Here is a 285,702-nt window from a genome sequence, read left to right as displayed (position 1 = left end):
GGCTGATAACGTTGATGCTGTGATATTTTCAACACCAGTCTAACCGATTCCAGGCTAGCACCGGTTAACGCACAGTGCTAGCTCTCTATCTGTACTGAGCGTGCATGTGTGTATACAGGACAGCTATGCCAAAGTGTAGGGTATTAAAGCATTAAAGCAGGGCGTAAGCCTAAATTTAGCTTAGGAACCAGTTTGCTAGGGGCACACGTGACGCCAGTGATGCAGGCCGCTGTCCCTGGTCCTGAAATTGTACCGGGTCCATGAAATGCATGTGCATGTGTTCATATAAAAAGCTGCAACATGTGTGTTAAACAGAAAGATGTTTATCAAGCCAAGGAAGATGATGAAAAAAAAGCATTGCAAAGAGCCTAAAACGTTTAAAGTATAATGCGGGTTTGCAGGATGCAGATAGTTCGATACACACAAACTGCAATTCCTCACAAGCAACAGTGCGAGGCGCATGTCTGATGCAGTTCAGGGGAGAGAGAATGGGAGAGAGAAAGCGAGAAAGAGAGTTTGATTGATCATGTGGGCTATGGGAGCCTGCGAGAGTTGTCGAAAATTGCTGCATAGACGCCCCTTAGGCACCTATCTGGTACCCACTGACTCCAGACCATGCTGTGGCCATAATAACCACAATTCACCAGAGCGCCTGTTACCAAAAAAGCCCTAAGCCAGAGGGGAGGCTGATAACAGACCGTTCATTCTTCCGGGTTGGACTTCACCGGTGATCCACAATACATTAACTTACCGCAGTCCTCACACAAGATCTTCCCAACATCCTTTTTAAGGTTCTTTCCACTCGTGTCCAGAGGCGCAAACGATGCCTTGAAAACCAAGGGCTCGTCAGTGGGGTCCATGAAAAAAATGTACTTGTGGTTCTTCTTCACTTTGGTGCACGGAGCCTCAGATCCAAATTCCCCCACGGTGACGAGCTGTTCTCGCTCCAGACCCCCACTGTTTAGGGGCCAAACATCCAGCACTTTGACATTCACACGGTACGGCTCCGCGGAGACGTTCACAGGCGTAGACTGCACCTTGCCCTCGATCACCACGGCGGATTTGTAAGCCTGGTCCTGCAGGGAATTCAAACTCGGGGAGTAGCAGGCGAATGAGACCCCGATGACCAGCATGGATAAATGTACTGAATCAAGCCTCATGCCGCCTGCTTTGGCTCGGTGGTCGCTGGTCGCGTTGCGGCAGGGCTCTCTCGGCTGCGGGGCGATGGCGATGGAGCTGGGTTGAATGAAGAGACAGCAAGTAGGCTCCAGTAGCACGGCAGCGCGGCAGACCTTGCATAAGTGTCCATGCCATCGGGATCCGCTGCTTTTTCCAGTGATTTTCAGTGGGTAAAGAGCAGCTTTGAAAAGGGGGGGAGGGGGGGGGCGAACCGCGGGGCGATGCTGGGTTTCAAATCCAGTCACTGCTTTCTGCTAATAATAAGGCATTGTAAGATAGGCAAAGCAAGGAATTGGCGGATTCTCCCCTCCAGAAGATGCCCCCTATGCTGCCATAGTAGCCTTAACTGCAAGACGACGCCACTCTTATCTTTGCCCAAAAATTGCAGTGGTGGGGTACCGCTATGATGGTTTTCTGTATCATCTGCAGCGGAGGGAAAAGACGCAAAATGCTGCAGTGAACCACAAGTTTGGTAGTCCGGTCGCAAAAAACAAAAGCCACGTTTCATTCCAAAAAATAAAACGGTATTTCTGATCGGCAGCTATAAACGCTAATACGCCGCCTTCCACCGCGGCTCTCTCTCCGCCTCCCCCACTAGCCACAGACGGAGAGAAAATAATGCCGATTGCCAAGGGGCTCCGTCAACAAAAAACGCAGGATTGGAGCACTGAGATACAGGCAACCGACGGACCAAAAGGTCGATCTCCTCACTCCCTAAACCCAGTTACTGCGTGTCAATCACTCCATGGTGTTTTATCAGCGGTGATCTCACGTTATAATGAAACAAACGAAATCCTAAATCCATGACTGTTCCCCTCCTCAAAATCGCATCTCACTGTAGCCAAGGCATTACTCCAAAAACAAAAAGAAAAAGGAAAAAAGAAAGAAAAAAAGAAAAAAATGAAATGGGTTCACAATGAAAAATGCAGCCGCATATACTCCGGTGGGCCTAGAGAAATCATATGGCTGCGATGACTAAGGCTGCGAAAGCATTTCAGATTCTTCAAGAGACTGTTTTGAATGAGTTTTGCGTCTCATCCCATTAAGTCATGCCCTGTATTCAGGTCACATTCGCTGCTCTGCCTCTGAAAAAAACTGATGTTGAAGCGCCGCATCAAATCCATACAGCTAAAACAGCTGCAATATTGGAGTCCGAAGCAGAAAAACAACTATTTGAACCTCTTCAGGGGGAGAAAATACAGTTAAAGTATGCTCCTCTGTTATTACAATTATAATATACGCTCACATGATAACGCATCTCTATATGGCAGAGGACTTAGACCTAAATAAGAAACACGATTTAACATAGGAATATTAACACGTTTGATTATCATCAGGGGCGGTGTTTAGGTCAAGTTGATAGTAGTGGTTTGGTTTGGTTTAGCCTAAATACCAAATAGATTGCGGATACAGGATGTTGTAGGCTACTGACAGTGTTCACAAAGAGCGACACCTGCTGACCACAGTGTATTTATGAGCTATCTGACACACACTTCTTGTAAATGCTGTTGTAAATCAAACAGATAAAAGATACACACTTAGGAAAAGCAGGGTACTAAATCTGAGTTACGTCCAAAAAAAAATATGCTCGATGTGGACTAAAATAATCGCGTGTGCTCTCAGTGGCCTATACAGTTTAAGACAATAAATTATTACATTGGATTACAGGGACTCTATGAGTCTCATAATAAACTAATGTCTGTTGTAAATGTATAGAATGCACCTAAACCTACACATTTGCTTGTGTTTTCATTTGCTTGTCCTGCAGATCTGACACAGACATGGCTGCTCTCCGTGGTGCTGAAATTTTACAAGGCCTATAAATTAGTCTTATAGAGTTGCTGATGTCAGGCACAGACATAAAAGCAATTATTGTTGTGGGATCTGAAGTTCTCTCTCCTCAAACAACAACTGCCAGTGTGCTTTTTAAACAGCACTCTTAACACCAACAGAATAGATGCATAGGTGTTATGTACACGGGTGTAATATTGATTCCCTGAAATATCCAACTCTGCAGTAATGTGAGGCAAAGTATCTTGTAATATGGTGTTGATGCTGGTAATGCTAAATTCAATCGCTGCCCTCCATTACAGTTGCCCAAAAATGTTGCCCTACCTGTTACCATCAGAAGGCAAAGCTGTAATTCCTCAGTTCCACCAAGAGGGGGCGCGCACCACCGAGTCAAAACAGTGCGTGTTGACATCAGAGGTGAAAACGTGCGGCGTTGAACTTGTGCGTGTGTCGCTCTCTCCGTGCCACGACTCGCCGTTTTCTTGTCCATCTTGTCAAGCAGGCAGAAGCAGTACCGCGGCGCTGTCATAAAAAAAAAAAAAAAAAAAAAAACAGGGGGGCCTCCAAGCGACATTCACATGTGTCTTTTGCCTCGTCTCGTCTCCTGCGGCACGCCGTCGAGGCTTTAAGGCGCACCGCCTGCAGACCGAGCGGGGTAAGGTAGGTTTATAAGGGATCTCGCTGGTGGAATGACGGTTTATTTACATGTCATTCGGGATTGTTGTTGCTGTCCTGCAGCATTTTAAGTGTCCTAACGTGCAGCCAAGCATATGTCATCGCTTCGCAGAGTTTTACAGAAGCATTTTACATACAGCATCCGGCCGTGCGTCTGATCTGAAATAATAATGGTGCTGCATTTTGGAGCGGCGCCACAGCATTCCTGTGTTGGGATGTAGGGCAAAACTTTGTGAGGTGATCACAGCAGCGGCCTTTTGCAAACTGCGACAACATCTTTTTGAGGTTGATATCTGCGTTGGACGTGGCCTCGGCATCCGAACAGAAGTGCTTTTTTTCTCATACATATTCATGATTTAAAAATTCGTCTGAAAAATAGGACAAGTGTTGACTGATGATAGATTAATTAAATTGACAGGTTGTTTGTGGTCTGTCGGAGCACCGCACAGAGACAGGGGCTCTATAGCCTATTATTAAAGTAAATTGAGCAGAAACACGATCTATGGTAAGATTTTATGTAAGAAAGTCGGAAAAAATGCTAAATTGGGATTTTTTTTAAAGGCCGACTGAGGCCCACAGAGGAGAGGGAATATTACCACCCTACGCAGGTTACATAGAAAATGTGTATCCAATACCAAAACAACAAGACCTCGTCTGATTTTCACTATAATAAGTAACAGGAATTACCTACCTGTTTTTCAGAATCCTGTTTATCACATGCGTCTACCTGGTTGAGGAAAACAGCAAAGAAAAGGCGTTTCAGTGACAGTAAGGTCAGCAGCAGCTTTGATTAAAAGCTGTGACTCAAATAAATGCATCGAGAGGAACAGTGAAATAATATAACTGCACGGAAAGTTCACTATGTTGAAGACAAACCCGCCAAAAGCATATTAATTTCTGCACAAAAGCCTATGTGGTCATACATCATGTTGAACATCAGAATAAACTGATATATTATTTTAAACACTTTTATACTATTTATTTAGTTAGTTTTTATACATTTTTGCTCACGTGAATGTTGCACTGCTGGATCTTCTTTGACAAGAAGCGATGGCTGCTGTGGAGCTGATCAGGAAGCCCCCTGCGACCTTTGAGGGAATAAGATGTTGTATGTTTGAGTGATTTTATAGAACAAATCTAAACGCGGATCGAGGTTTAGTAAGTGAGTTAAAAGACAGAAAAATCAACTGAACTGTGGTAATGCCTTTAGGCCGCCGTGCTCACCTCATCTTACATGAAGCTAGACATTCATGGGATCAGCAAACGCCCAAATGTTATATTTGGACTGTTTTTCAATAAATGTTATTTCTTAGCATGTTTCCTGTAGCATTTTAAGGTTAATAGATGTAATATTATGAGTAAGCAATTTAATGACAATATTTTACCTCATACGATCCTAATACACATTTGTTTATTTTTTATTGCTTTGGGCAATAATTACGAGCATAAAATAGAAATAATTAGTTCACTTCTGCCTTTCTGCAGCATTACTAGGCTACTTAATATCAGAGTCTACTATACTCGTCCATTGGGTATTATTTCATTATGTTATATGCTCATTGACTTTAGGATTATTTCAGTGTTGTACTCATTGAATTGTAGAAAGCCTTATTTACAATAGCTCATTCAGTATTTTGAATTTATATACAAGTGCAAGGCAATATTTGGCATTTAAAAATATTTTAAAATGATAAAACTTAATGTTTCACTTTGTGACAATAATTATTACAATAATGTATATTTCTAAATAAAAGAGCATTTATAAATGTAAACAGGTTTTAGTTTTTAGTGTTTTAGTTTCTGGGACAGACTGCCTGTGTTTGTGTTACTGAACTCCACTAAGGCCTTCAAACAGCCTTTAATACGCCTACACTGAAGAACTGTTCATGTTAGAAAAGTAACATAGTCTCTTATTTATTCTTAATAATTCTGTCAGTGTGATGCAGGCCTATTTCTTTTCATTTTTTAGTAGGAAAAATAATGTAATTTGCAGGTTGAAAAATTCACAATAAAATAAAATCACAGGTCAGATCAGTGGCCCATCTATCATCAGTAGAATATTCGACTTGTTTGGAGCGAAATACAATTTTAAAGATCACTACTCACCCTTTTAAGATGAATATTTGTGAAGTCCATAACGAATATCGACAAAGAGAGCTGTAAGTGAGCGTCCAGTTTAAAACAGAGTTAAGCTGCTGGTCGTCTTTATTTAGACCTGGAGGAGTCCGACGCACAGCAACTTTGAACGCTCGCACACATTAACGCACCACCAATAGTCTTCAAGATATTTCTACCTAAAAAGGAAGAAAGCGTGCCTAGTATGAGATTCAGCATAAAAGACTTGTCATATAGGCCGACACACACAGCTGTTTCACAATGCTGGGCTAAACATATACGTGATATTCTTATGTATTAATATAAGACATTTTATAGCATTCACATTCATTAATATTTTAATTCGGCTTTATTGCAGTTATTACCCCCCCTCGGCGTGTAAAGACCTGGCTGAATTATAGGTAAAGTCTCACAGATTTCCACATGCATACTGGGTGCTGGTTCACAAATACATATAAAACTCTGGCTTCCTTCTCTCAGCAATTCAAAATAAAAAATAGCTTTATTTATCATTGTCTTATATGATTTACCAGTAATGCAAAAGTTGTTTTAAAGGAATATTATAAACGCCCATACATGATGTGCAGGAATTCATGCGTAGCACAAACGAATATAGGCTAACTTTAAAAATTAAATATAGGCCTGTATAGCCTTAATACTTAAAGTGAAAGGATTGCGCAATCAAATTTGTTTCCAGGTGGACAAGAAGGAAGATTTATTACTATGGAGAAAGTATCGCCAGCATGGGGACAGTATTTGCACAAGTGACCAATAACAGGTAAATGTTGTGTGTAGCCTATTAAAACGTACTTCCCTTTTTAATTTTTGTATTTAATTTTGTGTATTTTTAGCACAAATAAATGCAAATCTATGCTAAAATTAAATTTTCCTTTTTTTAGAATTTCACATGAGAGTTTTAACAGCTATTTGTAAGCTTGGTCTAATAAGTAACAGACTATGAATATGCAAGCCTAAATGTAAACACAGTGATGCTTGGATGTGTTCATATAATGACAGTCTATGCTATAGACTGCAAATATCTAATTATGGGTATCATTTCCATGCAGGCCTATCCAACACAGATTTCTGGGCTACTACTGTATGACGTGCTGCTATAAGAGAGGCATATCTGACATAATAAACACCCCTCATCGTTAAACGCGACTGCAGCATGGAGGAGGACAGACAGCTGAATTAGGAAGAGACAGGCCTACGAGCTAAACAGTTGAGAGGTGCAGCAGGCCTGTGAGCAGCACAGCCGCTCATACTGCAGCATAACGCTCCGACCAGGCTCAGACACATGGGTGATTTAAAATAGCCTGGCGACTCCTGACTAAGGTGTGGACTCAAGTCATAAATTACGTGACTTCAGAGACAGCCTAACTAGAAAAAAAACAACTTGACCTGACGGTCGCACCAAGACCAAATATTAAAAATAATGCTATTATTTCCGTTGTGTATCTTGTGAGCGCGTTCGTGGTGCTGCAGACACAGGAAAGGCCTATAATAGCCTGTGTAACAGATTTTGGACCATAGGCCCAGTGAGCGTACGGATGTGACTTTAAGTTTCTTATGAACGTTTTCTTGCCTCTGAAATGGCTTCAAGCTAATTACAGCCAGAGTTCACAAGAGGAAGAAACTCTCGGGTTTTACCTCCTCTTCCAAACCTTCCAGGTTGAACTAATAATAGGCCTCGAAAGCGATGAAGATTTGTATCGCTTTTAATCTAACTAGAGCTAGCGTAAGTATTAGCAAACTCCTCTATCACGACATTAGCTAGCTAACACAATGTTGTGAGGTGGCCTAATCTTTGCATAAATTTATTTGAGATGCTAGTAGCCTACACTGTTCCTGCGGTAACTGCCTGTCCTTTTTCCGACAAGTTTTGACAACACTGTACCGCCATGCTTGTAGAGCAAATCTGATTTAAGATGTGAAAGAACAATTTCTAATGTAATGTTAAAAAATAAATAAAGTGATGTTGCCTAATTAACACGAGGAGTAGCGTGTCTGATTTTGAAATAAATAACTGAAATTGAATATAGTGATGTGTCCTTTAAGTGTAAGCTATTGATTACCTTGCATATATGTTATGGTTCCTGTGCCAGTGGATGTGGCTACAGGCCTGTTATCGGGTTAAGAAATTACTCACTTGTATTAATCGGTCTTCTTATTAATAGAATTTTATTACTAGTATTAATATACTTCCGTTAAATATTTTAATACATTTAATTAGAGGTTGAGGCCTAATGACTTTGTTTAGATGCGGAAGAATTAGTTATAAAAAATAGGTTTAAGAATAAAATTTGAGGGACTTGACTGTTATAACAGGATTTTCTTATGACTTGGAAAACACTGATTTCGGCCCAATTTTGGCTCCGTACTCAAAACTAAGTACAAAAAATAAGCAGTAAGGTTAGGTTATCACAAGTAGGTCATCGTTTGTTAAATCGTTAACTCCCTAGATGTGAGCAGAGACAGGTCCTGTGTTAACCAGTGCTTCTTTAGAAGGATAGATGTTTCCTCAGCTCACGTTAAAACAGGGGGCAAGCTAGGGTCTTTCCAGACAAAAAGCACCGCAATTTTCAGAGGCCGTGTCGACAAAGTGAAACTTAACCAGAGCGTGGGGGTGCATTTCTCTCGAAACAACCGAGAGTTTCATTTCAATAACCATGTCAGCTCACCTCAGTGGGAGAAAATACACCGTCTTCCTCGCTCCGCATTAACGTCTCCCTCGCTTTTTCATACCTCTCTATGTAGATCTCGCGAGAGCTCCGGCGTTCACTGTGGCTGGCCGTGGCTTTGCAGCAGACAGAGGGAGAAGGCAGGCAGGCAGCATCATGGCGGACAGAGACAGTGGAAGTGAGCAGGGAGGAGCAGCCACGGGCCCAGGCTTCGGTTCCATGCACCTAGCGACAGGAGGGGCGGGCTCGGCTTCCGGGCTCCAGCATGAGACACAAGAGTTGGCGTCGAAGCGAGTTGACATCCAAAACAAACGCTTCTATTTGGACGTTAAGCAAAACGCGAAAGGCCGCTTCTTAAAGATAGCAGAAGTCGGGGCCGGTGGAAACAAGAGCCGCCTCACTCTGTCCATGTCCGTGGCGGTCGAGTTCCGTGACTACTTGGGGGACTTCATCGAACATTATGCCCAGCTGGGTCCGAGCAACCCGGGAATGGTACAAGACGAGCCCAGGCGAGCACTCAAAAGCGAGTTCTTGGTCCGAGAGAATCGGAAATACTACATGGATCTGAAAGAGAACCAGAGGGGACGGTTTCTGAGGATTCGACAGACCGTTAACCGGGGGCCCGGTTTGGGATCCACGCAAGGCCAGACGATTGCTCTGCCTGCCCAGGGACTTATTGAGTTTCGTGACGCTTTGGCTAAACTTATTGACGATTACGGTGTAGAGGACGAACCTGCAGAGTTGCCCGAAGGGTCATCATTGACTGTGGACAACAAGCGGTTTTTCTTCGACGTCGGATCCAATAAGTACGGTGTGTTCATGAGGGTAAGCGAGGTGAAGCCAACGTACCGCAACTCAATTACGGTGCCCTACAAAGTGTGGTCCAAATTTGGGAATACTTTCTGTAAATATGCCGAGGAGATGAAGAAGATCCAGGAGAAACAGCGGGAGAAAAGGGCATGCGAGCTGCAGCAACAAGAGGAGATGCAGGCAGACGATGGAGACGAGGATTGATATAGAGAGCAAAAACATGCAAGAGTAATGAAAATAACAAGAGAAATATAATTAAAAACTCTACTGTATAAAGAAAGAAATCTAAAGATTTAACTGTAATGGTTTAACTCCAAGGGAGCATCACCCACAGTATAAGAAACCTCCACAACCTGACAGTTATGACATGTTGTCACTCATCGCTGGATGTTACCCCACTTATCCACCATTAATACAGTTAACAGGCTGCTAAACAAAGTAATAACATTATATTTGAACATTGTTTCCTACTTGACAAACAATATTGAACTGAGTGTTTATTTCCCTTATTAACAGAAAACTTTTGTACCAGTTAAAGCTATTGTAAAAAAGTGTTTGCAATGTTCAAATGGAAATATTGCCGAGTTCCGATGAAAAAACGTTTCCTTTTCATGTGAGCTAATGACTTCAGCACAAATCAGATATTTTAATTTTTAAACCAAAATTCAAAAACTTTGTAAAAGGTTGTCACATGTACTTGCCATCCTATTTACCTTTACCTGTGAGTAGAGATGTGTTTACACATAAATCATATGAGGGCTAGGCCTGCTTCAGAAACTGGTTAGATGTCATGCAGTATAAAAAGGAATATGTAGGCATTTTCATGAAATGAAATAAGTGCTCTATTTGTTGTGCAATATGCATTGCATAAAAATCAAATATATATTGAACTGGTCAATGGATCTTGACATGATGACATTTGCCAGAGGCATTCAAAGAAATATTAATATTGTAATTTTTGTTTCAGTTGAAATTGTTGCCATGCAGATGGATATATTATAGACTACCTTTGTGTCTCGTTGTTAATGCAATGTGTTCATTTTAAAGGTACTAAATACGTATTTGATAGAGGAGATGCAGTGACAACATGTAGCAAACGGCCTGAATTGCAGATAACTTAACAAGACAAACACCCCACATATACTGTGTTGATTGGCTTTAGAGGTCTGAGGCAAAATTCAGCAGAGTGTCATTGGTTAGTACATCTGAAACAGAACCATTTTGTGATCTTGTTCCGTCATAAAAGTCTAAATGGTGCCAAGGAGTGCTGTTGCTGCATGTTAATCTGCACTAAGATAGATTTCGTTGGTCTCCCAAAATATTGGCTCAAGGACCCTTCTCTATGTATCTTTATCTGCCTATATTGTACGAATCTCAAGTTTGAGTACTGAGTGATTCCATCCAAAGGCTTGGTGTAGTTGTAGTGGAAGTTGCTTTAAAGCGTGATTGTAAAAGGAGTGATCTTGCGAACTGTAATTACAAAATCACCATCACACTATGAGGAGGGACACTGAGGAGCACGCCTGGATAAGCCAAGGTGAAGAGGGTTCAATTCACCTGTTGGTGAACCTCCAGTTGTGAGTCAATGGATGTGCCCATCCCTACAAGTTTAAGATCTGAAGATGTGAAGTTCAGTAGGGCTACTTTGGATACATGCTCATAGCTCTACTTTAGATTTGTAAGCCCAAATATCTACCTGGGGGTGATGAGATTCTGTTTTGGTCTAATTGTAAATATTTGGGCTGCCACACGGAAAACAACTGGTTCTAATCCAGTTCAGTCGCATCTCATAGATGTGTGATAGCAGTTTTATAAACTCTGTCAGTAAACTCCAGAGAAACTGGCAACAATCAGATAATGTCAGATTTACCTCAGCATTGAATTAAATGATTGCTCCCATGTTTAGATTGACTGGAAACCAGCAAACTAGACTGTCCTTGACCACCTATTTTTGGAGCCTCTGGTATAGCCTAAATGATACCTGATTGGGAGCATCCTCTTCAGCATATAAACAACCTGGTGCCTTACACACTCCGCATGCTTACACGCTGGCCTGGTGCTTTGGATCGCAGTTTGGCTTCTTTTTTGTTATCGTTTCCTCTTTCTTTCTTCCATTTTTGTGTCTCAGCCCCCTTGTGTGCTAGCGCACGACTCGTGGTGCTATAAGGGTTTGTTAACCCTTAAGAAAAATAGGAGCAGAATTCTTAACTTTTTTCTGCTACCTTCCTTCTTCCCTAACTTCATTGCCATCCCCATTTCCCAGCCATCCAGGTATCGGCCTACATGTAAACATGGAAGGGGGTGGTCACCTAGATGCAAGATGATGCAGAAGAGTTGGCTCTTCACTAGCCAAGCGAATTAGCAGGGGGAGCAGGAGCTGATTGGGAACATCAGTAGTGGCCTGAAATGATATAAACTGTTGTTGGCAAACCCCCGTTGAAATGCTCGTTCTATGGCTTGGGTAGTTATGTGTAAGTTGTAAGTCGCTCAATTAATGGGGAGTAGCAAGCATGTCTTGTTTTGTTTTTTTGTTTTACGTAGTTTTACCTTTTCAGCGTTATTCCACATTATTTGTAATTTTGGAATGTTTTCGCCCACAAAAAATATATCTATTTTTTCTGTGCAACATTTCATCACTGTGTGCAATATCGTATGTGCCAATGGTGGCAATATATGTATATCAATTAAATATATGATTACTATTTGAAAGCATGTGGCTGAATTCCATGTTTATTTCTTATGAAGGAGTTGTATGCCTTTATTTGCACTTAAAGCTCCATCCTGGAGGAAAACATAGTTAACCAAGGTCTTAGCAGCCTGTTGGGTCAAGCAGTTCACATAAGTACTTTAACTTGAAATAGAACAATGTCACTGCAAGTACGTCTCTCCTTAGGAAATGGTAAACTTGGCTTATGGGGTTGTTGAAGGTAGACTATAAACACACAATGGAGGTTTTGTGAAAAGGAAAACCTAAGAAACAGTGAAATCTCCATTTTAGCTTTAAGCTAAGAAAAGGTGCTTCAGTCCAATCCTCATTAAGGTGTATGGTGAACTGTCTTCAGTGGTTGTTGTGTGTAGCACTTTGCTTTCCCAGGTGAATGAAATGCCTGACCAATACTTGTTTAAAACGATCTCAACAAAGAATGTCGTTCTCTCTTATGTTGCCTCTTTTTTTAAAAAAAGAGGGTATTTGATTTGCTCATTTGGTTTTGATGCATTAAATATAATTTATGTACATTTGACAAATTTTAAAATAAATTTAATTTACCCATGAGGGAAAATCTACATTCAAAATGTATGTGTTTTTCATGTTTCATTTCTTTTTGGGAAAAAAAACCATCCCAAAATGTCAACAATTCACTGATGAAACGTATGTTTAATTCTGATGTAGTGTTGTCTAAAATGTCTGACTCTACATTTGCAATGATACTAATTTCTAAAGCTTAATTTTACAGCCTTTAAAATGCAAACTTTGCAATGACAAGTACCTGATGACTCATGTCTTCTTAGATATTTTTACATTAATACTGTATGTGTAATACCAGGCTGTAAAATAAAGCATTACTTTGGTCTCTGATCATTCTGACTATGCAATTTGTCATCATCTGTATGTCTCTTCTGTGAGAAATGAGAGCTTATTGATCACGACCTAACAGAACCTGCATGTTTGTTCAGTTTTGTGACTGTTTGCAAATAATATTTTTTTCTGATGCGCGTTTTGGGGTTTTCCATGTTGTTACATATGTGATCAACACAAGCAAATCAAAGCAACAGCTTCAAAATTTTAGGAGATCAGAAAGGTTTTAGGTTTATTATAAAGTTTATAGATATTAAGATGTTAGGATTTATAGTCACAAGTTAGACTTCTGTTGGTTAAAAAATATTAATTGTTGAAAATAAGCCAAGGGCTTTACCATTCACCAGATCATCAGCAGCCTCAGTGTTATATCTGCCTTTAAAAACATGACCGAGTTGCTATGACGCAGGGAGCTGTTGCCAGGGCCATCAACGTCAAAGGGATTTTTATTACTTTAAACTGTCCCATACCTTCTTCTCGACCACCTACCGGAAGAAACCACGTTAGAAAAAAGTCAGTACAAGTTGGTATCTCCCACTGCCGCAAACACTCACTCTCCGGGGAGGTCAGAGTGCAGGTTCTGGACACACTCAAAGGCATTCCTGCAGGACATTAGTACATGTGGGCTTTGTTGTAAAGTAGATGGCCTCTCTGCCTCTTGGACCCTATGCTGTCCAGGAGGAAGGGTGAAAAACTGAGGGAGATGTGCTACATTGAGATGGACTCCAGCCCAGATGCCAACTCAGACTCTGACTTTGCTCTTTATCCAAGAACCCACATACTGTAGAGGATTGGTTTAGGTCATCACAGCTTTGGAAGCACAAGTGCATTGCATCAGAACTGGTGCTACATTTTATTTAGTCAAACCAAGACTACGTATAATTGTAAAAGCACAGTGTGTCTTATTGATGAAGTGCTATAGAAATCCTTTTATTTTGGATCATGATAGTGTGCCAGTCATGCTATTTAGTGGCACGATGGCAATAATTGCTTACAGGAATGCTGCTAGGGAAGATTAATATAACAGGTTTAGTCTGGTCCAGCTGCCATACTCCTAGCTGAGAGAGAACTACTTGATCAAATTCCTTTTTTAATTCCTACTGCCATATGGTCATCATCACCTTAACACTCCCCGACAGCAATGAATATTATGCACAGCCTGTTGCAATATAGGCTACAACATCCAGCCACTTTTTACCCTTTGTGTACAAGCGTCTGCGTGCATTTTTATTTGTAATGTGGTGTTGCTGAGCTTTGCAGAGCCATGAGGTGGCAGCATGTGTTTGGAAATGATGCCTTCGTTTCATCGTTGATTCCATTTTTATTCAACTTTGTAATTCAGTGCTATATTTTGAAGCAGTTAAGCATGGGCTTTGGTGGTGACGTAATTTGTAGCAGGCTTCTCTGGTTTTGGCCACTAGAGGGTGCTCTTTACTTAAAAATGAGCAGGCTCAGGAACACAGTGAAGAGCAGAGGAGTCCCAGAGGAGAAATCTGCCTTTGGCTTTAATGTGGTAGAATTAACAGCAGACAAGGTAAAGTAAACAGCTGCTTAAATAAATGCCACAAGGCACATACAATTTAGAATCATTACATACAATTTAGGCCACAGTTTATATTTTATTATTTAGATGTTTTCTAGATAAGTTATGGAAAAAAAAAACAATCCCGGAATAAAATGTACCATTTACACCAATAAACTTACATTTTAATGTGACTGTACCCACCAAGATCATTATTAAAATAGCATTCAAATTTCTAAAGTAAAAAGTCATCTTCTCAAGGAAGAATGCAAGAACTTGTGTGTACATGTGTAATAATGTGCCATATATCAGCTGACTAACGATGACTGAGAGATAATGAGGATTCTCATTGCTTTTTCACACTGTGTGCACCATCCATCACCCCATGAGATCTGATTGGTCTCAAAGCAAGAGTCATAACAAACTATCATCATGTGATGAGAAAGAACAAGGAGTCTCTTTTAGAAATGCTGTGGCCCCCACAGAGCCCTGATCTCAACATCATGATCATAGTGTTAGTCTGGGATTACTTGAAGAGTAATAATATAAGAGTTTTTTTCTGTTTACAGCACGGTGTATGAAGTCACCTTAGTATTTTATACTTCTTTTATTTTTGAAATTTCTGTTTTACATTTCTCCCCATATTTTGATTCTGTCTCACATTTTTCATCACTGTTGTTATTTGTGTTTTTTCTATTATTTGTTCTTTTACCACTGATGTCATCTCACTTGCTATTGTTGTGCCTTTAGCTAAAATTTTGAACAGCACTTCGGTCAACTCCAGTTGTTTTGAATGTGCTACATGAATAAACTTGATTTGATTTGATATTCATGGCAGCACACTTTACTTGTAGTACCTAGAATGTACTGCAATGCTGCATGGTTCTGTATATGTAAAAACACTGAAGGTTAGGTCTATTTAAGTGTTAGTGCTATATCCCATTTTTGTACCAACATTTTTGCATTCACTGTTACTGAAGAGTTCTGCCAGTGGAGCTTGAAAGTCTAGATTTGGGATTTTCCTCTCTCCCTCCCCCTCTCTTTTTCTCTGTTTAACAGCTTCTTTAACGTGTGATGTCAACTTCCTGAATTGCTCTCTTCCCATTTTTTAAATTAAATGTGTGTGAGTGTGTGTGTCAGAGAGAGAGAGGGAGGGAGAGAGAGAGAGAGAGAGAGGGAGGGAGGGAGAGGGAGGGAGATTATGGAATGCTGTGATGTCATCAGCCCAGTCATACACACACAAAGACGAGGAGGACCCACAGGCGCTCTGACTCTCAGCTTAGTTAGCATACTCTGCTGTGGAGCGGCTGTCTACATCCCACTGTGAGTACTTCAGCAAATTCTACCCTTCTCTCGCAACTCCCTTTTCTTTTTCTATCACTCACTTTCTCTCCTCACTCCCCCCCCCCCCATACACCCTTACCCCCACCCTTTTCCCGGGTTTCCTTCTCCGCACCCTGCAATGTGTTTAGTAGACACAAATCTGTATTCCACCGGGGTGATACTTCTCAGCCTGAGACACGCTTTCTCTTCCCTCCAAGTGCTGCTTATGTGGTAGCCATTGTTTAACTACCCACTGTGATTGGAGGAGTCCATTTCAATCCCCTTGTTAGTGAAACCAGCTCATGCTGTCCTGGGCTATGACCCTGTGTGTGTGTGTGTGTGTGTGTGTGTGTTTTGCTTTTTCTCTCTCTCTCTTACAACCTGAGACTGACCATGTTAAAATGGAGCCGCTATCTCATGGGAGTGTTGGGGTGGGGGGCAGGGGGGGAGAGAGAGAAAGGAACATGGGTTTGGGAAGGGATGTGTGGTGGGGAAGGGAGAGGAAGAAGGAGGGGTGGGCCACTGATGTCAGAAACAGTCCCATTCCTTTAGAATCTCCTCCCATTTTTGGGCCAGAGTCTTTTCTGTCAGTGTAGGAACAGGGTTCTTCTTCCGTATTCATGAAAGGGAGGGACAAGATAACCGACTGGAACAGAGTTTTCAGAGGAATGGCTGGAAGAAAAGTTTCTGATTTGAGATAAAGGTGATATCAAGGAACATAAAAGCACTGCAGCTTGAGAAAGATGTAGAATCTTTAGGGCACTGCATAATCCTCTAAATGTTTGTTTAAAATGTTCTCATTTTTTCTTGTAGATTGTCCTACTGATGACCTCCAAAGTCAAAGGAAACTGACATCTTAGGAGGGTGGGGAAACTGTCAGCACAACACAGAAAGGAAACAGGATTTTGTGTGCGTGTGTGTGTGTGTGTGTGTGTGTGTGAGTGAGTGAGTGAGTGAGTGAGTGTATGTACGTGGGGGAGTGTACAGTATGTGCAACAACATGAGCAAGAATGAGAGGAGTTTAAAAGCATAAGTAAGAGCCATTCTAATGATAAAGAGGCTGTGAAAATTTTCCTCAAACAAAATGAGGCTATAAACCCATACCATCCACTTCAAGAAGCCGCTGGCCAAAAGGACAGCGCCTCCTCCTCCTCCTCCCTCTGACCGTTTGGCCAGGTGGCACCAAGTTAGAACCAGCAGCCAACATGCTGCAGCAGATCTTAAAGGACATGTACATCGACCCCGATGTGCTCAATGCTCTCAACGAGGACCAGAAAAAGACCCTGTTCCTGAAAATGCGCCAGGAGCAGGTGCGACGCTGGAAGGAGCGGGAGGAGAAACTGGAGAGGGAAGGAGGGGATGCAGAGTGCAAGCGAACGAAGCCAAAAAAAGGTAACCATGCCAACCCATCGCAATCGCCTCACCTTTGTTAACTTTTCTTCTTCTTCTTCTTCTTCTTCTTCCTGTTCATCTGGTGTGACAGGGTGCAGCGTCGAGTTTTTCAAGCATACTGACCGTCACACTTCTAACCAAAGCTTTTGACAGAAAACCATCTGTTCTCTCCTTTTTTAAGGATTACATAATGAGTCACTTTAGTCAAGATGTTTGCATAGTGTGCTGTGAATTACCTGATAGAGAGTTACAAAGCTTGAGAAGAGCAGAAGCGTGTGTGCATTGGTTGTGACAGACATCCTGTGCTGCTGCCGGATACAATGTAGCTGCTGCAGCTCATGTTTTCCCCTGTCATCTCAACAGCTGTTTGCCAACACAGGCACAGAGTTTACCTTAAGTCCATTTGGCAAGTTTAAAGTTTCCTAAAATACAAACTTGGGCTAACAAACACCAGCTGCTCTGTATTAATGTGTCTGTGATGTTGAGGAAATTGAGACTTGGAAGAAGACAAAGCCTACATGCTGAATGATATACAGACAGAAACCATAGAGCATTTACACTTCACTGACGCAAAGCTCTATTTATACCTCAAGCCCTAAACAATTACAGAAGATTGATGATGCTGGTGAGTTAATGTTAACATCACACTCACAGATGATGTTAACATTTACAGAAGCAAACCAAAGAGAATGTCATGTTAAAATCACAGTGAGTGTATTGTAAGAGAAATGCCTTAATAGTACCTAAAAACTGCTATTAGAGTAGGTCTCAGAACGAATGTAAAACATGTACGTAACCATGAATATACGTGGCTGTGTGTGTGTGTTCACACACATGTCTCGCTCTCAGGCTCTCACTTTGATCGCTTTGTTCCCAGTAACACCAAGCAACGTGAGCCTAAGAGCAACAGAGGAAGAATATTCATCAGGTCAGGGACGTCACTCATGTCTGGAACATGCTGTTGACGTAAAATAGATGGCAGATGAAGACAACGGCGTGACAGACGGAAACGACGAGAAAAAAATAAATAAATGATGCCCTCGGGGGAGGGATGGGGGAATACACAAGAGATGTGCAGGGCAAATGGGTTTATCAGGAGCTGGCTTCTGCTCAAAAGCGAGAGTTGGAGTCAACAGCGACTGTGCAACAATCAAACAAAACAACCAGAAACTCAGGAGGCCGCAAGTCTGTCCTGAAACTGGTTTGACACATAGTACAGAATCTTACCCGTCTGCATTCTCTCTTTGGCGGTAGTGATTCTTAGTACAGGAAATAGATGGTGTAATGACTCTGACATAATAGATTGCTGTATTTTTAAATTCCATAGAAGGACTCCTAGATGACAAAGGAAACAGAGGTTTGGAAGGAACACTGAAAAGCCACTGGAATATGACTTAAAGCCGATCAACAGCATGGTGGAGTTGGTGCATTCACTCTGACCGACATAGTAATGTGATCTGTCTCGTCTTGGTTAATAACAAAGCACTTACTATCAACTGTGGTACGGAGTGAGGGAACAGTGCTCTTTCTATCTCTTAATGACCAACGCAGCTGTCCTTAGCAGGCTGGATGGAGACCACAGGCCGAGGTCACATGGTCCCGTCCAACTCTTCTCCGTGCAGGCTCCACCGTCTGTAGTGTGGAGGAAATGGTGGATAGTTGGTGTTTCTGTGTAAAAATAGGAAGTGAGTCAAGACCCAATCCTTCAAACAATTAGTGAGGGGGTGAGGGGGACGGGAAGCATGCAGGAAATGTATGTGTTTGAAAAACAAAGAGAGAGTTTGATTTTATCAGGGCGGCCTTGTGGGAGAGCCCCCATGCTAATCTTGTTTTTATGTGCAGAATGAAACATGTTGGCAACAGCTCACATTTAGCTTTATTCTGATCATGGGACTTTTGCTGTGGTTAGGCGTACTTTATGGTAATTGGTGTTTACATACTATATGACCAAATGCTGACTTGTTTGTGTGCATGTGTTTATGTTGTAGGCAGGCTGGTGACAGTCACGTGAGGCAGAAAACTGCATAGCTCAGTGTAGCTTCTATGACTCAATTCTTTCCTGATTGGTATCCTCGGTTTGGTTCTTCAGATACGGGAAACAATCCTTTCATTTTATTCTGTTTACTTTGACAAGGCAGTACACCACAATATTGCCAGCTACATGTTAAATTGTGTTGTAACACTGTCGATTACAGGGCATAGAACAGGGCATATTCCAACACAATTAATAGGAAGTCTTATAAATGTCAGCTAACAGGATTCATCTCACCTGCGCCTGACCATGGTGTTGTGGCTGTAGTTGTCAGTTTGGGCTATCAGTTGTTGTTCACCCAGGTATGTTCTGACTGCTGTGTTTTCACAGTCATCCTGGTATGCCCCGCTGGAATGTGATCCACAGGGCAGGCTGGCAAAACCAGTTCACTATGAAAGTATGTTATCCTGTTTCGCACCCAACAAGCTCTCACCCTCTGAGCCTGCGTCAGCTGGGTTATCTCTATAAAGTAGCTTCTGTATGCTCCCAAACATAGTCACGAGGCGGTGACATGTTTGTTTGTGTGTGAGCATGTGTGCTTCTAAGCTTATGAGGACTCAGTGTTCTCACAAAGACAGACAAGATAAGGAGAAGCCAAGTGTGATACAAGATCTCGTTCACTGATATTTCTTAGGTTAGGAATTGAGACTGGGTTTTATTTAAAGGTTGGTTTCATGTCAGAATTAGTTCAGGCAAGGGAATTAGGTAAATATAGTCCTAATAAGTATATGCAAGCATATCTGTTTGTGTGTGTGTGTGTGGGGGGGGGGGGGGGGGGGGGGGGGGGGGGATAGGCCAGGAGGACAGGGTTTTTCCCTGTCATCTCTGTTTATATCATCCATATGAAGATCCTGTCTCATACATTTGTGATGTGCTGCCTGGGCCTCAACAGCTGTTGCTCCTGTCTGTCTATGAATCATCAGACTCACTGCTGATAAGCTGACAGTTTTATTTCAGAATGAAAAAGGAGCTACAACCGATTATCTCAGAGATCTGTGATACTAATCAATGGAGTATACATACTGTTTACAAATTAAGATTAAGAGATTTCAAAATCCTGAGAGGATCAGAGAAAGTACAATTTGTAAAATGAACTGATAAAACCGAGCAGCATCTGGCCAATGACTGGTCAGGACACAAATTACAGGGAATACATTTGGATATAATTAAAGTGTCTTTTCTCTAAAAACCTTTCAATTTCAATTCTGTGTTCATTTGTCATTTCTTCTTACTTTGAGTAATGGTACTTTGTACATTCAGAACCACGTTCCAAACCTTGTTACAGTGTTTCAGTAGCCTGTTAACTCATAGTTTGCGTCTGTCTGTATGTGTGTGTGTTGTGTTTCCCGCAGCCAACAGTAAGAATGTGAGCTGGCTGCTTGGCCGGGATGGAGATGTGGCGGTCATTGTGATCGGGGAGGTGGATGAGCTGAGCTCCAAATTCATCTGCTCAGGATTTGGAGAAAAGAAGTCGCCGAGTCTTCAGAACAACACATAGTAATACAACTTTTGTATTTCAACATAGACAGTGATTTGAGGCAGTTAACAATATGTATCATGAAGAAGAATCTATTAGTGTCCTGTAAACCTAATTATGACATGGCATTATACAAGAGAATATATATATTGTGGTGAATATGTGATAAGATATGACATGGTCTGATCTGTGTTTTACAGTCTTCAAACTATCTTGAAAAGCAGAAAAACCACAGAACCTGTCAGAACTGAGAGAGAGAACCTCCTTCCTAAAATGCAACCTGGCATCTCACTGAATTTAAAGGTGTGTAGCTGTTTGTTCCTGTCCCTAAGAAATCAAATCACTTTGTCTTTCATGGTGATTCTCACACTGGGGAGCAAAGATGAAAAGATCAGAAGATTTCAAAGTCTTATTTCAGTTTTTTCATGTGAAATTAGCATCTCTTAGACTACCTGTAATTTGATCAAAGAAAGAGAATTATATGTAATCCGACATAAGAGCCTATAATATGCCTTTGTCTTGTCATCTTTGCTTCTTTACTGATCCATTGTCTCACTAACTCTATCTCTAACATAACATTTCCATCACTTCATTTTCACTTCTCTCACCTGCTGTGCCGTTTGTGAAAACTATCAGCTCAGCGTTTGAGCAATAGCTGATGGCAATCAATCTCCTCTGCTAATTTTAGCCTTTAATTTCTGTCAATTTAGGCAGTCGGTGTGGATCACTTCCAGGGTGGTGATATATTTGTGTGTGTATGTATGTGTGTGTGCGTGCGTGCAGTTAGTGAGCGTGCGAGCTGTTGATTTTGGAGTTTGGGGGTGGGGGGGTCGCCTCCCCCCCTTTTTTCACGCTATCTTAAAAAAGAGATTTGCTGCGTTGTCATGGCAACCGTGCACACACTGAGCGAGCCGGGGCGGATGGTCTCATCTGGCCTGACCACAGTGGCTCTCTGAGCCGAAGCTGCTCACTCACTGGAAATACACGGCGTCCTGGCCTCTCACTGGTTCTCCTGCAGTCACATTACCACACACCCCTCCACTCCTCTGACACATTAGATGCATTTAAATACTCCTCATTTGCAATATTCCTTTAAGTAATCCACTCCTTTTGACTCTTAAATAACTGCTAAACTCTTCTTCTTCTTCCCTCCCGTCGCTCACTCTAAGTACTGAACTGACTCAAAGTTAAGGAGGATGACGTGTCGCCTCCTCTATCATCTAACATGGCACTGTCTCTCCCAACAGGGGAAATGTGAGGAGACGAGCACTTTACTCCCTCTGCCGGTGAGTTACAGCAACTGCCTCGCTTATAATTGGGCTCTAAAGCTCTCGGGTTGCATCATGGCCTGCGCACGCTCATGTAATGTCTTTGTTAAACCCACAGGTGTCAGTGAGTGAGCATTCATCACCTCCAGCAGCAGCAGCAGCAGCAGCAGCAGCAGAAAAGGTATCAGTGAATTAAAGTAATTGTTAAAGACTGTTCTGAATTGTTCCTGCGTTTCACTTTGAGCTCTCAAAATGCTTTATTGCTCTTATATATATAGTGTTGATGCTTTTTTTAAAAGCAAAGAACCGTCTATTTTTCAGCACCATCTGCACCGAACAACACTTTTTAAGACACATCTTGAGATATCCCAGAAAAGTGTGATTAACAATACAGCAATTCACTCGTTGGGCTCTTTCAAATGTGTCTTAAGGGTGCCGTTGTGTGTGTGTGTGTGTGTGTGTGTGTGTGTGTGTGTGTGTGTGTGTGTGTGTGTGTTTCATGGCAGTCCCTCCCTCTGTGAGTAACAGGAAATGGTGGTAAGGCCAGCTGTCCCCTCACTCCCAGCCTCTGTGCAGATCATCTTTCTCCCAGCATTCTCTCTCTCTCTCTCTCTCTCTCTCTCTCTCTCTCTCTCTCTCTCTTTCTGTGCACGCTGTCTCGTGTTGGAGCTGCCGCACCCCTCGCAGCTCTCTCTGGGGAACAGCTGAACCGAACTGTCCTCCCACCGGCTCCATCATCGCTCCAGCCTTGGGTTGCTGGGGGGTAGGGGGGTGTGCGCTCTCCATCTCCCTCCTTCTTCTTTCTTTCTCTCTTTCTGTGTTTATGTGCACGTAAATGTGTGTGTGTTTGTGTGTGTGTGTGTGTGTGTGTGTGTGTGCAGGTGACGCGCGGCCGCGAGAACAGCTGAATCACAGAGGCAAGGCAGGATTTCTGGACTGCCCTAGAACAGATGGTTGATGAACTTGATCAGGGAATTAAAACGCCAGAGATAGAGAATGCGTCAGTCGCAGATGGATGGGATTGTGGGATAGTCTCTTGAGGTTTGGGCGCGTGAGCTCTCCTCTGTTCTCTGGGTTTTTTTTTCCCCTCCTCTTTGCCACAGAAGGAAATGTCTCTCCCTCACTTCTTATATCCATACCAGACTCTCCGTATATTACAGGCCCCAACACATCTCCAGCCAAACCCACGCTGATGTGGCAATGAACATCCACACCTTTGGAGGTTTGGCTGGTCTGACAGCCAAGAATTCACAGCCAAGCCCTCCCCTTCTCCTTTACAAGATTAATTATTTTGCTGAATGTCTTGTTTGTAGATTGAATGATTTGTTCCTGAAAACAGGAAGGGGCTGGTTTGGTGCTGCAGATGTAGCGGTGGCTGTTGCTACCGCCACTGCAGGTTTTCTCCAGTTGATTTAGAGAGGCAAGGAGTCAGTCTGATAGAGGAGGAGAGTGAGATTGCTGATTAAGAAGGCGTAAGATCAGGAAGGAAGATTAGCAAGGCAGCTTGATTTCTAAGTCACCTTATAATTTTCTCTCCGCACATCCTTAAACTCTTAATCAGTGGTCATAGTTCTGTGTGTTTCATTATGTTGCAGCGTAGTCACTGGAGAACTGTAATTTGGTGAATCATTTATCCAATGATTTAATCAAACATGACATTAATTCCACTGTATGTGAATTAGCTGTCAACACTGATCGCGTTCCTCTGTCCCCTTTTGTCACTCTTCCCCTTCCCCAGCCCGAGCCGAAGTCAGCCGGCGCGACTGAGGAGAAGTCGCTCCCCCAGCCCTCCATCTGCTCCAGGCCTCCCACGAGAGTTTGCCCTGTCAACGTGAGACCAGCTTCTGCAAATGCAGCGCCGGGCTCTGTCAACACGAGACTGGCCCTCGCAAATCTGAGGCTCACCGCCACCACTGCCACCGCCTCCGCCGCAGCGCCACACTCGTCCCCCAGCAGCACTGTCAAAATAGAGTCTGGAACAACGAAGGTTACCAAGGGTGGCCCACGCTCAGAGGAACCTCAGAAGCCCCAGGGATCACAGGGTGGGAACGGTGAGTGAGCAAAGCATCATGGGTAAGGGTTTGGTCTGATGTCAAAATAGATAAATAAATGCATGTTTTAGATAAATTTATTTAAAGCTAGCATTTCTCCAGTCCCTGCAGGCTTTCACTTCCTGGCTAGTAGGAGAAATACACAATCAGCGATATTATTGAGAGAAGTGTGGATATCCACAAATCTTAATCTATAACTTAAAATAAGATAAGATAAGATAACCCTTTATTAGTCCCACAATGGGGAAATTTACAACTTCTGTCTTTAGTTAGATCTTAACATACTGGAGAAAGACAGGACGAAGATATGGCTTGAAAATTGAGTCAACAGCATTGCAGATAGCTTACATGAAAATCACCACAAGCCACCGAGCCAACAACAGAACCCTTTTCCACTGCCTCTTCCCTTCTTTGAGAGTAATAATGGCTGTGGAGAGCCGAGCACAACCAGCCTGAACAAAGTTCATACTAGATAGGCTTCTCAGCACTGCAGCAAGGACGAAGGATTTATTTCCTTCCCCAAACCTAATGTGCTCGCCAAATAGTGCCTCAGCCCGCTGGAATCTTTATGGACTGGCAGTGTAAAAAGAGGCCAGCCTAGAGGGGGGAGAAAAAAGCTTATGTGACTGGGATTTGTGTCGTGGTACCGCATCGCCCCCGCACACCTGCTCGTCTGGTAGCTTCTCTATTGTCACGAGTTGTATGTTAGCGGCGAAGATTATCAATAAACACTCTGGTCATTTAACCAGATCGAATCTGATGCCAGCGAACAGGCAAACATAAGATGCAATGCTGGTCCTGATGATTTTGATTTAAATGTGAACTGAAATGAACAACAAGAAACCCCAAAAATGACTTGGGTCTCGAGCAGTAATATTTTTTTTAGCTGATGTTAATGTTTAACCAGTAAAACTAGAATATCTTCTAGTCAGTTATTTGGCATTTTTTGCACGCATTTGATACCAAAACTATAGTATAATGCAACCCTGCATTCATCATAACCCTAACCCTAATACTTCTTATTTTGCCCCTAATTCAATTTAGTGACACAATAATATGTATAAATTCATCAGTATATGAAAATACAAAATGGATGATATACAGACATGCAAGAGAAATAACACCATCACTTTCTACCTTTTGAACTATGTGATCTTTATTTGAACTTGGTTTAACACAGTGTAAGAGCAGATATCACATCCTTACAAGCATAACATTTAAACTGCTTTTCATATTTTATCCTGTTTTCCATGAACCAGAGAAGCTGTATCTGTCTTGTCATTTCTCTCTTTGTGTCTGATACATGGTCTGTGCTACTTACATTTCCTGCCTTGCAGACGTTCGTTGTGTGAATATAAGGGATTTTTTCAGGCTTGGAATTTTTTTTTTTTCTCATAACAGATATCCTGGGCCTTGACATGAATATTACTGTCACTAGGTCGAACAGTATGTTCCACGGATTACAAGTTTGAATCTTGTTTGAAATATCACTGTGATTCCTAGACTTCCTGTCTGAACACAGCTCCAGATTTCATGAATTGACCAGACACTCATTCACCACACACAGTGACCCAGTTATGCAGAGAAATGGGTAGCGTAAGGGTGAGATTAGCACCATCCAGTGGAAAACAGTGATACTGTAGGAAAAAAAAAGTCTCGTTGGATAGAAAACCTCATCTTCATAAGGTCCCTCTGCTGGAAAAATGCTCATCCTACATCTAAGTGAGGAAACATGTCCATGCACATATGCTTAACTCTGCTACAGTTCCTGGAGGTTGCCGTGCGCTGAGAAAATGTGGTTGAGTTTTTTTATGCTTAAAACCAAAGCAGGATTTCTTCTCTTCTCTTCTTAACATTTTGGGGGGAGAGCTGATTGGCACATTGACAAAGAAACACTCACACACACGAAACAAAGCCTTCACAGAGTACAAGGCATTACTGATCTTATTGCAAAAAAAAAAAAAAAAGATTTTTTTTTTCCTTATTTCTTTGAACACCAATTGTGAGAGGTTGGTGGGGCCAATGCCACACTTAACTAGTGAAGTTTGAAATGAGTGTAGAAGTAGATAACTTGCCAAACTCATTATCTGAGTCAAATTGTGTCAACATAGATCATTTCCTTCAGAAAGGGACAGCGCTACAGCAATGTCCCGGAATAACAGACAGACAGTTCCTCAAGGTTGAGCGTTTGTGCCTCCATGTTTTCTAGCATTTGCTGCTGAATGGAGGGAGAAAAAAAAATCATAAAACTATGTCTGTTTTTTTCTCTCTCTCTTTAGTGTCTGGTTCACTCTGAACATTTCTGGCAGTCTCATGTAGAATTTGGAGGCCGGGCAAATCTCTTGTTAGGAATCTCTTAATAATGTCATGAAGAGACAAAAATCCTGGAAGTAATTTTGAAACCATGTTCACAGCTATCGACTGAACTAGACTGGGCTGCACTGAACATAGAGTGTCATAATCAAATAGTGTTTTAGGGGAGTTTCTGCTTTAATGCCATCAAGTAAAAAAAAAAAAAAATCTGTGGAGGCATGTACAGTGAGCTCAGAGCTTTTAAGGTGATTTATCAGTTGGATGAGGAGCAGTTTCACAGAACACAAATCTGGATACAAAAAAATAAACCAAAAAAAAAAAAAATACAATTCCAATAAATTGTGGTTTCACAGACCTGTTTGTGTGTGTGTGTGTGTGCGCCCACATTAGTGGCTGGATATGAGATCAGTGGGCAATGCCAGGGCAGCAAATAACAGGCGAATGGAGGGAAGAGGAAAGAAAGGGAAGGGAAAGGGAAAGGAACAGCTGGTGTGGTGGGAGTTGAGGTGGGCTGAACACAGTGCTGAATAAATGTGTCTTGACTCTGGACAGAAAATACTGACAGAGTGTCTGTTCTCGACAATGGCAGGAAGCTTGGTCCAAGGGGAGGAGGAGGCAGACTAGGATAAGGCTCATGCCTCAGCTGTTTTCTTTTGAATGCGGGTAATGACAAGGATTCCTGCGTCCTGTGAACTGAGACTGCGGCGCACGCAACACTTGTAGAAGATGAACTTAATAATCTGCTGTTTGCAGAGGCCATTGAAGACAGACTAAACCTGTTGTGACCTACTGAGTGTAACACTTGAGAATTCAAGATGTTGTTCATGAGTATTGGATGGCCGCATGATAAACACTAATAGGTGATTTTGTCATGCCAGACAGGACAGGGTAAAAGGTAGCACCAAACCTAAAGTATCAAGTTGTAGATATTGTCAAGATGTAGTTGTTAAATGGTGGGAAAACAACATGTAGGTATGAGTCACCTGAAATTGGGAAAGTGATGTTCTTTGCAGGGGACAGAGTAAGCTTTCATTTTATCTGAAGAAGTTTTTGCTGGCTAAAGTACAGGATTCAAGACAGCTTTAAAGAGTGTTAAATTCACTTTTAATATTCAAATGTGTTATTTGGTATTTTGATAATTACAAAACAGATGAGAATCAGTTTTTTTTTAAATCTTAGTATAGTAAAAACAGTGTGAACAAGTGTGAACTTCTTATTTAAGAATTACTTTCTGAATGACAATCACTATCTACTGTGATTCATTTTTAAATTATTTGATAATTACTATCCCTCTTTCTCTCCATTACCTCTTCAGTGTCTAATACCTGAAGCATTTATTGTGCTGCCAAAGGAAAGATCAAAGTCCTCACTCAGTTGGAAATAAACCTTTTGGGGGCAAAGAGGGTAGAAATTCTGCATTAATAGTGGTTTATACCAATCTACTCTCCCCACAAAACCTGCTTATTTTGTATCAAAAAACTGATTTAAAAAAAAAACCCTGAATATTATGATACTTGGACATTATTTTAAAGTTGTGTGTCATCTGCATAAAATGAAAATGAAAGCCATATTATGGGCAGTGTTTCAGATGATAAGGGGAGCGTGTAGAGTCAGTGTAAGAGTCTGAAACTGAACCTAGAGATGCAGAAATATGTGTTGTGTTAGCGTGTGTCATGATTTGAGCATGAGAGCGTGAGCGTGAAAGTGGATCAAACTCCAGCAGCTGGCGGTGTATGTTCATATGCGTGTGTGTTTGTGTATGTGTTCATGTTTATAAACCCTCCTCTGTCTGTCGGTCGGCTTTCCTCTCCTCTCTCTTCACCTTCAGAGGGAAGGACACACATTCCAGCGCTGCTTCCCGACTCTAGCCCTGGGCGACGCTCAGCCAGAGCTGATAAGTGACAGGGGCCCCTGCCCCCACACAGGAGCACCCCCCACCACCACCCCACTTGCTTCCTCATGCGCACACACACACACACACACACACATACACACACACACACACCTCTTCTCCTCCCTGCCCTTCAGTCCGCCGACGTGCTGCTCGGGAATTCTGCCCTCTGCCCCACTTCTGCCCCCCCCCCACACCACCCCACCCCAACACTCCCCCTTCCTCTCTTTCTAACCATGAGACCTGGAGGTCTTTAAAGAGATAGATTGGTCTTTAATTTTTGTGCTAGCCTGGTCACTGACACCGCTTCCCGCCCCCCTCCTCTTTGTCCTCCCCGGTACCTTTTTTACGAGCTGGACTGAGATGTGAGGAGTGGCGTCCGAAAAAGCTCAAACAGGAGATGAATCAATCTCGAAGAGTGATTCAATGCAGAGATTCTCTTTCACTTTAATAGGTGTTTTTTTTTTTTTTTTTTTCGCAGGTATAGCTTTAATGACTGTTTGTGCTGACGGAGCTGAGAGTGAAGCTGCTGAGGAGAGTTAAGGGCAGAAAGGCATGGGGTTTGAGCATTTTTTGGGTGTGTTAAGACAGGTTAGTCATGTTACCTGTGGGAGGGTACTAAGGTTTTGCTTCAAGATATACAGCACTCTCAAAATATACATATATTTCATGTATGTATTTGTACTATTTCTTTACAACAACTCATCTCCATAATACCAGTTCTCCCTCTCCTTCTCTTTCTATCTCTCTGTCTCTCTATTAAGCATTCCACTCAGACCTGCACCAAGGCTCTGAGCTCAAAAAACTCCCTGACCATGAGTGTGTGTGTGCCTGTGTGTCTGTGTATCTGTGTGTGTCTGTGTGTGCACTCGGTGCGTGCCTGAATGTGTGTCAGCCTCAATTGCTGGAGCCTATCCAAGGTTTCCGTGGTGACCACACAACACAACGAGACAATCAGAGGCAAGCCCACGCAGCGCAGCGAGAGGACATTAACACAGGAACCGCGGGTCAGGGGGCAGAGGAAGGCAGGGCAAGACGGAGGGAGAGGAAGATGAAGAGGAAGGTGGAGGGAGGTGTTCAAGCCATGGGGAGAGGAGGGGGACGGGAGAGAGTGAGGGGGGAGAAAGGAGAGTAAACAACAATAAACAATAACACAACCTTAAAGGCTACTTTAGGTCCTTCCCTTTCATGCCTGCAAGACATCAAGAGCTCTAAAGGTTTCCTGGCCCCAGGAGTGGCTGTGTGGTTTTGGCTGTACCCTTCCTCTGTGTGTGTGTGTGTGTGTGTGTGTGTGTGTGTGTGTGTGTGTGTGTGTGTGTTTGTGTGTGACTCTGTGCTATGCCGTGGTGTTAGTCAGAGATGGCTGCATGCGTGACTGAATCCATGAGCAGGAGGGCTGTGCAAGGGTGCGTGTTTGTGTTTGTATGTGTGTGTGTGTGAGCATGCACAGACCTGAGTGTAACATGAGAATGTGTGTGTGTCTTTTGAAATTCAACTGTTAGAAACTGTGTGTGCGCGTTTGTGCCTGTTTTCACTTTATTTTGTATGTGTGTGTGTGTTTGTGTGCATCTTTGTGTGTGTGTGTGTGTGTGTGTGTATGTGCGTGTGAGCCTGTGTGCGTCTGTAGCCGTGCACGCGGGCGCTCTCACATATCTCTGTCCCCCGGGGATGACGCTAAAAATATGTGGCTCCTCAAGCCTTCTGGTGTCTGAGCAGCGTCTGTCTGCTCTCCATTGCTGTCCCTGTGGCCCTCCCTCCCCTCCGTTACTCCTGTTCCCTCCATTCCTCCCTCAATTACACCCTCTTCCAAACACAGTACCTCAGCAAGCATACACACACACACGCACACACACACCAACTACACCCAGCTGTGTCCCTACTTCCACTGAGGATGACCTCTGCTCAGCCAGAGTGGGATAAAGGGAGGCGAATGAAAAGGGGGGAAAAAAAGGTAGAGGAGAGTGAAGAAAGATCTAGGCCCAGTGTTTGGAGAGGGGGAATGATCAGGTAGTGTAGGATGACTGGATTTCTGCTTTTCCAACAACAGCGCAACATGGGTTGAACTTGTAACTCTCATTGTTTATGGTTTTACAGATTTTCACTGAGAAAAACCTTGATTCACCTTGATTTCATGTTCTCATGGTCTCAAAAGATGGTGTGTTTCCTGATGCAACAAGACACTGACCACTGTAATTTACAGTAAACAAGGTCCCCTTGTGACAGATGCAGCACAGAAAATCATCTTACAGTGAGGAGAAATATGATACAGTTTATGGTACAGTAGATACAGAGTGGGACACTGAAAAGAGGGATGTGCTAATTAATAAACCTCAATAACGACAAAGTTGCAAATGCATTTTGAAACATATGAATTTATATAAGCATTACATGTACACCACATATATAACCACAAATATTCACAATAAACACTCCAAATTCCAATTTATTAAAAAAATAGTGTTGTTGTTGTTGTTGTTATAAATAAAGGCCTAAAATGTAAAATATCTAAATTAATGTCCCCTCTTCATATGGCAGGCAGATTGTCACCCATATGTTGAAGCTCCTAAGGAAAATCTCATCGTCTCTTTTTTCAGATATTGGTGCATCAGAAGCGTCTCTGAAGGCCGCCTCCGGAGAGGCTGGGTCATCAGGGAACACACCGACGTGCGCAGGGCGCGGCCGGGTGGCTCAGCTGATGAAAACCTTCAGCGCTGAGAGCGCCACGACCCCCTCGCAGACCCCGCCTCGTGGTGTCAAGCCCCCTCTCCCCACCAAGCCCAGCCACTTGCGTCTGACGACAACACCCACTGTCAGGTAATCCATATGCACACGCCGCTGGGCAGACGCACGCCCAAGTTTCACCTGGCATCCACGTAATTTAAAGGAAGCTGGCTTATTGAGAAGCATCAACCAACAGCCTGATGGGATGGAGGACACTGAAGGTGGCTCTCAGAGATGGAAATGCTCACAATGTTGACATCACAACCAAAGCTTGAGCAGTGGCAATGCTTGAATGTAATGGTTCTTTTGTTGTTGGATGCTGCAGCACTGTAAACAGTCTTCGTGGGAAAGAAATTCCAAAACAATTGATTGCAATTTAATATTCGTTTTGTTTGACAAACAATTCTTCTACCTTTTATGTATTTGCCAGGGAATTGATGACTATCACATGTATTCACTTGTTGTTGATTCTTTCCACTTTGTGTAACATGTGGAAAAGCACACCATCATCCTAACACACGGTTTTTAGCCCAATTCACAAAGCCTGCGCACACAATGTTGTTTACTTATGAATTCCATTATTTTCATCTATTATGAGACAGTTTGCATCAGCTCATGTGCAGTGTTTTCCTGCTAATTTCTGTCTTCTCGAACGAAAAGCTGGACACGGGCAAGCAGAACGGGGGTGAAATAAGGTACAGTAGGGTCCTCCTTCATCTTGCTGTCTCCTCCCTGGGAATAGTGTAGGGTTGTTTATTTGTCACAATGCAATGTATGTCTCCCCCCTGCCACCTGGCAGGAGCCTCACTGCGACCTGTTGTGGACCAATGACAGTGCCAAATGCCTCATCTGTCACTCCCAGTGGATCAAATCCTGGCAAGTTAGACAGTAGCTGCCAAATAATCCAGCTCGGTGTTACTCTTCTCCTGTTCTTTCAGTACTATTTTAGAGATTTGTGGTTGTATTTTGTTTTGTTTTGTTTTTTCTTTTGTACATTTTCTATAGGGAGACAGATGTTTTGTAATGGGATATTTAACGCTACTACAGTGCTCACTTGTAAAATGAGAGTCAAGTTTGTATGGTGAAATCAAAGAAACAATAAAATTGTGTAAATTGTACAACTTTTCTTGTGGAGTTTTTCTCTGCAATTCTTTCTACATGTATTAACTTCCATCCTTCATATTCTTCCAGACTGAAATAAAACATATTTTTTTGTTTTTCACATATCTTAGAGAAGGCAAACATTTTAGAATCAAGTATCCATGACAATATTACAATTCTTTCACCTGCTGTAATCATAATTACAAGCTGCTTGAAATAACAGAATCCAACCCACAACACTGACTTGCTGCACATATGCATATATGCAACTTGTAAAATGTCCAGCCTCAGAAAATAGGCCCACATGCTTCAGCAGTGTAAAGTTTTCACTTGAATTTCAATAGGGCCACACTCCCACCCCCGAGCTTATTCTAACTACGCTCAGACATTTCTTGCTTAATTTCCTGCAAAAACGCTCCCAGAGCTCGTAAATGACATTTAAATATTTGCCAATGCCAAAATTGTGAGGCATATTTTCATGATTTCCATTGCAGATCGCGGTTACCTCGGCTAATGTTTGGCAGCTGGCTAATCTGTTCAAAGAAAACCTCCCAGCTCACTGCGGTGAATAAAAGCAACACTTCAACGTTGTATAAAAAGATGCATCACTCAGTACTTCATGATGAAGTGAGAAATGCCCTCTGCTGCTGTACATAATCATTAACAAAATTTAAACAGCAAATAGTCTTTGCCTGACATGTATCTGGCAGAATAAAGTCAATTTCATGAAATCTGAATACAGACAGAATAGCACCTGTCTCTTAGGAGCTACAAGATTTAATTATAGAATTGCAAAATGATACGTTTCCTACTTGTGAATGGCTTTTCTGAGGAGATAAGATAGAAAGTGACATCCATCCATCCACACACACACACACACACACACACACACACACACATAGGCACGCGTGTCTACTCAGATATACAGAAAGACAGAGACTATAGTGGTGTTTCATTGCACTACAATAGCAACAGTACACTTGAAATGTAATACACTTACACAGTACAGTAGGGTACAGGAGTCACTGTATGCTCTACAGGGGACATTATGTAAGTGAGTGTGTGTGTAAGTGTACATGTGTCTATGTGTGAATGAGTAAATGGACTGTTGTAGCTATAGTCCACTGTGTGGGTCCTGTCTGAGAAGTTCAGAGGAAAACAATTCATCAAGACTCTTTCTTCTCTCAACAGACAGCATTCATGTACCATGTACTATCATCATCACAGTATTTTTCTTTAGAGTAAGTTTTACAAGCATCATTACCAGTTATTGTTTTGGTCAGGCTGAATGGGTGACTATTTTGCATCTGGAACCAGATGTACATCCACTTGACCCTCAGATCAGATCCTGAAAGAGTTTTTGTTACTGTCAGGAAGACATTAAAAACACCTCACAGAGACAAACCGCTTCCTTAATGAATGCAGCCTTTGTTTTAAATAGCATGTGCACTGCAGCTCTTCAAAACTCTTATTTAGAATGTCACAATAACTGAAGATGTGTGAAAACTAGACGTTGTGCCTTTTCATGTTTACAGAAAAATGCCACAGAAAAGACAGAAGTGAAAATAGTCCAGTTGAACTTCGTAATTAGCTGTAAACTGAAGTTAGGAAATTGTCAGTGTTCATGCTTCATACAGTAAAATAAAATAGTAATGTATATGTATGAAGGCCAAACTCCTAGGAAATAGGGAAAACTAGCATTATAACAATTCAGTGGTCTGGTGTGTTAAGGTATTAAAGTGAAACTAAATCACAGTGAAACATTTTTTTAAATGTCTCATCAAAAACATGCTGATGGTAGTCGTTACATGGGGTAAAAGTGTGTCTCCAACACACATTTCCCCACCTGGGAAAATGTGTTGAAGTCAGGCTAGTAACACTGCTGTTACCCAGTGTAGGCTCTTGGTAGAGATCAGCTAAAATCTCACTTGTGCTTGCTCTATATTAAAAAATTCACAACATCATATGTAGAATCAGTACATTCTTGAGTAAAATGCTTATGTACCTACAGCATATGTAAGTTTGATAAAGCTTAAAAAGAGCAGCAAAGCGTCACTTGACCTAGGTTGTGTCATTTCATGGTCGAAGTGATAAGACTCTCTAGGCAAGGTGTGCAATGCAAAGACAGCATGCATTGCTGTCCAAATATGCACGGATCTTGTTTGTATCTATAGGCCCACACAGAGGTAGGCACCAGTGTCACTATTAGACTCACAAAAAAGTGCATCGTGCTTTGGCTGCAGGGAACCTACATGTCCCCTGCACACATACATGTTCTGTTTACAATTAAATTTACAGAAGGTTGCTAGCCTTGAAGACTTACAGCATAACAGGTCATTAGACATATAAGGTTGTACTGTACGCGCACTGTAGACTCTCGGGCAACACACTGAAAAAATGCTGAAGCAGGCAAATGTGCAATGCCGCCTGGATCTCTGTTTCCCAATGAGCCCAACAATGGCTGTGGCTGTTCTCTGATGTGCAGAGACATCGTCGGGCAGTTTCCAGGAGATATCTGTGGCGAGTCCCTTGGTATGCCCCCCACCCCCCCACCAACACGTCCCTCCACCACCACCACCCTACCCCACACACTTCTCCTCTTCATCCACCGAGCCTGGCCACTGCTGTCGTCAGGGCCCTCTCCGACGGGAGATAAAAAAGAGGCTGTTGTTGTCTCCTTGCAGGAGAGATGGATGCCTGTTTCTCTCCTTCTTTTTTTTTTTCCTGCCTCACTCGCTTCACACCCACAGAAGGGGAAGTGAAGAGGGAAGAGAGAGAGAGAGAGAGAGAGGAAAACAACAGTGTGGAGGAAAAGAAAGAAAGCTATACTGTGTGCTGTGGCGTTCCACCACACCACCAATAACCGGCCCTCCTCTCCTCCTCCTCCACCACCAGCCCCATCCACAGCACCCCCAGTAGAGAGAGAAAGAGCGAGAGAGGAGAGAAGGGAGGGAGGAGGTGGAGGGGGGGGGGACGGGGCCATGTGATACGGAGAGCATGCGGGCACAGCTTCACCCCCAGGCAGAATGAACGGGGGCCTGCTGTGTCTCTCCTGCATGATTAATCTGGCTGAGGGGCAGGAGGACTGCCACAGCCCTGCCTGCATTAACTCCCTACTCTCCAGTCTGCATGAAAACACACACACACACACACACACACACAAACTACCCACACCAGCAGTAGACCTATGGTCAGACACAGGTTGATATACACATAGCACTGCTGTGTGTTTGTGTAGCTAGTAAAGAACAGCGGCTGGCACTGAAGTGGATTCCTATTGAGGTATCAGATTCTGGCCCCATTAAGTTTAACTGTATACTTGTCTTTTGCCAAGGGCAGCGTCTCACTGTCGTTTATGCACTGACACGACACTAATCCTCCTGCATGTCGCCAAACTGTAAAGAGCACCGTGATGTTAGGCTGTTCAATAGTGTTGGTTTCTAGGTAGTTCTGGGTTTCTGTGACTCATCCTCTCATGTGACCTCTGTCTCCCAGGCAACATTGAGGATGTTTTCTGGTGCCGGTCTTGTCTTTTGTGTAATTCATATGAGGCAGATGGTCCAGGAAATGTGGCTTACTCTTCAAGATTCTCCCGGACAAAGAGTATCTGGCATGTGATGGTCAAATTTTCAAATCACCATGACAGCTTCTGAGGATTGCACAGCAGGCCTGTCACATTGTCTCACGGTATTACACTCATCTAATATAGACATGATACCGGAAAATAAATGTATACTGTAACCGTCCCTCCCACGTCTGGCAGGGGCCGATTTCTACCGTGAGACCGTCCTGGAATGTTTTTTCGCCCTGAACCGGCTGGAAAGCAGGAAGTGCTGCGAGGACTGGGGGTTATTGTGCAACAGTGGAGACTGAGCATCAAAAGGCAGGCAGAGGGTTAACATCCTGCAGTCCGCACCACATTAACTGGAAAGGAATGAAGTGTCAAGCATGTTTTCACCACAGCGAGACGGTCAAAACCCTACCTCCCCCTTCGTCCTCCTCCCACCAACCAGTCACCCCTCAAACCTTCTCCCCCACATCACCCACACGCCTCCCACTCCCAACAACCTCCCACAGCCATGACCAAATTATTTTCCAGCCTCCCGAGATTTGCCTTGCCAGACAAAAATCTGCAGCGCAGTCCCGATTCTGTGTGCGAGCACGCTCAACCTCCCTTGTCTCTCTATGCCTCTCTGCCACCACCAAGGAAATAGATCTTCTTTTTAATTTTTATTTTTTACCAACTTGGCCTCTGTTGAGATGGCTCTGTGTGTGTTCTTGACAGATGTAAATTGCCACTGACCAAACAAGTTGCCTCTTTGTCTAGTTTCTCCATCTGAACAATGACTTGTTAAAGTGCCGTGTTTTGCAAGAGTGACATGAATAAATATAAGTACAGGTGTGGTACTAATACAGGTGTTCTGTTTTGATGGGGGTGAATGGAAAAATTGAATGAGCAACGGGGACAAGGAGAGGGAGGAAGCACAAGACAGAAAGAGGACGGGCAGTCAGTGATTGAGAGAATAAGTGAAAGGGGGAGTAGAATGAGAGTGAGAAGAGACAGAATGAGGGAGGGAGAGAGAAAATAAGCCCCACCAGTGAGCAGGCCACACAGCCCTGCCAAACTGCTTGAAAAAAAGCCCCCTCTGTTTTATTTATAGTGCGCTGTATCCATGGCAACCAGAGAGGTCAGGCAAGCTGGGCCTGCGCTTCACCCTACTCTGGGGATTAGGATTTCACAGAGGTTCTCAGATGTGAGGAAGGTGGGCTAGAGCAGCTCGCTGCTCGCCAACGCAGCCCTCCTGCCTTTTGGTGAAGTCTGGGCCCTTCAAGGGAACAGAGGGGGAGCAGCAGAGAGTCATGGGAATACTGTGGGAACGGTGGTTTGTGGTGATGGGGCTGGGAGGAAGGAGACTAGCACGGAGGGGAAGCGTACACGCATGGTAGCAGTTGCATGCAGAGGCTGTTTTGATTAGGTACCTTCTGTCACATGAGGACTTGTTGGAGTTTTTGGTTGTTTTTTTTTTTTGGTTTCTTGTTTGGTTGTTTTGGGTCTTACAGTCGTATTTTGCAAAAGGTCATGCAAGGTCATGAGAAACTTTCTCTTTTAGAAAAATACATTAAACTGTCTTATACATTCGATTAATATTTCCAATAATATAGCAATGTAAAAGTACAAGTTAATAAAACTGAGAGACTAATGACAAAAAAAATTCTCAGAAGAATGTGAAAACATTTTGGATTGCCGCCTAAGTTATATTCTTTGCCCTGTTTTCACTAATACTTAAGCTTTGCCAAGCAGTTTGTAAGAATTGAAGCTAATTTACTTGCTCCCCCCCTTTTTTTAAAAAAAAAAAGAAAATTTGTGGGCTTGTTATTTTCATCCCAAAAAAAGACTCCTTCCAAAACAGCTACGCCAGTTGGAATGAAGTACTGGAGAAGTAGAGAGAGGTGGGCCGAGAGTTAGAGAAGAGATGAGGAAAAAAGCTGATTGCCCTCCAGGAAACGCATGGTGTGACTACAGCAGAGACCTCCAGATTCCTCCTGGGGCAGAGGACGTGCGTTGCTAGGAGATGGTTGTTGGGCTGGTGTTGCCATGCGTGGATGCTGTTGCCTGCCATGCTCCGATGTGCAGGAGGGCAAGGATTCAATACTCTTTCAGGGAGCATGTGTGAAAGGACCTTAAGAGCCATGGAAAAAGAAGGGAAAAAAAACTGTGCTCCATCATCATCACCATCATCATCATCATCATCAGGGACTAGTAATGACTTCCCCTATCTCTAGGGGGCACCCTTAGCACCTGAGTCACAGGACCAACAGAGCCAGCTTTTTCCCCCCTTGAAACTGTGACCAATCCAACATTTGTGGCTGCCAAGAATAGATGTCACAGGCACATGATCATTGTAACTGCCTCGGAGGTGGTCAGTCCGCCCTTCTTAGAGCCGGTTCCTGAGGGGGATAGAGGACGAGGCGTCGACGTGCAAAGGAAGCATTCAAGTCTCATGGAAACTGGCTAATGGCTTTGGGCTTGGTTGCTAGAGAGTTGGAAGATTGAGGCATGACAGAGAGGAAAGCTAGCAAGGTTTGTGCAGCAGCAGTCATTAGCAGCACTGGTTTAGATTATGCACAGTTTGACTTGGAGTGAAACATACCCAGGCACAGTGAGTTCTAAAAGTTTTTAAGCTTATGTGGTGAGAAATGCAAAAAGTGGAGGAATATCCACATGGAGTTCAGATGTCAGGGAACAATGATCACACTTATCCAGATTATAGAAAAATGTTCCCACACATACCTGTGCATACCTGTACACAGAGAGCGAGAGATAACACGGTGTGAGAGATAAGGGGGATTGTTCACTCAATAAAATTCAGGTGAGCGAAAACCTTGACATGTGAATCTGAAGCACTTTAAATTTGTACAATTTACCCCTCATTTAAAGATGAATTGAAATTACTTTTTAATTGTGTGCCTTTAACTCTCATTTTTATTGTTAATTTACCAGTTCTGAGGTTTGAGTCGTTGAACCCACAGATCAAGGAAAATGCACTCCAGAAAAGTCATTACATTCCACTTTCTGGCTCATCACGTTTCTGTTTTCTGAAGTTAAAATGAGCGGTGAATCTTTTATTTTATTTTTTTACCTCAACCATCTCAGAGTGTGCACATTTTTCAAATTTTATGTCTGCATTTTTGATTCAGCTTTGCTTTTTTCTGCATTTCATTGCAATCATAGCTCATGAAAACTACATACATTTAACAGTTTGACAACCTAAATATTAGCTTCAGCGGAAACTTTATGGACATCTATGAAATGTGAAATCTGAAACAGGGGAGCTAACACCAGAGTGGAGTGGATGATGAATATTTAAATACTTTTGGGACTGAGAGAAATCACTGTTATCCCCTGTTCGTGTTAGGCCACATCAGTGATGTCATGGTGTATACAAAATGATATTCAGTTGCAACATAATTACCACAGCGTCCAGTATATTGAGGGCAGTAAATCTTCTATAAGTTCATTATGCTATGTTCATCTTATTTCCATAGCAGGAGACAGCCTGGCCCTGGCGGCATATCTGACTCAAACACTGCACCACACTGTAGCAATGCAGATATCGTACAGTGTCAATGTGAGCAACAAGATAATTATATACTATTGGTTGTAATGATATTTACACTCACAGAGGTTCACAGGGATTGAATTATGTTACACATTATCTGTGTGTGAAAATAAGTGGCGAGACAAGTCCTTCAACCCGAGCAACCGAGTTCAAGCCCCTCCATTGACTCACAACCCACCTGCTCCAGGCTGCTGTTCTGTAGCCAACCCTGTAGACTGACCCCCCCGTGAAAGAGGATTTCTTTCTAAAACATTCTACTTTCATTTATTTATTTAAGATTTTGATGCAGAAAAGAAGTCACCACCTAAAATGATATTACCATCATTGCCTGTACAAAAATGTGTTGCATAAATTAAGTAATACTCTGATGTACGTTTCTGTTTTGCACTTTTGAAAGACTCATTATTTTAGCGTTATAACAGACAGCCCAGGGAAGCTTTCGCGATTGCTGCTGTTGCTGTTTCTGAACAGCTGGTAGTGGGTATATGGTGGATGTTTATTCCAGGGAATAAACCTCTCCGGTGCACAGGAACTGATATGTTACCAGAAGCAACAGCAGCAGTGTATTTGAAATCGATACAAGAAGACTACTGCAGTTAGCATAAGCACTCATAGCCAGCATGGCTGAACTAATGAAAAGACTGGATGCCTGCAGAAACAACAAAATACAATGTCACAGTAGGGGTCAAAGAAAAACAGCAACGACATCTTATCATCAAAGATTTCACTTAAAAATGCGAGAGTTCTCGGATATTCTTGCAAAAATCCAATTAGGATTAGGGACAAAGAGCAGGGGCACAGTGGAATTCCATTTATCCAAACTTTTATTGAGTGTTTCTACTTGCCTCTACTCCGCTGATCCATCAAGAATCAGATATATTGTTCAGCTGGCGAGACTGGATGATAGCACTTTTACGTGTGAGTGCTCAGAAGTATAGGGGGATGAAGCGGTGGTTTAGGGTCCGAGGGGTAACAAGGTGATGCAGATCCATTTGCTGAGGTACACACAAGGTCTTTTGTGCACCAAGCCTTTCTGATAAGTGGAGCCCCTCATATCTACTCTAACTGGACACACAACTCCATTGAAGCAACCTGATACAGATACTGCTAGCTCCTAGCACCAGACTGATCCCCAAACATTCAACTCATTTCATTTGATTCAGCACCCAAGAGTTTTCTTCACCTGTCTATAACGGATTTATTTCTTCAACTTAGACCAACTTCACTCAGCTACAGATTCTACTAAACTGTTTGAGTGCTTAGATTTCTCTTTTGAATTTAGTATTTGTATTTATTTTCTAATTAATTTCATACATACATTTATGTGGGACTAATATTTGGAAATGAGTAGAGGAGGTTTATAGGGGATGAGTAATGTTGCAATATACTTTCTGGCTGGCTTTTTAGTATTGTTTGTTTGTTGTTTTTTTAATTTCTGCTCACCATCCATTAGATCACACTGCTGCAATATGTTTACAAATTTAAAATTATATTTTATAAATATTAATATTATTGCTTACTTTGCACTTGAATTTCCTATTCAGTTTTGTATCTTATCTGGTCATTCAGCTGTCTATACAGGCTGTGCTGCTCCTTGGCAAAGACTGTCAGCAGCTTATTTTGACCCATAGTTATGTTTTCTTGTTAGGCGACGTCTAGCAGTTGTAGTAATTATGACAAGAGCAAAGGAGGAAGTCAGGTGATGCAGTGTAAATAGCAACAAAGTCCATGTTAGGTTGTTGTGGGTGGATGGGTCAGCAAAACACAACACATGGGAGGCTGCTGTTCGTTCCCCATTTGAAACCAATGGTCACCATTGCTACTCTTAACTGTGACCATTAAACAACATAATTGTAACCATGGCAACAAAAAGTCATCTACCCTTAAAGAAGTGCTTATTTTAACCCAAGCCACAGTCTTAACCAAGTTGTTTTTGTGCCTTAACTTGACAAACCATGACTATTCCATAAGCTTAACTGTATGTTTATCATTGTAACCATGATGATGAAGGTCTGCAACACCTGTCACCGTAGAGGCACTATTTCAGGAGATGTTCTAAAGGGTTGTATCAGAGGGTAGGGACAAAGGACCTATATGGTTGTTCAGAGGGGAGGACTTGTAGCAAATGAATCCACTGATTTAATAATATAGGAAAATATCATAGTCTGTCTTTAGCACAATAATTTACTTTTCAATTTACTTTTCATTCAGAATAAGACATCTCATGGCTGCCTGACTTTAGAGCAAAATGTCCCCTTTTTCTTTGTAGTTTTGGCCACACTCCTGTGTTTTCCTTCTGTCCATCTCTCTCATTGGTATTGTCCAACCATTCTGTTGATGTCTCTCTCTCTCTCTGTTTTGCTCATTTTTCTTTTTCCTTTCCCAGCACAGGGTGCTTGGGGACTTGTGTTGGTGTGCAGAGGAAGGCTGTAGCCAGCGCTCTGAGGAGCTCAACTTGGTTCTGCTCTGGTTCTGGTGCTGGCTGACCAGCAGGCCCCCGCGGCTCAGGCCCAACTCCAGGACGGGCAGTAGTGGAACGGACAAAGGACTTCATTCTCTGTGGGGGGAGGAAAGGGAGGGGGAGAAGTGGGGTGGTGGTGAAGGGGGGAGTTAGGGAGATGAGGAAAGCTGGAGAGGGAAGGGGGTGGGGGGTGCTGGTGAGCCCAGCGCAAGGGGTCTTATCCTCCCGGCTCAAACACATGCCACCAGCTGCTGCCCCCTTCCTGTGCTTTCATTAAAAAGCCTCCCTGTGCTCCGCTGGGTAATCCACATGCTTTACTGAAAAAGTGTGAGGTAAATACAGTATGTCTGTCCATTTCTCTGCCTCTACTATCTATTTTTTGCTGTCTCTTTCCCTTCGTTGCTCCCTCTTTCTCTCCTTCTATGATGTGCTCTGCTGGGCAGTAGAGAGCAGCCCATTCTCTGCATGTGTGTGTGCGTGCATGTGTGTGTGTGTGTGTGTGTGTGTGTGTGTACCTGTATGTGCGCCCATGGAGTCTGTCAGACTCTCAGCATTTCCAGCACTCAGCCCAGAGCCAAGGCAAGCATTGCCAGAGGGAGTGCCTGCAATGTAGGGCGCCCAGCAAGCTGGACGCAGGCAGAATATCAACGCCACACGGCAGACACTCCTCCCAGCAGCCCACCTGCTGACTTACGTGATCCAAATGTGAGGAGGAGGGGGGAGTGTTTCGGTGGAAAGGAGGTAGTGGGGGAGGATAGGCTGCAGGAAATTGCCAGGTAGTTTCCAGACCCACTTCCCTGTGTTGCGCCCAATTAATCAGGGCTACATCTGTGTTGGATGGACCTCTACCCCAAGGGGAGGGGGTGGAGCAGAGACGTTTGTGTTTTTGTCTGTATATGCACACACGGTCTCTGTGTTTCCGTGCGCGTGAGCGTGAGTGTGTACGCACGTGCTACCTGTGAGAGTGCACAGTGTGCCTGTTGGATAGTAGGGGAGGGAGTGAAGGGGGGTTTTGTGTGTTTTGTGAGTATTTGTCGGCAAAGACGGGAGGAGGTTGTTGATGCTGGGCTTATTCCAGTTTTGCAGTCAAAACTATAGTCATGGACAACCTTCTCTGGTCTGCTGTCCTCCCCCTTGTTCATATTAATCTCCTGGTTTAGCTATCAGCCACCCCCCTCCACCACCCCCGGTCCCCATATCTCACTAACACACACACACACACACACACTCACACACACACAGCCCTCTCCGCTTTGCTGGGCCTTGCTAGGAAAAGGATCATTTTTCAGCACCTGCGTAGCTCAGTGGCTGTATGTTTACTTCCTGAAGCTTCTGGCACACCTGGACCTGAGCTACCCCTCCTTCTTTTATCTCTGCTCTCCGTTTTTTTTTTTTTTTTCCTTTTTCGTTTGCCTGTCTCCAGTCTCTTCCCAGGCCTATTCATATGAATAACAAATGAAACTGAATAATATGAGTGCAAGTTTCCACTGAGAAAACAGCAGCTTCTGCTGGTTTGGAGTCTGGGTGGATGGTACAAACATTTTTTCATATTAAGTCTTTATTCTGATCTTTTGTTAAACTTGTCAACCCTCTTTGTCCTGCCGCTTCTTCCCTTTTCAATAGTATAAGGTCCAATATGGCATGAGAAGGTTTAAAAAGGACACAACTGTGATGGGATGGAGGTCTGAGCACATCTTAATATCTCAATATTTATATTCTAAAAAAACACCACACATACATGAGTATAATTCCATAATCCCTTGATTTGACAAGAGTATTTAATTTGACTGCAGTCTTTTGTAATACAGCATCCACAGTTTGGGCAATTCAGTGCTCTAAATCAGCTGATTAAAGCTGGCTTTTTCGATTTGAGAAAATCATCTGACATCACACAATAAAAGTATGTAAGTAAGACATGTCTTATATCGTGCCTCTGCGCGTATTAATGCAAGTGTGTGAGTAACTCAGGATCCTGTGTGGAGGCCTGGCATCGTGTGGTGCAGTGCAGAGTGGAGAGGAGAGACAGCTGCCCTGACAGATGCCGGGAGGCAGGACCCCACTGGGAAGCAGAGGGAGGGAGCTGGCACTGTCTCACCCCAGCGGAAACACCATAGGCTGCAGAGGAAGTGGGCAGGGGGACAAACCAGGGGCTCAGTGTGTGTGTGTGTGTGTGTGTGTGTGTGTGTGTGTCTGATCTACTTTAAGAGGACCTTGGCAGTTAGACATGTATGTACTGTATGTATTTACGTATTATGCACACACACAGCAGTATATAAGGTATATAAGTCCCACCAATTGGGCAGCCCTCACACTCCATGCTGTGCCTATATTTGTCCAACCTATTCCGATAATGTGTAGGAACAAAGTCATAGGTCGTTCTACAGCAATGCTTTACAGTGGAAAACAAGCACAATGTGTCCATGAGAAAGGAGCTTTGCTTACATTTAGATGATGTTCTCAAACTGTCATTGCACATCTTTCATCTGTAAAAGTATTTACATTTTTACTATACTACTGACTCCTGAGATGGTACACTTTCCATAAAACTGTCCTTGTTGAGTCAGGAATTCAAGGGGAGACACAGAGAATAATTATTCAAATGTGTAAAACAAGAAGCTATCAGAGAGAGAAAGGCTAGTTCATTTTATCGTATGAGCATTGTGGAAATTTTAAGTATGTGTACAGAGTAGGGTAGCTTTCAGCTGATATAAACACTACCAACTTAATTCATCATCTCAAGAAATATTTCATACAACTCATCTATGAATGCCTAAATTTACTCAAGGTGACATTTTGACACTTAGTGTATGTGGTGAACAGCTGGCCATAGATTTAAAGCAGCAGTACATTTCAATCATGGAAATAGGTGACTTTAGATCATACCTTCAAATTCCAGTGGGCTGCTGTATCTGTGGGTTGACGAAGCATCAAAAAAGCCATAAACTTTTTACCGGCCCTGTCCATGAGAGCATGCTGTATGCGTGTTCCGGGACTGGGCACATTGGCCAATCACAACCAAGTTTCAGCCATCACTGAACTGACCCAAGCAGAGATGAATTTCTTTCCTTCCTCTGTCTTCTTTGGTAAGAAATACAAAATGCACCATGGCCTAATCTGTAGTCTGCTTACTAGCAGCACAGTGTTCATACTTGGTCCATACAACAGTTATTCCTACATTCAGTCATTACTACTATTTAAGTTTCTCTTCTGCCCAAATCATGTTCCTAATTTTACATACCAGCAGTGTAGCTGTCAATGCACCATCACCAGTACTAGCCCAGACCTAGCTACTGTAGACTGTAAAGCTGTGGCTGGTGGAGCTTGGGCAACATATGGTTGGGCTCAGTCCGGAAAGAACAGGTTGCGGGATGGAACAACTTCAAATACACTGCTGCAGAGTGAAAAGGTGAGTGTGTGGTACCTTATTGAAGGGAGAGAAGCCCTGCAGCTAGAAAATCACTGGGAAGAAAACCCCAACTCTAAAGAGACACCTCGAACATCACCACACAGAACTTTAGGAGACCTAATGTTAAGACTGATAATATTAAATAATGTTATGTTATGCTTTATAACCATATTAAGCCAAGCGGTGTAACAGTATATTATCTCACAAGAGGACATGGTCATATAGCTTGCTGATGGGGCTTTAGCTTTACTGAAGTAAGTAGCTCAGTCAGCTAAGTTGGCTATTCTTTAATCTGAGGCAAGTTTGTTGTTAATTTTTCTCTTCTTAACTGTTCAAGCCCCCGAATCAACACTTAATTTGACTGAAACCCTTTTTTTTTCTTAAAACAGTATAATGAAACCTTGTTGAGCCATTATAATGATGACTGCAAGGCTCTGAATTTAAATTTACAGGATTTGAAAGTAGGTGATGATCGTCAGCTGATGTAGGGAAAAGAATCAACACTGACGTAGTAGTAAAACTCAGCTGATTCTCAGATGATACTAAATTATTACCGATGGACAATCCAGTTAAGTGTTGCACTTTTTAATTAAATCAAAGACCCAAATTTTTTGCTTCATGCTCAGTTTTCATTGGTAGTTATGGTCCAGAGCGATTCTTTAGAACACAGAGCAGGGGCTGTAACTATGGAACAACTGACTGCATGTCTGCAATGTTTGCTGAAGTTTTCTTTATTATAATTGTATTATAATTAAAAAGCTTAACAAGAGCTTTGAAGTAAATCTCTGGCAATCTAATCTGTGGTAAATGTGGCACAAGTACAAAAAATATGCTCAAGTGTATTTTCTTAAAAGTAGCCAATACAAAATTCTTTGGAAATATATTTCGAGACTGTTCCAGACTGGAGTTCAGAAGTGGTATATTGTGTTACATTAAAGTTGTGTTGTGGATTAAAGCTTCTATGTGGATTTGTTTCTACAATTATACTGAAACTGAGCATTTCATGTATTTTTGGTAGCTCCGGCACCCAAAGTAGAATCTTATTTTTAGGTATTCATAAATATGCCTTTGTGTTTATTATTCTGTTTTGGATGCAAACAACAGCATATTGTGTAAAAAAACAAAAAAAACAAAACATGGAGGCATAATTTATGAACTTTATAAGTGTTCAGTATGTGCACTTTCTATATCTTCCTCCGCAGTATGACTGATATGATTAACTTCCCATGTGATTGTCATCTGCGATCCCCTGAGCAGACCCATCATTGACTCTTCCATTGTTTGTCATTCATTGGCTTCCTGTACCACTTCTCTGAGTGGCGAGTCTGTCTCAGAGAACCATCTTTGAACTGGTAGTGTGATTATTTTGGGTGATGCAGCACCATCCTTTGACCAGTTTCTCCTGCAGTGGTACTGTTTTCAAGTGCAGCTTTAGCACAAAACTGAAGCAGTAATCCCAACATATGAGCCAACCACTTGACGTAGGTCCATCTGTGTATTTATCCATATTTTGGTGAAAATATGACAGTTTGAAACATATTGAGGATACAGATGGACAGAGGAGGGTGAATGCTGCAGGAGTGGTTTGAGAAGTTTCTGTGGACATTTTGTCACTTTTTTACACAATGTGATAATTAGTTGTTGCTGATGTTGCTCCTTGTCAGGATTATACTATAAGGAATGCACAGAATATAGAAAAACATAACGATACCTCTTGAAATACATTGGATTAAAATGTAAAGTACAGGTATAATTCATTTTTGGATTAATGTACTTAAGTATATTTGGAAGCGTACTTAAATATAATACACCTTTTGTAACTATCACATGCAGAGATATGATGAATATAAAAAGTCCACGTAAAATGTATTATACTACGCATGGAAAATATATAGTAATTCTTCACTTCAGTCACTTCAGCCAAAAAGTCTCACTTGCAGAAATGGGTCAATTTTTTCTTTATACAGTTGGGAGCACACTTTTTCAGCCATTTGCTGCACAAAAGGTTATAGAGTTTACATGTGGGTGCAATGTGCTCTGCTCTCTGGGAGTCTGTGGGAACACCAATATGACCCAAAACCAACCAAAAACGTTTCTTATCATTTAAAATTTCAACCGAGAAACCCACAAACATCCATGCAATTACATTATTGATTAACAATGCAGAGGAAAAAATGGATTGGTGAAGAGTATAAACAGCACAACCATTAATAACCATTTATAGCAGGTAGGACAGCAGGAATGAATGAGGAGATGACAACATAAATAGCCTGCCTGTCTGAAGTGTTTAAAAGTGTCTGGTGTTTTGTTTGAGTTACATGACCAGTCTGGACTAAGATGCCCAGTATTTTGGCATCCTTAACACACTACGTGATCTTTTCAAGGATTTTCTACTTTCAGAGATTCCACTGAGGCATGTCATGTCTAATTAACACATCTGTAAACAGTATTAGGGAGTGGAGTGTCAAGAAATTCATCATAATTCCTCTAGTAGCTTACTACAAGTGAAAACCAGAGGGGCACTTCACAGCATTCCACTCCCATATCAAATTTCTTTACTTGATTTGATTAGAGAGAGGTATCTCTTTTGCAGATGTTGCTTTCAAATGATACATACTGTAATTGATACCATAAAATATGATATTTAGCATAGTGTACACAGTGAATGTGACCAAAGCCAAATGCCTTAGGGGTGCCTGTGCTGTTCATCAAGTTGTTAAAAAAGGTCTGAAAGTGTAGACAGATTTTAATGATTTTCCGGCCTGATAGCAGCAGGTGGACCCTCTGGTCTGAACTGCGGAGGCAGTAGCACGGCTTGCAGGCAGCTGCTTGCTCAGTGTTACCAACCACAGACCCCAAACACTTTGAACAAAGTACAAAGCATTGATTCAACTCTTTATCCTTCATCTATGATGAACAAAATTCTTGAGATTCATGAGAAGATTCAAACACCTAAAAAACTAAATGCTTTGAAAAAAAAATGCAGTTGTTTGTTGCTCATTGTTTTGTATCTTGTTAATTCTATGAAAATACTCAACAAAAATAATAATAAGTATTAAGATGACTGATGAGTGATGCTTCAGTAGTTTTCTTTTTTGACTTTAACTGAAAGTTATAGGATACAGCTGTTGTGGTGTGATTGTGTATGTTCGTATGAATGCGTTTGTGAGTGTATATGTGCTCTTTAGGGGGTGTGTATGTGTTAGAGATGCTGGAGGCCTGGTTTGCATGCAGCGTGCAGAAGACTAATGCAGCTGCAAGGCCTGCACAGTGGGAAGTGTTGCCATGGTGAGCCAGACTGTCAGGGCCAGAGAGACCATCCTCAGAGGCCACATGGACAGTGTGGCTATCTTTACTATGTGAATTCTAAGTGCTGCTGTACAGTACATATGTCAGTGCACAAGTACCAAACAGTAACTGTACTGTACAACAATAACAAAGTAACAGAGTAAGTAAGAGTGTAGCAGCTGTAGGAATAATGCACACACTCACCTCAAACTGTGCTTCCTCCTTCCCCCTTCCCTCAGACACAGCAACTGACGGAATAAGACGTCCTTAGAGATCGTGCCCACTGGGACCAGTACCACAGAGGCAGAGCCCACAGAGAGCCACAGTGACACTGTCCAAGCACAATGTGTCTGTTATAATCATCCATGTGTGACGAACTAAAGGAGGAGGATCTTACGAGGTGTTTGTTTCTCCGAGGGGCGTCACAGCAAGCAGGGTGACGCGTAAATATGTGCAAATACTTAGAGGAATAGTTTGACATTTTGGGAAATAGACCTGTTTTCTTTTTTGGTGGGAGTCATGAGAAGATCAACACCACCTTGTTGCCAGCAGTCTGTTAGCTTAACACGAAGACTGAAAACAGGGCGAAACAGCCAGCCCCGTAACAAAAATCACCTACCAGCACCACTAAAGCTCACTACTTAACTTGCCACACCTAGTTTTTTAAATATGAAAACTCCATACTAGTAGTAGGATTTTTTTTGTCTTTGGGACTGTCATTATCCAAAGTGGAAATCCAGTCTTTGTGCTAAGCTAAGTGGCTGCTGGCTATAGCATCATTTTTACTGCATAAACGTGAGAGTGGTATCAATCAAGTTTTGTCAAGAGAGCTTGAGAGATAAGCAAGACTAAAAAGCAACCTTTTAGGTTGTATGTGCAAGCAGCTTATTTCGATCCATAATTACGTTTCATTGTTAGGCGACCTCTAGTGGCTGTAGCAATTGTGATGAGAGCAAAGGAAGAAATTAGGTGACAGAATTTAAAAAGAGACTAAGTCGGTGATGGGAGGAGGCTTGTGCCATGATCTTTTCCTAAATCTAACCAACTAAATAGCTTTCATGCTTAAACCGAACAAAACGGTGACCATTCTTTACGGTTAAGGTTTATTACTGTAACCATGACAACGAAGGTCTAGTATGCTGCTGCCATAAAATGAGAGCGGTCATAGTGGCACTAATTCGGGAAGCGATCCTACAGGTCGTATCAGAGGGTACAGACACATGACCTATGTGGACTTGTTGGAATGAGGGTGTATGTTGAAATACACGTATTCCTTCAATAGTTGAAGGATTTTAAAAGCAGACCAGTGTAAAGACAGCGGTCAAACGCTTTGAGGAGACATTGTGTTCCACCTTTAAATGAGCCTGAGATGTCTTGCTGAGACAGATGAAAAGAGAGCTACAATGGCATAGATGGGATGAAATGGAAGCAAGCATAATCATCCCTATCTCAGCTTGTGACATAATAGGTCTAAGTTTAGCAATATTTCTGAGATGGAAAAAAAACACAGGAATAAATGAACACTTCGCATGGTGTGGTCCTAAGATGATTCTGTTACTATGTGATTATGTGAAAAAACACATCTGGGGATGATTATATGAAATTTCTTTGTTCACTGATGAAGTAACACACCTGGTTATCATCTTTGCTTATTTATTTATTTCTCTTCATAAATAACTTTTTGCTACAATTTTGTATTCGAGTTAGCACCACTTCATTGAGCTACACCGTTGTGAGGTGTTGGATTGAAACTTCATTCGCTGTTTTATTGTTCCCACTCACATTTGAACAACATTTTTACCCACATAGCAGCTATCACTGTTTTAACAGTTACAATGTCATATCTATTATCTAGCCGGAGCTCCAGGAAGTCCAGTGGCTTTACAACAGCATCTTCTTGTTGACAATATTGTCATATTTGTTATGTAAAAAGGGAAAAAGTGTTTTGGAAATGCTAAAAAGATCTATAACTATATTAAAAAATATAAATTTAAATGATGTAATTATGTAATTACCACAGTTAGAGGTGTAAAACACACAAGTGTTTCTCTGCATGCTGTTTACTCAAAAAGTTGTAGCCATACTTGGAAATCTAGCTCTCAGCAGTCAGGGTAGTGGGCCAGACTGTACCCTGCAAGTTTGGTGATTAAGAATCTGCGAGTATATCCACTTCTGGCGTCCTCATTGAGTTATGGGTTTGAGAAAAGCACTTCAATAAGGCCACGAAGGCAACTAAATAACTAACTAAAATGGTAGCATGCACTATAGCTCTGACTGAAAAGAAATTGGCAGTTCTCAGTACTACAGCAGTAATCAACCACAGCTCACAACCTTTATCAGCAGATGGAGCTGGCTCAGTTGTCACCACATCGCATTTCTGAACTGCATTGTGGATTGTTTGTAGTCAGCGCCCAATGACCTTTTGTCACTGAGCTTTATTAAGATTGATATTGAGCATGGAAATGATTTGAGATATTACAGCCTCAGTGCAAGTGAAAGTGTAGGTGCAGTGTACAGCATAATGAGTGCACCCTCTCTCTCTCTCTGTTTGTAGCCGGTGCCCATCTCAGCTCAACAGCATGAAGATTTGGTGCGCAGCCGTGGCATCCTGTGTGTCAGACTGTGTCATGGTATCACAAAGATGCTGAGCACGTAGTAAAAAGCATTATCACAATTTCAGGTGAGATTTGGTCATCCTGGCAAGACTTCAAAATATGACTCATGCTGACTCATTCTTGCCTTCTTATTGAGTCATGGTCTGCAGTGGTTTTAGGCCTATGTACGATATAACTATACTCAGAAACGTTACTGGATTAAGTTTACTTCCCTGTTATGAACTTTGGCATCATTGTTATAAATTCAAGTTAAGCCTAATCACTTTAGATTTGAAAACATTACTTGTTTTATCACCTGAATTAGTCTTTTAACAACAGCAAGGAAACTTTACATCCTGTCAGGGGCATTTGTTTCTTCCATTTCTTGTCACATGCATTTCATCCTCTCAATATCCCAAAACCAACCAAGTTCTACAAATGAGAATTTTCAGGTTATACAATATATATTGTGACTGTGGTGTTAGGTTTTGGGTAATGGACTGCCAGTCCTAGTCAAGAAGTGAGTTGTACACAGCAGGTCTGATTTCAGGGGCATTAAAACATATTTATATAATGATAAATGCCATGTTTTTTATCACTACAGATAATTACAGTGTGTGATCTCAACAAGTTCTCAACATTTTTTTTTTTTTTTTTTACATTAATGGTACCATGGCAACCAAGGTTCTCTGACAGCTGGAATGATTTTAGATTGACTTACTGTAACCATATTCCATGTGTGGAAATAGTTTTTAATGTTCTATGTTTCTAACATTATATTGGTAAAATGGTTCAATCTGTATATGACATGACAGGAGAGGTGCTGATTTTACAAGAGTTAATGGCCAAGATTCAGAGAAGACGGTTGCACCAATAACACGTGGCTCTGAGTGACAGCAGGGAGCATGTCAGAGGCAGGGAAAAAAGAGTGGAAAGTCCTTTATCTATTTATACGCCACGCACACACACACCTTTCAGTCCTCACACAAAATTGTGGTAACCTACTGTGACTGTCGTTGATAACAGTACCGTGTGAAACGCTCTCTCTATCATTTCAGCAGCTACTGTTTATCATATTTAATTGCTCTGAAATGACATGCGCCCCCCGCTCCTCCTGTTTTTTTGGTTAGAACTGTCCCTTATGTGACCACTGCCCGGTCAGGACACTCTATCTCCATATCCATTTAGCTGGAGCTGTGACACATGAAAGGATGTGAAGCTGTAAGGTGATGTGAAGTGCCTGAGCAACTGGCTAACACCCAAGTCTGAAGTTTTCTCATGCGTAAAAGTCGACATGGCATTACTGCTACCACTGGCAAAATCGCACAGTGCGGTGCAGTTGGACTGGGAACAGGTAATGGCTGAAGACTCTTCTTCAATGAGGAGACATAATAGAAAAAAAGAAAATTGTAGGTAATCTTTTCTTCTATAATATGTTGGTGTATGACATGCCAAATGAGACATTTTCTGATATTAATTATTTCTTGAGGAACAAGCCATTATAAGGTATCATCGTGGGCAAGCTGTCAGTTGACTGCACTGCGAAGTTTTGATGACAGCTAGAGCTGTGTTTTCACATCTGTGAACACGTGGTTCAACATTTCATATAACAATGCTTTCGAAAGGCAAGCAGAGTTATTTTCTGTCTGATGAGGTCAGAAACGTAAAAATCTGCATCCTAGTAGTTGTGTGTCACCACTTTGACCTTGCTATTTTTCATGTTTGAAGTGGTGTTCAAGGTTAACGATACACATTTTCTAAGCATAAAACCCACGATAAAATTGTACTTGAACTCCTCATATCATATATCATTGTATAGGATGAGCAGATATACTTGTTTTATCAGATAATTATGATGTGAGTGAAACAGGAAGCGGACTCTTCAAATGTCAGCACATACATAGATTCAAAATATGCATTGCACACTGAGAAGCCAAGTAGTAAATCAGCATCACAGAACACTTATGCAAATCTGAATTGGAAACAAAGAAGACATTTGTCCCCCTTGATATCACAGAAATGTCATACACCCTGCTGCTAACATCAAGGTAGCCACTGTAACTTAATGGTGCCTATTGTGATGTGGAGTTGCCTATTGTGATATAAAGGTGTATACTATGGCCATTTGTATGAGCATTAGCATATTGGATATTTTATAAGAACAAGTGCATTTGTTTGTTTTTGTCTTCAGAGAAAATGAAATATAGCCATCAGCACATACACACAAATACAAACCAACCTAGGCTAATCAATTGTGGAAAAATACTCAGTGAAACTAAAAAACAAAAATCAATATTTGTTTTTTGTGATGTTCAGGAAGCCTGTTTACTTCAGCTCAGTATTGGTTTGAAGTCACTGCACATTTGATTTTCTTAAATTTCTCCATTTCATTCACTTGTCACTTGGATGGAAGCATGATAGAAGTGCATTTAAAGGCGCTATATATACGTTTTTGTTGCTAATGCTATCTAGCTACCTAGCCAACATTAGTGTTGCTTTCCACTGCTGGAGACAGCTCTTGGTGAATAAAGGAATGAAGTTTGAACAAACAGCTTTTAATGCTAATATTATATATATGCTATATGCTATGTAGCAATAGCAAAAAGTTACATCTAGCACCTTTAACACGTGACATGAAAACTGTTAAAGACATTAAACAAAACATTTAGACAGATTTAGATTTACTCTCCCTGGCACTGCTGGTCATAAGTTTATCATTACTGTCAAGAGGAAAAGAGAGGAGGTACATACTATAACTTTATGTTAAACACATAAATGTGAACAACTTTGAAAAAAAGTTCTAGATTATTAGCTTCTGAATTTTTTAACTAATTAAAACTAAAAATTGAATTGCCTGAACTCCATCAATTTTACTACAGCACAAGTGAAAAAATTGTACAAAGCCTTTTATGGCTCGCTCCTCATCTCTGCTTGAAGCTAACAGTTTGAGGCTACATTATCTGCCCCTGCTCTAAACTGTCAGTGGTCAAGTTGCATTGTGGGTAATGTAGAATAACAATTCATGGAATAAAAAATCCCTCTGATTCTGCTGCATCAGTTTCAGTCAGTGTCATTGAAAACCTCATTTTTTTCATTTCATTTTTTTATTTGACAATTTTGGTTGCTTATATACTCCAAAGATTTTCTAAACATTTCTTGGCCTCTTTTTGTTTTGTTTTGTGTTTTGTGGGGGTGAGGGGTTGCTGTGTCTGTGTACATATGCTCACGGACACTCGACTCTTGTGTGAGAGGACAGACTGCAGCAAAAAGTATTGTAGGGACATTCACACACATCTCCTCCCTGCACTCCTGGGGGAGGATCCATTCCCTTCCAAACACACACCATCGCCTGAGGGGTAGAGTGACCGCTCAAGCAGTGCCTGCCTCAACACTCAAATACACACACACACAAAAAAAAACACACTGAGGCACATTCATGTTGTGTTGGAACATTCTAGCCAATTGATTAGAGAATACCGAATGCCAAATGGGCTGGCCACCTATTAATGATTAGCGGCTGACCAAGCTGCATGAAAGCAAAGGATGAATTTACCACTAAAGCTACTTGGTAGCATTTCATTTTCTTTACATGTTAATACCCTTATTCATCCATGTTTTGTCCATGTCATATTCAGACACCATGTTTCTGCTGTGTATATTTCTTTCATGAACAGTGTTAGTGGCCTCATTAGCTCTTATAAACAAGCATCCCCGTTTACCATAAAATGCAACACATGCACAAGCACTTTTTTCACTCCCCTTCCCCACAGCCTCTTTCATTGTCCTGCTGTTTAGACAGTGTCTTTTGTCTTACTCTCACTTTGTAGCTCTACTCTTCTTTTCTTTTTTACATTACAGCCACATACCTCCTTTTTCTGCCTCACGTCATCCTCACTGGCTTCCTCCTCCAGTTTCCCACTCTTTCCGGGCCTTGTGCCCGACACCTTCCCCAGCCCTTTGACATGCTCCACTTCATGTTACGAACATCACATCCCACCTCGTTGGGTTTTGCGTGTGTGTGTTTGTGTGTACGCACCTGTGCAGTGTTTGTGACAGTTTTCCGCAGGAGGTGAGCGTGAAGAAAGGAGAAGAGAGAATGAACAAGGAGGGAGAGTTTATGCATTTAGCCCGAGTTTGTTAATAATTAATGTGTCACAGGTTTGCAAAATTGCCTTGTGCTCCCTCTGCTCAGTCCTCCCTTCTTCCTCTCTCCCTCTGGCTTTCCTTTCCCTCGTTCACTCTGTCTTCTCTCTCCACCTCCCTTGTGGCGTGGGCTACCTCGCCCTCTCCATCTCAATCTTTCCCCAAACACAGCGCTCTGTCTTGTGTTGTCGTGTGCTTTAAGGGGAAGAAGCAATGCTAATACACTCGGAGGGAAACAGGCAACGTGCATCCAGCCAAGATGCCCACCATGACTCCATCTTCCTGACCAACAGTGTGGGCAGTTCTGGTGACAGTGTGCTGCCATAACAACAGGGGGATGTCAAGCTCACAGCAAAATTTGGTACCACTGTCAGTGAAAATTAAGGTTCTCTCACTGGCTCAAATATCCGTGTTGCAGACCCTGCTGCTAAGCTGCTTGTAGCCTTACGGTTAAATTTACACATTAAACAAACCACTAATTTGTCTACATTTTAAAAGCCTACGATCGCAACTAAATGAAAGACATTATGGTCATGTTTCTGCTTCTCTCTCTCTCTCGCTCTCCTCTCACTGCAGTGCCCGTCACTATGCCAGCCGTCTAATGCTTCAGGGTGCTGGACTGCGCAGGCGGCAGGTGACACGGATTTCAATAAAAGGGATTATAGATGTGGGGACTGCAGAGAGGAAAAACAACACATTCATGTATGCATTTGGGGCAAAAACATGCCTGGAAATAAGCAGCTCGCACACAAAAATGAGTATTGTGGCGTGAGATTATATAGATTTTATTTTGTTGGACACAAAACTAATTTAAACTGTAGGTGTAAACAGGAGAATCATGCAGAATCTGTAAAAACGACCTGGTTTAAAAGTACTCTAATGAAGCAATAAGAGATGGTAAAAGTCTTTGTACAACCTGAAAGATAATTCCACTAATCACCTGTTGTTTGATTCACAATATCAGTGTGTAACATGCTAATATTTTCTCAGCTAAACCTAATCTAACACCTCTCTGTGTTTAAATGCTGGAAGAATCAATTAAAGCTGGTGTGCGATCAACATATAAAAACAAAACAGAACAACATACCTTTGAACGACTGAATACCATGAGGCCATTATTTAGTCTGTGTCGCAATTATGCTCGGACACACAGGGGCCAAGTGACAGCAATTTAAACGAAGAGGCACTCAAGCTTTTCTCATATTTGAAACCCCTTTACAGTGTGCCTGTTGTCAGGTGCTGGACTTATGGGTCTCAGTAGGTGGACAGAGGACCACAGTGTGACCTGCTCAGGACAGCTGCTGACATAATGAGGCCAGTAAACAAGCATCTGTCTCCCCCACTGAAAAGCGAACCCACTCAGACCAGGCCATTTCTCTTCCCTTCTCCCTCATTGACAGCGTTGAGCCAGGATGCTGCAAATGGTCAAACTGGTGACCATGAAAATAAAGAAACTCCAATAAGATTATGGACATAATCTAGTGGTTAAAGTGGTCGTAACTGGCATCTGCGCCCCTCTCCTTATGGCCAGGTGGACATTTGACTGAGTTTTCTTAAACACATATATTTTCTTTAACAGCACAGAAATTCTCTAAATGCATTTAGCTCATTTCCACCTGGGTCTACCAAGTAACATCACGGTCTGGGTGATCACAACACGAAAGCAGTTGTTAAAACAGACACGATCATAGAGGTTTACAAATCTCAGCACCAACGTCTTCAAAATATTCACCTGTCCAACATTCATCTTCCTATGCAAGCAGAGCCACTGAGATCTCAGCTGAACATGCTCTTATACTCACCTGTACAAGGTAATTGATGCACCTCATCTAAAATCATACTGGGCACACATGAGGAGAAATTACTGTATAGGGATGAAGGTTAGGTTTGATGATCACAGAGCAGAGTAAAAGCCCATATTGGTGAATTGTCTTCATATATAAACCCATTTATTGTGGGTTTTGTGGTTGTTTAAATACTGTATGCAATGATCCAGTGAACCAGCTGGATAATTTCCTTAATGCCAACTTCTCATTATGATTACAACATCTGTTCACTGTATAAGTGATACAATCGGGTAAACTCAGGTTTACATTCTCATAATGCATTGGTTGTATAATGGTTTTAGTGAGGAGACTACTGAACTTTAAAATCAACCAGATTGACCAAATCACAACTTTTAAAGTGTAATCATTAACATCATTACTCCTCATTATTTTTACTGACTATTTTTCTTGTAGTGTTGCAGTACTGAATGTATCATGACTATCTTTGAACCTCATTAAGAGTGGAAAAAGCTTGCCAAACACCATTACACTTTGTCTATATATGTAAGTGTGCTATATTCTTGCCTTTATTAACAGCAGGTGTTATCAGTGCAAACTGCACAGCAATTTGTTTTACAGATCATCTCAGTCTCCGTGTCAGATTGACGCCTCTCATCTCGATGGAGGTGGCATTCCTTAAACTTCAACATACAATCCTGAGAGAAGGTGATGCTACATCATAAGATAGTCAGATTGCAGATGATATATGTACAAACAAACATTTCCACTGATGACACTAATGACATCACATGTGGTAAAATAGAGGAGTTCTTCTTTATGCTGGGGGGGGGACAGGAGACAAGAAAAGACAATATGGGGGGTGGGGTGGGGAGGGGCTGAGGTTGTTGGTGAGTGAGGGGAAGGAGAACTGTTGAGTCTTTTCCTGTAGTGTGCGTCATTGTTGGCAACCTGACTCTCCAGTCTGATTGCCTTGTTGAGCTGTCTTTTGGCTGGGTGGCGTTCTCTCTATATCCTCTCCTGAGCGCCTGCTCCATGATATTTATGGGTTTTCTGAGCTCCCTAATAATACTCTGATGCAGCAGTGGTCAAAGTCACATTTGTCTACTTCAAGTAGTCTACCATCAAGCATTACCAAATATTAGATGAAATCCAGTAGGTAGTTCTAGATATATTCTAGATTATATTTAAAGTATTAAGCTGATACTTTTATTTAGAGAAGATGACTGCAAATTCAGCTGAAATTTTAGATATAGTTTTAAATGAGTTTTATCATTATCTAGGGCAAAGATGTGACAGAGCTACATATGTGAAACAATATAGTCATGTGACTTTATATAGATATGAACACAAATGAGAGCTATAAAGAGAAGCAGGTGAAATAAGAGCGTAAGAATTTATGAGACACAAAGCTTTAGTGCAAATTTTTAAAAAGTACAGTACAAAAGTTCCTGGGTTGTGGGGTGAATATTGGGAAGGTGATACATTTTCTGCTAACATCCAAAGATAGGTAGTGACTCCGCTGTTAAGGCTGTAAAGCGAAGGTCATTCCAGCGTTTGGGAGGTTTTTTTTGGGGGGGGGGGCAGCTGGGGCTGGGTGGAGTGCTGATCAGAGAAGGAAGGGCTGAGCAGAGAGAGGGAAGCAGAGCGTAGAGTACGAGCAGCGCGCAGGGCTGGAGAATCGCCGGGAGGTATGGGGGTGCGGCTCCCTCGGCAGCGCTATATGCTTGCACCAGGGTTTACAATCCATTACGAACAAACCACAGGCAGCCAGTGGATGGAGCGATGCACAGACATCGACAACACAGCGAGCAGAAAGGTCTGCTGGGCTGAGTTTTAACCAAAATGTGGTTATACTTTCACTTACAAGATCATTAATGGCTGTAGGTAGGAAATGAAATGACCTCTTAACATGCAGTGCAGTTATTGGCTTTATTTGGTGCTGATGGTGATCACACTGACTTTTATTTTTCATCTTTTCATAAAAACATAATCTTTATGAATAAATCTCATATTATTCTCCAAGCCTTTGTTTTATCCTGCTGTTGGGTGCATATTACAAATAAGCCTTAAACTACATGAGGCCCACACTCATGACACAGATGAACGAAGCACTCTTCACAAAATCACACACTTCGTGACGTTCTGTTTTTTTCCAGCAGTACTCCACTTCCTAATAAATATGACAGCAAGGAGTGTGTGATTGCATGAGGAACTCTTCATTCATTTGCCGGAGTGGCAGAGTCGTGCAGTCCCATGCAGTTTTCAGGATAAGATTTAATGAATTTTAAAATTTCTGAAATTCCCAGACGACTTCTGCATTCATACAGGGGTGAATGAATAGCTTGGTCAAATACATTGTCCATTCAGAGAGAGAAATCTTCAGGACTTCTTTTTTTTTATATTATTATTATTCTCATATCACATAATTAAAATGTTATTGAAGATTAAGGTTATTAGAGAGGGTCTATCTATGTTTAGAATGAAGAATAAGTTTGGTGATATTCTATGTTTGTTAACAAATTCCATCAAAAGTCCAAAACCGACAGTGAATGTATCCTGACTGTTTTCCCTGTGCAGTCAAAGCCTGATTTACAGTAGCTGTTTTCTTCTGTGCCACAGACTTCCATTCTTTTCCAGAAACTATCAAAAACCACATAAGTGAATTACATTCTTGCACTGTGTGACATGTTTCCTCATTAACATGAACATGACCACTGTCGGTTATTTTGATTTAATCCCACATACACCATCCAGCTGCCATAAATAGTCACTCGAGCACCAGAGCTGTGGCTGAAAATAGACCCTAACAAACACACTCCAGCCGGTTACATTTGCTAAACAATTACAGTGTTCAGCTTTTGAAGAAATTACTGAGAAATTACTGAAAAAATAGACTACATATTTTGTCACCTGATTTACATTTCAGTAGGAAGCAATGTGCTTTGGGCCGAGGGTCACTGAGACAGGCTAAGGCATGATTGGTTTAGGTATCGTTGTAGAATTGTTGACAGCATATCACCAGCCTTATCCTTAAATACTATCACTGAACTGTACTGGAGCTAGAAGTACAAACAGTAGGTATAAGTTATGGTGGTAAGTAAAAGCCACTTTTGATGCATCAGAGGCTTGAAATACTTTTTTTCATTAACAATAATATGCAAAAATGAATTTAGAAAATGTATATTTTTAACTACACATGAAATGTAAGACAACAAATATGTGGTTATAAATGTGTGTGTGGGTTACAGGAGAGAGTTTGGTTAGAAAAGCTCGGAGCAAGCTCAAGGTGCTTTCTTCAAAAAAAAAAAAAAAAAAAAAAAGGTGTAAAGGTCGTTGGAAAACAACTGTGCCAGCTTGAACTACCAGCATACACACAAGCATAGTAGGGCTGTCTCTTTATATTCAAAATCCAAACTACTATTCCAACTCGGAGGAGAAATAAATATTTGGACTGTAATGAGTTTACATCATTCACAGTGTAAGGGCAATAGGCAGTGCCTGTGACTCCAACAAGTTTGTTCATAAAATGCGATGTCACCACTGATGCCTTGTCAGTATCAATAGGCTAACAAAGTCGCTCTATTTATCAATGGAGAAAAATTGTAATTGTGACACCAAACCATCGTTGAAGTAAAGGAAGTATTTTGAAATCAGCATCATAGAAGGAAAACTCATGAATAACAGTGAGGCTGTTTGCTGCCCTTTAAAATGCAGCTGATGTAAAATCACAATAAGAGATCTGAAGTCACGCTCACAATGATGTTGCTGATGTGCTGATGTAGGTGTTTAGCATCTTAGTGCGTTAGCATGTTGACATTTTCTAATTTCTAATTTGGAAATCAACCAAAGTACTGGATCACTTGAAATGTTGACGTGATGATGGTACTAAATGAAAAGTACAATGCAATCACCAAAGTCAGTAGGATTCATCCTCTTGTGACCATGAATGTCTGTGCAGAATTCCATGACCATCCATCCGATAGTTGTTGAATTATTTCAGTCTGGACGGATCAAGAGACAAATTGACTGCCATCCCTAGAAATCATGATGCTGCTGCCCCGACTGATCTTGTTCTTGTTATCAAAATGACACTACCTGGTTCTTGGCAAACAAGGCATTAAAAGCCACAATAGCCATGGGATGCTAGTTTTACACCTCAGCCACAATTACAGTTGCCACCACTAAACAAAAGAAAATCCTTTATAGGCCTTTCTTCATTCTTCAGAGGAGCCGAGTGAGACACCAGGAGAAGGCCACAGATGCAACATAGTGTTTTCCCATTTGACTCAGACCTGGAAAAAGAAGTCAGTCGAAGCAAGAGAGAGAGAGAGACAGGGAGAAAAGAGTGGAAGCAAGATAAAACAGAGTACCGAATGACAAAACCCGGGTAGGGACACAAAGGGACCAGGGTGGTGGGGGGGGCATCTGATGTGGGCATAATTGGCGGTCTTTGTTGAGGGGGGGTCCTTGATTTAATAGGCGGGTCTGGTGACTAAACCACTGGAGTGCAAACAGTGAGGAACTGCGGTGAATCTGGAGTCCTCTGGCCTGGCCACCCCTCCCCCTCCATCTCTGTAGACACAGCCTGTCTGCCTGACTGCTTGCCCCCAAGCCACACTGCATACCTCACACCAGCGTGGACAGAGCTCACTGAAACACACACATGTACGCGCACACACAGTGCAGAGGCATTATCAATTCCTTACAACATTAAGAGTTCATCTTGTCTAATGAGATGGCGAAAACTAAATGCTGAATAAAAGTTAGTGACAAACATCCTGGGATACCTTGGAAAAAGTGTGTGCAGAGAATTTATTTTGGATAATTTTTTGTTGTGCTATGCTTACCTTTTCAGTTTACTTCTCCAGACTATTGTTTACAGCTTAAATGAAACCAGTTGCCTGCTGCCCTTTCACATTGCTAACTGTTGTGTCCTGACTACTAAGGTGAACAGAGTAGATAATTAGCACATGCAGTAGGTCTGACTGATCTATCCTACAGGTTAATAATAGTGTGTAGGTGTTGAAATGTTTTATGAGCAGCAGCATTTGCAGCAGTGTTACCGCAGTATTAACAAATGAACAGGGCAGCAGCAGTGTGCTGTACAAAACTCTACTGACACCTTAATTAGACGTCTTTACTGAATGGTGTGCGTTTGATATATTCTGTGTTGCACTGCTAAATTTCACTTAGTCAACTCACATTCTACAGCCATGTTGTGTTAAGGCACAGGAAGTATATTTGTTTAGGTAAACTGTAAGCAAACACTAGGCATAGCACTACAGAAATGAGGGAGTGACAATATTAAATTCCCCCCAAAACATCATCAGACGCAGAGCATGATATCAGCTATAATGTGTGAGGCACCAGCACGGCCATTCCCCATCACTTTCAATGTATGACAGAAGAAAATGTAGCAACAGAATAGAATGGTCTTATATTCACCACCCGACTCACCCACACTCATACAGTGAATGAAAAAAGGTAAACTCACAGTTATTCTGGTGTTAATAACTGAAGTATGATACCACCTTATCATGTACAAATTTTCAAATTTCCCCCCGAAATTCATCTTAATACTTTGGTCTTACATTGGCAAGAGTACATAATATAAGAGGATTTATTTTATTTTTTTTACTCACTGAATACATAATTGGTGACAGAGATATATTCCACATTTTATTAATTTGTTTTTGAGAGTGCCAGCCCTAATAAAGTTTAGTAATTGACCTGTTTTGAAGAAAAAATACAATTTGAATTTGTAAGTCTTGTCACTTCTCAACCCATGATATGATGCCTCATCATGTCAGTCCCCAAAACAAGATCATTTTTGTTTGATATAGTTTGATATGTGGAGGCCACTTATTACCATGTTTGATATATTCCAACACGCTGGTACAAAAGGGACAGAAATGCTGGTAATTGTTGGAGAAGAGATTTATAAATAAACACAAATCAATACAGATGTCTTCTCACATTTAGACAAGGCCTTTTTTTATCTTAAAAAAAAAAGTGTTGTGTACCAGGTATCTCTGCTAATAAGCCTTGACAGCATCTTGGGGGTTAAGAATAGATGTCTGTAGATTACATCATCTCGCCATCTAAAACAGAGAAAGACGTTTTCCAAAAATCTTATGCTCTACTGTCAGTTTTTTGGTATCAGTGCACCTTGTGTTCAAAACTGTTGAGCATACATCATTCACAACTGCACACTGAGACTAATCTGAAAGGAAGTTTTGAAACCACCCACGGGTTACAGGGTCTGGGCCAATGAATAAGTGCCTGAAGAGTATAAGGAAATGATAGGCTGCACCTGAGCTGACCCACTGAAGTTACAAAAGCTGAGCTGAGCTATGCTTTGCCTTTTTTTCCATAGCACGCTGATAGTATCCAATCACACCTTGGAGAGCTCAAGTTGTACATTTACTCAACTTTATGTAACACGATGCAGTGTCTCAGCAGTTTTAGAACCTGTTGTAATTAATTATGTGCATGAAAGTTATTTGCAAAAACATTACAGTACCATCAGTGTTACCTAAGGGTTTATTACAGCCAAGTCTCACTGCTTTCTACATTTTCCCTCCATGTGTTTAAACTAATTTTTTTTTCAGTGATGGAGTAAAAAAAGGTACTAGTGCTCCGGTAATAAGGGAGCTAAAAGGTGGAACAGAGGAAGAGTGGTGGGATGTGTGGTGATGGGGGGTGGCAGGGCGTGAGGCTGCGTCAAAGCTATGATTAGCACCGACCAAGCTACGCTCTTATTGATTGGCACAGTGGAGACACTGGGCTGCCTTCCACCACACTCTAATGAGAAGCCCTGACCTCCACTAGTCAGCAAGGTCACCAAAGCCTACTGTAATTGCACTTTCTCTAATGGCGTCAGTCACGCACGCACTCCAACCCCAGTAATGACAATTACCATAATGTCACTGGGCTCCACAGGGGCCTTCCAATCATCCGTCACTTTGGGAGAGGGGATGTTAGTCAACTGCTGCAGGAAATTCAAAGGGTGCAGCACCATATTTGATTATGATACTTTCTCACACCAAAACCTGTTTCATAAGCACCACACCACAGCAGATTTAGTAAGAACCATACACTTCTCCACCAGAGTGTATGGGATATTCACCAATACTTGGCCTATTCAAAGACACCATATCAACTTTATTTTCCATTATTATTATTATTTTTTTTTTTATTATTCATGCCCTGTTTTCTTTCTTTGTTTTTTTGTTAGTTTGTTTCTTGTCTGTCTCTCAGGTTCATAATCTATGAAACAGAGAGTTTTAGGCTATTTCCACACTGAGTTTATCTTTTGATTTTGGGTGCCTCCACTCACTTGTTTTCTATTGTTCTGACTGAACGTCATCCTGTTCCCACACATTAGTAAAGCCCATCTTTTCCATTTTTCCACAACAACTATATGTTAATAACAATGTTATTGTGATTTCTGTTAATGCAGAGATCCCACCAATAATGTCTGTAAACAAACTCGGGCATTAAAGGTGCTGTATGTAAGTCTATTGCATAGCATCAATATGAACAGTTGTTCATATTATTACCTATTATGAGGTAATGTTGTCCAGAAAGCCCATTCTAACCTCTTGATAACAGTTGCTAATGCTAACGATGGCTATGTAGCAATAGTAAAAATGGTTTTACTGACTGGTGGGGCATTCATACGTCTTTAGATTCAGACCAAGATACCTTTATCTCAAACCCTTCTGCTCACAACACAGGATGAAGATTGATGGTTCTATGTGGTGCTTAAACTGAGGGAAAGTGTTAACTAATTTGATGCTCTTCCAGCAAGTAGCAGCAGCAGCTTTGACACTTGAATTTTACCACCATGCTGAGTAAAGCTGCTGCATCTGTGGCAAAGGTGAGGTCAAGAGTGGGTCGGGAGGTGGAGATAAGTTGGAGGCGGACTGATGTGATAATGAGCGATTCCTTTTAATGGGTCAGCTGTTCAGGAGAGAGGAAAGCCAAGGAGGGAGACACCATAGAACGTAGGTGCTATGTTTCTGTGCTAAACTGCCTTAAAGGACCAGTCATGAGAAATCCTGCCATTTTTCAAGTCAAGTCACCTGCCAATGAGACATAATGGCATAAAAGATCTTTTTCAAAGTTACATTTACATATATTCATTTGACTTTCATTCAGAGACGTACAAATGAGTCAGTGGGACATCTAGCAAGTTGATTTATGTTATTCTATAAATGGCTGTGGAATTAACATTTTGTGTCATGAATTAACAGGAATTTAAAGTTGAAGTTGAAGGTGCACAGAGATGACACTGGCTGTGATACAAAGTTCAACTCAACTTGATTCAATCAAATAAATATTATCTTCCTAATGTTTTCACTCTTGTTAGTTGAGAAAAAAATGTAAAAGACATTGTTCTTAATTTTCATGGCAGAGGCTTAAAAAGGAAATATGTTTGAGATTGAGTTTGACAAATAGTTTAGTACAAATTATTGTGTAATTGTAGGCCTTATGATGATGCCATGCACATCAGTATACGCTGCTGATGGGACTTGAAAAGTAGTTGTTAACATGGTGTTGCATGAAGTAAGACGATTGTACAAATGACAGTATAGATCAGAGATGAAGTTTGTTATTTCAGTGTATTTACACCAGCAGCTTGTATCTGTGACTCCGTATGTGTCAGACAAGGAGGTGATTGTCCTAAAAACTTGTGAAACAGATCTGAGGTTATTGAGTGTGATTGTCACACACATTTTTTTTTTCACAATCACCTGATAAACCTCACACTTTACTCTAGATAACACAGCACTTTTGTTGTTCACGTGCAGTCGTCTCCTCTCTCGTGCTGTTGTTTTGTTTCTTTACTCTAAAGCCAGTGAATGGGTTTTGGAGCTAAAGATAGTTACTTGCCTGATGCCATGATTGAGGGGCCATCATTTGGTCAAAATATAGTTTGTTTGTTTATTCCCACTTAATTTTTTTTCAGTAAAGAATATCGAGTTGCTAGTAGAACAATGCCAAATGGCTCTGTGGGTGTTTTTAATGGCCCACTGTGTTTGGCTTGTGTTTGCGATTCAGTTAGTGTTGAAAAATCAATGTTTCTTTCTCTTTTTTTCTTATTTGTCTTACCAGTGCACCATGCTCATTCAGACTGTTTTAATAAAGGATAAAGAAAATTTAGGCTTAGAATAAAATGCAATTAAAATTCAAAATAAAAGTTATAAGTCGCACCAGTGTTAAGTCTGTGTAGGCTGACATACAGTTGTTGGGAAGCAATGAGCCTGTTGGTCTTTCCGCTATTTTTCATCCTCCCTTTCTGGAGTGTAAAGAGTGTGAGTTGTTTTGTTGATCATCTGGGAAAACTGTTACCCTAATAATGGAATAACAACAGATGTCATGCTGCCATTATTCCACAGCAAATTTAGTCTAATAACAGCTGCACCACTAGCGCTAATGACGGCTTTCAAGAAATTCTCTGACAAATTTCTTTAAATAACGTGACCAAAGTATTAACACCGTCGCAAGGACTGCATATTAATTGGCAAGCAAACACGAACACATCATCCTCCTCCTCCTCTGACCCCTGCTTTGGTCACATGAATCCTCCTTCACGTGCTGATTATAATTTAATGGCTATAGTAATTTTAAGACACAAGATTAACACTGACTTAAGGCAATAACGACCACAGTGACCAAATGGATGTCAGTCTAATCCCCCAGTCTATACAGTACACATTAGCATGTCACAGATAGAACAGTGGATGGTAAAAGATTTAATACATTTCTTTTTTGTAAGAGGGAGCTCCCTGTTCCTGAGGAACAGCCCATTTAATGCAACAAGTTCTAATACAGTTATACTCACAATAACTTGGCCCAGATTTAAGTTCATGTGTGCTTACTAGGGGATGTGTGCAAACTATTAGTGGGTGGAGGGTTTTGTCTTTTTAATTTTTGCTCAGGGGAGGGTAGTCTATATTTGTTGGGAGAGCAGGGAAGGGCGTTCCAACTTTTTCTCATACTACTAGCTCTTTATTCAAACATGGAGAGTGGCTGTATTTTCATTATTTTGTTGTGTTTGCCATAAATATATTATTCTGAGATGGTGGGTGGGTTTTTCTTTTGTTTTTTTAAAAGTAAACAAAGGGTCCAAAGAACATTTTAATAATCCTGTGGAGTGGCCTGCTTTTTTATAAAGTGATATTTAAGATTCAGCCCCCATTTTTGTCACAGTAATTTCTTCACAGGAAAGGGCTCGAAGCCTTAACGGGTTGCAAAGAATAAGTATGTAGATGACATAATATCAAGATATTTGGTTCAATATGTAGATAGAGATCGTTTCTGTGTATTAAAACCAGAACCAGTGCAGACAGGAGGAGGAGTGGTGCATGAAAGCTTCACAAACACCAATCATCATCTTCATCAGCAGCAGCAGCAGGAACAGCGCTGTGCATGTGCTGCAGGAATGAGTATGAGCCACTCCGGCTCGAACAGACCGACTTATTGTCAGTCTGATTGTAACTTGCGTGCTCATGGGTCAGCTGATCGCATGCATGACTGATTGTCCTGTATGAGCTGCTGCAAGCCCCATTATATCAGAGCTTGGACTTTTTAGACTTATCCTAGCTCCATCTACAGGTGAATCAGACTTCTTTATGTGAAGAGAGTTCTTAATGTTCTCAGCCTGAATCTGACAAACCATTAATTAGAATAATGATGCAGCCTGTATGACTACAGTGTTTTCTTCACACCAGCGTAATTCCTAGTTTCACTATGAGATGAATGGACTTTTTTGTTTTTCTTTTATCTAAAGAAAAACATGAAAAGAGATCTCTGCAGACAGTACCTGATACCGCATACCTAATAAGGTGCAAAGGTTTAAGCCTTTTGGCAGAAAACGTACGCTCCGCCCGTCAGATTTATTGCTGTGTCTCTAATTTCAGCAGGTTCACGCGTTTAAGTGAGAGCTAGGGTCATAAAAAAAACAGGGAGGGAGAGAGAAAAAGTACAAAAAAAATAAAAAAAAGATGGCCTGGGTAGGTGGTAGCTAAATCAGTGAGAGCACAAAGAGGCAGGCGTCTGAGAGGTATTGACCCTCCATTGATCGTCAGAAGCTGCGTGGTGGTATTGACCAGATAGAGGAGAGACCCGGGGAGGCAGCACACAGCTTCACCGCTGAGAGAGAGAAAAAACAGAGAAAAACAACCATATACACTGCCTACTCTGACCTTGTGGGCCGTTGCTGTCCTACAGCCCACACCACTCAACCCCCACCTCACACACCGATACATACGTGTGTGCGTGCATGCGTGTGTGCGTGCGAGAGAGACAGAGACCCCTGCAGAGAGCCATGCAGAAAGCCCAGCTTTATCTTACTGAAGCCATTTCCTATCGTGCCTCGCACGAGGCTTCACTGTAGCGCCGGTAAACACTGCGGCAGTTAACCATCCACAGGGCCCTGTGTTGAATCTCTACACACACACAAACCACAAAGACACTTCCACATGTAGAGCTGCCCCTCAAAATCATCAGCATAGGTCAGTATATTTGTTATGGCCTTGACTGTATGAATTATTACCTAGTTTTCACACTGTAAACAAAAGATTTTAACGTTTTCCAAGACAAAGCACCACTTTTTTCTATAGCAGAGTCCAGTGCAAAGGCTAATTCAAAGATCCTTCCGCTTGACAACAGGTGCTGTAGCCATTTTCCCAGAGAAAAGGCGGTGCTCATATAGTAATTGGCAAGCAAACACAAGCAGCAGAGTTGGATCGTTGATAGTAGCATGGTTGGAGTGTTGTCTGGTGACAAAGAGGAAGCAAGGATAAAGCATCGAAGGGGGAGTTAGAGGGTGCATACAATGTTTTGTCACTAATGGCCTTGATGCGGGTCAATATACAAGCATTATTTATTTGTATACTTGCATGAGACGTGCATCAGCACCATGGAGCCATAGGAAAGCAAGCTCACAGCTCCAGACCCAGGAAAGTCATGGGGTAAAAAGCAGGCGGGCAGGGGGGGTGGAGGAGGACGGTCATTAAAGTGAAAACCAGGAGCCACATGGGAGGCAGAATTTTAAATGACTCCCCTTGTAGCAAGACCAGCCCAACAGAAGGACTAAACCTCTCTCCCTCGCTCTCTATCCATCTCGCTCTCTCCCTCGCAGAGATGCAATTAATTCGGATAGAGCGTGCCAAGTGTGCAGAGATAGAGCGAGCGGGATGCGCCCTCGCACATGCTGGAGGGAGGACAGTTTCGCATTCCCCAGAACAAATACAGATTTGAGGCTTTGGGTCCAGCACATCGTGACCAAACTTCATCTCATCATTTCCACCTTGTCTCTCAGAGTTTTTCAGTAAGGGCTCAATCCTTTAACAGCGCTGACAGACCAAAAAAAAAAAATCTCCCTTCCTTCTGCACTGCTGCAGTAACACCACCCAAACTTTTTTACACCTACCACACTCACAAACCAATCGGTTAAAAATACTGCATTAACCTAGATTTAAAACTGACTCTGAGAAAACACGGACGTGGAGGCATTTGTTTGTTGTTTTTCGATTGCTTGTTTATACCCCTCGTCTAGAACACAGTTACCCAGCTGTTGATATTTCTCAAGGCCAGGACTGGGGGACTGCAGGTGGGAGAGCCAGGGGATGGGGAAGGTGTGGAGGAGTGTGAGTCATGTCATGGTACACAAAGCACGTACCATGCAAAGTGCAAAGGGGGAGTGGGGGGGGGGAGGGTGTAGCTCAGGGCCAGGGAGGCCATCGATACCAGGGAAATTGATCGTAATCAACCAAGTTACAGAGACTGAGCAGGGATTGGCCGACGACCATCTTTCCCTGCTTCTCCTCCTCCTCCTCCTCCCACCTCCTCTTCCTTTTCCCCTTGTCTTCTTCCTCCATCTTATACTGAGTCTCCTGATCCTGACTGAAGAGAAAATGTTAGTAAGCAATTAAAAACAGACTTTGTGGGGTGTGTACTACTTTAAAACATGTAGTGACAGGTGTGCCTGCCTTGCCCATTCAGTCATATGAACAATTCCTCATAAGTTTATATTTTTTTCAGCTTTGTTACTTCATTTTATGGTGGTTTAAATAGGTCTGATAGAATTACCTTTTGTCACATCCTCTGTGTGTAAGTCTGTTCGATCAAACAAATCAAAAAGGAACCACACAGGAAGAAAACCGCTCTAGAAAATCGGTCTCATCGTCTCCGCTGTGACTCCACTATAATTTCTCATTTGAAGACAGTGGCATACCTGGCAGTGCAGCTGCACCGTTAAAAACGCTGGCCCAATTATAGCATAACACCTAGCCTTATGGTTTCCATGGCTGCACGATGCATTTTCCCGCGGGACGCACCGTGGAGAAACGAGCGTCTTATCAACCATCACCCTGGTAATAACACTCCCCCGAGCCTTTGCCGCATGTGTCAGACCTTAACGAGAACCCTGGGTGAAATCTCTCTCCCAGTCCAGCCACAGCCATTGATTTGGACTTAATCTGTTCCTTCGTGTCCTCATGAGTGTGTGTGTGTGTGAGAGAGAGAGAAAGAGAGAAAGAGAGAGAGAGAAAGGGAGAGTATGCATGTCTTTGTCTGTTTGGAAGTGTATGTGTTGTGTGTATTTACGTTTGTATATGATTTAGTGAATGAGTGAATTTTAAACCATATTCCTTGTTTTATTCATTGTGTGTGTGTGTGTGTGTGTGTGTGTGTGTGTGTGTGTGCATTAATTTGGTTTTTGCTACACTTAAACACTTCCTCTCTGCACTCACAGGAACATCCATACAATGCATAAAGTGTGAACATTTCCCTTACAGCTGAATCATGGGTATCATGTTTGTACATTGTATTATATCATTCTGTGGTTGGTTCATGAGTTTCCTTCTACAATTAATAACAAATCAGTCAACAGGGGAAAATAAACTTAATATGTACATTTTATCTTTATCTTTTAAGCTTTTAAGTCTGTTTGCAGAGAGCATAACCTGCACTGGTAGAGACTTCAACATTCAGGTGGTTGAAAATGATTTATTGAGATTAATTTAGTCTTAGCCCACACTCTGGGTCCACAGCTCTTGAAGTCCAAGGTTGGAGCAGATTTTGGCAGTGTGCATTGCGGAAAGGTGCCTCTGCCTGCCCAAGCATACAAACAAATGGATATTAAACCAGCTATTTGAGCCCTTTTCAGTGACGGCCTCGTCCTAATGGCTGCCTCAAGGCAGTGTGCCACTGGCTCACAGTCAGGTGCTTGGACCCCTGTTTACCTGATTGCAAGTCTAGTTTATTATAATTTTTATGATTGAGTGATACAAAGTTCAGATACAAATGGTAATGAGTTGTGTATCAACTAAAATAGTGAGGTCATAACCAACTCTTAACACTGTGGTTGGTTTTCACAGTGATTTACATGTAAAAAGTCAAGTCTGTTATTATCTAAGATGCACAAGTTTAGTACGTTCCAATGTTAATTATTATTCTAACAATAAGGGTTATCAACCTGTGAGTCATAATGATTGCATCAGATGTTTAAATAGAGTCTAGATTATGTTTTCTAGGTGTGTGTCACAGGTAAAAAAAAAAAAAAAAAAAAAAAAAAAAAAAAAAAGATTAAAAAAAAAAAGAAAAGCACTAAATGGCTTTAAGGTCCCCCTGAGCAAGGTCACTTGTAAATTGTGCTGATCCTCTGTAATTTTCTTTCTGATGAACATGCCCTCAGACATCCCTGAAGCACTGCTGCTTATCAATAATATATTCAAATAGTAGAAAGTGGTGGTGAGAGAAATCTGCCAGATGTAACTTTTATTTTACGATCAGTTTTTATTATGTTAAGATCTAAGCCTGTTCTTAGCTATTTTCTGCTTCGTATATTACACTATCATGTTGTGTTACAAAGGAGCAGCATTAACAGGAGTATTAATGGTCACTGTGCGATTATCTGTTGCATCATAATCAAATAAAAGCACAAGTCTGATCATAGAAACACCTTTTCCAGAAGATACCAGAGCCACATGAAAAGGTCTATGTGGCATATATGGATTAAAGAGGAAGTAGTCTTTTACAGTTAATAGTCGCCACTTAGAACAAGAAGTTAAAAATACTGAAATTGAACAGCTCTCCACTAAATACAGATTGTCACAGGCTCATATTTTTAATGGTGTTTTAGCAGGAAAAACACCCACAGAAAGCTCTTCCCTGATTCCATCTGCTTGGCGCTTCAGGTTAAAAAGGTACAACAGATCTTCAAATGAGAGCTCAGCGTGACTCTAACTGTTGAAACACTTGTAACTCCAGTGTGGTTTTAGGTGTATGTGCGTGTTCATTAAGGCAGCATTTAGACATGATGTTTGACTTTCATATTACTCAGTTACACAGAAGCAGGAAGTGCTCTGAGTCTCCCCACCATTTTTGGATCGAGCCTGCGTTAGCTTTGTGTCGGCTACATGCTACTGTTTGAAAGGACGATGAACACGGTGGATTTTGTGCAGGTGACGGTGTTGTGTGTTTTGTCATAAATGAGCGAGTTCGTCACATTTGTGCTAATACACTAACAGCTTGAAGTAATTTTGTCTGAACCAAATATACATGTGTGTGTGGAGAGGTGCGTGGGTGGGCCGTAGTGGTGCTGGTGGTTGGAAGAGTAAACATTTTATTCATTCATACCCAGAGTGAGATTTCTCCTTTAGCACGTTTACCTCAATATGAACCTTAATCTCACTGGGAAAGTCATATTTATTCTTATGAAATCAAATGCCATGTACCTCTTCAATAGATATGTGTGTGTGTGTGTGTGTGTGTTATATATCACCTCACACAGCCAGGGTGGTTTGTTAAAGTAAATGAAACCGTGCTCAAATACTTGACAGCGATACAAAGACAATTTGTACCTTGCACGATTTCAGTAAATTTCAGTTGTTGTTATGTGCGAACAAAACACAGATAGTTGATGTCAGGCTTTTTGGCAAAAATGCCTGTCATAACATCTGTCTTAATTGTCACAAAACAAAAAAATACCTGCTGCAGTTTCTTTAGTTGCCAGCTTCCTCACAACAAACCATTAATACTCCTGAGTGGCCCAGCATCCGTCATGTCTGTGTGTCTGGTGTTTCTGAGCCTTAATAGAGGTCTGGTAAGTGTAGTGGAAGGAGGGGGGGCAGGTTTCTCTTCCAAGTAATCCTGCAACAGCAAAACAGGATTTGTGAGAGAGAACACAGGAAAACATGAAGACATCTAGGTTTGCCAGGTAGTATTGAAGCCATAGTTGGGTGAAAGCTGCCTCTAACTTTATTATCACTGCAGCTGCTGTTGCTGTTGTTAGTAGGCTTGTCCATGGAGCAGCAATGTGCAACAGTCAAACTTGAATCGGCTATATCTGTGTCATCCCAATTCCTCTATGTTCCTTTTACACTAAGTTATCAGGTCAAATTTAAGTATTGGCTGCACTGATTTCTGTGGCTCCGTGTTTCAGCCTGTGCTCATAAAATCAGAGCACATTTTTATATATATCACCAAACAAACTGCAATATGTGTTATCATTAATATCCACCATGCCTATTTATAACTATGACTAGTGATGTGGATACATTTTGCATCATAGTAATGACATACTGTATTCCAAGAGTGTTTAGGCTGTTATACAGTTGCTAGCGCTGAATTGCATGTACATAATAAGAGAAGGAAAGATTATAAACTGGCTACCATGGTTGCAACAGTGACCTGCACCAGTCTCTCTTCTCTATGGGAATCAACAGTTCAGCTGAGGTGCTTTTGCATTAATCTAACACGGTCAACATTTTTACCAGAAAAGAAATTAGTTAAAATTCTCAGTCCTTATAATATAATGTAAGATGAAAACACAAATTATAACACGTTGACATCATATATGACCTTTGTTTTTGCTGTTCTTTGCAGAACGTGTGGTAATACATGAAACAATGTGAACCCTAATGAGACAAACTTTTTGATCCACTTTCTTACATTACACAGAAATAAATGTAGAATATCTAGATAGCAATTATTCTGTTGATAATAATATTTTAAATTCATATTCATGGAATATCATGTCATCTGTCACACATAGTTTATGTGACACAGAAAAGTGAGTGTATTTTCATTCAGTGGATCTAAACCTCCTATGATAATTTTTTGTTAACATTACACTAAAGAAGTGTCTCTTTAATATTTCCATATACCACATTAAGTTCTTCTCTCAGACTTGATTTACATTTAATGGTCAACCATTAAAACAAGGGTCACTGCTGACTCTTCAGCTCTCTGGACTGTGTACTCACTTGCGTTGTGTTTCTCTTCCTGTTTTACCGGCAACATTCCTCCCTCCTCAACAATTGGAACGCATCAGTTCCTGCTATCTCCCCCCCAACCCCCCACCCTGCTCAAAGAAGGTGGCAACTGAGCTGAGAAGGGGGCCAGCCCGTGCAGGGGCATTTGGATGGGGGAAGGGCATGTCTGCTGGCAACGAGGGTGAGTAGATCAGCGCGGCTCAGTGTCTGTGAGGCGGTGATAAGATTCCAGGATTTTCCCAGTGTGACAGGCCTGCTCACCAAGCCGTACACCCCTCTCTGCATGGAGACAACCGCAGCCACACAGCCACTTCCACCACCTGACCCCCCCCCCAGTCCTGCTACACCTCAGTGGGCAGGAGCAACACTCACCTGCAACCACACCCAAAAACCTCCTCCACTCAAACTGAAAATCTTAATCTGACGCGTTGTTGTTTTATTGTTGGATTTCGAGTGTAAAGGCAAAAAAAAAAGTGTCCATGAATGAATTTCTACTTTACAGCCGTGTGCTTCCACACTATATGCTAGTCGTGCTGTCTCTTTCTTTCTCTCTGGCTCACTTCTCTTTCTTTATCTCTGCCTCCTCCAGCCCCCCACCCTCTCCCTCCCCTCTCCCTCTCCCTTGGATGGCAGGTCAGGCAGTGAGCTGTGCGGGCTCAGAGGAGGTAAGGACGCCGCGGTGCACATTAATAATGAAAGGCCTCAGCTGCCCCCCCCACCCCCCCCAGACACACACACACACACACACACACACACAGACATACACACACTCACGCACACACTCCCCCCATCGCCATGGCGATGGCACTAGCCCAGCACTGTCACCGGGGGGGAAGCTGGGAATATAGCTACACTCTCCAACCCTACGCTCGCCAAGCTGATCACGAGCTCGTACACAAGCCCACCATACTGGGCCTTCCACCGTGGATATTCACTAATTAAAAACACTCAGTGCTACGGCTGCGGCAGAAATCTGCATCTACTTCTCCACCTGGATATGAAAGAGTGACTATGGAGCTGTGAAAAAAAAAATCACTGGAAATCATCACTTTGCAGGAAATGGAAATCCACTCTAGTGTCACAGACCTGAGGCATTAGAATCAGTAATTACATTAAGACCCATGTGAGACTGACCACATTTTTGGAAAGGTTTTTTTTGTTTTTTTTTTTTTTTTTAAATCAGCACACCTTCCACTTATCCATGTCTTCCCTGCCACTCAATGTATGCATAACACACTCAGCCCTAAAACACACACACTTTATCCAGGCTTCTTTACAATAGCTCTGATGACAAAACTTCCCATTAGTAATCCATGACTGTGAATGGTTTTCTGCTTGTGTTTTCTGCCTGTAAATGTCATGGAGGAGTGTGAATGTCACAAAGGTCTTAGAAGAAGAGCAAAAATCTTTGAGGGAAAAAAAAAAGACATTTTCAGGAGGATTTTCAGGCGGTTTCATGCATTTTTGAAGAAACACTGCAATCAAAACTGTTCTTATTCAAAAACATCTTTTAAATAATTTTGGTTACATTTGAGCATAGCAAGGCTCCATCATCAGTCATTCCACCATAGGAAGTTATCACACAGGCAGTGAGAGAAATATCTCAGTCAAACCAAGGACATCACGATGATCCATACCACTGCCTGGTTTACTTTTAATGAGTTCTTCTCCTGTCAGAACCTTTCAGATTTTTTTTTTTTTTTTTTTCATTTTTATAACATCCAATTATAAAAGAAAAGGGAACAGTTTCACCAATCTATGGAAAATTTGTAGTCAATATTTCTTTTTTAGTCAAACCAGCTGTTTAAAAAAAAAAACAACAAAAAACATGCAAATAGACAAGTAGACAGACATCAGAACTGTAAATTTTGACACGAATACATGCATTCCTTTTTATTCACAAAACCAGTCCAATTTTCTAAACGAATACAAAGATTGGTTATTTTTAAAAGCTGTAGCTACCCAGCAACATAACAAAATCATGAAAATATAACAAATAAACAAACAAAATAAAAAAAAAATGTAATCTTGTCTCAGTGCGTTCAGTAGGGTAGACTCAGAGCAAGTGCTGTCTCTTAGTGCTATTGCCCTGAGCAGTATTGGCACATGCTCAGTAGGGCCACAGTAACATAAGGCTGCCAGTTTCACTAAAAGGAAAAAAGTTTGGAAATGCAGAGGAGGGCTGATTGAGGAAATTACAGTAGTGACGGCTCTGGCTAACAGCGTCTTCAACCCAGGGAAAAATCTCTGGAAACCTGCTCGATATAACATGACTTTTTCTTATTCTTTGTTTAAGTCCCAAATCAACAGCATCACAATTTTTGAAACACTTTCTTCCACTAATGTGTCTGAAAACCTTTACTCTTCAGCGAAGTGAGTCGTAAAATAGACAAGGGTTTAAGTAACATAATGGTGAAGAATTACAATAATGTTTGCCATTAGCCACTAGTTTTAAAATATAGCTGTAAATTTACATTCTCTACACAAGTACTGTATCTTTCCACACATGAACAACATTAACACCAAACACAGAAATTAGTTGATTGTCCACACTCAGTCCGTCATTTCTGTTTCTGGTAATGAACAGTTCCATGTTTAAGCAACAGAAAAAAAAACCTGCTGGAAAAAGGACAAAAGGTACCAAAATGGAAACATAGAAAAGGGAATGAAAGTTGCCATAGATGCTTTTCTTTACGCTTCATTTTTGGTTCAAGGAATAAGTAGGTGCATCCATTACCCGACTGATTTTTTTTTCTTTTTTTCTTTAATGTTCTGCTTTCTTTTTGTTTCATTTTTATGTTTTTTTTTTTCTTGTTTTTTTTTTCCTTTAATTTTTATTTGTTGCTTGTTTGTTTATTAGCCAGTGTCTGTTCCGGAGACAATCCAGGAGTTGGCATTGCACTTGATGGCAGAGCTTTGGGTAAGGGGGTGGAGGAGGAGTCCTACTGGAACCACCGGAACGCCGCTCCTGTAGGAAGCATCACCTTCTTGGAGAAACGGAAGACAAGGGGGGGGGGGGGGGGAATTGGAGGGGAGGGGAGGGGAGAAGAGAGAGGGAGACAGAGAGAGAGAGAGAGCAGGAGGTTGGAGTTGTTAATGAAAAGCAACACAGTTTTTTAAAAGTGTTTGCTGATATATAACCACAAAATCTGCTATTTCACTAAGTGTCTTCTCTGTTGTTTCTTTAATTCGGGGCTGAAAGTAATGATTATTGTCATTTCTGACTAATTTGTTGATAGTTTTTCAATAAATTGCTTAATATATGAAATGTAAAAAACATTCATAAGTGACGAGAACCTAAGGTGGAGTCTTCACATTGCTTATTTTGTCGAATCAACAGTGAAAACCCCCCAAAGATATTCAATTTGTACCATTCTACAACAGACAAAAACAAAAAATCTTGACATGTACAAAGGCAGAACTAATGAATGTTGGTTATTTTTAGTTGATGACGGACTTAAATGATAAATGTCAATCACCATATTGATTGACCAGCCAATCAATCCAGCACAAGCTCTGTTTCACTCCTTATCCCTGGATGAGTATTATGTGTGAAATCACGACATCCTACATTGTCTGGACCATCAGCTGCCCCCCCACCACCACCACCACCACCACCACCACAGGAACGGGCTTCAGTCCTGGCTTCACACAAAAACCCGATACGCCACATTTATTATTTAACCACCACACGCATTGCTCTCCCACACCCTCATCAATGATGATGCCGTTTTCCATCCTCCCCACCCCTCTCTCTCTCTCTCCCTCTCTCTCTGTGGTTATCTGTGTGTCTGATTGCACAGAGCAGGAGTGGCACACATGCATGCAGCTGCAGGGGCTAAAGCAGCAGCAGCGTCGGGCCTGCGAGTCAGGAGATAGAGAGCAGAGAGCCACTCGGGGGTCCCTGGAGCTGCGAGCGCGGCTGGCGTCCTCAGCAACTCGATTCTGCAGCACAGATCCTTCCGTCAGCCCAGCTCTGCCTGGAGCGAGGCAGGAGGAGCTCGGCAAACATTTATGCACCCACACACACTCTCACACCGAACCAATATGTATTCAAGTACAGTCACACACCTCCACACACAGTGGCACGTTAACTGACACTCACAATACACCCCCGAAATCACACCAAACAGTGAGACTGTTAAACTCAAACTCTCACACACGATGGATTCAGATTCAGTTTTCCATCAGCACTCAACAGCAGAGGGTTTACTGAGGAACATACATACATACTGTGAGTGCGAAAACAAATACACACATACACACACACGTGCTTACAGTCACACCTACTGAAAAGGAGAGATGTACTGCATGTGTCATACATCACTGGCACTCACATCTTTGTTTTGCCACATACAATAAAGAGATGAAAAAGTTAAAATTCTGCCCCACATTCTGATGAAAAAATCATCTGTAACTCGAACACAATCAGATGTAGGATTTTGTGTGCCTTGTTGCGCAGCTCTCTCGCCCAGCTGCAGTAGAATTATGAGTTTTTCAACAAAGGCATCTCAGAGGCAAATGGCCCATTAGCTGAGAGAAGTTTGTTTGAAACCAAAAACAATACCGGCCCTAATTACTTTTCAGGCCCACTTAAACCATTCCTCTACCCTTGAATCAGTGGCGCAGCGTTTCTTTTGAAATGCTATTGTTCATATCTGGACATGAAACTGAGTGACAGCGCGGTTCATGCTCCCCAGGTTTCATTTACTTTCATTTTGAAAGTTAACTCCTGCTGACAAAAATGAAACATTTTTCGCTCGGGTAAAAAGACTTCAAACGAGGTAATTACTCAGGCGATCTCCGCTAAATATAACCCACACTGTGCTTTATTTGTTAAATTGACTCAATCAGGAATTATCTGACAGCAGAGACACTGAACGCCACAGTGTTGGTCCTTACCTACATGTGCATGTGTCAGTTCGCATCAGCCTCTAGACTTCCTATCAGTTTCTCAAAGATGTAGCTAATGTTGTTTGATGGATGCAGGTGTTGAAGTGTATGTTTATGTTAATTCTTTCTGGCTGCTCTTTTAGTGAATATTAACAGGAGCCATGAACCTGGAGGTTAACAGCAGCATATTGCCAACATTATTTTATGGTCTGTTTGTTAAATATAGTCAGCCCCTCATCCATCTCTGTGACCTTTCTACAGCAGCACTCAGCTGTTAAGAAGACAGTCAGAGGACAGGAACATCTGGCGCTGCCACAGATGTCAAAAACCCAGTAAAGGCCGGACTGACCGTGACGTAATGCGTGGGAAGGAAATCAACACATCCCTCGATTGAACTGTGAACACTGCTCTTTTTTTTTTTTCACCCTCTCTCCTTCTCTCATTATCAAACATGTGCAATCAATGGAAAAATGGCAGCAGCTCAGGAATAGAAAAAGCCTTCCTTCACCAACACTGATTGCGCAGGTTCAAACAGATGGGATCTGTGGGTGTGAAGTGGCCAATCACTACAATCGATGGATGTGTTTTCTCAAACAAGGCAAGCACATTTGTCTTAGCATGGCACAAACAACTTGCGTGTTACACGCCACAAAAGTAGAAGATGGAAACATCCTTTCCTTTTTTGAGACTAACTGCTTCTTAAATGAGTTAAATCCACCATCATTTATAATGGCCTTTCAGAGTACAGTGCGTGCTGTTAGGTGTTACTGATGCAAATTCCTGTTAGCCAGTTTAAGCCATCATGAATTCAATTTCTGCCCCAGGGCACCGCTGAGCAGTCTGGTTATTGTTTTCATGGCTTTATCCTCGACAATTGTGAGGATTCCCTTATGGACACCCACAAGAAAAAAAAACAACAACACACAAACTGACACACTAAACACAAAGCATCTCCACATACAGTACTGTATGTGGGCTGTAACACTGTCTGTTGTTCAGAGGGGAAGAAAAGGAAACCTTTAAAACAACTGAATGAAAACACCAGTGACCTCTAGTTGGCATAAACACTCACTGTTTGTCTGGCTGAAGGGGTGATACATTTTCCTTCCTGAGTCAGTTATGATTGATATGTAGATAAACTGATACAGTTTCTCTGACTGGACCAATACATACATCTCAAAGCATGGGAAGGAGACAATCTGATTTATGAGCTCTACTCATTAGTTAATCATACATGTCACTGATGTAAATAGGGCTGCAACTAAAAATTATTTTCTTTATCTATTAATCAGCTGATTGTTTTCTTCATTAATCAATTAATCACTCATGAAAATAGTGAAAGAATAATGTTCACAATGTCTCAGTGGCCACAGTGATGTGATGTCTTCAATTTTCTTGTTTTGTACAACCATCAGGTATTCTATTTACTGAAATAGGAGGCAAACAAATACAAATCTGGGAGGCTGGAATCAGAAAAGGTTTGGTGCTTTTGCTTCAAAAAATGACTGAAACGACTATTCTATCATCAAAATAGCTGCAGATTAATTTTCTGGGCAATCAACTGATTAATTAATCAACTAATTGTTGCAGCTCTAGTTGTAAATATACCAAAAACGATGCTGGAAATGTTTGAATGGTGACAGATCCTAAAACTAGCGATCCAGACCTTTCATGCTATACATCTCAATACTCATCCAGTAATCACAAGTCAAAAAATATATGGGTATCTAGGTTACAACTAGGCTAATTTGGTTGAAATATAAAGATATTTTTATGTCAGGCTTTTGTATAATGTTTCAATAGTATTTAAATGACCATGTTTACATGTCACTAGAATACTTTTCTTTTAACCTGCAAATAACAAAATCTGTGCTCACTGGGCTGACTACAACCTGATATCAGCCCCACAGTATGACACCTTGGCTGCCTGACTGCTTTCTTTCTCTTTCTGCCCCCCTCAGCCTCCTCTGTCCACTCCAACTTGTCCCTCTGTCTGCCCAGCAACTTGCCCACACATCCATGTGTCTCAGTGTCAGTCTGCATGCCTGTCAGTTTGCATGAGTCTCCTCTGTCCTGACTGTCTGGTGTACGGTGTCTGGGAGGCAGGAAAGACCGTGAGGGAATACGCTACTCCTATGTCGATGCCTGATACCAGCAAAGTGGCCCCCAATGGACAACGCTAGTATGCTCAGGTGTTAGCTTTGTCTAATGACAAAAAGGCACAGTCTTTGACACACAATCAGTGAATTTCATTATAAGATATGTTATTCTATAAGGAGACAAAGACTCAGCTCCTGTCTTGTCGCATAATCTTTTCAAATATTAACCACCCACATGTACAGTGCACCCTCAGTGTAATACAGTGACATACAAGAGAAAAACAAGGTACACTACAACTCTCCCTCTTTCGCTTTATGTTGAACAGTATCGCTGAGACTGACACCACTGGAGGGCATTCAGACACAGAGCAGAGAGGAACAGCCATCCCACTTATTTCTCTCAAATGTAGCATTCCCAGAATAAATCCAGACATCTTCAGCCAGTGAGCTATGAGGTGGCAAAGGCCTCAGCATGCTAACTCCCCCTCACTTGCCAATTTTACGCTCCTCTTTGAGCTGCCATGAGCTTTCAATGGAGACCGTCAACACCCTTAAAATAAGCACGCTGCTGCTGGACTGCACTTGTGTACCAACGCTGTGTAACGCTCACAGGCTTCCACACAATCACACGAGCATAACCTTTCAACGCAAATGCAGTAAAACAAACAAAGCCCGAGATATTTCTTCCAGTCGTTTTTTTTTTTTTTTCTTACTCACATGTGCATGCAACACATGGACGTGCCAGGAAAGCAGTCCAAAACCATCTGACAAAAACTGACCGCGAGACACATGGTAAATAAGACGTCGTGCCCCCTTTTGAGACTGCACACAGCACACGGCGGACATGGGGATGTGCCGCTCTGTCTTTGATTGAAGGGGAATGTGACACTCAGGGGCTGTTTGAGCTGCAGCTGGGGCTCTGTGCGGTTCACTGTGGACTGTGGAAAGCCAGGAGGATCTTCTCTGCTGGCACAGGTGCTGCCTCAAGTCGCCACGAACATGCATTAAAAACACTGATGGGAAAGCAGGAGTTTCTCTAATTGAACCATTGTTTAAAGGCAATGAAGCCACACACTGTAATTGACAATCTTACATCATCTACTCAATATTGACATTTGAGATTTACCGCTGACTCCCTGCGCTCTCCACTTTTCTCTCCTGACGCAGCACATCCTCTGTGAGTCTCATCCTCTGACATTTAGCTGGTGCTGATGACATCACGCTCTCTGACGGCGCGGCCCAGGCTGTATTCTCTGATCTAATCACCTGCTGAACAAGAGCTGTTGACTTAATAACAAAGCCATTTGAGACAACAACTAGACTGCTAATGGGAAATGTATGAGTGCATGAGGACAAATAAAAAATTTAAAAAAAAAAACAGGTGAAATTGAAATAAAATTGTACAATAGTCAGAGTGCTGTACGGGGGGGAGGAGGGGCAAAGACATAACTGGTTGCAGACCAGATTCCTAACTGAAGGAGAATATTGGTCTCATTTTGAGACCAATTTTAGAGACCGATTTTAAGACCTATTTAATATTCAGAAGCATGTCAACTGTGTTGCAATGTATTCATGATTAGCTGCTTTGAGCCATTCTTGAAGTACAAACTTTACAGTGTAAAACAAAGATATCCAAAATACACTGTGTGGACAAGGATTATTCTGACATAAAGATTTTGTTTCTTGCAGCGGGGTGTCAGGCAGCTGAAGTTAAGGTTTGGTTTGTGCTGTCTGAATGGGTCGATGTGCAGGAGTTGCACACTTTGGTATGAATATTTGTTGCCTTTCTTGTCGCTATCTCATGACCTTCAGTACATCTGTGGCACTGTGGCATCTTTCAGACCACCAAGACTGCACCGCATTGTTGTTGCTATAATGTCATATTTCATCTATCGAATGCGCCTACATTGTGCCTGGTTTTTTGAGCAATTAATGAGACCCTGACCACCAACGTGTTTACATCCTTTTCCATTTAATGCATGGACCAGCTTTAGTGCAGCAATCCACCTTTTTGCCTGGTGAAAAACAATAAAACTTCATGTTTATTCTGATGTCTGATGGACTATTTAGGCAACATTTAAGTCTGACAGCTGTTTTTCCACACTGTTTGCTTTTGACATCTACACTAATGTTGTGCAGGCACCAGGAATGATGTAGTCGAGAATTGTACCTCATACTGCAACTGCAAACCTTTAAAAACACTGATATTATCCTTAACAGTCACTAATGTTATGTTATACTGTAAATCTGTAATTGAGTTGTACAGAGATATTTGCCTTCTAATTTCTGGTCTGAAAAAGAGGAAACTGCTTGACAGACACCTTAAATAAATTAGCGACAAGTACATCTTCTCAAATGTCAGGAGTAAAAAATGTGTGCAAGGTAATTACAGCCCATACAATTACTAAAGTCAATAATCAGACTGCTATTATACTTGGTCCTTGGAGGCTTGGCAGGTTTATGTTACCTTGGAGTTTCTCTCATTTGAGGTGGCCACCAGCACCATCAGCAGACTGTGACGTGACAAGCAACATGATGACCTATATCAACGTTCATGAATATTCAAGGCCCCTTGGGTGCGGCATCACTGGTCTGAACAACTGGTATTAGGCTAACAGGCTATGCCAACATCAGCTGCAGATCATAAACTAAAATTAAAGTCCTCTTCATAACAGACATTGAGTCGGACCACCTACATCGCGAGCTGACACCTCTCACCAGTTTGGTGAATCATCAACGGAGGCAAATGAAGCTGCTCATCAACTTGGAACTGAACAATGCAACAATGGCAAACAACACTGCTGATATTCACACACATCAGTCTGCAATGATCATCAGCACGCTGAATGTAACACTATTAAAGGGACCATGCCACAGCTTTTTAAAATGCTGTAGCTAATTTTCTTCTCAACAAATATGTATACTTTTGATTGTTGCACACTATTTTCCAAATTTTACCATCTTCTTTTCTATGTTTGACACAGCCACAGGTTCCCATTTATTTCTATGGTATGATGCAACTAACAGTTATTTTTATTATTGATTGATTTATCAATATTTTTTTTGATTAATTGTTTATTTAACAAACCATAAAAAAATAATTAAAATTCCCATCCCAACTTAACAAAGCCAAACACAACATCTTCAAATGTGTTGTGGGCATCCAGAAGTACAATTACCCCAAAAATATTTATTTTACAATGATTTATGACAAAGAAAACAATTAGTTGATTATCAATATAGCTGCTAATTCTTTTTCTGTTCTGTTATTTTATGGACTAATTGTTTCAGGTTTCAATTTCTGGTATACTAATTGCTGCCAAGAGCTATGTTCAAGTACTGTATATTCAGTTATTGTTGTGTGATAATGTACACAGACTTTTCACATCAGCCTGTGCCTACGCATGTGTTACCACTCAATAATAAAATAATTCTGACAACAATGAAACCAGACGTTTTAGCACATTTTAAATCTCTGCAAGTTGAGGAAGGTTTTCATCATTTTGTTTGACTCTAATAACCAAACTATCCCTTTAAGGAGCATTTCACTGTGGATGGCCAAAGTCAGCACACGGGGATTGAACAACCAACCTTTCAGCCTACAAACAAGAGGCCAAGCTGTCACCCTCAATCAGCATCAGAAAGAGAAAGAAGTAAAGCCATTAGCAGTTTGAAGCACAGATCCAGTTTGTGTCAATTAGACCAGGGGCCTCTCCACTGGTTCATGTTCACACCATGTTACATATCTATCAATTTATTATGTAATGCCAAAGTGACACTATTATCCATTGATCACAAAAAGTTTATTTCCTTTGAGATGGAACATCTGCTGAAATTGATTTCCTGATTGGTCGCTCTATCACCACAGCCGGGGTTAGTTAGGCCACTGAGTGTGATGGAGGTAACAGGCAGGGAAGTTAGGAGGGCCATTTAGATGAGCAGGAGTGTCACCGGAGAGAAGGACAGCGGCAGCAGGGGGGGGGGCATGTGCCACACTGACACCTGGTGCTCCAGATGACAGCTCTGTGGCCAGATGGCCCTTGTTACATGCACAAACATACACAAACATACCCACGCATGTACACTTACACACAAACACATACTGTACACATATTCACAATTAGTAACACCCTGAATCCACACTCATTTAAAAGAAAAAAAAATCCTATACAATCAACGTATGCACAAGTAAAGCAGGATGTGCACGGGAACAAACAGAAAACGCTCCACCGATGGGAACTAGATTGTGCAGCTCTATTTGGAAAACACAAACAATCTTGTGTTCTGGCTAGAGACTTAGTCTTCCAATTGAAAGAGGCAGGGTGATGGTGTGGTTATGGTGGACAGATTAAAGAGACCCCATGGTGCATGCTTACCCTGCACATACCCACAGCACTCCTCACCACCTGTCATTTCCCTGCTTGTGGAGCCATCACCCCACCAAAAAGCCCCCCTGTACTATTTCCCTTAAAGGGGAATGACATTCAGGTATGAACCTTAAAAGACCTTCTTTGTGCTTTCAGGTGTGAAGCTGCAATTTGTCAGTGAGGTTTGCAGATCTCTCTCTCTCTCTAGTATTTTTTAAAACAGTTTTGTAATTCCTCAGTGTGGATCATCTCCAAATTTTCAATCCCATGGTGACAAATTTATGGCTTCTCTGCTTCTCTTCACTTAAGTGCCCAAATATTGTTAGTTTTTGGGAATGCATTGAAGCATTGTAGTAACTCTTTGGATCAAAACCCTTTAAAGCAAAGGTACATCATAACCACCACCCTCTTACCTCCAGAGCAGCAGAGGGCTTCTTCTTCAGTTCCTCACATTTGCGAAACTTGCAGATCTGGTGGCCAGTTTTGCGATTTCGGCAGCTGCTGCATTGCTCGCAGTTAATCCGCCGTCGGCAAGGTGGGCACATGCCGCAACGTTTTCGCTTCTTTTTACCGGAGTTGATAGCAGAGGCCAGCTCGCTCTGCGCTGGGTACTCGGCCAGGCTGGCCATGTGTAGCGCGCTGTCTGCCAGAAACACTCCAGCCGGCGTCATGATGAAAAGCCCCGGGTTGAAGGGGAAGCCACCCCCTACTCCATATGGGAAGTCAACAGGACCACCTACGGCGTCCGTGACAGACGTACCCTCCAAGTCGCTAGCCCCCGAGCCTGCGTCTCCACCGCCAACTCCCACTCCCATGCCCCCAGGCAGGAGCATGTGCTCCATACCGGCCCGCTTTAACAGTGCTGCTGCCTGGGCAAAGTGCAGCAGGCCATTCTGTCCCTCCAGAACCTGTTCTAGGGTTCGGTCCAACTTGGCTGCTGTCAGTGCGGAGACAGTGGGCTGGGGCTGCGGGGGTGGCTGAGGCTTGGCCGAGTGGCTCTTACTCTCACTATTGTCCGTGTGTCCATTGGTGGTGGCAGAGGAGACTGCTGTATACTGGGAGAGGGTACGGGAGTTTTTAAGGCTCTTACTGAGGGGCTCACTGATGATGCCACTGCGGTTCCTGCGCTCTGTAACAGGAGAGTCCTGCTTGCAGCTACTCCGGTCCAGGTCCTCTGTCCGGCCCCCCTCCGACAGTCCGGTAGACATGGTCCAGAGCGTACGTGCCTGGGTTGGGGGTGAGGGTGGAAAGGGGGCAGGGGTGAGCGAGGAGGGGGAGCAAAGACCTTTTCTCGGTCCGTTCTGTGCCCCGGTGAGAGTGGCGCCTCACCTCAATGGACCAATCAACCAGCCGACAACAGGCAGGCCCGGAGCCTTCTGCCCGCACTACAGCTCAGCCCTCATCCACGGTCTTCCATGGGCCGTCTGGAATCTTAACACAAGGGAGAGAAGACAGGTGTGTAATTTACTCATCAGTAATCACTTCACCAAAACACTGAAACACTCAAGAGAAACATTATATATATTTATCATGACATAGTGACATATTTGTCAGTCAACTTAGGCAAAAGCAAGAAGAACAACACAGTCTCTTAACTGATGTTTGGACAGTGGAAACAAGTTGTGAACATTTTCCACATTTTAAGTTGATATTGTGAACTGGAGCAAACAGTCTGATTATTTACACATCAATCAGAAACATTAGCATTCAGTATTCACTTGGTTTTAGCTCATTTTTGGTCTCTACCGTTAGCTCTTTAGCTGCTAAATGCTCCACCAGCCAGTTGCTAACTATTACTGTCTGCTGTTTGGTGATGAGCAGGTAGTGAACAGTGGGTTTTTAGGGCTTTTTCACTGAAAACAGCTGATAACAACACTATGAGAAAGACGAGACTGAAGCAACACAGTGTGGTTGGGGGTCAAACCTGCAAACTTTGAGGTGTAGCTTGCTACAAAGCTCTGAAAAGCCTTGGGGAGCGACAGATTCGCGTGATAATTCTCTGTAGATTTATCACTACGAGTGACACTTCTCACATTGTCTGAAGAGAAGTAACAGCTGAAGATCACAGTCACTAAATTAGCCAACATGACAAACACAACATCCCGATCCAAGCTGAAAAATGTGTAAAATCTGACAAATAATATAAAATATAATAATGTTTTATGGTGTGAAACTATGCACATTAAATGCTGACAGTTTTATTTGTCAGTGCGTTTACATGGTCTTCAATACCTGTATGTAGCACAAAGCGCTTTGATACAATCGGAGTTAGTGACACTCGTAGTCCACACAGAACTGATTAAATTAATTCTTTGACTGGGGCCACCCAGTGTTTTCCTTTATAGCCCAGAAAACACTGATCAAGATGTGCTGATATTAAATTAAAATTCAACCTCAGAAAATGAAAAGCTTTAATTCCCTCTCCGCTTCGTCTTTTAACACATCAATCTACAAATCAAACTTCACAGACTCCAGACCAGTGAAGCAACACCTGCTCCCCTGGTGTTTCTCTGATTGGTTAGAAAAGAAAAGGAATTATGGGGTAGGGAGCCTAATCTTGCTACTCAAATCTAATAAAATCTAATTAATTAAGTTGTACTGAGGAGAATAAATACAGAAATTGCTTTGGTGAACTATATAAATTACAAAGTATGAGGTATTGTAACTAAAGAGCTCTTTTATATTTGATATTAGTTTTATGTTAAATGACTCTTTTAGCACTTTGGTCCAGCTACAGGTTTATGCATATTTTTGCACTTTTAGCTAAAATATATAAGCATCAGCATTTCATAAACAATCAGTCATTACAGAGGTGTAAGCTCTTCAACAGAAAACTCCCTGAATCTGTGCTGTGACATTCAACAGTCCTGAACATCCATATCATCATAATTACCTGCATTGAAATGATACCCAAGTGAGCTTCTGTGAGACCTCTTTGACCTGTCAATCTGTTGTATCAGTTATACATCTGTAGTAATGTCCCTCTCCATAACCTGCAAGCCCCCTTTTGAGACACACCTGATTTGGTATGAACGCTTCATAAATAAATTGTATTGACCTTTCTGCAGTTTAGTCACTTACGAAATGTTGCATTTATTGACTAACAATTGCATGGTCATTGATCTGAGTGTATAACCTTGTGATACAATATGTGAGAAAACAAATATCTGTCCCTTTTTTGACTCTGTCACCCAACAATCTGGGAAGCTGCTGAAAATCTTGCCAAAAGCCCAAAGTCAGAGCCAAGGAAGCTGATCTTCTTTGATTAACTTTTGATTTCTTTTGGTTACTGTCATTTGACTGTGTATTTCTACCCAGTTAGTTTTAAAGAGTAAACCTCTAGTGCAATATATTTTCTTAGCTTACATGGAGGGGTGAGGCTTATGAAGGGGGTTCGCTAGGCCTGTAGTGGGAGACTCTCCACTGGAAAGAGATGCATGCATCTACAGGCTTTTAGCATAAGATTCCAGAGACTGCTCATCTATGAAAAAAAACTATGCTGCTATTCTTCTGACCTGTCCGTGTTCACAAACAAGCATACCACCTCCCACAGAAAAGCTGAGGAAATGGCCGGGCCAGTCCTTATAAGGGAAACAAAGGGAAAGGGAGGGGAAGAGGATGGGGGGTGGGGGGGTTGTCTGTGCAGTGTGTGGAAATTGGAAGGCCAGAATTAGTGGGAGGTAAAGCTTCAAAGGCAAGAGCACAGCCCCCACATTCTCACCAGCTCAGGGGGATGTGGCGCCAGTGAACCAGAGCCAGCTCCGCAGCCCCTCGGCCCCATAGTTTCAGTTTCTCCCACTACAGCACTGACCAGGGTCCGATTTCCCGAAAGCATCTCAACACTAGCTGCATCTCTGCTCAGCTGTGGGTGAATGCATAACAGCACTGCAAATCATCAGAGTGATACAAGAGGGATTTTGTGGTTTTACGGAATACTGGACCTGAAAAATGATGTATTTAGTGGTCAGTTATGATACTTTAATGTTGTTAAAGGCACTTTTTTCGGTCAGATTTTTATGTTACAGTGTCTCAATTGAACTCCATGGCAGCTGTGCATTTACAAAAATAAATCTGGGTAGCTACTTGTACAACAAGACAATTCCTTGATTAATCATGGCCTGGGAGAATATCCAGCTCTGATCCAACTGCTTCATCAATGATCTAAATACAGTAAATGTGCTAAAAGACTTGAGTATTCCACATAATTAATGAACTGGCACATTATCAATAACAAGAATAAATGAGTTCTCAAGTTGGCCACAAAGTGACAAAGTTGGCAATCACAGCTCATGAAAACAGTATCAGAAATATCACTGATAAGCTCTGACATAATAATTCAACTAGGACAATGTTATTCCACCTTTTTTTTTTTTAAAGATGAGTCTTTCAAATGGCAATGACATGTTTTTCAACTGCTGTTCTTTCACTCCTGATAGTATGGATGTGACACAATGCTTCTCACAGATGCTTCTGACTTGCCTTCCGTCAGTCCCAGCAACACCCACTGTATGACGATAATGCAGTGACACACACACACACACTCCTTTTGTTTCCTCTGTAAAATATAAATAATTTGACAGATGACTGGGATTTTTTAGGTAAGCCCAAGTTTTATTTGTATTGTACCTGAACACATCAGAGTGACAAGCATGACTTGGAGCTATAATGCCTCAGTGATTAAGGGACTTTTCAGCACAATGTTTTATAGTGCACTGATGTAAACCTGTGCTGTGTTTATGGGAAAATCGCCGGATAAAGAGATAGTATAGGCAACATGATGTCTGACAGCTGTCCTATGATTTACAGAAATTGAACTAATTTTAATCATTTAGCATATAGTGACATGTAGACAGTGTTCATATGAGGATGTTTCAGTAGTTTAACTGTCCAGACTAGCCAAACCTGATGCACCCCACCACAGTTACTGCTCTGGTCTACCACATTGTGAAACAAATAAAAACAGGGGCACCTTTTTTAGCTCTCAATACTCACCCTCCTCAGCTGTGTGTGTGTGTGTGTGTGTGCATCTGAGCATCTGCTATCCATCCCACTGACCTATCAGTCACACTCTTTCCATCATCATCAACCCTGAGTATGGCATATAGTCTTTGGCTAATCACCTTCCTCCACTCCCAGCATCGTGGCTCTTCAGATCCCTTCACCACATCATTTACAGAAGAGGCTTATGTCCTTATGTGAACTGTCTCCTAAACCACAACTGCCTCTGCTACTGAGAGAGTCAATGCCATACAGCTGCAGCCAGATAATTGGTGCTGTTTTGTCCTTTAAGCATGTTTACTCAATTTCCTGTGATATTACAGACTTAATGCTGTGGTTCACGTCGGAGCCTTACATTTCAGATTTCTCTGAATTGGCCTGAGAGGTGCACCGAGAGCCACATATCTTGGACCTAAAGCTGCCTCAAAATAAAACATAAGCGTAAACAGTTGTTGTTTATTGTCTATCTATCTGCACAAAACCTACTGCATAGGATTTGCGGAGCCGGAGATAAAGATCTGGATATAAATGGTCCCAATGATCAATACAGTCCAACAACTACGTGTGTGAGAAACCTTTTTTCAGATCGACCAATGAGCTCGGCTGGAGATTGCTGAGCACATGGGTGTGGCCTGAGAGGCATGATGTGAGCAAAATAATTGGTGGCCAAAACTGCAGCAGGATTGTGTATTAGTGTGACTATATTTACTAGCCTGAACACATATGACACAATGCCTTTACAGTTGTAAATATTGCTGTTCATTCAGTCAAGACGCTTATAGAAAGTCTTGACATCAGTTGGACCATGTTTTGGTGAGTGATGTCAACTTTGGACACTTTGTCAACAGCAGCTGATCTACAGTTGAGAGTTTGAATGTGGATAACAAAATGTCACGAGTTACTATAAGTATAATGATATTATTTTGTGTGTGAAGTTTGATTTTGATTAAAGTCTGGGTTCACATACAGTGTACTATATGTACTGCTGTGACAGTAAGCATGTATACCAAATTTTGTGCAACTGAAATCATGAAATGCTAAATTGAAACAATCACGTTTTTCCACACAATATAATTTGAGTGTGAAATGTGGTGTTTAGATGAAATGTGATGTCCAGATATTTCTGTTCCATAAAAACACTGTATTCATCCTTTAAGAAAAATCTGTTTTTGCTGTCTCTCTATTTGCAACTTGACCATGCTGCATGAAAACAGTCTCCCCCAGGCCTGTGTAGGCTGCTTAAACCTAATAATTAGCATGAAACTTGTATCTCAGTATCAGCGACCTGAAAAAGTTCAACATTTTAGGAAGTATGTTTATTTGCTTTCTTGCAGAGAGTTACATGAGAAAATCGATACCACCCTCGTGTCTGTGCGCTAAATATGAAGCTACAGCCAGGAGCTGGTTAGCTTAGCTTAGCACAAGGGCTGGAAACAGAGGGAAACAGCTAGCCTGGCTGTGTCCAAAAGTAGCAAAATCTGCCTTCAAGCACTTCTGAGGCTCACTAATTAACATGTTTTTCCCTGTTTCTTTAAACCATACCGAACACAGTATTTCACCATTTAACGGGAGTTAAGTGCTAAACTACTGCATGAACGGGACCAGCCAGGTAACCAGTGGAGGCTCCAGAAAGTTACTGGTCTTAGCCAAGGAATAGTCTAATTTATCTTTTTAGGGGGCTGCTAGCAGTAGCATCATACTTAGCATACAGACATGTGAGTGATATCAATCTTCGCATGTGAAAGTGAAGTGAGCGAGTATTTTCAAAAACGTCCACACAAATATGGTCAGTACTGCTGTATATATGAGCACCTAAAGAGTGTCAAAACACTGACCATTCAAAATATAGCATATGAATCTTTGACAAAATCTGTTTACACAAATGAAACAGAGCTTCTCACTTTGCATGGAACGTTCACATGAATGTTCACGCTTAAACCGCTGCTGAATGGTGTCGTCCTTTAATGGATTCTACATTCACAGCACTAAAAATGAAGAGTACCTCCCAACAGCCACAGTGCTACTGGGTGAATTCTGTCAGCACTATGATACTTGTATGAACATGAACAACTCATTTAACATTCACATGCGGCTCTCAGCTTGTAATAGTTCTGAACTTTAACAGCTACCTTCAATACACATCTTTTAAAAAGGATTTTTCTCCTCAGGTGGCTGATTTTTGTACCAGCTGTTAAAAAGACAGATGAATGTCAGTCCACAACGTAGTGACCACTGATTGATGGATGGTTGGCTTTTTCACTTGTTGACTAGGTGGATCAATAGGTGATGGAGGAAAGCATTTAGGGTCAGTGTGTGTTTAGCCTATATTTCTCAGTGGTCTGGGCCAATAATTCTCTTCAGAACAAAAATCTAAACATGAAAAGAAAAAGGCTGCTTTAACATTCAACACATATTGACTTGGGCCACACAATGGCCTCACATCACCTGCTAGGACCATTTGTGATTTCTGTGAAACAAATCAAGGATGAACCCAAGGCATGACTCTCTATGTTTCAGTAAACAATAAACCCTGAATTATTTACATTTTTGATTGAACAAACAAATTACCCTGCTGACTGAAATTACAAATCAAGTCTGATTGGGTGTCATAATCAGTCTGTGTTCGAGTGTCACGTGCCATGTGTCCGTCCATATGTGAATCACGAGCGCAACTCTTGAATAAGTTTGCTTCTCTGACGTCACTGTATGCGCAGGTGCCAGGTAATCGCAGTCAGCTTTTTTTCTTTCTTTCTTTCTTTCTCTCTCTCTGTCTTTTTTTTAAAGGAGGTGGGGAAAAATACTGTCGAATTTCCTGCAATGTTACGAGCCTTTCGGTCGGCCACAAACTCTGGAGCAGCTGACACTACACCTCCGGAGACGCGAGAATATACTTAATGCATTAGTTCAGGCGCCGCACGATGCAAATATAGCGTGCCCCCCCCCTCCCTCCAGACGCGCTGTCTGCAGGACTCTGTGCTTGTCTACGGTGAGCAACACATTCTCTATTCCTCCCACCTCCTGTCGACTGACTGACACGCGCACACGGACAGGCTCAAACACACACACACACATACACACATCACGCATACACACGCAGACGCACAAAACGCAGAGGAAGTTAAAAAAAAAAAAAAAGCAAGCGTGGTGACAGTAATTAGACTCAAGGCTTCATCCATTGTCCATAACCTGCTGCGCCTTATTCTCCTTAATTAGGACTGTGCGCACACAAAAAAAAGTTAGAGGAGGGAAAAACAACCACGCCGTGCATACTGTGACTTCAAATAATTCGCAAACATATGGAGCACTTGGAGCAGCGATACTGGTGGCGGATTGCAGAGGAGGTGAGGGGGGTGGGGGGTGACTGTAAATCTCCGGGGTAGCGCGATGAGAGCTACCTGGGAACTTTCTAATGATGCCCGGAGAAAAGAAAAAAAAGCAAGAGAGAGAGAGAGGCGAATATGGCATTTGCAAAACAAAAATCCAACGAGTTTTACATTTGTCTTGACGCGCGTGGAAAACTGTGACATGCGTTTACTAGATTTCGGGATGACAGCGGATTAAATAAAAGTTTAAATTATAGCCTGCAGCGTTGACGATCACCGAGAGTCTGTTGTCAAACGTGAGCATGATCCGGCTCTAATGCGCGCTGATCGTTGCTTTCATTAACCGGCAGCGTCAAGTTTTAGTGCGCATTATTAGAACAGCTGATTCACTATGAACCGCCGTGCTTTTGGTTCACTATTGTGCCGAATCCGTATCAACGCCAATAAAAGAGAGAAATGAAGATTGAAGAAAAAAAAAAAAATAACCTGAGAACAGCTTGTAAAATATCACCTTCGTCCCAGAACAGCGCCGGAGCACCATCACCCATCCAATCACCGTCTTTATAGGTGAAGCTTTATTGTTATTATTTATTATCACTACTATTATTTCAAGAGTGAGTAAATCTAAATAGCTGGCTTTTGTCTGGAGTCGGTGATCAATGAGCACGGTAGCCTTTCTGCGGTACCAGCATATGGTCTGCAGTCGCACATTTGAGGATATAACAGAGGAGCCCCCCCTCGGTTCACCCTGCTATAACTTGATCCTATAAGAAGATGACATCCCCAACTTTCAGCAGACTTCAACAAAGTATGATACCCACCACCACCACCACCACCAGCCCCTTCACGTCCTCCCCCTTCCCCCCCCCTCTCTCCCATGTATCTGCATATTTGCAAACACGGGCCCGTTTTATTCGCACCTACCAAAGCAGATCCGAGTAGAGGGGAGGGCTCCCACAGTCCGAGCGGTCCGTCTCTCAGCCTGCCGTGCAGAATGGTGACAAAAAAAAAGAAAGAGGCAGGGAGAGAGGGGGAGTAAAAAAAAAAGAAGCTTATTCTCCGTGAACACAGTCCTACCAGAGTGCCTGTCTGTTAATGACAAATGTGAAAAGAAAAAAATTATTCACCGTCAGTTATTTTGGAAAAGCGTATACTTTCTCAGAGGCTGAACGCGTGGGTTCCCCCAGCTTTCTCGGTCCTTGCAATCCCACCTCTACATCCCCGCTTGCAGAGAGGAACATGCAAACACATTTCATAGATTTTTGGAGCCTCGCGGAAAAACCGAAGTGGACTTTTTCCGCGGCTCGCGCGCGCGCATCAGCCGAGGCAACAACAAACCGGGAGAGCGAACGAGAGAGGGGGAGAGAGAGAGGGAGAGAGAGAGAGAGAGAGGCCGAGCACGGTTCAGTGTGATCTCAGGACAGCTGGGGAGAGAGGTGTTGTTTCAAAATAAAACTGGGGGCTGAGATGGTGACTCTACCTGTATGAGCTGTCTGCTGCAACTCAGAGATAAAGTGATGTATTCAAAATAACTCAGTGTTGCTTATTTTTATTTCCCAGTCTACAGGTTGTTTAAACGGCAGAAGATCTGCACAAGCGGTGATCTTTTTGTTTTATAACCTAGTTATAGGTTAAAAATATAATATGCCTTAACAATTCCGTCAACATGTTAATATAAGCTGGTGTTCTTTTAAACATTTAGTTTTTTCTGGTTTCAAGAGTGAATCCTGTGAGTGTGGTTTGTGGAGGGTGGGGGTGGGGGTTGAGGTTGAACTCAATTCACCCATCATTTTATTTGGAGATCAGAGGTTATCCACCGTGCAAGGCTGACAGAAATCAGCCTCACCTCCCTCTCCCTGCTCCTCCTCTCCCTCAGCCCTCAGAGTCCACTCCGCGTCTTTCCACTGGCCTGTCTGCTGGCAGGCGGCCAACCCAAGTGTGTGGAAATGACACCGCCAGGGCGGCAGAGATTTTCCTTCATTTCTCTCCTTCCCGATCGCAGACTGGCTGACATTGGCTAGAAAGTGGAGCAGCTCGTCAGGGACAATCAATGCGAATCGATCGAGCTGTGCGGTTGAGGCTCCAGAGCTGGAAAATATCGCGGCAGCTGAAGAGAGAGAAAGAGAGAGAGAGGGAGAGAGGGAGAGAGAGAGAGAGGAGAGGAGGGGGTGTTCTACCAACTCTGCCAGTAGCCAAACAACCTCCCTGCAAACAAATATGCTTTGGCTCTCATAAACATGACACTTACTTAGCAAATACTAAAGTCAAAAAACCACCAGATGCGTAATTACGCACGGAATCTGAGCTCCAAACGCACGGGTTATTTCACGTTTTACTGAGCTTAAATCCATTCAAAAATAATGACTCAAAATATAAAATATCGTAAAATACATCTGCGAATGGTAAAAAAAAAAAAATAAATAAATAAATAAAATAAAATAAAAATTATTTCACCAATCAGAAAAATTTCAAGCTGGAAAACCCTGGTTGTCATAATTTATATGATACTTTAAAGAGTTGAAATGTAATACAGCACACATCATCCATGTGAATGATTTTGGTTTAAGTTACTATACATTGTCATTTCTATTTATTTTTGAGAAAATACCTAAAATTCATCAAGAAATATTGAATAAACATAATCAGTTCTGTCCAGATTACATTTATTTTCAATACCCATCAATGATACTGTCTAACTCTAATTCCATCAGTCACTATAAAAGAGTGTAAAGTGTTTTTTTTATTATTTATCACACTAGTGGGTGTCTCATTATGTAGCGTTACCCACCAGTTACACAGTTGTTTAAAATCCAATTCATCCATTGAATCCTCCTCAAGATATGTTGAATAAGATGTGTGTGTGGCCACGGGGAACTTTTACCTCAAGGATAAGGAGTTATGTATCAACAACAGAGGACATTAGTGCAAACCAGATTAGAAAACAAAGCATGCAGCAGAAAAGATCCATATCATTTAAAAAAATACTTTAAGCATCACAATTTTATTATTATTTGTTGTTTTGGGTTTTTTTTGTTTGTTTTTTGGTAATTCTTTTTATCTCTTCATTTTTAGGTTAAATGACTCAGCTCACCTAAATAAGTGGCACACTTCAGGGTGTGAACTTGATCTATCACACCTCCAAGTGAAAAGTGGAATGAAAATGTCACAGTTTCGCTGCTATGTCCCAAACACAAAACTAGAGATTACATCCATACAGTGTGCAATGATTCTTGTCACAGAGTACATTTAGTGAGAAATGTTACGTTGCTCACATTATGTTTTTCTTACATACATCAGATAAAATGTTCATGTTAAGTTGGATGATACTGTTCCCTCATATGTATTGATGTGGTATGGTTACAGTTGATGTGGAACATGTTGTACCATAACACTGGCTGTGACACTGGTGTTGGATGGACTGTCAGCCTCCACACCTTTACCTTTAGCTGCATGTAAACATTACACTGCTTTATAAATTGGCTCAGAGTAAAGTTACATAAATGAACAATGAAGTTCACTGGAGAAAAGCGAGGCTAGATTCACGACTCCCATTTGAAAGCTGCATGTGTTTGCCATGTAACTGTTGTGAAGTGATATGTTCAATAAGGCAGAGTTCATGTGATGTTACCCAGGGCTCTTCTATTCTGTTCACTACTCTCTTTGAAGCATGTGAGTTTCACTAAGCTCAGTCAGAGCTGGATCAGTCCAGCTGTTTCACATAATTTGACTAATTTGATGATTGCGTTTGTTTAACAAATGCAGCCACTGATCTTTGTGGTCATCCAGTATAGCTATCATTATCAGATAACAATGATTAATGGGCACCTAATTACAATAAATTTTGATTTAGAGTGAAGTTTTTGGACATCCATATTAAGTTACGCAGTGGCTTACACTTGTAAGATTGAAAGTCAGAGATTATTCAAGAAAACCGTGTGGGATTTTACAGCTTCTTTTCAGTACCAAACTGGCCTAAAAACTGACATGTTAACATGTGGACAAAGTAATCCCTGAAGCAAAGCTAATACCATGTACATAAACCAGGTTTTGCTACCTTAATGCTTTTGTTAGCATTTGAATCCAGAGATACTGCACGTCCCTTTCTTTCTTCCTCTCTTTCTTTCTCTTCCTCTGATTCTGGATACATCAAGTTTCACTTTTGTTTCTACATTTTCTGTATGTTTCCAGTCAGACTCATTGTTATGAGGTCATATGGAATGATGTAAAATGAACAGGAGTAATTTTACCACTATAAAACCCACCCTGACCACATTCTTATGTTCTTTTGTTACGTTCTATGTGTCCTCTCTTTTGACCTTCTAAAGTCCTCTATCACTGGTGTGGAAAGGCAGGAATATTACACTGTAGTCTGCAATCGTTCATGTCTTTCATAGGTTGAAAAGAGGGTCAAAGAGAGAAAGCATGGGAGAGAAGGAGAGTCATGCGTGGATAGATGGGTAGGAGGGAGCAAGCTGTGACTCTTCTTGGACATGTTCTGGTGGGTGCACTGAACCCCGGAGGCTGCAGCCACACTCAGCTCTTTGTTGTTTTCGTTCTGCACAGGGAGGCAGGGTACTTTCCTGAGCTGGGGAGGAGGATTAGCGTTGCATGGCCTCCATCCCCAGCTGCACACATGACCAGCACCATAGGAAAGCCCCCGAAGACGGCCCAAAAAGAGGTACGTAAGGGATGAAGGGAACAGGGCGAGACACGAACATCAGCTTTCTCCAGTACTGTGGAATGTTGCGTGCCCTGTAAAGTCTCCAACTGATCACTGTAGCACACTTTCAACATCCCCCTTACTTCTGAGAGGCTGCCTGCTTGTTCTGCTGCTTGTTTTCTACAGTGTCTCTTCCCAGCTTACACTTTGAAGTGTTCTTTTCTCTGTCATTGTTCAGCAGCACAAACACAGCGACTTATTATGTAAAGCATCATCAGCCCATTCCTGCATTTATCTCAATGTTTTTATCTACCTATATAAATCAACAGTGATAGCTAATACTCTGCAATTTTGCGGTCTAGAAAGATGCCTGCTGTCATTGGGTTGTATCATGATCTAATCCTCCTGTTGTCTTGTTGCTTAACATTTTGAGTCCAAGGGAGCTGGAGCTATTCAACCATGTTATAAATAATAAAATTACATCTACAAAATTAACCCATGTTGTACCGAACCCAAACATGTGTAATACATGACATACTGGCAACAAGCAAGCTCCTCCCTGCCTTCTTTTGGCTGGTCTTTGGTGCTTGGTGAGTTCACTTCCTACAGAATGCCATAGATCATTTGTCCCCAAAACTAACCAGCTGTTGGAGTAGAGTGTTCCAGATGCTGTTTCTTCTCAAAAACTCCCCCAGTTTTTTGCTCTTTTAATTCCCAAACAAAGCAAATGATTTGAACTTTTTTAGACACAAGCAACCTTCCAAATTCCACTGAGCAAAATTCAGTTTCCTCATTGAAGTTGTTCTAGTCACTTATTTTGGAAAATTGCAATCTTGTTTAAATAATCAGTTCCAATCTGCTCTTCATATCTGCTCTAGCTAGCTGTGTCCAAAAAGAAATACCCCCAGAATGTAACTCTGCATGGTTTTTGCTTCACAGAATAAATTCATGAGATACAGTCTGTTAATAGGTGAGCTTTAGACTTGCAAGTAGGTGTATTTTTGAGCCATGGAGTGAACCATGATAACTGTTTCTCATCTTGTATCTCCCAGCTTCCTGTCTTTATGCTAAGCTAAGCTAGCTACATCTAGGTTGTTGTTCCATTGTTAATTCACAGACAAGAGAGGGGTACCAATCATCCTATCTAACTCTTGGTGAATTAACATATTTCCAAAAAAGTCAAACTATACATTTAACTGTAACCATCTATGTATTTGACCAACATCATAAAATACCTTTGCTAAATTATTTATATGTTGTACTCAGTTCTAAAAATAATGAGATTCTTAATCTGTGGAACAGTTAGAATAAGATTAATGTATTAAACCACAACTAAATCCAGATTAGCTTGTCTGGAAGTGAGGAAGGAAGTCAGATTTTTTTTTTTTTTTTTTTTTTTTTCAGGCTATGACATATGACCACAGTGCCATGTAAAAGGTTAGAAAATGTTTCATTAATCCATATGGCATTTGATTGAATATCAGCTACTTGGAAAACAAGCTGTTAGAATATCATGAAAAGAAGACTGATATATTAATGTACTTGTGAATTGAATGAATCTATGAGCCAAGACATTGTACTTGTGACGTAATTGAATCACATACAACACGGCTTGTGATTTAATTAATTGCTTGTGCTGTTGACTGCACTGTGAGTAAATAACTGTGAGTTAATTATGTGAGAACATACAGCTGGATAAGCCACAGTGTGATGGAATAAGTCATTTCTTAGTGCCATTTTCCCCTACTGTTGAGCCAGGACAGCATGCCAGCAAAAACAGCACTTAAGGAGGGGTCAGCAAATGTGGCTGCCAACAGGTCACTGCCACTACAGAAATACTCAGCACTTAAGAACCAGTTTTTCTATAAGTAAATCTCATTTAAAATTTAGTTTGCCCGCTTTTCCTCTTTATGTATGACAGTACAATCTTCTGAAACCATGTCATTTCAAAGCAATGTAAGCCTTTAAATCAGACTTAATATATTTCTCATAATTTTTGCTTAAAGCACATGTAAATAAAATATGTTTCAAAAATTTTGTATATTTGGACCCAACACTGAACAAAAAACTAGAAAGCAGCACAAAATCCACCATAGTTTCCTTTGTTTTTCATCATCACTCTCTGGTTCATGTGGCCCAGCAATATTGGCAACTTCAAGGACATCCCACAGGCACCTAGGACAGGTATTGGACACTGGGTCTCTAAAGTGTTATGGATTTTGTGGTGTGTTTTCTCATCCAGCTTAAACAGGCATAAGTCAGTCACACCTTGTGTGAGCCTAGCAGTTCCATGCTGCAGAGGCCCCAATGACTGGTGAGCAACACTGGCTCCATTTCTGGAGATTTATTACTCATCCTGCCACTAATCACATGCTCAGTCTCATCTGTCAGGAAGCAAGTGGCTCTATTGTCTTGACTGACAGTTTGAGGACAAAAATGCATGACAAAATTACATCAACAAGTGTTTAGCTTGTAGCACTAAATACATAGTGTCACTGCCTTCTCAAATGATCATGTCTCTGAATGTAAACATTGCCCCTCATGTAGCAATACCAGCCAACAGCTGTTGCTGATGTTGCAGTTAAAATCAGGGTTAGGGCCCCATCTAGTGGCAAGTCACAACAGAGTAAATTTGAGCTAAGAATAAAAGTAATGGTTTTGAATAGAGTTGGCTATTAAGATTGTGAGCTTTTTAGGTACTAAACAAATCTGAAAGTGAATTCAATCTGAGCTCCTTGCACGTCTTGTTGCTTTCAGTGATATTCTTCTTTTGAAAGAGGTTTTTACTCTTTGCACAAAAGCGTCCAACTGGTCACTGGAGTTTTGTTTATAACTTCAAGCAATACAAAGTGGTTTAATCAGTTGAAACCACCCAGGCCAGAGATGGACAATCATGATTCAAGCATGCTTAGTATTCACTTTTGGTTTTGGTCACCTGTTAACAGTGCATTTTATTTTTCTATTTTGCACTGCACCTTCATGTAGGAGTCTGCACAGGGCTGGGTGACATGGAGAGAAAGTCTTATTATGATTAATGCTTTCATATCAGTTAATATAAATATATACCAATATATACCAGCACTTGCTCAGGTCTGGGACTATTTAGTTTTGTATTGTGTGTGCTCTTAAGGGTGACACTGCTTCAGATAGTAGAAAGTTTGGTGGTATTACCTGTCTTTGTGGGAACATGCTTTTGACACAATTTGCACGCTTTGCACAATTTGGCGCGTCTTCTTTGGTAACGCTGTCACTCGAGTTTTCTGTTGTCATTTTTTCTTTTATGTTGACCCCAAACTCCTGACATACTGGCTTACACGGCTGCAGTAGCTCAAACATTAGCATTTGCTGCTGCCGGCTGCTATTCCTACACATTGCGCTGTGTGCATCAACCTAACTTGACGAGGCGCCATTGACTGGTTAGGTGCAGCAATATACTCATTATTATTGGCTTTTCGTCATGTCTGTAAAAACAGATGGAAGAAGTTCTATCGACGTTGTATCGACCATGTCTTATATGTATATCGAGGAAAAGGTATTTTGCGATAATTACCGTTATCATTTTATCGTCAGCCCTGGGTCTGAGTTTCTCATACTGAAACCAAAGAAATCAAAGCACCCAAACCAGCCATCCTGCAACTCCAATGCTGATCACACAGGGTGCGTTCAGTGAAAACATTAGGTTCCAGTTTGCCTCTTTATTCTGATTTAACAGCATGTTTCCTCCCAACTGTGTCCCTTGTGACATGTTTCTCCTTTTTGATGGGTGTATTTCTAAAATAGTACGTCCATGACAAAATCTGATCACTGCAGTGAAGCGGGCCTACAAACAACACTGAAACAGCCACCAATGTATCATTTTAGACCATTAGCACATCTGGCAGTTACTGGAAAAGGACACAGAAGAACACTTCCATTCCCTGTTAAAGTGAAACTAGTAGGTAATTTTCTGTCCTACCACTAACCTTTATTTTATTTTATTTATTTATTTATTTTTACATGTTACACGTCAGATGTCATAAGCAAATATTCTTACATCACATGACACACAAAACTAAGAATAGGGCAGAACAGCGAGAGGAAAATAATGTTACTCGAAACACCTATTGCCATAGCTGTTGCTGAAAGTAGTGATAGCACACAGATTTTACCTGCTCAACCCTGCTTACTCATAGAGTTGTTGTTTTTTGTTTGTTTTTTTTGTTTGCATTTGTTTATTCTTTATTTCAAACTTAAAATGTATATACTGTATTTTGTCTCTATTTCTGTTTAAGTTCAAGGAGCAGATAGGAAGTGTCACCTGCCTCTACTGGTGGTCTGTAGGAACTGCAACAGACGCAGAGCACTGCCCCTAGGTTACACTGCATTTACAGATGTTCAGTAAGACTGTGGAACCTCTGAGTGAAAATATTCATCCCTAAAAATGCAGTATAAGGGTTTGGCTCTGAATATTTTACCAGGTTTTGAGTTGTGTTCAAATTCTTGCATGTTAAACTGAATAAAAGTTAAGCATTACCCAGATCAAATGTGTTAGGCTGAGATCATTGGCTGGTAGTAGGTGATGAGCCAGGCACAGAGCTGTGTCTGCCTTGTGGTTGGCTAAAAAAATAGTGGCGGTGGGACATTCAGACTTTGTCTTACAACACTCAGGGATCAAAAGAAGTGTGAAGTTCCACAGCATTTGGGGTTGCAGATAGACATACATATTTGTGAATTAATGTTTCTTGATTTCATTAGTATGTAGCTATGTTCTGAACCCAAAAGCCCATAATTTAATGGTTATGATTACAGAAATTATATAAATTCAAGTTTGGGTTAGACTATAGCAGACAAGTTTGGTGTGGGCTTACAGCAGTCATCAGAAAATGTATTAAATGACCTTTCCTGTGGCACAAAAGCAACATGATGTCACATCATTGCATCTCTCATTTGCAAAAAAAAAAAAAAAAAAAAAAAAAAAAAAAAAAAAAAAGAGAGAGAGAGAGAGAGAGAGAGAGAGAGAGAGAGTCGTTTTTAAAGTTTGAGCAGATGAGTTTGCATAAACCATGGTGGTTTGTCGCCACCAAGTGAAATTTCTCTGCCATCATTGCAATAATCCAACTGCCTGTTAGAATCGCGTGCACGTGCGCGCGCGCGCATAATCAAAACAAACCTGCCTAGTTATTATGAATCTTCCACATGTTTGAACCGGGGCCCGCATTGCGCTCTCATCTTCAAGCGTACCCAGAATTTCGAGAATACGGAAATATGGCGCGCCGTGCGTGCGTGGGGGCAACCCCGTCTCAGCCTCCATCTGATGGCAGCATCAGGCAGTCCCGTGAAACATTTGCGTGGGAGTTCCCTTCACCGCCATGTCGGGATAGTGCACATCTCTCTCTCTCTCTCTCTCTCTCTCTCTCCCTCCCTCCCTCTCTCTCTCCGCGCATCCTCCCCCACATTAACAGCTTAGCACAGCAGCAGCAGCAGCAGCTCCTACAGCATCCAGCATCCCATCCCTGCCTGGGGAGCAGCAGTCCTACCCGGCGCAGCACCGACGCACGGAGGGGGCGCATCATCTAAGTGATGCCACAGCATCAGTCGCATTTCGACATCAAATACCGAGAGTAGATCCTAAAGGAGGGAGAGAAAAACGCTTCAGCCTCGAAGACAGCAACTGCCCATGAAGATGTCTAACGCTGACATCGTCTTAAACGCCACCGATCGGGTGGTGAAATGTAAGTTAGCCTACATTTTCCGTTTGGTTATGGCTGTAGATATTACATAACATCTCAAGTGTTTTTTCCCTCTTCTCTTCTTCTTCATGCGGTTAAGGCAGAACATGGCCTTTATTTTCACGTCGTACATTAATGGTGTATATGCGGCCATCAAGTTGTGTTCACGGTGATGGTAGTGGGCTGCTGGAGCTTTGATGTTGATAAACAATCCGGTTTTCTTTGCTGCACAGCCCCCATTAAGAACGGACATTCATCTTAGAATCGGCAGCAGTACATCTTGAGATGCTGAATATGTTTTTAAATTGAAGTGATATATTTCTGTTTTAATCTCTGCTGTCACGATTCGACTGTATCTTGGCTTTGGGAACAGGCAAGAAGGGGAGAGGAGGAAAAAACAGCTGAATTGCCGAGCTTGTGGTAGAAGCTGGGGCAGTGATGCAGCAGGATTTCACAGGCTTTGACGGAGCCAGTGGTAGAAGAAGAAGAGGAAGAAGAGGGCATGAAATTGATATTTAATGGAGAATATTTTATCAGGACTAAGTCACGTTTTAATTTCATTAGGAAAGGTCTATAAGGAATCCCAAAAGTCGCATCAGTGGATGTGGAGGAGGAGGCTGCTCTGTCAGAGAATTACTGAGGATACAACTTGGATCAATGGAGGATGATGAAGTGCTCACAGTTGTGCCATAACTCATTTAGCCCTGCTCCGTTTGACCATGGATCACAGCTCACAGTCAGAAGTCTGCATGAATAAATTCACATTTAGTGTATTATTGCAATGGCTGAGCAGCTCAGTCAGCATTAACAACTTTGTCCTTTCGGCTACAGAGTTGTAGAAACACGGAGTAATCTGTGAGGTACACTCAGCTGTACTGTATGTGACAATGACTGCAGGCACAACAAATGTACTGTGTTTATAAGCTGTTAGAATCGAATAAGCTTAGTGATTATGGATCCTTAAAAAAAGGAAGTATAGTGTCAGAAAATCAGCCAGGTCCTTTCTGTGGGACCTGTGGGATCTATTATTTTGATATATTTTTAGTGGAACACTTCATCAGTGTGACATAACAGACACAGGCCATCTGAATAGTTTCCTCTCACAAACTGAGATGTAACATATCACCTACTGTGCATCCTAAATTCTGAAACATATCTATTTTTATTGTACTGCTGACATAAATTATGGTTGCCCTGTTAGCAGACGGTGTAGTTCTTTGTTTTACTGGGACATGTAATTGCACTTTTTGTCATTTGTCAACCCAACATCCAATGAAAAAAAAACAAAGTATTTGGTCTAAAATGATATAACTGTTGGTTGTCGTAGCCTGTTTTTCTCAGCAAGAATGCACAGCCAAGATAAAACTAGTGGTTATTTCTTTGGCAAAGCCTTACTGGCATCCAGCATTTAAAAATATGTCAAACAAAAGTTTTATATCAGCAAATGCAGCACAGCCAAGAATTCTGACTCAGTTTTTTTTTTTTTTTTTTTTTGCTTTTATAACATGGTCACGTAACATTCAGGATTTTCGTAGAGGGTTTGAAACACTCAAAGCATTTTTCCCCCTGGTTGTGTAAAATCATATGCATGTGTTTCATTTTTACTAGTCACATAGCCTCAGTGTAAGTAATATAGAAACCTTGGTAAACAGCTTCATCTATGACTTCAAATCCCCATTAATTTGGTCTTTTTGATCATGTAAATGGATCACCACTTCACCAAAACCTCATCTATCTTGTTGAGCTGATGCTATTGTTGTTGTGTTCAAACTCTTATCCATGCTAGGAAGATTAGATATTTCTTGAAAATCATATGGATATTTTTTTTGTCACTTTTATCCCCTCTCTTACTTGTGTGTTCCACTTTGAAAAAGCAGTAGCCTTTTTTCAATTCCCCAAAAAGCTGAAAAGTGAAAAAAGCAAGTTACTGACTCATGCATCCTCCAGGTGATCAAAGGGAGCTATCAAGATGACGGTGATTTTGATGAGTCGAGACTGATGTTTCTTGCAGTTATTGTATCTGGTGCATGTAGCAAACTACTGAGCATTGATACTACAAGTTACTCCGAGTTATTTTTATCCGCAGATACATACAAGTTTCTCTCTGGTTCTCTCTCTTCTCACACGCTTTAACCTGACAGAACATATCTTAAGAGATACAGTAACTGCTGGTCTGTGCAGTTTGTTTTCCATAGCACTGTCACTACCACTGTGCTGTGGGCATCAAGAGGCATATTCAGGTCACTTATTTCAGGGATGAGTCCTTAAGTACACCTGTGAAGTATCTTACTTTATTATAGCACCTTAGAAAATGATTTTCTTAATATAATTGAACTTTTATTATTATTATTATTACAGTCACAGTCACTGTATTCCAAAGAAATGTAAATCTGGAGCAGTTTTGTCCATTGTTGGAAGTTAGAAGAACTGTTTCCTTAAATAAATAATTATGCAACAATATGAAAAACATTGCAGTGAGACATAATATGTCAGCTTTAAACGTAATAGCCCCTGTGACAGGCTAAAACATTTACTCCAGCTTCCAGTAGTAAACATGCAAATTGGATTCAGCAACACTTATGTTGACATTAATAATTTATTAATGGTTACGAAGCCGCAATCGTTGCGTTTGGCAGAATAGATCTGCTTTTATCTACACGTTTATTAGTCACATAACCCCTCAAGTATTATATAAAGCAGATCTCAGCAGGTGCAGCTATGGAGGGTGTGGGTGAAAAGAAGAAAAGCAACAAGACATTGTGTTAAAAGCTTGACACCTGGGTCTGTGTATGTTAATTGGAGCCCTTATTAATTCACACTGTCTAGTTAGTCCAATCAAATGAAGCCATCCAGCATTTCCTGACTGAACCCAAAACCGCACACTTCTATTTTTTCCAAGCTTACAGAATGGACAAGCTGTTCTCATGAAAATTCAGTTTTAGCGTACGACGGTGAACAGCCTGTACTTACACACCAAGACTCCTCAGTTGATCTGAAAATCTGACATGTCTTACTGTATGCGCATTTCCAACAGCATCTATGTGAACCTCCAGTGCAAATTGCAGTTTTCCGTGGCGGCACTGGCTGTACTCCAACAGTTAGCTGCTGCTGCTGTTGCCCAGCAACATACAGTATTTCATAGTTCAACTCTGCTCGGGTTCTGAGCAGAAGTCAGCTTTTCATCTCTCCACCATATGTCTACATTATGCCTGTATATCTGTGGCTACATATGTGCGTGTCTGTAAAATGGGTTGGTTAAGATCAAGTATCCCGGTTGTTTTTTTGTATTTCTTTGTTATTAGTCCTTTGTTGCTTCACTCGTCCTCATAAAACTGACTGTAGTGTCCTTTTCAAAGCATCCATATCTGCATTTTACTGTTAAGAAATTTGAAAAAAAAAAAAAGATACAGTATGTGGAAAAGTGAGTTAAAAGAAGAGTTCAAGGGTGATTTGGGATTATATTTATCTACCTTTTTATGTTAATAAATTACAGCATCCACATTGATTTCATTTCATTTCAACACAGATTATCAGTCAGTGTTGTCACAGCTCATATGAGCTCATTCACTTCCACTCAGTTCCAAAAAAAGAAAAAAAAAATCAGGTGTTGTGAAGGTAGTTCATTGATGCACTTGAGCCATATTTCGCAAAGCTGTATGTTAATGCCGAGAATCAAAGAAAAAGCAATGCAAATCCATCACTGCACAGTGACATTAACTAAACCAAGACTTGAGAAAACTTGCGTGGTTGACTGTGCTGAGTTTGTACTAGCTGGTAAAGTGTCAAAGCACACATCGCCATCACAGATACACACTGCGCGCTGTGAAAAATGTTAGTCCCATTAAATACAATTGCTGGGGCTCGCCTCATTATCCCAGGAGCAGCGACTTTGAGATTTCTCTAGTCAAGCATTCATTATTAAAGAGCATGTTTGAGACCCTTCTTTTGTCTTCTCTTCATTTGGTACTGCTGAGTAGCCCTGTTTGCTATTCATGGCACAGAATCTGGCAAGCACACCCCTGAACGTGCTACTGCTGATGGCTTGTGCGGTGGATACATACGCCAGAGTGTGTTTGTGTCTAGCTGTTCTAATGAATTTTTGCAACTGCACTTCATCAGACTTATTTTACATGTGAATTATTTACAGCTCCAACACTTAGAAAGAATTTTCTGTGTTAAGCCAGATGATCTGTAGATTAACGTCAATACATGGGCCCTGAGAGCAAGTAGTCACAGCACAGCGAGATCAGCACCAGATCTAATGAATAACCTTTGCTGCCACTGAAGTAATGATCTGTGGTTGGATTTCACAGTTTCACAGGCAGTCTGTTGGGTAGGTGACTGGTGCATTTTAATGGCCACAGGCTTTAGCAATCCAGGGAGAGTGCTGGATGAATTTAGTGCTTACATGTCAGCTGAGTTTTATCCAGCACTCAGAAAATACTTAACAAGTAACCACACATCTGTACTGGAATAAGTGTTATTAAATGACAGATTTTTTTTGCATGCTAGTTTATTCCAGTTACTGATCTTCCCTGCTTCCACATTTAAAGTGACGGAGACAAAAGAGACCTTTATTTTCTGTATTTTTCTATTCAATAAATAATGCAATTCTCAGCATAATTTATATATAAAATTTAAATGTATATTTAAATTAAGGCACATATTGTGTTTAGTTGTTTGCTTTACAAATAGGAATATGCAACATATTTAAAACACACTGGAAAAATAGATGCAGAGTGACTCACACCTCTGACCCACCATTTGAAAATTGAAATAAATTGATCTATTTTGTAAATATAAACATCTGTAAGGAATAATGTTGTCTGAATTCTGTATATTTCTGAATAATTTAAGATAATTCTATTTCTTGTATAATTTAAGTCTGCAAATGGCTTGTCATACTTCATTGCCTCTCTTCATATAAGCCAAGCCATATTTGTAAAGATGGTTTTCATGCCAAAGATGCACATATACTGTCAGCAAAGATGGATGCAGCGGCAGCACATTATTGCCTCTGGGCAAAACATGGATGGGGTTTTCTAAAATAGGATTTCTGCATGAATTCCTTGATGATAAGTTGTTTGTATCATTCCTTGAATGCTGTTTGCCACTATTCTCTCACCACAGTGGCAGAAACAATCAAGAATTGTTTTATTGATGGCATTAACAGTAAAGCCATAGTCACTCTTCTGAATTGCCCCCATGTATCTGTGCTCTGTCCTCAGCTGTCCCCTTCCCTCTGAGTCACCGCCTTACAATGAAGGAAGTTTTTGACTGCGAAGGGAAACCTCGTGTGGATCTCCTCAAGGCCCACCTCACCAAAGAGGGCCGCGTGGAGGAAGCGGTGGCACTTCGGATCGTCAACGAGGGAGCAGCTATCCTGCGTCAGGAGAAAACTATACTGGACATCGAGGCACCAGTTACAGGTATTAAACCCGTTAGAGACGTTTACCTGGTGTGTGTCCTGCTGTACTTAACATTTTGGTTTAAAGTGTTTCAGATGCAATATGATGTAGGGCTTGAATTAGAGATGCTCATTCTCACCACTGCTGCCTACTGCTTTGGTTTGCAAATGTTCTTGCTGGCCTATTTTTCACATACTAATGTTTAACAGGAGGAAAAAGTGACTTATCTATTGGCTTTTAAAGGTTTTTTGTGACTAAATGTTATACAGCTAAAGATAACTTATTTCAAATATACTAATGCAAACTAAAACAACAAGTCTGTAATAAATCTTAAATTTCTGAAGGGAATGTTATTGAACCTCTTTCAGAGAGGTGTTGATTCAACCTGGTGGTCATTTTGGAGGCTGTAGTTTCTGGTGCTGTTCATATTTTAACATTTTAAAAATGAGTAAATAAATGAGTCAGTTATGAAATGAGCAAGATAGCTTCAATTACTGTGTGAGAAGGTAAGAGAATGACCTCTTCCATCTTTCCTCTTAGCCCAAATGATTCTGTGTTAGCATTAGCAAAACCTAATGAATACGTTAGCAACTATCTGAGGAAGGAAAGAAAGCTGAACATTTAGCACCTGAAGACGGAGATATTTTTCTCAAATAGTGGAATAGTAGACTAAACTGAGCTTAAGGAAAAAGAGTTAATATTGAACTTGTATTCACCAGAGTCCAGGAACACAGCTCCAAATGGACGCTAAAGTTTCCAGGATGTGTAAGAAGGTAACTGTTTGCTAACGTGCTAGCCACAACCAGGTCTAGCGTAACCTTTAAATCAGTGAGTTTGTGCTCTTTATTGTTACAAAATGTTTGACACTCATGTAACAAGGTAAGAGAGTAAAACCATGCGCAGAGAAAAAACTTGTGGGAGTCAACATCTTAGTTTGGCATGTTAACATGCTAACATTTGCTAATTAGCGCTAAGCAAAGTACAGATAAGGCTGATGTCATATTTCTAGTTTCGAGTCTAGAAAGGGAGAAGACAGTGGAAAAAGATGTATAAAACGTAAGCGAGAGTGAGAGGATCTGGACTGACAATGCAACTATTTGTACCTGTGGTACAAAAATAAACAAGGCACCTAACTGGAGCACAAGCAAAGATGAAACACAGATGAGAGGAATCTATATCAATGTAAATTCTTATGTCAGGAAACTGTCACTTTTAGATAGAATCACCATTATCTTGTCATGAAAGTAAAATGGGCAAACCATTTTCTGAGACCTTGTATCTCTCATTATACAGCAAGTCCTCTGGTCTGTTATGGATGAGGTGTTTTTGAGTATTGTGCTGAAGTGCTTTGACTTTGAAGAGAGCATTATTGGTCTTTTATTATGAAGGTAACTAAATCACCTACATTATGGCTCAAAGAGATCCTACTCAACACAGGCAGTTTATTAAGAAAAAGCACCACTTTAAACAACAGTATCATGTGGATTAAAAATAAAAATATGAACCTGTCAGTCTCTTCCCCAATCTACCTACAGTGTGTCCTAATTATGTTATAAAATGTGAACATGTTTGAAGAGGATTTTTATCCTGTTTACTCAGCTATAGTTATAGTTATAGGTTAATCAAGATGCTTTTGTCTCAAGCTAACATTTTGTCCTTACTGCACCAAAAAAATGTTTTTGGTAGCTTTAAAACTAGAATTAATGTATTAATAAACATATTCAGAAAAAAAATTCAAACTGAAAAGTGCTAGTGGTGTTGGGTGTGAAATCTCAAACTGGAACTGGAACCTGACATTAACTGCCAGGTCAGATTACATATTCTTTGATGTGATATTTCCTGATTTAAATCAGATTTTTGCCAGTTTTGTGGCTGCTTGCTTTTCAACAATATTTAACATGAACTTCATTTCTAATAAGGTATTGAAAAAACTATTGTGTTCCAGTTGTTACCAGAACTCAGGAACCATATTGGCAATAGTATTAAAAAAAATCAAATCGGTTGTTTTGGCAGTAGTTGAGACATTGACAATACAACTGACTGCCCCCAAAAACCCCTTTAACGGCATAATCTTGGTATTCTTTGATTGGTTCCTGAAATCCACATAAAATGGGAACATTTGACTTTGTTGCATCATAATCCCACATGCTTATGTTTTGTTTACTTCTTCTGCTTCACTGTTTGATATTAAATATACATGTAATTATGCATGTAATTAGCATCCCATTAGGCTAATTGTCTTACTTACTTGTGTTTAGCCATAACAGAGGTGACAAATGGATGAAATGCACAATGACTTGAGGAGAAGTCTCAGGCTGCTCATCTTGACTGGCATCAGGAAAATGGAGGCTTTATGTATTAAGCATGAAATATGGATGATGAACTGAGTGTTGTGTACGGGCATTTGTGAGTGTGGAAGTCTGTTTTATATTTTTGTGAGCCTGAGTTGTGTTTGAATGTCTCTGCAGCTGTGTGTGTGTTAGATTCATATATTATGAGGCATTTATGCACTTGTGAATCTTTACTTGCATGGATTTGTTGTACGGATGTTTGTGTGTGTGCATGTGTGTGTACGTGCGCATGTGTGTGTTTGATTGCTTTAGTCACACAAGCAGTCTCCCACTCACATTGCTCTAAGCTTTGAGTGGGCGAAGGCCACTGTGGAGCTGATAGGGGAGACAGAAAAGAGAGGAGATGGAGGATAAGTAGGAGAGAAGGAGACAGAGAAAGATGATAATGAAAAATTGAAGGCAGTGAGGAAATGAGATGTAGGTTTGCGCTCCAGAGCCATAGTGTTCACTATGAAAAAGTGCTATACGTATCTCCCTGGGGGCTTGAGCTTTTTCTGCCTCTTTGAGGTGAGAGCTTCTCGTTTTTTCTGTGGAGGACAGAGACCTTTCAGCCAAAGACCACAGAGATATGTTGATGACTTTAGAAAAATTACATATTCTCAAAAAGCGTTAAAATTCTTCCTGTGTTATTTAGTGGTTTTAATACAAGCTAGATTAAAAATATACTCTTGCTGCAGGAATGTGCGTATGCAGGAACATAATTTTCAAAATCCACTGCCTCTGCTGCTGTTCTGCTGCCTGGTTATGGTGAAGGCCATACTTAGTTGTTAATAGAATAAGAAATATTTTTTTTCATAGTGACAATGTTAAAAATGGACTGTGCTGTGTTTTCCACTGAAAGAGTTGTAAAGTGCATTGAGGGAGACTCAGCTTGTTGCAAACAATAATCCAGAGTAATAATGAAGAAATGTGTAAACGCAAATAGCCGCAACAAACTTACACTGGTACACAGATCATTACTGCACAGTATGCTCTCTTTTTACCTGTATGAAGCTATTGTTACTAGTGGTTACATAACATATATGTTTGATTGTGCATTATACCTAGTCATCAGTGATAGCTCAATGTAAGTTTACTGCTTTGATATCTTAACAGCAACAACAGCAACCATTACAATAAAGCCAACTTATGAGGGATGAAATATTGAGACTGTGGAGATACAGATATTAACATAGACTGTAGCAGTTGCACTGCCTGCGTGTCTGTCTATTTATAAAGCTAACCTGTGAGCAGAAAAAGAAGATACACACCTCTGGTACAAGGTGTACTACTCTGTACTGCCACAAAATCCTGCCTGAATATTCTCTTGTCAGAACCAATAAATAAAAGAAATAGATCTGATGCCCCCCCTTACAAACGCACTTGCCACACTTCTACATAAACTCACGCATCTCACGCAACTGTTGTAAAAAGACTGTATCATCCCTGGATCAACCTGTAGTGAGGCTACTGTAATTGTTTCACTGAATGGACTATATCAGATGGATGTGCAAAACACAAAGATGCAGAAAAAGATATTCAGCGATTCTTTGATTGTGTAACGTTCACTGTCCTGTGGTTGTTTTCCAGTGTGTGGGGACATCCATGGGCAATTCTTTGATCTTATGAAGCTGTTTGAAGTGGGAGGATCACCAGCCACAACACGGTACCTGTTCCTCGGGGACTACGTTGACCGTGGCTACTTCAGTATTGAGGTAAAACCATCAGAATATCATTAAGCATGTCACGGGGGTAACAAACAGCAAAAAGCTACTTGTAGTTGCTATAACATTAAGTTACACATACAAATGTTTTCAGCTTTTTGCATAGAATAACATTTTTGTTTGTTTTTGCTTTAACAGTGTGTTTTATACCTTTGGTCGCTGAAAATCCTCTATCCAAAGACACTATTTTTACTTCGTGGAAATCATGAATGTAGACATTTGACAGAATATTTCACCTTCAAACAAGAATGTGAGTACCTCTCAGTGTTTATCATATTGTTTTTTATTTTTTTCTCTCTCCTTACACTGTTAATGTCACGTGTAGCCTGGAGCACTTTTTGGAGAGATTTCAAGTAATGCACCTGTCTGTGGGGACTGTCAAGTTAATTCTGTTTGACAGCACAAAACAATCTGTGAACAACTGAAGATTTAAAAACTTGAGATAGCAAAACGTGCATGTGCAGTGTGCATATATGTACACAAATGAACATACATACAGGAAAAAAAACATATAGAAACATGATAGAAACCTAAACTAACCAGTTATCTTGTTGTTAGCTTTAATAAAGGGTGTCATCAGACCTCGTTTTACGCATGTATGAAACAATCTTTTTGTAAATTGTATTTGTTTTATAGTTGATTGTGCAGATTTCAAATATTGCAATGTTCTTGTTTTGTAAACAAGTACAAGTTTGTTTGTCTATGTCAAAGTTGACTCACAGGAAGAAACAAACTGAGAAACCTGTTTCTTCTATGTAGATATCATGTTACAACTGACGCAGCTCATTACATTTCTGCCTTCTGTCAGGTAAAATCAAGTACTCCGAGCAGGTGTATGACTCATGTATGGATGCGTTTGACTGCCTTCCCCTGGCTGCGCTCATGAACCAACAGTTTCTGTGTGTCCATGGTGGGCTCTCACCTGAAATACACACCTTAGATGACATTAAAAAGGTAAGCTGCTGCCTCAGCACTACCAGCTCTTGCATGTAGTACATCGGTTGTGTGTGTCTGTGCCTATGAGTTTTTTACAGTTCTGGTTTCTTTAATGTCAAGTTGGATCGGTTCAAGGAGCCACCAGCTTTCGGGCCCATGTGTGACCTGCTGTGGTCTGATCCTCTGGAAGACTTTGGCAATGAGAAAACCCAGGAATATTTCAGCCACAACACAGTGCGAGGCTGCTCCTACTTCTACAGGTGAGCTGTTTCTTCTCCTTCAGTCCCTGGTGGACCCTCTGGATTATTATAACTTGTGAGAATAAGCGTGGCTTTGAAATCCAAATTTACTAAAGGATACAGGGCAGTGTTGCTTTCACCCTAAATTATTAGTGCTGATGAGATCTAATTTAATCTTTCAAGAGAATCGCTGGAGTGCAGGGTCAGAACTGAACTCTTAATATCAAAAATAGATGGTAAGATTATAAATGATTCATAGATATCAAACATTTATCTCTACTTGAGCAAAACTAAAGAGAACAAAACAAACAATAGATGTACACTTAACACTCCATAATGGGAATAACATGGGAAGCAGATTGTGATTAGGGAAACTGAATGATTCAATGAGAGGATGAGTAAACATATCCTTAAAGTTTACAGATATTGTCTGTGTCTATGAGTAAATGGATCATGTTGCCTTGTGGTTAACGACTGTTTTTCATGAGTCTTTTTGACTGTCTCTGTCTTTCTGACTTACAGAACATACTGTTACAGACAAAGGATTAGCAGGGTGAACCTGGAGTCAAATAAAAATAGAGCCAGAGAGAGGACGGAATAAAATATAAAACATAATAGCAAGGCAAATTGGGAATGGGTTTGTTATGCAACTATTCAACCTCCGTGACAGAGCATATAAAAAAGAAGGAGGAGTGAGCACTGTCCTAATATTGTTGCGAGAAGGAAGAGAGCTGTGGAGGTAGGTGGTGGTGAGGAGAAGAGATTAGGTGGCAGTTGTGGTGAGAGTTTTCTTAATGAAGGTTCAGAACAGTACAGACCCCTTGCGTGGGAGCTGCAGTTCTGCTCAAATCACAAAAAGTTAAGTCAGGAAGATTTGTTCCTCCTCCGGAGAGGAAATGACATTCTGGACAGCGTGTGCAGGATAATTGCAGTTCAGATTCACATTATGACCCAATTGTAATTCTCATTTCGGTGTATTTGCACGCACACGCAGAAGTGTCATTTGCTTCAAATGGCATCAGATGAAATAGTTCCACTGAAACGTTAAGTGGAGAAGTTTCTGTTCCACAGTTTATTTCCAGATTGGCAAGATCACCTTGTAACTCTGAGACTAAACTTGAAACTATGCTGAAAGTTTAGCTTATGAACTTCCACTGTGCAAACATTCTACATTACTGCTGGTCTTTTCCCAGCATGATTTTTGTTTTAAATATTTTTTATGCTTCAAGGCTGTTTCTTCCTATTCCTGAAATCAGCTTGTAAACACACAAAGCTTGCTTGACAACACAGTGAAAATTTTGTTACTTTTAGTTTTTATATTTCAGTACCATTTGAAAACTCTTTTTGTTGCTGAGCTTAAGACCATTTAAACACTTGAGACAACAAAGTTTAAAGTATAAACATTTAAATCTGAAAAGTTATTGCATGTTTATCTTTGGAAAATGGTCATCGGTGCATAGCATTGTGTTAAAAGCCAGCAAAACAGCTGACCGTGGTTGACACTGATGAATGATAATAGTGTATTGGCAGAGTTTACCAGCACCTATGGAGAGAAATGGAATGAAAAGAAATGGTCACCAACCAGCAGAAACTAACCAGCCTATTCACAGTGAGAGAGGAGCTTAGTAGAGGATTATTCTGTACATGTGTGGAGGATGCTGCTATAATAGTCATCTGTCTCCCCATGGCTTTGTTCTGCCTTCACTCTCAAACTTACCTCTCCATCATTATGACTCTTGCCAACTATACTGCATGTATGCAGCACAGAGAACCACATCCTCCTGGGGGTTTCTGGGAAATGTGCGGAAATCTCTATCTAAAAGAAGTAGATATAGCAGCCTGGGAAAAATGGGGGGGGGAGTGGGGCATTAAAATTCAATGACTGATTTTACTTTAAGCTACATATTGACAATGATTGATTGTTGTAATACATCAGATGTTCACACACACACACACACACACTGCACTGGGCAGCGATATTTGACTCTCTAAACGTGTGTTCTGTAAAAATCAATACTGAACATATTTCACAAGTAGCCACACAATTGCTTGCTCCTTAGAGCAGAGAAGTGTTTGAAATAGATGTAACGCATTGCAGAAAATCCAGCGTTTTGTAAAGTAAATGCTACGCATGTTTGTTCATGACTCTCCCATGATATTAAATAGTTTTTTATAACATTGACCAAATTAATACAAATTGTCCCTCCAGTCAGAATATTGAAATTACTGCCCATAAATAATCCCAAACAGATTTTCCAGTATTTCAAAGATGTTTTGCATATAGCTTTTATATATGATATTTATGTGGAGGCACAGCACAACATCACACAATAATATGATAAAGTAATATTGTACAGGCTTTAACACATAAGGATTTGTATGAAGTCTGTTGTCACATATTACTGTTTATACCACAGGTTAAGTTTGTTACTTTTGGCTCTTAACATTGTCAGTACTGTATTATTACATTATCAGAATACCAGCTAATTTCTTGTGCAGTGATCATAATTAGAAAAATGTAGCACCTCTGACTGATGAAGAATATGGTTATCAATGTGATTTTTTTTTAAACTCTATATTGGAGGGAAAATTTATGTGATGACCACCAGCCCGACAGATGGATTTTCTCAGGGGAAAGGGAAAAAAAAAAAACCTCTCAGTTTCACACTCACAGCACAGCACTTCCATCTCTCTCTGTCTCCTTCACTCATACTCACTTGTCAGATTTCTCGCGCTCTCTCAGTCACAGGCTCACCAACACATAATTGTGTGTTTTCACAAAGGGGAGAGAAGGAATGTGAGCCGCAGGCAAGCAATGTGTGTGTACTGTGTACCCTCGCAGTAATCAATAGATACCGTTGGGAAAAATAAATTAGTACATAGTGTGCGATGGGATCTTTGTTTTTATGTTAGTACGTGACATTTGTGCCAGCACTGTGCACAGGATGAAGCTATGACAAACATAATCTTTAAAAACTGTGATTAGCCTTATTTATAAATTAAAAATGAGCTGTAAATGTGTTTTTAATAGAAACAGTTACATAACATTTTTTAGACCAACCATTTTGCACTTCTGTCAGGCTGAACTGTCAGTCATAGTGGTAGGAGTTACAGTATATTCATCAGTCACTCATCAGCTATTCCTGTAATTTATATATTGGCCACAGAGGGAATGATAGCCATGTGACCTAGATATATGCGGATGGCACAGTTTCGCCAGGTGCTCAGGGCACAGCAGTCTCCTTGTTTTTCTTCTTTGAGCCCTTAAATATTTTAAACACTTCTGAAAGTTTGATGGCTCTGTGGACAGCAGTGACTGTAAGGAAGTGCCGGAAGAGAGGATTGTTGCTGGGGAGGATATACTGTGTGTAACTGTAAAAAAAAACTTTAAGTGGTGTTGAAACAATTAGTTGATGATCAGGCAATGATCAGAAAAGTAATCAATAATTCTGATGAGTGATTAATCATTGTGATCAGAGGAAGAAAAATCCAGCCATTCAGCTTCTCAAATGTGCTGCTTTTCTTTAGTTTATCACTGTAAATTAAACATCTTGTGTTTGAGACTGTCAGTCAGACAAAACAAGCCATCTAAAGATGTTACCCTGGGCTCTGGGAAATTTTGATGGACATTTTCATTATTGGCTGACATGTTATTGACTAAAAGCATAATGGGTGGAGAAAAAAACAATTGGCAGATTAGCTTGTCAGTTTAGATTAATTGGCAGTGACATTATGATATGATTGTATTAAGGACAGCAGAAACTGGTAATAATTGGTAATCTAGGTTTACATTGTCTACTGGGCCTCATGCAGTCTGTGCTAATAGGTTACTCAGTGTATCTCTGTTTTTCTCTGTCAGTCTTGAGAATTGGATTACACATTGTGGAGTCTGAGTTTAAAAATACAGCGAATATGGATAATTGCAAATAGTAATTAGCAGATTGAGACTATAAGAGAGTTTTTCCATCTGTAAATCCCTGCGCAGAAACTTTCTCAGGGAGCAAACTGTCACCAGTAATAAACTGAAATGTGTCCCGTGGAACTCATTTAGGTAAACAATGGTGTTTGAAACTCTTGCACCAAACAAATTGTGGAGTGTATACAGTGTAGTCAGGGATGTGTTGGTGGACATATATCACACCTCATTCGTTCAGCAGTTAACAGCCATTACAGAGGAAATTACTCAGAAAGATAGTTAAGATAGCTAGATTAAAAATCAATCAAGTAAACCTAACAGAGCTTTCAAAACAGGTTGGTATTCATGACTGAAGGATTTAAGGATATTATTTGATAATAACAACTGGAAGAAATAAGGGAATCACAAAGGACTTTTCTCTTGATCCTTAGGGACATGACAGAATGAGGATGTGTTGACCTGACAGCGTTGATCACTCCATTTTAAAAGAGCCAATCAAACTGTAATCTGTAACCCTGTTTTTCTGTCCTAGGAGACACAGTTGAAGGGATGATACAGTTTCTGAATGACATAACACAACCTTCTAGGCATTACATAACAACTGTGGTTTGAGCTGCTGAATGGTAGGTTACATTCACACTGCAGCTGGAAGTGCCCCATTTCTGATTATTTGCCCCTCCTGTGTGTCACAGAGGTTGGGTGTTTTCTGGGCACTTTGTTTTTTATTTATTATTTTTTTTGCTATGGAATTTAATTCTGGAGCTAAGTCTGCTCCATATCTGATCCAAGGCTAGTCTGAAGTGACAAATAGGAAGTCATGTGGTCATTTTTCTCCATAGGACAACTCATTGTCCATCTGACCAGAAAAACACAGAGAACTACTTTGGCATGCAGCCAGAGAGAGATAAAATTATCACAAATTTAATTAGTCTTTGGGAAATGACTTAGTTATAAGAGAGGTTGTATTACAATTAAATCAGTGTTTGAAGTAAGTAGGTCATATTGGTGGCTTTAGTAACAGACTGCCAGATGTCAATTTGCACATACAGGTTTTTTTTCATTTATTTTATTTATTTATTTTTTGTTATGGAGGCTTAACAGGTACTGTTAATGGTCAGTCTGGAAGATGAATCTGACAAGAAGAACCAAAGCTAAACAGTCAGAATTGACAAAACATGTATTTATTCACAGTTGATCTATCTTTATTCAAAAATCACATTAAAATTTAACAAAAGACTCTAAGAAAGTGAGCAGACCAATAGCATCAAAATCAACGAAAAAAAACCCAGAATAATTGCACTGACATAGGGTGAAATATGTTGCAAAACAATTGAAGAGCAGCTTTGTGGCTGACAAAATGACTGGTGAATTATTCCTCCAAATGAATGGGTGGAACTTCCGACATCTTAAACAGACCTCCTTAATGCACAGGGTGCATTGGACATACAGTTTATATGCAGCATCTACTTTATGCCGTGTGTGAGTATAGCAGCACACTTCATTGTCTGCCTGAGCTCACTCATAGGCTTCACTCCCTTACAGGCACATTTCCTGTCAGGTTAAAGCTAGGGGGCAGGAAGCTTTGACTGCTGCTTACTGGGTTAGTTTGTTTTTTTACAGCAACAGGTAGCTGTAGGATTTGGTTTTTCATACCCTTGCATCATCCCGCGTGAGGCTTTCATAAATGCATTTATGAGTGATGAATCTTTGTTGTTTCATTTTCTAGTTAGTGAAACTGGAATTAGTATCCTACAGCTTGAATGTAATTCTGCTGTGCCATGGAAAAATAATTCTGACAAGTCATGTTCTGATTGCGTTCTTACTTGAATTGACTTGTGCTGTCATACTCTGTTGTTGTCTCTGCTGCTTTACTTTTCAGTGCATTAAAACCTTTTTGAGTGATGTCTCTAAAACCAGTTTTTATTTACTCTTTTCCAGTTATCCAGCTGTATGCGAGTTCCTACAGAGCAATAACCTATTATCAATTATTCGAGCGCATGAAGCACAAGATGCCGGGTATGTTATCCCTGCAACACACATAAAAAACACACAAACAAAAATAGACATATATTTACATATATAAGAAAAAGCTTTGTCTTTTTTGTGTCTTTACCACCACCTGAATGCCTTGAAGCTACCGGATGTACCGCAAAAGCCAGACCACTGGGTTTCCATCCCTCATTACCATCTTCTCAGCACCAAACTACCTGGATGTTTACAACAACAAAGGTCAGAAAATCTCTTTGTTAATTTTATAACCATTTTTGTGTCAGTTTGCAGATTAGTTTTTTGCTTGTGTTTGTATCATATTTTTGCACAGAATCACAGAAATGGGCCTGAATGATAGAGTTATGTAAACTGAAATATACCATCCATCCATTATCTATACCGCTTATCCTTTAAGGGTCGAAATAAATATTACAACAGTAAACAGTAAAGCCTGGTATTGTGAGAGAGGTGCCCCGATTCCAGTATCCAATTGGACTAAGGAGGCATTTGGCATTTTAGAACCAACAAAAGTCATCTCTTAACATCTGATAAAATGACTACCATGGGCTCTATTATATCTATTAAAATGGCTCTAACAGCACAAACTGGAGCGTATGGGTTAATGTAACTGCTTTTAGCTTGTGAGCAGGCATAAGAATACATCAGGGAGCCCTCGTTTGTTTGTGTCCTCAGATCTGTGTCTTGGTTGCCATGGGCTATGGGAGATGGGGAGCGTGGGAGGGACTGTCGGCATCGCTGACTATCTCCATGTGGCTTTATCCCTCTTGATGTAACAGTGTCAGCAATCCCTGGCCTCAGCTAGGCCATCTAGTGGTTGAATGTCTCGTTCTCTGCTCCATTTCTGTTCTTGTATTGCATGTACACAGAGAACTGTTTGTGAAAATGTTAAAGTAACACCACCAAACATGAAAATATTTGAAGTATATTGTGTGGAGAGCAGTCTGCCATTACTCTGAATTTTGTTTAAAATAGATTTTATTATGCACGTATAGACTTTATTTGGCATTTTACATTTCATTTGAGCAAATGCCATAAAAAACCAGTTCTACTAAACAGTATTTATATAATATGTAGCAGGCTAACTTAAATGTACCTGTTTCAGTCATTCTGCGTGTGATTGCTGCACCAAAATTATAAAATGTATTTAAGTTAAATGGCACCAAGTACTACAAATTCATTTCAAAAGAGAAAATTGTTCCAAATCACATAAGTTACAGCATCTGACCATAACACTGAATATTTGCTTGAACTGTAGATATTATTTGACTGTTTAGCAGTAGTTAAGGCATGTTACATTTGTTGTCATGTGCATGTATATGCTAATCACAAGCTCCAGCAGTTCTTAAGTTATTATGCTTTGGTAAAATCTGGATATTAATAAGAGTATTTGTGCCTCTGCATAACATGCCAATAAATGTCTTATAGTGTAATGATATACCTTAAATTGGCATACTGTCTATGTATAGTACATCATTATCCTCTGGATGACTACATCTAGATTGATTTACTAGTGTTAGTCAGCATTATATTATTATACTTAATATGCACTAATGTAATAAGTCTTTAACTACATCACCAGGCTATAAAACATTGTGAGATTTGAGTGGAAATTTTTACTCTACTATCTCACCATCTGCTCTCCCAACAGCTGCTGTACTGAAGTATGAAAATAATGTCATGAACATCCGACAGTTCAACTGCTCACCCCATCCCTACTGGCTGCCCAATTTCATGGATGTCTTCACCTGGTCTCTGCCATTTGTTGGAGAGAAAGGTATTGAGTGTTTCCGTAACAAAGGCTTCTGATATTCATTTGTGTTTTTAATATAACACCCAGTCCTAACTGTTGTCTCTCTGGTTTATCGCTCAGTGACTTTACCTCTCTCCTACTCTCTGTTTCTTTCCCCAGTCACAGAAATGCTGGTGAATGTGCTGAGCATCTGCTCTGATGATGAACTCATGAATGATGAAGATGAGATCTTTGATGGTGAGAAGTCTTGTAAATAACGACTGAATAATTCATTATTTAGTTTTATCATTAGTGCATCACGAGTTCAGTTCAGACTGCATAAACTAGGTCTTTCATGAAATGAGATCTGCACACTTGAGCTGTTCACATCTGAACTATTCACACCAAGGATTTAGGGCCTCTTTTTCTTGTGCCAAATTAGTTTGAATGTTTGGCCTCTTTCTCTTACTACCGGGAGACATGGCAGAAAATCAGATGTTAAATTGTTCTCTTTTTCATGTGCTTTTACAGAGCCATCACCTTTAAATACTTGTTACAGTGAATGCAGTAAATTATCACTTGATCTTGACATGTTAACTTTGTTAAACTAGTTTGTAGTCCAGTAGTAAAATAAAGAATTGTGCTTTATTGCATTTAAAACATATGAAAACAATGTTTATTGCATCAGAGAGGCCAGTAAACACAGACTCTGATTCACTAGATACAGGCTACAATGAGTCACATGGGAATAGAATTACAGTATCTATTACAGGGGCCCATAATAACAGTATATAAGATTACTATCACAGTATCCTAATCATCAAGACACACATACAGTCAGAGTATTTATGCATCATAGAGCCCAACAGTTTCTCATGCTTTACATAGGCTTATAATGACAGCATCCATTCTATCAGAGAAGCACATAATGAGAATATGTATAAATATTTCTTTGCAGCCAATGCAGCTGCAGCACGCAAGGAGGTGATCAGAAACAAGATCCGTGCTATTGGGAAAATGGCCAAAATGTTTTCCGTTCTCAGGTAGACTCTATGTTTTTGTGTGTGAATGTGAGTATCTTTGTGAATGTAAATATGACTGTATATTGTCAAATTCCAAAACTGTATTGGGTTTTTCTTTGTTTACATGTATGTGTGTAGAGTGAGCAGGTGTCATGTGCACACACTGTGTGTGTATATTCTATCATCAGAGTGGGGGGCATAAAGTTTTTTTTTTTTTTTCTGGTTTGATCAGGGTTCAGCAAAGTTTTCTGACCTGTCTGTGTGTGTCTCTGTGTTTCCTGCAGAGAGGAGAGTGAAAATGTGTTGACGCTGAAGGGCCTGACGCCCACTGGCATGCTGCCGAGTGGGGTTCTCTCTGGAGGTAGACAGACACTGCAGAGTGGTAAGTACAGGGCTCAGCATAAGCTGTTTCTCCATCATTTACTCCATCTTTTTTTGTTTCATTTCTTCATCACCATTCTCAGATCTACCACTGGTCTTCTCTCTTTCTCCTCCTCTGCATTAAATGTAGAGCAGCCAGCAAGCTTTGTTTTTTAGCCTCTTTATGGATTATCTAATCACATTTAAGAAGAAAAAAGAACCCTAATGTTGTAGATGTGACCAAAACTGTTTTGGTCTACCAACTTTGAGAAAAATGTCTGTCTCTCTTCAGCGTGCTAGATGTTATATTTTCTTCACCAGCCCCTCCTTTACCTCAGCACTGCAGCACTTGACATGAACTGCATCTAGCTAAAAGCTTCAAAGAGCTGTAGAGTTCAGTGTTGATTCACAGTGGGATTGGCAGTATAAGCGCCCACAAAGAGCCACTTGAGTCAGCATCTAAATCAAAAAGTATTTTCAGATTAAGGTTTAGCTACCTCTAACGCAATCATTGTGCTTGTACACAAAATCTGTGTGGTATCCATGATTGTTTATCACTACTAGTGTGCTGACAGCCTTGACAACAGGAACACCATTTAGCTGCCAGGCTTTGAATTTTTTTGAAATTGTGAAATCCTTTGAAAATATCTAGTGCAAAGTCAGGACAAGTTATTTCTGTCCTCATAACTAAAATCAATTACAGTCTCAGCAGTTCTTCTTTCTGTCTCAATATCTTTATCACCCTCTCTTTACGGATCTGTCTTTCTTGTTTTTCATATGAATTTTCCAATTCCGTATTTACATTAATTCTCTCAGTATTAACGCATGGCGCTCCTCTGAGTTTGGCTGTATTGCCAACAAACATGTATATCTCACCTGGCCTAACACAAGCCGCCTTTTCGCTGGGGCTGCATTTGACATTTGCATGGCTTTATCAGGAGTAACCTGCTCCCCTCCTCCCCCCTCAGCCACCATTGAAGCCATTGAAGCCATCGAGACGCATGATGAGGACAGAGAAGGTAAACATGTGCTTTCCCCCCACCCCATCTGAAACATATTGCCAAGGTTTCCCGTGACAGAGGTCACCAGGCCACCTCATACAATAATAGCTCCATCAAGCAACATCTCATAGGACAGTTTGATGCTGGTATGGCTGGCACTTTACTTTGCAGTACTATTAACTGAACAGAAATCAAACTGTGGTTAGATTGTAAATTGTAGAAAGAGGGGATTGTGAACATGACGTGAGCCACCTTATGCACTGTGAGGATTTTTAAGGAATTCTTCTAATTGTTGCCTCAGAGGTGAAGAGGAAGAACAACTTGTAGTTGACAGTATTTGTAGGGTGGGAAACCAGTGAGGGATCATGATCTTGTCACTGTTTGGTTGTGGCACATTTACTGAGGGGGTAGGGAACAGAGAAGATAACATGAATTGTTAGACAGTGAATGCACTCCTGTTCCTTGTGGACAGATGAAAAGAAGTCTCAGGTTCCTCCTTGTGTGTAACTGTGCTCCTATCAGAGAAGCTTAGCACCAATAATGATCGCAGCACACCTTTGGAATTGCCCATCACAAACTGAGAGGGAAAGAGACAAAATGCTAAATAAAAAAGGAAGAGCTTTTTAAGGCATTAAGATGTGTTCATAATAAATTAAAACACTGCAAAGTCAAGTGCTGCCAAGAGATGCATGACTAAAATACTTCATTGTTTTGGGTTTGGCTTGTAAATGGCCTCCATCTGGTTCTAAAAAAGTGTTGCATGCACAAGAACAAGAAACAGACATGAAATATGCATCTTGAAGCCTCAGTTCCTCATGACATGTCTGAGGAAATCATTGCTTACTAACCAGGAAGCTTCACTATGAGACAGCGATTATTTTACTTACATGTATATCCTCTTTGTAATACGTAGCAGGATGGAAAACATTGGCAATGATTGTGTTGTTTTTTTCCACAATGAGGGTTGAAGTTAGTTGGCTGCATTTTTTCTATCAAATATAAAAATTTAATACAAAAGCTTCAAATGACAAGGATGCAGGACTTTTGTGCTGATCTGTTTTCTTTAATTTGATGTATTTTCTGTTGAGACTGGATACTGGGATAAGACATTTAAGGTGAGGGATTTTAAATTGTGTAAAACAAAAGTCAAGTTGCACCACCCACTGGAGAGTAAGTTGTAAGCAGTTTATAGATATAGCAAGACGATGTTACCTCTGAAGAACTAAAAAAAGCTGCTTTCATTTTAACACTTACACCACTTGCAAAAAAGGACCATTAGAACTCAAATTTTTGCTTTTATAAAATGTTTGTGGCAACAAGTTCTACGTGTCACAAAGAATCTTTGTCAAATTGCACCCTCCATTACAGGAGATGTAGTAGGAGCTGCCATGTCATTAATGTCAAAGATAACAACAAAGATAACTGAGTAGCATATACGGGTATGTGACCCAGTGCAATTCAAAACTAAAAATATGACATTTAAAGCATCATACAATATATTTAATACTCATATCTGTCATTGAAATAAGCTCCTTTATTCCAAACATAGACTGACCCATTGAACTTGTGCCTCTGCTGGTTGTAATGCCTTTGAAATCACCCACAGCTTTTGATATTTTGAGGGAAATGCACAATATGAGATGATATTAGGAATATTATGAGAATGCGCCATTACATAGCAAGCCTGATCCTTTTATATGTGTTTTCTCTTTACAGCTATCCGCGGGTTCTCCCCTCAGCACAAGATCACAAGCTTTGAAGAGGCTAAGGGTCTGGACCGCATCAATGAGCGCATGCCACCCCGCAAGGACGGGGTGAACCACGTGGGCCACTCCATGGGAAAGATGAATATGTCAGAGGCGAACGGCACGGACGACAACAGCAACGTCCAGTGATGTGCTGCTCGTCTGAGCCTCAGAACTGTGCCGCTGTTGCGCCGTGCAGCAAGACATTGCCAAATCGGGAATTCAGGCCTCAGAACATAGAAATCAAAACAGGCCCACAGACAGAACCATGAAATCTGCAGCGAATCTAAAATGGGCAAAAAATGGTCATTTTTTTCATGACAATGTCATCGCACAGTTTGGGGGAGGGGGAAGAGGGGGAGCTGGGGGTTGACAGCAGAGGTGGCAGGGATAAAGAGAGTCCAGCTGGCTGCAGCTTGACTGAAAAAGTGTGATTGAAAGTAATCTCTGCCTGTTGTTCCCTTTTTCAGCTCAATTACAGACTGAAGCGTTGGGGGCTGTGTCGTTCTGAGCGCTGACAAATGTCTGCTCCTTCATTACAGGGCCTGACAGAAGACATAATTGCAGTATCCATGCCACACAAATCATTTTACTATTTTATAAAGTGTTTATTATAAATCACTCACAAATTCACTTCTGAGGAAAATAATCTTGTTTACCTACATGTTTTTGCTAGTATTAACAAGTCACACCACTTTGTGAAAAAGAAAGCAAAAAGAAAGAAAGCAAAATGTATACCTCTTAAAACTTGCAGTGCAATCTTACCGGTGGACTTAAATTTATTGATTTACCTTGTTGTAAGATGCTGTCATCCTGCGAGGGAAAGAGGACCGGGTGCTCACGTGTGCTCACAGCTCTGCCCTGATCACCAAAGCCACCATAGTCTGAGATCAAACTCCACCTCGGGTATGTCTCAGTACTCTCCAGTACTAACTCCTTTCCTCACCTCCCTCCTTATCAGTCATCTCCTAGCAAGAAGTCATTTGGAGGGGATGAGGGAAGAAAGGGAGGGGAGGAAAAGAGCACTTGGGAAATTTGGATCCACTGCTTACTGTAGGTACCTCAGCATCACAGATTTAATGCCAAGATTTAACATTTGAAAATGTCCCCAAAAGGAACACACGGACCCATATGACGATGCAACTTCATCAATGTCTGTAAGTGAATCTTAAAAGGTTATATTTCCATCCAAACCATCCTTTAAGTTATTTTCCTCCTCTCCGCTACTTGTTCAAGCACACATCAGAGAAGCTTGGCATTAGAGCAAGCTATACCTCACACATGTCCAAAAATCATGCACTTCTCTTTCTGGAAAGTATACACTTGAGCATCCTCCAAGCGGAGGAGGCTATGAATCAAGATTTTTCTCATTCCCTCTGCATCGATGTGACTGGCACTAAAGTGGCATTGACACCTGTTTTTGGACAGTGGAGAAGGAGAAGTGTTTTTGAACTTTGGGACATCCTCTGTTGTTACACACTACCTGATTATTTCTCACCTGCTTGTTGCCTAAGAGAAAGTAAAAGAATATGTGCCGTCACTCGAGCATACGTTAGCGCCCTTTGAGTTTTTGCACTTTTGCTGTGCTGCAAATTCACTGAGGTTTAACGCCTAAGAGCTACACAAAATACTATATCAGAGTGAGAAGGAAATTCTACAGATGTGTGAATGCATAAAATCAAAAATATCTTTTTTTGTTTAAAGAATATTTAACAACCACACATTATTGTGTCATTTGGAATATGCAGCTTTAGATCCATCCTGAAATTTATTTGAGGGATTTGAAGAATGTATCCAGACCAGAATTCAGTTAAGTAATGCTACTTTTGAGAACAGATGTTATTTCTTTTTCCACTAAAATTAACCTTAAATTATTTTAAAGTAGTCAGAGGTACTTTCTTCATGAAAACTAAGCACAGCGCAGACAAAGCATGTGGTTTATGAATCCATACATTTTGCATCTAAGTGTGTTAATCATATAATCATTTCTTGTTTTTCAATCAACTTTTCTAAACTAATCTAATTTTACTGTGGAGAAACAGGCCGAGAAAAATTTCACTGACAAGTGCACCCACACTGTGATCCAAAATAAAACATAAATTCACATGTTCAAATATTGCGTCCAGATATTTTGATGACAAGTCAGTTTATATCCTAAAATTCCATGTTGCACTGAAGGTGTCTTTTTGACTGAAAGAAAGAAAGAAAGAAATGAAAATAGGAAACATTCTGGTTCTTTCAAAAATATATGATTTGGGAAAGTCGATACCAGTGAAAGCCCAACCTCAAACAACACATGCTATCACGTAAATTTCTAGAATTTCCTTTCATCAATATTTTTTCTACCTTATATTCCATCTTTCTATTTATTGATAAAGGTATGTCGATGAAGGATGGACCGATGATTTTTAACACAGCATCTATGGTATGGAACGCATCAATGCATGCAATTAAGTTCCTAATTGTTATGTGAGATTATAATTGTGATAGTTGTGTTTCAAATAGTAAACTTGAATTATTTTATTTTTGGATTATATTTGTTGTTTTATTTGTCTTGTTTTATAAATTTTATAAATAGGCTTCCTTTGATTGTTTTTGTCCATTTTTTCATTCTGTTATTTATGACCACTGCTTTTAATTTTATATTGATTTATTGTATGCAGAGGTGTGAAGCCTTGTGTTTATTTTTTTCGGTTGTACTGATGTACAGAAAATGTTCAATAGTGTGAATGAATATAATCTCAGTGAAAAGCTACTTTCAGGCTGCCAAAGCATGATAGCATGGTTTTCAGATGTAAATGAATTGGACACTAAGAAAATCATGTGTCGCACTTACATTTAACAGGAAACATTGTACTCTGGTTATATTTACTGCTGATATTATTATTGTTACAATTTAGCTTATGGTTATTTTCCTTCCTCTGTTTCTGGTTCTTGTATGGTCTACATGCATATTTCAACAAACAAATATAATGGATTTTATCTTGCAACATTTTTTATTATCTATGGAAATACGTTTTGGCATTTGACTTCCTAAACAATACACACATTGTAAGCATGCCCTATGGGACAAATCACATTTTTTTACTCTTGAATAAAATATGCATGAACAAAAATGTGTTGCATAGTTTCTAACTCAATGGTGGAGGTATTAATGCTAATTTTAGCTTTCAGCCTGACCTACATCCAGATGTAACCTCTCAATAAATAAAAAAAGTGGCTTACTTGTGTTCAGTATAGCAAGAAATATCTGCTTAATTTCTGCATCAGAATCATCACACCAGTGTCTTATATCGAACTAAATCTCTGTTAATGTCCTGTATACATGTGCCTAATCATGCCAATGACTAATTGCTACAGAGATGTAGATTTTATGTAATGTTACCATAATCCATTTTATCTATAACACAGTTATGTTGACTGTGTACACCATATAATATTATAATGAGAAAGTTTCTCGAAATAATCTAGAAAGAGCAGTGAGAAACGTTCTCAAAATTTGAACAGGCCCTTGTTTCGTCAAGAGCTATTGTCGTTATTTTTAGATACTATGTCATTATTTCGAGAAAGTTTGTCCTTATAATGACTCACAGAACCTTTTTTTTCATTACACTGGCGGAAATGTGTTTCCGTACGAGTAGTCAATTTTATGCCTGAGCACTTGAATGCATCACACGCAAGTATGAGATGAACGCCTCTAACGCAAGACCTTAAATGTAGCAGCAGCATCACTGCACACCTGCTGATGTTATTCAACCCCCGAGGTTTTTCTACGTACAGTTAGGTAATAGACAGGAAAAGCAGGGGGACAAAAAGCAACTCAGGAACTTGTTAACAAACAGACAATGAAGTACATTTAAGTCAGTATCGGGGCTAAAGCGTTCACTACACAGGATGTGACGTCGACCCTGTCTTGCGTCCACCTCTTGTCAATCACGCTCCAGGGTCCAGCTTCATTCAACAGCACTTTAAACTGTGCTTTAAAAATACAGACCGCAAAAACAAGTATTTTCCAGACTTTTCTGCTTAAAAAAATGGCGCAGCCTGGGGCCTGCGTGCAGCCTGACAACAACCACCTTCGTCTGCTAATCGTACTGTGAGTGACTGCGGGCTCGCACCTAGCTAACGTTACGCAGCTGTCTGTGTGTAACCAAAGCTAATCGGCTATCCTCGTTAGCTGCGGCGGCTCGCCTTGCCATATGATATTGACGCACATTGCACAGGAACAGACCTCTGCGGACGGCGATTGGATCAGCAAAACAACCCCCGTAACGTCGAAATGGACAAAGACGAAGCGGACCGGCTGATCGAGAAGGCGAAGCTGTGTTTGCGGTCAGGACGGAAAGAACGGGCGCTGCAGCTGCTATATGAAGCCCAGAATATTTACCCCAGCACCCGGGCCAGAGGTAAAATTAGCTGACGCACATTCTGCAATGGCAGTAACGTTATGTCAAGCTAACGTTGCTCCACTACCCCCAACTTACCCAGCCTGTTAACTGTGGAAAACACATTTTCATATTTCAGTAAGGATGCAAGGAATTGCTATTTTCAGATGGGGGGCCAAAAATGAGTGTTCTAGCATTATTACTTGATGCATTTCAGGCAGTTTTTCTTTATACTGAATTTTAGGACTGTTGAGGGGCTCCCTTCCCCCTTGCAGTTCACACACAGCACCACAGACTGAGGAAGCGCTATGTTAAAATCTGATAGTGTTTCCAGTTGCTTTACTTTGCCTACAGCAATTCCCATTCCAACCAGTACAATTAAGCTGACATAGATTACTCCGAGGCATTTGAACACAGCATGCACGAGGCAGTCAAATGCCACAGGGTCAGCCAGTTTGTGTGGTATTGCTTAATATTGTGCAAGAAATGAAAAACTTTTGATACACAGTCACTAGCACCCTGCTCATACATAGATGGGTAGAGAAACACTGAATAAGTGAGTAGGGACACATGAGCAATTGCTTTCATGCAGGGTACAAGGAATCACTGAATGGCTTGAGTATGAAAATGATGTGAAGCAAATACTATTACCTTCTGCAGTGCGTTTGATAGTGTTGTGAAATGTCAAGAGGCACTGAAGCTGTAGCTGCATTTTTGTTACCTAGTAACCATCATTTCCATGAGGAGTTTGACTGTTAGCAATACTTTTCTCGTTTAAGCTTTGCATATTTCTACCTGAATTGTCAGCTGACCTCAGACACCGTGTTCTTATTTGTAGTGCTGATAGATGCCATAGTAAGGAACGGAGGCAGTGCCGGCCCAGAGGCAAACCACGTACCCCCACCCACAGGCTGGAGAGACGAGGACATTAAAAACAACGAGACAAGTAACGTGAGTGGCGATGACAAGAAGAGCTACACCGAGGAGCAGCGCCAGGGCGTCCTCAGGTACTCTTCACGCTTTGATTCTTCCTTTTTTTTTTTTTAAATTTGTTTTTCACGCTGACCACTGTCATGGTTTCACATCATATAACTGTGGCTCTTCCCAGAAGTCAATAAGTAAACAGTTCATAATATCCCTGACTACCTGTGGTGTCCTGCCCACAGATGCAACACCATGCCAGCAAAAAAGTATCAAAAAGTTGGCTCCAGCTGCCCTCTGTGACTGAGCAATATGTTTTTCCTAATAAAGGAGAACACAATTATAGTAGTAGTAATTGTAAGTACTGCCTACTGCAGTGTTATTGTGTATATGTTTCCATTTACTCGTATCTTTGCATGTAGATAATAATAATACTGACTGTTGGACAGAGCTCTTTGTAAATGTGCATGGAACTAACTACTGTGTGAAGAGTATACACGCTAACCTCATATGAGAGCGTGCCTCTGTTAGGTTTGAAGTCCAGGCTTGTGTCTTGAGGTCCATTATGCTTTGTTATCGCAGGATAAAGAATTGCAAGGACTTTTATGAGATCCTCGGTGTTCCCAAAAATGCCAGCGATGAAGATTTGAAGAAGGCGTACAGGAAGTTGGCCCTCAAGTTTCATCCCGACAAGAACTTCGCTCCAGGGGCTACAGATGCTTTCAAAGGTATGAGTTTTGGCAGAGGAGAAAGGAAAATTACCTTTTTCTCTGTGAGATACAATATCTTTTTTATTGCAGCAAAAAAAAAAAAAAAACTGCTGAGCACGGCTCTCACATAGTGGGGGGACTCTGCTGATCCCACAAATGAACGTTTTTTTTTTTTTTTTTTTTTTCTCAATTACCACTTCTCAGCAGAGGCTGAGGTCGTGCTTAGTTCAAGAGCAGCACCTTCATGCTGGTAGTGTTTTGTTAAAACAAACTTCAGCAGGGCAAAGGCCTGAAGCTTGGTCCTCCAGTTTTACCAGCTTTAATTAAATTCAGAAATTCTGTGTTGAGCTGCGAGGCCTGCCTCTCAAACAAACCAATAGGGGAGATGCAGAGGGAGAGATATGAGACATACTGCATGAGTTGAAAGGGACAGGTGCATGCTGGGTGTTGTGAAAACAAGAACACAGTCAGCAGTTAGAGGCAGCAGTAATGGCTGTGACACAGAGGAGGCAGTTTAGGTACTTTAAAACCCTTAGCGTCTAATTAGCGCAGTTTGCATCAAAAGTCGTGCTGCTTCTTGGAGTCGTAACTCTAAACGCACACACGTGGCACACACATTTCTAGGTCAGTGTGACTTACATTTTCCGAGGATGAACTCTGATGTCCGTTGCGAAATATGTCCATAAGTCTGCTTAGAAATCATAGAAAAAAGACGCTCCTTGTAACTGCTGAAGTTTCCTCAGAATCATCATGTTTTAAAGTTTCCTTTAGCATGAAAGTAATCCAGTGATAGTTGTCTGTACATCCATGAGTACACTACAAAGAGAAGCTGCTGATAGTTAATTCAGCATACTTTTATTGGTGCCAGTTGGCTAAAATGTAAACAAATAAATAGGGCTCAAATTTTAGCCCACAGCCACCTAACTGAATCCATAGTAACATTATACTTCTGTTTACAACCCCCAAAACTATGGCTATAATAATCTAGTATTATGTTGCATTATCTGTCTGATTTATGGGCAGTAATTACCTTTTCTTGAGGTGGCCACTACAAACTATACTAATCATTTATTTTACGAGATGCCTCCCAGCACCCCTGATATTATATTCTGCTTTGGACTTAATGCATGCCACGACAAAATGTTTCCTTCCTCTCCCAACAGCAATAGGAAATGCATATGCGGTGCTGAGCAATCCCGAGAAGAGGCAACAGTACGATCAGTACGGAGATCAGTCTGCGGCTTCGAACGCACCCCAGCACTCTAGCCACAGTCGCCATGGACACTACCGAAACTTCCACAGAGACTTTGAGGCCGACATTTCCCCCGAGGAACTCTTCAACATTTTCTTTGGAGGACGGTTCCCCACAGGTGAGTGGTTGTGTTTGACCCAGTGAGTCATGAGTGATGCAAGAGAATTTTTTAATTTTATTTTAAATACTCCAAAATAGTGCAGTCTTTTCTTCTTCTTATTATTATTATTATTCTTAGCAGTAGTATTTATAATTATTGTTATCAGTACTGATAATGATTGTTGCTGCAAGACATAATTTAGAAATATTTTCTACTGTCTAATTGTGGAAGTGTAGATGTTAGAGAACCGTGTGCGTGTGTGTGTCTCTACAGGAAATATCCACGTGTACACCAACCAGGGAGCCTCCTACTCTCAGTTCTATCAGCCTCGTCGTCGACGTGCTTATGAGAGGCGCGAGGAGGTGGTGGAAGACAACCAGAGTCAGGTCAGTGACTCACAAAACAAAAAGTGAAAGAAAAAAAAATCCCTTTTAAACACACCACAGTGTTGTGTTGTAATCGTCCAGTGGAAGTAACATCAGTCTTGGAGTACCAAAGTGAAACGACAGTTTTGAGGATGTATTTTAACATGGTTGCAGCTGTCATTCATTTACTTTCCTCATAACTGCTTATTGTTTTGGAAGACTGTTGTTTGCTTCAAAGACAGAAAAGTTCTGTGCTGGCATGAGAACAGTGTATGAGTGCAGCCTACATACAGTATTACATGCTTTGTAATCTGTGCTGATTTTCTCTTCCCACAGAACACCTTCACAGCACTCCTGCAGCTTCTCCCGGTGCTGGTGCTAATCCTCATATCAGTGTTTACTCAGATGATGGCCACTACCCCGCCCTACAGTCTCTTCTATAAGCCGTGAGTCTGTGGCACCATTAACGTTAACTGCAGTGACATTTGAACAAATCCCTGGGTTCCTTGATGGTCAACACTGCAGTTTGACTGAATGAATCTGAATTATGTGTTTTGGGTTTCAGGGCAATGGGGCTGGTGGTGTCCAGGGAGACGCAGCACATGGGCGTGCCGTACTACGTGGATAAAAGTTTTGAGAAGGAATACCGCGGGGCCGCGCTGGAGGAACTAGAGAAAATGATTGAGAGCGACTATATCGAACACCTGCAGAGCAGCTGCTGGAAAGAGAAACAGCAGAGTGAGTGAGCAGCTCACCTGGCTTAGACAGGGAGTCTGATAAAGCTTAGTTCGTGATTTATGTGCACATAATCCTCCATAAACTAACAAGATATGTATATGATCTTTGGAGGTGCTGGCAGGTGTAAATTCAAGTCAAGTCAGTTTTATTTATATAGCGCCAATTCACAACAGAAGTTATCTCGAGGCACTGTACATATAGAGCAGGTCTAGACCGTACTCTTTACCATATAAAATTTACAGAGAGAGACCCAACAGATCCCACCATGAGCATGCACTAGGCGACTGTGGCAAGGAAAGTCTTCCTTTTAAGAGGCAGAAACCTCGAGCAGAACCGGACTCAGGGTGGGCGGCCATCATCGACCGGTGGGGTTTAGACAGAGAAAGGGGGGTGGGGGGATGGGGTAAGAGAAAGACAACATTGCAAATACACAGACTAAGTCAAAATGTAAATAGTAGTAATAATAATTATAGCTAAAGGAATAATAATTACAGAACAGTGAAACGTTAGTAGCAATATCACTATTGCTAACGCTAATAAATGTTTAATTGTTGTAGCAATTGTAAATGCAGGACAAAGCCAGGCTAACTGCTTCCATAGCTGCCGGCTGTAGTGTCGTATTTACCGTGCAGATGGATCTTGCTGGTTTAAATCTAGTACAAAAATCTATTTTCAAAAGTTTTTTGTCTTTCTGTTCTCATCTCCAGAATCAGACTTAGCAAACCTGGGACAGCTGTACCGAGATGAGCGGTTAAAGCAGAAGGCCGAGTCGATGAGGCTGGACCACTGCGAGAAGCTGCACCGACTGGTTGGGCGTCAGAGAGGCAAATGAGGACTGTTAAGAGAGGAGAACACGTTTTCTTTACAGACTTTACAATAATAACGCATTTCATCGAAGTGTGTAATTTATCCAATCTGGCCACTTTGTAAAGAAATCTCTTTGGGTACAGCGCAGTCAGTGGGAGATTATGCCACTGGAAACAATGTGCCTTCTCTCCTCTTTGATGGTAGAAAATAAGAGTTGCATGTCAGCTGCCAACCTTGACTGTGGTGGTGGTGGCAGCATTAACATGTGCAGACTCACTGTGGCAGTGTGTATGATGTGTCAGAGCCTTTAAACTTTCTTATAGAAATGGCATGACATACGAAGTCTCCCCTCGGGGTTATAAAGGCAGTTGTATGTTCACACATACATGTTTTATTTGTTTAGGTTTTGTAGTTTACATGTGTTTATTTTATTTGATGTTTTTGTGTCCTTGCTTAAATCTTAGGCGTATTTATTTAATAGTTAATAGAGTGAATGTTACTTGAGCACCTTGGCTCATCTTCTCTTCTTTGGAAGTAATGAAGTACAATGACTTAAATAATACTGTAGTCTTTGGACAAATCTGAGAGCTTCTGTGCTGTGAAATGATGCAGGACCTTTTTATTTATGGTTAAAATCAGACATTAGAAAGGACTGTAACATCTGTACTGTGGTTAATCAGGCAATGTGACCTCTGGCACTATAGAAATAAGCTGCACAGCAGAGTAAAATCTTAAAGAACATGACCACAATTTTCTGATTAATGTGCTTATTATAAAAGGTTGTACTTGTCCAAAAGTGAGCTTTCTTCTACAGTAGAGTTTCCCACTCTCCACACTACTGCTTGCATGAGTGTTTATTGGATTGGTCATTAAGCTTCTGCCATTCAGGAACCATTCGTTTGAAGTTTAAGTGTGAGAAATGACTGTTGTCTGAGTCATTTTGATTTGTCATAAGCAGGGAGTTCACTTCAACCAAAAAGCCCATACAAAATCCTGCACAGTTTTCCTCTTGTACATTGGAAGCTCAGTGGTGAGAGGTATCTGTAAGGCTACCGGGGGAGTAAATGGCATGCAATACCTTCTTTTCGTAAACCACGCACAAGCTTAATTTTGTCCTTGGAAAAAAATGCTTTTCAGCTCAAATTTATAAATGTTTTATAAATCCTGCACCTTTCATTTATACAGTGTTTTATAAAGAACGTCCACAGAATTAAGACTTTTAATCAGTTCTATTAACTTTCTGTGGACATGAACAACTTTCTCCCACAGCACAGAACCAGAATTGTGACTTTTACTTGTCAGGTCTTGTCATGAGTAGGACACTAACTTTGTGAAGTTGTTAACTTTAATCCCCCAGATCATTCGAATCCTATACAGACATTAATACCTGTTGCTGTGCACTATGACTGCCAAACTGCCTTAGCTGTTCTCATGTTTGTGAAGTATTCAGGTTCATCTGGAGCACTTTTAAGTTAATATTTAATCCTGTGTTTCATATCATGACTGTTGCATGCACCCTAGTGAGAGTGTGTTTTATTAGTTGCACATTTTAGTTTTTTTGGCAAACACATCTTCATGACTACTAACACACTAAATGTTATATTAGAATATTCAGGGCCACATGGTAACTCACAAAAAAGTGCAAAACTTGTACTGTGATACATGCAAACCAGGTTTTGGTATCAAGTCAGTGTGGTAGTACACTTCAGCCAAAAATACCAGAAAATTAAAGATGTATCCAGAATATAATTTTGGCTCGTCTGATTCATTCATGTGTGATTTCATGGTGGTTTGACTCTTTTATAGAGGTGGCATCTGTATCTATGAACATAATGTACATATTTTGTGATTACTGTTCAGCAACATTATTTTTACATTTTCCTAGTTGAGGTATAACGTATTAACTGTGGTACAGTTCTTTTGGGCAGATCACGATGTGGAGCTGGGCTGTCAATCAAGAACTGTGTGTCTCTATAATTCAAGGTGATTATTGGAACGTCCAAACTAATCAGCACATCCTGCTAACAGTCAGTGTTTGTCAGGAAGCAAAGAGTGAATGTCAAATATTTGAGTTGTTCTAAGACGTCTGACGCATTTTACAGACAGGATGTTCAAGTCAAGATTGTATCTTACTTTTTCTGTTTGACGGCACTGAGTCAACATTTGAGCTGTTTACTTCCATTGATGCCAATTAGAGTCTTCTGAATGTAAATACTGTAGAGAACATTCGTTTATCCTTTCATTTTGCTGAGACCATGGAAGTGGTCATAGTGAAAACATTAGCACAGTGTAGTTGCACATTCAACAGAAATGAGTAGAGGACAAAGTGGTAGTTGAGGCATCGCCTGGTGGTGTCCTGTAAATAAGTCGGCTCTGGTTCAGTAAAAGCTATGAATGAGTTTTATTAATCAGGCCAATTTACATAACACTGAACATGACTTAACAAAACCCAATATGTAAAATCCTTCATTATTATTGGTCCAACATCAGAGTGGAAGATGCTGTGTCCCCTCTTTGTGTAGACAGCGTTACGTAACAACAGTTCAGAGAAGTTATATGAAACACAATAGCGGTAACTTATTTTTCTTGTAATGCTCACGTTAACTCAGCTTGTTGCAGTGTGGCCACTGCAGCTTCAACAGATTTTTAAACCCAATCCTGAGAAAATCTGCAAACTTCCCCACTCTGATACAGTACATTAAACATCAGTCACAAATTAGGCAAAACAGACTTTTATACTTAAAAAAAGGATATAAAATTCCAACTATTTAAATCCCCCAAAGGAAGATTAGACCTTTTTTCACTTGTTTTTGCACAAAAAAAGAAAAAGAAAAAGAAGAGAAATGAGCTCTTAAACATCAAAGTTAGGTTGCAACAGTTACTGATGTGGTGTGTTTTGGGTTGGCACTGATGTAAAAAAAAAAAATGCAAATTCAAGTTAGTATGTTTGGGGCTCTTTATACAGTTCTATTTTAACATTTTAAAGTCCACAAAACAGATAATTAACATGACGTTTTTTCTAAAACACTGAAAACACTGAAGGTATGTATTGTGATACCGTTTCACAGGAAGTGTACCATAGATAAAATCAATTAATCACAAACATTTGAAAGTTTTTAAAATTGAAAAGCTAAAAAAAAGAGAAAAAATGGAAAAGATTTTATATGAAATGAAATGTTTCTGTTTGAAATTAGTATACGCCCCCCTGAACATTCAGTTTTTGGGCTCAGAAATTAGATTAATCAGACTCTTTGGCCTCTGGTTTTACATATGATCAAAATCAAGCACACTAATCTGAGTTAAACTGGACCCTCTGCAGGCTTCATTTCAGCCCCGTTTGTAGGCTGGGAGTAACTTTTATCTTTATTGGTATAACCTGATGAAATGCAGAGCAGGCAAAGTAAGTCTGATCTGCAGCTACGTCTATGGAAGGTTTGACCTAGTCTTTCTCAATGCCCCATTGTAATCTGGGATTATACAGTATGTAATCCATGTCTGTATGGCTGTCTCAGAGCAACTTGAGCTTCTCCACATTACAGTCTACCCATTTAATCTAGAGTGCAAATAAAGGATACGCTGCACATTATGCAGAGTGAGAATCTGTGCAACTGACAGAGAGTAAATTCAGTCTTGTGGTTTTGCACCTTTCACTACGACTTGGGGATACTTGGCAAAATGTTCATCCTGTATGTTCATTTTTTCATCTTGAGGTCGGCTTCTATGGCACAACGGCGCCCTCTGGTGCCTCCGTCCTACAGTCAAAGACAGAGGGAAACAATAGATTAGACCACAGTTGGTCTTCACTCAAGTTTCACTTAAATTAGAGTTCAGCTCTACATGAATGGGCTTTCCTTTGTTTTGCTATATATAGTGACTGCAGTTTTTATTGTTTGCTTCAGAAAAAAAAGACGAGAAAGACAGAAAGTTTTAAAAGCTGTAAGATGGGTACTTACAAAAAGAGAAAGAAGGAAGGCAGGAGAAGACATGGAGACAGTGTCCTGTAAGAGGAAAATGATGCACATCAGAGCTGTGACTCAAAAGTGCATTGAAAGTCTCAAGAAGAAGCAAATCAATGTCAAGAAAGATGCAACACAGTTTATTTAGCACATGGAAAAATGAAGTGAGATTTAAGAGAACTACTACTAGATCAAATTTTTCTGTAAATTAGTATATTGCCATGTGGCTATTTTAAACGTTTACTATTTAATTCCTCGCTGCACTTATTTTTTAAGGACCATGCCAACATGTTTAGCTCTTAAACTACATACAATATATACTACATACGACATTTATTCTTGTCAACCATTTTTCAAAGCATAGCCTGAAGTTTTACAGTCATCTCCTACCTTCCAGTCAACTACTGGTTTTAGTTAACATCAGTACTCAATGAAAATCTGTTTCAGATCATCTGTCATCAAAATGAGCTGTTGCTACTTCACCTGCCAACTTGGTGCTTAAGTAAGAAAAGGAACAGGCAACCCTTTCTTACTAACTGTAGAAATCTTTATTTCACCCATATGTTTTGGTACAGAGTCTGCATCAGGCTGGTTTACAGTATGTGTTAAAGAATCAAAATATTCCGTCAGCCTTATTTTGTTTTGTCAAAGTTAATTATCACAACACCTGCATTAACGGTAATGTAGGTGTTTGAAAAATATTTGTTTCTGTATGCAAGTTGTAGTACAAGTCTCCAACATAAACATTAACAGTTTTTCACTCAGTCACATCATCATGCAAAAATAATGCATCAATAAAAAAACATAAAGGTGACTCAATATAAAATGTAAATCATTAGGCCAATACTGTGAAGCTATGTTTTCAGCATCCAAAACAATAGCTTTCTTGAAGGTAGAATATCAATGTAAACACTAACTGTATGCTTTGGTAAATAGTTGTCAGTAATGTTCTTTACATGATTGCATTATTACATTAATGCCTACCATTTTCCAAAGCATAACATATGTTTGTAAATAGATTTCTTTCTGTCCAGCCAACTATTGGCTGAAAAGTGAAATTGACTGCAAAAAAGTTTTGCATTCATTGACGTCTGAAAAGTCAAAGCCACAAAATGAGCAATAATGTACATGGAAATTGTGGAAAAGATCATTTGAATTTGGTGTATTCTTTTTTTTTTTAGAAAAGTTGCCTTCTGACAAAAAGATTGTGATAGATTATCTACCACATAATAGTTTCAAATCTTGGATTTGACTCTTCGTAGCGTACAAAAACAATGGCTACCTTAAAGGATGTCATTCTAAACGCTAATATCATGCTTTGGAAAATGGCCAGCAGATCTACTTTAGCATCACTTTCTTCTACCTTTAAGTCAGCCTGTTGTCTCACCCTTGTCTCTTCTTCTGTACTCTCTGCTTTTGTCAAAATTCTAGTGAAGCACCTTGTCAGTAGAGTCCTGTTTGCGTGTGCTCTCACGGCCCCTCAGACTCTTGGCGCTGATACCAGACTCTGAAGTCTCCATGATGAGCTGGGTAGCTAGAAACTGCTGGATCTGCTCAAGGACGTCACGCTGCATCTCCAGGGCCATGTGGTACACGTCGTGATCCAGGCTGTTGTACATGACGGCGTTCTGAAACATCAGCATGATGTCCCTCTGGAACTCTGCGGTGGTCCGTATCAAACCGGTCTCAATGTTCTTTTTGATGGTGGCGAGGTCCATGGGCCTGTGGAAGAGACAAAAGAAGGGTTTGAGTGATCTAAGGACATTCCAGTTGCGTGACCTTGGGAGCTGATGAGGGCTTATGACTGGTGAATGTCAATAATCCAGTGTCAGCCAGCAAAAACAAGTCTCAAGGCATCTGGTGCTTACCTGTGCACAATACTGTGATATCCAGGTGCAATTTCATCTGTTACTGGCTGCAGGAAGACATTTGCGTACCTACAACAGGTTGACATAAATTAGACCTGTTTCAGTAACAATACCAAAAACTGAAAAGTGACAACATGTGAAACGCTAAACATCAGTGGCTATTGTTACTGTTAGGAGTCTGACCTGTGATTGGCCGCTGCACGCCACACCAGCATAATGGCTTTCTTCCATATCTTGTGAGCCTGTAGTGCTTCCAGGTCCTCACTGCACACAGAACTGCACAATAATGGTACCCAAACAGAAAGGTCAAATGAAAAGTATTATCAACTCTTATCAAGCAGAACCTGATCTGCAGCATAACACAGTGAAATACATGTTACTGGTAGACAGGAGTGAAACACAATCTGCTTGTTTTGTTCCTTTGCTGTGTGTGCCTGTATGTGTTACGCTCACAACTGCGACGAGGCAGGGCTGCTGGGGATGGAGTCCGCGGTCGTGTGGAGCTGCAGAGATGAGGAGGCCGTGTGGAGGCTGTACCCATCCTCGCTCTCGCTGGCTGCGGGTTCCAGCTCCATCTCGCCGTCCGGCTCTGACAAGAATCCCTCCGCCCCGTCGCCCTCCTCCTCTCCACACGCTTCCGGCCCATTGACCTCGTTGTCGTCCACTTTAGTCCCTGAGGCGTTTCTTCCTTGCCTGACACTTATTCCGTTCTCGGCCCTCATCTCCTGCAAAGACGGAGAGAAACACAGAGAGATTCAAACAGAGCTTACAGTGCAGGAATACTGCCGAGCTATGCTCTCAGCATTTCGGTACAGCATCATGTTGGCTCTGTCCTCGTTGGGTGCTTATACCTTGGGATGCCTTTCTGTCAGTGGGCTATCTTCTAATACCGAGTCTGCCAAGATAGTAAAGATGAGTAATAAGAAGGAAATTGTTATGCAAACTGCATAATGTTATGAAGCAAGAGAATATTGATATTCATTGATGTGTGTGCGTACCTCCATGTGATTTATTAGGTCTTTGCTGTGCCCACTTCTCACTCTCACATTTTATGGTAACATCTGCTGAAATCTGGCTTTTCAGGGGCACCACCTCTCTGGTCTCTCTCATTGCTTGAGGCCGTGGGGGTGCTCCAGTGCGGCAGTGCTCTAAACTCTTCGAGTTGCACAAGGATGAGGAGGTGGGAAGTATGCTCCTTAGTCCCAAGGGGAATGCTGCAAGACAGTTATCTTGACTGCTGCACAGAGAGGAGAGCGAAGCTGAAGTCTCATCCTGAACTTCTAACGCTTCTGTCTTCCCCTCCAGGCCACAGTGAAGAGACGAGGACTGCGGGACCCCCGCAGGCCCCGTGGGGTGGGACTCGTGGGGCTGGAAAGGCCCAGCCTCCCAGGCACCAGACAGAGCATGGCCATTCTCCTCACACAGGGACAGAGCAGCTTCAACTGCAGCTGCATCTAAAGCCTCTGCAGCCTCATCTGCCTGTAGAGGAAGAGATATGACTCTGCATTTCAGAGAATATTTAAAGTCCTTTTTTTCCCCTTAAAACAGAAACCCAAATCTCAGCTGTGATTTTGATGAGTAAACTGCTGTCTCACTGGATTAATGAAGATAAATGAAAATGAAAATGAAGATAAACAGATTATGTAAAAGACCTTGTGTGTCATAAATGCATAACTATCCATAACCAGTTTCAGTGCAGTGAAAATATACAGTACTCTGCGCCCTTTTGCACCTTGTCTTCAATGATGGCAATAATGTCTCCCACTGTCTTCAGGTCCAACTCATCTCCCATGTAGGACACAGTCACATCGTCCTCAGTGAGGCCTGACACCTTATCCTCTGCAGAAACAGACAGAACCGTCACATCCTCCTCTGCACACAAACTACTACTGATTTAAAATTTTTGTTATAAACTAGGAATAGCAGCAGTTTGTAAAAGCACACATTTGCTTTTGGTGAACATGTATCTCTGGCCTTTAGTTCATTCGATATTCACAAAATGTTTTAGTATACTTTAGTTATTTAGTATCATAGGTATGTATTAACTTCCTTCTTGTGTGGGTCATTGGGTAGAAGAAGGCTAGAATTGGGAATATTTATAAAATAAGACACAATAATTGTGCCACTTTCCTGACATTGCGCAATAATTTGATCTCTAAAGTGTAATTAATTAGTGTAATTAATCTTTAATTTTCCTTTTGCAATTTAATCAATAAAGTTAACAGTCGTAGCTAAAGCATAATATTACATATTTGCTAGTTTCAAGGGAAATAGGGGGTCTGAAATTGAATTCTGCAGCTACAAAGCAGGTGACGTTAAGGATGTGGGGAGGTTTCGCCTGTGGATCAGGCACTGAGTAGTTCAGATGCGGGTCAGTGTGGACAGACCTGTACTGGCTGAGGCAGTGGAGTCAACAGGAAGAGGAGTGGCAGTAGAGAGAGCAGCGCTGGAGACAGAGTCTGCGCTGACCATGAAACCTAGTGGGGCAGTAAACTGGGTGGGACCCGCCTCCAGGAGGCGAGACAACATCGGGGCACCTGCCATGCAAACGTTCATACACACACATAAAAACACACACACAGTACAGAGTGCAGACAAAGCAGCAGAGGCTTTCAGATAGCTAATGTATGAGCAAACAGTTTAAGTGCTTATGTACAAAGCATAAATACATTTAGGATTCAATTAAGGATTGTATACACTGTGATTCAGTGCCGTAAACAAATTAAGCATGTAGGATTCGAATAGAGTGAACATGTTTCATTAGTAATAAATAAAAATAATACAAGGTGTCTGTACCTGTTGCCTGAGAGAGGGGTTGACTAGGTGGAGCCAGCTGCGAGTCATGTGCTCCGGTCATGTTACCAGCATCACCCTCTCCAATCTGGGATATAAACACGTACAACCGCATCAAACATTTGTCTGTTTTCTTGCTGATTCACACATTGTGATCCACAACGTCAAAGTGAATTTTATATGCACGCTACATAATCTTGTAGATAATACATTTCTAAAGCTGAATGTCTGAATGCTGTGTTATTTCTACAGTGTGACTGGAAGCTCTGTGCATATGTTTATACAGAAGGCCTTACAGACAGCACTGCAAGTCAGAACAGAAACATTTCCAGAGGAATGCGAAGAGGCAAAGATCTAGTAAAGGATAAACTAATTCTGACATGTTGGGATTTCACAAGAGCACAGTAGGCTTCATTGAATGGAAAAGATGAAAAACATGAAACAAGCCAGACAAATCCAGGAGGTAACTGTCCAGCAATCGTTGAATAAGAACCTTGCTCAGGGACTGACTGAATGACAGCTCCTTGGCTGCAATGTGTGAAAACATGCATGGAAAATGCTGCCGTACAGGAACCGCAGACGAAATATGACAAAAGCCTTGAAGGTAAAATTGGAAGCAAATCAGGAAGCTACCCACGGTTTGCCAAAAAACTGCCTGAGACACTAAGAGGAAAAAGGATTTAGTGGTAAAATGTGAACCCTTCAGCCAAGGTGTAGGTGTATGAAACTTGAAACCAGCTGACCAACACAATTATAGCTTTAATTTGTTTTCCTTAAAAAGTAAAACTGATATAGTGATGCATTAACGGTAAAATTATACATTTTCATTTCTTTAACTCAACTAAATTCAAGAAAGCAAGGTAAAATTATTTCCTGTCTGATGCACTGTGAATGGAACAACAACAGCTCTTACTTTCAAATACAGGAAGCGTGTGAAGGACATAAATATGAATGACCCTGTATGGCATAGCATAAGACAGCACCTGCACTAACAGTAACTGTCCAAAACGAAGAGGAGTTAACTGAAAAAAGCTGCTCATATGTGTGTCCCATCCAGTTTTACAAAGCTAGAGCAAGAATATTTCTGTGCCTGAAGTTACATACATTTGCAAAGATCTCAATACAACTGAATTAACGAACCTCAGCTATCCAAAACCACAAGTGCAAGATGAAATGATTAAACACTTCCTACACACACAGTAACGCTACAAGTGATGAGATGAAGATGGGATGCCCCTGCAGACTTGATCATATTAATTACAGAGCTTGGCACTGGTGGCATAACATAGTGAAGTCCTCTCAACATACCAGTCTGGAATTCGAGGCCAAGATGCTGCCTTTCTTCAGTAACTCTGACAGGAGCGGAGATGGCGGTGGTGTGGCTTTTTGCCCTATGAGTTTCTTTTGGGTGGGGTCATCCAGAAGTGACCCGTGGCCGGACGCAAGATCCAGTGTCAAGCTCTCGAGTGGGTCACCTGGTGAGAAATCCTGGCCCGGGGAGCTACACCCTGAGGGCGAATGCATGGTGACACCGGGCACTCGCTTAGGTGTGCTCTTTGCCACCTGTCTTGCTGGAGGAGGGAGGGGCGGCAAAGGGAGGATTTCTTTATCAGTCACATAGTAATGCAGTAAAAGATACAGCAAAATCTGCCAAGTCTAAAATCTGTTACACTTTCAGCTGAGGGTAAATAATGGATAATGTCTACAGCAAGCAGGCCTGGACATTGTAGATCAAACAGCTTTTCAAGAGACATTTTGCAGAAACATTTTACTTAGTCCTAGTTATTTTCCATAAGAAACAATACTGTTTATACAGCACAAATGAAATTACCAAAGTATTATTCTGTATTGATGTTTTCCCTCAAAATACCCTATAAAAGTGAAGAACATACCCTGATAAGCAGCATCTGTGTTTTTTCTTTTCAACTCTGCTTCCTCCTCGTCCTGTTTCTTCTTCCTGACAGACACACACAAGATCATTTAATTTTGCTTATCATTAGAGCGTTTGATGTCTAAGCATTACAAACAGAAACAAGGATGAAGTGCATTATTGAGGAAAAAGGTCAGATAGAAAGGTTGTTGCTTCTTACTGCAGAATTTCTTCCCATAACTCCTCTAGTTTCGAATCTAGATGTCCTGCTTGAATCAGTTCAGCCTCTCTCTTCAGCGTTCTGTGAAAACGGCACCACGTCAACCAATCTCATCAATTCAGTTTGTAATGCAACCACTTCTGGGGTTATGCTTGTGTACCTGTGCTTCTCCTGTGTTTCTTTGATCAACTTTTTTAGCTCATCAATCCTCTCAGCTGTCAGCCTACGTACTATCACATCCTCCACTGTCTCCACCACCTCACCCTTTTCACCACGCTTCCTCCTGAAGTTAACAAATGCATTATTAGTTAAAGACAATTTTTTCAGGCATATACTGTTAATGCATGAGTCAAAGCTTTGTAATCTATTTTAGCTTGCAAGTCTACAAAAGCATGCTCGAGGTAAAAGTCATTTATGTGCTCACTTTGGGGCCTCTGTTGTTTCCAGGAGCTCAGAGTACTTGGAGGCACAGTGCTGTGAGAAGACACAGGGAGAATTGGAACAGCTTTGTGACGAGACAAAATATAACAATGTGGAAAACCTACTGCAGAGATCATGAATTTTGGTCTCTGTGTTTTGCAGTAGGGTGAGCTCTGATTTTGTCATACCTTTTGAGAGAACCAGTCAGGAGGTCGCCCAGGTTCTGCAAATGGTTTGATGGCTCGGCTGACAGATACCCTGTTGAGATGAGGAAATGTTGTAAGATGGAATACACATTAAATACTTCCAAGTACACAACAGCCTGCTATTTCTGTCCTGGTTTATCATAGCCTTCCTCTAAATCTGTTTTGTCAGTTTGTTTGTTATGATTATTTTTTTGGAAGTCTGTGAGTTGTACATTTGTTTAAAATGTCTGCAAAAAGAAAGCCTGCATGCACTGAGCAACATGATGGGATAGTATGCCAATCCATAATAGGATTAACACATTATATGCTGCCATGTAGCACGTAACTTCTTTAACATATTCAGACATGTTCAAACTACAAATGACCGTATGGCCATATCATAGACCTATGACACATACAATTTTGTACACAGCCATGGATTAATGGCACCAGATTTAGAATTCAATGGCAAAAATGGAGGAAAATACAGTACCAGTTCTGGTCTCCACTCTTCATGACAGATGTGGCCAAACACAGTTTCTCCCTCACTGACCATGGCTCTGTTGGTCCAATGACAAGCAGCTTATGTTCTGCAGATGTGGTGAAAAATGGACACATGACACATGCTATGTATATTATAACAAAGCCTATATGCTATGCATGTTCAGCTGATTGCCTGCTCGGTTCTGGCATCGACTGTACTGTTAATCTCCTGAGCATTTATGCCACCTAAAGCTGCCCACAACGCCTGTAATTCACTATTCACACACAACTGCTTGGGATCAGCACACAAAAAGCATGTCGTTTATGCCGTTGGTGGTAAACAGTAACCACCAACACTTTGTATAAACAGAGCTGTCAACTCGTGATGACAGCCATTAATCCTTGCGGGCTCCCCTGCAGGGAGCGGAGGCTGCCACGCAGGAAGTTAGTGGTGATAACACCGACACACTAAGCGCTAACGGATAGCATGTCATGACATTTGCTATGTACCGACGTTACTCACTTCCAACCCCGTTTGCCATCTTCCTGTCATCCCGACATCCCATACATCTTGGTAGACAGAAACCCAGCTACTAATAACGCTGGCGAGATCCGAATACGACGGTTATTCATAAAAATATGGACGTTAACATCAGTGAATGTTACGTTAAGGATGTTGAGGCTTTCAGGATTTTTCTTTCTAGCTAGCGAGCACGTCGAACCACCGTTGTCCGTTAAAGTCACAGTCTTATATGTGTCTTTGGTAACTTAAGGATTAACTAGCTAGCTCAGATGCTACACAGGGCTTTCTCCGTTAAGAGTCGCAACGCCGGTTTAATTTCGCGTAAATCTGAATAGAGTCTATGCTGCCAGGAAACGGCCAGACGAGAAAATTTAGCTTAATGTAGTCACTAGATATTTATCATTGTAGCTAGCAGCAGCAACTGTACGTACACGCCCACTACCACAGTAAAGATGGTACAACCCTGGGTTGCTGTTGAATATTCTTAACTTAGCTAACTTAGCTTGTTTTTGAGTTTCGTGCAGATGTGGCCATTTTCTTGTCGCTGTAGGGCACTAATAACTACAATAATATATGAAAAAATAGATCAATATACCTTTTTTTCTTTTACCTCAGAGGCTACAATGTAGGGAGGCTACTTGATGTCACTTTTGTGATTGAGCTGAGATAGCTACTGTAAAGAAAGTTGTCTAGTAACTGTGTCTACCTTACTTGTTTGCCACATAACTAAGTTATAAGTCATATCTAACGTTACTACAGTACATACACAAAAATTATACAGGTATTAATGTGCAGGTTATTAAAGCTAATTATATTTACCAGACATTTATATGGAAGATTCAAAATGCCAAAAAACTAAGACAAATAAAACATGATTAAAATGAAATACAACACACATTCTTATTATAGTGTTGTAATTAACATACAAACATTTTAAGAAGATATTTATTTTTCTTTTTTTAAATAAGGAAATTATTTGTTTTTCATCGTGAAATTACTTTTTCAGGTCACAAAGAATACAAAATGAAGCTAACAGTATTTCCAGTGATGACCTATAAATGATCATACTGTGCTGATAAGTCTGTCACACATTGAGCAGCAGGAGCTACAGACTAGAAAAACTGGTTTGTGACTAGTATGATGCAGCAAAAATCCAGGAGAACCAGGGGCTCTGTAATATGAATAGCTTGAGCTTAGCTTTAAATGTTGCATCAGTGTGAAATATGTCTACATTTGCCACCTTTATGGTTTTATAAAAGTGGGATGCTTGATAGTGAAATGTTAATGGTTGTTTGTCTCTATATGTCTGCCTGTGATAGACTAGCGATCTGTGCCGGGTGTGCTCCACCTCTCTCCCAATGTCAGCTGTGACCCTCATAACTAATGGATGGATAAATATTTTTGATCTTGCAGTCATTTAAAGTTGAGTTACATGTTTGTCAATTGATGTACACTTTTAACTCTAGTGTTGATGGGATATGCGGACACTGCCCTCCTCTGTGGTTTCATTGATCCTATGATGCAGTGCCTATCAAAACTGAACAGAATGAAAGAGGAGACATGCTGGTGGCTGGTTGGCTGGATAGACTTTATATTTGTCAAGCGTAGGCAACAAGATTAAGTTCTTTCTAAGAGGGACCACAGAATCGGAACATCCCCCGCTGGAAATTTGCAACACAACACTGGGCAAATTATATTTTTGGGCCCCTGGTGACTGGGGTTGGTAGAAAAGCTACAACGCTTTCTTCTTATTTGGTCCCATATTTTCCACAGAGAGAGACCAATTACAACAGGGAAACAAATGTTAATGAGGCACTTGACATTTAACTCAATAACACTGCCACTTTGCCCCCTGCTGCTGTGTGGAATAACTGTCAGCTCTACAGGATAGACTGGCAGTCTTGTAGAGAGAAGGTAGCTTCAGCATGAGACAAATGATTCAGTTGTTTGAGAGAACTCACACCTTGACAAAAACTCAGTCTTGCGTGTTATCCAGTATTCTTGTGTAATCTTAGGAAAAGAATTAGGCCCTTAAATATTTGTTTGGAGCTTGATAAGACTTTCATTCTTTATACCGTACACACCCTCTTGAAACATTGTCATTGTTATACTTTAAATCTGCACAATGCTCACAGTTCTCAATTTAACTTTGTCATAGAAATACCTACAGGTTCCCTTTGACCTACAGATAAAACACAAGAAGAAGCAACATGATCAAAGAGGCAGCATATCCAAAGATGATTTTCCTTCCTTGTTGACCACGCCTTGTTGCGACATGTGTCTGTCCCTTTGTAGAGACTGAGACTGTTATTCCATCCAAAATCTGCTCTTTTTGTACACCAAGAGCATTTTTTGCCAAGCTCAAAGCAGTGATGAGGATTTTAGTTTTGGATTCTAACATCCAGTTGTGCCACTTAATAAAGAGAATAATAAACTTATTGTAAATATTGCTTATTCATTATTTTGTGCTCTCAGGATTAAATAAGCCCAATGAGCCCACAGTGAATGCCCTTGATAAATGCATATCCAAGTATCAAAGATTTAATGTTTGTCTAAGGATTAATTCCAAACTGGAAAATTAATTATAGTCATAGAAAACAACCTTGCCTATTCTCTCGAGAGCGTCTTCATAACAGCCTAATACCTTTTCAAGTTGTTATCAGATGCTAGGGAAAAAACAAAACAAAATATTTTTGTATATTAAACACACTATTAACTATTTAAAGTCAATTAGTATTTAGGGTCGTTTTAAAATGTTACACTTCAGAACACAAGCTGCTCTATTATCTCAGGTAAGTGAGTGATGGAGACTCGGGAGATGAAGGTCACGCCACATGTTGCCTTTAACTGCTGCACTGAGCCCAACCTGGGGGCAGAACCACAGCTAATTATTTGAAGGAGGGAGCTTATTGAAGCCTTCCTCCTCGTCTTTGCCATTAATCTCACCTCATTTGTTACTGTAAGTTGGTGTGGAGGACCCTGCTGAAGACGAGCGGACGTCTCATTCCAGGAGCCCAGTGGTTGCAGTCGGTCTTGTGGTGAGTGAATTATTATGAGTTAAGGATAAATCTTGACATTTTTCAAAAGCTACTTTTCTACAGATGCATGTTAACTGCTTATATCAGATGATATAGCTCTACTTATCTGTGTGCTGCTCTTGGCAGCAAATTTCACAAGAACGTGAAAGTGTAGAAATCAATGCTATAACTGACAATGAATTTCATACTCAAAGACACTGACAAATAAATAAACAGAATCTTTGATTGTTGACTAATGATGCTTTTTATTTACTGCTCTCTAAGTGGTTCAGCAAGACTCATCTCTTGCATCTGTCTATGCCAGCAAACGAGCAACATAATAGCAGTGGGGCGATAACATTAACAGCAGCTCTCCATCTGCATTTTATGACAAATACTACTGTGCAAGAGCAACAAGTTAATGTTAATGTTAGGTGTATTTACAACCTCAGCTTAGCGGATGCTCCCCCATGGGGACGGCTGCTCTGCCTCCCCTCCCCTGCCCTTCTCCTTTGAGACCCTCTCTGTGCCACTTGCAGCTGAGACCCAGGGAGCAGAATTAACAAGCAAATTGAAACAGACTCTAACCATGGCAGAGATACCTTTACTAATCTGTGGAATCATGCTTGTGTATTTTCTTCCCCTTGGTTTCTTTAGATGTGCCTGCACTGCTATTTCTCATCTGATAATTCAACATTTGACATTTTGCTGCAGGCTGGCTGACTTTAGAGGGAAAGGGGTAGGATGTCTAACAACATGGCCAAGATTGCAGATGCTCGAAAAACAGTGGAGCAATTGAAACTGGAGGTCAACATAGAGAGGATGATGGTGAGTCAGCATATTATTGAAGCAAACAACCAAGCAACCAATGAAATGTTTAACAGATATCACTTTAGATGGATAAATATGAAACATATTTCTGTGTCGTACAAGCAATTTGGTCTCATGTATGTACGTGAGCATCTATTTTTCTCCTGAAAAGCAGTGCACATTTAACTGGTACCTTGTGATATAACAGAAAACATTTAAAAAACCAATACAGTCACCAGTTTTGAATAATCAAAACTCTTCAGTCAGTTAACACTGGCTTCCTTTTCATAATTGATACCATATTTCAAGAGGAAGCACATAAAGTTACAGAAGACAGGTGTGCTTTAGCTTTTTAAATAAGTGGTAAACCACAGACGTGCTTTAACGCAGCCTTTTTGTACAGGTATCCAAAGCAGCGGCCGAACTGATGGCCTACTGTGAATCTCATGCCAAAGAGGACCCCCTGGTGACTCCAGTGCCTTCCTCTGAGAACCCATTTAGAGAGAAGAAATTATTCTGTGTAATATTATAATGCTTGCAAGTGCACTACAAACATCTATTAGCATCTGTAGCTATTTGAATGTGTGAATTCAGTGTCAAATTTAATGACAAACACAATGAGACAACCCTTTTTTACAATATTCAGTTTTGTATTTAAAGTAGCTCTTTGGTGACTAATTTTCCCTGTGGAATCATCACATGAACATGATAATGATGGCAATAAAGATTTATTGAAAACAGGTGCAAAGTTCATTTACACCAGCCTGTGCTGCTGCCTCTCCTTGTGCACACAGTTTAGATATTGAGTCATCAGTATTCCCAAGTTTTTGCTGAATTGTTTTAAAACTTTCCAAGGTTTTAAAACTATCTTTTTTCTTTCTTTTTTTTTTTTATAGAAATGTTGATTATATCCTGGGATTGATGTCTTAGATTGTGTAGTTATAAGATATTGATTCTAAATGATAAAAAAAATATTCTACACTGACACTACACTTGCATTGAGGAAAATCTTTCTCTTTTTTTTAACTAATACCTGGATGAATAACATGATCTGTGAGCAGGTATTGTTTTTTTCTGCCTGAATGTCACAGCCGTCTCCCAGGAGGACGTCCCTCAGTCTCAGAAACCAATGCAAATGATGGGTGGGGCTATGTTATGATGTCAATACAGGTTAGAGGTGCAGGCAACAGGTGTGCACAGTTTACACAGACCTCACAGAGTGCTCTCACTCTGGCAGCTGCCAGGATTCACACATTTCTCTGGATCTACTGGGCATTTGGGAATTAAATAAGGTATGTACATTTTGTTGACCAAACCATCTGTGACTGTAAGAATAGAGGCTCATTTTCACATTTAGTATCTGTAGAGATGACTGTCGTGCAACATCTTACCTATGCTTTGGATGTAGAAATAACTTTTGAATTGAAATGATTTTTTTTTTTTTTTTTTTTTTAATAATGTATTTGGTACATATTACATCTACCTACATGCCTGTGCCTCCTGATATGTGCTGTAGAAAGTATGAAAGATGTAGACAAATGTTTAGTCACATCAAGTCAAACAGGGTTAGTCAAGAAAAACTTGTCTGACTAAACATGCAGATCCTAAACACACCCGTGACTCTCACCCATTGACACTGAAGAAGAGGAAGTTACACTTTTTCTGTATATTACCATTAGCCTACTATATTACAAGAGGAAGTTACACTTCCACTTCTTGGTCAATTTTGGTCAATTCTGAAAACCCCAACTGGCCACCTTAAGAGTGACCATGCTCTAAGAAAATGTGTCTAATTTATAATTCATACAAAACCTCAGTGCCATCTTTATATCAGTAACACTTTAGTGACTGCAACCAGCATTTCTAAAACTTAGATACAAGTTGCTTTAGTGCTTTAAAAATAAATAGATAAATAAATAAATAAAATAAAAAAACCTTAGGTGGCCAATGTGTTCATTTACCAAACAGCCCTGTTTCATTTGAATTCCATTTTTGCAAGACAAATGAGTGTATTCACTGCTTATGGATGGATTGAATGCAGAGGTCAGTTTCCTGTGTGTATAGAGTACATACTTAGCTAACAAAGGATTCTTCTTCTACTATTACCTGGATCAAAGGGCATATTCTGATTAGATAAACTCAAGGATAGAGTACCAAGTAAATTAATGTTTCCTCATTTCCATTGTTTGGTAGATCTTTGCTGCCACTGAATCTCAGGATTTAGTGGAATTAATTAAATAAATTATGACACAAAGCTTACTAATAATATACAAGACTGATGTTTTGGCTCAAAACAAGCTCACTCTTATCTGACGAGTGATGGTTTCATCTGATAACATTACTGGTTATTTTGTTTATTGGCAAGAATAGACCATACTAATGAACTGGCTACGTGACTATATAATATTTACCTAGTATTTACAACAACCTTTATATGCAGGCAATCTACAGACATCCCATGATCTCTTTGTCAGCTGCTCTTTTTATTTATTTTTCCTTTCTTTTAATTGACACTTGCTTGTAGTCATTACACGGCTCAAAACATCATATAATAAAGGTATCAGCCTGTACTTTGATCTCAAAGCTCAGTCCTTTCACATTTTCAAAGGAATAAAAGCATTAGGCTAAAATTATAAACAGTATGTTGCTCTCAAATGTATGCTATTAATTAATAAGGTGTATTTCTTGTGTTTTCAGGCCTCACAATGGCCAACTTTGGTGGACATGCCATTCCTGGCACTTTTTTCCTCTTTTATGGCTTTTGGCTAACAGTGAAGCACATTCGCCAACACTACTGGAGGACGAGTCAGCCCAAAGGAAGACAGAATATGCCTCCTTTCCTTAAAAGAATGGAATACTTTGAAGGAGGACTCCAAATCTTTGCTGCATTTGTGGGTCAGTTTTCCTCTCAGTCCAGCTGCACCCTCACAGCAAAGTCTCTAAACTTGTTCTCGACTCATGTCATTTGTCTGATGTCGTCCTGTCACAGGCATCATGGTTGAACAGTTTGTGGTGGACGGGCCGCATGCCCGCCTCTACGACAAGGAGAACAACTCGTGGGTCAAGCTGATGAACTGGCAGCACAGCACCATGTATCTGTTCTTTGGGATCGCTGGAATAGCACTGGTTGCCAGCACTGCGTCCAAACTGGTGCCATCTGGTGTTGACCGCTTCACTCTCTCCTTGGCTCTTTTTGTTGAAGGTAAGCTGTGCTGACGCAAGGCTTTAGTTGAATATTTTTCCCTTGCATCACAAAAATGTCCCTCTGACATGTATTTGAGCTGTGTTTTGTGTTTGACTCCCTCCCCCCTCCCCCTTCCTCTCCCGTATCATCCAGGGTTTTTGTTTTATTACCATGTACACAGTCGGCCACACCTGGATGCTCACATCCACTCCCTGCTGCTGGTGGCTGTGTTTGGTGGATCAGCCGGCACCATGTTGGAGGTGTTCATGAGAGACAACATTCTTTTGGAGCTGTTCAAGGCGTGCATGTTCATCCTGCAGGGCTCGTGGTTCTACCAGGTGCAAGCAAAATTCTAAAGTGAGATGTTCAATGCCAAAATGTGTTAAATGTGATTTGTGAATGTGCCAATAAACATTGCGTAGGTTTTCAGAGCCACAACCATTTGGTTCCACACAATACAATTCTACCACAATTGCAGTGTTTTTGAAAGTCTGAGCCATTGAATTACTCATCACACTATTTGTTCTTTCAGATTGGATTTGTACTGTACCCTTTGAGTGGACCACAATGGGACTTGGAAATGCATGACAACGTTATGTTTGTCACAATGTGCTTCTGCTGGCATTTAGCCATCGCCCTGCTTTTAGTCACCTTCACCTCCTCTGTGGTTTGGTTGTAAGTATCCTGTCCTTTGCCTAAAAAAGTTTGAGAACTGAAATCAAAGTAGTTACTGAAGTTGTTATAAAGGTTCACACAGAACAGGGAAACTACATAATGAGTACTTGGAAGTAAAATTATGGTCACATTATCTACCTCTTCACTTTCATCATACCTACATGAACATGTACTCAAATTGACCTTCCCCTCTAAAATATAAAAGGGTTTAATATTTCAGTGCATTTTACCCATGCTCACAGTAAGACGATGGCTGGGATTCATTCTAAGAGGAAGTTTCAAGGGCATCTAAACAATAGCCTGTTAACCTACAGTTGGCATGCAGAAATAATATGAGCTTGTTTGGCTCATGGCACTGCAGAGACGATCAGCCAAAACAAAAGGAGGAGTGGACTTTACCCCTTCCATTAATAATTAGTCTTTTAGCATTAGCCCACAGCAAAACTCCATTGCTGTCAGTTAGTGTGAGCACTTGTCCACTGTGGACTGTTGGTAATGATTTATTTACAACCAAGAAACAGTGTACGCTCTACATCAGCCCTTTTCCTGGTGCAAGGGAACCTATTGGATATTTTTATTAACGCTAAAATTAAAAAAGTGAAATCCATAAATAAATCTATAGATAGTGTCTATATTTGGGAACTTCTGATTTATGCTAAATCCACATTCAAGCACTTTTGTGCTGTACAGTATCACCATATTTAAGAATAAGATACTGTATCTGGTCAAATAATGATTTCTTCAACTAACAAACTAAAGCTTTTAGTTTTGAACAAATGATCTCAGTCTGTGAACAGAAAACACCAAACCTTTTCAGTTTTATTCTGATCCCTGAACATGTGTTTTAAGGTGTCTTGTGAAGTTCTTATAGTCAACATGGTTTGGTTTACATTAAACATTTTTCACCAAAGTGCAGTGTCCTTAAGGCTTACTAAACGTTAAGTAAGTGTTTAAAATGTTTGCTAGGCCCTCAGGATATTTGTCCTTGTTTGAAACCTATTCTTTACATTAGGTTGCGGTCGTCTTCTTTTTCTGTTTTACTGGTACATACTTGTGCACACGTTGGTAGGACACGAGATACACACAGGTGATGAAAAACTGCTCTGCAGCACCAGTACTGGTCAAAACTACAAAAAATATTTTGTAGAGAAAGCCAGATATCAAAGATTAGTTAGACTGGAGCAGAAAGTCAGTTGTGGTATCTTTATGTTGTTGATGTGTTCCCTGAAGTCTTTTTCTTTTGTTCCTATAGCACGCTGAAGCGATGCTCAGGAAGGGGACAGGACATAGAGATCGGAATGCGAAAAACATCCTCCAAAGCAAGCTGTCAGAAAGCTTTGCTTGAAGAGTCAGATGAAGAGTGAATGTTTTTGTTATGGTTCTTTCAATTTTTATTCAAATTTCTATGTTGATGGTCTGTGTGTAAGAGTTTGTAAGTGTGTGTAAGTGTTTGCACAATCTACTTTGTTTTTGTAATAAAATAACATTAAGCACAAATCTATTTAAATATGATCTGTTATTAGTATTTTAAAAACACACAAAGTTATATAAATAAATGTAAACTGGGATGTATGGTTCAAGTGTATGGCCTGCAATCAAATAAAATACAACACATGGCTAGAGACAAAATAATGTATTAACATAACAAGTCACATCATTCAAATAAATCAGACATAAATCCAACCTGCTTCACATGTGCTAATACTGGATTATGTCATACATTTAAGGACAAACACAACACCCTGCTGACAGACATAAATCTGAAATGGTAGTTTCATATTAATTAACAAGTTGAGACTTTCTGAGGTTATAGTGAGGTGAAATATCAACAGAGCAACTGGTCTTTTCGAAGTTTGTGAACAACTGACAGAAAAGTAAAGAACTCCTAACGAAACACTGCAACCTGCCCATCTATGGTTGCAGTTGGCAACAGCCCTGGTGAGCTGTTTTACATTACATTTTGGCTGTAACAAGGAGGAGAATAAAATTAAGGAGATAAACAATGACACCTGATTACTGATTATCCTGCACCCTCCTACAGGTAAGCTGAACACAAGCCCACAGCGTAGGGAAGAATTGTGTTTCTAGCTTTTGTTTGTTTGAAAAGAAGTAAAGGCATATTACACAGTGTAATAATAATGTAAAAAAAACAGTACCTTTACTTGTGAGAACAGAAACAAGTCAACTGATCCTGAAAAAGCTTGAGAACCAAAGTAGTAAAATAACCAAATGCAGACGTGTAGTGCACCTACGATTCACTGCTGCCTGACGACATCAGGATCACTGTTGAGGTGCAGGTGGGGGATCGGGTGCACATTTGGGTGAAGGTGCTGTTGTGACTACAACAGTGGAAACTGATTTTGGAGAGCCTGCTGCCATGTGCGGCTGCAGCTGCGCCGGAACTGTCTGGATGCGAACCTAAAGGAGGAAAGGCAGTTAGTTAGATAGTTAGCCTTAGAATGCTCTGTGTTTATCCAAGATGAAGCATAAATTAAAAAGCCATATAGTATCACACATCAATGTTTGAGGTAAAAACAGGTGTTATAAAATACATTATTCCCTTTTCTTGACAATACTTTCTAATCTGTGATGTTTTAAAAAACGGTGAGCTAACCTGCGTGGCCTGTCCTTGCTGCTGAAGCTGCTGGAATTGCTGCGCTGTGACAAAGCTGACTGGTTTGTTCCCTGCAATCAGCTTCGTGCCAGCAGGCATAGTGGTCAGGATGATATTCCTGCCCAGGCTGCTGATACTGCTCAGAAAAGAGATGAAAAAAGATAAAAACCTGTTAGTCTACCAGCCCAACTAACGAGTGTTGTCTTATTTTGTCTGGGGAAGGTGTTAACAAGAAAAGTATTCTCAATTTAAAAAAAACAAAAAAAAACAAAAACATAACAGTGTGGACTATGAGACTTACTTTGCATTGAGACTTCCTTTCACAATCGGTGTGGTCACTACACTCTTGCTCTTCAGTGGCTGGTTGAGGACAGAGAGGGGCACAGTGATCCGTGCAGGTAACTTCCCCTAGAGTGTTGTCGAAGAAGACGATAGTCATGTGACTTTCAGAAGGTGCAGTTAAACACTGAGACATGGCTGAGGAGAGTTTCTTAAATCAGCAGCGTAGATGGGATCAGTACACACAATACAGAAGTCGCTTGGCAAAGTCAAAATTCCCATTATGAAGAGTGTGCTTGTACACATCAAATACCTGTCTAAAACTGCTTAATTTACAGTCCAATTAATTAACTAATTGGAAATAAACTTGTTGGAGAGAGGAGAATCTGAGAGAAAAGCTGATACATTCCTCATCAATGAATTCCTGCTCTCTGTGGAGGAAACTGCCATTTAATAAATCAACCATTCAGAGAAGTATTGGGGAGGAAGTATCTAGTCAAAGTTTTAAGTCAATGTTTCCGTTGAAACCTAACAGCTTGTGGTCAAATACCTAAATATGGACTGTGTCTAAGGCCACACAGTTCACACCAGGCACCTAACTGCAGTTCAAATGACAACGAATAATCAAATTTAATTTCATCTTTTTCTTTGGAAAACTGTGACGTTTGGGGGTGGGGGGGTGGGTGTAGAAGAATAGAGCTCTTTGGCACAGGCAAATGTGAGCTGCTCACGGGGAAAACTTCCTGTGATATAAGAGATGTGTTAATGAATGAATGGTCCAACAGCGACTCCTAGAGGCCAAGCTGCTTCTAACAGGTACATCCTGAAAATAGTTTAACCCAAGTGACTTCTTAAAAGCTACCCACTCTTTCAAACATGGCTAAAAATATTAAGTGTAAATTTCTAGTATACAGTAGCTGTAACCATATTGAACTGCACACCTCATCTGATTTATTTACAGCGAGTGAATAATTTCCTTACTGTCTGTGTAGTAACCACTGTAGCAGGGACCTGCCGCACAGTGGCTGTAGCTGTTCCTAGTGTCAGAGGTGAGCCCGATGCCCCAGGAGCCACCGTGATCCCCTTAGCACCAGCCACAACACTGGCAGCCATGGTCACTACATTAGCACATGTAGACGCTGTGAGCGGTTTACTGCCAGTGGTGGTTGTCATCGTGATGGTCTGACCCTGTTTCTGCGGAATAACACCAAGGCCTGGCATTATCCGGATGGTGGCGCCACTCTTGTCGGGGGTGGTAACCGTGGAGAAGGTCCTAGATTTTTGGTCGGCCGTGACAGCCAGTGTGGGCATCAGACGTATGGCTGTGTCTCCTGCAGCCTTCAACAAGGTGGAGGCAACGGGGCCCGCTTTAGTGGTCTGTGCTTCCCCCGTACAGGATGTAGCACTGGAGGCGGAGGAAGGTGACGGGTGGGGTGGTGTCACATGGAGAGTGGCTGATATGCTCTTGCTGCCTGAGGCGGCAGTGCCCAGAAAGTCGGGGGTGAGTTTGACAGTTGCGACTGGGGATTTGGCAAGAGTTGCCATCATGTCTGGGGTTATCCGCAGCACGGTCTGGCCTTTAGCGTCTGTGGTGATGGAGGAGGGAGGAAGGCGTAGGACGTCTTTACCCTGAATGCGCAGGTTTGTGGCTGTTATTGGAATTCCTGCTCCTCCTGGAGTCTTCATTCCCAGCTGTCCTGTGATGGACACCTTGAAAGAAAAAAAAACATGTAACCAACAGATAAATCTTGTGATCATCAGCATAGCAAATACTTCAGGCCTGGCTGAGATATTCTCTAGTCAACCTGATCAAATATTGCATTTTAAACAAAATGCTCCACCTGTTTGATGTTCGGGCTGGTAACTCCTTGCAGCACAGCAGGAGAAGCAGGGTTGTTGGCCGGACTACCAGGCGACCCAGTCTGAGGTTTGGCCACAGTTACAGCAGACACAGACAGGGTGGTTGGCACCTGGACTGGACTACTGGCAGACTGACTCCTCAGAGGCACAGAAACCACTGCCTGTTGATGTACACAGTAAACACAGACATTTAGAATATGCAAAACAAATAAAACAAAGTATTTATCTTATGCTTTACTATTAGTTGGCCTGGTTACCTGTGAAATGCCCTTGGCTGCCACGGACACAGGCATCCTGATCTGGTGAGGGGTCTGATGCACCAGTGTGGCCTGCTGACTTCCTGCTGAGGAGCCCAGACCAGCCTGGGCAGAAACTACCCGCACCTGGGGGAGGGAGCCCGCCGCCAGGTGGCTCACTATTCGAGCCGCGTGTTGGGACGTGACCGTCTGTGAAGCTGGTGGAGCAGCCTGACTGGTGGGTAAGATGGTTCCCAGCTGGGGCAATGAGGGAGGGGACACAAGAAGAACACTAGAAGAGCAGGAAGAGGAGGAAGAGAAATGATAAGATAATCACACAGATGAAACATGGGTGTACTTTATGTATTGTACAATATACATAAGAAAAAAAAAAAAAAATCTTGTGTCACACTGACCCTGGGCTGGTTTTGATTGTATCCGGGACTCCAGTTTTTGTCGGCGTGGTGGCTGTGCAGGGTAAAGGTGACTTAGGGGTTCCAGGCATGTTTGGGGTGGGTGTTGTAGGGGTCGGCGACATGGGGTTGGAGCAAATATCCTGTCCTGCCTCCAGACATCCAGGAGTCTTACTGCCTCCGTCTTTACTTCCAGACTTCTAAAACATAAATGGGAATTGGGATTCACAATCAAATAACTAAAATTTGTATTTGTCAGACACAAGCAGGAAAATTATAACTTCCACTACAGCAACACAACTGAAGAAAATGGAGGCAGTGGACTCACAGGCTTAGATGCCGGTTTAGGTTTCTGCTGTAGGGCCTTCCTTGCTTTCGCGGCAGCAGCTTGAGCCTGGTGGATCCTCTCTGGATGGGAAATACATAGAACACAAGAATTAACATTTTTGATACAGTTTAATCTTCAAGATCAAGACCTTTTGAAATTCTATGTTGACAATGAAACTAAACAAATAGCTCCTTAGTTGCTGACTTCACTCAAAAACTACAAAATTAGACTTCTACACACTAATTTTTGACACCAAGTAATTTCTTAATCAGGCGTTGTTGCTCACCAAACTCCTCTTGGCTGCGATGGCGGTGCAGGTAAATCCACAGCTTGCGGCCAATGTCATACTTCACACAGGGATCTTTCTCATAATGAAGTCTATCCAGAGCTCCACTGACAACTGTGTTCACCTAAGTGGAAAACAAAGCTCCTTACTCACAGGAAACGTCACCATAGGGAAACAGCTTAGAGGCAGCATCTGCCCCTGCAAAGTGGGAAAGTGTGGTACACACAAAAAAAAACTTGTATAATGCAGACATCTTAGTCAAATGAAAATCCAGAATACACCAAGTGAATAAAATGAAAAATGCCAAATCAATCACACCTGAGCACTAGTGACATCTGGAGCGAGAAACTGTGAGTCTTTCAACAGTTCACAGATCTCTGCCCTTGTTCCTTCTCCATTGGGTAACCTGGCTGCTGCATCCCGTACTACAGAAAGAAAGAGGGCAGAAGTCAGAATTGTGTGATTGGTTTTCTTTGCACACAGTTAAAGCACTGGTTCCCTACAGTGTGAAAACAAGAGTGAAAGAGAAGGTCTAACCCAGAGAGAGAATGGTGACGTAAGGTGGTCGGTCTGAGCGGAGCAGCGTGTGCTCCCTGGCTTTGTTGAGAGACATCTCCTTATCAAACACTCCTTTGACGGGCCCCACCACAGATTCGAAGCCGTGCATCCTGAAGGTGAAGGCTTTATGTGGCTGGTTGTATCGCTGCTGCTCCTAGTAAACAAACAGGAAAGGCACGTTGGTTTAGAGAATTCATGCTCAGGCAAAAGAGGCAAAATGTTATAGAAGAGTTTTCCAGCAGCACAAACAAACCTGGACTTGAAACACTTGTCTTTCATCTCCAGTGCTGGGCCGCACCACATAATCAGTCGAGCTGCTTGATGAGAGATATTACACGGTTAACTTAAATAGACTTGATACTGGAACTCAAACTACATCATGAAATTATTATTAGTTAATTGATTTTCAGCATTATGTCTGATTTGGTATTTTTTAGCAAATGATTGAATCTTACACTCTTGGTGTGGGAGAAGTCATCTCTAACATGTCTTCGTTCTCTGTCTGTGGAAGATGAGAAAGCTTTGTAAGCATCAATAATGTGGCATAGCACAAACTTTAAAGTCAGTGCTGAGACAGAATTTGTTACATAATAATAACTGTACTACCTTGACAACTAAATCTTTGGAGTCCAGCCACAGCTGACAGAGTGCACTGAGATCCTTCTCTGTGTCCTGAGTGGGACCTAAAATAAGTCATGGATATTAATCTCAATGTACAGAGTCATCCTGAAACGTCAAGCCCCGCATCAATCAGGAAGTTCTTACCGATCCACCTCCACTGCTGAGATTCATCTGAAAATTCCACAAACGGAGAAAAGCCACTGGGGAGCGCCATCATGCCATCTGATTAACAAACGGAAGAGTGCAGAGGGAAAAATACATGAGTAACGTGGGGTGGAAAATTAAATCTGATTATTTTGGTGCAAGTGAGCGCTGCTACCTACCTTTAGTCTCTCCTGCAAGAAACTGGAGGGCTTGAAGGACCAGGTCAGACCAACAGGAGGCAGATGAAAACCACGTGTTGAGGGAACTGGCTGGAGAGGACTGCCACATCTGAACTTTCTCCTCCAACTGAGAAATCAAAACGTAGGTGTTATAATGTTTAGTCAGAACTGTGATCAATTCTATAAAATGTATGTGAGGCTCTGTAATGAGTGTTTACCATTGAAGTACTGGCAAGTGGTTCTGCTCTTAAGATGTTCTCCAACAAGCTAAAGAAACTGACAGCTATTTCCTCAACTGTGACCGGGCTGCTCTGACACTCCTCCACAATTCTGCAATAATGATGGTTCTTTACATTAGTTTTATCTAACAGGAGACTCAGGGGACACACATGCACACAACACTGTAAATATTCTTCACACCAACATGGCAACAGACTCACTCTTCCTTGATGTTGGGCAGCGGAGTAGACGGTGTGTCCGGCAGGGAGTTGATGATGTTCGCTGGCGGAGCTGATGGAGTGTCTGCAGGTGCAAGAGCTTCAAAGGGATCCTCAGACTCCACCTTAATTGTCCTCATTTTCTTCTTCCTTCTCTCATCTCTCATCTTCTTTTTAGGCAGAGACAAATCAAAGAGCGCTAGAGGATAAAAGGAGAGAAATACATAAACTGTATGTCATGAAATTGACAAAATTTATCATAATTTTTTTTCTTTATTTATTTATTAACTCACACATAGTCCCCTTCCGACCAATGTTTGCTCTTGAGAGTATGTCTCCGAGGTGGATATCAGATGTCATCAAGTCTGGATGGTCCTGAGTAAATCAAACATTAGTGATATACAGTACAAGTTAAGTCTAGACTATATCTGTGGATTTTTTCCCCCTACTTACTGGCTGTCGCTTCCTTTTCTCCCGATGATTTTGCAGCATGGTTTTCAAGTCCTGCTCACCTAGTTCTATTTTTTCTGTTTAGAAATAAAATGTAATGTAATGTATAATTTAGCATTATAGTCACAATTCTCATACATGAGAGCAACATCATCTGGATAAATCACTGACCAGTAGTCTTCATGTCTTGGGTGGAGAGGCTGGGCAAAACTCTGAGCGAGACAGTGGGCGTCGGAGAGGAGGGTGACTGTGGTGCTGGGGTCCATAAGGATAAGTCTAAAAGCATATATAATAAGACATGTAAAAGAATCGTCAGAGTCAGTTTTAAAAATTTGCTTTCTCATTAAAATCTGAATCCATCTTCATTTTACACTTTTATTTTTCATATATTTCTACTGTAACTACTGCTTAAATCAACTAGTGAACTCTTATGTCAGAGAACTGCTACAGAAATAAAGTATTATTATCATCTGCAGTGATCATGAAAGAACAGACTGACCGTCATCATCAGATGAAGCATTGCTGTCTCCACACTCAGTTTTGACCTCCTTTAATATACGGCTCAGTCTTCTCCTAACCCTTGGCTCCCGCATTTCAGCATGAGACTTAGTTGGTAACTTTCTCTTCGGTGGAAAGTCCAGACCATTATGAACTGCAAAATCTAGCAGCTCCTACAACAAGAGGACATACTTAGTCTGATTCCAGGAAGCCATGTATCTTGTACTTCAATCTTTTACAAAAAAATACCTTTCTGGAGACGAGGATTTGCTTCAACAGCCTGTGGTAATACTGCTGAAGGGAGTACAGCTGCCGCTTTCTCTGGGACTTGGCACACAATTGTCTGTACTTGACCACTTCAGGATTGAAGTAGCCATCTGGGTTGAGATAACGAGTGTAATAATCAGAAAGTGTATTAAAAGTCCAACCAGCATGATACATCTGAGTGTTGGTGTGTAAATAAGTGGGTAAGTAGGAAGTACCTCTGAATAATTTTTGTGCAAGGTGAAGGGGATTTCCAAAGTTAAAATTTCTGTTGTTGAACAGGTCGCCGATGGTGCTGTCCTGCTCCGCAACGTTATTGTCAGGAAACTGTGGCAAAAACTGACGAAGGTGCTGCCTCTGGGAATCTGTCAGTACTTCACTCCAGGTGCTTTCGCTCATCACAGAGAAGAAGATTTCCGGCTGTTGAAAACAAAGAGTAGACAGCAAAGGTGAATGCATCATCTGCAGTGTGTCTTGTAACCTGTACACAATCGAACAGCGCCAGACAACTCACGTCCTCAAGCAGGTCCTCCGGAAGGTTCACTCTGCAGTTCCCCAGCATGCATTCCTCTGTGATTTGTCCATCGTTTTCTTCTTTTGGATCAAGAGGATCTGTGAGCATATGTGTGAGGGCATCCATACTTCTCCAAGTCTGCCCACATAGGAAAAACAGGAAAAAGTCACTCAAAACGGTCGTTTTAATCTATGAACTGACGCCAGCGGATGCGTTTGCTTCCAGTCATTCAGCTTGCAAACGCTGTTGGGGTAATAGTTTTGAAATAGTCTGGCAGCTCAGGTACAATTATAAGCAAGCATTCACCAATGTCAAAACATTAACCGCTCTGTACAGTAACGTAGCGCTGCTCGGCGAGCTAAGTTAGCAAAAAAGCCAGTTACGGCGTTTGGATTCCTATTTCAACTTTCGACGCGAACAGGCAATTTCTTTACGGCACAGTGACAAATATGCGTATTATGACTAAGCTGATAGTGTTGATTAAAAACAGCTAATAGCTCTTACCTGACACCGCTTTGTGTTTCGGAAATTGAGGGGGAACTGTTTTTCCGACGTACCGTTTTCTTCTTCTACTCAAATTAGATGACGACCAGCGGATGCCGTTTGCCTCGCGCGTTGTGCTGCCCTCCACAGGCAATTGATGAGTATGAATCTATGATATGAATAAATGTTAATTCAGTTTGTAAGAATGTAACATTTTACGCAAAACTTAATATGTTAAAGTACATTGTATTATAGTTTACCACTTTGGGCTGGAGGAAAGCCATAATTCTTATTTAACACATTTAATCTCTCACCAACGGTCGCCTGGTAGCAATCGGCTATTGTTGCAAGCTAACACCAACAAACGTTATTGCTAATGGATTTTATATCCAGCTTATTTTTCCACATTTCTACATTTCTTCTATGTCTCTATGATGGAATAATTTGGTTTTCTGTGTGCTAATTACTTGACACACAGATAAAATGGCAGCAGTTGGATAAAACACAACTTCACAAGAAATTTCCTCAAACTGAGCAACTGAAGTCTTAAATCTATGTTTTTATATAGGGTCCCCTCACAGGACCAGAGCCACAAGGTGGAGGAAGGAAGACTTGTTTGTTGGTACTGTACTTCAGCGGTGCAGTTATGATATGGAGTAAGCTTTTGGTTCCCCATGAGGGTCTGGAGCCCCCAAGCAGTTGCCTGCTTTGCCTGGCTGAAGATCCTGCTACGAGGTTGTGGAAAGAGCTGGCTAGGGTTAGCTGATTACAACTGCTTTGCTTTTTTTTTTTCTTTATCTAATCTCATTTATTATATTGGCTTGTTATTGTCATTTCACTACATTACATAACCTTCTGGTTATCCCCCCATAACCTGGTATAATTGCTTAGTTTTATTAAACAAATCAAAACAAATTTCCCACTCAAAAGATTAAAAAGTGAAGAATAACTAAATTCCAAAAGCATGCAAATGATCTAAGCCATAGAAGATGCCAGTTCAATTTAATAGAATAATCCTCTTTTTAAACTCAATTTTTAATTGTTTAATTGTTGGCATTATGACAGTTCTCACTTTTTGAAATTTAGTGTCTTTAGTGCAATCATTATTGTAAAAATAATTTGTAACAGCATAGTACAAGTGGTCTAGATACCATAACATGGGAACATTTGAAGCACTGGTTCAGCTTTGACAGCTTGCTCCACCTCTTTATGATGCTGTTATGAACAGGACTGAACAGTCAATCCCTCTGCCTCATAACACAGCCAGACAGAGGCACAGGACCAGCACTGCCCTTCAGACACCTTCACCAGCATTGTCTTGCCTTATGTGGTGGGAATACAGCCACCAGGAGTTCGTACAGAACTGTGAGACGAACACTTTACCATTTCTCTCAAGGTTTTGCCCTTAATGCTTTGGGAGGATGGCAGAAGGTGCAGATGGAGAGGAAGAGATTCAGTTCCTGCGTACAGTAAGTGATGCTGTCTGCCTCTTCTCAAATAGTTCACTGTCAGTAAACATATTCAGTAAACAGTGTACAGTAAGACAACTTTTGTATATTAAATTGTCACTTCATAAGAAATAATAGACAAACATCTTCTGTGTAGGGTAACTTTGTTCACTCGGAGCACAGATTGACAGGGACAGGTGGCTGGTTTTGTTGGCATTGTTATCTATTTATATCCCAATGGGAACTTGATATGTTACTGTTTTGTCACAGAGAAGAAAACTTCTGGTGCCAGGTGACACTTAACACACAGAGATTACGAAAAGCAATTAGACACAGTTATTAAGCATTTTCATAATGTACATTTTGACACTGACAACACAGCTGTAACTTTGATAGCAATTAAGACTCTTTGAATCTGTATTCACTCGTTACATTTTTTGCAGTATGTAGTGAAGTCACCAGTGCTTGAAGTGCAGCATGGCACCTGTGGCTGAGGCAGGGAATAAGGGCAGAAAATAAAAATCATATTTGTGATTGTGGGTGTAGTGTGAAATCCTGGGATCAACTGTGTTATGTCCAGTGGTTTTATGGGAATGAGGATGCTTTTTTTTTTTCTTTTTTTTTTTCGGTGTGTAGGTTGAAAATCTACAACAGAATAATGTTTATATGGTAGCAAAGCTTCAGGAGATCACAAAGGCCTTCAACTTCCTGTCAGTGCAGTATCATCATGCTTGTTGCTTAATGTTCTTCCAGATTAGATTCTATGTAGTGTTTTTTGCTTTTGGAGAGAATGAAAATAGAACCAACTTAGGTAAAATGGGATAGTGTGCTACTAATTGTATGTAACATATTTGACATAGATTTATCTCAAGGACTACTAACCCATATCCATCTACCCTCTAAGAAAAAAACTTACATTTAATGGACTATAGTGTCTTAAAATTAAATACTTTGATTCTTAATTACTGAGGGACAAATATTATGTAATATGTACCAATTTTGTTGCTCCTTGGAAATAGATGGCTGGCACAGGTATGGGTTAACTCTTGAAGAGTACTCATTCTCTGCTGTTTACAATACAGTATTGTTTATTACTATTTGTTAGCCACATCTTATCACTTAGTGTGCATTATGACGCATTAAATCAGTGACCATGTCCCACATCAGAATTTAATCTGGATGCATCAGGTGAATCCACAGGATGTCAGTTTGTTCCTGGCTCTTTTTCTACTGTAGCCCCAATTTTTAGGTTTTAGGTAGCATGTATTTTTGATATACATTTTTGAATTCTACTTTAAATTTTGATGTTCTTGATTATGTAGTACATGTCCTACAATATTTATTTGAAATCAGTTTATTTTTGCTGCATTACTCACCACTGAGCTATCAGATTTCCTCTTTAGATCTCTGCGGCAAAGCCCACAGAAGGGCATTGTGGCCTTGCAAGCAGTCTACTGTATGTAACACTCTATTTGGATAGTCAGCATTGATACTCAGCTATTGTAGATGTTCCACATAGTGTCACTTGAGTTTCTCACAACCCTGGTAACTCTAGGCCTGACATTAGTGTGAGCCAGACACTGATTATCTATAGACTGCATTATGAGTATCACTTGAAACTTAGTTCCTTATAGCCACTTACAATGTAAGTTGCATACCCTAAAGTGTGACCACAGCCTGTCTTTTTGCTTACAGAAATCTCTACTTAATATTTTAATGAGCATTAACACATTCAAGTTGTTCAAATATGTTTTCTCTGACATGTTTAATCTAGCAGTGACATAAATCTAAAAAAACACGCTTTCAGTTGGCATCGTCTTATGGTTTGAAACACCACACTAAAGTAAGAAATATGTCAACAGTGTGTCTGTTCACCCTGAACTCAGCTGAGGTCTATATTTACTGTGTGAGGATTAGAAGGTTCAAAGCTTGGCCCATTTCAGCACCTGCTTACTTCAGTCCATGTATGACCGTAACTACTAAAGTACAGACAATCTTTCTTATCAGATGCTGGTTTCAGAACATGTTGTCAGATTGTTTTGCAGTAGTTCTAACATGACAAAGCATCTGACAAAAACTGAAAGAGTTTTATACAAACACCTCACCACCTTATGTTGTCCTGATAGCATCTGTCTTTCACTCCGTCTGTCTGTCAGTCTGTGTTGGAGAAAGTGACAGAAACTTAATACTTACCTCTGTCCCAGGCTATGATAGGATTGTCACTTCATCAAATGAGCTCGAATATTTGCCTGATTTGTCTTTAAGGTGTCAGTACTGTCAGATACAGTTTTTGCTTCAGTTTAACATTTGTTGTAAATTTTTAGCAAACTGCTGACATGACTTTTATGTCGACTGTATATGAGATGCGTAGTTGCTAAATAACATATTCATAGTGTTCAGGACATGAGACTGATAACAAGGAAACAGACTGTACCACAACACAGCAGTTAAACAGCTACACTGGCATGATACAAATTCTCTTAAACTCACACCTCAACTCTACAAAATAGCAACTAAAAATAGGAGTGATAGTGACAGAACAGCCTCTCTGTACAGCATCTGCACTGCACGAATATCACCAAACCTTATCCAAGGTGTGTCCTGCTGAGACTGTGATTTTCCAAATGTTGTAATTTTAAATATATTAGCTGTTTATGCCAATGACTGTGCAATAACTACCAGTTTACAGATTTCCTCTTTTGTATAAATTTCATTATGTTCCAAAAATTGATTACTTTTGTTTTATTGTCAAAAGTGTATATATTCTATTGCTGGTTTACAGCTTCACTTTAAGGCACAAAGTAAATTAAATAACATGATAGGCACAACTAACATATGCCTTGATTAAATGTATTAATGAACCAGAGTCATCTGTAGATAAAAACACAAACAGCTGAGTACGAAGTTTTGAGCTGAGATGAGTCAAATTGAAATGTAAAAATATTCCTCTTCTTAGTAAGCTGACTAATTACATTATTGAATCAGCGATGTGGGCCAATTTATCTGGTGGCTGACAAATCTTAAGTATGCACTGCTCTCCAGAAAGGGAAGCGTGAACAGCAGGTGCAGCTGCCTGAAATAGAGAGCTGTGGGGGAGTGACTGGTGTCCTGGAGCCAGAGAGGCAGGGAGATCAGAGCTGGGCCAGTGACAGGCACAGAGAAATGCAGTAACAGAAAAAATATGTGTGAAGGTCAGGAAACGTTGTATAAGGAAACAGCTATTTTTGATGGTTATTTTATAAATTCACTGTCCCACATTTTAGTTTTTTGCCACAGTGTATTTTCTTTGGTTATCAAAAAAACTCTCATTTATGCAGTGAGATATAGTCAGACATCTACACTATCTGTGTTCCCAGGGGCACCTTTAAATTATTTTTGCTTGCAATGCCACTCTTCTCAAATATAATATAGTATGGGTCACTAGGTCAGTATGGAAAATGGCCTGCTCCTCATCTCTACAGCACCTTGAAGCTACATTAACCATTGCAAGCATAACACATCCAAATCTCTAACCGATCATTTGGCAATTGAGGTTGTATTGTGGCTAATGTAGGTGTAAGGTTTTGACAAGGAAGGAATATGCATGGAATAAAAAAGACAATGATTTTGCTATTTTCTATTTTTCTGGCTTTAGAAAATGTGCAGATTTCCTATTTTTAATACATAAATTGTTGTTTTGGCAGAGAGTAAACTAAAATCCAAAATACCATGTTTTCCCCAGATAATTTTAGCTGGAGACCTTTGTTGACATATAAATTCCTCCCATGTTTTCCCAATCTTATCCTGCAAAATGCCAAAAAAACTCTTCTCCTTCACTTTGGACTTGTTTTGTCTTCATAGGATGATCATGTGGTGCTGCAGTGCACTGCATCTATTCTTAAGGAACAGATCAAGTTGTGTCTGTCCTGTGAAGGGTTTGGGAATCGTCTGTGTTTCCTAGAGACCACCTCAAATGCTCAGGTAGTGAGAAGACACTTTAAACTCAGTCATTTGAGAATTTTAATTGCTACTGTTCACCACGTTTACTGGTTATGCTGTGTTTCAGAATGTCCCTCCAGACCTTGCTATCTGCTGCTTCATTCTGGAGCAGTCCCTGTCTGTGCGGGCATTGCAGGAGATGTTGTCCAACTCCTCTGTGGATGAGGTAAGGAAAAAGTAGAGGGGAAATATTTGGTTAAAAGGTGCCTCTTTTCAATTGGATGTACCCATCATATAATACACAAATGCAGTATGTTGTTCATTCAACAACAGAAACTCACTTTTGTCTTCTCTGACTTGATACCCCATGCTCCTTCTCTCTCCCTCCTGCCAACCACAGGCTGTCGATCTAGACAAATGGGTATGTTTGCACAATCTTCCTTGTCAGTGTCCCATTATTTCTTTTTGCCCACTACTTCAGCCTTGGAGTTTGTGTCATAACAGCATTGCACCTACCTTTCACAACCTCTTTAGTGTTATCATAAAGCAACTTAGCTTACAGTACCTCAGCCCCAGCCTCTTTGTTTCTGTCTTTTTGAAAGCATCATGTCTCTGTTATTGCAAATATTTTTGCTAATTTATTTTTGTTTCTTTTTAACACTCAATAAATTTATAAAAAATAATAGACTATGAACATGAAAAACACAGGACATAACATAACAGTAAAAGATTTTAAGCAGTGATTATGTAGTTTGGTATGTTCTGTATAGCCTTTCTCAATGCTAAAACGCAACTTAGTTATTGTTTTGTGCATTTGCATCGGCTGTTCTGAGATCATTTAATAGTAGTTTTTATTCCTTCTATTGCCCTGAGCACCTGCTTGGAGTTTTGCCCATTTTGATATTAAGTTGTTAACTTGTCATCTTAAAGTGTTTTCAAAGGGACAACTTTACCAACCTCACTTTATCTTTTCTACATTTAATTGAGTCTGTCTGTACCTCTTCTCCCAGTCATCACAAGGGGGGGGTCACCGAACCCTTCTGTACGGACATGCCATCCTCCTGAAACACACTCACTCCAGCATGGTGAGCACATTTACAGTCAAGTTTATGGCTTCTTCTGCTCTATCCTGTCATCAGTTCTACTTGCAATTTATTATTCTCTAAATTATCTGGAATGCATACCATCTCATGACACTAATTTGTTATCCCTCTCTTTATGCTGCAGTACTTGAGCTGTTTGACTACTTCGCGCTCACTGACAGACAAATTGGCTTTTGATGTAGGCCTGCAGGAGGACTCCACAGGTGGCCATGAACTTTACCACCCATTATGTCTCACATGAACCAAAGTAGATTTTTGTATTCTAAATAATTTGTCTGTCACAGGGGAGGCCTGCTGGTGGACCATTCATCCAGCTTCCAAACAAAGGTCTGAAGGCGAGAAGGTCAGGGTGGGAGATGACCTCATTCTTGTCAGTGTCTCTTCAGAGCGATACCTGGTAACTACAGTTTTATTTACTTGCGTTGTAACTGACAATTTGTCATCTGTAAATCTTACCAGTATTACCACCTGCACTCTTTTCAGCATCTGTCCTATGCCAGTGGTGACTTGATGGTCGATGCTTCCTTCATGCAAACACTGTGGACCATGACCCCTGTAATGTCTGGATGTGAGCTTGCTGAAGGTCTGTCATTTTGCTGTTGCTAAAAAAATCTCTTTTGTTCATAAGCGTGTCCACTCGGTCTTAGAAATATGACTCTCGTCCTTTAGGCTTTCTGACTGGAGGGTATGTGCTGAGGCTGTTCCATGGTCACATGGATGAGTGTTTAGCAATCCCAGGAGCTGACCAAGGCGACGACCAGCGCAGGTGAGCAATATAGTTCCTTGCTGTACATGTCGTAATATATTTTGGTTGATTTAGCTTTACACTTTATGTCACTCTCAACCATTTCCCAAAGCATACCATATTATTTTTTTTGTTATTAACATAAACTGAAGCCACTGGCTGCCAGGAAAGTGTGAAATAAATTGGAATATTTTGGAATTTGTCAGCCTTAAATTTCCTGATATGAGTTCCACCTCATGTACTGGCATGTTTTGTTTTTTTTCAGAGTTGCTCATTATGAAGGAGGGGCCGTATGCAGTCATGCCCGATCCTTATGGAGACTTGAGCCACTACGTATCGCGTGAGTGTCTTGATTCCGTGCGTTTAACAGCATGTATTTTACAATCACTTCAAATGACTTAATGCTGATGCTCATTCATTTGTCCCTGTTGATAGTTGGAGCGGAGGTCACATTAAATGGGGCCAGTCTTTCCGGATACGTCACATAACAACAGGCAGGTACCTTTTTCTGGATGAAGAGAAAGGATTGCTGTTGGTGGATCCAGAGAAGGCAGTTTCCAAGATGTCGGCCTTCTGCTTCAGAATTTCAAAGGTTCATTGTCATGCAGAGTCACCTGTTGCCAGAATTCTGTTAAACGTTTTAGCCTCCACTGTGTAGTACAAGCTTAAAGAAGAGCCTACTTTTTACTTAACCACAGGAAAAAATCGAAGTGACCCAGAAGCGAGATGTGGAGGGAATGGGCATACCTGAGATTAAGTATGGAGAATCCATGTGCTTCGTACAGCATGTTTCATCAGGCCTCTGGCTCACATATGCTGCTGTTGATGCTAAATCTGCTCGTTTGGGTCCTCTGAAGAGAAAGGTAAAGCAGAATTATACATCAACTCAAATGCGTTTGACAAATCAGCATGTGTATGAATGTGTGTTGAATATATACTTGTGTTTTAAGAGCATCTGTATTCATTCATTCATTCATTCATTCTTAGGCCATACTCCACAAAGAAGGTCATATGGATGATGCACTCACAGTGGCTAGATCTCAGACAGAAGAGTCCCAAGCTGCCAGAATGATTTACAGCACAACAGGCCTCTTCAACCAGTTCATCAAGTAGCGCTACCTCAGTTATTTTTTAAATTTAAATCTTTGCTAATAGCTGTGTTTTTGCATTTTACATACAGCATATTTGTTGCATTATCCTCATCATGCTCTTTTCATGTCTACAGAGGTCTAGATGCTCTGAGCGGGAAAAACAAATCTGCCAATCCCCCTTCTCTGCCTATGGACGCAGTGGTGCTCTCTCTGCAGGACCTCATTTTCTACTTTCGACCCCCCGAGGAGGAGCTGGAACATGAGGACAAACAGTTCAAGCTTCGCTCCCTCAAGAACAGACAGAACCTCTTCCAGGAGGAGGTTAGTGTACTCTCTGAGGAATGACTTTTCATGACAGTATATAACAGCTGCATGTTGGGATGTAATTTTAGTTTGGTTTATGTATTTCCATTCAATATTTCAATTTCAGTTCTCTCTAAGTTTTTCATTGTTTTGAACAGGGAATGATTACTCTTGTTCTGGACTGTGTCGATCGACTCAATGTCTACAACACAGCAGCCCACTTCTCAGAGTATGCAGGGGAGGAAGCTGCAGAGTCATGGAAGGAGATAGTAAATTTACTGTATGAATTGCTAGGTACAGTATGTCCATCTGATGATTTGTTCTATGCATTCACTGTGATTTAAGAATAGTAATTAATGTTTCCCATATGCAGCCACCTTTTTTTGTTTGTGAATATGATGCATTAACAATCTCCTTCCTTCTCTTCTTTCATGTAGCTTCTTTGATCAGAGGTAATCGTGCTAACTGTGCCCTGTTTTGTGATAACCTTGACTGGCTGGTCAGTAAATTGGATCGTTTGGAGGCATCTTCAGGTATCCAGGACAAAGAGAAGCTCATTTAAATGTGCCATGTGAATGTACAAATTAGTCATTTGTCATCTCATTTGAAACTGAATTCGACCGGTTTTTAGAAGAGTACACACTGGTTGATCAACACAATACGAATTTAAAAGAATATTCCTGCAACTAACTTTAAATATTGGAGCTCGTAATGTTTTATAAAGACTCTGCCTAAGAAGTCACAATTAAACTCCTTTTTTTTCTTAGATTCTATTATACCGCGTTGTGCTTTTCTACCATATCATATACAACACGTACTGCCAATATCTATGTATTTATATATTGTCACATTTTTATGATAGGAATCCTGGAGGTGTTGTATTGTGTTCTGATTGAGAGTCCAGAGGTGCTGAATATTATCCAGGAGAATCACATCAAATCAATCATATCTTTGTTGGATAAGCATGGACGCAATCATAAGGTAAGGAACATGTACCACTGTTTGCTGAGCATGTTGGAAAAACCTGAAACCTCTTAGTTAATTGCACTTGACACATTCTTTAATGTATAAGATATAACAATATAGCAAATCTTAAGCTGCAAGGCAGCGCCAGAATGATTGTCATGGATTTCCCTTGTTGTGCCAGGTCTTGGATGTGCTCTGTTCTCTGTGTGTTTGCAACGGGGTGGCTGTAAGATCAAATCAGAATCTCATCACAGAGAATCTACTGCCAGGTCGTGATCTCCTACTTCAAACGAACATTATCAATTATGTAACCAGGTGGGTAAGTTTGTATGAGCACACTTCAGTAGGCTCAAAATGCTTTGTGCTCTTTCCTCCGTCCTGAAGCCCATTTATATAAACAGCTGCTCTGAGTTAGGCATTTGTTTTGTAATCCTGTTTTTAGCATGAGACCCAACATTTTCCTTGGAACTTGTGAAGGATCCACTCAGTTTAAGAAGTGGTATTTTGAAGTGATGGTGGACCACGTAGAACCGTTCCTTACAGCTCAGCCATATCACCTGCGTGTGGGCTGGGCTCTCACAGAGGGCTACAGTCCTTACCCCGGTGGAGGGGAAGGCTGGGGAGGCAATGGCGTCGGAGATGACCTCTACTCCTACAGTTTTGACGGGCTTCACCTGTGGTCAGGTAAAGTAAACATGATATGCCATAGAGGTAGTCTTTTGTATGCATTTGACCTGCACCAGCACCAACCCCAACTCAAACAGAGACTATTTATTCTGAAGAACGCTTATATGTATGTACCTTTATTTTTTCATGCATTTGATCTTGTTCTTTTGTGTCCATACCACATATGTCTTCCTACACAATACCTGCAAGTTATAGAGATGAACTCCTTGAAATTTAATGATTATTCTCGCTATGTGTGTCCGCAGGACGTGTTCCACGACATGTTGCCACACCCAGTCAGCACATTCTGGCAGCAGAGGACGTGGTCAGCTGCTGTTTGGATCTGAGCGTGCCCAGTATTTCCTTCCGTATCAATGGGCATCCTGTTCAGGGAATGTTTGAGAACTTCAATCTGGATGGCCTGTTCTTCCCTGTTGTCAGCTTCTCTGCAGGCATTAAGTATGACATTGTGATTTATGAATGAAAGACTGAATTTATTTATTATTATTTATTTTTTGTTCAATAAATGCAGTACAGTTATGACATATGAGACTTATGTCAGTTTTCCACTCTAACTTCAAGGTTGCGGTTTCTTCTCGGAGGGCGTCATGGGGATTTCAAGTTCCTCCCCCCTCCAGGCTACGCTCCTTGCTATGAGGCAGTGCTGCCCAGAGACCGTTTGCGGATTGAGCCCATCAAGGAGTATAAGCATGATTTCGATGGCATCCGCAACCTGTTGGGTCCAACTCAGTCCCTCTCACATACAGCTTTCACTCCTTGCCCTGTGGACACTATACAGGTAAAATCCTATTTCATCTCTTTTTCATCTTCATCTCCTTCATCCTCATCTCCTGAATTTATTATCTTTTCAGATTGTACTTCCTCCTCATCTTGAGCGCATTCGAGAGAAGCTTGCAGAAAACAGTCATGAGTTATGGGCTGTTACACGTATTGAACAAGGATGGACCTATGGACCAGTGAGTGCTTTCAGTATTGGTTATCCTTGCCATAGGAAATGTGGTTGTGTACACTAACAATTTCCTTTGCACTTTACTTTTTAAAACCAATGTAAAGTTTCGTGATGACAACAAGAAGTTGCACCCCTGCCTGGTGGATTTCCAGAGTCTGCCTGAACCAGAGAAGAACTACAATTTAGCCATGTCAGGAGAGACACTCAAGTAAGTCAGTGCCTTCACTTGATTAAGAGCACTGTGTTTGCATCTTTTTGTACTTCTAATACCTTGTGTGTTTCATTTCAAAGGACTCTGCTGGCACTAGGATGTCATGTAGGAATGGGAGATGAGAAAGCAGAGGAGAATCTGAAAAGGACCAAGCTCCCCAAAACGTGAGCTGCAAGGCATTCATTTATTGTGTCTTTACTACCATGTATAGTCTTAATGGCTTTGTAAATGCTCCTCAGGACCAGTTCTGATCACAACGCATTATTTGTTAGTTTCATGCAGAGTAATGGATATAAGCCAGCCCCTCTGGACCTCAACCATGTCAAGCTGACTCCTAATCAAAACACTCTTGTGGAGAGACTCGCAGAAAATGGGCACAATGTGTGGGCAAGAGACCGAGTTCGCCAGGGCTGGACATACAGTATTGTACAGGTATCACTATTCTTTTAATGAAGAAGTCCCTATGACGATAACAATGGTGATAAATATCTGTGGATATTTTTGACTGATACATGTTTTTTTTCCATAAAGTTATTCTATTACATTTTCATGTTTGATATATTTTATATTTTTTTGTGCAGGATATAATGAACAAGCGCAATCCTCGCCTGGTTCCTTACAATCTACTGGATGAAAAGACAAAGAAGACCAACAGAGACACAGTTTGTGCTGCTGTTCGCACTCTCATTGGATATGGTTACAACATAGAACCACCTGACCAGGAGAGCAGTAAGTTTGCACTGTTATCTGTCAGCAGGAATATTTGTTTATTTTTGTATGTGTTCCTATGAGATTTGTTTTTAGAGCTATACTTGGTTTTATCAAATCTACAAACTTTCTGTTAAATGCTTTTGTGTTAATGTAGGTGGGCATGGACCAGGGAGCTCCCGTGGAGATAAGATCAGAGTGTTCAGAGCAGAGAAATCTTATGCTGTCACTCAGGGGAAGTGGTACTTTGAGTTTGAGGCCGTAACCGTCGGAGAGATGAGAGTGGGCTGGGCCAGGCCCAGTGTTCGTGCAGACACTGAGCTCGGTGCAGATGAGCTGGCCTACGTCTTCAATGGTTTCAAGGTGGGACCAAGTCCTAATTTACATGCTTATTAAGGATGCCAAAGCCTCTGTAATACTAGACTCTAAAATGAACAGTTTTCTTTTTCAGGCCCAACGTTGGCATGTGGGAAATGAGCCATTTGGTCGTCAGTGGCAGTCGGGTGATGTGGTGGGTTGTATGATTGACCTCACAGAGATGAACATTATGTTTACTCTCAATGGAGAGATGTTGATCAGCGACTCAGGCTCAGAGATGGCCTTTAAGGATATCGAGATTGGAGAGGGTGAGTACAGCAAATGACAGCGAATGTTCTTAGGTAGACACATTGGATATTAGCACATGTGAGTTTGTGTTTTTGACGCACATTGATGCATTTCCTATATATTTCTAGGTTTCATACCTGTGTGCAGTCTGGGCCTGTCCCAGGTCGGAAGGATCAACTTGGGTCAGAATGTCAGCAGTCTACGTTACTTTACCATCTGTGGCCTGCAAGAGGGATTTGAGCCCTTTGCTATCAACATGAAAAGAGATATTACCATGTGGTTCAGCAAGAGCCTTCCCCAGTTCATCATTGTGCCTACTGATCATCCTCACATTGAGGTATTTTGCATCAGTTATCACATTGCTCTGATGAAATATTTCTTTGTTCCCATTTTGAGTAAGTTTCTAGATCACCACCTGGCCCCCTTTTATTTATGCTTTAGGTGTCCCGTGTTGATGGGACAGTGGAAACTGCCCCTTGTCTCAAAGTGACCCACAAGACATTTGGATCTCAGAACGCCAACACAGATCTGCTGTTCTTCAGACTCAGCATGCCAGTTGAGTTTCACGAGACCTTCAAAGTCCCGGCGGGGACCACTCTTCTTACTCGTGCCCTTACCATCCCTGAAGATGAGGTTTTAGAGGTGGACCCAGACTCTGAATTTGAAATACTCAAGAAGTCTGCTACTCGTAAAGAGCAAGAGGAGGAGAAGAAAGAACCCTCTGTGCCTAAGGAGATCCCTGCCATTAAAAATGGAGAGAATGAGAAGGATGCCTCAACTGAGAAAAGCAAGAAGAAAGGGTCTGTACTGATTCATGCAGAGTGACTTGAGAAGGGGGTTTGAGGGGTTTAAGAAGGCTGAAGCTGGGATATTGTTTTTACATTTTCATTCATAGTGACTAATTGCTGTTGTTATTTACAGATTCCTTTTCAAGGCTAAGAAGGCTGCACTGATAACACCACCACCTGTTGTTCCCACCATGCCCCGCTTAGTGGAAGATGTGGTGCCAGATGACAGGGATGACATGGACATCATCCTCAACACCACAACGGTATGACTATAACTTAAATTTGGGTGGTGGTTACCATATGCATAACCATATGTAATTCGTGCATACTGTTATAGCTTGTTTTGAATCATCTTCACCTGAAACTGTACTAATCTCCCTTTAACAGTATTATTATTCTGTGAGAGTGTTTGCGGGACAAGAGCCTGGTGGTGTGTGGGTGGGTTGGATCACACCTGACTACCATCAGTATGACCCTCATTTTGACATCAGCAAAGTGAGAAATGTAACAGTCACTGTAGGTGATGACAAAGGCAACATTCATGACAGGTATGTAGACAGAAACCACAAAATAAAGCTGTTTCATTTAAAATAAAAATAATGCAATAAATGATTTTTTTTCTTCTTTTACAGTATCAAACGCAGCAACTGCTACATGGTATGGGGAGGGGAGTTCAGCAGCTCCCAACAGACACGAGTCAGTCAGGAGGATTTTGTGATTGGCTGTCTCATTGATTTGGACACAGGACTCATGACTTTCACTGCCAATGGAAAAGAGATAAACACGTTTTACCAGGTCAGAGTAGGTTCAGTCGAGTATTCATACATTTCCTTATAATAAAGTCTTGGTCATTTAATGCAGTCATGTTACATTCCCTTCTTGCAGGTGGAGCCCAACACAAAACTGTTCCCGGCTGTCTTTGTCCTTCCCTCCAGTCAGAATATGATTCAGTTTGAATTAGGCAAGCTCAAGGTCAGTCTGCGCCAATCATACAGTCAATACTACAATTGCACAGTTCTGATTTTATGTAATGTATGTTATGTAACTGCCTTCTGTAATGCATAATTTGTCTTGCTTTACTTGTCTTGCTAGAATATTATGCCAATCTCTGCCGCCATGTTCCGGAGTGAACGCAAGAACCCTGTCCCCCAGTGCCCTCCTAGACTGGATGTCCAAATGTTAACCCCAGTCATCTGGAGTCGCATGCCCAACCACTTCCTGGCTCCAGAGACAGGGCGTATTAGTGAGAGATTGGGTTGGATGGTGCAGTGCCTGGAGCCACTTACCATGATGGCTCTCCATATCCCAGAGGAAAACAGGTCAGAGCTGCAACACACACAGAGTTACAAAACTTTGCTGTTTTCTTCCCAGCAAAATTAACCTTTTGGCATTCTGTAGGTGTATTGACATCCTGGAGCTGTCTGAACGTATGGACTTGCTAAAGTTCCACTATCATACACTGAAGCTGTATGGTTCAGTGTGTGCTCTGGGCAACAACCGTGTGGCTCATGCTCTGTGCAGCCATGTGGACGAATCTCAGCTCTTCTATGCCATAGAGAACACCTACCTGCCTGGACCAATGAGGAGCGGCTTTTACGACCTGCTAATCAGCATGCACCTGGAGTCCGCCAAGAGGAACCGGCTTGGAACCAACAAAGAATTCATAGTCCCAATGACAGATGACACGCGCAGTATCACTCTGTACTCTGACAAATCTCATGCTTTACCTGGAGTCGGACTCACCACATGTCTACGTCCCAAACTCCATTTCTCTTCTGTTGGGTTTGTGGGAACAGATCCAGACATCTACACACTCAGTCCAGTTATCCCCTTACAGGTGAGGTGGAACAGGTTTGGTATTTTAGGGAACTCTGGAGTGACCAATAATCATAAGTTTTCTTGTATTTGCAGGTGCTAAAGACCAAGGCCCTGAACATGCTGACTGAGGCAGTGCAAGATGGAGGTCAGGCAATGCGAGATCCCGTGGGAGGCAGTGTTGAGTTTCACTTTGTTCCAATCCTGAAGCTCATCAGCACCTTGCTCATCATGGGCGTGTTCGATGACGAAGATGTCACTCACATCCTGAAGATGATCGAGCCCACAGTCTTCAGCGGCAAGAAAGCAGAGGAGCCTGCTGAGGAGAATGCCAAGTTGAAGGAAGAGAAGGAACAAAAAGTGCCCCCAAAAACAGCAGTAGTGAAGAAAGAAGAGCAGGAAGCTGCAGGGGAAGAAGATGAGGAATATGAGGATGATGGCTTGGGTGAAGAGGACGAGGAAGAGGAGGAGGAGGAAGAAATGGAGGAAGAGGAAGAATTAGAGGAGGCAGAATCCGCCACGCCACATGAAGAAATGGTGAGCAAAACAGAGCAAACAAATGGCGAAAAAGGTGCTGAGGAAACAGAGAAAGAGATTAAATCTGTAGAGACAGGTGCGGAGGCTAAAGAAGAGCATCTGGAGCAAGGACTTTTCCAGATGAAGCTTCCAGAGTCTGTCAAATTGCAGGTATTTCTGGTCATTTTATAATAAACAAAAAAAAAACTTTACCAATGATACTGTTAGTATCTACTGTATGGTATTAGCGATTCACTTTGCTTTTGTCCTTTAGATGTGTACTCTGCTGCAGTATTTCTGTGACTGTGAGCTACGTCACAGAGTAGAGGCCATCATAGCCTTTTCGGACAAGTTCGTCAGTCAGATACAGTCCAACCAGAGGCAGCGCTACAATGAACTTATGCTGGCCTTCACCATGAGTGCTGCTGAGACTGCCCGCAAGACCCGTGAATTTCGGTCCCCACCGCAGGAGCAGGTACACTGAGATAAATGCATATAAAGAGAGTAGAGTACATCTGTTGATTGTTGAGCTATATTAAAAAAGTTAATGAAAATCTCCTAAAACACTGAAGAGGCATTACCCTCTCCATTTTCCGTTTTTGGCTTTTCAAAAATAAAATAAGCATACTTGCTCATACCTTTTCTCACTGTTCCAAAGGTCAACATGCTCATGAACTTCAAGAACTGCGCTGATGATGAGGAGTGCCCTGTTCCTGACGAAGTCCGCGAATCAATGCTGGCTTTCCACAATGCTCTGCTGGCACACTGTGGTCAGTTTTCCCTTACAGTGTGAAGTCATCAGCATTTGAAATTAACACTGCAGAACTGGCAGGCTTAGATATAACTTACAATACCTTATTTAAAACTTCATGCTCAGGTGTTCATATTGAAGAAGAAGAACAAGAGGAAGAAGTGGATAATTCTCTCCGTGGACGACTGTGCCGTTTGTTGGAAAAGGTGAAAAAGTTCCGCGAGAAGAAGGTAGAGGTAGAACCTGAGCCCCAAGAAGACAAAAAACCAAGTGAGCCACTAATCGTTCAACTGCTATAAAACTGTATCTTTAGTAGGTCAACATTTGTCTGGAGAAAATAGAGATACACACCACCCCATTCTACAATCACTACAGTACATCGTATGTATTATAGAATTAATCCTTTGTTCTCTGTTTACCAGGCACACTGCAGGAGCTGATTTCCCATACTATGATCCACTGGGCCCAGGAGTCATTTATCCAGAACCCTGAGCTAGTGCGTATGATGTTCAGCCTCCTCCACAGGCAGTATGATGGGCTGGGTGAGCTCATGCGTGCCCTCCCCAAGGCCTACACCATCAACGCAGTGTCAATTCAGGACACCATGGACCTGCTGGAGTGCTTGGGCCAGATCCGCTCGCTGCTTATTGTCCAGATGGGTCCAGAAGAAGAGAGGCTTATGATTCAAAGCATTGGGTTGATATGAAATTTAAATTATTCCGCATATCCCGCCTCAAAGTGAATTCTTTGATAAATTAATGTCACTGAAACTGTACAGTAACTTAATTTTTGTCTCCCTCAGGAACATCATGAGTAACAAAGTTTTCTATCAGCACCCCAACTTAATGCGAGCTCTGGGAATGCATGAAACTGTCATGGAGGTCATGGTTAATGTACTCGGCGGTGGAGACTCAAAGGTATATTTTTTGTTCCACTTATCCCCATTCTAAGCTCCATTATTGCCACCAGGGAATAGACAAAAAAGGGCACTAGGAATGAATTTATATGATACTTAACTTTACATTTGTAATTTGCCTTTCCAACAGGAGATCAGATTCCCACGAGTGGTGACAAACTGTTGTCGTTTTCTCTGCTATTTCTGCCGCATCAGTCGTCAAAACCAGCGCTCTATGTTTGACCACCTCAGCTACCTTCTCCAGAACAGTGGCATCGGGCTTGGTGATTGTCTTTGTTGTGTTCCAGCATTATTCTTGATGTTTTATCGTTGATGGATGAACTGTGACAAAGCTCTACATTATGTGCTGTTCTTTAGGAATGCGGGGCTCTACGCCGTTAGACGTGGCTGCAGCCTCTTGTATCGACAACAACGAGCTTGCATTGGCTCTCCAAGAGCAGGACTTAGAAATGGTAAAATATAACCAACATGTACAAAACAAGCATTGTGCAAAATTGGCTATCACTTTAGTTCACTGATGTCTTTCCAGGTGGTGAAGTATTTAGCTGGATGTGGACTGCAGAGCTGTCCAATGCTGCTGTCTAAAGGCTACCCTGACATTGGCTGGAATCCTTGTGGCGGAGAGAAATACCTTGACTTTCTTCGTTTTGCTGTATTTGTCAACGGTGTGATTCTTGATTTGCTACAAAATGTAATATGAAATGCTGTTATTGCTGTTTTTCTCCTTTGTTAATAACAGTGTTTATCTTTTCCCCCTTCAGGAGAGAGTGTGGAAGAAAATGCCAATGTGGTGGTGCGTCTCCTCATTCGCAGGCCTGAGTGCTTTGGTCCAGCTCTGAGAGGGGAGGGTGGCAATGGTCTGCTGGCTGCAATAGAGGAGGCCATCAAAATATCAGAGGACCCTGCAAGGGATGGCCCTAGTGTTAAGAAGGACAGACGCTTTCCCATGTAAGAGCTCTTAAGTTTGGTTCAAAGGCTTTCTGATTGTATTTAATGAGGTGCCAGTGAGTCCATTATCGCTTCCAGTGTTACTGTAGCAGAAACATTTAGACCTGCTGTCTTTACTCTTTACTCTGGTAGGTTTGGAGGAGAGGAGCAACATGAGGAGAACAGGGTGCACCTGGGAAATGCCATCATGTCTTTTTACTCTGCCCTTATTGACTTGCTGGGACGCTGTGCTCCAGAGATGCACGTAAGATATTTACTGTAGTACCTACTATACTGGACTTATCAAACAGGCTGAGATAGAAAGAATAGATACAAGAACGGGAAGTCTAATTGAAGATGTCTTTATAGAAAAGCTGAGCTTTTGTCTCTACAGTTGATCCAGGCTGGTAAGGGCGAGGCTCTGAGGATCAGGGCCATTCTGAGGTCTCTGGTCCCTATTGAGGATCTGGTGGGAGTCATCAGCCTTCCTGTTCAGATTCCTTCTTTTGGGAAAGGTAAACAGTTTCAGACCATATGAAATTGGTGGTGTGGCTTTAATCAGTGTTTATTCATTGATTGATTTGTATCCTGACCAGCATTCATTCAAGGTTTAACTACATTTAATGTTGCCATATGTAGTATACAGCTATACGCAGCTAATTGCAGCTGATTTTTCCTAAATGTTTTTTCTATGTCGTGCTTAGACAACAGCATCATAGAACCAAAGATGTCAGCTAGTTTTGTGCCAGATCACAAGGCTCCCATGGTGCTGTTCCTGGACAGAGTGTATGGTATTGACAACCAGGATTTCCTGCTTCATGTGCTGGAGGTGGGCTTTCTGCCTGACATGAGGGCTGCTGCCTCTCTCGACACGGTGAGCCTCAAATTATTTACAAACATTCAGTGGTACTGTATAGGTTATTTTAGGAGTAGTTGCAGACCAGGATTATAACCACACTGTTGGACTTAATTCACTGCTAGAACTTCTGTCCAACAGGTTGCTTTCAGCACCACAGAGATGGCCCTCGCTTTGAACCGCTACCTTTGTTCTGCTGTGTTGCCACTCATCACCAAGTGTGCCCCACTCTTTGCTGGCAGTGACCACCGAGCCATAATGATCGACTCCATGTTGCACACAATTTACCGGCTTTCTCGTGGGCGAGCCTTCACAAAGGCCCAAAGAGACATCATTGAAGAATGCCTCATGGCTTTGTGCAAGTTAGTTTATCCTCAAACAAACTTGGCAAACTTTTCCTGCCATTTAATATTGCCAGGTTCATTGTAGAAGTTGACTTTGTTTATGTTTCTCTCAGACATCTACGTCCATCCATGCTTCAGCACTTGCTAAGACGGCTGGTGTTTGATGTGCCCATTCTCAATGAGTACGCCAAAATGCCACTGAAGGTATGAAGAGCTTAAGAGCCTTAAAACAATTAAAACCAATTTCTAGCCTAGATGTTCTTCTGATAAACTAATTCCACTTGTATATTTTTGTTGTCCTACAGCTTTTGACCAATCACTATGAGCGTTGTTGGAAATATTATTGTCTCCCTAATGGTTGGGCCAACTTTGGAGTTGCATCAGAGGAGGAGCTGCATCTGACACGCAAACTGTTTTGGGGGATCTTTGAATCACTTGCACACAAAGTGGGGCTCCTGCAATATGATTGTTTTCTTGTTCCATATTATAGATGTATATTATAGATTGTATATGCATATTGTAATACCTTTTTTTATGATTCCAGAAATTTGATGCAGAGATCTTTAAGATTTCAATGCCATGCATCTGCGCCATTGCTGGAGCCATTCCACCTGACTATGTAGATGCCAGCTACTCCTCCAAAACAGAGAAAAAGGCATCAGTAGATGCAGAGGGAAATTTTGATCCTAAACCAGTAGAGACAACAAAGTGAGAGGATTTTTGTCATTATGCCTTTCAGTTCATTAAGTATTTCTCTGTAAAATAATTAAAGCTTAATGTACTCTGTTCCTTCCTCCAACTACAGCACTATCATTCCTGAGAGACTGGATCCCTTTATCAACAAATATGCTGAATATACACATGATAAATGGGCCTTTGAAAAGGTAGAACTTCTGTTTGTACTCACTGTTATCACTCACAATCATCTAATAGTATTCTTTAGCTAATTCAGGTGCAATATGTTTAGCTAGTTTGATGAAGTAAGATGGAAGCCATTATATTTCTAATCATGAATAACAGCTGTACATATTTTGTCATACAGCTTTGTCATATTTTATCATCTATGTTTCAGATCCAGAATAACTGGTCATATGGTGAGGTGCTGGATGAAAATGCAAAAACTCATCCTATGCTCAGACCATACAAAACCTTCTCAGAAAAGGTAGGTTCCCAGTCACACTGTGCATTTAATCTTCCTGTACTTTTACTTCATCTGTCTCAGCTTCTCATCGCTCTGATTTTTTTCTCTGGCAGGACAAAGAGATCTACCGCTGGCCAATCAAAGAGTCAATTAAAGCCATGCTTGCATGGGAGTGGAACTTAGATAAAGCTAGAGAGGAGGAAGAGTCAGAGAAGAAGAAGGCAGCATCACGAAAAATCTCACAGACTGCTCAGGTAAAGAGCAGGTAGATGAATATACAAATACTAATGTTATCACAGCAGTTATTCCACAGTTTATAATGATACTTCCATTCTAGGCAACCTATGACCCAAGCCACGGTTACAGTCCTCAGCCCATTGATATCTCACACATGGCTCTTTCAAGAGACCTGCAGGTACGGCAGTGTTTGAACCGTATGTGCTATAATCTTAGCGTCTGATCAATATTGAGAGATCATATCTGTTCACAGTCTATGGCAGAGCAACTCGCAGAAAATTACCACAACACCTGGGGACGGAAGAAAAAAATGGAGCTGCAGGCCAAGGGTAAGATAGTTTTTTTAGAGGACAGAAGTTACACATATGGAAAATGAGAGACTTGGCTTTTGCCCGCTTTCTTCAAGAGTTTTGAGTCAGTTTTGTGTCTGTGTAGGTGGTGGAACACATCCTCTACTGGTGCCCTATGATACTCTGACAGCAAAAGAAAAGGCAAGAGATAGAGAGAAGGCTTATGAGCTGCTTAAGTTCCTGCAGCTTAATGGATATGCTGTCACAAGGTAATAATGCAACAGTTATTGAACTATTCTTATATGACATTTAGCAGGGAATTTTTTTCATACTATTAAAGGGTATTTTCATTTAATCTGCTAACATGTTTTCTGTTAACTATATTATGTTAATTGTGTGGCCCTGGCAGTATCCTCAGATCACCTGCCCATTCAAACGACACAAACGTGATTAAAGCACAGCAGGTTACATCCACACTGATCAAGCTGAAAGCAATCAAGATAAGCTGTGGATGAACATAGCCACCGTTCTCAAGCAGTTTCAAGCCATAGCAGTGCTTGAGAATTCAAAACAATATTGTCTATTGTTATTCAAGTACTTATTTACAGAACTATTTACAGAACAAGAAAGAAAAACAGAAACATACCAAGCAACCTATTTTGAGTTTTCCTGTCACACTTAATACTGTCTTTTATCTTTTGTATAATCATTAACTCTTTTTCTTTGAGGGAACCAGTATTGAACTGGCGTTTCAGTTTGAAAGTTTCCCCTTGGAATTATGATTTATGAAGTGCCACAGATACTTGTAGGAGAAATCTTTCATTACATTGAAGTACAGAGCACAAAGGGCTAAACTCTGTTTTACTTTAGGGGCCTGAAAGATATGGAGTCTGACATCTCATCCATCGAGAAGAGATTTGCTTATGGTTTCCTGCAGAAGCTGTTGAAATGGATGGAAATTGCCCAGGAGTTCATTGCTCATCTTGGTACTGTGTAATGGTGTAACCTGAAGCAGATCTTTGTTGTCAGTGTTATTGCAGTATTATCATATTTTGCACTGTGTTTAACAGAGGCTGTGGTCAGCAGTGGACGAGTGGAAAAGTCTCCCCATGAGCAGGAAATAAAATTCTTTGCCAAGGTGAAACTTTTGTGTGAAGATAAGGGTGGACACAATTTTGAAGACCCAACCTGTTCTCATTTCTGTACTAAATGTGAAAACTCACTCTCTAAAAACTCTTGCTCCCTTAGATCTTAATGCCTCTGATTAACCAGTATTTCAAAAACCACTGCCTCTATTTCTTGTCAACACCTGCAAAAGTTCTGGGTAGTGGTGGACATTCTTCCAATAAGGAGAAGGAGATGATTGCAAGGTGATCTCTCTCTTAGATGTAATTCACACACACAGATATTGTGTTATGTGTTCTTTTTGTATATCACTTTCCGCCCTCTATCACATTTCCTTTTTCTTGCATTTTCCTTTCCTTCCCTTCCCTTTTCTTCTCATCATAGTATCTTCTGTAAAATGTCCGCTCTGGTGAGACACAGAGTTTCTCTCTTTGGTAAGATGTTTCTCAACATCAGTCCTTCAGAATCTTCTTGTTCTTTTTTATGTTTCTGTATTTTTCAGTCATCCAGGAGCACAAGAGCAAGTACAGTTGCTCTTGTGTTATATATGTGTACAGGTTGTGGTGGTCTGGATTCCATTGAAGTCATCATAACAGCAGACTTGTATTTGTGTTTGTAGGAACGGATGCTCCAGCAATTGTTAACTGTCTTCACATTCTGGCACGATCATTGGATGCAAGGTTCAATATTTTAAATTTTCACACAACACGCATAACACCATCAGGATAAATATGTTTTTGTTTTTCATTTAAATTGTTCTTATTTATTCATTTACTATTATTAGGACAGTAATGAAGTCAGGGCCTGAGATTGTAAAAGCGGGGCTGCGGTCATTCTTTGAGAGTGCTGCTGATGATATAGAGAAGATGGTAGAGAACCTCAAACTGGGCAAAGTATCCAAAGGCAATCAGGTAAGAGAAGAACACAGCATTTGAAATGGCCTTGAACATATTGTTATCCATGACTGTTGCAAAAGATCTGATAAACACTTTACCCATAATATCCTGAGTTCATGATCATGTGCTGCTTCTCTCCTTCATAGCAAGTTAAAGGCGTGTCCCAGAACATTAACTACACTACCATTGCCCTGCTCCCAGTGCTCACCTCCCTATTTGATCATATAGCTCAGCATCAGTTTGGGGATGATGTCATCCGTAAGTGTTTTTGACATCAGTGCAATTTCTGATTTCACATGATGTTTATTAATTTGTTCTGACACTGCTGTCTGTGTTGTTTGCATACAGTGGATGATCTACAGATGTCATGCTATCGCATCATGTGTAGCATCTACTCCCTAGGGACTGTTAAGAATCCACATGTTGAGAGGTAACTAAAGTATCTGTATCGTATCAGACATAGCAGTATCTCTAAAGTAACTTTTGAGCATTATATTCATTTGTCCTTTACATTTACAGGCAGAGGCCAGCTCTTGGAGAGTGTTTGGCTCACCTTGCAGCAGCTATGCCCGTGGCCTTCTTAGAACCCCGTCTAAATGAATTCAACGCCTTCTCTGTCTACACCACAAAGACACCCAGGGAGAGAGCCAGTGAGTGCAGTACCCTTTTCATCAGATTTGTTCTCTGTCTAACAAAATCTTGTTTCTGAATTTTCTTTTCTTTCACTACCTCTCTTGTGAATGCCAAAGTCTTGGGCCTTCCCAGTGAAGTCCAAGAGTTATGTCCAGACATTCCAGAGCTGGATGCTCTGCTAAAGGAAATTGGGGACTTGGCAGAGTCGGGGGCTCGTTATACTGAGATGCCTCATGTGATTGAAATCACTTTGCCCATGCTGTGTAACTACCTGCCTCGTTGGTGGGAGAGAGGACCTGAAAACTTCCCTGAGATGGAGGGCCGGATCTGCACCGAGGTCACATCAGAACACCTTAATCAGCTGCTGGGCAGCATCATGAAAATTGTAGTCAACAACTTGGGTATTGATGAGGCCTCCTGGATGAAGAGGTTGGCTGGTGAGCACTGTTTTTCGATTCTAATGATATGTCTTTGTCTGCACATGAGTGCGTTTTTGTACAAGTGCGATGACACTATGTGTTTTCTCTTATAGTGTTTTCACAGCCCATCGTCAGCAGGGCAAAGCCAGAGATGCTCAAGTCCCATTTCATCCCAACAATGGAGAAGCTGAAGAAACGCACTTCAAAGGTGGTGGCTGAAGAGGACCATTTGCGGATGGAGGGAAAATCAGAGGGAGATGAAGAAGACGGCACTATACGTGATGAGTTTGCTGTCCTCTGCAGAGACTTGTATGCCCTCTACCCCCTACTTATCCGCTATGTGGACAACAACAGGTACAATAAAGTTACAAATACAAGCATTTAAAAAAAATTGAGCCCTGAATTCTAACTGGTTCTGACAGAAGTGCAACATAGAGCACTTAATTGTTCATACATTGTTAGTTAACCAAATTTGTTGTGACTTTTGGGAGCCTTAAAGTAAGTTGCTCTGCTACAGGGCAAGGTGGCTGACATGCCCAGACCCAGATGCAGAGGAACTTTTCCGGATGGTTGGCGAGGTCTTTATTTTCTGGTCCAAATCTCATGTGAGTTATGTTCCTTTAGCCTTTGAATGCAGCTATTTGTAGGAGTTTACATTATTTACTTTACATGTTTCACATGTCTTTCTCTATTGTAGAACTTCAAACGAGAGGAACAGAATTTTGTGGTGATGAATGAGATTAATAACATGTCATTCCTCACCGCTGACAGCAAGAGCAAAATGAGCAAGGTGAGTTAATGGAAGATGGAGTCAGCTCTTCAGACCGGCTGGTACAATAGTGCTATATCTTAAATCAGGCAGCTGATTAAAAAAAAAAAAAAAAAGAGTTCAGGAATGTGTTGCAGGCATATTGTAAAACAGCGTTCCTTTTTTTGTGCCTTCATGTTTTTGTCATGATTTTAAGATTTTGTTACTTTACCAACCAGTTTCAGCCAGTTATAAATAAAACTCATTTAAAAACTCTATTATTCTTAGAATGGCTTTAGGAAACTCAAAGTATTGCATCACTGATTATAATCCAACAAAGCAATCTAAGACAGAAAGGCACTTATGCACCATCTTTACCAGGTACAGCATTTTCTATTTGTTCTGTTTTTAATGTTTCTGTTTATCTAGCTTGGTTAAACGGCGAATCCTGCTATAACTTTTGCAGGTTTGATTTTAATTCGCAATTTTTAAAACGATAGCAGTTGTGTTAACAATATTCTCTCTTTGGCTGTCCCTTGTCCTCTTCTTTTGGGTTGCGGCTGGGTTTCCAGGGCGGGGACTCAGAGGTTAGACTTTGTTCCTGCACGACCGCTGTGCTGACCGCATGGCACCTCACTTTGGGGGAGCTTTTCATCAACCTCTCCAGCACACTGGCACATCTGATCCACATGTACTCACGTAGTACACTTACTCACACTGTCCCAGACACACACACATACTCACACACAAAGACATGCACATTCCATTCTAAGACACATGACCCGAGGTAACTAATTCAGTGCCTGTGACAAATGCTTTTTCTGTACATGCAGCTGCTTAGTCATGAATACTTTGCAGTCTGTTATGAGTGGAACAAAACTCAATTGAGAATTTGTCATTGCTATAAATATGCAGTTATTTATATTAATAGAATGTGAAAATCCTAGCCAGAAGTTTCTTCAAAGGAGCAACAGATGGAGTTTGGATCCACTTACACTCTGTCATTAGTGTTGCTATACCCCGACATATGAGCCTCTGCACTTACACACTGACACAAAGTCTTATATTGGAAACTCCATGCCTTATACAAAACTACTGATTTATGTCCACACAGACTTAACTAATGGAGACACTCACATTATTCTCATAAAGGATCAATGGACAAAGGTCAAGCCCCATCTGTGGGCTGTCCCCAGTCCTGCCAGTGTGTGAGGGGGGGAGTCTGGAGGCGCTTGATGAAAGTACTCAGCTGTAGAGTTGGGTTCATGGCACTGGGCTTTACACCAAGCCCAAGGTGGCAGTGAGAGCACAGTGCCATCATCCTGTCAGTGAGTTTGCTCTTTTTTGATCATAGTTGAGTTGGAGTCTTCTAGTATGTCTTTTGTTTCTTTTCGTTGAAGGATGGTTGACCTGTAGCTTTGTAATGCAGCTTTTTGCCACTAGGGGATGATGTTAGTCTTCTCTGTGCTCTTTCTTCTCTCCTCCCTGGAAATGCCATGGCACATCATGGTTTAGTTTCCTTTACACTCCCTAGTATCCACACTAACAGGTGACTTGATGTTTAATGTCACTGAAGCAGATTTCTTCAAGCATTTGTTGGGTTCCCTCTTTAGAATGTGCTAAAATTACCACGAACCTAACCATTACATTAATTCACACTTACTATCTAAAATATTCCCTGCAATGCTGTTTCCTCTAAACTAGTCTTCCATAACACACTTGATTCTGACACTGAATTTAAGCAGTAGCTGTGGCTGATGTTAGTACATCTAGCAATAACAGTGTTAGTTATTAAACTTGAATTTGGGGGTGGGGGGGTGTAGGGCCTCTGAGATTGATTTAATTGTACATGTTTGACAGTGTCACCCCCAGCAAACACCTGTAATGAAAAGAGTGATATAAGAAAGCCAGAAATTGGTCTCCTCTGTTCCTTTTGCCATCTTAGCCTTAATATATGATGAATAGACCTACATGTAAAGCCTAGTTGTTTTCACAAGGCACGCTAAGGGTTTAGTCACTACAGCCTCTTATACGGCACCGAAATAACTGACTTTGGATTTTGTAAAAGTCAGTGGACCATATAAAGTGCTTCTAGTACTTTCTAGTAGCGAGATCAACATCACTCATCAATAAAAGTCAAGTCCCCAAGTTACATTTACTTATTTAACTTTCTCAGTTTGTCCAGTAACTGTTCACAATCGAAATACCCCGTGACCTGTTCATATAGCATGCATTTAATAGACTAAACATTCATATTACAAGAAGCATTTACATATTGTATGCTGTCACATACATTTGCACATCTTGGAGGACTCCAGAAAGAGCAGAAGGACTGAACAGGAGTTCAGGATGCGAGCACAGGAACGTATTTGTTTTACAGTAGATGTGTGATTTTAACAGCCTGCTACTAATTCTAATTCTAATTTCAAGAGTTTTGTTCTGTAACTTCTTCTAATATTTTAATGTTTCACCAGGGGCTGCTGTCGTTACTACATTTAATTCACAATTAGAGAAAAACACACAACTTTACTTTAGCTATTTATCCTATTCATGGAATGCTGAATGGGTTTCTACTTGTGTAAAACTTGGTTTCTTTTGCATGTTTTGCAAATGCAATTTCACTGATTTACTCTGTCCCATTCCTTTCAGTTTCCCTTTCCCAAAGCCAGCTATACCCCCACGCTGCCCTCACATTTTCACTATACCCTCTACTTACCAGTCTGAGCTCAGAGAAACGTTGATTCTTATATTTGTCGAATTGCAGGATATTGACATTCAAATATAGGCTTTTTATTTACACATTGTTGACAGCAACATGTTTAATAAGAACACCCAGTGAAGGTGGCTGTGTAACTCTACATGGAGAGATCTGCAATTATTGGATAATAAACAGTTTGCAGCACTATATAGTGCTCAGTTATTAGTTAAAGGTAGGTTGATGTGTAGTAGTTAATATTAAAACAGTCACAGGTCTGTCATGAATTATAATGAATGCTGACTGTAATGACAACTTTATTTTATATTTAGTTTGTGTGATGTACAGTAACATATGTATGGAATCAGCTGAATTTTTGCTGTAGTTGTGTTGCAGTCATTCTTAGCATTAAAGTCAAAAATAGTTAATCACTAATGTGAGCTCATATCAATGAAATCGTCTGGCATCGAATCAGGGCGGTGATGTATTACAGAGTTAACTGTGCTGTCGCACCTCTGGCATTTTATGAGATACTGTGAATGCTTTTTGGTTTATTGTCCCCTTCTCTCAGGGTGGAGGTTCAGATACGGAACGCACCAAGAAGAAGAGACGTGGAGATCGTTATTCAGTGCAGACTTCACTTATTGTGGCCGCCTTGAAAAAGATGCTCCCCATAGGCCTCAACATGTGCTCTCCCGCCGATCAGGAGCTTATCAACTTGGCCAAGATCCGATACTCTCTGGTAGTTTTTCACTGACTTTGAATTAGATTTTGGTAAACAGTTTGTATCATGTTAAATACTGTAATATAATAATTTTTCCATGACAGTTTTACTTCCCAAACCACTAGGACCTTAGGAGGACAATGATAAAACTTTTTACTTCACAGAGAGACACTGATGAAGAAGTAAGAGAGTTCCTGCAAAACAACCTTCATCTTCAGGGGAAGGTATAATTCTTGGACTATCAGTCCAACAGTGTTTTAGTTATGTCCAAGGAATTGATATGTGATAATAGATCAGTCACAAAACATCTTTGTAAATCTCAAAAAATCTCTGCATCCCTGTGTTGTGGAAAGGTGGACAACCCATCCATGCGCTGGCAGATGGCCCTTTACAAAGAGATGGCAGGGAAGGCTGAAGATGCTGATGCTCCCGCAAAAGTTGTCAAGAGAGTACAGGAGGTTTCTGCTGTCCTCTATCACCTTGAGGTGGTGAGTGGATATTGCCAACCACACTAACTGAAGTAGATTTGCATACTGTGTCTCCAGCACAGAGCTGTTGAAATAAGATAAGTCATTGCGTACATATTATTCTACAGTTATGTGAATGTGAAAAATTAGATGTCCCACATGTGTTGCCCCATGGTTATAATAATAAAGATATGAAATCATCCACTCATAAAATAATAATGATAATATCAGTATTAATAATGGACTAGTGTGGTGCGGATGTTGCAGGGAACTCAGTTGAAAAAATGAATGACTATGACTGAAGGCAGTTCCTGCTGTACGTGAAAAGTTACCTCAGGAACTCTGGTGACCACTTTGCTAATGTCTACCTTCTATGGTACAGACGGAACACCCATTTAAATCCAAGAAGATGGTGTGGCACAAACTGTTGTCCAAGCAGAGACGCAGGGCTGTGGTCGCTTGTTTTAGGATGACACCGCTATACAACATTCCAAGGTAAGAAAGCTACATCTCTGACATCTACAGTATTGGATTGTTCACAAAATAACTATAGCAGATGTACAAAAAAGATTAATACAAGTACAAGTACTTTTTTTGTTTTGTTTTGTTTTGCAGGCACAGAGCCTCAAACATGTTCCTTGAGGGATACAAACGTAACTGGCTTCACACTGAGGGTTACTCATTTGAAGACAGGATGATAGATGACTTGTCTGTGAGTGGCATCTCACGTCTGTTTAATCTAGAATTGTTTGTTCTGTGCCATTACTCACCATTCCTCTCCCCACGTATCCCAGAAAGCAATGGAGCAAGAGGAAGGAGATGAAGAGGAGGAGAAAGAAACAAAGCCAGATCCTCTCCACCAGCTTATTCTGCATTTCAGTCGTACCGCTCTAACAGAAAAGAGGTTAGACAGGACCTCTTGGATACTGTAAATTAATACAGAAGTCATGTATAAACACGGGGAAACATGTTATTCCTAGTTTACCAATTGTCTTCTCTTGTCTCCATTTCAGTAAACTTGATACAGATCATCTTTATATGGCTTATGCTGATATTATGGCAAAGGTGAGTCATTGCAGAGGGTTTTGGTTATGAGTTGAGGTTTGATGTGCGCATACTGTACTTTGAAACACTAATATTTCTTTCTTTATCTCTCCACTAATTTAGAGTTGCCATATTGGTGAGGAAGAAGAAGGAGGAGAGGAAATGGTGGAAAATGCTGAAGATGAGATGTCCTTTGAGGTGCGACAGTCAGAACTGGTAATGGGCGGCCAGGGGCTGGGGACCAGGAACACAATGGAGCGGTAGCTCTCGACGCATTGAGTGACCTCATCATCGGAACATTATTTCACAACCACATCTCTCTCTCTCTGTCTTTGTTTTGTCTCATTGCCTCTTTCTATTGTGTCTGTGCTCTGTCTCTTCTGTCTGTAAGTTGTGCTTCATTCATTGTGAGCTGCTTGATTTAGAAACTCAAAGCTCCAATCCAGATTTCTTTTACTGTGTCAGTTGCAATATGTACCCTCATTTTTAAATCCCTCTACAGCTTCAGAGAAAAAGTGCTGCAATTATTTCAATGCACCATTTACTGTTTCAAACTTGTTTAAACCTTTTTTGTGCTTTGAATCTGGATTGGGTCTAATTAGATTAAATGAAGTTAATGTAAAATTAACATCAACAACAATAATAATTATAATCAAACTAATATTTATGGCATCAATAATGATTCAATTTTTTAAATCAGCTATCAACTCAGCTTGATGGACAATCCAAACCACTTTAAGTTATGAAAATCAAGCAGTGTATAAGAAAAATGTGTCTCAAAGGTATCCTGCTACACATACAGCTTATCTCACTGACTGTTCCTCTAGTTTTACCATGTACAGGTAATAGAATTGGGGTGGGCTTGCAAGGCTTTTTATACTTTATGGTTTACTCTGACAAGCAACACCACCTGCCACTGTGCAGGCCTTGACTACATTCCTTGTGTCAAGTTTATGAGTCTCAGACACACTCATTAATACACTCAGTGCTGACTTCACTGTTAGAAACAACTGGAGCCGAACTATTAAAAAACTCCAGTGAGATTTTTGCTCGTTTGCTGTTTTTGCTTTTGTCAACACGTATTGTCGCTTTAAAAACTACTAAAAAATATTTACAAATTCAAAAATGCCTTCAAAACGTGTTAGGGCTTATATCAAACTGGGGAGTTAGACATGCTGTGTAAACAGCCTGGAGAAGATTTTTGAAGTGTAATTAAAGGCCATTCAAATTGAGATCTCCACTGAAAATTATTGTGAATGTGATTTAACACAAACTCATTGACTAGCGATGTCATTCCTCCCAGTTTATATAGCTGTCCCATTTGTCTTTCTCTGTCTCTTTTGCCATCGTTCCATGTAATCCCTCTCACCTTCATAACACCAGTCTTTATTAACTGAATGCTACTGATCAATGTTCCCTTTCCCCACTCACATAGGATACTGACAGACTACAGTGAAAGCCAGTGTAGAACATGCAACGTTAAAGAGTATATTTTCATACACATAGTCAATTCACATGCATTATATACTGTAGTGCATAGCTCACAGTCAGGTTTCATTAGATAGTCAGGGACTGCAGTGTTACTTTGAGGTCCAACTGCACGACACATAGTGGGTAGAGCATGGCCAGGCATACGTGGGTGGGTGGGAGGGGGTGTGGCCGTGGGGAGGGTGGCAGGGGAGGGGGTGGTGGTGGTGTTTTAGGGTCAGTTGTGGAATGTGGGATGCTACAAGTTTATTTGTGATGTGTCTGAACAGAGGAATATCAGTTTGTCCTCTGAATTCAGAGATATTCATTTGATAGCCACTTTAAATTCCTATTTGGCTCAATACTGTGATTACAGAACTGTGCATTAGCACACGTCGAGATTAAGGTCGAGATTAAAGGCCGTTTAGAGCCAGAGCAACATTTTGGTTTTCTTTTAAATTATTTCAAATCATTTGTTAGAGCAAAGACACAGCACTGTGAAATGCCAAAGAAATATCTCGGATGCAGAAGGATAACAGCTTTTGTCCATAGTATCTTATTTGCAGGGCTACTGCAATAAAGACACTTTGGTAAGCTATGTGGCTAAAATGCTAAGCCAGTGGGGATGTCTGTGGAGATTCTCAGTCATCCAGGTCATAGTTACTCAATAGGGGTTGAATCGAGAGCAGCTGGACTTGGTTGTAGATACTAGAAAATGTTTTACCTCTAATCTAAGAGGCTTCTTCAGTTCTGACTGACTGGTGAAGAGACCCAGGTATTTGACCTCTGTGGAGTCATAATCAAGGCCATTGTCATAATTTGTTTGTTAGTCAGTCAGTCAGAACTAAGGAAGCCTCTGGGATGAGAGGTGAAATGTCTTCAATCATCTACAACCAAGTATATTTGCCATTGATTCAGCTCTTCTTGGATAAGCCAGTTGAGCTGTTTCCTGTAGTCTAACGCTTGCTCCAGCCAGCAAACGTGAGAAAGTAGTATAACAACTCCATGACTAATAAAGTGGGGTGACAGAATGTGTGCGAGTCAGACTTAATAGATACTTTCTCTGTAAAGATAACATATAGATGCCTAATGCTACTGTTATTAAATATCTGACTATGGTAAGTTGAGTAGTAATGCAGTACAGTAATAAGGTGAAAAGTTAGGGACCTGAGTGAAAGGAGAGTGAATGTGAATTATAATTGAGAATATGAATGGATAGAAAGGACAACTTTATTTGTTACATTTGAACAGCTGGTCTTTATCTAATCCTGACCTGAAAGAGTCCATTCTATCTATTTAAATTCTATTAAATTTAACTTCTATTTAAAGTCTGTGAAAAATAAGTAAAAGTATCAAATACTCATTATATTTGTGTCCACCACAGGAAAAAGAAATGGAGAAACAAAGACTCTTGTACCAGCAGTCCAGACTTCATAATCGTGGTGCTGCAGAGATGGTCCTGCAAATGATCAGTGCCTGTAAAGGTAGTCCAGCTCCTTATCTTCAATGAGCATTTTTTGTCTGCAAACCTGCCCACGCTGTGGTTCAGTTTACTCCTTGACTTTGTTTTTTCTTCCTGTAGGTGAGACTGGTCCAATGGTGTCTACAACCCTCAAGCTGGGCATCTCTATCCTAAATGGTGGAAACAGTGAAGTTCAACGGGTATGTGTTCCGAAAACAAATCCTTTACATTATGTAATTTTGAATTTGAAGTTAGTGGCACTATTTATGAATTACCTCGTCTTTTTTGTCAGAAAATGCTGGAGTACCTGAAGGATAAGAAGGACGTGGGCTTCTTTTTGAGTATCCAGGCACTGATGCAGACATGCTGGTCAGTTTTCAACCAATAAACACAATCTTCAACTTTTGAATAGTAAAGTAACTTAGATGTATACATCTGAAGAGTGGAGACTGCACATCAAAAAAATGGCTTTGTGTTCTCTGCAGTGTCCTGGATCTAAATGCTTTTGAGAGGCAGAACAAGGCTGAGGGGCTGGGCATGGTTTCAGAGGAAGGCACTAGTAAGTGTCCATACTCTTTTCTTCAGCATCACTTTTTCACACTGACTAGGACCTGAGATACAGCAGGGAAAACATTACTCCACAGTCATTGTTTAATATTATCATGTCATTAATTATCTGCATTGTTTGAAGGTGCAGATTACATTGTTGAATACACTCACCTCACTCATCTCATTACACAATAATATGCACTATCATCAGCTAGGGGATATAAGTGAAGATGGCACACATTTTGTCTGAATGAGCAATCAAGAATAGAAATTATACAAAGATTCAGCAACTCAAAAATAAGTGAGTACCAAATGATGATATTATTAATTGTACCACATCTTTCACAAACAATGGCAGCAGCACTTCTGTGAACATTTGCTGAGCCTATGGTTGAAAAACAGGTTCTTTTTGTGTACTAGGTCTGGGTAACTTCACTTGACTTGAGTACTGCGTATGTCCAAAAAATCACAAATAGGTTATTTCTGTGCATTGTAGATTAAAGACTTTCATATTTTTGAGTAACAACGTGTCATTTTGGAGAAACTCTATCCAGTATCAGATTTTACTGTATGGTAAGCTAGCATGGTCAAAATGAAAAATCCAGATCAAAATGATGGCTACTTAAGTGATGTTTTTGTTTGTGTTTTTGTTTTGCTTCTTTAATAAGGTATTTGCCTTATTAGTATAACATAGAAAATAAGTTAACCATTCAAAATAAGATATGAATTCATAAATAAATTCAAGACATTTGAATCATCTATTCATTCATCTTCCTCTAAATGTTTTCCATCTGTGGCATTTACTGTACAAAGTTTAATTTAATTGAATGATTAGTTTCCTAACATTAAATAGTATTAACACTGTTGAAGTATTAGATTAAGGATTTTTTAATTTAACTTAAATTAGTTCAGGTTTTTTTCCTTAGTATGTGTAGTAGTTTGACTTGTTGATTGGGCTTCACCTACTGTTTTACCGACTTTTGTCATCTAATTCTGGAGGTTCATTTGAAATTCTACCTGAATGAATTTGCCATGGAATGTTGTTAATCTCCCCCTCCTCATCTCTTAGTCCTCTACTGTTGTCAACACACTGATCCTCTCTCCCTTCCCCACGATCACTGCCACCTCTCCCTTGTCCCTTCTTTCATGGTCCTCAGACTTGAACCTAGATCGGGGTAAATCATGTTTCTGTCCATCTGCGCCTCTGTTCTTCTGATTCCTCTCTCTCTCTCTCCTCTGTCCTTCTTGCTCCATCACTTCTTTTTCTAACATTTAAATTCTACCAAGAGAGGATTGGATGCCTCTGTCCATCTGTCATGCTCATAGCTCGTGCCCCTCCTCACATTTCTTGTTCATTTCAAAAGGCAATGAATGGAATCTGGTCTTGTCTGCTCATGTAAAGTCATTAAAACTGTTTCTGAAACCTTGAAATTTTTAATAAATAGTGATAGAGCTCCTCATTTCACAGCCTTCCTGCACATTTTTCAGTCATGTCATTTATAGAGAGGTTGTTCTTATCTTTAATTATGGCTGCAAACAGTGTTGTAACTGCAGTCATCTTAAGAGTCAGCAAATACAAACCTATCAGAATGGTATTTTTTACCCTCTTTAAACACAAAAATTGAAAAGAATAGTCTAATATCTTGAACTTAATTTCTTAAAACAGTTACATGGCACGTCCAAGCACAAGTCATTAGCTCCTCAATCTGTAATTTTAATTTTACTGGAGAATGTACAATCCATCTCCCTGAGGTGTTGTATCAGACACTGGATTCCCTTCAACATTTTGATGGACAATGCCCCAACCTCTCTGACATTTAACTCTGCTGCAGTAGAGCAAAGTTAGTGTGTGTTGCATGTTTCTTTGTCTTTGTGTGTTTTCATCACAGCCAGTGGTGATCTGGTATCAGGTAATACTGTACATATCCAGTGCACAGCCCATTTTTTTTGCTGTCTATAGATAGGATGATACACACTAAATAAGGTAAAACTCCAGATGACCAGTTCACCCCTGAGTACTGCAATGTTTTAACTTCAATGTCATCTTTCTCTCTGTGTACAGTGTATTTCTATTGTCTGCTTAGTTTATACGTGTTGCTAATTTGTTTGTCTATTACTGTGTTCATTTTTCACTGCCACTTGTTTGTACGTTAACTGTATGCATGTGATGTATGTTGTTTGACATTTGATTGTATGTTAGACCATTGTCAGACCACAGTCATTTGTATTTATTCTTATTAATATTATTTATACAGTTTAGTGTGACTCATTCTTTAATTTTTAGTAAAAAAGCAACACTCAGTCACAGGTGGTTATTTTAATGTCTGATACTAAAATCCATTGAGAGATGACGGTAAGTTGAGAAATGAATTTTATTTCCCATTCTCACACTGCTTAGACAAATATATGTATTTAAAAATGTATTTAGTCTGATCATAACCTGCTTTTAATTTAACACTTGGATTCATTTGATTTTTTTTCTAGATGAGAAAGTGATGGCAGATGATGAGTTCACCTGTGACCTCTTCCGTTTCCTGCAGCTGCTTTGTGAGGGTCACAATAACGGTGAGAATGATTCATCTTTCAAATGAGAATAAAGTGAAATTCAAACCAAGGTATAATTAACATTAAAGCAAACACTGTCAAACGTTACTGCTTTTCAAAATCATCTCTATTTTGCTGCAGATTTTCAGAACTATTTGCGGACGCAGACAGGCAGCACAACTACCATCAACATCATCATCTGTACTGTAGATTACCTCCTCCGACTCCAGGTGCTGCTTGACAGTAATTTAGCCTAATGTGTCAACACTAAAAATTTGAACTGGGGACTGTTTTGTGTACCTGGTTGACTGGGTGTGCACATCCAACTTTGCTAGACATCTTTGCCGTGGATGTCATTTTACAGTTCCCAAGGGTTTTTTATTTAGTAGTCCAGAAAATTCAGAAAGTCAGAGTGCTGTAAGTATTTTGTATATAATATTTTGAATTCATTAAGAATCATTACTCTGATTTAAAAAATCTCCCTTAAAAATAAAATATTTGAAGGCATGGAATTACTCTACTGACCTCTCATTTTTTTCAATTAAGGAGTCTATCAGTGATTTCTACTGGTACTACTCTGGGAAGGACGTCATCGATGAACCAGGCAAAAAGAATTTCTCCAAAGCTATGACAGTGGCTAAACAAATTTTCAACAGTCTAACTGAATATATTCAGGTAAAATTTGTAACAAATCATACATTAACACTCACTGGTTGTTTGTTATGTATTTAACACAGTTTCTCTCTTCAGGGCCCATGCACTGGCAACCAGCAATCCCTGGCCCACAGCAGGCTGTGGGACGCTATTGTTGGGTTCCTTCATGTCTTTGCTCATATGATGATGAAGCTGGCACAGGTATGTACAAACCAATTGATTATACCTTCCAAGTTATCAGTAGTTATTTGCTGTAAACATGTAAAATAAAGCACAGACTCAGTGTTGCCTTTCTACAACTTCATGTGTGGACTGAGCTCCCTGACCTCAAATCTACATTTACAATACATTATTGACAGAATAAATCTAAATCATCAAAATAAATCATATTTTATTTATAGTGACCATGAAAGAAATTGTTGGTAACTATGCAAGGTGTGACGCTCATGAGAGCCAAGTATTACTTCAGCTGTGCACTGGTGCTCATTTTCTTCTTTGACTTTGCCTTACTGTAGTTATGAGTCATAAGTGAGGGTCAACATAGCACTTACTGTGCATTGCTTACGTTTAGGTTTACAAAATCGCCCATCATTATCAAGCCTTCAGGAATATCTTACTGTTGATTTCAGCAGACTTTACCTCTACATGATACATATACAGATAACAGTATAAACCATACAACAGCTTCTTACATGTGCATGAAAAAACTATATTGTCATAAGCCTGATAGTAAACATGCTTGCAAACTTTTGTTTACCTAGGTGGCCAGTATACACTGCATATAGTATGCCTGAATATTATATTTAGAGAGTGAAGTCAATTTGGATTTCTTGATTCTATAAATATTTCTGCTATTTCTTTGTACCTGCTGCATGGACTGGCTTCAAAGTGGTTCCTCACATTCACATGAATTCTGAATGGATGCACTTTTTTTTTTTTTTTTACAGAATTTCACATTTTGACATGCCACAAAATCGCAGGTGTAAAAGATAAAATGATGATGGCCGATTTCCATTTCACTGCTTCAGTTTCAGGGTCCCAGTATTGTACATGCTGTGCTCACTGTCACACTGTCATGGCTTAGTGGGACACTTGAATAGAAGAGAGCCATCATTATTGTCATCACTATCACCTGTGCTTTCCCTTTTAAGACGAGTCAAAATGTCTGTTGGAAAAGGCCTTTAGTTTGCATTCAATGTGATACACATTATCAAATAACTTTCCCAAGTCAAATCTATACAATTTACTTTTTGTGAATTAAAAAGTATATAATTACTTATGGAAATATAAAATGCACTTAAAGGTCCATTAACTATTTAACAAACCAGCTTGCCTGAAAGTGTGGAATCACATTGATGTCAGCCTATATGGTGCAACTTTAATGCTACAAATGAAAGGTCAAAATAGTTTAAGAGAAATCCCATGACTTTTCCACTCTACAGTGCAGACATCCGCTGTGGATGACTGAGGCTAATAGCACACCTTTATTATTAGGAAAGTGTTTGCATGCATAACTCCTTTAACCATACATTCAAGTTAAGAGCAGAGCCATACGTAAGTGTATAAGTTTCCAGCTCAGCATACTCTAACATATATGATGCACTTAACGCAAAATTACTTTCCCATGCGCTGCCCTTTTTGACCTCATATCCTCACCCATTATCAGCTGTTCTGTTTTGTAGTAATCGTATTTGAAATGCTATGGTACACCAGTGAACAGGGAATATTTTAAATGTATAATTCCAAAAAGTGAACTTTAATTGTAGGCCAGTATATAAACAATGTGATGTATTATTTAGGGCCCTATTTTCTTAGCAGCGCAAAGACCAGCGCAAGGACCAGGGCTCCGACTATTTTGTAATTTCCTGAGCTTGAAGCTCACGTGGCTCACCTGTGTTGTATTTTGGTGGCAAGCACATGATGCACAGGTGGGAGGTTCATTCAAATGAGGCAGCGCAAAACCTGTTGTTGGTATTTTGGTGGAAAATGTATTCTAGACTTTGCAGTAAGAATAGATGAATCAGCGCCATGTCTGTGTCTGACTCAACAACTGTTGCCACTTCAGAGATTTTATCAACAAGAGCAAACTAAATACAGGGAGCAAATGCAATGTAACTATTTTAATTTATCATTCCCTTGCCAGTAGAAGTGTATAAATCAGCATAATTTTTGTTTTCATTGTGTTTAAAGCAGGAACATTGGTAAATCAGTCTGCAATTATCTTTAAATTAGTTTGAGTTCTTCTCCCAGTATCTGATGTCCACAGCTGCTTCAATCTGTATGAAGAGCTTCTCTTTTAGTTCATTAAATTCCTGCATCCATCTGAAGGCAGCAGGAGAAGTGACATATCAGAGCACAGTGGCATTACACAGAGCTGTCCATTGTTTACCATTATTAAATCACATGATAATGACACCAGGTTGCAACAAAGCAAACCCATACAAGACTACACACATCAGACTGGTGTGTTATGACTCTGTATTCAGTTGTTTAAGTGGGAGATGTTGGATTACAGCAGCTCATCATTCCTATGTGTCATCGGCACACATTCACATTTTACGGTATGGTGTTACCATTTCAACATTATTTATATCATCATTGTACAAGCTACACCATCAAAACAACAACATTTCTTGGAGAAGCCTCTTTCTATTTGTTGATCTGTTTTCATCATGCATCACGATAATTGGCACAGCTGTTTCAAAGCGATGAGACCAGTGATGTGACTGGTCAAGAGTGAATTTTTTCATCACCACACCATCCGATTTATGTCCCACCTCAGCCAGCGCTCTTGTGCAGCTGCACCTAGATGAACCAGAATACTTTGAGACACCCACACAGTCTGTGCACCCAAGACCTATGTCCTTGTGCTTGTTGTTGTGCACGCATGGTTAAAATAGAGCCCTTAGTGTGAAAATCGATACTCATACAAACATTGTCTTACTGTGAAAATATTTGTCATACAAAAGAGTATTTGAAAATGTTATAATGTTTTTAATTGTTTAACAACTGAATAATTTATTCACTATTTAAACTGTCTTCCACATGGTCAATGCAGGGTAAAGTATGTATCCATTTTATTTATCTATTGATGTGATATTGTGTTGACTCGTTTGTAATTTATTCAGTGTTGGTTTCCCTTATCAGGTTGTTTTATATTCATCTGTTTTCAAAAATGATCCAAAAATACCTAAGTTAAAACAAGCCAAATGATAAATTAAAGTGAAATACAATACACATTGGTATTTGTATTTCCTTTTTTGTGTATATTTTGTAATAGTTGAATGAAAAACAAATGTAACTAAAGGAATTTCTTTAGCGTGACATGACTTTTTCATGTCACATTAATGTCAAACTAGAATACAGAAAACTGTGAAAAGGTATATTGTCTTTCAGTGTTTTCCAGCAGAGGGCAGGAGATGCAAAGACAACTTTTTCTTGTTTTGAAATGGAAACACATTGCCCATTAGAGGTGCAAGCAAATCTTCACCAACAAAATTTTGAAGTGAACTGACAATGCTGAGTAAACTCTATTACTGACTGGATCAGTAGCTTTTAGCACTGGAGCACCATTTACTCAAAGTGGAGCTCCATTTACCGGTAACTGAAAGTACAGTTGTCAGCTTGCAGTCAGATTGTCAGTACATTACTTCTACATTAAAAGCATATTAAATGACTGTGAAAGCCAGAAACAATCATAATCTGATGATCACGAGATAAGCTGCTATGCTATTAACCAGCAGTTCAATCAGTCAGTGTTTACTGGGGGAAAACAATATGTAACTAACACAAATTAGCTGTGTTTGTACAATCCATCCGTCTATACAGTTTACTGTTTCACAAATATCAACAGTACTGTCTTCCTAGCTGACTAGCCCAAAGGAAGTTTTATTGTGAAAGGCTGTCTGTCATGGCTGCTGTCAGCTCATGTAAGCAATGATGAGCTCTGCCCATGGTCTAGCTCCCATTGCACAATTAATTGATTTTCATTTTGGCACTGGCAGTTGTTCAGTGTCGAGCTCAGTGTCTAACACCACTTGTGTCTCATAAATCTGGCAGAAATAAGAAAAGAGTGTATTCCCAAACCTTTTCCCACTCTTGCAAAGTGTGTTATTATCAGGTCAGTGTGTCTTTTTCTTAACACCTAAATAGAATAAAGTAGGAACAAACATGTTTTTGCTGAACAAAGAAGCAGGTGACTACAAAACATCCTGACAGAGGGGCTGACCTTTAACCTCCACTGTTGGAGTATACACTTTAATATCAAATTATTTTGTGTTGGAATATACATTTTAATGTTACAATCACTTTGTGTGCACACACTTAACAGGCGTTACAGCTCTGTTGCTATATTCAGTCACTAATATTTAACCTGAAGGAGTATGCTGTTCATTTGTGGTGTGTTGCTTTGTGGCTTCTGTGTTGCTTTGGCTATAACACTAACCATTAATATAACATTAGTATATATTTGTATAGTATATATACTGTGTATATACAGTATATACATATATATAGTTGAAAATGTATTTCATGGAATTCAATTTATCTTCCTTGAAATTCTGTTATGGTTTATAACAATCCACAGCATACAGTATCTAGGATGAGGCCACACATGTCCAAACACAAACCATATGAAGAGAGTGAGATCAGCCAGTGGCATCAAAAAGTACTGGGTTTTTTTTTGTTTTTTTTTCATTGCACAGGCAGAGACAAGTGTTGCAAATATAACCTTTGTTGATGGGTTGTTACATACAAAGATGTGTGTTCTTTGTCAGTTGTTAAATTTAATACTTACTGTGATCAAGATTGAATCAGTGTTCAGATAGGAATAACTGACATGTTGAAACCAGAATATATGTAAAACTGGAGGAGACTGGTTAAGTTTAGATTTTGACATTCAGGTTTTCCTAAACCAAGATTTGACAAATTCTCTCAGCATGAGGGTTTGGTTAATTAACTTCTTTTTGCAGCACCTTCTTTTTTGTGAATGTGAGTGTATGCAACACAAATTATTCTGAATGTACACCTCATATCATAACAAGTATTTGGGTTACTATATTTTAAAATAATTGTGTGATAACTTTTGACACTTTTCACTTGTGTTTTCCACTTCACCAATGACTATTGCATCTCTATAAATATATGTCAACCCTTAATGTTTTAAAATGATATAAAATCTATTGCCATTACTGTAAGATCTTGTGCATCTCTTTTATGGTCACAGGACTCCAGCCAGATTGGTTTGCTGAAGGAGCTTCTTGACCTACAGAAAGACATGGTTGTTATGTTGCTCTCACTGTTAGAGGGTAATAAGTTTTTATCTGTTATCTTACTTTCAATAGTTTTCATCTCTTTCCATCTTTTCCTGTAAACCTCTATTTGAATTTTACTCTGTATTGCTCAGGAAACGTGGTAAATGGTACAATTGCCCGCCAGATGGTAGACATGCTGGTAGAGTCCTCCAGCAATGTGGAGATGATCCTCAAGTTCTTTGACATGTTCCTCAAACTGAAAGACATCGTGGCTTCGGATGCTTTCCGTGATTACGTCACGGACCCCCGAGGACTGATCTCCAAGAAGGACTTCCAGAAGGCCATGGACAGTCAGAAACAGTACTCCCCATCTGAGATCCAGTTTCTTTTGTCCTGCTCAGAGGCAGATGAGAATGACATGATCAACTATGAGGAGTTCGCCAGTCGCTTCCAGGAACCTGCCAAAGACATTGGCTTCAACATCGCGGTGCTGCTCACCAACCTGTCTGAGCACGTACCACATGACACCAGGCTCCAGAACTTCCTAGAACAAGCAGAGAGTGTGCTGAACTACTTCCGCCCCTTCTTGGGCCGTATTGAGATAATGGGCGCCAGCAGAAAGATTGAGCGAATCTACTTTGAAATCAGTGAAGTAAACCGCAGACAGTGGGAGATGCCTCAAGTCAGAGAGTCCAAAAGACAGTTTATCTTTGATGTTGTCAATGAGGGCGGTGAATCAGAGAAGATGGAGATGTTTGTCAACTTCTGCGAGGACACCATCTTTGAGATGAATATAGCCTCACAGATTTCAGAGCAGGAGGAAGAGGAAAAGGGGGAGGAAGATGATGAGGGTGATGAAGGTGGAGGTGATGCAGGACCGGGAGGGGGAGCAAACGGAGGAGGTGATGAGGATAGTAATGGAGAGGAAGGGCAGCCTGAATCAAGCTCTGCCTTTGCAGACTTCATAAACAGCATGTTGAGCTTCTTAAGCATTTTCACTTTCCGTAACCTTCGCAGACAATATCGCAGAGTGAGAAAGATGACCTTCAAAGAGATTGTAGTGGCTTTGTCCACTTTTTTCTGGACCATTCTAATGAGTATACTACATTTCATTTACAATGTGTGCAAAGGCTTTTTCATGATCATCTGGCACACGCTATTTGGAGGTAGCTTAGTGGAGGGAGCTAAAAATATCACAGTGACTGAGATTTTAGCAAGCATGCCAGATCCCACGCAGGATGATGTGCATGGAGATGGACCAGGAGAGCCGAGGGCAGGGGAGGAACAAGACACTGGAGGGGTGACAGACACTGGAGAGACTGGGAGTGGGGAGGAGGAAGAGGAGGATACCCAAGAAAAAGAAGGTGGGAGGATACCTGGTATTGATGCTCCAGGTGGACTCGGAGACATGGGTGTGGAGGCACCTGTTGAACCTCCAACTCCTGAAGGAACTCCCATCACAAAGAGGAAAATGGTGAGTTTTTTTGCACCTGAGGTAAATGAGAATGCATGTATATATCATCTAATTACCAGGGTAGTTATCATTCCAGTTATTTGGAGGTTAGAAATCCCATGTTAAATTTGCACTATTTTGTGTATTAAGAGACATCTCCCTTGTTACAGTGTTACTTGCATTTTGTTACAGCCACCAGAGGAGGTTGATGCTAGCCAGAAACCACCTGAACCTGTTCCTGTAGAGGAGCCTCCTCCAGAGCCTGAAAAGGCTGAGTAAGGAATTTGCCAAGACTAATGCAGAGCATTGATTAGAATTTTACAATTTTGGATGGTTTGATGTTTGTGTTCTGAATTCACAGATTTGGTACATGCCGCACGCAGAGTATCACTAAAGAATTGGTCCTCTCTGTAGGGGATGTGAAGAGGAGAGACATAGACAAATGGCAGCAGTGATAGATTAAAAAAATAACCTCACTGTGTTTGGCTTTCAGTGTTGAAACTGGAGAGAAAGCAGAGAAAGAGTCCCAGAGCAAAGAGAAAGAACAGCCAGAAGAACCAAAGAAGTCTGCGACCCAAAAGAAAAAGAGGCTGAGGAAGGAAGAAGGTTTTCAAATCTGGACTGAGCTGGAAACCCAAAGAAATAAATTTATGGTGACATAGCTGCTAGTATTTGTTTCAGAGTTGATTTGCTATCACAGTAATCACTGTCACTCTCCACTTACCAACTCGCTAATTGACTTAAACATATTTTATCTGTCTATATTAGAACTACCTCTCCAGAAACTTCTACAACCTGCGTTTTTTGGCTCTGTTCCTTGCATTTGCCCTGAACTTCATTCTGCTCTTCTACAAGGTAAAGTGTTATATTTTTCTCAGTGTTACCTGTTTGCATCAAAGGAAATACCTACAGAATATAGACTGTGAGAGCTGAGGTTCAGTCAAAGAAAGCTGTCTTGTTTCTACATTGTTGTGTTCTGTTTAGGTGTCTGACACACCGCCTGAGGGCGAGGAGATGGAAGGTTCTGGACTGTCAGAAGGAAGCGGGCTATTTGAGGGCTCTGGGTTGTTTGAAGGTTCAGGGGAAGAAGCTGAGGGATCTGGAATGAATGAGGGAGGGGATGAGGATGAGGAAGATATGCCAGTTTATTACTATTTAGAGGAGAGCACTGGCTACATGCAGCCCACGTTGGCCTTCCTTGCCATCCTGCACACAGTCATCTCATTCATTTGCATCATCGGCTACAACTGCCTCAAGGTATGATGGGAACATGGTCCAAGTTCCTAAAACTTGCATACCTCAGTTAAACAGAATTTTGCAATTGTTTTCGGCAGATTCCACTGGTGATCTTTAAAAGGGAGAAAGAACTTGCCAGAAAGCTGGAGTTTGATGGCCTCTACATCACTGAGCAGCCTGAGGACGATGACATCAAGGGCCAATGGGACCGACTGGTCCTAAATACACCGTATGTGGACAAAGAAATCGTTTTTCTCCTACTTCTTTCCCATTTCTCCATTTAATTAATAGATTATGTCCCTTTTTTGCAGCTCTTTCCCAAATAACTACTGGGATAAATTTGTCAAACGAAAGGTGAGTTTTTTTTTATGGTGGTTGTAAAACAGTCTCTATAAAGCATGATCATGTGTAATGTAACAATATCTGTGTCCAGGTTCTGGATAAGTACGGAGACATTTATGGCAGAGAAAGAATTGCTGAACTCCTGGGTGTCGACTTAGCCTCCCTGGATGTGAGTCAACAACATGAGAAGAAACAGGAGGAACCAGACAACTCTGTGTTTGCATGGTATAGTACAATAAAGTCATGCAATGAGGCACATTAGACATTGCTCTTCAAAACTGAAACCTGTAATTTAAAATGGATATTGACCAATATTGCATCTCTTTAGGGCGACCTCCATTGACATCAAGTACCAAATCTGGAAATTTGGTGTTGTGTTTACAGATGGCGTAAGCAAGCCACATTTACCATACCATACTGTATTATCATGTCCTATGTGAACACAACAATCTTGCCTTTGTGAAGTAAAAGACCTTTCCTTGTTATTTCTTTGTAGACTTTCCTTTATCTCTGTTGGTACCTGATAATGTCTTTGCTTGGGCATTACAACAACTTCTTCTTTGCCTGTCACTTGCTGGATATTGCCATGGGCGTCAAGACTTTGCGCACTATCCTGTCTTCAGTCACACACAATGGCAAACAGGCAAGTGCAGAAGAAATTCAATAGCATTAATGTTGTCTCACTCTAAATGTACTAATAACCATGTTTCCTTCGTGCCTCTGCCAGCTCATGATGACAGTGGGCTTGCTGGCTGTGGTGGTGTACCTTTACACTGTAGTCGCCTTCAATTTCTTCCGCAAGTTTTACAACAAGAGCGAGGATGAAGATGAACCAGATATGAAATGCGACGACATGATGACGGTACGTCACTGTTGATTTTCTTTAAAAATGCTCACTTTGATACAATCACGTCTGCACCACTTCCTATATGATGTGTATTTTCTTTACAGTGTTACCTGTTCCACATGTACGTGGGCGTGCGTGCTGGCGGAGGCATCGGAGATGAGATCGAGGATCCTGCCGGAGATGAATATGAGCTTTATCGCGTGGTCTTTGATATAACTTTCTTCTTCTTCGTCATTGTCATTCTGCTGGCTATTATTCAGGGTAAAGACAATGTTGGCCTGGAAAACACTTTTCAAATGTCAGGTATGTTTGATCCTTGGTAGATTTTAACCTCTAATGTACGAATGCTGTAGGTCTGATCATTGATGCCTTTGGTGAACTCAGAGACCAACAAGAGCAGGTCAAGGAAGACATGGAGGTACTGTGTAACACTTTAGGTCGACACTTTTGCTTAATTTATGCACAGCACAGCTTTAATCATCATCACTGATTTTTGCACAGACAAAATGCTTCATTTGTGGTATTGGAAGTGACTACTTTGATACAACGCCACATGGATTTGAGACCCACACTTTAGATGAACACAACCTGGCCAATTACATGTGAGTACCTCCTCTGTGTTACAGTGTGTTCAAAATGTGAGTTTGTGTATGCGTGCATGTACACGTGAGAAAATAGTAACATGCAAGTGCTTTTCAGGTTCTTCTTAATGTACCTTATCAACAAAGATGAGACAGAGCACACTGGGCAGGTCAGTCTGAGTTGTTCTATTACAGTTTTTTAATTGTTGTTTTGTTTTTGACTGATAACACAGTGTCTTCTCCTTTCAGTTTCTTGTCTCATGTGAGTGTCCTTTGGGCTCTGGTTCACACATTCTCTGTTTTAGGAGTCGTACGTGTGGAAAATGTACCAGGAGCGTTGCTGGGACTTCTTCCCTGCTGGAGACTGTTTCAGGAAACAATATGAGGATCAGCTTTCCTAGTCAGCAAGTACTTTACACACAAACAGAAGGAAAATTACAGCTATTGAACTGTTACTTGTGTTTATCATTCCTGACAAAACCCACAACAAGTTTATTTTGTCATGAAAAAGGCAAAATCATGCCATCGATTAACAGCATAAACATTACTAGAAACTTTGATAACTTCCAAGCAGAGCAATTATCATACAAAAATGTCAGCTTTAGGAGATGGCAAAAAAAAAAACTGTGTCCTTTAAGTGTCATTGTAAGACACTGCCAGTAAAGAAAGACACTTTTATATGCAACCGAATGTAAACCAAGTTATTTTAGGTATAGTCATCTGTTCAATCATACAAATGTTGCTGCTCTAGGACATTTTGTGTTTCCATAAATTAGTTTTAATTCATTGCCTTTTGAGGCAGAGAGGGTAAAACCACCATTTCTGTGAGAATGTGATATAGCGCCTAAGCAGAAACACAGTTGCATCAATCAACAGAACATCATGTTGTCACTGGAAAATTAGCTTTACACGTTCTATGTACAAACAATAGTTTTATTCAGATATTGTTATGTAGATTGTTATGTGTTCCCTTTGTGATTATTGTGTCACTTTCACCATAGCATATTTATTTGTCTCTGTATTTTCTCTGTTTCATTTTCTTCAGATACTGTGGCTTATATCTTTGATTTAAATTGATTTTATTTATTGTTTTTCAAGACAACTTAAAGTCTGAGATAATTAAATTCTCCATAAGATTAAACTTAATGATAATGTGACATTAATTTGACTGATAAATCAAAGTCACAGAAGTGTACAGTGGAGCCTCATTTACAACACTGATGTGTTTTAACAAATCTGCAATTTTCACAGTTAATTTCTATACAAGTTCTGAATGTAACAATAAATGTTTGTCTTAATAGTACTCAGTGCTGTAGTCTGACTGTATAACAAACATCTAAATGTGCAAAATTACAGATGACAAGGCACTAAATTGCACAGTAAAGGACACAGCATGACCTAAGTGTCTTTTCATGACTGCTGTAAAACTGTTGAAAGGTAACTTATGGAGAAAAAAGTGAATACCAACTTTGTTTTCTGCACCATTTGGATTTGAATCAGATGAAATAAGCAAGAGGTTCAGTGAAACTGAGTTAAAATGACTTTCAATTTTGTGTTTGTAAATCTGAATTGATATTAAAGAGAAATGTTTTAAAAAAAAAGACAGTTAAATCATACTGATAAGTCATTTTACACAGTAACTCTGCACACACTACACCACTTAGTGTGTAACATCTCATCACAACCCATTTTCATACCAAGCTGCTGAACTGTGGCCCCGTGGAGCGTAACAGCTGAATGGGGATTAACGCTGAGCATTAAAACTGAGCATTGAGCCTCTTGCGTTTTGCCCCGTCCTGTCCTGGAACATTTCTCTCTTGAGCCCGTTAGACCGAGATACATCGTACATGAACATGAACATCTCGGGGATCCACCATGGGACGCTCAGGATGTATGGTGAGTTGATTCTCCTCTTTACATCTGTGGGGACATTTTGTGAGTCTGTCTTTTCACTAGCTACAGGATAGTTAGCCAGTTCTCAGTTCGCTTATGGTAATTTCCATATGTCTGCTCACTATCAAGCTTTTTATAAATACTGGTCTTGTTTATATTTTTCCTGTTAGAATAAGAACGTTGTATCATTTAAATTGGATTCTGCATCTGGGAGGTGTGATGATGTTGAATGATTGTTCAGTAGGATGATATATTTTGTGTCCAGCTGTGTTTGCCTAAATCACATGTTACAACATGGTATGATATTGGTAATAGATTTAGCAATGAGAAGAATCTTAACGATTTTCTCCTCTAAATTATCCATTATAAACCTAGTGATTTTTTCCCCCCAAAAAAATAAATATGGAGCATTATGAATTAGTTTGCACTCAATAGCCACAGCTGTGTAACATAATCTAAAGCTGTAGCTAAAATAGCAGACCAGACTAAATCTCAGCAATCTTCCCTTCTGTCTTTTTTCATCAGTCTTGTTAATTCTGTTATGTGCTTTAATAAAGTGTGGCCATGTGTTTTTTTTTTTTTCTTTCCATATGCACATAGAATGAGTAGATCCAGATGTGTGCGTGTGTGATTATGCTAGATCATGTGCACACTGATCAACATCTTCTGATTGGTCCAGCCCCTCATCCACAGCCCTTTGATCCTCCAACCATCTGACAGCCTCTAATCTGTGGGGATGACAGAATGACAGAGTGTTCATTCTTTAATCCAGCTGCACACTGCTCGCACTGCTATCATGATCACTGTTACTATGCCTAATACTGTCAGTAAGCTTTTGTGGTTATGATTAGAATTGTTCTTTCCAACCTGCTTCTCTTGTCCAGGTGGATTTATTTTCAAACAGTGGAAGAAGAGGTTTCTGCTGCTAACAGCTGAGGGTAGTCTCCTTGTGTGCCATGATGCATCATCTCCTCCTGACCAGTTGGTATTGCTGCAGAGCAGTTGTGAGGCAATTGTGGAAGGCAAGGAGATCCTAGACCTGCCTAAGTTACCCTCCGGTGGAAGCAGGGATTGCTGCTTTGCTCTGATCCTCCCCCAGAATAAATACCTGCTGCTGCTGACTGAAACCCCTGCAGACTGCAGGTCTGGTGGTCACCATACTTTCTCTATTAATTACTTTATTTTGTTCCAGTAGAATGACATACAGTCCAGATACTGGATTAAATTTCTGTGGTGCAATTTCTCAAAATTACCACTAAGTAGATGCTGGATGTTAGATGAAAAGATTGATATCTCTCTCTTGTCTGTCCTTTAAAGGTAGAGTAAGCGATTATGATCTAATTTGGTGGTAATTTCGGCACGTGCTAACATGCTAGACAACTGAGAAGGAGAGATGGCAGAGAAACTGTTTAGAAGTAGAGTAAACGAAGCTGGAGAAAGACGGTTGGTATTCAAATTCAGCAGTGAGACGAACACACCACACCCTTCAGTGCTCCTTAAGAAGCCCCCCCCCCCAAAAAAAAAAAAAAAAATCATGAATGTGCAATTCAGAGGCAATGGCCCAACGGTGGGATCCAGAGAGTCTTACACAACGTGCATGTAGATACTTTGGAAAGTAGAGTGTCCGTGGGCAAGTAACATTAATGGACACACAAATATGACACCAGTACCTGCTTGTTAACTAACCAGCTGGGATTAGCTATCACAAATGAGATTAAACAAATACTGACCCAATGATTCTGTGAAACACAGTAAAACTGATGTCGCTCATCTGTCTTCATGCCTTTCAATTTTTGAGGTATCTCTAACATTGTCCTGATTAGTCTCCTCTGTGGTATGCTGCTGTTGCTGGTTCTCTGTCATGTTTTGTTCCTAGTACGAGGGCTTGCAGATTCATTTGCAGTTTCAGGCTTTCATCTGGGGACGTCTGAACATAAGAGCTATTCCATCTCACATTAACATCCTGAATGATGTTTAGGGATGCCCATGTGTTTCTTTTTTGTTTTCAGCTTTGAGCTGGTGACTTTGCTCTTTTTAAAATGTTCCACCAAGCACTTTGCAGCTCCAATAGCTTTGGTGATTTGTGGATTCATCTGTGTATGATTTACCACTAGCTGTAATATGTGGCCTTGCAGTGGATACCATGCTTCTCTTCCAACAACATTAGGGCTGCAACTACATTAGCTGCATTATCATGCAGCACAGCCTTGGTTTTACTTGCAGGAATACCAAACTTCTCAATTGCTGTTTCAATCCAGGATACTCACTACAGTGCGTTGCTCTTTGAGTTGCATAGTAGTCATTATGCCCAAGTATGCCTCTGTGGCAACGCTTGTCAATGCATCTGTTGTTGAACAGACAATGGAAGTGGATGAGGAGAGTTTGACTTTCTGAAGTTCATCTTCATACACTGTAGTTTTGTAAAAACAATCTAAACAGCTAACTCTTGCTAGTTTTTATTCTGTTGTGTTTTGGATACAGTATTTGTGTGCATGTTGTTTTGATGATGTTTTATATTATCTACATGACAATATTTCAGCTATGAGAAAGAGTATCCACTTCCTTGCTGTGTAAAACAGGATTCTGCCATTGAGTTGTTGTCTTGGTGATGTGTGTCCATGAATTTGGGGGATGGAGCTTCTGAACGAGCACTGAAGGGAGGGGTGTGTTTGTTTTACTGTGGAGTTCCAATATCAACAGTCTTTCTCCGGCTTTGTTTACCTTTAATGACCGAAAACCTTGTTTTTACTTGTGTTTTTGTATGGGACAAACAGAAGAGGTATAACATGTTAATTAGTGGACTTAAGAGGTGCGGTTTGGTGCAGTCTTCAGCATTTAACAGAACCACGTTAGCCCTGTTTCTAGGGAAATGGCTAACCTTTCCATTTACAAGCTAATCTAACTGGTCATGGCTTCATATTTAACAGACAGATAAGACAGCGTTATCAATCTTCTCACCTAACTCTCTGCCACAGAGCTTAAAAGTGTATTTCCCAAAATGCTGAATAATTTCTTCAATTTTGCTCATATTATGTATAACCACATAAAGTCCAGCTATTCGTCCCATCTTCTACTGATGTATCTGATGAGAAAAAAATGCACAGTTCTACCACAGATTCTATTTTCCATTCCTGCTCACCTTTGTCTCAGTAGAACATCTCACACAGCTGACAACAACACTGAGCCCTGTGTAGCAGGAGGTGTGTTAGAGAAGGCTGTTAACTCTCAGGCTATTGAGAGGAACAAATACTGCACATTCTGCTCACGCAGCCTAACTACTAATACCATTGCTATGAACTTGCTTTGATGTATTAATGGATGTATGATTTCCATGAGATAATAACAGAATCATTTTTATCACTTTTTAGTCAATGGCTGAATATGCTGAAAAAAGTGAAAAAGGTGAGTTAAAAACACATATTTATTCATTCTTTTTGGAATGAGTGCTCGTTCAGAAGAATGAGTCTACAGCCATGCTAGTGGCTCCATTAAGTTGTGCTAGACACTGTGAGTTAAATGCTAACATGAATATGTTTACCTAACCTCATGGTGACATTAGAGGAGAAGTCAGGGGAGCAGCGAGGTTGTTAGGTGGGAACCATGAATGGACAAAATTTTGCTCCACTACATTTTGCAGATGTTGAGGTACTTCAGCATAAACGTTGACCTGCTTGTGTCACTAGATGAAAAGTCAGGGGATCACTAAAGGCAGTAGAATTCAAAAGTACAAAATTTGATGACAATCCATCTGTCGTTGAGATATTTCAGTCTGGACTGATCGCATAGCTGAGCATCAGAATACAAAATCATGCAAAGGCACTTTCTTTTTTTCCTTTACACTTCTATTTAGATACATTTATTATTTATCGATTTATTAATCTAACTGTTACTCGATGAGATCCTTGCAATTCCTGCCAAACCCATATTTGTTTCTTAACAGTATTCTTCTTTATTTTCAAACAGAGTCTTTCATCACCTCTCAGTCCTTGTAAAAGACATCAGGTACCACACATTAATCTCCACGATCTGGTGCCTGAGCAGATCTTAGACAAAGATCCGCCAACTCCACCTGTTAGTGACAGAGAGACACCCTCCCCGGGACCTATGACTTGTGCTTCCCCAAGGGAGAAAGGTGAGTTTAGGGTGTGTGCTCACTTTTCAACAATTTCTCATCAGATGTCAGGTTACAGTTTAGCCAAACATTTGCAGGGTCAGGTGTTTGTTTGACTTGTGTAAATAATAAGATACTGCAATGTACAGTATGTAACACATGTTTTGTTTTTTTTTTTTTGTTTTTTTTCCACACTATTCAATCCAACAGGCAGGAATTCTCCCCGTACAAAGTATTACAATGGAAGTGCACATTCAGTAGGGTGTCTGCGTCATGGCACTATCAATAACGCCCAGGCAGTGAGGGCGGTTTATCTGCTGATGGGAGGGGCCGCTGCTTCCTCTGCTATGGGTTACTTAGGCGCATGCTCACCCTCCAATCTGGAAGCTAAAGCTCCTGACCTGCCACTCAACACAGATTTCTCTGGCATGGGACCAACAGGAACATACCACACCAGCGGCCCCGCACTCGACTCCCCTCACTTCAACAGCTTTGACTTTGAGGTGGCAGACTCTGATTTTGATGCTTTTGATTGCGGTGGGTTTACTTTCTGATGGGAATGGTTACGGGTATGGACAGCTTTAATGATACTAAAAGACATATCTGATATTGTGTCATGATTTGTCCAAATGGCAGAACCATGTGAAAATGATGCTTTTTAGGAGACATCACCTTTTAAGCAGACTTGTTGGCAAACAGTTGCATACAGTATTGATATATTCAGCAGTCCTGTCTCTGTCCACCTGGCCTAAGTCTTTCAGCTTTGTTTTTGGTCTCTACCAGTTCCTGAGAGAAATATCTGTCTGTTTAGCTGCTAAATGCTCCACTATGTTCACCAGCTAGTTGCTAACTCTGTCTTTGTGAGTGGTTAGAGTGAACCAAAGTTGTGGGCCACATGCATTGCGCACTGCGTTGGGCAGTCTCCCACACACAAGCACATATTTCTGGTAGATTACTCTGAAACATGAACTGAGTATTGACAGTGTTAATAGTTGTTGCCATTGTGTCTTTCCAGAATGGAAAAATCCTGTCTGTGAGGTATTATAAACCGTGCAGGTTTTTTGTGTCTCATAAGCCGTTAAACACATTAATCTGTTACTCCAACTAGACTTTCTGGATTGTATTGCATTGTCTGGCTGACACCTAACACGCCTCCACCAACACACCCCTTGTCCTGTATTCACATAGGATCTGAGTCCCTGCTGAGGATGTGACATATTCATACAATATCTATATTTTTGAATTATTGGAATATTTTGTAACATTTAATTACATTTGACATCACTGAAGTGATGTAAGGCAAAGTAAAATGTTTTCACTATGTGATTATGAATTCCATCAGTATAAACTGTAACATTTATGTTGTGATACAGACACAATGATCATTATTGCAAAATTAATTTTCTGCATATTGCCCACCCCATATATATGCATTATTTGGCATGATTATTACATCATCAATCATTTCATATAATATCTCTCAGTGATTATGAATCTGAAAATTCATAATATGTTATGTTGTTAAGCTGTGAATGAACCATGTATGTTCACTATACCATTGATATTAATGGAAGATTTGCGATATGGCGCACTTGTGTACCATTTCAACATAATATTTTAGGGAGCATTATACTTATTATATAACCTTGAGTGGATTAAAATAGATCTGTATCAGATATTTGATCTAGTAAGAGTTAACCTCTGACTGTGGACAAATCAATCTAATAGGGCTTTTCTGAATCTCAGCATCATCCACTGTTGTGCTGTGTACAGTGTTTCTTTCAAATATCCAGCTGTTATGTGCTTATGTCCTATGTTAGGTTGAAAGCAAGTTTATGTTGTGATGTCTATTTGAGCCCCTGTTACTTATGAGCATATGAATAAAATGTGTACATCTGTCAGGTTAACTTGCTTTTCTTCATACTTAATGTATGTACTCACTGTAAATCACTTACGACCTAGACTGTCTTATAAGAAACTGAAACCCTTATGATTTTAATAGAGTTAACATTTACTTTGTGAGCACAGAAAAAACTGCAGCACCCATTAAATAAAACTACAAGCATGGCGACGTGGGTATTTATGGCACAGTGGGTTTGCCTATATCCATAAAACTCTCCTGACTTTCTAGTTGTAATCTCTCCTGCCTGAAAACCTCCACGGTCCTCTCTGCCCCAATAACACCAAAGATATTAGATATTAGATCATTTTTCAAAAAGCTACCATACTTATCTAAATGCACAAAGCAAGTCACGTGACATGCTGTTGAGGAAGGCTCTGTGCCAAGTCCAGGTTATTTGTGCAGTTACAAATGTAAATGTGATTTTTGAATGAGTTTTTTTTTTTTTTTTAAAGAAAAACTTCTGTACATAACCCTCAAGAGCTGGTTTCACTTTACCTTCGCTCTTTAGTCCTCTTGCATGCTCATCTGCATCAACTGTGTTTTATGCTCTTGCTCTTTTGTCGTGTTTTCTTCCATAAAAGTGTATTAAAAGTCCTGTGTAAACATACAGCCAACTGAGATACAGCCACGTGGGGTGGAACTACAGATTTTTGCCTGTTTTCCAGCTGAGCTCTAGGACTTTTCACTCATTAATAAACCCATTTACATTGAGTTTTTTTAATGCATAATTTCAGATTTGGTTACACATGTGCAAATCTACTGCACATTTAGATTAGTGTACATGTTCACAAAATGAGTACACATTTAATGCTTCTATACATTCACTGATCGAGGTACAGTGTCTCAACTGTCCACACCATTTTTTTCACCCCGTGACGTGACGTCTCCCACAGGAAGATTTCTCTCTCGTCTCAACCTTTACTCTTTGCTGTTGGCAGCGCAGTGGCCACGCCTGCTTTGGCAAGTGTAGTGAGCATAGTGGGTAGTGGTAACAGCAGTGGTAGCAGGGCCCTCCCTCTGTCTCTGCAGATAAATATTCGCAGCCTGTCTATGCCAGGCATGGATGACGGTTGCACTCAGACATGGCACTGCGACATTATACTCTCGACTTCAACCTCTCTATGGCAGGTAAGATGAGCGCGAGGGGCGGTTGCTAACAGTCAGTGCATCCAGGTTGCAGTCCCTGCATCAGGGGGCTGCATGCTAGCTAGCTGGCTAGCTTGCTAATATTAACCTGCTAGTTTGTCATTGCCCTTCAAAACAGTAACGTTGTATTGACTTGGATATAATATGGCTGAAAACGACATATACGTATATATTTTTTGACAAGCTGGGGTTTAAAGCTGATTGTTATTGTAGGCAAACATAATTTTAATGTCTTTTACATGGGGGGTGTGTTGTTACACATGAACTTATCGTTCGTTCAGTGTCGTTGCTCGGGACAGCGGCTCAATTCCTTCTGGCTAACAATGCGAATAAAGTACATTCAATCGATCGCTGTCGCATAGGAAATGGCGCATTTTCGGCCATTTTTGTAGTTTTATGCTGTACTTTTAGGACCCTATACCGGCCGGCCCAGCAGTGACATGCCTGTCTCAAGTCTTAATCTGAAAAAGAAACTAGTAACTAGCTGTCACATAAATGTAGTGGAGGAAGAACTAACCCTATGAATGAGAGAAGAAGTATAAGGCGGAAAGAAATGGTATGGAGTCTGGACATATTATTGCTACTCTGTGCTTGTCCTCCACTACATTTCCTATTTTTTACTCCAAGACATTTATTCGAAAAACCACTTGTTACCTTGAGTGTTACTCATGTAAAATACAGTACTTTGTTTTTCAATGCATTACACTACCCAGCAGTAAATATAATAATTAAACTTAGTCAAACCTTGACCAGTTACAACATTAAAATGCTCCTTACATGTTAATCCATTTGTAGTAATTTAGTGATTATCCAGAATTAAAAAATATAATGATATTACATATTCAGGGGCCATTCTACATCTGTACTTTACATAGATACTTTGGTGCATTTTGTTAATAATACTTTTCTTTTGCGTAGCTTTGAATAAACTTTCACTTCTAATCAAGCATGTTTACATTGTTGTGTTGTTACTTTTATATATACATGAACAGTCTTTCCTCCACCGCTAACTGTATAGTGGGCACATTATTGTTATTTGTCACTGATCCATCCACTGTTCTTTTCCCAGCTGACTCTGCTTCGACAGTACCTGGCCTACTGTCCATATTTCATGAGCAGGAAATGACAGAGACTGTCCATGATACAAACGGGCATGGATACCTTGCTACTTTTGTAGGCAAGAATGGCCGGTAAGAACATTTTTTGACACTGTGAGCCCACCCCCCTTGAGATGTAGAATATAGGCTGTTTGAGAGGTAAACAGACAATTAAAGCAAATATTCAGGTAGGCTAAGGCCCCACCCCCAGTCAGATTTAATTTAATTGATTTATTTAGGCTTCAGAAGTGGCCCCCTTTTCTGTTGAAAGCTTATACAAGCTTACAATAATCTGATGTGTGGGCACAAACATTAAACTTCTCCAAAATCTGCGATAGTCTGCAGATTTTTTGTCACATTTGCCCTGATAAACTGAAGTAGCTGTCTTAGCTGTATCTGATACAGAGCTGGTGCTGATGTTGACAAGCTACCTGGACTCGCCAACCTGGTTTTTGTAGTAACCTGGTCATGTTTTGCACATGCAGCCATCATTGTGGCTGAAATATCTGATCAGAAACCTAGATGCTGTCATGATCATGTAAATGGGGACATTAACAGCTGTATTTCTAATGTTCTGTGTAAACATAATGTCCTGACAGTGGTCAAAACCGGAATGCCAAAAATGTCTTTTGCAAATTGTTATTTGCACTGAGGGAGTTGTGGGTTGGAGGTTTGAATTGTATGGTCTGAATCAACCACGAATACTGGATCTTTTTTAGGCAGCCTTACACTAAAATACTGAACTGCCTCACTACATCCTCAGTGGTTCGTGTCTAACAGGTCTGCCTGGTCTGCTTCAGTGAATATGAAAGTATAATTATCGCCTCACGACTATACCATCCATGTCTGTCCAGGCACATGTAATGAATGTAGTGAAAACTTTGAATGAATTTGATAAAAGGCAATAAGTGTATTTTCTGTTGAAAAGGAAGTTATCACTGTATTGACATAATTCCAGATTCACATGCTTGGCTGATATAGCTGATGACAGCAGACGGTGCTTCAAATATGGACTTTGCAGCAAAAAATCTGCAAAGACAATCGCCACAGTTTGAAGGTGGACACCCAAGATTAGTGTCACCAATTCAGTATCTGACCAAATGTGAATATGGTCACAATCTCCTCTTCAGTTCCTGAGTTACTACATTGAGAAAGGCCAGAAAAGTGTTTTTGCAGAACATAATTATGTCACAGTGAAGTTGACCCTTGACCTTTTGGATATAAAATGTCATCACATCATCAGTTTATCCTGTTAAACATTTCTGTGAAATTTTATCATAATTATCACATGAATTCTCAAAACCTATTCTGTGAAGTCACCGTGAGCTTTGACCACCTAATCAGTTCATCCTTGAGTCCAATGGACATTTGCAGCAAATTTAATAAATTCCTTCAATGTTGTCCTGAGATTTCACGTTCAGGAGGACAGGACTTCTAACCCCAAAATATAATGCCTCTGTCTGCGGTTGTTGTAAGTGTGGAGGCATAAAAACACAATTTGATGGCAGCTGTTCAATAAGGAATCAGTTGACTCACCAACAAATGGCAACAATCCAGACAGCACCAGAAATGACAGTTTACACAACTCTGTGCTACTTGGACAGTGGAAAATTTCAGTTTGCAGCTGCACATTAGTGACTGTCAGCAAGTCTAGTCTAGTCTAGTTAGTTCCCAGGACCAACTTTTAACTCTCCTCAGACTCACTGAGTTATGCTTAGACCAAAGATTTGGAGACCTAAAGTTAAGACTGACACTGACAAATGTCTAGACAAATAAAGAGAACATGTGACTAAATGTGGTTATGTTTTTGTAGATGTTGTTTTATGGTGTAGATAATCTTTTTTATGTTATATGAGGACTCAATTTCTGTGTGAACAGACAATAAAGTGTTATCCTATCTTAGTCTTATTTAAATTCAGTTCATCCAGTGCCAGCTAAAGTTTTTATGATGGAAAACATAAAAAAACTTCACAAAAATAATAAATTTAAGTCCTTTACAAAAGAGGAAATGACAAACCTTTTACACCAATCCTCAAGGCGTGAGGTTGCAAGTTTCACTTTATTGTTCTGCATCTATCTCTTTATCTCTTGATTTCTCAGGCTTGTTATTCTGCGTGTGCACTCCCATGGGTTGGTCACCATTGATCTGCAGTGTTACGAAGAGGACAACATTGCACAACTAGACAATGTAGGTGATTAAAAAAAAACAACTCTGGTACCTTTAAAGCCAAAGCACACAGGAATATACCACAGATGTAATAACTTTTTTTGGTGTGTCTGCATACACAAAACCAGGCTTTGTTCAGTATTACCTGAAAACATAAAACATCTGTGCCAAAAATATTACACGGACACGTTTATTCTTAAATAGCTTTTGGATGTAGGACAGATGTAGAAGATGAAGCTCAGTGTCCAGCATTACTGCCTGCACATGTTGTCTGCTTGCTTCCTGGGCCCAGACACACTTTCCTACGGACGGTACATTTAGCAGTCCTCTATAAATATGACTGTGAAGTAGATACACACAGAGAACAGTAAACGATAGGACTGCTGCATTGTTCGCTGCCTGTGTGTTTTGGCGTTACTGTGCTGCTCATGTAGCGCTGCAAAGTCTCCCACTAGTTGACAAAAATTGTTGTGCACTTAAGCAGTTTCAACTTTTTCTTCACAGCTTTTAAATGCACTGGAAAAGAAGCTAAAGGTTCTCTTAAATGGCAATATTACCCGGGTTAAGAGGTAAGTGTTTGGAGGTTTGTAGCTTTGCTCATGTCATAGAAGGGTGCTGGTTGTATTTCATGCAGTAATATTGACTAATTGTGTTGTCCACTCTCCCTGCCACCCACAGGCTCCCAGCCCTCGTACGAGGGGCAAAAGTTGACCGATACTGGCCCACAGCTGACGGCAGACTGATTGAGTATGACATTGACCGGGTGGTGTACGAAGAAGATTCTGCATACCAAAACATAAAAATATTGCACTCACAGCAGTTTGGAAACATTCTAGTACTCAATGGAGATGTTAGTAAGTGTATACAACACCACACTACATGGCTTTTTGTCATTTTTGAGACACAAAATGCAGTTAGTTTGGCCCCACTAACTGATATAATGCTTTGTGTTAAATTAATTATGATTATTGTGTAACTGAATCATTTACCCCGCAGACCTGGCAGAGAGCGATCTGGCCTACACCCAAGCCATCATAGGTAGCGGAAAAGAGAATTATGCTGGAAAAGAGGTGCTGATATTAGGAGGAGGTGATGGAGGCATCCTTGCTGAGGTGGTCAAACAAAAGCCAAAGATGATCACCATGGTGGAGATATCCTTTATGGTTTCTGTTTTGTTTTTGTTTTTTTAAATCCCTGTATTGTGACTCTAAGTTTCTCTTAGTGTTTTACTAACATGTGTAATAGTACATGTGCACCTGATTGATGCTTCCTTAATAAAGTGTGTACATTGACCAGAAGGTGATAGATGGGTGCAAAATGCACATGAGAAAAACCTGCGGCAATATCCTTGACAACCTGAAGGGTGACTGTTACCAAGTGAGTGCTGAATAAATATTCATTGATCATACTGAATAACTGGTATCACAAAGCTGGTAAAATGTATACAGTATCACAGAAATAATAGAGATAATTTCTAATTATTAAAAGTAAGGCTAAAGCTATAGTGTGGAAATTATATATATATATATATATATACACACACACACACACACACACACACTATGAGTATGTAATGCACATAAAATCTTAAAAGTAATATAGGACTGTTCCTGCTGAGGGAGCAGAGAGGAGAGGAGAGAAGTAGTCAATGCCTATCTGAGCAAAGTGTTGCACTTATAATCATGGGAGTTAATTAACAGTGTGTGGATTATTTTTCCCACTTAAGGCAACAGGGGACATGGTTTTTATTTCCACTTATCACAAAGTCTTATTTATTAGTTATTTTTAGTTACAGTGACAGAAGAGAACGCATGGAAAACCTTGACCGGCAATGTCATCCTACTGATTTAAAAAAAAATGCATCACTCTTTATTTGTCACTTAATTCTGAACTCTTTGGTGACTCAGTTTTTCTAGTGATCAGATTGGTTAGTGGTTAGGCTGTTTACAGGTTTTGACCTGGTTCTCTGAACCTACTCTGGAGCAGATTCAGCATAGGTTACCGTGGTGATTTACCATGGTTAAAAGTGAGCCAGCTTTGTGATACTGTAAAACCTGAGTTAGTCCAAAGATAGCTAGACAATAATCTTGCCGGTGGAGGGCTGCTTCCAAAACATACTTTGTCTCAGATGTTTACAGTTACAGAGATTTTACTGAATTTAAGACAAGAGCAAGATAAGTGTTCATCTTGTACAGATCAAATGTGCACAGTTATGTATTAACCAAATGAAAGAAACTTGAAGAAGGAATTTGAGTGGATTCACCTTGTGTCATGCTTTACAGATACTAGTTGAGGACTGTGTCCCCGTGCTGAGGAAGTATGTCCGGGAAGGACGGACGTTCGATTACGTAATTAATGACCTCACTGCAGTTCCAATATCCACGGAGCCAGAAGAAGGTGTCTGTATTTAACATATATAATGTATGCATATAAATACAATGGTTTTGGAAAGTATTCAGACCCCTTCACTTTCTCACACTTAACATTTTTGTCCATCAATTAACACCCAGTAACTCAAAAATGGCAAAGTGAAAACATGTTTTTAGAAAATCTCTTTTCTCTCAGTGTTTTTGTTCATCCCATGTCTGAACTTGTCTAAATTTGTTTTTGTAGACTCAACATGGGAGTTCCTGCGTCTCATTTTAGATCTGTCAATTAAAGTCCTGCACCCCAGTGGGAAATATTTCACACAGGTGAGTCTTGTATCAAAAGCTGAGTATGTTTAGTGTCAAGTCCTAATATTGGCATTATTAATATATTAATATGTGGATTTATTCAGTGGGCATTAACTGAGAGGAATCATAGGCTAAGCTTTATGGTCATTGTTTTAATATGAGATTTGTTCTCAAATTGTCAGGGGTATCTTGAGTATCAAGGGAACAGGTCTGTTTTTATTATGGCTATGATTTGCTACATTATGTGTTGCATGTCACTTTTTTCCTCCCTGATACTGGTCATCAGGGTAACAGCGTGAATCTGACAGAGGCACTGAGTCTGTATGAAGAACAGCTGGGAAAGCTCTCTTGTCCTGTGGGCTTCTCCAAAGAGGTGGTGTGTGTGCCCTCCTACTTGGAGCTGTATCCTTTTATCAGCTCTAAGATTTTTGACGTGCTAATCTTGTTATCATGGTCACAAAACTAACCACAGGGGCAGATTTAATTCAGAGAAATGTGCTTTTCCTATTCCATTTGTCATTCAAATGTGCTATATGTGAGTTTTTGCCATCACTTCATTGTCAACGTAGAATTAACAGCTGTTAGAATACACCGCCTGAGCAGTGCTACTTCCTCATCCTCTCACGTTTGAATGAGGGCAGACTGGATGCCACAGCAACTTAGTTCCACAAAGTGGTGTTACGCGACAGGACAGGCTAGGTGGGTAGCATGCTAACTTAAGTAGAAGTGACAGAAATAGCAGCTAAACAAGAGTTGAGGTGTTGACTAAAGGAATGAAGTTTGATGTTAAACTCGTAACATTTCTGCTAGACTGGTAAGGAAACAGCTGTTAATGCTAAACTTACATATAGTACGTTTAAGTGTTCATAAATTCACAAACAACCCTAAAAATGTTTTATATTATAATACTTTACTATGTTATAACTATTTGGATTGTGTTCTTGTTTGGATCTGTGTGCTCATTTTAGCACTTTGCACTATAACAGAATTGATAACAGCCAGAAACTGAAATTATCCTTTGAAACCATTTGTTCATACATTCCTGAACAGAGTCAAAGCAATACTGTACATATTTGTTGTGTACAGTCCTTAATTGCATTGTATCAGCTGGGTTTTCTACACCATATGGAAGAAGTGAAGACCTCCAGTTTTCTCTGCTTGAATCCCCAGCAGCTGGAATGTGAAAGCTTCCACTTCTTGTGCTTCTGCTGTAGCCTTAAGGGTGTGCTTAGACTGAACATAACATGAAAATTACAGGCAACGTGAAAAGTACAGGTAACACAAACAAGTCTAAGTAGTTCATACTTACACAGACACACTCCACACATGCAGACAGACACACACGGCAGTCTATGCCTATTATCTGTGAGCTACAGCTGTGGCTACATCTGCACTGTAATTGGCTGTTTTGGGTAATAAGCATGGATTGCTAAACACTCCAGCAGTCAAGTTGGTGTGAATAAATCAAGATTTAAATTCACTTTACATTCAGTCTGAACACATCCGAAGGGGTACAATGACAGGTTTATTATCCCCTATCTATTGACCCCATTCTACCCTAATCTTCCTTCTCTTACTTCTTTTTTTGGTTGTGTTTTACCATTGTTTACTACAACTTATAAGTTGTATTTCATTTGTGTTACTTGATCTGGAATGTCAGTTTGCATGTACTCTGAAGGATCTGTTAGATGTTGAAACACTGATTTGATACACTGATAATGTGGTGTAACTCATCCAACAACAAGTGTGTGTTCTCTCTTGTTTTCTTTAGTTTTTTTTTTTTTTTTTTTTTTTTCTTGAGTTACAAGCTCAAATCGTGTGATAGGCCAATCTATAGACTCAGCCCGGCTGAACTGAGTCACTTTAAGCTCTGTTTTTGTTACCGCCGCTCAAATGTGATTTGATTCTTTCAGGTTGTATCAAGGCAATGTGATCATGCCCAGTGAGACTGAAGTGTTGAAGTCCAAATGTGTTTTAAAAGGGAAACAATTCCACCACTTTAATGCCACCTCTGTGCTTGTGCTGTTTTTATGTCATGTTTTATTAGCACCTTGGTTTCTCCTGATATATTTTAAGTTTTTTAAGACTGTATTAGGTGCATGTAAAGGACAGTGAATGTAGCTTGCATATACAGTACAAAGCACGTTTATGCGTGATCAACCCTGTGGGACTCAATTACATTTATTTATTCTATATAATTTCACCAAATGCTGTTCTGTCCCACTTGAGATAATTTTTTGACCATCTACAATTAAAATGTTTAGGGGGGAAAATGTCTTGTCTTTTTTTTTTTTCAAATATCCCAGACTGAAATGATACACACAAAGCAAAATATTGGTTGTTGAAGTGAAGATTTTCACCTATTCTTCGTCTTATACGATGGTAGACTAAATATCACTCTGGGCTCTGAGAACTTTTTATTGTTCAAATGGTTAAACAATAGAAGGGGAACAATCAGATGAATCTGTGATGGGAAGTATCATTAGTCGCATCTTTAAATTATACTATGGCTAAATGACAATTGTATTTCATGCTGTTGTGTATCTCTTGGTCAAGTTTTAAAACACTTTCTGTTATAATTTTTTAAAATACCACAATCAAAAAATATCACAGTACAAGATAATTCCCAAAAGAATATACCTCAGTAAGAACTTCAATGGCTTCACCTGTTTCACTCAAGCTTCATTAGCTGCTTGAGTTTAGTAGTAACTCTCAGTCATATTCTCACAGATGTACAGGCAGCCCTTATAATGTAATACTAAGGCCCTGTACAGCTATGGTACACCTACACAGTTACAGTATTCATCACATTTAATGCAAAGTTCTACCTGATACATGCCTGGGCGTGAATCATTTTGTCGTGGATCATTTTCACCATTTGTTTCATCCTTCTAGGGACATAAGTCTTGGTCCAATACTTTTTTTTACCCTAACTGAAAATCTAGACTCATGTTCCCCACAGGATGAACTTAGACTGCTTCCTAACTCTCTTTCTTTGACTCTGCTGTCCTTTACAGTCAAAAACCTGAATACTGAGCAGAGTGAAAGGGGATTTGCTCTTTAGTTCTTCATTTAAACTTTATTTTATAGATGTTAGTTTTTTAACTTGAGGTGTTTATTGAGCTCAACTTTGTTGCCAATCTGTCCACCAAATTTAGGTCATCCAAACATGAAGCAACGGGGCTTCTGCAGCTAAGTCAATTTAATTAACTATTATTTGAGTGTTGCTTGCAGGCAGCAATACCTATTATGTGAAATTACCTAACATTATTGAATCTAACGTGTTAGACTGGACTGATGTCAGTCTGTTCGCTTGTCCTGATGTTAACCTGCTCACGATGGGTTAGCATCAGTGTATGCTACATACCATAGGAATATGACTAGTTATAGTGATAATATCACTGTGCAAAGTAATTCAGTTTCAGTCCGAAGTGAATAAATGAATGTAAAAGTGTGTAAAAATCAAGTGCTATGTATAATTTAGGATTTACATTGCCTGTTTAATTATATAATACATAAATTACTCTATTAATTTACATTATATACATGTATTTCAAAATAAGAGCCATTAAACAGTCTGTTCTGTCTTTTTGGATCAGGGAGCCTGTTGGGTTCTGTATTGCCTGTTGATCTCGTTGAGGATCACGTCCATACTGGGGTCTTCATCAGCTGTGATTGTTCTGTCTTCAAATGGACTACCTACAGTATAACACAGCACTTTAACATCACTTTTTAAATAGATTTTGTCATGACACTGTTGCAATATCTCATTTTTATACATATGAGTAATGTAATAATATGGTAGTATTGGATTATTATATGATAACACTGCAGTCTATTGACACTTTTAAGATAGTGAGCACTCGTCATACATGAGACTAAACATAAGCTTAAGTCAGTGTAACAATAGATATATTCAAAAAATGCTGCATAGTTGGACGTGAAGTCCCGCTACTATCTATTGAGACCTATATTAAATGTATGAATTAGCAGTCTAATGGTCAAAATCTGTCATGAGTGACTAAAAGTTTCACAGTTAGGTGACTAAGGTGTGGACTGTCTTCACTTACTGATGCCATTAATCTGCTCTGAAGAGTCACTGACAAGACAAGAAGTGGAGCCAGATGAATTATTGGACTGGGATGACTTTGAGGAATGAAGAGACGTCAGTCTGGTCACTGATGACTTCTTCACAGTTTTCTGTGTTGCAGTGCGACTCCATTCTGTGAAAAGGGACCCGACAAGATAAAGGTTAAATTTAACATAATGATTTTTAGGAATCAGAAACTAAATACAGGATTACACGAGTGTTGAAAATGTAAGTGTGAACATATCTGACCGGAGTTCTCTGCCAGTCTCATTCTGCCACAGCACAGGTAGACCCTCCACTGCCTCCTCACATTTTCCTTCACCGCACAGTGGAACACAAATATAAAGAAACCTGTAAGAAAGAAAAACGGCATTCTTTAAATGCCACACTAAACCTTTTACAGTGTGGAGTACAATGTCATCAGTTTGGACAAACTACTTGTAGTACTTGTACTTTGTATACTGCATGCAGTTTGTCTGTGTTTGTCATAATAAATCATTTTACAGTTGTCTATCAATTGTAATTGGGACTCCACTTCCATAAGGTGCTTAAATTGTTTTGTTCAGTTTCTCATCACATTTTGTGTGACAGATGAGTGCTACAAGATTGAAACCTTAGTAAAGCATAAAATTACACTAAATACCCACAGGTTAAAACTTGACCCAGTTTGGGTCAGTGTAGCACAGACTGCTGCACTGAGATAACCTTATCCAATACTAACAGGTTACACAGCAAACAAGTTTTACCTGAAACCTGTCCACAAATGTATTGTTAGTTGTACAAAACTATGTGCATATGACTGGGAAAACTACATATTATTAACAATCAGTAAAGAACAGAGTGACACGGTGACATGAAAGTTAATAAACTAAAATAGATCAAGACCTTACCCAGGTCTTACTGGACTCATCATTATGTGAAAACTCAGATCCAAAATCGTGAACTCACCTTGCAAGGAGTTAAAGATGGCAAAGAGGTACATGAATGGCAGGTTAACGGGCCCCCAGGCAAAAAAGGCAAAGCCCCATGTGAGGCCCAGGAGGATGGTTATCCCCATCACGCTGCGCACATCCTGCATTGTGCTGCGGTGCTGCACATTGTGAGGGTTCTGCCTCTTTATCCGACACAGCTGGACCAGCACCACAATGAACATTATGAGGTTGAAGAGAAAAATGACACAGAAATAGGCCACCACAGCCACATAGAAGGCAATGTCATTTTTCAGCCAGCAGCTGTGGGAGAGGACAAGGATGGGAGGGAATTAGATGGTTGTTTTTTTTTGTTTTTTTTTTTTGTGCTGGTTTTATTTCACTGTAGCTTGGTGTGTCTGGGGGGTTTGAAGTCTGTGTAGAATAATGTGCATACAACTGCAAACAAAGAATCTGAGAGAAAACTCACAAGTCATCACTGGTGCCGTCAGGGAACTTTCCATAGGAGACAAGGCCGTAGTTATCCCTGTTGATGGCAATGACTATGATGACCACAATCATCGGGATGCCCCAGCCGACCAGCGAGAACTTAAGCATGTAGCGTGACACGTAGCTGTTGAAGACTTTCACGAGGGCCAGGTACATGTGAACGGCCTCGAGTCCCATCCAGGTAAAGGTGACCAGCAGGAAGTAGTGGAGGAACCAGGCAGTGGAGATGCAGAGGCCCACGGCCTCTGGGTAAAGCGCCAGCCAAGCATCCACCAGGAAGACCAAGTTCAGCAGCAGCAGAGCCAGGCACAGCTGGATCAGGATTTTGGAGGGAATATCCTTGCGCAACTTCCTGCAGGATTCAAACAGACGACGTGAAACAGTGGGCACTGCAATATTTATCATATAAAGTGCTATGAAAAAAATATCTGGCCTCCTGGTGGTAGACTCAACTCAACTCACCCAAAGGCCAGGTAGGTGAGGAGGGTGATGGACAGGAAGATGGCAGAGATTCCACAGCCAATATATGTGATAAAGGTGAGGATGGTGGCCTGGACACGATTGGTTACAGGCTTCCTGGAAAGGTCCTGAAAGAAAACAAAGAAGTTACAGCAGAGTGGAGGTGGTTAGAATTAGGACTCAGACTACTAATGGATCAACTATCACCAAACCAAAGGAAAACCGGTCATCTTCTTACCAGCAGGATAGCGAAGCTGGTTAAATGGTCACAGCCACAAATTGTCTCATTGTCTGTGCTGTTTTGGACTGAGCAGCCATTAGGATTCCAGCCACCTGACCCATCTGTTCAGGAGAAAACACAAATAAAGCACATTTTCAGTTGTTTGTTCACATGAACTTCATTCTGACAGACATTTAATAATAAATAAACTTACTATTGCGTGTAAAGTCCCAGAAAACACATGTAGCCACAAAATTTGCCTGTAGTTTTGGGGGAAAAGAGCTTGTATCAGTTCACAGTTTATAATTGGAAATTATTAATTTTTCTTTGTCTCTGTTGAGAGTGGCAGTTTTTGAAAATGGACTCACTGGAACCGGCTCATTGTTCCTCAAATGAATTACAACATCATCTTTCAGCCCTGAGATCGACAAGTTGGCCACGCTTGCCCCCAGGATCCCACTGTTAAGTTTGCGTTGTCCCAGAGATCTGTCCTGTATGGCCGTTTAGAGACAACACAAGTTATCAGCTTGTGAAGACAGCGTTTCAATATGTGATTCAAAATGTATCCCATCACTTTCCTTTAACATTCTGAATCAGGGATATGAAATTAAAAACACAGATGGTATGGAAGACAAAAATCTGTATTCTAATCAAAAACCATGAGTCTTTTCTGTTTCACGTTAGCTAATTATAGCACATATCCCTCTGGGATGTTAGTTCAGTGTATAGACCTGGAACACGGTGCTCCTCTGGTAGAAATTGAACTGGACTCTGGAGGCCTGCTGCTGTTCCTCAGAGCTCAGGTCCTGTGTGAGAGTGGGGGGCAGCCTAATGGAGCCCTGAGGGACGGAGGAGTGTGCTCTCGAACTCCTCCTCGGCCTGGGATCCCCACGGACCTGCAACACAGATGGGACGCGGAAATGGAGACACAGGCTTAACAAACCGATTTTCATCCCCACAGACTTTTAATACCACTTTTTATTTAGGGCAACTGGCATCAGTCTGCCAGAGGTCTATTTGCAATGGCTGAGCTGCAGTGGCTCAACTCATTTCTTCTTCATGATGGTGTTACGTGTACAAAAACAAGCGTAATCCAGGGATGTACCCGCAGGAATCATATTAGAAGTCATGTCATTGTGATGAAAGGAAATAAGCCGGGAGCCAGAATTATGGACTTATTTCACCTCACTCAGTATTTTCAGGCAGAAATGTAGCTGACATCCAGATTATTTATTAATGCTGGTATTTTTTAGATAGAAGAGAAAATTGCTGATTTTTGAGGAAGTAATTGTCAATTCTCTATTATTTGTGTATAAATACTGTGTATACAATTTCTAATCATGAATAGATGCAGCACAAGGTTTCGAAACTATTTCGATAATATAAACACAGCAGGTGATTTTATTTGCCATGGGCATTTGCCTGGAACTGGTAAATCTAAACAGATCCACCAACATTCATTAACTACAAATGCACTACAAATGCACTTTTCATACTTGACATGACAATATTTCTGCTGTGAAAAACTTTTTCTTTCTTTTTTTAAGTTTTATGTTTCTAACTCTTTACTGCTATTTTAAGATGTAGCTGCAGGTGTGTTATCAGTGGTGGAAGAAACACCCATATTCTTGACTTAAAAGTACTAGTAGAACAGTTTAGTCCAATCTAGTGAGGTCAGGCTCTACAAGACAAGTCTGGGTGGGTCATGAACTTCTGTTACATAAATCTGTGCTCATATTTTGGTCTTTTCTCTGATCTTATTGTATTTTATATGTTTATCATATTTTGTAAATTTGTAATTTACAATTTTGTAAATGTTAATCTGAGAAGTAACTGCTAACTACAGCTAATTAAACTGTAAATAGTGCAGCAATACACTATGACAACATTTCCCTCTGAAATGAAATACTAGTAACTTAGTAAAGTACAAATTTGAAAACTATACTTATTTAAAGTGCTTGAGTAAAGGCACTTATACACTTGTATGTATGTACACAACTCTAAAACACCAACAGCTGCTGTAAAATGGCTTTAAAATAGTAACCAGTATCCAACAGACTAACAATTCTCTAGACAGCATCACAGATGTTGTGATGTATGACCTACAAAATACCTTATTATACAGATTTTATTAGCTGAAACATACATATCATACCTGTACGTTACTTGGGTCTGAGATGGAAAAAAATGTTTCCTGAAAGTTAGTGCCATCTGCTGGTTTCACAGACAAAGCCACAGCTGAAGACAGGAGGGTCTCAGGCTTGTCTTCAAGGACCAGCTTCAGCCCCACTGTATCAACAATCCCTATAATCCTGATGAAACAGGAATGAATCGGTAAGGTGCACAATAACAATAATTCAAATTTTCACTGAGCCAGTTCATACTGGTGGTTCCCGACCCATGGGCTCAGGCCACTAATTGAGGAAGTGATGTGATATGGCCTGTGCTGCACTTTTCATCAACACTCCACTGCCACAACCCCAACCATACAGTACTGATTTTGGGTTAAAGTAGCTCACAAATAAGCACGTGAACTCACAAACAGACTAATGGAAGCCCCTTGTTTAAATTTCTGTTTCAACTTGTGTATTAATGAGATGTGGAGATCAGTTACGCTACTACAGCAATTACAATTACAGCTATTCTGTTCCCCCTGGTTGGGCAGTGTATGATAAAATTGTCAATATAAAAATGGTTTGAAGGTTGGGAACCCCTGAGTTAATCCATCTACAGTAATTTCTATAACAGTGTACAATATAATAGAGAATGTCAATTAAATCTGAAACCTGTTAGAGGAGTCGGCCAGCTTTTCAGGAGAAGCACCCAGCAGATTGCTGACAATGTGGACGGAGATGTTTCCCAGTGCCAGGCTGACAGTCGGCCCTGACAAAAGATTCTCCAGCTGAGACACCAGCTGATTGATTTGGCTGGAGTTCAGTTTGGACATGTCTCTGGTCAGTTCAAGGAGGGCATTGGCTTGGCTTTCAGCTGCAGTCAACAACATTTAAAGGGGATACAAATGATGAAGCTGTAATGATGTAATGATGCAGCACCAGAGCTGTACACAGCACCGAGGTGATAACAGACCTGATTCAGTGGTAGTTGGAGTCACAGAGATGGATGCGTTTGCCGTGGTTGTGGTTGTGTTGAGTGTTGCCGTCACCGTGATGTTAGCAGCAGCAGTGGTGGCATTGAGGGGTGCAGCTGTTGTGTTCAGTGGGGGTGAAGTTACATTTGCAGACGAGGCTGTGGCATTTGGTTGTATGGTTGTCACATTTGGGCTGAGCTCGTAAACACAATGCTGTTCCAGCTTTACAACCACATTATTTCCATTTTGACTAAGAAGAAAAAAAAAAGATACATTTTACATCGAGTGTTACATTAGTCACTACCATGTTCACTGAGTTTGTAAAGATGTGCAAACTTAATGTGGAAGACAGGGTGGTAAGGAGATCATACAAACCAGGTGAGGATGTCAGTCTCTTTTATTGTCATACAAAATGTAGCAGGCGTAAGGTTCATGACAACCCATGTGAGCGGGAATTTCAGTGGATTGCCGCTGACCTCTGAATTTTCACATATTGCTGTGTGACATTTTGGATAAAAGACAATAAGTGAGTGAGTAATGTGTAAATTTTTATAAGTCACACCTGGAGTTTTCCCTGTGGTTACTATACACACCTGCTTGAGTCACCCTTCCATCATAACTGATCTGTTTTTCAGGCTGTAACACATTCGCCACAGCTGCCGCCACAGTACAGATAGGAACCTTCACGTTAAAGCCTAAAATCACTTTGCAGCTTCCCAGACTGGAGTTAGAAAATCAAAGGTGCACAGATGTCAGTAAAAATGATTCACATGTATCAGTGCATAGAAATGTTGTGTTTCAATATGATTAGACTCACTTTGTTGTAGTACCTACACAGGTCATATTGGCATCCTGAGGAGAAATTTCAATTTTAGTCAAAGTATATTTCAAGTGACTAAGTAAGATACGTGTACTTTGTGCACAATAAAAGATAGGAAAAGGTCCCACAAGTGCTGTTTTGGCATGAAATGTTCACAAAGTATCAATTAAGTGTAATGTTATCAAATGTTGTTTTCCATGAACAGATTGCTTAAGAAGAATTGCAAAAAGTGTCATAAAGTCACACACACAAAATGGCTTGGTGAAATTTGGATTAGCTTTGCTCTATCAAGGGGTCAAAATAGTCATAGAGATGTGAAAGTTTAGACAGTGTGATTATGCTTTGGTGGGTGATTACCTTGTACTCTGATGCAATGATGGACAATGGACACGCCGAACTGCAAGGGAACATTACAAAGATTGTTCTTAATCTAACAAAAGTGTCTTTATTCTCATGGTTTTTTTTGGAGAATGGCAAAACTCACTCTGGACTTGGAGAGCACTCTGGTGCTTGTTTTAGCTTAGACATCTGTAAAGATTCAAGATATTATAGTTTGATTCAACAATAATTAATTGATGCAAAACTGATAATTAAAGACAAATACTAAAACATAAACCTCTGTGGCTGTGCTAAGAACTTACCAGAGACAAAACATATGAAAAGTTCATCTTGGGATCTTGTATTGACATTTGAAAAGTGTAGTATGAATCTAAAACACAGAAGCAAAAGTAACTTAGAAAAGCTTTCAGACTATATGGACTCAGATAATAATCTGGTAGTTTTGTTAGTTGATAAAGCACTAACCATCTCTACTGCAGTAAGCAGAGCAGCTGCAGTTGTTGGTCGCTGCATCTGGAACAAAATCAAATCATGTTGGTTTACTGAATTCAGCTGCTGGTGTGAGCAGAACCACAGCAACAACTCTATTTTCTGTTCTTCATAGAGCATTATATATATATATATATATATATATATATATATATATATATATATATATATATGAGGGGACTGTGTGTGGTTTGAAGCTGTAAATATTCAGAGCTCACCTGGACGACTACAGTTGGTTGAGTTGCTTTGATCTGCTACATATGCAGCCCCAGACTCTTCACTGTTGAAAGATAACCACATACAATTACCGTTTTGCAAATAGCACCCAACACCCCCATAAATGTCTAAAAAATGCAAAGGCACTGTATGTATGTATGTATGTATAAGTTAACATTATAAATACCAAACATCTTACCATGATGCACTGGCGGGACCAGTATATGTGCAACTGTTGTCCACCTGTGGTTTGTTATTGCACTCGTTTTGTAGTGGAACTGTTCAGTGACAGGGTTGATTGAGGGTTAATTGCATTATGAGAACTTGTCATGTAGGTAATTATGCATGTCAGAGTATTCGGCACTCACTTCCTCGATCTGCTTTTTTCCCCACCACGTAGATGTCAGAGGAAGTTTTACTGGCCGCACAGAGAGTGCGGAGAATACAACATGGAGGCACTTCCTGCCTCAGCTGCAGCATCACAGAACACTTTGTGTTTCTAAAGAATAAGGCCAATGTTATCAACAAATAGAGTCTTTACAATCAATCCAGTCATTTAAAAACTGTGTTATTTCACTTACAGTATTGCAGTCTTTTTGATGCATGAAACCTCAATTCCCTGTTAAAAAATATAGCAATCTTGATTCATATGATGCTTGTATTTACCCACTGTGACCCACAGATACATTTAAATGTTAACTTACTTGAAGTAGGTCAGTTGTTTTGTCACTGAGATCACTGAAAATTAAATCAAGACATTAGTGAATAACAAGACTGATTCAAAGTAAGTCTGCAGTATAAAACTTTTGAAATAAGAGATAAAAAATTGAATTCTTGGGCAACAAAAGACATTCTTGCTTAGTTTACTACAACCCAGAGGTTTTGTTGCCACAGCCTTATGCGGTTTGGTATGACTAGTAGCTTATGGTGGCTAATATTGCAGACATAAACCATACATAACTGTATAAGTAAAATTACTGAGTCAGTTCACTGACTATGCCTCTTCTTTGCATGTGCTACTGATACGGAACATGTGAACATCAGTGGCTTTATGACAAGTATGAAACAAGAATCATGTATCTCCTCTCGATAAATATATCCATATATGTGTGTGTGTATAGATATATATATTATCAAGAATTATGTGTCTACAGAGGATCTTGGGAAATGGAAAATTCAGTGTGCCATCATCTTCTAATTGCAACCTGTGGCCCCAGTAGCTGCTGTTCAGGAGAACACAGGAGCTTTTTACCCTCATAAATATAACAAACCCCAAGGTAAAGGTAAAAGTTTGTTGTACCTACAGTATGGACTAACAAATACTTCACTATTACAACAGCACAACCACAATGCACAGCAGAAGATGCTGCCACAAATGGTTTTGGCACTAAATGTTGGGGAAAACTGTCATTCATTCATTCATTCATTCATTCATTCATTCATTTGTTTGTTTAAGAAATCACTGCAGTTATACCTGGTTTGTGTCACATTGTTACTAATTTGACGGGCCACCCGCTGCTTGTTTGGCTGATTGGGATTTGTTCCGTTTGCTGGTGTGTTCTTTCCTCCATTGCTAGGGAGGCTGTTGTTCTTCTTTGCAGCTAATGTGGTGATTGTTGTAGCTGTAGTTGTTTTTTTGTTTTTTAACGTTGTTGATGTTGGAACTGTAGTTGTTGTTTTGCTTGTTGGTGTTGTTGATGTTGTGGCTGTAGCTGTAGTTGTGTTGTTGCTTTTGAACATTGTTGATGTTGATGCTGTAGCTGTAGTTGTGTTGTTGCTTTTGAACATTGTTGATGTTGATGCTGTAGTTGTGTTGTTGTCTTGTAATGTTGTCGCTACTATCGTCATGAATGTTGTCTCATTTGAGGTGCTGACAGATGTTGTTTGTGGAGAGGTAGGTGTGGCAGTTGTTGGAGACACACAGCTGCCCAGCCTGTTTTGGAACACTTGGTTAAGCTGAAAAAAAGAACATGATGCTCATCACATTTAATCACAGGATGCACACATCATAAATCTGGTACTTTAATAAGCAACTTGTCTATAATGAGTTTCCCAACATACCCACTCCTTAATTTCTGATTCATTCTTCGTCACTCCAGTGACATCCACGGTGACTTCGAGAAAGTAGTTTACTGCTGCAAGAGGGAAAGACAAAATATAGTTGGGGGAGACACATTTTTAAAAATGGCCACAATGAATGCACCAGTGGACGAGATATTCTTAACTCCAGAAATTACAGGGTCCTACGTTGCCCATAATGCAACCAACAGGAACATTTTTACACTCTGTGTCATGACAAACTGTTATAAATCTGTAGTCTCTGAGCCCAAGCTGCGATAACCCAGATGACATCACCCACATCCACATCCCAGAACCACAAACATTACATAACTGTTTTCACAGGCTGAGTTGTACTCTCCATAACTAATAAGCTGAACTCAAAGGCAGTTTCACCTTTTTTCAATCCTCATATTAGCTTCAGCTGAACTTCACAATGCATTTCATACAGAATGAACACTCATCTCTTATGCTGAAATTGATTTAGGAAAGAATCTCCACATCATCGCCAGGGACAAGTACATATGGACATATCAGTGCTGTTTTATGAGTGATGTCCAAAATTGGTGGGATTCCCCTTTAATACTTAATACTTTACTTAATACTTTAATACTTAAAGTGACAGTGTTCCACATGAGCAAACGGTTTATGACCAGTGTGAAAGAGGACAGTCATAGTTTGTCTGAGGCTGTTGGGACTGTGGATGATTCCAGTTTTGCAAAATAACTTATTACCTAAGTACATTTTTAAGTACTTTATATTAACCTTTTTTTTAAAAGTTAACTTTCACTACCTCCATTTTAGGTTACATTTTGCTACTAATCCACTATTTCAGAGCCAAATATTTTCTTACTCCTCTAAATTAATTTAACAGCTATAGATACACTCTTATTTTTAAAAATATAATGCACCATACTGTTTTAAACCACCCAACAGTGTATAAAGTAGTTAAAACTACCTCTACCCCAATCAGCTACAGCCATTAAAATGCTAATTACAGGGTAATGCTTGACTAAAAACAATAATAATCCCACAATATTTGTAGACCACTACTTTTACTTAAATTAACAGTTAAATATTTTGGAATGAATGATGCTACTGCTAGCAACCAACCAGGCTACCACCTGTTTCCAGTCTTTCTGCTAAGCTAAGCTAACAGTCTGGTGGTGGTTGCTGTCTGAGATCAGAATGGACAAGAGAAGTTTGGGTTGAACAGACTGATTTTCATTTTCAAACAGTTACACACTACAACAGATGGGGAAGTTAAGCAGCAGCAGCAGTCTGGGGATGAAAACAAAGACTGTGAAGAACAGTGTAGCAGTGAGTGGGATCATGATTCTGTTGGCTTTTGAAAGTTTACCTGAAGTCTGTGCAGTTGTTGTAGGAAGAGGGAGAGTGGAAGAAGGAGCAGTGGAGGTGTGATTACAGGAAGCTTGACCTGATTGAAGAAACAAATAACATTCAAACTGCACTGATTCAGTTTCATGGTGACCCACAACCACTACTGTAGTACTGGATGATAGACACTGGACATCATGACAATGTTGAAAAGATTGTACATTAATAATTTATAATAATAAGTAAAGAAATACAGAAAAAAATGAAATATATATTAATACATTTATAAAATAAATAAATAATCTCAAAATATAGGATAATGCATCTATACTTTTGCACATAATCATACTTTTGACAACTTTAATTCCCTAAAAATAGTTGAGAAGGTCACACGGCAGTTTCACAAAATTGTTGAAACACACTTTGTCTTAGTTTGTTCCTGTTCTGTTCTGTTCTGTTCTCAGAAACTACAGCACTGTGAACTTTTGTGTGATTACAGACAGCTATCAAACTAGAATAACAGGTTACAGTGTAAATAGAAATAGAATAGAAAGGAATTTAACACATTGTTGTGTGTGTGTTTTATGACAGAATGACTAGCACGTTAGACATGCCAGACACTGCAGTTTATAAATAGAGGTGTAGAGTTGTTGCCTCAGATAAGGTGACCAGCTAACAGACACCTCTGTCTGCAAACATTTTTTTTCTTTTTAGCTGATGTCAGACCTTACCTGACAGTATGACGACCAGCAGTATATGCAACCAGTGTAGGTCTCTGACATAAGAGCCTGGTTTCTTCATTCTGTAACATAATAAAGTCATTTAAACGCCTTTAACTGACCCACATGGTGTCTGGTTTAAGCTTCGCTGCAGTGGCAATTGACACTTTTTATATGTGCTGCCATACAACAGTAGAAGAAAAAAGTGTGAATGAGTCATACATAAAACTTGAGGAACACCTCTTCCCATCACACCTGTGCTAATGAATGCTTTCCTGTAATTACAGGTCTTTATGTGTTTAACTTCTATTCTGTTCATTTTGTCAATTATATATTATCTTTTAATGTCCTGAAGAAATGAACAATGCCAAATGTCAAACACTTGAATGCATTCCTATTCAGACACACCTTTGAGTAAAATCAGAGTACAAAACAACAGAGCAAACACATCACCTTTATCACAACCATGGGAACTGCAAATACTAATATATAGAGTTCTAAATGCTGAACTCTATAGACACACATTGTGAACAAATGGTGACTGTTTGCTTGGGCCTGAGCTTTTCAGAGGTGTTGACGTCTGTTATGAAGCTTTGCTGTTATCACACATTAAATGACAAGGTACCATGGTGGCAGTAGACTTGCATTTACATGTCTCTTAACTTATATAACTTATGTTTATTTAAAAAAATCAGAGTGTAGGCTTAATAATGGGGATTGATTCTACAAATTAAAAGTGAATTTCATTTATTATACCTAAACAGGCTGTCCAAAAATATCAATGTCAATCAATCTACCTACCTGATATTATGAGATATAGTGGCACAGCAGCATAAGTAAGGTACAGGTAATGCTGAATTGATAAGAATAAGAATTGACTGACGGGAAAATCTTGGCTAATAAAACAACAGCTGAACTCCTTTCAACTCCTGACAGGTTAAGAACAAGTTATGGGTGATATCCAAAACTGACAGTAATTGTCCATCAAATCCAGATGTCTCATGTTTTAGTTAAAAGATGTAGACAGATAAAGTTATAATCTAACATCAGCTGCATAAATCCATCAATCCATCTGAGCATCAATGTACCACCACACTGTTGCGGGTGCATCAGGTGCATCCTCTTTTATATTTTTAGAAATATTATCCAGAAGTTTTGTTAACACTTGACACTTGACAAATAAACAGAACATGCCCAAACACAGCCAAAATTAGCTAGGGAAATAATCCTGAGCCATATCAGGGCAGGCTGTGATTTCTGAGGAGACACGACACAACACACATCAACACCACCACCACTGCAACTTTACCTGGCGGAAGGGGCAAACGTGTGCTGGCATGAAGATGCCCTAGAACAAATATGGCAAGCTTTCATGACTTTGTCTTCATTTTCATTAGGCATAGCTTCCCTGGGGTAAAATCCAATCTTGGAAACAAACATTAGATGAGCATTTTCCTCTCCTAACAGTCACAAACCTGACTATTGTTGGCAGGCTGTTGTGTAAGTTCACTGTGACTCTTTCATGCAGGTCAATAGCTGACAGATGTGGCACGCCCCGAGACGTCAACCTCAATGAGGTGAACGGTGAACGTTGCGTACATCCGCTTTACCTTGAGCAAGCCTCACTCAACAACTGTGCACCTCCTGAACAGGAAATTATTTGATTTTACACCAGATCAGAAAAGGCCCAGTGTACTCTGCTGTCATCATTAAAAATGAGTCTACACCAATAACTTTTGGAGGGAAGAGATTTATCTTTTTCTGTTTTCATTTGGCAGGAAAGATATGCCTCAGGGTGTGACCTAACACTGTGAGTGTTCTCAATGAGAGACATGACTGTAAACAAGGGTTTCCAGGGTAACACTACAGAGTTTAAAAAAAGAGTCCAGGCACTGAGATATTTACTATTGCGTCAGAAGAAGTCACGCTCCAGCGGCATTGTGTCTGTGTTATGTCATGCACCTGCTTTTCAGGACTATGAAAAGGAGGAGCTTGCTCGTTACACACTGCCTTGTCTATTTCCTTCATTGCTGTGGATCTCAAACCTTGATGTAACCAGGCAAACACCACATCCAATACAGCTACACCCAAAAGAGTGAGTACATTCACCTGGGGGTGTGTGCGCATAATTTAACACTAAGAACATAATGATCAAATATAATGATAAAACATATCAATCACACCCAACCTGTTTCAGGATAAATGCAAAATAGATTTCCATCAGAAAATGGAAAACATCAACCTCCTGGCGTCAGAGGTCAGTTGGAGTGGGGGGGCATTTGAGTGCCAATGCTAAGAGAGAGGGATCCAGAGTTTCATCCATGACAGCTTGGTTAACTGTGTTGTTTTTATGCACTACAGCAGCTTATACTTTATTGTATGATCGTACCAAATAGATTTGATGAGTCCAGTTTCCTGTAAATATGATAGTCAGAAACAACATGAAACAAACATGAAAGCTGCAGTTTTCTAGCCGTACACCAGGGGGATACCCACAGTTCATTCCAGCACAGGACTGGGAGATGAAGTGGACAATGTGGCTTTGTCCTTCTGCTTGATATGAGATGTGAAATGCTGATTGTCTTTATCCTGTTTATCTGTGTGTTGATCTGTCAGCTGTTAATCCTTGTCCATGATGTTGTAGTCATATACTCCATCTGTTACAGCAGCTTCAGCAAAACAGATCACTTTGTCCAATTACATCCTACACATCAGTATTTTATGGCTCTAAAATGGTCCAGGTGTTTGCAGACATTGTTGGTGGTGTCAGTGTGACTTGAAGAAATACATTACATAGTAGGCTGATTATTGGTGATAGTGGAGGTCTGGCACCACACAGTGGAGGAGTGTAAAACAGCAATCTTATCATCATGCCACTGGCAGAGGCCCCAGAGAGAAATAGTTCCTAAAAATGAGCCCTGGTAAAACCAGCTGTGTTTGTTTTAAAGGCACTATATGGAAGAATTTGAAGCAATTTACATTAAGTAATTGCTTTTTTATTGTCAGTGTGTGAGGACATTGCAACATGACATAAATAATTAGCCATTCCCCGACTTTTTATAACACCCCGTAGATTTGTACGTATGGAACTCGGGTCGAGTTTTCAGGATGCTCACTTCCGAGTGCCTTGCCACAATAAAAGTCTCTTCTGCGCCCCTATAGCAACAGCAGTGTACTATCGGTCGCTTCGGAATGGAGTTGACCGTTGATATGAAATGACGGGCCCCGAGCACAAGAAATGCTCCAACACAAACTCCATACAAGAAAACAAACAAACAAAACACAGAAAACTTTATTTCATGAAGCCCGGTTGGCCAAACGGGGGAAACGAGGGGTCAATATTGGCATGGCAAAAATTAATCATGGAGGGACCTTCGTTCGGCTTTGGGGATCACGGACAGGTGAGCTAACACATTACTGCAATGCCTGTGAAATTTATTGTGATACTGTGGTTTTAGCTAGATAATTCTTTCTAAGGTTAGCTCGCCTGCTAATGTGGACAGATCGGTAGCCACAACTGTGTTGAGTGAGTAACCTCCTCTGATACATTCAAACTTCCGGGTCTGATCTCGGTAAATTGTTTTTGAATTTCTCCATACAAAACTTTTAACTCCTCCAACTCTTTGTATGGATTTAATAAACAACATTTGACATGTTAATTAGTTTGCCAGGCTAGCCGTTTCCCCTGCTTCCAGTCTTCATGCTTAACTAAGCTAAGTTAAACATCTTGAGTCTGTAGCTAAATATTTAGCATATAGCCTAGATGTACATAAAAGTGGTATCAGTCCTCTATTCTGTCAAGAGAGTAAATAAGTCTGTATTTCCAAATGTGGAACTATCCCTTTAAAATACATTAGAAATTTTCTATAGTAATTTTCTGATGAGAAATAATGATTGTCCACTGAGCCACAGCGTGAACTGGACTCTGGCTGTGTTTCATCAGTTTTCCACTGCAAGCATTCATCACATTATTAATCAATCACCTCTGATGAATCTGACATCCTGCTGGCTTCATGCATCACAGCAAAATGTTACGCAACCGAGTATAGCTGACTTTATGTCATGTAATCAACTGTCCCCATATTTTCTCCTGCTTTTCCTCATCGACTGATGACTATTTTTCATAAATTAGTTTAAAATGTGGTCTGTTTTGTATTATATTGTATTGAAGGTAATTGCGAGCACAGGGTTTTGAGTATATTGGACGAATTTGAGTTTGAACGAGATGTTGAAATGTCCATCGAGGCATTTATAGAGTGAGCAGTACCAAACATTAATTAATAAAAAATCTTATCACATAGGGTTAAAAGCCCTACACAACCAGCTCATGAAAGCTTGCATCCTGATTCACAGCAACAGGCAAAGTGATAAGTAGCTGGTGAACATAATAGAGCTTATAGCAGCTTAACAACCAAACATTTCCCTCAGGAGTTGATAAAGACTAAACACACAGCTAAAAGACTAAATATTGGACATTCACCAGGTGGCCATGAACATGACTCCAAATCAGTGCTAATGTTGCCCTGCATCTGCTGGACGTGTGAATAGGCCAAGTTTGCCAAACCAAATTACAGTGAAAGCTGATAAAACAGTGTATCAGTGTTGTTTTTATTATATCCTCTGCTGCTCCCAAGTGGCCAAAAAATTAGAGCAGAGTCTTTAGAAAAAATGGAAATGTGGACATCTAAGATCACAACTGTGCAAATGATGATGTGAAATCAATAGCTCCAGATTGCCTACTAAACGGACCTTATAGTGAGATTGTTTTCTAACTCCTGTTTTCAAGGTTAAGAATAAACTTCCATATCTGTCACATCTGCTAATTAGTCTTTCTTAAATTCTGTATTCTCCTATATGTGCAGTCTTTTTGGTCAGTTTAGCTTGTTTTTAGGGACTGCAGATAAAAATTACCCTTGTGCTTAAATCTGGCACATATTACTTGAATGTGCTGCCTGTGATAAAAAAAAAATGTTTAGATTCACACATATCATTAAGAGCATACATTTATTTTTCAAGACATTGTACACACAATTATACAATTTGATGTTGTGTGTCTAATCACACAATAAAATAAAATCCTAAAAATGTAAATATATTTATTTGATTAAAACTTTTTCTCTTATAAAACAGGCATGCCAAAAACACACATAACATCCTCAAAAATCTGTCCCAGCTGTCTGTCAACAGCTTAGCTTGGATTTTCTCCAAGTTACAACTGAACACATGCAAGATATCTATGCTCAACGGCAGACATTGTGCAAACTTGAGGTTGTATCCCATAGCAGTACAGAGTATTGTAAGTTAGTTCATTGCAGCCTGTCTGTGTTACACTGTATAATGGTGGAAATAGTCAAGAAAGAATAATGTTTATTCTGCTGCATAGTTAATGTACTATGCATACATACTCCAGTAAATGATGTTGAAGAGCAGGTAAGCCAGAGGAAATATGACTCTGGAGTAAGAGTCAATCATGTAGCTGTTGCTCATTATAAAGCTGAGGTTTTGTTTTAAAGGGTGCTTGCGGCGTAGCCTGGTGCCTTCTGTGGGTGCAGAGATGGTAGAGTTTCGTGACTGGGTGTTCCTCTCTGTATTTGGGGTGCTAGAGACCTCTGGGAAAGGCGTCAGGTCGATGTCATTGTCATGGAAACAGCCATCAAAAACCATAGCCTGGGTGGCATTGAAGGAGGAGGGGATCTGCAGCGACGGAGGGAGGAGATGAGAGTTAGGCCTTGAGGTCAGCAAAGAAATTATTTTCGGTGGGTCAAGCAAGTCATAAAAGATTTAAGAAATCATAAGAGGCCACAGAAAACTGAATATGAATTACCTTTGCCCCTTTGAGCTTCTTCATCTCCTCCACTGTGGTGAAATAGTTGACAGCAGCGTACTCGATGACCGAGAGGAAGACAAACAGGAAGCTTGCCCACAAATAGATGTCTACGGCTTTGACGTAAGACACCTGTGGCATAGAGGCTGAGACACCAGTGATGATGGTGGACATTGTCAGAACCGTGGTGATGCCTGAAGCAAACATCATGAGTATTAAAATATTGCCTCATAAATAACATCCATTATTTGGTTGGATTAGGCTATATATTACACTTATGATTAGAAACATCACCACTCTAGTGCACTGGTGAAATTAGTCCAATCATGAAAATTTCCCATGTTGCTTAAAAACCCCTCCACATAAATATTATAACCACACTACTTGCATTTATTCAGTATTACTCTCATGGCTGCTAAATGCAAAGCTTTGGGAGAAAAAGTCTTTGCTGGTTGCCTGGCAACCTCATTTTGACAGCAAGACTCCAGAAAGTCACTGCACCCTGCCAGGAAATAGTACCATACAAAACCCTCTGTACAACTACAAATTATCATTTGTACACTTTGGTTTAAACAAATGAGATACAACACATTGATCTGTGAGCTTTAGAGGTGTTGGTAGTCATCTTCTATTATGTTTGGACTGTACCAGGCTAACTGTTTCCCCTTGTTTTCAGCCTTTGTGCTAAGCTAACTGGCTGCTGGCTGCTTCTTCATATTTAGCATGCGGACAAGAGACAGGAGGTTATCTTCTCATCTAACTCTCAACGTGAAAGGGTGTTTTCTTAAAATGTGGAATAATACAGAAAATCTTAATGTGGTGACATTTTTGTACTAATTCATGAGTTTGCACAGAATTGTGTATAATATGAAATGTGCGCTTTTTGTGTAAGTGGCTGCATGTTAAACGTGTTAAACACACGGTCTAAGTACCCAGAGAGACACGGGCAGGCACGGCCCTCCTGTCTATCCAGAAAGACACCCAGGACAACATCACCATCAGCATGGTGGGAAAGTACGTCTGAAGCATGAAGAAGAAGATATGCCTCCTGAGAATGAAGTTTATGTAGAGCCGATTGTACCAACCTGAAAAAGAGATAAATAGACACAAGGTGGAAGCGGGTAGTAGGACATAATAACACAGTGGCAGCAGAAAACAAAATTATTGCTCTGGGAAATGTTGCAAAGAAAACAACACCTGCACAGGATTGTGAAAGTTTTAATAATCTAAGAAAGTACAGGACGGACCTACAGAGAGAACCTAGAACTCAGATGTGAAAGTAATTATTTTCTTGGGGGTAAATCAGTCTACAGCTGAAGTTATATAACAGCCTCTTAGAGCGGATCGGTCCTCACAAGATTATTTCACACTGAGAAGAAAATCTCCCTGGCCTCTTTTATCTTTCTTTCTCACACTGAAAATGTGACATCAGAAGCAGGCAGAGTTTCAAAAACTGGGCTTGGAAGTCAGTCAGACAACTCTGAAATGCTTAAATCAGAATCAATATTATATTACATTTTAATACTGTAAATGAAAAGGCACATGATGATTTTCTTGCATATGATCTTGAATAGTAAAAAAAAAAAAAAAGCAAGAGCATTTGAATTGTATTTTGTTAGGGGATTTTTTTTTTAAACTGTCTCTCACAGAGATGATATTTTGCTATTTTACAATATTTGCAAAGACGCAGACATTCACAGTTTGTTCAGTCTCTGAATATTAATTGTTTTGTACACACACACACACACACACACACACACACACATACGCACACACACTCCTCACTATCATCAGATTTTAGCTTCAGTTGTTTTCAAAGGAAAACACTATTATTCAAAGGAATATTTATTTTGTGTTTCTGAGGTGTTGGATTTTGTTACCTGTAGACACAGCCTGGCTAGCTGTTTCCCCCTTCTTCTGCCCTTTATGCTAAGCTAAGCTAATGGGCTGTTGGCTTCATATTGAACAGAAAGTTGTGAGAGTGGTATCGCTCTTCTCATTTAACGCTCAGGAAGAAAGTAAATAAGATTTCCTTTATTTTCTCAAAATGGAAAACAACTAAAAATAAACTATTCGTCATTATACTGCTCTCACTGTTTCCTGTAGTTAACAGCAGATGTGAAGGTGAAGAAAATATAATACTGTATATAGACATAAGCATCTCAAACCTTTCCTTTTAAGAAAAATAGCAGTGTTTTATTGTGGTGTAAGTGATTTGATAAAAACAGGAGCTCTCTGGTTGTCCCCAAACTGGGCACAGCTCAGAGAGCCCCACAGCTCCAACCTCCACATACCAGTACTGCTGTAGAAGGCAAGCCCAAAGGAAGGCTGGAAGTCTTCAATAAAAAACTGAGAGAGCACGATCTCGTCAGTCCTTAATGAATCGTTCCCATTCTTCCAGTAGAGCATGAGGTCGTTCTCATTGTAAGCATCTTCAAGAGAGGAGAGAGGGGGGTGGGTGGGGGGTTGGGAAAGGGGAGTGGGGGTGGAATGACACCTTCATATGTTGCCTCTCTTAGAAGAGTCATGGATGCTATTCTCAGGGGAGAGGAGAGAGCGCACAGAAATGGGACTCTCGACTCACCTCTGGGATCAGGACCCATGTTTTATCCATTCAATGTGAGACGCAGAGACAGAGATAGAGAGAGAGATAAAGGGAGAGAGAGGCAGGCCAGAAAGACAAAAGAATCCCCCAAAACTCTACACTGAAAGTAATCCTGACTCTATCATCAGTTATGACTAACTTCAGGTTCGGAGCAGAACAGAATGAAAAAATAATCCCTGGTAAATCCTGCATCAGAAAGACAGACATGTATAATGGACAGAGGTTGACCTGATTGAGGATTATAACTTATTTACTCTATGCAAAGAGAAGATGGTGATGTTTACTGTGTGTTTATGAAGTACAGTATGGTAATGCATTGTGAGCTGTAATATGCAGTGTGTGTTTCTGTGCCATCAGTATAACACTCAAAGATGATGTTTTCAACCAGCAACATGGATACTGATTAAATATTTAATAGGCTAAAAGCTATCTTAAGCCAACGCCTTTGAATCACAAAAACAGTGCATTAAACGTTGTGTAACATGTTTACCAGCAAAACATATCAAGCAAGCAAATGATTTAAAGTCGGTTTCTGTACACATTTTACATTATTTCTCTGAAAACTACACTATACGATATTCTATCAGGCATTCACAAGCAGCAATGTCCCAACTATAGTATAATACTCACAGCTCTCCAGCTCCAGAGAGCAATTCTGTGTGTCCAGAGGGAAACTACTGAAGTCCATTGAGCAAAGTGCAGTCACAGTGATCCTAAAACACAACTTAGAGTTAAAGAAACACCCACATAAATCAAGCATTATTTAGCATCAGCAATTATGTTCACAGAAAATTTAGTATCTGTATTAGTATAGCTGCGTAGATTAACCTTGGTTAGTTGGAGGTCAGACATGGTATAAAACAAAACTGGATTGATTTTTAACAGTTTGGATGCTGATGGTGAGCTCATCAGTTCATTCATTAATTGCTTCTGCGCCTGACAGGGTCTGTGTCAGGGATGACGCCATATTGTCAACATCTGTGCCTGAAATGGATATGATGAATGTAGGCTGAAAGCTTACAGGCCACCTTCTCATATTTCCTGTCAGGCTCTGCAGTAAGCATCCAGTGGGTTGTTTTTATATCATGATTCACATCCTTTTCAAAATATTTTAATTATTGATAACATTAAAATAATGACTCATTGAATTAACTTCATACCCACTTCATGCCCCTATTCATTTCATCTGGACCTGGTCTGCTATGACCATTAGCTTGTGGTGGTCAGTGGTAGCAAACTTTAGCCAGATGCTGTGCAACTGACATAAATGAATACATTTGTTGACTTTACTGCTTTTTTGCTTTTGTTGCTGTTACACTACACTGTAACTTGTCATACAATGATATCTTTTAAACAGGTGACCAAAGATGTAAATATGCTATGAATCTGTAGTCAACTTTGTAAAAACCCTAAAGAAAAAGCTAATTAACATGTGTTTCCAGCCACTTCTGCCCTCTATGCTTCCATTGCACTTATGGATCCATCAATTTTTACACCTCGGTCCAAGCTAAAACCATCCTTGAGATGTTTAATTGAAGTGGAATTGAAAATGTGAATGGATAGAGTCGCACTTTTGTGCCAGCAGTGGCACCTATTCATCCAAAGCCGTATGGTCTCACTTTAATAGTTTCTATCTTGATGAGTTATGAGTAAAGTAAAAGAAAGTATTTCTCTTTTACCTGACACTGTAAAGGATGTTGCCATCAGGGTAAACTCTCAGCATGATGTTCTCCATGGTTGTGTCATGGATAAAAGAGCGTTTAGAGTGAACGAAGAACACGTCAGGAACCCAAATTTTCTTCACAAGACGTGCGTCGAAGGTACGACTCTTGTTGTTGCTGGAGGGGAAGGCCAGGCGATCATCCTGCCAGTAGTGCCTCAGGTACAAAGTCATGGTGAAGTCCTTGGGAAATAAAATGCTGTTGCTCAACATCCACAGAGAGAAGGAGATATTGTATATTGGCTAACTACAGAAATCCTAGAGGCACATACCATGTTTACTTCAGAGATGCTGTCAATGCTCTCCACCTGGACGTCAATGCCGACGGGAATGGCTGAACCTGCAAAAGGTCAAACGTTGTAATGGATCGGCTTTAAGCAACAGTCGGATCACATTTTCCATAAATCATCTGTCTGCACATCTGCCAGAGATTATGCATGTGTAAATCCCACTGCTGAGCTATAAGACATAAGCCACATCTTACAGACCACAAAGACAAAAGGTTGGATGAGAGAGATGACCCCTGAAATCATGCTGGTTTGTAAGCATGACTCAGCTTAGAGTTAAGTGCATATTGTCTCTAAATGACACTGAATAACTACAGCATCGCTTCAAGAGAATAGAGAGACAGATAGTGGCACACAACACCTTGGGTAAAGCAGTGATCCTCATCCTCTGCAAGTTTTTGCTCTGTCAGGAAGCGCAGATAAGATGCTACAAAATACTGGAAGGGTTTTGAAATATTTGTCATCTCAAAGCTGTAATCAGCTTTTCATTTTCAGGATGAGCTTTAAGTATTGAAACAGGGAACTATTTCAGAGAAACTGCATTGAATGCTTTGAGTAGGCAACTAATTGTACTGCTGTCAAAATCTGCAACTAAATCACGTCATATATCATCATATAGACTTAATTTACGTAATTTTACCAGCACTTGTATGGCTGCTAACGTCAGGGTCAGTGTTGGCAAAACACCAACAAATCCTTTCAAAATTAGACTTTTGCAGACAGGCAAGAGATCCAAATCTGATTTTATCGTATTTGTGAAATCTGGCCTATGGGAATAACTGGCTCACTACAACAACCTGCATGGATATAACATCAGTTGTGTTACATAGCTGAAATCTGATGTAGGTTAACAAAACACCCATTCATTTATTAGTTTAGGCTCTTTAACTGTCTGTTTCAGTAAGAATGTGAAGCACTCCCAGCAGGCACCAAGACAAACAATCGCTGATGCTAACATTGGCATTTTAGTTCACGTGACCAGGAGTAAACTCACACAAATACTGGAGGAAAATGTAAACTCAGCCAGGACACATGACCGGGTTTTTCTTGCTATATATGGCAATGTTGCCTGCTGAAGAGCCTGCCCACTGAAACACTGCAACAAAGAGATTCAACTTGAACTGCAAGCTTATATATGTGTTATATACGCTTGTGTTATATATGTGTTGCAGTTTGCATGGATAAACCCAAATATTTGCTCAAGAAATTGAAATAATAACAATGCTAAGTTAAATGCTACCATATTGTGTTGACACATTAATATTCAATGCTGTTTATACCAAGTGCAATGGTCCTTATGTCATCGTCCAGTAGCAGAATACTGTCAACATATGATGTGTACTATAAACATCCCGTTCCCTCTGTGCCATTATCTAATGAAGGTAAGCACTCAGAGCCATCAGTCTATGATTACAATAGAGTAGTCAAGTGGGAGGGATTATATCGGGCAGCTAAGGTTACAGTATGTTACTGAGTCTCTCAACTCAATGATGGACATGAAACTCTCCAGTAGCACTTGAAAGAGCAAGTGCAGTGAAAAAAAATCACTGTACATACAATGTTAAGGAGAGAGATCAACTACAAGGAGTGCAGAAGTACTAAACAGTCCAACCATGTTTTCATGCTGAGCAAGAATTACATTCAACTCTCCAACTCCACTGACTCTATTATTTTTTTCCTCTGTGATTAGGAGGTCATGTTTTCTCCCGTGTCTGTTTGTTGGCTTGTTTGTCTGTTTGTTTATTTGTCAGCAGGATTACGCAAAAAATACTGAAACGATTTGCAACAAACTTAGTGGAGGGATGGGGTATGGGCCAGGAAAGAACCCATTAAATTTTGGTGCACTCTACTTGAATGCCACTCTAATTTCTCTATTATTCTCTATTATACCCTAGACTCTATTATTCTAAACACAATGTGATGTTAGACAAGTAAATGAAAAGTATTCACAGCAGCAGTAGAACCTTTATTGACTTAGAGTTTATAAATGTGCAAAAAGAAAACACATATCAGCACACAAGAAATAAAGGGCACTTTCCTGATTTTGTAAGACCTTATTGTTTGCAAATAAAACAAAGACATGAGAGTTGACACAGCCATACAGGAAGTCTATTACAGTCATGCCGACTGGTCACAGGGCAACACCTTCACAATGTATAACTATGGGTGTTTTAATGGTTTTTGTACGTGAATATGTATTTGCTGTGTTTCTGAAAAACTGGTCATATGGAAAACTGTGAAGCTTGTCATACATGGATTTGTGATACATATTCTACAGCGTTCGTTATGGAAATTCTACGCATGAGTTGGTAGATTATGACAAAACTTAGGTCTTATAGCAGCGTGTTGAATATCCTCTAACACCAGGCTTTTTCTCTTGCTCCCCCCCCTAACAGAATTTGGTACGCAGTTCAGATTATTTTATCTGTACTACTGTCTGCAGTCATTGTCTCACACCACAGACAATCTAGGTCACTAAGGGGTTTTTTTGGGAGGCGTAATACCAAAGACAGCACAGTAACCCACATTAACCTTACTGAGTTGCCAGGGAGGCACATGGTTATTAAAAAATCCCAGGGCAAAATTACATATGAACAAACAAAATGAAGTAAAATTGAATTGATAGTTGGATGGATGAGGTGTGTGTTTTACCTCCAAAGCCCGGCCGCATCGCAAAGTCATGGTCCTCAATCCGAAGCAGCTGCTCAGATTTAATTAGCAGAGACTTGGTGCTGTCCAGCTTTTTCATCTTAAGATCCACCCGCCTGAGAACAAACAACAGCTTGCATAAAAACTCTGCCTCTATCTTTCTCTTTCCAACACAGACACATACTTGAAACAGAGCTGACATCTGGTCGAGGGAGTTAGTGATGGTTAATTGGACTTTTAGCGCTCGGATTAAATCCAGAGGCCTTGGTCTGATGAGATTTCTTTTACTTTCATTGTATTGACACTGATTTTACACAGTTGGAACTGGGTTGAAGACATTGTGCGCCCTATGTTGTGTCTTTCTTGTGAATTGCACCTGACTTTTTTATTTTTTTGCACCAAGAGGCCCATCTGCCTTTGCTGTCTTCCAAAGAAATCTTCATGAAGTGATTAATGTAAATCAAATTGAGCCTTCTGGGAGATATAAATAACTTTTTCTTATTATTCAGCAACAGTCAACACCAAATCACTGAGTAATATCTACATTACCTCTCACCTCACATGATCCTATGACCTGCCCTTATCTTGATCCACTGTGACATTAATGGAAAGCATCGTGATTAATTACGCAACCATATTTGTGATGACATTGTAAAGCAGCATACATTTAAAAATCCTCCCATAAATATAGGTACCAGGTATCAAAAGGTTTTAATAGCAGAAGCAGCTCCATCAAAATGCAGCAAAGCAACAAGTCATACAAGAAATCCCGCTTTCTTGCTCACCCTCCTCCATGCTTTTGTTTGGTGTTCTCTCCAACGTACATATCCTTGTGTCTCCTCTTGTTTGGGAAGTGGCTGCTGTTGAGCTGGGTGACAGGCCACAACCAGGCCAAGCACATCAGTCTGAGGGCCAGGAGGGCCACTCTCATGGTTGAGCAGGGGCTGGAGAGATGAGAGGAACCAGAGCGTTCCTCCCCAACCACGTCAGCGTCTTAACCAGGGAATGCCACAGCTGCCCCTATCCTCTACTGGTACGTCCATGTCCCAGCAGCGCTCATTCTGCCCCGCCACGCACACGCCCAGCCACTTCAGCATTATCCTGCTCCCTCATCTCCTGTAACATGGTTGAACATCAGTCGAGATATCCAGCGCTTAACTCACAGTGCACAGGCATCCCCCCTGGCTGAGTTTGCTTGTCACAGTGCCATCCCCTCTGCTTACGTCTCCTGACACAACATGTTCCTCCGGCTTCCCACCATCCCCACCCTCTGATTTAAAACCAAATATCAATTTATTCCTATAATGACAAAGGAATACCATTAATTCCTCTCTAATCTTCTTATCTGTGGTTGGTGAAATCTTTCAGTAACCTACAAACTGGAGGCAGCAGCGGGCGGGGAGGCGGAGGTGGAGGGGAGGGAGAGGAGGGATAATACAGCCAGCAGTTTCATCATCATTCTGACCAGATAAAAATAAAAAGCCTGTAGCCTACTTTTACTCATTGCAGGATTTTCCCTCGAGTTGCACACTGTGGTGGTGGGAGGATGTAAATGATCCCATCGAGAGGAGGCAGATGCAACCATATGTCTGGGTCACATCTGCAAACGTTGCACTTATGACTCCTGAGCAGATATCACTGGCAGCACAGGATAAAATTGCCAAACAGAGGCTTTGAACCGTTTTCCCTCATCAAATATTAGAAAGAAGAAACAAAAATGTCAGTGTTAGTTTTTGTACAGATGTAACTATGCCTAAAACATTCACACGGAGTCACAAAACTGCACCATCCTTTGTTTTAACCCTCCTCCTGCACCTTTTCCAGCATTATGGTTTAGATCTTGTTTGAAGATGTATTATGGACAAAATAGAAGCAAAATACCTCATAGTCATAAAAATAAATACACTGTTGAATTGATTCTAAAACAAAAGGTAAACATTAAAAATATCTTGAGAGTAGCATTTGTTGCAGATCTATTTTAATAATGAATTTAGTAGTTCCCCTATTATGACGTCTTTGCCAAACTGTAGATTTAAATGCTTATGATTATACTGTACTGCAGTTCCCCCGCTGTCACATCCAGTCAAACACACCAGGCTATCCTCTTCTGACTGACAGCAGTGTGGCAGCTTCTCTGGTTATTAAAGGAGGGAATAACTTTCCTCACCCAGACTGTTGGTCCCTGTACATATGTAAATGTCTTGTGTCGACTGGTGCTTCTTAAAGTTTAAATCAGGATTTAAAAAGCTGTTTCAAAAATTCAAGGAAGACAAAAACCGATCCCTGTGAATTTACTTTACTTGGTGTAAGTTAGAAGTTGAATTCAATTTCTCTGTCTCTGTCATACAGAACATAAATATTGGTGTATTTTGTACTTCAGTTTAACAGCTGTACCATGACATCACCAGCAAGCTGTCCACATACACAGTAGAACTGCAGCATAATGTATATTGGTATACATTCAACATGACAGATTTTTCATTTGCTAATGGTCTGTGTGTCCATATGATGTATTGCATATTAGATATAGTAAATTATTCTTTATCACTTATTAGAATGAAGGGAAAGTAAACTGCTGCTGTGATGGGAACTCTTAATAATTCAAGTCTTTTGCAATCTAAAAATGAAGAAATGATGAGGTAATGCAGTAGGTTTATAGAAACAAGCATGTTTAATGCTGCTGTATTTGATATCAGGAGAGAATGAAAACCTGTAACGGAGAAGGAGAAACTTGCTCACACTCAATGATAAAATCAAAACATGGACAGCTGACTCCACCCTAGTGGCACGGTCCCTTTAATCTGGGATTTAAGTTGATTGAGGGCAGACATGAGCAATGCCATCTTAAAGAATCATACACGTGGACCTCAGTACACTCGCACATGTGACCCCCACAGCTGCTGGACAGTAGGCTGCCATTCACATGTGGAAGTGACATCTCATCTTCTGCCCTCTAGAGGTCGTCATCTCTCCAAAAACTACATGGTGTATTTTCGTTAATGAACAGCCACGTTCAAAGCAACATGCCTCGTGTTACTGCCAAAATATCAAAACTATCACCACAGATTTATTCCAAATTTTTTATTCTTTTAAATGACAAAGATTTTTCTCCAGCATTAATGAAATTGTATTTGTGCTCTAAATCACTAATACCATCATATCCATCCATTTTCTATACTCTCTGTAATACCTACATGCTGGGTCACGTGGGAATGAGGTCACTTCCAGCTGTCACTGAACAAAAATCTGTATATAAAACAAAAGGGCAATTCACTCCTGTTTGAGACAAAGTTTAATGATATCAAACATTAACATTATTACATCAGGGTGTGAAATACTTTACTTTTCATAAAAGCCATGGTATGTTGTCTTGTTTAATTTATTTCACGCAGTTAAATGTTTTCCTCTGCTGTTTTCCCCCCTGCTGTGCAAATTTCTTTCTGTCATTACGAGAACATGTGATTTGTTGGAGCGCCTCTTTTAGAGATAAAATCCTTTTGCAGACAATAGGGATGATATGTACTCATTTTGTTAATAGAAAGAACATTAGGTGTTACATGTGTTTTCTGCAAACTGTTTCAATGCTGGTGTTGGTTGTTGTGGAGCATTCACAAGGAGCACGGTTAAACTTTTACCTTCCTGGGTTAATTAGTCAGTGTTTCATTAGTGTTAGGAAGGATGTAAAGTGGAATCGCACAGACACACTTCACTGCACACCGGCGTGCTTTCACACACATTCATGCCAAATACAGTTACAGGATTAGCACCTCAGCGCAGGCAGCCTGACATGGCAGACACACATGGACTCATGATCGTACTTCTTGTTTTCTTGGAGAAATTGTTACTGACAGACTCAAAAGGTATTGTAACGTATTGTGTGACATCTGCTTATTATATTCATAGATAAGCAGTTTGTTCTGACAATTTAATGGCTGAGATTCATGTTAGTCACTGCTGTGTAATATCCACTTACAGTAAGAAATTAATTTTGGTATCATTATCACCGGTGAGCTAATTTTAACTTTGCAAAGTTAGAGTTAGAGTTAGAGTAATACTTGAGAGCACACCTGAATACCAATGTGGGGATACCTTTCTATTGCAAGGGATTCTTTGCAAAGACCTGACAGTAGACAAGGTTTTGTCCCACTGAAAAATCTGTTTATAGTTAGAAAAGGCGCTCATTGTGGTAGTTTCTAGGTGACCTTAAAAGTATATTAATGGACAGTAAGTATTTCACCATCGAATATACTGGTCAATATACTGATGATACTACTGATGATGCTCATAAGGACGAGGCAGGCAACAACAGCAATAGTCCTACAGTAAATTAGAAAAGTAACTGCTCTTTGTCACCACCACTTTAAAAGGTGAACTCATCCTCTGCACGTTTTGTGAAACTTTATCACTCCCATGTCATTCATGATATGTCAGAAATGATTTTACAGCTCAGTAACTCATGTAACATCACATGTGCTTTCTTTAAGCGTCAGTGTGTGTTGAAGAATGACACAGAGCTTTAAAACAGTTACAGCTGTCACAAACAACTTTAGTTTGCCTTCATATTTCCACATGAGGAGCAAACACAGCTGCACCGTGTCCTCAGCGCCCTATGAGTGTTACCCAGCTGTAACAGTTGCACACATCTGGGGGGTGGGGGGGTGGGAGAGCACGCTTTCAGGGTGAAGTGTGACTCTGTTGAAAAAATCTTTAATCTCGTAAAACAAACAGCTCAGATATTTATTAGACAACGAAATCAGTTGAGCTCTTTTGTCAGAAGATTGTGCAGCTGCTGTTGTGACATATGAGAAAGTGCAGCATCAATAGAATGGTGGAAAAGTGGATGGATATGGTTGATACCAATGAAACTCAATCAAAGTTATACACTTAATAGTTCTAGCCTTTTGGAACTGTTTACAGGCTCTTGAAAAATGTAAACCAAACTTAAAAAAACAAAACAAAACAAAAAGCAAACAAACAACAAACACTGATGTGGCTGGGGAAAAATGCCTGTATGCCTGTAATATTATTTTATGAAAGTGTTCTACAGGCAAATGACAGTGAAATAGATGGTCAGATGTTGATGCATACCTTCATTTTAATCAGTACAGCTCTAAATTGTTAAATTATTATGACAAATATATGCAATGCTCTTGAATCTTGACAGTAGTTTTACTCTCTCAAAGTCATTTTACCAGATGCCAACATCACCTGTATCATCCATGATGACTGCATCCTGCCCTGCAGCTTCAGACCCACGGGCACTGTGGTGATCCACTGGTACAAGCAGCAAATCCCTGTTCACAGCTACTACTACAACAAGGATCAGTTTGGACTCCAGAATAAGCACTTCAGCGGAAGGACTTGCTTGTTCAATTCGCACATCCCTCACGGCAATGCCTCCCTGCTCCTCAGGAGGGTAAAAGTTCAAGACAGGGGCAGGTACAAGTGTTACACGAGCACAAGAAAGGGCAACCAGGAGATCTTTATCAACCTGGAGGTGAAAGGTCAGTGCAGTGTTACAGCATTACAGTCAATAGATCTGACATTTTGTGCTTTTCAGAGTTGTTTTTGGTTTTCTTCTTTAGTCTAAAATTGATGATTTAAGCATGATGAAGCTGTGAGTAGTAAAAGTGTCTCCATTCATAAATTACCTTCAAGGTCGTGACAACAAGGTGGAACATTTGGCAACTCTTTTTTTCCACTCCTGCTCAGCAAGCAGCCTGGCTTTTGCTTGTGTCTTAATGGCAAAGCATTTGGGAAGCAAAACAGCGCCTTAACTGCTAATGGTTAATTCAATTCAATTCAATTTTATTTATATAGCACCATATCACAACAAAAGTCATCTCAAGGCACTTTTCATATAGAGCAGGTCTAGACTGTACTCTTTGAAATAGGTATTTACAGAGAGAGACCCAACAAATCCCACCATGAGCAAGCACTAGGCGACAGTGGCAAGGAAAAACTTCCTTGTCATGTTATCCTACAGAACTGCATTTGTTATACACTTGGTTTCCAGTTTATTAGGCACAGGCAACTTACACTATTGCATTGTACTAAAACAGCACTGTAAAAGCATCCGGCTTATATGAAGGTTATAATGTTCAGTTTTTGTCTAAACGGCTTTAGAGAGGCATTGATTCAATTTGCTGGTCATTTTGGAGGATGCATTTTGTGGTGCTGTTGAACTGTAATGCAACTGAGTGTTTTTTTTAAGGACAGGAAGGACATTTTGTTCATTACTGAAATGTTCTGGCATGAGGAAGGGAACTAGAACCTCTACCAAACGAGCGTTGACGCATTAAATGAGAGATTTATAGGATTGTTGTATTTTAGCAGAATTTCTAACAAATCCTTAGAGGAGACAAATGCCAAAAACATCCACATAAAAAGGGAGTGTAAAAAGAGGGAGTTTGATTTGAGAACAGGACACTGTGAGGTCCATGTGCAGGTAACAGTCCAGTTTTCAAAATAAAAGCTTATTTCATCAATTGTGTGCTCTCTCTGGATGCAGTCTGCTGTAGCACAGCTCATGTTAGCTGTCTGCCCTAGTAACCTACAGTATCACCAGTGGACTGGGGCATTAAAGTGCAGCAAAAAAGCACCATCTGCAGGAGATTTGTTTGAAAGAGCCCCTGTGCTAAAAAGGCCAGCAGTGCCACAGAGGCTGTAGCTTACAGTAAATTGACTGAGACAGGGTACATACTGTACCACTGTGTGTGAGTGAGAGAATTAGATGCACAAATCCTACATGACCTGACTGTTTCTGGTGCCCTGTTCACTTCAAAACTCATGGCAATATGACTGTCCGACTGGCAAGTTTATATCTGGTGCCAGCGCCACAAATTTTTATCATATGCCCTTAAAATACTCACATTGTTCTGTGTTTCTTCCAGCTCTCATCCAGTCAGTGAACATGGAGATGACTGATGAGACAGTCACCTGCTCCTCTCACAACATCTACCCCATCCCTCAGGTAACATGGGCCACAGACCCCCCGACTGCCCAGGGAGCTCTAGAAAACCAAACCACAATCAAAACCGCGGACCACAAGGGTCTTTTCACAGTGGAGAGCACGCTGAAGATTCTGGATAACCTCTCCAACCATACCTACTTCTGCTCTTTCATATCGGCAGACAAGACCCAGGTGTGGACCGCCTCTTGGAAAAACCAAGGTACATTTTAGTTATGAAATTATGTGGTTTTCATAGAGAGGGTGATTTCTGAATTACTGATTTCTGATTACTGAACAAAAAATGTGTGTAAACCATCTCTCAGGGGATATAACACAGGAAGAGGGTCATGCACTGTCCATCTCGTGCATCGCTCCACGTGGTCTCCAGAATTTCTCCCTCACCTGGACCTTCACCTCATCCAGCGAGCCCACAGTTATCTCAAGGTACGACAGCAGAACCAGGAACGCCTTCAACCTGTGGGAGGGCCAAGCTGAACTGAACCAGGACCTGCTCCTGCTGGGAGATGGATCTCTCCTGCTTCACAAACCAGACAGCGAGGAGCACTCCGGGACGTACACCTGCACCTTCTCAGGCCTGCAGAGCAGACACATTGTTCAAACCAAAGTGAACATCACTGTTGCATCAATAAGTGAGTGTTAGATTGTTGTGTTTCCTGGCAGATGTAATCTTTGTAGAAAATATAAGCAGTTTGCTGAAAGAAATGTGGCATGTTTGCTCTGCAGGTGTGGATGAGCAGAGTGTGCAGAGGTCATGGTGGAGCAGTGCAGCGTCTGCAGCCTTCGTCTTGCTCACCATCATCGTAGCTCTTCCTCAGTGTGTAAGGCAAAGAGGTATGTGTGTGAAATATTCAGTCAGTGAGATTTTCAAACCTTTTTAAAGGGAGTAAAACATCCAGTTGTAGCTATGAGACATAATTCCATGGTTCACAGCCGTACAGTAAATCTTTGAATTTTGCAGTTTAATCTGCTGATATGCTAAATCTCCATCACTGATAAATCTGCACTATAATCAGTTTGCATTGTTTTTGGTACAAAATTACAATTAAATGAAACGGCATCTGGATCCAGATGTGCATCAAAATGCTAATTAGCAATAGACAATCGTGATGATTTATGGAGGATAGAAATTACCCAAGAAAGAACTATAGAATATTTGTAGTGATTATGTTTCTGCTGCAGGATCTATGGGCAAAGGCAAAATGCTATCAAGATTTTGCAAGATAGTTTGTAATTTGAGTTTGTTGTCAACTCCATAGTGTGCTTAAGAATTATGGAAATTTAAGTCACAAAAACTTTGTTCAGAACAGCAGAGATTCAGAATGGTGCAAGTGAAAATAATAATCTAAAAGGTAGAAAATCTATTTAGTTGGAAGTCCAGGAAGAATTAGGAGTGCAACAGTTGAGTGCTTTATAAAATAACCACAGGGTGGCACTGTCCATGGCAACAATTTCTCAAGTCCTTGTTCAACCTTTTAACCACATTTCATGGATATCTTACTGATTTCATTATAATTTTGTGTTGTTTTTTCCTCTTTACTGCCCTAGCAGTGGAGACCAGTACTGCTTCACATAGATGCAATGGAGCTGGGTATGTTGAAGATGGACTTCACAAAACTTCAAACACTGTCGCTTCATACATAGTCACACAAAACGGAGTTGAATGCAACAGACTACAACTACAGTTTGAAGCACAGGATGAACAGGCAGGCAGTTCACCAAAAACAACAGAAAACTGTACTGTGGCTTTACCACTTGATACTAAAGTAGAACAAGAAGAAAAACCAGAGGGACCACCTGCGGAGGGAAATGATGGGTTGCTATCCAAAAATGTGGAGAGGGATGGATTTGGAAACACTGAGCTGTGCTCTCATATACCTTGAACGTATGCACCGTGCTATTAAACTATCTGGCAACAAGCAGTGGAGGATAATCCACAGAAACATATCAGCTAGCTCTCACAGAGAGACCCATCCAGACCAGACAGATTTCATTTGAGTTCATTGAGAGCAAATGTGCCGAGAAATTTCTTCTACATTGATATACAGTACCTGTGTAGTATATTGTAAACATCTCACTCTGAAGTCTCTCTGCTTTAAGAATAAAAAAGACAAACTTATTGCAAAATCATCAGTACTGTGATACTATGTTATTCTGTATACCATGTTTTTCTGTTGTTTTTTGTTTTTACAGACAGTGATGGACAGATGGACTTTCTGCTGTCTAACATCTTAATCATTCAGGGTTTATACTAGATTTCTATAATGGACTGATTAGAGGAGTAAACAAACATGCAGCTTTATTTCAGAGTGTATGAATATGTCTCTGTGGAGTTGCCTGTGACTTCTCTGTGCTGTTGTTAGTTTGCTTGCTGTGGTTAGATAACCCACCATAAAACTACAAGAGATCTGTGTGGACGTTACAAACATGACACTGCCCAGATGTGTCCGAACAACTGCCTACATCACACCACAGCCATACAATTACAGGCTCAGTGGAATAACAAAGAATTAAACATCTTGTTAAGTGGTTTCCAGTGAAGCCTAAGCCAATTTTCTAATTAAACTGGTCATCTAGATAAACGCTGCACACAGCTGTGATGTGGATCTGGCTCATTTTGTCATTAGCGGTCACAGGCGCTGCTCTGGGTGAATACAGATCTTTCAGTTTAAGCATTTCAGGTGTGTGAAGGTTGAGATGAGACTTTTTGAGACTCTGTGTCACTGAGGCAAAAGAGAGACAACAGTGTAGTCAAGACAACAACTTGGTGAAGTATTCACAAAGTTCCTCTGTCTTTAAAGGAAAGTCAGATAAATGAGAGAGAACAAAGTGAAAGACAAGTTGAGGAAAAGAAACATAAATGATCCAGATTTAACACCAAAGCTCTCCTATCAACTTCAGCCTCTTGTGATTGGGGGAGACACTTGAGAGTTTTTCACGCTGTGACTCAGACCTCCCAACAATTACCAGAGTTGATCGCACACCCCTGGTCCCACAATCTGACACCAATTTTTTTTTTTTCCCTCCATCGTTCTCCCCTCTTCCCTACATTTTCCACCGTCTCCGCTCAGAATCTCTCCACACATGGTTTCAGTCTATAGCTTTTTAAAAAATGCACACACACGCACAACTGTTCGCAGTGATTGTTGGCGTAGTAACTTTAAAATGTTACCTCTTTAGTTTTTTGACCACCTTTGGACAGGAAGTAGGAGTAACATTCTTGCGCTCTGTGAAAATTAATTTTTTGTGTTGGCAATAAATTTAAAGTGTCCCAGTTTTCAAATGAGAGACCCTCCTGAGATTTATATGTGTCATTTGATTTTCCTGAAAGTGTAAAGAATGAAAGGGAGAGGCAGACAGATGTGTGTGTGTGTGTGTGTGTGTTTTTATGACAAAGACCCCGACTCTGTGTCTGGAAGTAATCATCTCGTCCAGGCTGCGATCCACAGCCCCCTCCCTATGACGTAATTGGAGTGTTTTTTTTTGCATGAAGGTTCAGGATTCTTCAGTGGGAAATCAAGGGATTTTTCCAAAGTAACCTTTCATTCATTCTACTGTCTTGACTTCCTTCTTCAGCTTGTACATTTTATTTACTCATCATATACCAAGATGTTAAATGCTATGATCCATTTTGAAACAAAATGTTAGCTCAGACCATGAACAAATCAATGGATATGTTGCTCCATGTTGCAGTATGTGTGTAATGTCTCTGAGTGTACAGGGCTTTTTACTCTGTTGCCTTCACAGTAAAGAGGGGGAGTGAGGTTGGCTCTGTTTCAAACACACAGGGATGGATGGGGCCTCCTCCCGCCTCCACATACTGCTGAAACAACAATCTAAGAGTCAACATTTTTTTTTTTTTTTTCTTTTACAACTTTGAGCAATAATGTCTACTCTGGCTTTTTCTTGTGGGAAGGCCCCTCTGTGTGAAAACAAGGCTATGTCTAGTTTTTCTGTGAACAAATTGACCAGACACACAGAAAACTGTTTGCACAGAGAAAGCAGATCTGGTTTATTAAGCGAGTTAAAAACTGGAGATGAGACACTTTTACAGACGTGCAAACCCCATTGCTTGAATATGATATAATGATAACATGATACTGTAGCTTATTGATTATTGTGAGGTCAGAGGTCAGAATCAGCTGCTGGAGGAAAAACAAATCTCTGGAGCTAGAAAGGATTTAACACTATGAAAACACCTATAGTTAAAGTGAACAGGGTGACAATCCTTTCGTCCATTCCTTCATTTCTTGTCTTTTTTCCCCCCTCTTTACATAATAGCAATTCTCTACCTAACCAGAGAGGGGCAGCAACCGCTCCTGATGCTGAAAAGTAAACACACACACACACACACACACACACGTACTCCCTCTCTGTCCTGTGGGGAGGAGGGGGAGGACGGTCTGAGCAGCAGTAAGAGTGGAGGTGGGTGGGGAGGGGGTCTCCTGCCCGATCCTTTGTCATGGGAAGACTTTACTCTGCAGTTTATACAGAGGGAGCGGACCTGAGCTTCACAGACGACAGACACATGCCAGAAACCTCCGGCAACAACTATGTGACTGGGACAGAAAACAAAAGGTTAGTCGCTTTGTTGTTACGGTAAAAGTCGATTTCAGACAGTTCCTTAATATCCTGCTCGGTACAAACAGTGATGCTCCAGGAGGGAAAAAAAAGAGACACGGCTGTGTTTCGTTTAACTCACACCACTGTGTTGGTCTAAGCAGCAGCAGTTAGACTGAGGTGTGAGTACATTGTTTAAGAATTAAATACACCGATGCTGACAAATGCAGAGCTGCAAACACGTGCGTGAATTTACAAAAAAATCCAGAAAAATGACCCGAGTTGACGTAAGTGTAAATGTATCAAACTGTTTCACAAAAAACGTGCAAAAAGTTGTCATATTGGCTTTTTAGGCTCAAAGGTGGTGTTTTTTCTTATCTCCACTTATCTCACATTGCTTGAACCACAGCCATTGACAAAAAAGTGGATGACAGGCAACAGCAGGTCTTCACACTGTTGCTCATAACCCCATATGTATGTTTGTGTGCGCAGTGTGTGTATGTGAATGTATGAGGATTTTAGAGCTGAAATTACAAACATAATGTGAATGTTTGCTGCTTTTGTTTGTTCTCATGTCACTGTAAACTGAATATTTGGTTGTGGACCGTTGGTCAGAGAAAGCAAGACATTTGGAGACATCACTTTGTGAAATCTGGACAGGTCTCTTTATTAAAAAAAAAAAGTTTCTGGGGTTTTATACACCAAACAACTGATCAAGAAAGTAATCAGGAGGTTAATCCAAAATGAGAATAGTTGTTTGTTGCAACACTAATTGATTTTCCTTTTCAAACATCTGTGATTTGCTTTGTGGGTTTTTTTAATTTTTTATCTTATCATTGAAATAAACTTTGTGTTTGTCTGGACACTGAGTGAGACTTGTAAGGCAACGACAGTTTGAGCCTTATGCAATGTGAAATATTTGCACAGTGTTAACACGTTAGATGAAACTTATCAGTGGCCATTCCTCACACTGTTTACATCTCCCTGTGTGTTTATGATCTACACCACCCTGCTGGCCTGTAGTCTGGGTGATGCAGTAAAAAAACTCATGCTCTTGACGTGAGCCTGGGTTTTTTTTTTCTTTCCCCCCTTTTTTCAGGAGGTCTGGAGAATGAACTCATGCTGATTGATTGTGTGACTGTGTAAAAGGATACCCTACTTCCTGTAGGCCCTTTCTCCAGACAGCAGGACCAGAAAATCTTGGATCAGCCATCTCCGTCTTTCTCTGCTGTGTATGTGTGTGTGTGCTGTGCTGTCTGTGGATTCAGGAAACTGTAACGTCCACCTTTTAAGATATCCCTGTTGAATCACTGGAACCAATAATATTAGTCAGTGTGATTTTACTGAGTTATGACCTTACGTGTTGGGACTTGAAGATGTATTTCTTTGTTTTATTTGATGTATTTATTTCTTTTAGCTTTCTTTTTTTCCTAGAAGGGAGACTTTCTTTTTCTGCTGCTGGCTTCTCAACATCTCTTTGCTAAGTTGAAATAATTTACAAGTGTCCTGAGTCAAAAATTATGTCTTAAAATATCAATTTTAAATTACATATTGTAAAAAGGAAGCTGAAATATTTGGTATTTTACTTAATTCAATCTCTGGTAAATGGACTAATAATTGTGGCATGAACTGCAGGACATGTTGGGTCCTCCAGCAGTCGCGGTCCAGGTTTAACCAGTCTGAACCTCTAATTTTGGCTGCTGCCTCAATGAGTCTGGGGCTCTGAGGGAATACTTTTGAGGGCTGGTCATAGGCTTTGGGCTAAAAGATCGATTAAGGCGCAGAGTGCTGCTTTTCAGACTCTGGTTTTTATTGGTAACACAGAGCCAGACATAAAAACTTTCCTCTGGATCTGTTTTCCTACTCAGTCTTTTAGGAAAGTTTTTTTTCCCCCCATTTCCATTTAAATATGCACATCTGAAATATCTGCTTGAATTGAGGCATTGTTTTGTTTTTTTTGAAGGACAAGTTGAGGGACCTCAAGGCATGGATTCAACTTCCTGTAGCGTCTTCATAGCTTTTGGTTCCAGACTGAAAGATGTTTCTATATGATTCTGCAGAAACACTAGTGCAGGGTGTTAGGAAGGAGGATCAAACTGATTACATACATACAGTATTTATTTCTTCTCCAAGATGTAAAAGTAGGATGAATCTGTTTTATACAAGGTGACCGTGCGAGTTTCATATTGATCCTCTCCTCTTTCTTTCTCTCAGGGAACAAAGCACATAGGGCCCAGCTGAATTCTGCATCGTCACACTGAATCAGAGAAGGAGGTCAGTGTGATGAACAGCATGCTTCCTCAGAGGAGTGCGGTCTCCATGCTGGGCTACGGCTCGGGTAAGACAACATTCAACAGAGGTGTTTGTTGAAATAATATTGATATGATATTTAGATTAATCTTTGATACTTATCACCTTAAGTGTGTAATTCAGCAGTGAATCACCCAGTAATCCACATGTTCCTTATGGTTTAAATTAAATTTATCCTCCACCTGTGTTCAAACAACAGTCAGCTGAATGATAGTTAACAAGATCATCGTAGTTGGCTAGCATCATGTGAGTCTGGATTAGTTAAGCGCTCCATGAAGCAGGTTTATTGAGTTATCAGGATAACTTTCCTTAATCTGGAAGCTGGAGCATCTCTTTTTTTTCAGGAGTCCATTTTTCATGGCTTAAAGGGTATTAGTCATCAAACTTGTACAGACACTGTAACTCAGTGAATTTGCCTCTTGCAACACGATTCTGGCCTGTATTTCCAGTGATGATCAGCTAAAAAAAAACACACACACACAAATGCTGAGAATTTTAGATCAAACCGAAGAGCACTGTCACACTACAGCTATTTTCATAGACGGAGGATGATCTAGATGGTTAATTCCTTAACTGATCCAAAGTTAATAATCCAGAAGCCCAGCAAACTTTATCATTTTGAAGGCATGGAATTAATTCATAAAAACCAAACTTGTGAAGGAGCTTTTATCACAAAGGAGGTTGTCATTCTGCACTGTCACATAAACTCTTTAATTATACGTTCATTCAGTGTCCAGTCACCCATGACTCAGGGCACTGTCCTTAATCTGCTTGCTAAGATATTTGGATGTCCTTAGGCTTTCTTTTGCAGTCGAGACTATGATGCATTCTGGCTTGTCTTGGTGCACCAGCATTCTTCCATTTTTAGAAGAAGCTTAACCGCTGATTGAGCCAGTGTTTGTATTGGGCCCAGAACTGTATGAGAGTACATTCTTCACTGGTTTTCCCCCCCTTACTCAGCACATGTGCGATAGCAGTTCTCTTAGCTGAGCTGGTGCTTATTAAAGAAGTTACATTAAACCTGTGTTTACAATATAGTCCAGACAGAGACAGGATGTTATGCTCTGTCAACTCTCTCTTTTGTACAGACTGTGTGAAGATTGAGCACAGTGGCAGTGGCTCAGTGGGTGGGACGTTGCTGAGAGGCTCCCGCTCGAAGGCAGAGCTACAGGAACTGATGGAGACGCTGCAGCGCAGGAAGAGCGCTCTGGAGGCCAGTCTGAGGGCAGCTGAGTGCAGCCGCAAGTACCTCAGCGTGCCCTCACCTGTTGGACCCCAATCCACCAGGACCCTGTCCATTCTTAGCAATACAGATCGCCCTCCGTCTAGAAACTTCACCTACGTGACCAGCAGCAGCGTGCCTCCATCACCTCGCCAGGGTGAACGCCAGCTGAGCCCTAATGGTCTTCTCCGTCATTCCCACTCTCGCCACCAGTCGCAAGACAGTCTGCTCTTCTCTAACGCGGCAGACGGAAGCTCTCTGCTCTCCTCTTATGGGGAACCCCTACCTCGTTCTCCCAGGGTCAAAAGCGGAGCTGCCAGTGTGCCGTCCAGTCCTCGCATGGGCCGCAGACTGTACTCTCAGGGCAAAGCTGGAGGAGACTCCCGGCAAAGGAAATACTCCACCGGCTCCCTCAACAGCCTGGGGATGCACAGCCGTTCTCTTCCGCGGCTTCACAACACAGCAGACCCCCCGGCTCTTTCGCTCCCGTCCCGTCACTCGGTGGGTTCCCACAGAGGAGTGGGCTCAGCGGGGGCGCGTCGCAGCCTGTCCTCCCTGGAGCAGCCGCCAGATGTGACGGTACCAGCCAGCATGCCCAGCACTCCCAGGAGGGCCAGCCTGGCCTCTCTAAGCTCTCTGGGTATAGAGATCGATGGGACGGGCTTAGATCTGGGCTTCGGAGAGAGGAGGTTATCCTTTGGGAAGGGCGGGTTGAGTCCAGGACAGAGGGTGGGCAGCATCAGCTCTTTGAATGGCAAAGAAGAGCTGAGAGATTACCACCAGCACCAGAGAGATGAGCGACTCAGGGAGCAGAAAGTGCAGAGATTGGTGAGTTTCTTTTTGACTCTTATTTGTCTACATGCAAGTTGACAAATATTGTTAAAATAATAATTATGAATCCCTTTGTTTGCAGGAATGCCAGCGTCTAGAAACCATCTTGAACCTGTGCACTGAGATGGGCCAGGTGGAGAGAGAGCCGGCGGGTTCGTCTGTTTCTGATCTGCAGAAGATCAATAAGGAGCTGGAGAAGCTGCAGGTGTCGGATGATGAGTCGGTGTTCTCGGACTCTCCCAGCAGCACTGCTCCAGAGGGCTGCTTTGGGGCCAAAGCCAGAGACTTTCAGCTGTCCGATGAGCAGCAGGTTAGCCAGCGTCAGCAGAGCGGCTACAGAGAGGCCAGGTCCCACTCTCCAGCTATCAGCCTGAACAGCAGTGCACCCTCACCCTCCACCCACCACAGAGCCAAAGTAAGTTTCACTAAAGTTATGCTTATTGACAGATTCTCCTAGACATGAGTAACAACAAATTATAAAGAAAGGGGAATTAAACTAAATCCCAGACAGTTACCTCAAACAGAATGTGTGCAAAATTCAGTTAGTTGAATGATTTTATTGGAAATGAGTCATTGTGTCAAAAACAAGTCAAGCAAGTTTTATGTAGCACAAAATAATGAGTTGCTAATTTTCAATCAAGACTTACAAATCCCAAATCACTAAGTGCTACACAACAGAACAAAACACAAAAAAGGAAAATAAAACTACAATGAACTTTTGATTAAATTAACTGGAAACTGAATTGACTCCATGAACCATCTCAACCACAGAAGGGATACTATATAAACTGATAAACTCTGAATACAGATATGCTGATCAGTAAAATCAGTTGCATGTGACCAAAACAGCCACAGCTGGAAATGAGATTGATGGGAAAAGTGAGTTAAGAGAAATAGTAAGTGAGCTAAAAGAACTAAACAAGCAGCATAGAGCTGCACAGTTGGCTGGTAGTAGGCCTTTTTTCACAGCAGACATTTTGGCTTGTCACAATAGGAAAAACACACGTGTTACTAATTACGCTATTTATCCACTGTAGGTATAGCCACCTCAGAAATACTAACGACTACTCACCGTACAGGAAACCACTGAGTGTCCATTGTTTAAGAAATAGTGAATGAGGGAGGGATTTCAGACACTGCTAGTGTGACAGCGAGCCAGCATACACAACACCAGGACCTGAACCTGAAGCAGCTAAATGAAACTCATCCATCATAAATTGTATTATTTATACCTGTGCTTTTCCTAATGTGAATGAGATGTTATCTGTGGGTTTGTTACTGCAAGTGACTCCTTTCATATGACTGGCAATTATCATATTCATTCTTAATGTAAAAATATTGATAAGTAAAGATTTAATGAATGGACTAATGAGGCTGCATCACTTAGATCTGCCTCAGCTCTGTCCACATCACATCCCTCTCTTACTTGCCGCTCCTGTCTTCCTTTCCTTGACTTCTCTCAGTTACTTCCTGCAACAGAGTGTTAAGTAAATGAAGAGGGGACCAAGCTGTGGTGAAGACTAATGGGTCACACCCCTCCTGTGGAATGCAGTTTATCACACTGCTGATTGCTTGTTTATCTTTGTTTGTTTACCTGTGGTAATATCAGGGTAGATTCTTTCCATTTCTAGGTTCATTTGCAGTTTCCTCCCACATTTTCACAGAACCCTAATTTCTAGTGGGCATGACAAAGTTTTCAGAGATAATGTGTCAGTATGTGAACTATGTGGGGAAAAAAATGTTTATGGTGTCTAGAATGTTGACAGTTTATATGTTGATGTAGACATTTTCCCCTTAAATTTTAAGGATCAACCAGCCGGGTTGAAGGGGTTAATGTGGTCTGAAAAACATAATCATCCTACACACAGTGATGAACTTTGTCTTATATTTGGTTCAAACTGGATTTGTCTGGATAAAAAGTGGAAACATGTGAAGCTCTTTTGCAGCTCTGAGTCATATACTGACTGCACATCCATGGCATGATGCATGATGGTTGCGTATAGTGAGCGCCTTCCACGGTATTATTCAGCACATAAACACTTGATTGAGCGAGATTCCTCTTAACCATTGGGCTTTTTTGAAGTACTGTAAGTGTGTGCAGTTGGCAATTTGTACATTTCCTGTTTATGTGGGTTGTTCTGACATAAACAGAGAAAATCACAGTTTCACAAGACCTCCTCGCAGCTTTGATGTTACTTTGATTTGACCTGTGTTACGATGGGACGCCTTCCCTCACACACAATGAGAAATGAATGAACATGTTTCATTTACAAATATAAACATACCAAAAATGTATAAGATACTGTGACTCGAGGCCACGTCCTCTACTGTTTCAGTCTTTGTGCTGCTGAGTTACTGTCTCTGTAAAAATGCATCTTTTTTTCCACTAATGGTGTGTCTGGTTTTAATGAAGAAGTCCTAGTTTTCTTTCAGCACTCAACCATTCTGGCTTTTCAAGGAGGGGGGGAACAGGAAATGACTTTATCCCACGGAGAATTAGTGTGCGCATGTGTATGTGCATGCGCAACTGTGTGTGTGTGTGTGTGTGTGTGTGTGTGGGAGAATGTTAGTGCATATGCCTGGCAAGGACATGGCGTTTTTCCAGATGTTTCAAACTTTATACTGAGGCTGAATGGATGGGGGACCTTGTGAAAATAAAAAAATATAGTTAACACATCAACACAGGTATCTCTATAGTTCTCAAATATGCCTACGAGTTTATGGAAATTAGAGCTAAGACCATCATTTCTGCAGTGTGTCAGTTGTGACAGAGGTTTACAGACTCCAAATGCCGTCCATCTTTTGCATTCCTCTGAGTAGTGTGCGCAGGAAGAATGAGAGCTCACAGTTTGCCTGGGAAACTATAAATCCAAGACCTGCTGGCCACATGAGCCTCTGAAAAAATCCCCCTGGCTCCTTTAAGGAAGAATACCTGATAATAGAGGATGTCTTTGATGCGCCCACGTATGAGTATGAATGAATGTCTGTAGGATGCTAGTAGATGGTGCAAAATGTGGGAGTGCTTTGGCGCGACTGGCAGTGACTGGAGTGTAATGATAGAGATTTCCATTACACCCAGTAGAAAAGAATCCTGTTGTCAGTGATCCAGCTTTGGATGAGTTAGAACAGCAGCTGCTGTCGTCTGATTCAACAAAAACTGATTCTATTATTTTAACAACATACTGTACTTTATACAAGCAAATAGTTATACGCAATAACTAAGAGAGCCTCCTGCCAATTATCTTTACAATAGAGATTTTTGCAAACTTAGTTAGATGTGTGTCTCACAAAAGTTGAAGTCTCCTGTAGAGCCAAGCATTTATATGCATTCCTGGTGTCACCTACAGGCCCTGGAGAGCGTGCAGCTAAAACAAGTAACACATATAGAAGAAGAGAGGATCCAAGTGCTGAACAACATAGAGGAGCTGGAGCAGAAGATCAAAGACCTGGACAACCAGATGGAGGAGTCTGTCCGAGAGGTAGGCAGCACACTGCAGTATATAAACACACCTAACACCTGAACTGCCTGACAGTGTCTGTTCATATCTAGAGTCAGATAAACCGATGACTTCTTGACAACTGAAGAGTATGTTGCAGGAGTTTATCACTCAAGCTCATCTCAGTAAAAGCAGATGAACTGAGCTGTTTAATTTGCTATGGTGTTGCTGATCGAGACAACCATCAGAAATCAGAAATGCAGTAAATGCACTGAATGAAATCAATCCAGGGGCAGATTTTCTACTCTGTGCTGCTGTTCCCTGCAGATGGAGGTGGAGTGTGCTCTGCTGGAAGGGGAACAGGAGTCAGAGATGGGCCAGCTGCAGAAGGAAAAGGAACTTCTGGACCAACTCAAGGAAAAGATGCATAGTATTGAAAAGACGAGTCACACTGAGAAGTCACAGGTAAAAATTTGTGAAATGGTTGAAAATTAGAAGCCATGAATAAATTCTAGGGATTTATTTCAGCAGACAAAGCCAACAATCTGAGATGACCTGGCATCTTCACTAGTTTGTCCTTCATTAGGAATCAGAACACATTGGACAGAGGGGAATGCTGTCGTCAAGACACGGGGCCTCAGACACTAAAGTGACTGCTCATGGAAACTCTCAGGGATCATGTCAGTTCAATTGCAGCTTCCTCGGAAATGGGTTCAGTTGCTTTTCCTTTAAAACCAAACAAACAAATTAGGTTTCTTAAAGGAAATGCTTAAAACAACAGACAGAGGGGTTCATCGCAAATGGGATCTTTGGATGTCTTTGAAAAGACCCAAAAGACTGTCCAAATGTCCAGCAGAAAACAAAGAGCTAAAATGTAAAGACATCTCCAAAGAAAGTGATTAAAAATTGTGTTTCTGCATTTAGTTATTTGACTTTCTCCACAGTAGTGTTCAGTTCAGTTCAGGGCAGAAGACCTAAACCAGCTCCAATGGCGATTTATTCTGTGTTCTCCAGAATTAGCTCATGGTGGCCGTGAGCACCACGACTCACAGAAAAACATCTCAGTTCTCATTTTTCACATGCATGGTCTGTTTTTTATTTTCTTCTCAATTTGTTTCTTTTTGCACCTCTATTATCCTTCTTGACCTTGTTCCTTACTACCTTCCTGGGTCCCTTCCTTTTCTTATTGTCTCACATTCACAGCTTCTGTTTCTGCCCTGGTATCCCTTAGACCCACATTTGGGGCCCAAATAGTTACCATGTGTTAAAAAAAAAGCTCATCTGAATCCAATTATGAAAACTAAAATCTGAAACTGAAACCCCACATCACTTGGAAAGAAATGAAGTTTAGCACTTCATTGTCCAAAATAGCATCTATTTCATATCATTTTGATTTAGTCAAATGCTTAAATCCTGAATGTTAATTTACATTAAATACTGAAAACATTAACAGAAGTTATAGTTCAATCCTTGTCTCCAAGGTAGATCTAATTCTATAACCTCATTTATTTATGTTCTTATACTTTGTAATTGAGGTATTGTGTGTGTGTGTGTGTGTGTGTGGTGTTTTTCAGGAAGCTAAGGAGCAGACAAAAAGTTTGGAGGACTTGGAGTTTCAGAAGCTGGAGAGAGAAATTAATCAGGATGAGGAAAAAGAGAACCAAAGCCAAGAACTGCTGCGAGAGATCGCTGAGTGTCAGCGTCTTACTGTCACACGCAAGGTACAGAGAGTGACGTTTGGTGAATGTGTATGTGGCACATTGTGCATGTGTGACAAATGCTGTTGCTGCTGACTCTGCATCTCTCTAAGATGTCTAATTATCTGTCACAAGTATCCACAATACAGATTACTGCTCTGGGTATTTTTGGAGCTCTACAACAGAATGCACCTAAACAATGTCAATATGCTGTTTAATAATTAAGCTACAGTAGATCTTTAGTATTAGTGTGGACTCTGCAAGCAAAAAAGCACAAAATCCTAATTAAAAAAAACCCCCACAATATTTTAGGCGTTGTTTGTTAGAAGCTATACACGCACATTTGAAGGTAACTATGAAATTAAAGGAACAGGAAAAGTCACCAAGTTGTCTCAAGGCACAAACAATAAAAACAAGTACCAACACACTGTATATCCTTTAAAAAGTTTTTGTGCTGATCATTTTTAATGTTCTTTTTTCTGGCTTCTTTCATCTACTACATCGTGGTTTGTTGTCATTAATCTTACTGCAGGTTATGTGTGAAACATAAAGCTGCAAAATTGTGAAATTTGTAGCGCAAGTCATTAACTAATTACAAGGAACCACAATGCCAGCAATGGTCAGCATGCAACACTAAAGGCCTGAAGGATTGAGAGAGAAAGAGAGAGAGAGAGAGAGAGCAGAAACAGGGTGAGGAAATATTAATGTGGGGAAGATGTAGTTGTCGGAAACTCTGAAAAACTGAGTTTTCCTGTCTCATAATGTGACTTTGCTCTTGGTCACTCTGCCGGTGCTTCAGAATATAACATCTCTGCAATGTCTGCTAATCTCACAATATTACTTTACGTCATACAAAAATACTTCTGTGCTCTGTTTATTTTTCTCGTAGGAAAGGCTCATGACGCTGAAGAAACAGTCTTCACAGATTACTTTACAGGCTCAGCAAGAAAGAGAGAATTTCCAGAGAGAGAAAAACAATTTGCTTGTCATGCTGCAGAAGGTAAGACAATACTTTGCATGCTGATGTTACAGAATATTTGATTTTATTTATTTTAAGATCCTATCCTGATGTCTGCAGGAGAGAGAGAAACTGGTGTCTTTGGAAGGAAAATTGTCTGAGTTGTCTGAGGGACAGAACTTCACTAATGTCCCTGTAGCCATCAAAGAGGTAGGAGGCAGTTATTATTACAATAGTACTTTATATGACCCCCAGCAGAGCGCTCCTGTCTTTAAACAAAGCACATCACACAGTGGATGAGTTTCAATGTCTCTGAGGAGAAATCCTATTATTTTTATCCTTATCCTTTGTGATTCTTCTGATTTCTGTCATCACTATAGCACTTACACTCTCTGAAGGAAAGGAGAAGAAGCAGCAAAGAAAGTACTTCCCACCCAAGTGACAGCCTACCTCATAAGAGGAGCCAGCAGCTCCCCACCTCTTACGGCAGATCCCTGGGACGGACGCTTCCTCCCAAGGTTATAACTTTTTTCCAAAGTAATCTGAGCGGATGTTTGCGGATTTGGTAGGAAATCAGATAAAAGGTGTTACATTGATCATATTATTACTTTGTCCTTTTTAAAGTAGACTGTAATACTATGGTAGAGGCTTTACAGAAAGATTTTGAAAGCTGAATCTTGGAAAACAAAAACTGTTTCAAAAAAATAATAGTGCTCATTCCGATTCTGGACTGCAGAAGAGGGGATTTTATTGCCCTCAAACATTTGAACTTTTTTGTCCCAAGAGTATGATCCACCCTAACAGGAATTCTTGGTTTCTCTTGCAATACCCATCCAGCTCATGAAGTACTTGTGTACAATGAGAGGAGTTTATAGTTGTGTGAGGGCTGTAGAGCCTGGTCCTGACCACCATGTGTGCTGCTCTTTTCTCCTCAGGCTCACCTTCCTCTGTCTCAAAGCTCCAGCTGTGGCAGCGTCATCCCACAAGGCTTCAGCTTCTCCACCCGGGACCTGAACACCCGCCGCCTGCCCAAGAGTGAGTCAGAGTACCAGACTATCGCATCTTGTCTGTATCAAATAATCAAGCTACATTTGGTCCAAATCTGATATCAAGGACTAAATATTTGTCTTAACAGAGTGCTCCAATTTATGCAAGATAGGAATTTTTGATTTTGAGGCAAATTACTTGCTTTGCACAACATGTGCAAAGCAAGTAACACATGCAGAATATCTTTATTGGAAATGGCAGCACCTATAATATTGAATTTGTGAGCCATTTGTATGTTTCATTTGGTAGGTCCAATGAGATTAAACCATACCAGAATTTATCACTCAAGAAAAGCATGCTTAAATAGTACAGCATTTGAATTGAGCAATCTTAGTGATACATTTGTTGAATGTCTTTTGTATGTAATCACAAGGTTTTCTTAAGATTGAAGGTTGAAAATTGACAAACTGCTCTGCTTAATGCAGTAGAGAGTGAGTGACGACAGTTCTGTGTTTTTCTAACCTGTTTTGCTTATTACATCCTGCTGATTCAAATTGATTTCCCAATATCTTCCTCTAGCTTGACGGATCACTCTTACTTGGCCCAATTGCTGCAAACAGATTATATAAAATTATGATTACAAGATGCTGTCCTCTTGGCCAGCTAGCTAATGAAACGCAGCTCTGATGTTGTGATTTGGTACATTAGATCATACATGCTGAGTAATAATGTCTCCTGTCAGCAGGCAACAGCCATGCACATATGAATGAAGACAGACAGAGAAGAAGTGATTTTTGCAGCAGGATGGTGTCTGAGCCGAACGTGTTCCTGGACTCCTTCTCTTACCCGGACAACAGCCAGGCCTCAGATACTGTCAGCGTGGACAGCTCTGACAGCCTGGAGACCAGCTTCTCAGCCTGCTCCCCAGACAACATCTCCAGGTTAGAGACAAACCACAATGAAGAGAGGTTGAGAGGTCGCTTTGAAGAGTTTTGACAGCAAATATGTGTGAATCAGATGAAGAGGAGTTGTACTTTTAGAGAAGAGGTTAGAGAGAGAAAGGAAGTTACAGCATTAAGGCTGCGGAAGACTTTAACTAGAGATGGCAAGAGAAAGCAAGAGGGAATGTTTTTGGCTTTTGAAGAGGCTGTAATGCTCTGTGTCAGATGAGAGGCAAACATATCCACATGATATGTAGCTGTTCTTCCTCTTACACATACAATGTACAGTTACATACACATAAGCAAATGTAGTCACAGCCTTTGTGATGGTGTTCATGGTGATGTTTCAGTGATATTAGAGTCACCTTTGTTCCTGCCACTTTAAACAAAAACCTGAAACTAAAATCCTACTAAAATATATTCATTCTATGTTCTGTATTAGCATAAATGAGTTGCATTATTTATTTACATGGCCTGTATATTCCAATGATTCTTATCACCTTTATTTATATTTGATAAACTGTATTTTCTACAAACTGGTCTGTCCCTTATGAGAGAAGTGTTTTCCATTTTAAAATTTCCAGTGCTAGCACCTCCAATATGTTGAAGATTGAGGAGATGGAGCGTTTACTCCGAGAGGCACAGGCTGAGAAGCAAAGACTCCTCGAGCATCGGGTAATGTGTAAAATCTAGGTGTCTCTCTCTCTTGTTCTCACTATATATATGTGTGTGTGTGTGTGTGTGTGTGTGTGTGTGTGTGTGTGTGTGTGTGTGTTTGTTTTATAATCATGGACGTCGTTTATTCCATGTGGCCTGTGCAGGAGCGTGAGATGGAGATGCGCAGACAGGCTCTGGAGGAGGAGCGACGAAGAAGAGAGGAACTAGAGAAACGACTGCAGGAGGAGACAAGCAGGAGACAGAAACTTGTGGAGAGAGAGGTGAAGCTCAGGGAGAAACAAAGATCACAGGTAATCAGAATAAGTGACAAGAAGAGGTTCAAATCTGATTTCTCTTTCTCCATTAGCCTCATGTAAATACTTTTTGAAAAAAGCAGCGTACAGTGTTTACATCTCTAATCTAGTTGCATTGCTTGTTTCCATAGTCCCGGCTGTTGACACGCTACCTCCCTGTAAGGAAAGACGACTTTGATCTCCACGGCCACATTGAGGCAGCGGGACACAACCCAGATGCCTGCTTCCATCTGGCCATCACTGATAAAACCTGTCGAGGCTTCCTGGTCAAAATGGGCGGCAAGATAAAGACCTGGAAGAAACGCTGGTTTGTCTTTGACCAGAATCGCAGGACGCTCACCTACTATGCAGGTGAGTATCTCTTCCTTTCAGTTCTCTGTTGAAAATATGCAGTTTAAAATGTGAGACAAAGTTACTGCAACCATGATGTCATTTTTAAGCTATGCCAGGATACGTAGGATACTGAGAATGAGCTTTGATCACCATGTTGTCAGCCCATAAATGGTTCTGTTTATATTCTCTGCTGCAGACAAACATGAAACCAAGATGAAAGGAGTCATTTACTTCCAAGCCATAGAAGAGGTGTACTATGACCATTTAAAGAACGCACACAAGGTAAGTCAGTTCATGTGCATGTGTGTACGTGTCTGTGATTTTTAGCACCGTGGCATCGTCCACACATGCACTGTTTTCTTTGAATACTGTTGACATCTGTTTGTCTTCTGCTTCTCTCCCTCCATTTGTCCTTTCTCCCTCCCACACATGCGTCACCTCACCCCTCTCCCCATTATTCTCCATTATTTCACTTTTTCCCTCAAAATTACATTCACTTCCGCGCCCAAGAGCCCCAACCCCTCGCTGACCTTCAGTGTGAAGACCCACGATCGGGTGTACTACATGGTGGCTCCGACCCCTGAGGCCATGCGTATCTGGATGGATGTTATTGTTACGGGTGCAGAAGGACACATGCATTTCATGGTGTAACCGATCCCAACAGATCAGGACACACACACTTAAATTTCCTCGGTAAACGTTGTGTCACACGAGAAGATTTATTGCTCATATCAACGTAGGTGCAAATATGTTGTGTAGAGCTGGGACGTACGTTCATCAGGTCAACAAAAAATGAACTTGTTTACACTTGTAGTATTTGTAGCCTACAAGGACAACTAATGCTAACAAGCACACTTTATAATCTAATCATGTGTAACAAATGAGAAGAATTGATATATGGGTTTCATAATTAAGCTATGTAGTTATTTTTTTATTTGTTTATATACCGCGAGTGGCTGAAGCATCACTAAATCTTGCAATAATTCGGCTGTTACACTTTCCAGCTTTCTCTTTCTTGATAGAAAATCTCTGCTTGTCTCCAACTGCCCGGTTATGTTTAGTTTTTATTTAGTCAAAACTTTATCAGGGAAACTGATCGGAAACTCAGCGCCCGCTGCACTTCCTGCTACGCTTCCAAACTGCGGTACACACTGATGTTGCTTCTCTATAACAGATGCATGTCTTTCAAACAGCTTTCTACAAACTTCAGCCTTCTGTAATTTACTTATCCTATATTTAGTTTATGTTGTTGGTCCACCTCTGTTTCTTTGCCTTCCTTAACTCTCTTCTCTCTATTTCCTGTTTGACTCCACCTTCTCAGTATAAGTCAGACTGAAATGTATTCCCTTTGAACATTAATGGGTCTGTATCAGTGCGTTACAACTTCCTGGTGATCTTTTCCTAGATAAGATCCCCTCCTCTGTATTTGTGGTTGCAAGAATGCACATTTTTATGTTAACTCAGATTTGTTATTTTTTGTATTGTCACTAATATTCAAATGTAATTAGTGTGAGTATTATTTCACATTTTTAACTCAAGCATTTTGATCGCTGCTGAAAGACTGCCAGTATAAGCTGGTCTTGTCTGCTAATTCAAAGCAGGGCTGAATGTCCACCATTAGTATTCCTTCCAAATACATAAATCTCTCTTTGCGTCACTTTCATTCCAGTGAGCCTTAATCTGTGCTTTTCTTCGCATATGCAAACTTAATCCCTGAAGGAGAGATTGTTATAGGCACTTTTTTTAAACATTTTGTTATTACTTAATTGTAATTGATTCTACTCATTAAAGTAGAACATTTTCCCAAATTACAGTGGGACTGTGTTTCACACCTACCAACGTGCAGCTAGCTCCCTCTATCTATTAGCAGAGGCTGCTGGCCTGATAGGGTGAGGCCACGTTGTGCAGATGTGATGCTGAACGTACTGCATCACCATGTTCCTTACTCTAAAACATTTCATTATGTTTTTTCACCAGCAGAGGTCCTCAGTGCAGAGTGATTGCACTAGAATGACGTAATGCTCTGGCTGGTTGGTCCATACCCACTTAGATAAATGAGCACATACTGAAAGAACAGATCCTCAATGATCCGTGTTTTCTCATGCTCATATATCATCAACATGTGCTTTTATAAGCACATTTGTGTCAAGCTTAAGATTTGCTTTTTGAAAGCAAAACAAATCATCATATGTAGGATCACAAAATTATTTTTATAATTTAGTTTTAAATTGTTTTATAAAATATAAATATATATATATATATGATCTGTATATTCATTGACTAATTGCCTGTATTTGACTGTGTTTGATAATGAGAGATCACTTTAACACCGAGTGACAGTGGCCAGCTGTTGGCTCACAGACTTCAGGGCTCGCTGATGTTTGCTGGTTCAGTGTTGATTAACTCTGTCCTGCAGAGTGTGGGCAGTGTTGACAGTGTTGCTGACAGTGTTGCAGATAAGTTGTTGCCTTTGATGGATGCTTCTCAGTGAACAGATGTATCTGTCAGGTAAACATCTCATCCTCAAACTGTCATCCACTGTATGAGACTCAAGCCTTTAAACCAAAAAATGTTTCCACATATATATATATATATATATATATATGAGTACATTTAATATTTTATATTTTGTATATGAACAATAATGATTTTAGTTGACACTATGCTACAGGTTTTTATAATCGACGTGTGTCATTAATAAATAATTTGGATGATGAATCAGATCTCTGAAATGCTATGGTTACTTTTTTTTTTCTGTTGAACATGGACTGTGACAGTGAACTCTTTCTTTGCTGTGGCACTAATAGGGAGCTTTATAAATACCAACACGGCAAGATACTATATTCGGTACCATAGCATTATTTCCACACTGTTTAATGTATCACCATGGGAATCAATGGCCTTATTTTATAGGGCTGCACAATACCCCTGCCGTGCAGCATAACTAGATATGTTCATTAAGCCTCTTAGAAGTGTACTTTATATTTGGATTTGTAGGAGTCTACGCCATGATTGCAGTGACATTTTGTACTAATTCTCCAGTTCTCAGTGTATTTGAAAAATATCTGAAATGTCTCAAAAACTCAAAAATTATGTTTTCAAGGAATGAAATACTATCAACAGTGTGATGCAGCCTTATTAACAAGAAGAAAGAGGTGAAAATCTCCACATTAGTTTTCCACATTTTAGAGCTTTTTGACAGTTAATTTGATAAAAACATTCATTTTAATCATCATATTTGTAATTGTGTTAGATGTGTATCTTCTGCTTCAATGAACAGTTTCACTGCATCCACACATAAAAGTACTATTACCACTGCTGAAATACTCCAACTTAAAAGTAAAAGTAAAATGTTACTTGTAAATAAAAGTATGAGGCTATTATCAGGGAAATGCACTTAAAAGTAAACAAAGTGTCATATCTGAGAAGCTGGAACCAAGAAATGTTGAGAAATGACTCGAGCAGTTATTAGTATAGTTACCAATTACTTTTCTGCAGCTCTACTTGTATATATTGTTGAGTAGTTTGTAGTGTTTTTTGTTTGTTTTTGAGTAATTTATAACAAAGCTTCATCTTTTATAAATCTTAATCTGCAAAAAAAACCCTGCAACCTAAGCTGTCACATAAATGTAATGGAGGGAAAAGTACAATATTCCCCTCTGAAATGTAGTGAGAGGTAGAAAATGGAAATACTGTACCACCACTATTTTTTTTCTACTTGAGTGGTTCAGCTGAGGTCAGTGTAAATTGATAACAGTATGTAAAACATGCCTCAAAATTACAGTGAAACATTCTTATGGTACACAGAAATGTTGTAACTTAATGTTTTAATTTAAAACTGTTTTAAATGTCATTAGCGTGTATACTGTGCATGTGCTCATTAAGGCACTCATGTTTCTAAACCCCTCCCCCGGATACTTGCAGCCTTTCATTGGTTGACCTAGTGGGGTTGGCATGGAAACACAGAATGAAGCATGCTAAATTAGGTTCTAAAGAGGCACATCGTCTCTCCAGAGGCAGAGGCAGACATAAACACCTACAGATCATAGAAAACCAGGATGGCCTCAGTGCATTATGGGTGCTGTAATATGTGAAACATGCACTGTATTTGGGGCAATGAGTTGGCTTAAAGACAATGCAACTGTGTTTGCAGGAAAACACATAAACAGCCTGTCAACAGAGGTACTCTGAGACTGCTTATGCAATTTAACTCAGAACTTTATTCCAACATGTTCCCTGGTTGTACTTCACTGGAAGCTGTTGTCACTATCACTTACAAGCATGAAAGCCACATTGCTGGGAAATCATGTGAATGGATGTTGACAAAAGGCAGCATTCACTGAGTAGGCCTGTTTCAGTTTCTTCTTTAAAACTGCAGGAATCATATTCATATCAGCGGTTTCCTGTAATGGAGAGCATAATGTAATTTATCACACTTAGGCACAATGTGATCCCTCATAACCCGCCTGATCTTTGCTCTTAACAGGCATGATTATAACTCCACAAGCTGTTTTAAGTGTTTTACTTCCAACTCACAGGTGTTACCAAGAAGCAACCATGTGTTGTACCGGGGCCTCAGGGGAAAACTGTTCTTTTCTCAGGGAGATGGTTTTACCCTCTGTAGTCTGCATCAGCACCTGATGTGGTGAAATCCTCGTGTTTTTCTCAGGCAAGTGATGGTTCTCTCTTCTCAACTTGCAGCCTCTGGCTTCCTAAAGTAAACAGAGGTCTTTTTGTGTCACCTCTGTGATGCTTTTTTTTTTTTTTTTTTTGGTA

General features: G+C 40.5%; 15 protein-coding genes and 1 long non-coding RNA gene across 32 annotated transcripts; 11 read left to right on the top strand and 5 right to left on the bottom strand.

Annotated features, from left to right (window-relative positions):
- The first annotated feature begins 8,600 nt into the window (after nt 1–8,600).
- On the top strand, nt 8,601–12,831 carry puraa (purine-rich element binding protein Aa). The gene has a single exon (XM_018691467.2). It carries the CDS (start codon nt 8,601–8,603, stop codon nt 9,456–9,458), a length of 858 nt encoding a protein of 285 aa, XP_018546983.1. The 3' UTR covers nt 9,459–12,831.
- A 2,713-nt stretch (nt 12,832–15,544) lies between these two features.
- On the top strand, nt 15,545–31,942 carry zgc:100829 (uncharacterized protein LOC445149 homolog). 2 transcript variants are annotated; one of them, XM_018692266.2, is made up of 8 exons: nt 15,545–15,676; nt 16,490–17,068; nt 20,453–20,597; nt 20,778–20,880; nt 21,825–21,863; nt 21,964–22,026; nt 23,584–23,896; nt 30,695–31,942. In XM_018692266.2, exons 2-8 carry the CDS (start codon nt 16,882–16,884, stop codon nt 30,916–30,918), a joined length of 1,074 nt encoding a protein of 357 aa, XP_018547782.1. In that variant the 5' UTR covers nt 15,545–15,676; nt 16,490–16,881; the 3' UTR covers nt 30,919–31,942. The 2 variants fall into 2 exon arrangements, with proteins under 2 accessions (XP_018547782.1, XP_018547783.1); XM_018692267.2 differs by lacking the exon at nt 15,545–15,676 and adding an exon at nt 16,236–16,379.
- A 5,368-nt stretch (nt 31,943–37,310) lies between these two features.
- Nucleotides 37,311–41,860, top strand: LOC127143687 (uncharacterized). Its single transcript, XR_007815265.1, has 2 exons — nt 37,311–38,004; nt 41,430–41,860. It is a non-coding gene; the product is annotated as an uncharacterized LOC127143687 (long non-coding RNA).
- A 33,640-nt stretch (nt 41,861–75,500) lies between these two features.
- Nucleotides 75,501–94,990, bottom strand: cxxc5a (CXXC finger protein 5a). Of its 4 annotated transcripts, XM_018692520.2 has the most exons (4): nt 94,818–94,990; nt 94,615–94,672; nt 85,783–86,800; nt 75,501–76,997 (listed from the first exon to the last, which is right to left on the bottom strand). In XM_018692520.2, exons 3-4 carry the CDS (start codon nt 86,575–86,577, stop codon nt 76,953–76,955), a joined length of 840 nt encoding a protein of 279 aa, XP_018548036.1. In that variant the 5' UTR covers nt 86,578–86,800; nt 94,615–94,672; nt 94,818–94,990; the 3' UTR covers nt 75,501–76,952. The 4 variants fall into 4 exon arrangements, with proteins under 4 accessions (XP_018548036.1, XP_018548033.1, XP_050934596.1 ...); XM_018692517.2 differs by having other exon boundaries at nt 94,615–94,990; XM_051078639.1 differs by lacking the exon at nt 94,615–94,672.
- Nucleotides 94,991–103,348: 8,358 nt separating this feature from the next.
- ppp3ca (protein phosphatase 3, catalytic subunit, alpha isozyme) lies at nt 103,349–129,199 on the top strand. 2 transcript variants are annotated; one of them, XM_018692370.2, is made up of 14 exons: nt 103,351–104,061; nt 109,287–109,487; nt 113,387–113,511; nt 113,659–113,770; nt 114,329–114,474; nt 114,577–114,716; nt 120,550–120,627; nt 120,746–120,840; nt 122,270–122,395; nt 122,531–122,608; nt 123,309–123,393; nt 123,657–123,754; nt 124,701–124,751; nt 126,450–129,199. In XM_018692370.2, the coding sequence occupies exons 1-14, from the start codon at nt 104,007–104,009 to the stop codon at nt 126,626–126,628; spliced, it is 1,569 nt and encodes a 522-aa protein (XP_018547886.1). In that variant the 5' UTR covers nt 103,351–104,006; the 3' UTR covers nt 126,629–129,199. The 2 variants fall into 2 exon arrangements, with proteins under 2 accessions (XP_018547887.1, XP_018547886.1); XM_018692371.2 differs by lacking the exon at nt 124,701–124,751 and having other exon boundaries at nt 103,349–104,061.
- A 1,065-nt stretch (nt 129,200–130,264) lies between these two features.
- On the top strand, nt 130,265–137,505 carry dnajc18 (DnaJ (Hsp40) homolog, subfamily C, member 18). Its single transcript, XM_018692523.2, has 8 exons — nt 130,265–130,884; nt 131,702–131,870; nt 132,367–132,512; nt 133,658–133,864; nt 134,120–134,232; nt 134,548–134,657; nt 134,777–134,949; nt 135,657–137,505. The coding sequence occupies exons 1-8, from the start codon at nt 130,758–130,760 to the stop codon at nt 135,779–135,781; spliced, it is 1,170 nt and encodes a 389-aa protein (XP_018548039.1). The 5' UTR covers nt 130,265–130,757; the 3' UTR covers nt 135,782–137,505.
- Nucleotides 137,506–138,133: 628 nt separating this feature from the next.
- On the bottom strand, nt 138,134–148,620 carry brd8a (bromodomain containing 8a). Of its 7 annotated transcripts, none has more exons than XR_001962735.2 (19): nt 148,075–148,618; nt 147,562–147,658; nt 147,072–147,141; nt 146,888–146,937; nt 146,624–146,746; nt 146,464–146,544; nt 146,266–146,330; nt 145,682–145,944; nt 144,377–144,461; nt 143,968–144,117; nt 143,313–143,419; nt 142,579–143,059; nt 142,432–142,475; nt 142,034–142,305; nt 141,764–141,856; nt 141,581–141,649; nt 141,076–141,434; nt 139,710–139,754; nt 138,134–139,508 (listed from the first exon to the last, which is right to left on the bottom strand). XR_001962735.2 is itself a non-coding variant. In XM_018692413.2 (19 exons), the coding sequence occupies exons 1-19, from the start codon at nt 148,115–148,117 to the stop codon at nt 139,449–139,451; spliced, it is 2,451 nt and encodes an 816-aa protein (XP_018547929.1). In that variant the 5' UTR covers nt 148,118–148,620; the 3' UTR covers nt 138,134–139,448. The 7 variants fall into 7 exon arrangements, 5 of the variants coding, with proteins under 5 accessions (XP_018547929.1, XP_018547928.1, XP_018547930.1 ...); XR_001962736.2 differs by having other exon boundaries at nt 141,100–141,434; XM_018692413.2 differs by having other exon boundaries at nt 141,152–141,434; nt 147,562–147,628; nt 148,075–148,620.
- Nucleotides 148,621–150,742: 2,122 nt separating this feature from the next.
- Nucleotides 150,743–152,636, top strand: gng8 (guanine nucleotide binding protein (G protein), gamma 8). Its single transcript, XM_018692417.2, has 3 exons — nt 150,743–151,112; nt 151,806–151,919; nt 152,305–152,636. Exons 2-3 carry the CDS (start codon nt 151,836–151,838, stop codon nt 152,431–152,433), a joined length of 213 nt encoding a protein of 70 aa, XP_018547933.1. The 5' UTR covers nt 150,743–151,112; nt 151,806–151,835; the 3' UTR covers nt 152,434–152,636.
- Nucleotides 152,637–153,076: 440 nt separating this feature from the next.
- Nucleotides 153,077–157,267, top strand: tmem45b (transmembrane protein 45B). Its single transcript, XM_018691663.2, has 6 exons — nt 153,077–153,193; nt 154,599–154,796; nt 154,891–155,103; nt 155,239–155,423; nt 155,618–155,760; nt 157,013–157,267. The coding sequence occupies exons 2-6, from the start codon at nt 154,607–154,609 to the stop codon at nt 157,122–157,124; spliced, it is 843 nt and encodes a 280-aa protein (XP_018547179.1). The 5' UTR covers nt 153,077–153,193; nt 154,599–154,606; the 3' UTR covers nt 157,125–157,267.
- A 111-nt stretch (nt 157,268–157,378) lies between these two features.
- Nucleotides 157,379–166,026, bottom strand: nfrkb (nuclear factor related to kappaB binding protein). 2 transcript variants are annotated; one of them, XM_018691658.2, is made up of 26 exons: nt 165,946–166,026; nt 165,442–165,579; nt 165,146–165,347; nt 164,913–165,040; nt 164,665–164,836; nt 164,337–164,441; nt 164,169–164,242; nt 164,009–164,090; nt 163,719–163,914; nt 163,497–163,608; nt 163,279–163,405; nt 163,100–163,177; nt 162,941–163,017; nt 162,790–162,836; nt 162,588–162,651; nt 162,314–162,488; nt 162,095–162,201; nt 161,777–161,900; nt 161,491–161,570; nt 161,166–161,362; nt 160,771–161,041; nt 160,495–160,674; nt 159,635–160,363; nt 158,676–158,782; nt 158,375–158,510; nt 157,379–158,178 (listed from the first exon to the last, which is right to left on the bottom strand). In XM_018691658.2, the coding sequence occupies exons 2-26, from the start codon at nt 165,565–165,567 to the stop codon at nt 158,041–158,043; spliced, it is 3,834 nt and encodes a 1,277-aa protein (XP_018547174.1). In that variant the 5' UTR covers nt 165,568–165,579; nt 165,946–166,026; the 3' UTR covers nt 157,379–158,040. The 2 variants fall into 2 exon arrangements, with proteins under 2 accessions (XP_018547174.1, XP_018547176.1); XM_018691660.2 differs by having other exon boundaries at nt 162,588–162,648.
- Nucleotides 166,022–213,681, top strand: LOC108893541 (ryanodine receptor 1). Of its 2 annotated transcripts, XM_051078425.1 has the most exons (109): nt 166,022–166,085; nt 166,493–166,681; nt 167,153–167,393; nt 171,213–171,332; nt 171,418–171,516; nt 171,691–171,711; nt 172,301–172,375; nt 172,518–172,596; nt 172,678–172,790; nt 172,877–172,976; nt 173,063–173,159; nt 173,404–173,478; nt 173,574–173,730; nt 173,837–174,001; nt 174,126–174,247; nt 174,364–174,550; nt 174,691–174,826; nt 174,970–175,065; nt 175,395–175,513; nt 175,680–175,813; nt 175,941–176,182; nt 176,431–176,623; nt 176,747–176,963; nt 177,037–177,141; nt 177,239–177,342; nt 177,426–177,509; nt 177,618–177,777; nt 177,927–178,074; nt 178,211–178,416; nt 178,505–178,679; nt 178,788–178,996; nt 179,101–179,459; nt 179,581–179,710; nt 179,835–179,995; nt 180,080–180,242; nt 180,333–180,419; nt 180,540–180,766; nt 180,846–181,284; nt 181,359–181,949; nt 182,053–182,253; nt 182,437–182,548; nt 182,656–182,799; nt 182,952–183,225; nt 183,332–183,446; nt 183,576–183,708; nt 183,803–183,897; nt 183,975–184,110; nt 184,207–184,393; nt 184,526–184,637; nt 184,767–184,887; nt 185,077–185,246; nt 185,370–185,590; nt 185,686–185,776; nt 185,878–186,018; nt 186,117–186,280; nt 186,378–186,456; nt 186,645–186,734; nt 186,827–186,967; nt 187,051–187,128; nt 187,204–187,279; nt 187,386–187,509; nt 188,111–188,226; nt 188,311–188,378; nt 188,489–188,610; nt 188,750–188,799; nt 188,985–189,045; nt 189,150–189,276; nt 189,408–189,519; nt 189,610–189,691; nt 189,781–189,911; nt 190,011–190,331; nt 190,427–190,667; nt 190,831–190,918; nt 191,011–191,103; nt 191,634–191,648; nt 194,328–194,498; nt 194,645–194,704; nt 194,834–194,968; nt 195,330–195,442; nt 195,563–195,659; nt 195,742–195,851; nt 195,961–196,012; nt 196,115–196,207; nt 198,843–198,942; nt 199,041–199,120; nt 199,213–199,289; nt 199,406–199,479; nt 200,627–200,644; nt 201,954–202,034; nt 202,155–202,243; nt 202,560–202,688; nt 202,764–202,868; nt 207,892–207,973; nt 208,072–209,393; nt 209,565–209,647; nt 209,866–210,025; nt 210,141–210,227; nt 210,357–210,629; nt 210,707–210,837; nt 210,920–210,962; nt 211,042–211,175; nt 211,279–211,339; nt 211,447–211,593; nt 211,678–211,812; nt 211,902–212,058; nt 212,151–212,215; nt 212,299–212,399; nt 212,497–212,548; nt 212,684–213,681. In XM_051078425.1, exons 3-109 carry the CDS (start codon nt 167,346–167,348, stop codon nt 212,777–212,779), a joined length of 15,288 nt encoding a protein of 5,095 aa, XP_050934382.1. In that variant the 5' UTR covers nt 166,022–166,085; nt 166,493–166,681; nt 167,153–167,345; the 3' UTR covers nt 212,780–213,681. The 2 variants fall into 2 exon arrangements, with proteins under 2 accessions (XP_050934382.1, XP_050934383.1); XM_051078426.1 differs by lacking the exons at nt 166,022–166,085; nt 166,493–166,681 and having other exon boundaries at nt 167,043–167,393.
- A 3,936-nt stretch (nt 213,682–217,617) lies between these two features.
- On the top strand, nt 217,618–220,289 carry LOC108893545 (uncharacterized). Its single transcript, XM_018691662.2, has 3 exons — nt 217,618–217,673; nt 218,235–218,403; nt 218,593–220,289. The coding sequence occupies exons 1-3, from the start codon at nt 217,653–217,655 to the stop codon at nt 218,934–218,936; spliced, it is 534 nt and encodes a 177-aa protein (XP_018547178.2). The 5' UTR covers nt 217,618–217,652; the 3' UTR covers nt 218,937–220,289.
- A 938-nt stretch (nt 220,290–221,227) lies between these two features.
- On the top strand, nt 221,228–229,643 carry sms (spermine synthase). Its single transcript, XM_051078526.1, has 11 exons — nt 221,228–221,413; nt 222,501–222,621; nt 224,629–224,716; nt 225,200–225,264; nt 225,374–225,549; nt 225,692–225,848; nt 225,985–226,072; nt 226,978–227,092; nt 227,309–227,388; nt 227,657–227,772; nt 228,478–229,643. The coding sequence occupies exons 1-11, from the start codon at nt 221,368–221,370 to the stop codon at nt 228,506–228,508; spliced, it is 1,083 nt and encodes a 360-aa protein (XP_050934483.1). The 5' UTR covers nt 221,228–221,367; the 3' UTR covers nt 228,509–229,643.
- Nucleotides 229,129–244,174, bottom strand: LOC108893542 (adhesion G-protein coupled receptor G2). 2 transcript variants are annotated; one of them, XM_051078525.1, is made up of 30 exons: nt 243,934–244,174; nt 242,637–242,707; nt 241,928–242,005; nt 240,571–240,641; nt 239,984–240,465; nt 239,214–239,247; nt 239,091–239,128; nt 238,878–239,008; nt 238,709–238,787; nt 238,512–238,573; nt 238,270–238,317; nt 238,107–238,174; nt 237,950–237,993; nt 237,823–237,862; nt 237,463–237,497; nt 237,239–237,366; nt 237,021–237,141; nt 236,645–236,895; nt 236,344–236,545; nt 235,713–235,869; nt 234,289–234,453; nt 233,926–234,048; nt 233,772–233,817; nt 233,576–233,679; nt 233,341–233,465; nt 232,859–233,230; nt 232,409–232,692; nt 231,710–231,811; nt 231,441–231,593; nt 229,129–231,069 (listed from the first exon to the last, which is right to left on the bottom strand). In XM_051078525.1, exons 1-30 carry the CDS (start codon nt 244,062–244,064, stop codon nt 230,966–230,968), a joined length of 3,849 nt encoding a protein of 1,282 aa, XP_050934482.1. In that variant the 5' UTR covers nt 244,065–244,174; the 3' UTR covers nt 229,129–230,965. The 2 variants fall into 2 exon arrangements, with proteins under 2 accessions (XP_050934482.1, XP_018547173.1); XM_018691657.2 differs by having other exon boundaries at nt 240,571–240,644; nt 243,934–244,173.
- A 3,484-nt stretch (nt 244,175–247,658) lies between these two features.
- Nucleotides 247,659–257,086, bottom strand: gabrr3a (gamma-aminobutyric acid type A receptor subunit rho3a). Its single transcript, XM_018691008.2, has 9 exons — nt 256,495–257,086; nt 255,713–255,825; nt 253,046–253,113; nt 252,733–252,956; nt 251,684–251,766; nt 250,743–250,880; nt 249,381–249,533; nt 248,449–248,642; nt 247,659–248,318 (listed from the first exon to the last, which is right to left on the bottom strand). The coding sequence occupies exons 1-9, from the start codon at nt 256,638–256,640 to the stop codon at nt 248,016–248,018; spliced, it is 1,422 nt and encodes a 473-aa protein (XP_018546524.1). The 5' UTR covers nt 256,641–257,086; the 3' UTR covers nt 247,659–248,015.
- Nucleotides 257,087–266,982: 9,896 nt separating this feature from the next.
- phldb2a (pleckstrin homology-like domain, family B, member 2a) lies at nt 266,983–283,649 on the top strand. Of its 3 annotated transcripts, none has more exons than XM_051078524.1 (17): nt 266,983–267,257; nt 269,463–269,577; nt 270,638–271,599; nt 271,685–272,017; nt 274,950–275,081; nt 275,367–275,504; nt 276,614–276,760; nt 277,626–277,736; nt 277,815–277,904; nt 278,075–278,212; nt 278,630–278,729; nt 279,424–279,622; nt 280,207–280,297; nt 280,444–280,590; nt 280,725–280,944; nt 281,123–281,208; nt 281,437–283,649. In XM_051078524.1, exons 2-17 carry the CDS (start codon nt 269,523–269,525, stop codon nt 281,575–281,577), a joined length of 3,090 nt encoding a protein of 1,029 aa, XP_050934481.1. In that variant the 5' UTR covers nt 266,983–267,257; nt 269,463–269,522; the 3' UTR covers nt 281,578–283,649. The 3 variants fall into 3 exon arrangements, with proteins under 3 accessions (XP_050934481.1, XP_018547985.1, XP_018547983.1); XM_018692469.2 differs by having other exon boundaries at nt 269,454–269,577; nt 279,427–279,622; XM_018692467.2 differs by having other exon boundaries at nt 269,454–269,577.
- Nucleotides 283,650–285,702: the final 2,053 nt, after the last annotated feature.

This window comes from Lates calcarifer, linkage group LG20, assembly GCF_001640805.2.
Source record: "Lates calcarifer isolate ASB-BC8 linkage group LG20, TLL_Latcal_v3, whole genome shotgun sequence".
Taxonomy (NCBI): domain Eukaryota; kingdom Metazoa; phylum Chordata; class Actinopteri; family Centropomidae; genus Lates; species Lates calcarifer.
The sequence above is the reverse complement of the archived record's forward strand: the minus strand, read 5'-3'. Positions and strand labels throughout refer to the sequence as shown.

What these genes read in the sequence shown, in the direction of transcription:
- puraa (XM_018691467.2), top strand. Translation starts at nt 8,601, where the DNA reads ATGGCGGACAGAGACAGTGGAAGTGAGCAGGGAGGAGCAGCCACGGGC.
- zgc:100829 (XM_018692266.2), top strand. Translation starts at nt 16,882, where the DNA reads ATGCTGCAGCAGATCTTAAAGGACATGTACATCGACCCCGATGTGCTC. An exon ending in GCACTTTACTCCCTCTGCCG is followed by an intron (nt 21,864 to 21,963) that starts GTGAGTTACAGC and finishes TTAAACCCACAG; the next exon opens with GTGTCAGTGAGTGAGCATTC. An exon ending in GGGATCACAGGGTGGGAACG is followed by an intron (nt 23,897 to 30,694) that starts GTGAGTGAGCAA and finishes CTCTTTTTTCAG; the next exon opens with ATATTGGTGCATCAGAAGCG.
- cxxc5a (XM_018692517.2), bottom strand. Translation starts at nt 86,577, where the DNA reads ATGTCTACCGGACTGTCGGAGGGGGGCCGGACAGAGGACCTGGACCGG. An exon ending in AGCCCTCTGCTGCTCTGGAG is followed by an intron (nt 76,998 to 85,782) that starts GTAAGAGGGTGG and finishes CGTTTCTCCAAG; the next exon opens with AAGGTGATGCTTCCTACAGG.
- ppp3ca (XM_018692370.2), top strand. Translation starts at nt 104,007, where the DNA reads ATGAAGATGTCTAACGCTGACATCGTCTTAAACGCCACCGATCGGGTG. An exon ending in CATCGAGGCACCAGTTACAG is followed by an intron (nt 109,488 to 113,386) that starts GTATTAAACCCG and finishes GTTGTTTTCCAG; the next exon opens with TGTGTGGGGACATCCATGGG. An exon ending in TAGACAGACACTGCAGAGTG is followed by an intron (nt 123,755 to 124,700) that starts GTAAGTACAGGG and finishes CTCCCCCCTCAG; the next exon opens with CCACCATTGAAGCCATTGAA.
- dnajc18 (XM_018692523.2), top strand. Translation starts at nt 130,758, where the DNA reads ATGGACAAAGACGAAGCGGACCGGCTGATCGAGAAGGCGAAGCTGTGT. An exon ending in TGGAAGACAACCAGAGTCAG is followed by an intron (nt 134,233 to 134,547) that starts GTCAGTGACTCA and finishes CTCTTCCCACAG; the next exon opens with AACACCTTCACAGCACTCCT. An exon ending in TACAGTCTCTTCTATAAGCC is followed by an intron (nt 134,658 to 134,776) that starts GTGAGTCTGTGG and finishes TTTGGGTTTCAG; the next exon opens with GGCAATGGGGCTGGTGGTGT.
- brd8a (XM_018692412.2), bottom strand. Translation starts at nt 148,117, where the DNA reads ATGGGATGTCGGGATGACAGGAAGATGGCAAACGGGGTTGGAA. An exon ending in GAAACAACAGAGGCCCCAAA is followed by an intron (nt 146,747 to 146,887) that starts GTGAGCACATAA and finishes TGTTAACTTCAG; the next exon opens with GAGGAAGCGTGGTGAAAAGG. An exon ending in ACCCCTCTCTCAGGCAACAG is followed by an intron (nt 144,118 to 144,376) that starts GTACAGACACCT and finishes TTTGCATGGCAG; the next exon opens with GTGCCCCGATGTTGTCTCGC.
- gng8 (XM_018692417.2), top strand. Translation starts at nt 151,836, where the DNA reads ATGTCTAACAACATGGCCAAGATTGCAGATGCTCGAAAAACAGTGGAG. An exon ending in TCAACATAGAGAGGATGATG is followed by an intron (nt 151,920 to 152,304) that starts GTGAGTCAGCAT and finishes CTTTTTGTACAG; the next exon opens with GTATCCAAAGCAGCGGCCGA.
- tmem45b (XM_018691663.2), top strand. Translation starts at nt 154,607, where the DNA reads ATGGCCAACTTTGGTGGACATGCCATTCCTGGCACTTTTTTCCTCTTT. An exon ending in AATCTTTGCTGCATTTGTGG is followed by an intron (nt 154,797 to 154,890) that starts GTCAGTTTTCCT and finishes GTCCTGTCACAG; the next exon opens with GCATCATGGTTGAACAGTTT. An exon ending in ACCTCCTCTGTGGTTTGGTT is followed by an intron (nt 155,761 to 157,012) that starts GTAAGTATCCTG and finishes TTGTTCCTATAG; the next exon opens with CACGCTGAAGCGATGCTCAG.
- nfrkb (XM_018691658.2), bottom strand. Translation starts at nt 165,567, where the DNA reads ATGGATGCCCTCACACATATGCTCACAGATCCTCTTGATCCAAAAGAA. An exon ending in TGGTCGGAAGGGGACTATGT is followed by an intron (nt 163,915 to 164,008) that starts GTGAGTTAATAA and finishes TTTATCCTCTAG; the next exon opens with CGCTCTTTGATTTGTCTCTG. An exon ending in CAGATGTCACTAGTGCTCAG is followed by an intron (nt 161,901 to 162,094) that starts GTGTGATTGATT and finishes TTTTCCACTTAG; the next exon opens with GTGAACACAGTTGTCAGTGG.
- LOC108893541 (XM_051078425.1), top strand. Translation starts at nt 167,346, where the DNA reads ATGGCAGAAGGTGCAGATGGAGAGGAAGAGATTCAGTTCCTGCGTACA. An exon ending in AGGACCAAGCTCCCCAAAAC is followed by an intron (nt 177,510 to 177,617) that starts GTGAGCTGCAAG and finishes ATTATTTGTTAG; the next exon opens with TTTCATGCAGAGTAATGGAT. An exon ending in CTGGATGAAGAGGTTGGCTG is followed by an intron (nt 190,332 to 190,426) that starts GTGAGCACTGTT and finishes TTTCTCTTATAG; the next exon opens with TGTTTTCACAGCCCATCGTC.
- LOC108893545 (XM_018691662.2), top strand. Translation starts at nt 217,653, where the DNA reads ATGCTGAAAAAAGTGAAAAAG. An exon ending in TGCTGAAAAAAGTGAAAAAG is followed by an intron (nt 217,674 to 218,234) that starts GTGAGTTAAAAA and finishes ATTTTCAAACAG; the next exon opens with AGTCTTTCATCACCTCTCAG. An exon ending in TGCTTCCCCAAGGGAGAAAG is followed by an intron (nt 218,404 to 218,592) that starts GTGAGTTTAGGG and finishes TCAATCCAACAG; the next exon opens with GCAGGAATTCTCCCCGTACA.
- sms (XM_051078526.1), top strand. Translation starts at nt 221,368, where the DNA reads ATGGCACTGCGACATTATACTCTCGACTTCAACCTCTCTATGGCAG. An exon ending in CTTCAACCTCTCTATGGCAG is followed by an intron (nt 221,414 to 222,500) that starts GTAAGATGAGCG and finishes TTCTTTTCCCAG; the next exon opens with CTGACTCTGCTTCGACAGTA. An exon ending in TGAAGGGTGACTGTTACCAA is followed by an intron (nt 226,073 to 226,977) that starts GTGAGTGCTGAA and finishes CATGCTTTACAG; the next exon opens with ATACTAGTTGAGGACTGTGT.
- LOC108893542 (XM_018691657.2), bottom strand. Translation starts at nt 244,064, where the DNA reads ATGTTTGTTTCCAAGATTGGATTTTACCCCAGGGAAGCTATGCCTAAT. An exon ending in AAACAACTGACCTACTTCAA is followed by an intron (nt 239,129 to 239,213) that starts GTAAGTTAACAT and finishes ATTTTTTAACAG; the next exon opens with GGAATTGAGGTTTCATGCAT. An exon ending in CCAGCTTCGCTATCCTGCTG is followed by an intron (nt 233,466 to 233,575) that starts GTAAGAAGATGA and finishes GTTTTCTTTCAG; the next exon opens with GACCTTTCCAGGAAGCCTGT.
- gabrr3a (XM_018691008.2), bottom strand. Translation starts at nt 256,640, where the DNA reads ATGAGAGTGGCCCTCCTGGCCCTCAGACTGATGTGCTTGGCCTGGTTG. An exon ending in AACATCCTTTACAGTGTCAG is followed by an intron (nt 251,767 to 252,732) that starts GTAAAAGAGAAA and finishes GTTGTGTTTTAG; the next exon opens with GATCACTGTGACTGCACTTT. An exon ending in GCCTGCCCGTGTCTCTCTGG is followed by an intron (nt 248,643 to 249,380) that starts GTACTTAGACCG and finishes TGTTTGCTTCAG; the next exon opens with GCATCACCACGGTTCTGACA.
- phldb2a (XM_051078524.1), top strand. Translation starts at nt 269,523, where the DNA reads ATGAACAGCATGCTTCCTCAGAGGAGTGCGGTCTCCATGCTGGGCTAC. An exon ending in AGCAGAAAGTGCAGAGATTG is followed by an intron (nt 271,600 to 271,684) that starts GTGAGTTTCTTT and finishes CTTTGTTTGCAG; the next exon opens with GAATGCCAGCGTCTAGAAAC. An exon ending in GTCACACTGAGAAGTCACAG is followed by an intron (nt 275,505 to 276,613) that starts GTAAAAATTTGT and finishes GGTGTTTTTCAG; the next exon opens with GAAGCTAAGGAGCAGACAAA.